This window comes from Syngnathus floridae, chromosome 1, assembly GCF_059516105.1.
Source record: "Syngnathus floridae isolate MCC-2025c chromosome 1, RoL_Sflo_1.0, whole genome shotgun sequence".
Classification (NCBI taxonomy): domain Eukaryota; kingdom Metazoa; phylum Chordata; class Actinopteri; order Syngnathiformes; family Syngnathidae; genus Syngnathus; species Syngnathus floridae.
The window spans coordinates 15026525-15302529 of record NC_142413.1 but is presented as its reverse complement, the minus strand read 5'-3'; the positions used below and the strand labels follow the sequence as shown (position 1 = coordinate 15302529).

The 276005-nt window shown below is 40.8% G+C and overlaps 16 protein-coding genes and 1 long non-coding RNA gene across 29 annotated transcripts; 9 read left to right on the top strand and 8 right to left on the bottom strand.

Moving 5' to 3' along the window:
* The first annotated feature begins 332 nt into the window (after positions 1 to 332).
* cxcl14 (chemokine (C-X-C motif) ligand 14) lies at positions 333 to 6822 on the top strand. The gene is made up of 4 exons (XM_088391921.1): positions 333 to 581; positions 2228 to 2333; positions 5845 to 5958; positions 6351 to 6822. Exons 1-4 carry the CDS (start codon positions 518 to 520, stop codon positions 6364 to 6366), a joined length of 300 nt encoding a protein of 99 aa, XP_088248047.1. The 5' UTR covers positions 333 to 517; the 3' UTR covers positions 6367 to 6822.
* A 2587-nt stretch (positions 6823 to 9409) lies between these two features.
* fam13b (family with sequence similarity 13 member B) lies at positions 9410 to 48921 on the top strand. Of its 4 annotated transcripts, none has more exons than XM_088375730.1 (24): positions 9410 to 9696; positions 14993 to 15141; positions 16883 to 17094; positions 19554 to 19766; positions 21281 to 21458; positions 23086 to 23230; positions 24531 to 24655; positions 37187 to 37231; positions 38984 to 39082; positions 39159 to 39225; positions 39304 to 39386; positions 39914 to 39947; positions 40424 to 40520; positions 41164 to 41247; positions 41515 to 41791; positions 42333 to 42474; positions 42657 to 42738; positions 43094 to 43234; positions 45010 to 45215; positions 45313 to 45396; positions 45480 to 45575; positions 46468 to 46814; positions 46899 to 47000; positions 47924 to 48921. In XM_088375730.1, exons 3-24 carry the CDS (start codon positions 16929 to 16931, stop codon positions 48045 to 48047), a joined length of 2937 nt encoding a protein of 978 aa, XP_088231856.1. In that variant the 5' UTR covers positions 9410 to 9696; positions 14993 to 15141; positions 16883 to 16928; the 3' UTR covers positions 48048 to 48921. The 4 variants fall into 4 exon arrangements, with proteins under 4 accessions (XP_088231856.1, XP_088231847.1, XP_088231864.1 ...); XM_088375721.1 differs by having other exon boundaries at positions 16883 to 17103; XM_088375738.1 differs by lacking the exon at positions 41164 to 41247 and having other exon boundaries at positions 16883 to 17103.
* Positions 48922 to 52615: 3694 nt separating this feature from the next.
* klhl3 (kelch-like family member 3) lies at positions 52616 to 63906 on the bottom strand. Its single transcript, XM_088375641.1, has 15 exons — positions 62783 to 63906; positions 59696 to 59854; positions 58817 to 58923; positions 58580 to 58701; positions 57648 to 57810; positions 57203 to 57312; positions 56666 to 56779; positions 55549 to 55698; positions 55362 to 55479; positions 54864 to 55061; positions 54609 to 54710; positions 54384 to 54512; positions 54132 to 54272; positions 53900 to 54043; positions 52616 to 53312 (listed from the first exon to the last, which is right to left on the bottom strand). Exons 1-15 carry the CDS (start codon positions 62800 to 62802, stop codon positions 53284 to 53286), a joined length of 1806 nt encoding a protein of 601 aa, XP_088231767.1. The 5' UTR covers positions 62803 to 63906; the 3' UTR covers positions 52616 to 53283.
* Positions 63907 to 64053: 147 nt separating this feature from the next.
* LOC148404281 (heterogeneous nuclear ribonucleoprotein A0-like) lies at positions 64054 to 65610 on the bottom strand. The gene has a single exon (XM_088375697.1). It carries the CDS (start codon positions 65532 to 65534, stop codon positions 64596 to 64598), a length of 939 nt encoding a protein of 312 aa, XP_088231823.1. The 5' UTR covers positions 65535 to 65610; the 3' UTR covers positions 64054 to 64595.
* Positions 65611 to 67241: 1631 nt separating this feature from the next.
* On the bottom strand, positions 67242 to 68933 carry LOC148404280 (heterogeneous nuclear ribonucleoprotein A0-like). The gene has a single exon (XM_088375710.1). The coding sequence runs from the start codon at positions 68839 to 68841 to the stop codon at positions 67951 to 67953; it is 891 nt and encodes a 296-aa protein (XP_088231836.1). The 5' UTR covers positions 68842 to 68933; the 3' UTR covers positions 67242 to 67950.
* Positions 68934 to 70075: 1142 nt separating this feature from the next.
* On the bottom strand, positions 70076 to 80008 carry maea (macrophage erythroblast attacher, E3 ubiquitin ligase). 2 transcript variants are annotated; one of them, XM_088375676.1, is made up of 9 exons: positions 79847 to 80008; positions 76685 to 76867; positions 75880 to 76083; positions 75683 to 75805; positions 75111 to 75187; positions 74933 to 75041; positions 74722 to 74855; positions 74207 to 74402; positions 70076 to 71493 (listed from the first exon to the last, which is right to left on the bottom strand). In XM_088375676.1, exons 1-9 carry the CDS (start codon positions 79976 to 79978, stop codon positions 71398 to 71400), a joined length of 1254 nt encoding a protein of 417 aa, XP_088231802.1. In that variant the 5' UTR covers positions 79979 to 80008; the 3' UTR covers positions 70076 to 71397. The 2 variants fall into 2 exon arrangements, with proteins under 2 accessions (XP_088231802.1, XP_088231811.1); XM_088375685.1 differs by lacking the exon at positions 79847 to 80008 and adding an exon at positions 79142 to 79469.
* Positions 80009 to 81683: 1675 nt separating this feature from the next.
* Positions 81684 to 98711, top strand: ctbp1 (C-terminal binding protein 1). Of its 2 annotated transcripts, none has more exons than XM_088375654.1 (11): positions 81684 to 81789; positions 88099 to 88253; positions 88812 to 88956; positions 89937 to 90040; positions 90119 to 90221; positions 91380 to 91504; positions 92550 to 92639; positions 92713 to 92843; positions 93514 to 93641; positions 93712 to 93826; positions 94447 to 98711. In XM_088375654.1, exons 1-11 carry the CDS (start codon positions 81723 to 81725, stop codon positions 94640 to 94642), a joined length of 1359 nt encoding a protein of 452 aa, XP_088231780.1. In that variant the 5' UTR covers positions 81684 to 81722; the 3' UTR covers positions 94643 to 98711. The 2 variants fall into 2 exon arrangements, with proteins under 2 accessions (XP_088231780.1, XP_088231789.1); XM_088375663.1 differs by lacking the exon at positions 81684 to 81789 and adding an exon at positions 84343 to 84563.
* A 3433-nt stretch (positions 98712 to 102144) lies between these two features.
* On the bottom strand, positions 102145 to 132836 carry LOC148404274 (uncharacterized). The gene is made up of 8 exons (XR_015861461.1): positions 132529 to 132836; positions 129533 to 129608; positions 127580 to 127734; positions 126006 to 126202; positions 125599 to 125758; positions 125420 to 125511; positions 124751 to 124831; positions 102145 to 103388 (listed from the first exon to the last, which is right to left on the bottom strand). It is a non-coding gene; the product is annotated as an uncharacterized LOC148404274 (long non-coding RNA).
* Positions 114049 to 120492, top strand: spon2b (spondin 2b, extracellular matrix protein). The gene is made up of 6 exons (XM_088374922.1): positions 114049 to 114168; positions 114876 to 115144; positions 116130 to 116353; positions 116655 to 116846; positions 117482 to 117668; positions 119851 to 120492. The coding sequence occupies exons 2-6, from the start codon at positions 114901 to 114903 to the stop codon at positions 120027 to 120029; spliced, it is 1026 nt and encodes a 341-aa protein (XP_088231048.1). The 5' UTR covers positions 114049 to 114168; positions 114876 to 114900; the 3' UTR covers positions 120030 to 120492.
* LOC148404276 (transmembrane emp24 domain-containing protein 11) lies at positions 124589 to 126881 on the top strand. The gene is made up of 5 exons (XM_088390724.1): positions 124589 to 124841; positions 124975 to 125066; positions 125379 to 125504; positions 125592 to 125738; positions 126046 to 126881. Exons 1-5 carry the CDS (start codon positions 124712 to 124714, stop codon positions 126193 to 126195), a joined length of 645 nt encoding a protein of 214 aa, XP_088246850.1. The 5' UTR covers positions 124589 to 124711; the 3' UTR covers positions 126196 to 126881.
* Positions 128102 to 132804, top strand: rnf212 (ring finger protein 212). Of its 2 annotated transcripts, none has more exons than XM_088390716.1 (12): positions 128102 to 128269; positions 128703 to 128764; positions 128893 to 128967; positions 129485 to 129541; positions 129623 to 129681; positions 129759 to 129812; positions 130724 to 130782; positions 131236 to 131296; positions 131883 to 131928; positions 132016 to 132070; positions 132419 to 132470; positions 132550 to 132804. In XM_088390716.1, the coding sequence occupies exons 1-12, from the start codon at positions 128161 to 128163 to the stop codon at positions 132650 to 132652; spliced, it is 792 nt and encodes a 263-aa protein (XP_088246842.1). In that variant the 5' UTR covers positions 128102 to 128160; the 3' UTR covers positions 132653 to 132804. The 2 variants fall into 2 exon arrangements, with proteins under 2 accessions (XP_088246842.1, XP_088246833.1); XM_088390707.1 differs by having other exon boundaries at positions 131880 to 131928.
* A 5271-nt stretch (positions 132837 to 138107) lies between the features above and the next one.
* On the bottom strand, positions 138108 to 174554 carry fgfrl1a (fibroblast growth factor receptor like 1a). Its single transcript, XM_088375614.1, has 8 exons — positions 174234 to 174554; positions 172318 to 172409; positions 160676 to 160948; positions 144564 to 144623; positions 142809 to 143108; positions 142326 to 142498; positions 140974 to 141154; positions 138108 to 140374 (listed from the first exon to the last, which is right to left on the bottom strand). Exons 1-8 carry the CDS (start codon positions 174257 to 174259, stop codon positions 139968 to 139970), a joined length of 1512 nt encoding a protein of 503 aa, XP_088231740.1. The 5' UTR covers positions 174260 to 174554; the 3' UTR covers positions 138108 to 139967.
* A 682-nt stretch (positions 174555 to 175236) lies between these two features.
* On the bottom strand, positions 175237 to 180763 carry tstd2 (thiosulfate sulfurtransferase like domain containing 2). Its single transcript, XM_088377774.1, has 9 exons — positions 180545 to 180763; positions 179611 to 179900; positions 179430 to 179538; positions 179040 to 179159; positions 178121 to 178226; positions 177535 to 177650; positions 177305 to 177463; positions 176258 to 176396; positions 175237 to 176173 (listed from the first exon to the last, which is right to left on the bottom strand). The coding sequence occupies exons 1-9, from the start codon at positions 180671 to 180673 to the stop codon at positions 175950 to 175952; spliced, it is 1392 nt and encodes a 463-aa protein (XP_088233900.1). The 5' UTR covers positions 180674 to 180763; the 3' UTR covers positions 175237 to 175949.
* Positions 180764 to 181139: 376 nt separating this feature from the next.
* On the top strand, positions 181140 to 190529 carry ncbp1 (nuclear cap binding protein subunit 1). Of its 2 annotated transcripts, none has more exons than XM_088377740.1 (23): positions 181140 to 181499; positions 182735 to 182823; positions 183046 to 183146; positions 183233 to 183389; positions 183454 to 183561; positions 183633 to 183754; positions 184649 to 184718; positions 184792 to 185007; positions 185516 to 185613; positions 185804 to 185867; positions 185945 to 186055; positions 186444 to 186508; positions 186591 to 186653; positions 186741 to 186815; positions 187227 to 187330; positions 187405 to 187530; positions 187627 to 187729; positions 188166 to 188259; positions 188359 to 188462; positions 188526 to 188643; positions 189708 to 189851; positions 190017 to 190130; positions 190198 to 190529. In XM_088377740.1, exons 1-23 carry the CDS (start codon positions 181466 to 181468, stop codon positions 190309 to 190311), a joined length of 2394 nt encoding a protein of 797 aa, XP_088233866.1. In that variant the 5' UTR covers positions 181140 to 181465; the 3' UTR covers positions 190312 to 190529. The 2 variants fall into 2 exon arrangements, with proteins under 2 accessions (XP_088233866.1, XP_088233876.1); XM_088377750.1 differs by having other exon boundaries at positions 181141 to 181499; positions 187405 to 187527.
* Positions 190530 to 190869: 340 nt separating this feature from the next.
* Positions 190870 to 197170, bottom strand: slc49a3 (solute carrier family 49 member 3). Its single transcript, XM_088377760.1, has 10 exons — positions 196757 to 197170; positions 195938 to 196096; positions 195068 to 195284; positions 194917 to 194993; positions 194697 to 194834; positions 194497 to 194613; positions 193851 to 194003; positions 193621 to 193778; positions 192940 to 193043; positions 190870 to 192171 (listed from the first exon to the last, which is right to left on the bottom strand). The coding sequence occupies exons 1-10, from the start codon at positions 196934 to 196936 to the stop codon at positions 192008 to 192010; spliced, it is 1467 nt and encodes a 488-aa protein (XP_088233886.1). The 5' UTR covers positions 196937 to 197170; the 3' UTR covers positions 190870 to 192007.
* A 1828-nt stretch (positions 197171 to 198998) lies between these two features.
* On the top strand, positions 198999 to 220450 carry pcgf3 (polycomb group ring finger 3). Of its 4 annotated transcripts, XR_015859295.1 has the most exons (11): positions 198999 to 199169; positions 205446 to 205555; positions 208531 to 208648; positions 209229 to 209325; positions 210121 to 210176; positions 210273 to 210380; positions 215008 to 215096; positions 215243 to 215380; positions 216050 to 216130; positions 216715 to 218797; positions 220132 to 220450. XR_015859295.1 is itself a non-coding variant. In XM_088379940.1 (10 exons), the coding sequence occupies exons 2-10, from the start codon at positions 205541 to 205543 to the stop codon at positions 216760 to 216762; spliced, it is 750 nt and encodes a 249-aa protein (XP_088236066.1). In that variant the 5' UTR covers positions 198999 to 199169; positions 205446 to 205540; the 3' UTR covers positions 216763 to 220450. The 4 variants fall into 4 exon arrangements, 3 of the variants coding, with proteins under 3 accessions (XP_088236066.1, XP_088236068.1, XP_088236069.1); XM_088379940.1 differs by having other exon boundaries at positions 216715 to 220450; XM_088379942.1 differs by lacking the exon at positions 198999 to 199169 and adding an exon at positions 199271 to 199624 and having other exon boundaries at positions 216715 to 220450.
* Positions 220451 to 224703: 4253 nt separating this feature from the next.
* Positions 224704 to 275764, top strand: LOC148404268 (complexin-2-like). Of its 3 annotated transcripts, XM_088378917.1 has the most exons (5): positions 224704 to 224938; positions 235883 to 235941; positions 237944 to 238045; positions 269196 to 269371; positions 272845 to 275764. In XM_088378917.1, exons 3-5 carry the CDS (start codon positions 238015 to 238017, stop codon positions 273037 to 273039), a joined length of 402 nt encoding a protein of 133 aa, XP_088235043.1. In that variant the 5' UTR covers positions 224704 to 224938; positions 235883 to 235941; positions 237944 to 238014; the 3' UTR covers positions 273040 to 275764. The 3 variants fall into 3 exon arrangements, with proteins under 3 accessions (XP_088235043.1, XP_088235052.1, XP_088235061.1); XM_088378926.1 differs by lacking the exon at positions 235883 to 235941; XM_088378935.1 differs by lacking the exons at positions 235883 to 235941; positions 237944 to 238045.
* The last annotated feature ends 241 nt before the right edge of the window (positions 275765 to 276005 follow it).

The following is a 276005-nucleotide window of genomic DNA, read 5'->3' as shown; positions in this document are numbered from 1 at the left end:
CCACTGCTTGTTGTGAAGTATTTGAGTTGAGTTCTCTGCCTTTATAAGGCCGGCACTCGTATCGCATGCTTTTGCTCGCAAAAAAATGACCTTCTCAAAAATCTCATAATGCATTTTATTAATAAGTTGTTCATAATCTTTATCCATCTGTATCTCTAGCTATTAAATTGTGTGACAAATGAAGCGTTACACGAGTGTTTTCTTTGACATGTCCACACACATTTCATGTTTTCTCATGAAATGGACTCCGTGTGCTCCTCATCCCTCCTGCGTGGTGATTGGCCGTCTGGTGGTGCATGTTAATGAGCTGAGGGGGGCAGCGGGAGGCTTTTAAAAGCAGCAGCTAAGCAGGCAGTCGAGTGAGAGCGTGTGTTTGTGTGGACCTCCTCCATCGCAGACCTTTCATAAGATCCACGCCGTCAGTGGAAATTCAACTCTGACACTTTTGACACTTTTTCCCCCACCTATTCTTTTGTTTACAGTGTTTGGATTTGGGATTTTTGAGCAGGTTGAAGATATGCTACGGTGCACAGTCGTGCTACTTTTGCTGGTGGTGGCCTTATGTGTCCTGAGTGCCGAAGGTAATCTTAATGAATATGTTTAATTCTTGCTTTATAATCAGATGTCGGTGTTTTGATATTTGGGTTTAAGTGTGTGTATACCATCAGAAAACATGGCGAAAGCTTGCTAGTCAACTTCGTGTGTGTACAAGCCCTTTCAACACGCAGTTGAACTGATTTAATTCAAGGCATGGCACAGGGGCGCATAGAGAGCGGGAGCCAGCGGGGGGGAAATTAAATGTGTTTAATAGACGTGGGACAGATTAGAAGCACTTTTTTGAGAATAGTTGCTTTGAATGATCAGATTGTAGCAATGTCGAAAAAGTTGTTTGGTGGGCAAAACACAAGCCCACCAGACCCATTTCATACAGTTCATTCATTTGAAGAAAATTCTGCTTGTGAAAATCTTATCTTTTAATGACAACATTTGTACTGTAAATAGCCCTTAAACATTGTATTTATCCCCTAGTTTGTCAACTGACCACAAAGATAAAGTTTTATTGTAATTTTCAACAGAACACTTGGTGTTTTAATGGTCAGTGGCTAGCCCATTTATCCATCGAGTGGTGACATTTTTTTATGAAGTGTATTTTACAGTAATACAGCGCACTTGTAATCGCTGACCAAAGAAAATCCTTGTTGTTAGATGGATGGAATTAATTTAGCGGCAAGGCAGTAAGCCACCACAATTTTACTAAAATGTTGTTTAATGTTTACATTTAACCTGGAATCTTTGTTGTCACTGTCCATAAAGGTTTTACTGATTATTTAAGCAGTGAGGCAGTATCACATCACATAGTATCACTTTACATTTATTATCATTATCTTTTTTTTTTAGTTTCTATTTTTATTTTATTCTTTTTAAATATATTCATATTTGGATATATCCCCTACACATTTGCAGTTAACCCCTTGGTTGTTGTTTTTAAGCTGCATATTAAAGATTTTCTCCCCCACCCTCAACATCCAATTGTGGAGCAGTTAAGACTGAGCCATGCGACTTCTGCAATTGCAACACATTCTGCTCCCCTCAGTTTTATGATGGAACAGTATTTGTATGAGTAATTGGAAATTTTAATTGGGAAAAAAGGTAAATTTATAGGACTCACTCACCTCCAAAGTAACATTTTGATAGGCCTTTGTTATCATGTAGTGTTTGTGTTTTGGCTGTGAGGGATGCAACAGCTTTGTTTGTGCGCAAGCAAACAGATGTTAGCAACCTTGGCTCTCAACCTCCGCCCCACCACAGCAAACCAAAATAAATATATTTTATTACGCAGTCACACAACTGTCAGTGAACAGGGGGTGATGTCCCCTTGAAGCCGATGAATGATGACGACTGGACAAAAATGTGGATACACCTGCACACCAATGTGATGTACATACTACCTGCTATTAAAACATTGCAAAGGCAGATATTGTTCATGCAGATCAGGTACTTTATGTACTTGATAAAGGGGACAGTGAGAGTTCACTACAGTTAAATATGACCTCTGGGAGAAAAAAAATGAAATTGCTTTACTTCCTTACGTACTACATAAGAGGCAGTGTACTGCCATGACAAGATAAATGGGTTTTCTAAAGACAAGTTTAAAAATCAAAATAACATGACACCAACAAAAGATATTTTTATGAACCTTTTTTGTTGTTATTGTTCTTTTCGATAGCCTACAAGTGCCGGTGCACCAGAAAAGGACCGAAGATCCGTTACAAGGATGTGCAGAAGCTGGAGCTCAAACCCAAACACCCCTACTGTCAAGAAAAGATGATATTGTGAGTATTTGTTTTTTAATCTCCCTCATTTCTGTTGTTCATGTGAATTGAAGGGGAACCACAACTGGTGGATGTTATGTCAGCTTCACAAGCCAGTTGCGTAAGATTTGCACTTGGCTTCCACCTGCAGGCCAATTGTAACATCACACTCATGAAAAACCGAAAAGAGCCAGATAAATTTTAGACAACTTAATGATGTTTTTAAAATGAAGACAAATTGTCAACTTGCTTAATTACTGAGAAACATATCACAGAAATTAAATTGAGTCGTTAACATAATTTGAAATATAGTCTTTCCAACATTATGACAATCTAAATATATAAATTCCCATTTCATTACTAAAGTAATTAACAAGTTGCTTCTATCATATATTTCCTACTGTATTGATGATTTTGGTGATACAATTAAGTGTAAACTGCAGAAAATACTTCCTTCGTATTTACTTTGAACATTTGTAATAGATCTTTTCCACCATTTCATGAGAATCTGCAAAAATAATATTGTTGTTCAATTGCTAAATATACTACAATATACATATGTGTTAGAAAAGAACAATTTGATGCTTTTATTACAAGATGGCCAAGTTTACATTTTTTACTTTTTGTTTGTATTTTTAACCTCTACATTGAGAAAAGAAGTCAGGCTTTAGCTTGATTAAGTGCATTTAAATTGTCACTTCAAGCAAAGCCCATATTTCACTGAGAAGCAAGTATTTGTGTACAAAATATTTTGTCAGGGTTTGCGAAAAGGTTGGAAACGGCTGCAAACAGTTTTTCTTGTCGCAAAGAAATTTTGAACATTCAAAAACTGTTGACGACTATTAAAACTGTTGGGAAATATCTAGCGAATGTCTTTGTGACCTTGAACGAACCCTGACAAAGAATCAAAATTCAGGCTGTGCGCAAACCTTCGCCAGCCTTCACAGCTCGGTGAGATATGGGCTATCATGTGTGTGTTGTATACAAAAAAATCCTCTAAAACATCAAATTTTCAGTGGTAGCGTGTCGCTTGACATCTCTGTGGGTTGCTTGATTAGCATGTGACGAGGGGGCCGCCACCTTACTGGTGCCCAGTGAAAAATGAGTCTCTGTGAGTTTGAGGCAAAGGCACTAAACGAGAGATAGACAAAGAGAGGGGGAGAGAGAGAGGAATAAGTGTCTTTTTGTTGATTTTGCAGTAGTTTGGCTCACATGGCTTGTTTGGCTTGTTTAGGCATTCTAATTGAAAAACTGCTCAACACCAGCCAGGAGGGCCTGAATGGTCTCTCTTTAACCACTTTTGCCTCCATTTTTTTAAACTTTACATGAGAGACTGCAGTTTTGACTACATAAAATACCCCCCCAAGAAAGGGGAAAAGTGCTTCAAATTGTTTTTTTTGCCATTTCCATTTGAAGTTTTCTGCCAGACTAAACAAAAAACTGAGAATTACAAGTTGTGTGTGTATATAAATGAATAAGTAAATAACTCTTCCCCTCCAAAGCGTTCTTTTTGTTGTAATCCAACGATCGAGAGTGAAGAAAATCAAATAACGTCGGGAATGAGCACGACATGTAACATTTGTTATCTCATTTTGGTTGATGAAAATGAAGCGACATTTTAGCGTAGTTGATTTTTTTGTAAATCACATTTTGTCTAATTTTTTAGTAGTCAACAATTAGGCATTACAGATTTAGTTGCCGTTATCGTCATGTGACCAGCAGTTTGGTTTCATACCGTCTCCCTCACGTAATAGTCTTTTTGCTGACAATATTTTGACCTAGTATTTGTTGATGACGACAACACTACCCTGGACACAGAAATCAATAAACTTAAAAGACCGACCACCTGTGTCTGGGAGAACCTAACTTTCGAGATGGCTGTGTGCTATCATCAGCATTCTCCAACATACATCAAGCAAGAACAAAAGGAACAGCTTTCACTTGTGATCTCTCCGCCACATCTAAGTTGCCCAACACGGAGGTCCTAGAGCATGCTGGCCTCCCCACCAAAAGCGGCGCTGGATCCGTTGGCCATGTGCGTCGTAAGGCAAATTCACCTCTGGCATAAAACCTCCAGGCTGCCCGCAGCTACGATACAAAGATGTCTGCAAACGTGACATCAGGCCCCGACCATCGTTACGGAGAACTGAGAGGTCTTTTAAGCCAACCACAGCAGCTCGCGCTGCTTGCTCCACAACCAGCTGAAGGGGGAAAGGACAGGATCACACACCAGGTCATTAAAAAGAGGACCCCGTTGCAACTAACCAAATCTGCTATATGTGTGGCGGAGACTGCTACCCCCGTATTGCTCTCAACAGCCACAGATGACACTGTTCAAACTGCAACACCACAAATTTTGAGGGCGCAGTTTCCATGGTCAACTCTGATCAAATAAGTATGCATATATACATTTACAATATGTTCATAAAGTGTGTTTTAATAAATGCACTGTGAGTAGCGAGTGGTAAATCTGTTTAGATTTTTTATATATATATATATATATATATATATATATATATATATGTATATATATATATATATATATATATATATATGTGTATATATGTATTCATATGGTTTCTCTGTACGGTGGACTTTCACCTAGTCAGTGAACATAAAGAGGTGGAAGTGTACTGTGATGAACAAAAGCGCAAGTGCACACACACACTCGTACAATGCATATCATGCTGTGAAACTAAACGGTTCAGGAAATAGATTCAAAAAGCCTTTAATTTAATCCTATGATCAATGACTTTTACTAAAAAATTCAGCCCATTTGTCTCCAAGTCAACTCATTTAACATTCATGGCAGTTGGATGGAGAGGCCAGGGCATGCTGGGTGTTTTTCCCACATTTTTCTCTCCCTTTGGCCAAAATGTGCCACATGCCAGGCAAGAGGTTACAAGCAAGCCGACCCCGTTCATGGAGTTCTCATGTGAAATTGTTGAACGTATTGTTATATAATGCAATAAGCGAGTTTAATGGCGGCCAAAGAATTGCCGTTTATCATCTTGCATACAAAAGAAAGAATGTTCTCAAGCTTCTGAGTGTGCGAGTGTGTTCTGTGCAACTAAATAAAACACAATGGCACTTTCACATCGCAGCCAATCATCAGCATGTCATTTTGATTCTCACCTATATGTTTAGAATTATTTAAAATACATTTCTGGGCTTCATTTCTCAGTGTTGCATATTCAATGACATAGAATATGACAGGACACAGTACGATACAATTGGATAGGAATGTCTGGAAAATATGATGCAATCAGCCATGATACCAGACAAGACGATGCAATTGGATACCGACCATGAGCTAGGATACGATGCAAAAAAAAAGGATATGATACAATACAATGCAACTGGCTACAATAGCACAAGATACCATTTGACATGACTAGGATACAATGGGACTGGTGTGATATCACATTTTTACAATTCAAACCATGTGAACCAACTTCATATCTCACATTCTACATTTCAACAACTCAGTTGATTCCACAGAATTCACTATCGATTTGTTTTCCCCATTTAGCGTGACGATGGAGAATGTGGCTCGCTTCAAGGGCCAGGAGTACTGTCTGCACCCTAAACTGCAGAGCACCAAGAATCTGGTCAGATGGTTCTACATCTGGAAAGACAAGCACAGGTGAAATTATTTTATATTCAAATGAGACTGTATTACCATCTAATTGCTAGTAAAAACAATTAGAAATAAATCCCTTGTAATGAACATGCGTGGTATGTAAATGTTTTCCAATAATTTGTATATTCTCAGTGGGACATTTGCTACAAAAGTACACACGGCTAAGGTGCTTTTTAAAATCACAAAACAAATAAAAACAAAGTCTAATTTTTCATTTCAGAACTATGAATCATTGCAGTTGTCTCAAAACTCTATTGAAAATAAATACATTTAAAAAATATTTGAAAATGCTGTAAACCAGTATCCCCACCAAGGAGCAGAGACGATACCGAAGCCAACTAAAAATGCAACTTTTTAAAAATCTTATTTTAATCGACTCTCCTTTCCCCCTGCAGGGTATATGAAGCCTAACACATTGACAAATTTTCATCACAAGAAGAAGAAAACATTTTTTTTAAAGTCTAAATAAAAGAAAACAACAACCACCGGAACTGTTTAAGATGTCGCATATCTGCAGTACATCATTCTCTTATTCTGTGGAAGCCATCAAGAGTTAAACTTAATAATACGTAATTACATTACTCTTGAATGTTTTTGTTTTGTTTTTGCCACACAAATATACCTGCACATATGTATGTACAACATTCATTACTCTTATTTTGTATGCATTCCAATTTCTAGTCCATTTTGTAAACATTGATGTCTATTAGCATCTTTATAGTGATGTGTGTAAAGTGGCTGCATTATAGTTGTCTTGATATGTGATTTGAATGTTTTTTCAGCCTTGGTGGATTGACCAATACACCATTCAACGTTCGATTGTGTGAAAATAATAAGCGCAGCAATAAAATGTCCATAAAGAGCAAATTGTTTGATTTAATTTGTAGCCCCACATTTAAATGTTCTTTTGAAGAGTTCAGAAGTTTCCAATCGGGTGGCGAGGGGGTGGCAGAAGGTTCAGTTGGGGTAGGCGCCGGCGAATGTTATACGTAACTCCCTTCACACACATGCATGCCCGCAAATGCACACGCATGCACACATATTTCTAACTCAGGTTTCCTTGTCCACATTCCCTGGCACATTTTCAATCCTTTCAGTGTAAACGAGAAACAAAGCACTGTGAGCGATCACGTTGGCCGAGGTGCGGGTGTAGCATACGTGCAGCTCTGTAGGACTTTGAGCTTGATAACCATAAAATAAGCACAGCGAGCAACCTCCTTCTCCAACTACAGACTCCCTTTCGACTACATGTGTCTAATTAAGTGACCTTTTCATGAAAGTGAACGATGCATTCACTTGGAGGCACAGAGGAAAATACTTCACTTGAAGGTGAATGTTGAAATGAAACTGTGGTACAAACCAGCCACTCATCACATATGAGCAATCTCTGTCTTCAGTCTCTGTCTCAAATCTGGCGACTGAAGGTGTATCCCTAACAGCCCAGCAGTCCTGACTACCATTGATTGGATATATATGCATTCATCGGATGAAAAGGAGTGTTAAAATAATCCAAACGGGAGTGGTTTTATATCAACTTTAACCTTGAAGCAATGTATCAGTTCAAGTTAGCCCATCATTTAATCTATCAATTTGTATCCTATCAATTTACAGCAGGTATTGATTGACAAGCTTTATGAAACAGAGAGCTACGAATGCTTAATGCCAAGGGGTACAACTTTGATACAAATTTGCTAAGATTACAAAGTCAAAGTCAGCTTTATTGTCAATTTCTCCACATGCCAAAGACACACAAAGAAACCGAAATTTCGTTCCCCCCTATCCCACGGTGACAAGACATGGCTCACAACAGACAAACAAGTAAACAAGTATAACAAAAGCGTGCTGAATAAATAATGAATAACATTTATTAATGTTGTTATCATATGTTAGTATTGCAAAAAAAAAATTTAATCGAGTCAAGGGATGATTTAAATCTTGCTTTCATGTTTTCCTTCAGATGGCATACAAATTCATATATAGTTTCATTTATTTATATATATTTATATATATTATATTTATATGTATGCTTATAAATAAATAAATATATATTTATTTATAAATAAATATTATATATATATATATATATATATATATATATATATATATATATATTAATTTTCACTTGTATATTTATTTTAGCAGTTTGAGTCCTCCATACCCAATAGTTTGAAACATGGGGAATTTGCACTTGTTGCACTTACACTTGTGCACTTGATGCACTTGCAATTAGAAAACTAGAAATTGTTTTCGATTAAAACTTTTGTCAAACAACTACACACGATTTTAAAAAATAATTTTCACACGAAAGTGCTTAGAATCCATTTGTCCACCAGATCACAGTGTAAATCGTTTGCATGATCTTAGCATGTCTTTTATAAAATGTAGAATATTAATTTGGGTGTCAATAAAAGCAACAATAATAAAACAAATGTCACTGTGAAGTGCAACTACAAAAATACAGAGTACTCTACAGCATTGCCTTATAAGAGGTTCATCCACTAGATGGGAGTGTAGAGCTACTGTGCAGAATGGGTCAATAAAGACCCTACGAGAATTTTCTCGAACACTATCTTCCCATTAACAAAACCTATGTAAATAAAAAAAGGGGTGTCGTTTTTAAAAATGAAAATACATAACACATTAGGCATTCATGAAAGCAAAGAAGCAAATAAAAAATACATTAAGATTTTACACTTTAGGCAGTCCGAGAAATTAAGTAAATCTGCACCCATAAAGACCTATAGTATTAAAAATGAAACTGGAAAACGAAGTTCCCCAACGTTGAAGTTCAATCAATACTTACATTCCTGAAAATAAAGTAACATTTTCCCCCCACGACAAAATTCTTTAAGAGAATTAAATAAATGGAAGTTACAGTCACGTATGTTTTCACAAAATGTAATTCTTGAGTTAAAGCAACGCTTTGTGGCCGTGAACAGGCCCAATTTGAAACGGACCAAACAAAATGTTTACAGCTCTACCTCAACGGCAATTTGAAAAAAAAAAAAACAATAACATAACATAAATCAACCTGTCACACACACACACACACACACGCACGCGTGCGTGCACACGCACACAATGCGCGCGCGCACACACACACACACACGCACACACACACAGACTGATTTAAACTAATTTTTAAAGCACAATTCTCTGTTGCATCCAAAGAACAGTCAAGCAAGCAATGTTTTTAAGTGTTTTTTTGGGGGGGTTTAGTGATTTATGAAGTGTACCTGTGCCTGCCTAAGGAGTGACGTCGGCAACGTGCGAGTCCCTTTGCTCGACTCGCAATTTTGCCAACAAAACTAAATAGAACATTCAAAGCCGCAAAGCAATCACAAAACGAGTCGAATCGTGCCGCAACTCGAGGAGGGGGCGGGCGGAGACAGTATATTTGGCAGCTGGCCCCGCCCCTCTTCTTGTGCTGCTGTTGAGAGAAGGGGGCGGGGTGAGTACAGATCTGTCCAAGGAGGGGTGTGTGAGGAGTGCTCGGCGACGACGACCTGCAACAGTAAAGCGGGCATTGAACAGAACGGGCAGCTGTTCCAGTTTTTTTTTCTGGGCAGCATCTTGAATGCGATGAGCCTGACGCGTCGTCTCCAGCGCCCGCTGTGATCCTCCGCGTATTTTCTTTCGTCATCCAACTCACAATAGGAGCCAGACAGACAGCGGGCCATCCGGCGAAAGCAAGCCGGAAATCGATGCTCATCGGCCCGCGTCCGTGCTTGTTTTGACCTGGTAAGTCTGGCGTTAGCTGGCTATGCTAATAGCTTAGCATCTCCGTTCAATATAACCGGGGGCTAAGGGTGTCAAACGCCTTATTACGTTCAGTGAACGGTTGTGCATCATATGAATTAATACCTAGTGTTGTGTGTTTATTTTTGCATTTGTGGTGTGGTTATTCTTACTGTGTGAATAATGGATGGATTGTGGTTTCATATGGAGAGCTAGCTGCTAAATAGGTTAGCCGACAGAGGTTAAGGTTCGTTCCATCACAACTAAGCTCGACAAAGCAGAATAAAATGTGTAGCTGTACTGATACAAATTCTGAAAAATTTATACTTTTTAACAGTTGATGTATTTTGAAAGATATGTTTTGGACGTTTCCTGTGCGTTTAAACGCCATTTTTATTACACCTGTCACCTTTCAGTATTGAAGCTTTTTTGTATTAATACTTATGTTACTTTTGTCGTCCGTTGCCTTTGCGGCAATGCGTTGGGTTATTTTTATTGTAGTAGCTGCACCTGCACGCTTCACCTTTAAAGTCAATCGCTTATGGTTTAAATCGTATGATGCGAGATGTTGTTCCTGGTATCTGCTAGAGCAGGGATTGTCAACCGGTGGCCCGCAGCTCTCTAGTGGTCCTTGGCGGTATTGCAGGTGGTCCGCAAAATGGAAAATAGTTGTAACATTCTTTTTAAATAAAATTGATTTATTATTCAGACTTGATTAATTTTCCAGCTAATTTTGTGAATCATTTACCCATCCAAATTATGTCAAATGTAGCTTAGATCCCCAAAATATTCATACAGGTACAAATAAATAACCTGTGTAGGTCTATCCATCCTCCTTCGGTGCAAAAAAAAAATAAAAAATCTGCCAAAGCAGTGGCCCCCGAGTTGCTTCTTGGTTATAATGGTGGTCCCTTGGACAAAACCAGTTGAAAACCCCTGTGCAACAACATCCATCCAGCTTCTGGGTAAATGTTGCCTTTACCCTCCACATTTTCTCTAGTTCTTCCTGCAGCCCCTGGTATCTGTCCAATTTTTTATGTTCGTTTTTCCAGTTGTTGCTCTTATTCCGTATTTCTACTTTTATCATAACTGCTGTGTATATCTATTGTATATATTACTGTACAAAGGTCTGAGGCCACTTATGCCACCATAACATTTATGTATTGTTTTGGCAATGTCACAATGATCATAAAAACTAGATTGCTGTGAAAATTCCAGACCTCTCCTAAGAATGAACTGCCAATACATGTGAAAGCAATTCATACTGTAGAGCTTGGCATTTGGGTTCGTTTGCCCATATACTTGATAGTTAGCAAGTTACCATCTTGTTAATGGAGGATGGGGTGCAGATGCTAGGTGCCAAAATAATTCTGATGGTTGGACAATTCCAACTACTGTTTCAGATTGTTAAAAAAAAGGCATTCTTATTGAAATCATTGCCCAAAAATAATGAAACATTAAGTTGTTAATTAAACTGTAATTGTTTTTCCCCTTCACACTCCATTCCTCTACAAAGTTGTATATATTAATTTCTGTAAACCCGCTGTGTCCCATTAGTTATTGTTTTACTACTCCTATTAATGACAACTAAAAAGAATCATATTTATGGGTGTAACAAAAAACAATTTGAACCATCAGTTTTAATTTAAAAGTTGTAAATGTAGCGAATCGAATGAACCTTTGCATACATATCCATCATCTTTTATTGGAGAGGTATTTCTTACACTAATGACAAGCTCTTTTGTATGTATGTAAAATGGAAACAAGAAACATACCATCTCAAATTGAGGTGTACCATATCAAATAGAGATGTAATGCTACACCTATTTAATCGATGTGTGTACCCCGCAATAGAGCTGCATCGGATGGCGCTGGACAAGTGCACATCGATACATGGCACCTCTGTGTACTGTATGTGTAGCCTTTGGTATGAACAAAATAGGCCTCGCTGCTTTATTTACTCACGTTAAATGCTATTAGGGTGCACTATAGATTTTTATCTACATATGGTGCTCAAAGTTTCTTGCATTCACCCTTTCACACATTCTTACCCGCAATGTGTTCTGCAGCAACTCGTGCTGTCAGTGGTTTTGATACTGTAGTGTGGAACTGCCAATCTGGAGTCAAAACCTTTAACCGGCAAATACGTTTTAAGTTTATTTGCAAGTACTTTAGAAGGTACCTGTATGCCAAATCCTAAAAGTAGACAGGGTAAGCATAAGCACATGTTTTTTGATTGACATTTCCATGCTTCCGTATTTTGCGGCTGACTCGGCGAGGTGGTCCAAATCACTTATTTCGTGTCTGTTTAAATTTTTTTTGCTACTTCTATTCACGCTCGGTTAAGTTTGTTTTGTGATGCAATTTTAATCTTTCAGGGGCTACATTTATTTATATTTTATATATATTTTGATTGTATTCATAATTAGCATTGTTTTATCCAGTCACCCCTTCCCTTTTGTGGAATGTTATGTGGTGTGTCAACCAAAAGGGCTCAGAGCCACAAAAACATCATGACTCAGCATTTTAATTTCTGCAATTAAATGTAATTAGCATGCCAAGGTTGACTTTATTTTTTTAAATTCATATTGCATCATCTATTTGCATGCCCTTCCCCCATCAAACTTAGACACCCAATGAAAATATTAATAATCATCCATTTCAGGGTCAAAGGGTGCCTTGTATAAGTTGTGCAGACAAGTGGTCTTTTTTGTATAATACACTCAGTGTAAAGAGAAGTTAAACCACTTTAGCGTAAAACCAATCACTCTTTGAAAGAGTGACCCTGAAGATGAGATTTAAATGTAGGTGATCGAAACCAGGAGTAAACAAGAAGTAGGTTTAACAGTTTAACTGACTTATGACCAAATAAAGCACGATTTCGGTTTACCCCTTTCAGCATGGATTGGGAAAAGTCATACATTTTGAGAAGGTTTTCCAATGCACAGAGATAATGTGCAAACAATGCTGCTGCCTTTTCTTGCTGATTTTTATTCACCATCACTTTTGCCTATACCACAGATCTCCGTTATGGATTAGAAAAGTCACAATTTGTTTTTCATTGGACAGCGACAATCCACAAGCAACGCTGTATTCTTGCTGCTTTCTCATCTGAGACGATGACATTGTTTATTGACTTCCTCCCCCTTACTCCCTCTTTGCCTGCTTGACTGTCAGATGGAAATTTCCACACCCGAGCAACACCGCCAAGTTTGTGCCCCTAAAAACAAAGCCCGCCGTTCTCAGGCAGTAACACCGCCTCTCCACTTATTTCCTAAGGGCCCTTCCAGGCCATACTAGACTCAAATAACACTGGACTTGCCCTGTCATTTCCATCAGTGTGCCAAGAGGTGGGTTGACACTGCAACTGCCTAGAAATACATTAAATCAGTGACCAAACAGACAAAGAAAGTATTTAACAGATTTAAAATGGCAAAGTTGCCGATACCATGCTGCACCCAAAATAAAGAGCCAATACAGCCTTTTGGCCTTTAGCCTTTTGGGGAAATGTCATTTTTATGAACCTATCAGGGCTTGCTATTGAGGGAGTCTACGGGGGAATTATATCCAATCATGTTGATCATTTTTTCTATTGAGCAAGGTTGTCATGAATGCTTTGGACCCCTGCATTAGTGCAGCTTGGCATTCTATACTTCAACTCTTTGTGGTTTTTAGGAGGTGAGCCTTGCGCCTTTTATTTGCAGAAAAGCTCGCCACTTCACGATTTTCTGTAATGTGGCAAAAATATGCAAACACTTCATGTAACTATGTAACATTACATACACTACACCTTATAAATTGTTTCATGTGGCTTAATATAACAAGACATGGACAAATATCTTGTAAGTTGAAGGACACTGGGAGTGTTGTTGACCATTTCGCCATTGTAGCCAAGGGTGGAATCAAATCTAAGTCAGTTATTGCAGTGTCGTACAAAATAGTATCCGGCGGCATCCTAAAGCTGAGCAGACGTTCTCTCTAGCGCAAACAGCTTGATTTTTTTATCTATGCGTTATGGTGTGAGAGAGGAAAACCACTTTCCGCTGTCCTCTGTCCGTCCTTTTTTTTTCTCCAACCATCCCATCCGTTGTCTTCAAAATGTCCTGGACGGATAAACTGTTCCATCCCGTGGATGGAATGCCCACACATTTACACACTGGTGTCATTTGAAGGAAAAGTAGTTGTGGTGGCCGTCGGAGAGCCCCTCTGTCCCACGCTAATCAGCTTTTGCCCAGCTTAGCATGGTGTCATCTCATTGCGGCTTAAAAGTTTCCAGTCGGAGATTGGTTGCCATGTTAGATTAGATAGGTTTTTGAATGACGTGTGTCTGTGTTCAGTCAGTCAATGACGCTTAACTTCGTCTTTATTACATTCATGATAATTGTTAGCTTGCTTCATGAGGAAAATGTGCGATCGTGAACTGTGACAGTTAAAAAAAAGAACTTATGGGGGGAGGGTGATGTTATGTTTCATTCCATCAACACAGATAAGGATCACGCTCATGTTTTTTTTTTTGGGTGCATGACATTCACAGATGCACCTGTCGTGAGCTCATGTTTTCGCACTTGTGCAAACTAAGAAAGTACTGTGTTTTTAATGCCAACAAAAGTATTGGCTGATTTTGCTCGCCATATCAGCAACGCTAAAAATCATGAATGTTATTATGACACGAAGGAAACCTTTTTTTGCAAAAATAAACATGCTTGGATTAAATAAAAAAAAAAATCATCATCTGCCAGGAAAATTCAGGAGGACAATAGCACTAAATAGCAGGAGAAAGGAAAAAATACGTTTCGATCTGCTAGTTGCTTCAGGTTGTTGTACACTGATGTTGATACAGCGCCTTCATAGTGGCGCAAAATACATAGCTGCCGCAGAGGGGCATCAATCGCTCAATCAACATACAGTAGCTGGAGCGTTATGCTGTGTTCAGCTATATCGGGTACTCTGGCTGAGCATGGCAGAAAATGAGCTGGAAGCGTTTGCCACGCAATTTTGAACGCAGGAAAAACCCTGTTCACGTCATGCAATTGTGGTGATTGGGGCTCTTATTCTTTCATAAAACACCTTGAACAATAGAAATCAATGTGGATGAGAATAAAGTCTCTAATGACGTCCATCTTTGTTGTTGTTGTTACAAATATGCTTTCCTTATGCAATGCTGCATACTTGCCAGTTCAGACACCATGTCCAGATCTAAACTGGTTTTCACATTTGTCTCCACCCTCTGCATTTATCTCCTTTCATTTTCTTGCTCAATCTACAATTCTCCTCCCTCCCTGTTTTCTTTCTTTTTTAGCTCGAAAAAGGAATCCTGCAAGAAGGATTAGCGGTCCGTCAATGAGGAACTACCGGCTCATCTTTTGTCACAACCTGAAGCAGCCATAGATGGTTCAGTGTTTCGCTGTCTAGGGAGGAGCGCATAGCACACACTTTCACTGCTACACGGTAAGTGAAAACACGCACACAGAAAAGCAGACTTTTGACTTGACTTTGACACGCATGCACACGCATGCCATGAAACCAAACAGTGAGGTGACAGAAATATTCATTTCGAGTGTTAGTTATTTATAATGCCCAAAATCATCAATACAAACTGCTGCACCTGTCATGTTTGGATTACTACAGCATATTTAGTGCCCGCAGCCAGTTACGAAGTGCAAAGGAATGCGTCTGACACAAACAAGAAGCCCAGGAAACAGCTACAATAAAAACACTGTTGAGAATCTAAATCAGCCAAAAAAAAGGACTAAATGCAATAAAACAATGCAATAAAGTACCGTACTTCATAGAGCTGGTATCATCTCAATGCATGAGCCTTAAAGTCAAAGAAAAGCAGCAGTCACGACAATGGACAGCAATTTGCTGGCGATTTCCTTCCATGCAAGTATCACTCAATGGAAAGCAATTTTCTTTCTTTTTTTTTTTTTCCTCTCTTTAACGTCTTGTCCCATGCATGCAGTGAAGAGCTATTAGTTTAGTTTTTTTAGATAGCTTCATCTGTTGTAGGCCAAATCCGGCCCGTGTCTAAATCTAGACCGGCCCAAAGCATTGTGTCATAAAATCCATAATATGTGGCCCGTTGGCACTGTTGCGGGGACCTGTGCACCCCAGAGCGAGCCACAGATATGAAACTCGTCCGAACGGGAATGCGCACATGAACGAGCGCTCATGATCGAGCGCTCATGATCGGTTGTGAGCGCGTCTCCCCCGCCGTCCCTTCCCAGATCACGCGCACACAGGTGTCCGTTTGTAAGATAATCAGTGACACAGACACTTCCTCATTCAGATGTCCACACACCAAGGACTAAGGCAACGATAAGATCAGAGACACTGCAAGTGACGCTGCACAGGGAAAGGCAAAAAAAAAAAAACACGGACTTGTGTACTTAGTACGAACTCTACACACTACTGCGCGTCCGTGCCGCCCACTCACAGTGATCGCAAACAACTAAGACTATGGATTATTATTTTGTGATTATGAAGTAATTTGTTGTGTATGAAGTTGAAATAAAAAAGATAAAATGTAGAATGATTTAATTTGGATTAAAATTCCGACATGACACAACCTGGCCTGTTTACTACACTCGAAACACCAATATCCCTCTTCTCATTAATACAACAATAACAATAATAAAACTAACTCAATACATCTAATATGAACTCATTCATCTTTCATAAAATTGTTCATTTGTATTTAATTTATTATTATTTTAATCTTTACCTTTTCTGGTAATGTAATTGCCAATAGATTCTTATTTGCAATATCAACCTATCTGCAGACAGCAAAGGATCTAGTTACATATTTACAAGTTCATTTACAATGGTAATGGTTTGAGGAATGTCAGTGCGAATGGTCGGCGCCTCTGCATTTTCATCTAAACAAATCTGGCCTGCTTTGCAAAAAGTTTGGACACCCCTGATCTATAGTCATGGGGACCACTGCACTATAGAGAACAATGCGGAAATAGGAATGTTTTGATAGCCAGCCATGGAAAAACAGTACTTTTGGGCCAACAAATTTGCCTACCTTGGACTCTATCCAAAATGTATTGTATTGACTATTCTCAAAATTGTCCTTAGGTGTGACTGTGAATAATTGTATGTCTGTGTGTGCACGCGTTTTCTACTGTAGTGACTGATGACTTGTGAGTTTTATTTTATTTTTTCTCCTCGGTCCTCTTCTAAGACGTGAGATCTCCGCGTGGTTGTGGTGAGGAGCAGGAGAGGGGACCATGAGGAAGAGCGCGTCTCCGTTGCCAGGCAATGAGGGCGGGGGCCCAGCTGGCACCGCCCGCGTATTTGGCGTGCCCTTGGAGGAGGTGACGCGAACGCACACACCTGGCGGTCTCGAGGTCCCGGCGCTTGTCAAGGACATCGTGGAGTACATCGAGGAGCATGGTGAGATGTGTGCGTAATGAGCGTTATGGTCTGCCTTGGAGCTGCAACTCATAATTATTTAAATAAATTGTTATTTTGTCAATTAATTTGATTAAAAAAAAATCATGTTTTAAGCCTCTTTGCCACCTGGTAACAAAGAAAAGTGTTTTTTTTTTTTAAGGCGCCGAATGTTGCATTCATATCAAAATTCATTCAAGATTGCAAACTGTTTGTGATTTTTCTTGTCTCAAGGGAACTGACGGACGTCTGATGAATGTTTTGTGAACCTTTGAAACCTTGAACGAATCCTGGCGTGAAGGCAACATTGGATGCCTTCAAAAACGCTCTCAATTGTTCGCTGCACAGTGAGATGGGGGCTTTAGTCAAAGTCAAAGTCAAAAAAGTCAAAGTCAGCTTTATTGTCAATTTCTCCACATGCCAAAGACACACAAAGAAACCGAAATTTCGTTCCCCCCTATCCCACGGTGACAAGACATGGCTCACAACAGACAAACAGTAAACAAGTATAACAAAAGCGTGCTGAATAAATAATGAATAAATAACACAACAATAAATAAATAAATAATTAATTAAGAGGAGCGTAAAAACGCGTACAGCAGACATTCCCGAAATTAGCGCAACAGTGCCGCACGCTACGCAGAAGGGGGTAGCGAGTTCAGGGCCCTAACAGCCTGGAGAAAGAAGCTGTTGGCGAGTCTGGTGGTGCGGGAGCGCAGGCTCCTGTACCTCTTCCCAGAGGGCAGAAGGTCAAACAAGGAGTGAGCCGGGTGACTCACATCTCTGGCAATCGAGGTTGCCTTGCGGGCGAGGTGGGAGGTGTAAATGTCCTTCAGGGAGGGAAGCGAAGCACCAATAATCTTACCAGCCGTATTCACTATGCGCTGCAGGGCCTTCAAGTTCTGTTCAGTGCAGTTACCACCCCAGACAGCGATGCAACTGGTGAGGACGCTCTCAATGGTGCCACGGTAGAATGTAGACAGGACTGCCTGAGGAGCACATGCACGCCTGAGCTTCCGCAGGAAATACAGGCGGCGCTGAGCTTTCTTTGCCAGTGACGAGGTGTTCGCGGACCAGGAGAGGTCCTCACTGATGTGCACCCCCAGGAACTTGGTGCAGCTCACCCTCTCCACCACAGCACCGTCGATGATCAGCGGCAGGTGTGTCGTGTGACCCTTCCGGAAGTCCACAATGGGATGTTATGCCAAATTGACAGTACGTGAACATTGGTTAGAAGTTATATTTTAGAAGTTGCGGGGTCTCAGCCACTGGGTTTGCATGGAAAATATTGTGAATTGATGTTGACTGGATGTTGTGAAGTCTACCGCTGTTATCTGGTCCGCATGAAAGTTTGCCTGTAATTGAAGAGTAAAAATTGGTCACTTAACCAACAGCTCATCTAAATACTCGTACGTGAGGACACTTCTTAGTTCCAAATTTGGATAAAGCCATAGATTGAGAATTCTTTTCACTTTTTGGCCTTGACTTAGTAGTTGTCATGACATCATTATTGACTACAATTTGTCTCTGATCTTTTGAAAAAAGTTACCAACGTTTCGGAAACATGATAGCATTTGGCGCCGAAAACAGTTTGGCGGATTTCCCTTTCTTGTGATCATTAAGTTAAGATGATAGCAAAATATAAATACCAGCCCACTGGGGCTTCACCTTATGACCATATGAGGTTGTATAACAAGTCTTTAAAGCCCCCGCTGGCATGGCTGGTGCGTGAAATGGGCCGTTGCCGCGAGTCAGGAAGTCATTCAGCCTGTGAAAAGGCTTTAATCTCATATTTAGTGTGCGCGCGGGTATTAGCATCAGCTTAGCATCAAAAAGATCTCTTAAAATGGGAGGCATGGAAAATGGCTGCACATTATTTTGCTGCACAAGTGATGAGTAAAAAAAAGTTTTAAAAAATTACGTCACTGTGCACGCTACACTTAAGTGCATCATTTCACACAGGTGATGCACGATAAAAAAGTGCATTACACGTGTATATTTTAAAAAACAATGAGGGCAAAAACATGTGAGGCCTGAAAGTACCTGACAAAATAATCCACAGTCCATAAAAAGGCCACAGAGGTTAAGTGATGCCACGATACCAAAGTTTTTACTTTGATACTATAATTGCAAAGAGTACATCGATACTCATACAGGAACAATACTACTGTGAAAAACATACAGTTCACTCCCAAAGCATTAGAAAGAAGGCGATTCAAATACCCCAAACATTTTCTAATGGTCATTTTTGCATTGCACTAATGATCAGACAGTAAAGCTCGTCCAAAAACAAAAATGTGGATTTAATTGTGATGGACTGTAATGACTGCTGCTATTGTTAGCATTGTGCTTTGTCATCCTGTCCTTTGTTAACTCAGCCTGAGAGCTTCACCAAGCCTTAAGACTTGACCTTTTGATTTTGCACCCCAAGTGAGTTTTTTTTTCTTCTTTTCTTTTGCCAGGTCATCTGGATTTGGAGGGCCTCTTCCTAGTCAACGGCAACGCTGAGCGTGTGGGCTGGCTGCGGCGTCGCTATGACAGTGGCGAGGAGGTAGCGCTGGACAAGGAGGCAGACCTGGCGTCGGCTGTCAGTCTGCTGCGACTCTTCTTGCAGGAGCTGCCCGAGCCCGTCATTCCGGCGCCCATCCAGGGATCCATTCTACAGCTTCACCAAGGTAGGCCTGACATGCTTAGAGCAAATTTACTTGAGGCGTCTGCCATGTTTTACAGTTGAAATTCAGTCATAGCAAGGATCTAACGTCGTTAGGAAAGGGCCAGTTTCAGTTTCTGACAGCTGAAGAACAAAAATATCAGGATACCACGGTATTGCAATTACAGCTCTGAAATTAACTATTTTGAAACATTTAGGTATAGAATTTTATTTAGCATTAAATGCCATTTTGTCTTTAAACATATAGATTGTTTGGTGCATTAGTAAACACGTAGGAACAGCAATTAACATTGTTCTAAATTTCAGTTACATATAGTACAACAGTAAAAGTACTTATTTCTGACAGTGTAGAGCAGCAGAGATGTGATTGGCCACAATGTTTTTAGATTTTTTTTAATGGCATTGTACACGTGGGCATTTATTAACCATTGACATTTAGGGGAGGTTGATTTTTTTTTTTTCATCTTTTTTTAAATACACCAACGGAGACTCAAGAACATTCACTGCTCCAACTCAATTCCTCACTTAACTTCGTGATGCCCTGTGCATTGATGGTTGAAACCAATGATTTGCAGAAACAGTTCATGTTGTGTTTTTTTTTTTTTTTTTAATCCAAGTCAGCAGTCATGTGGTATTAAAATAAACACAAAACTGAATGGGACCATCCCTATTGAGACCAGTGTTATTTGTGTTTGCATGCTTAAAGTGGTAAGAATACATTAGAATAAAAATTATCCCCAAATATAAACATCGCTGATTATTTTGCCTTTGAAGGGCCATCTCTTGTACCGGCTTGGCGGTTGGCAAATACTTGCTTTGCATTACCGGAGGTGGAAAGAAGGTTGGGGTAATGCACAGAGAGTCAACACAATTAGGGAACAGGGATTTTGGGAGCCAGTCTGAGCTTTAATTTTAACATACTATATAAGTCGCACCTGAGTATAAAACACAAGAGCTGTAGATTACTTCTAATGGTCTGATAATCACCGCGGGTATTGCTAACGTTCTGCTTCATCATCATGTCCTTTTATTGACTTTATCATTTCACATAATCTCCCCTAATCCCCATGACGGCCAAGGGGGAATCATTTCAAATTCTGCCTGTTTTGGCCTGTTTTTTCTTGCACTTCGTGTTACCTCTTACAAGATTATTTTTTTCCTCCTCTTTACCTCTTACAAGTTGATTTTTTTGCACGTTTTTCCATGTGAATGTGTGTTCAAAGCACAAAAATACAATGGACTTCTGTTATTAAACCTATTGAAAAAGTAATTGCTCCCACTCGCTGTTAAGTAACAGCACTAATTAAAATGTGCCGAATCACTCAGGCAATGCTTTTGCATTTGCCCTCGCTTCCTTCCTTCCTTCCTTCCTTCCTTCCTTCCTTCCTTCCTTCCTTCCTTCCTTCCTTCCTTCCTTCCTTCCTTCCTTCCTTCCTTCCTTCCTTCCTTCCTTCCTTCCTTCCTTCCTTCCTTCCTTCCTTCCACGTGACACAAATTCATACTCATGTATCCATGTAGAATGCAGCAGCGAGGACGAGCTGTGCCGCAACCTGAAGTTCCTGCTGCAGCAGCTTCCACAACTCAACTACGGCCTGCTACGCTTCCTGTGCCGATTCTTGGCCAGTGTGGCATCACTGCAATGTGAGAGGTGGAACGTCAGTGCACTCGCTGCTGTCTTTGGACCTGACATCTTTCAGTAAGACACCCATCTTATAGACGCATGCATGGTCTTATTCATATGTTTGATATTTATTATATTATACAACTTACATACTTGTGTAATGGATACACACAATGGCCAAAAATAATCCACGTTTCAAATGAGTGGACAGATTGTGATCACTTGTCTTGCCAGGTATTCATGATAATCGCCAGCATCCACAGTGAAAATAAACAGAAAAACGGACATCAAATCACAGGGTTAAAAAAAAAATTCTTGGGCCGACACAGAATGCGTGCTGTTCAAAACTTGCTGGTCACCTACAAAAGTCCTTATTATTTTTCTTTTATATAATGCTTAATTAACCAAAAATACTTGTCATTGTTCATGTGGTTTAAAAACATGCGTTTAAAGAAATGCTTTGTTGTGTTTGTATTTGCAGCTCTTTTGGTCGTAATTAATTATTTTAGTTTAGAAAAATGCACAAGAATCATCCTATGGGCTGATGTGCACAAGTACAAGCAGCTGCATACATGTGCACTGAACGTTTTATGCTTGTTGAGTAGACTGTAACGTTCACTTTGAGATGAGCCTTTATTGATCTTTTTGAACAAACCAAAAATTGGGGAGGGGGATCAACTTATTAATTTATGAATATCACTTTCATAACAAGCTAAAACATGATAATGATCAAACATATTTACCGTACTTTCCGCACTATAAGGCGCACCTAAAAACCTCCAATTTTCTCGAAAGCCGACAGTGCGCCTTATAATCAGGTGCGCCTTATATATGGACCAATATTGAGCTACTACAGCAGGCGTGTCTCAAGTCTGGCCCGCGGGCTAAATGTATATATCTTATATATGGACAAAATTTTAAAATGGGCCATTCATTGAAGGTGCGCTTTATAATCCGGTGCGCCTTATAGTGCGGAAAATACGGTAACATTTTAGTAGTCTCAATCATCAAAAATAACTTTTCCACTAATAATCATTAATGTAACTGCTAACAGCAGCATTGAGAACTCGAACGGAACTGGCAATAGACAAAAGGAACATTATTGTTTGTTTGTTTTTCAAGACTTTAGGATATGTTTAATGCCCAAAAAATTAAGAAAGTAATAATTGACCGTGTCATGACTGTATACACCTGCTTTTTGAATTTTAATACACTGATTTTTAAAATGCTTTCACTGAAATACTTATTTTAAAATATTGGGTATTTTCATCTTTCACATTCCCATTAACTGTTTATAATAGATTCTTGGTAAAAAAAAAATAATTAAAACATTTTCTTCCATAACCTGTCTGAATTCGATAAAATTCAAAATCAGTGACTCTCATTTCTTAGTTACAGTGAGGGGGGGACTTCATAATTCCTGTATTTTTCAATACAAGCAGCCAACTTCTAGGGTAGACTGCATTCACAACCTCACCAGCCGCGTGCACTAAGCCTGAATAGTTCTGTGTAAGACACAGCAAAACAGTATGTCTTCTGAAAAAATGTAAAAAAAGAAATTACACATTTTTTGTAGTCTTCTTTTAATTAATTTTCCACAACATTCCAACTTTGGGAATTGGAGTTTGTGGTTCTGAACCAAATTACAAATCTAATGACTTACTTTGACACACAGTTGTCTTCTGCTTTCATCCATGAGCAGTCTGTCGACAGAAGGCGAGGATTTGCGTGACCAGGAGTCCGTTAGCCGAATACTGGCCGATCTGCTAGACAACCAAGAAGGCCTGTTTGATTCTGAGGACGACGACGTCTCTACCACCAACGACTACAGCTCCATCAACGAACAGGTAAGCGACTCATTCGTCCGCTAGTTCCTAAAAACTTTGAGAGATAGCGGGAAAGAAATCGGCCGGAAAAGAGGCTGGTATTTGGAGAAAGACTGTGATGATACTTGGAGGGAGAAAATGGAAAGATGTAGTCAATTCGTCTGTTAATTGGTTGTGTAATTAGGTGGTTGTCATTTACAGACTTGGTTATGGTAGTGTGTTCATTGTGTAGTTACTTCGGTATTCGGGCTGGGTGATATATTGTTATTTTATCAAAAACCACATAACCTTCAAGATATTTGAATTTGAAAGATATGGAAATTTTGACGATATCAGTTGTGACCTTGCCACGCTTGTGTTGCGTGTAAAGCTCCATCCACAAGTTTAGTGTTGATAGCCAGTCAATGACAATTATTTTGCGGAGAGAAGGAAGAACGTGCAGACGCAGCTGCAACTAAACAGCAGAAATACACATATTGTACATTATAGCAACGGGATATGTATATTAGTTGCCAATCTTGAATTAAAAAAAATATATAAATATGAGAGGCATTTAATTACTCAGTTATTCACAACTTACTGAGACTAACTAGCTTTGACCATGGTGGAACAGTTAAAACTAGAATGCTAACACTGGCCTCCGTCCTATTTGGAACATTTTTTTCCCCCAAAATTAAGTTGTTAAAATCCCAGCGCATGGAGAGTGCCTGCAGAAAATTAGCCCAAACTCATCCTCTGCTATTTGATGCGTTTTGCACCCACCCCAGACAAACGATGGAGGCCTCGTCTTCCATCTTGTCCACCTGCTGAGCGAATGTCACTATTTTTAGACGTGTTATGAAACTGCCTCCATTGCCTTAAATGTCTCAGCTAAGTTACATCAAATGAAAAGGTTGTTCAGTGTCATGGGTGACATTGCAAAGTCACGGGTGGGAGATGGGCGCAATTGTTAAGTTACATAACGATATCACATTCAGGTTTGTGGAGGTAACATTAGCAATAATGACAATATACAGTCCTGCCCTGAATGATTGAAATAGCAATTCTTTTATTTTTGTTGTTTACAGAAGACTGATTAAAAACTGAATACAAGACAAAAGTTAAGTCTAGCTTTAATTTTCAGGTTTTTTTTTTTAACTTAAAACCGTTTCCGTGGTTTACTCCACCTGTCGACGTGCACCGCTTACACTAACCACAAGGCCGTGAACAGAATTCAGCTTGTTTAAGAAAGAAGTTAGTGTTACCAACATAGCCATTTCCATTTCTTGCTAAAAAAATAAACAAGTGAAATCATTTTCACACTTGAATTGTTTGTGGTCAGATCACAGAGCTGCTGGACGACGACAAGTGCGAGGCAGAGTGCGAGGAGCTGCCCCAGGATAGCGAAGAATGCGCCGCCTCCTCGAGCTCCCCTCAACACACTTGCTCCAACAACCCCGCCAACAGGTGAGCGTTTCTTGTTGTGGTTATCACTCACAAAAACACCTCATTTAGAACAATAGATCACACATTTTGCTATACGAATCAAACATGCGCTTGCCTTGGAGCATACGAAGTGATTGTTCTTCAAGCAAGAACCAAGGGTATACATGTCTCACTGCTTGCACTCGCGTCAATCATTAATCTTTTCAGCGGCTTCTAAGGTCATCCCGATGTTCTCAAAATGTTTTATTCTATTTTGGACACACCGACCTTGACAACTAAACAGTGTGTGCCAATTGAATCCATCCATCCATCCATCCATCCATCCATCCATCCATCCATCCATCCATCCATCCATCCATCCATCCATCCATCCATCCATCCATCCATCCATCCATCCATCCATCCATCCATCCATCCATCCATCCATCCATCCATCCATCCAACCATCCATTTTCGATACCGCTTGTCCCCACGGGGGTTGCGGGCGTGCTGGAGCCTATCCCAGCAGTCATCGGGCAGTAGACGGGGGACACCCTGAACTGGTTGCCAGTCGATCGCAGGGCACACGAACAACCATCCGCACTCGCACTCACACCTAGGGGCAATTTGGAGTGCTCAATTGGCCTACCAAGCATGTTTTTGGGACGTGGGAAAAAAGTGGAGTGCCCGGAGAAAACCCATGCAGGCACGGGGAGAACTTGCAAACTCCACACAGGGAGGGCAGGAGGTGGAACCGAACCCGCACCCTCCTAACATGCTAACCAGTGCGTCACCGTGCCGCTCTGCCAATTGAATGACAAACACAAAATTGAGCATTTTAGTTTGATTGAAATAATAATTAATAATGAACTTACAAGTTGAATAGTCACAGTTGCTTATTTAGGTTTTAGTGTTTGTTACTGTTACCCAATAACAAACAGATAAAAATGAATGGGATGCTTGGGGAGGGCATCCAGTGTAAAAACTGAGAATCATAAACTTCCTGCCACTTTCTGCCACTGGTTTTGGGGGCAATATGAATTGCTGTGCATGATGTGGCAGTGTTGCAAATACAGCTTATTAAATGCACAGTAGCATTAATATCTAGTTGAAAAATCAATTTTGGTGTTTAAGGCAGCAGCTTGTCCTCACTCTGGGGTGTCTGAAGCCCTCCGACGGCACTCTGCAACTTAATGAGTGACACCATATTTATAGTATCGTATAGACTCCAACGTTTAAAGGGTCAAAGTGGCCACATGACAACTCTCATGTACACCAGATAAGAGCCTTGTCCACACATGGCAACAAGAAGACCCTCCTCTCGGGATGAAGACCCTCCTCTCGGGATGCCAAGATCTGATCAGCTGATCTTCTTTAAGATGATTAACATTTGCTGTGGCTGTTTCTGCCACACTCAAGACTCAAGCATGTTACTCACAAAAAGACATTTTATTTTCAGTTTAAAAATGTGTTTTACATGCACTATAATTGCTTATTTTGATACATAACGGCAAGCAGTATGGCTCTTCCATTGAGATATTTTTAAAAACTTTTAAAAGGGACTGTCTCCTTCACACAACCTCTTTAGTGTCCTTGCACTATTACAGTAATAGCCTTCAATGTTTCAATAGTATATGTCATTTACATGCAATTGCACCGAAGCTCGATTTGAAGAAAATCATGAATTGAATAAAAATCACAACCTTTATCAAAAATTGCAGTTACACGCTTATCCTGTCCCATGTTGTGGAGGCTATCTCAGTTGACATTGGGCAAGAATTGATCCCTGTGCACTTTTCATTCTTTTCCAATTTTCCGAGCATCATATGGGTCCCTATTTGAACCAAAATTAAATGATTTCCTCCTTGGCCCAAGTCAAGTCAGATTTATTTTTACTATGCCCTTAATCACAGAAAAGTCTCAAAGGCCTTCTCATGCCCACAGTTGAAACCAATAACCTCCCATGATGAAATTATGTGAACGTCCATTTGATCAGATGACGCGAGTAGTGTTTGTGTAATCCTGCTAACAAACAAGTGGCAACATGTCCTTCCTGAGGTGACAAGGGAAGAACTGTTTGTCTGCGTGTCAGTTTCTAATTGTATTGGATGGACTGTTGCGATAACTTGTAGGGACATTTAATTAAACAGTACATTTCGTGGTCGACATGGTCTGCGTCTTTGTGGCTAATGCCTGCTTTGTGGGCCAACAAAGGATTTGTGCTAGATTTCATGTGGCAGCTGCAGGAGTTTAAAGCCTCACTGATCAGTCTCTTTGGATCTTTGCAGCTCGTGTGATTGTTTAGGTGGTATTATTGTTTGCTAGACGAGTCAGAGGGGGATTTATGCTGTAATGTAAGCTTTCGGGGCCATGGCTGACATTAGCAAAGGAAAAAAAAGTAGATCACCACTGGCATGCCGCTTGAGGATAAAGTGTTCAGTATGTGTCTTTGCTGTAATCCAAGGAGGGTCAGGGTCATTCATGGCTGCACACACAAATAAAATATCATTACTGGACATCATAAAATGTCATAAATCAACCAATTAGCAAGATCAATAAGGTGATCATTTGGTCTAAAAGATGAATATTTTCTCGTTTTCATGTGAGCGCACAAATATTCACATCTCGTTTTCCCTCACTGACCTTCCGTTCGTGACATTTTTGCAGATGACAAACAAGGCAGTCAGGAGGACATTTGAGCTTTTGGCTAAGTGACACTGAACCAGTGCAAGGACACCCATAAATGTCGGCACTCGGGCCAAGGGCATGTCTCAAAAGCGGCTCTCAATGATTACTTACAAGCACATGGTACCTCTAAATTCAAATTGGAGCCTATCCCAGCAGTCATCAAGGTACATCCTGAACCAGCCAGCCAATCGCAGGGCACACAGAAACGAACAACCATCCGCACTCGCACTCACACCTACGGGCAATTTGGAGTTTCAGCCTACCATGCATGTTTTTTGGGAAGTGGGAGAAAACCGGAGTACCTGAAGAAAACCCACGCAGGCACAGGGAGAACATGCAAACTCCACACAGGGAGGGCCGGAAGTGCGAACCCGCACCCTCCAAACTGTGAGGCGAACCTGCTAACCATTGCTCGCTGTGCCGCCCTGTAATGTGAGAGTCAAACAAATAATTTCTTCAAATACAAAAATGTTTCATGCCATTGGTGAATTAAGTTGTTGTGCTATTAGAGTGATATTTAATATTTTGTATGACTTCCATGAGCTTAAAGGACTGCACCCATGCGGTTTGACAATGGTTCATACAATTTATTGATAGTCAATAACAAAGAATGACGTCATTAAATTATCAACCAAGTATCAAAAATCCTCGCCTCAATTTGAAAGGATAAAGTTGAAATTTATCTGTCTAAGGAAAAGAATTGATCTTGTAGGAATAAAGTATTTTTAATTTCAAATTAGTATTGCAATATTGATGTGTGGTGTTGGTTAATGAGCAGAGCATGTTGTGGTTGTGAGTATGCTTCCATGCACACACTGAAATATCAGCTCTGTGGCACATTGCAGTAAAGCCAGATAGAGACATCAATCTCACACAAACAGCTAAAAATAATCAGGGTACTGCACTTGTACGTCTCAACAGCTGTCTGTTGTGACCTTGTTGGTGACAACTTTTGGCAGATATATATTTTTTTAAATTCTCCATAGACACATAGTCAGAAGAAATATCAAGTTTATTTGCCGGGGACCCTGGCAAATAATTTTTGGGATAAGGGAAGGGTGGTGTTTTCAGTCTTAAAGATATGAAATGGCATATTTTTGAGAAAATATGAGAACAAAGTGTCTTTTTAAGCAAAATTAGACAAGAAAGAATACATGAAGACTTTTGTATTTTGGAAGGAAAATCATAATTTTTTATTTTTGGGGGGCGGGGCTAAATATAGTCAAATAGTCGCTTGCACTTCAAAATATTCCACAGGCCCATATAACGATATATAAATTAGATATCAAATAACTATTATACAAGCAAGAATATTATCAAACCATCTGTGCACTCTAAATCATTAAATCCATCGATCAAATTCCTCGTCCTTTGTCAACAACGCCGCGCGTGCGCCCTGACGTCAGCCTCGTCATTACTCCACAGATCTAGTATATAACTATATTGTAGCGTTAACAAAGTACAAGGAAAGACGTGGGATTGGTAAACGGCTCTTAATTTAACAAAACAAACTTCCAGACATATGGCAATGTAGACTTCCAGCCACGGAAGTGGAAGAGAGATCCATAGAATAGGACCGGGCGTGCGTAAAAGACATGACCAAGCCCCATCCACCATCCCCGGACAGCCACCCGGCCGAGCGCCGGCCCCTGACTTCTATCCACGGAGGTGAAAGGGCTCCGTAGAGTAGGACCGGGTGTGCGTAAAAGCCATAATAGTTTTTCAAACCTTCTGTGTCACTCCAAATCCTTAAATCCTTCAAACTCTTCGTCCTCTGTGTCACTTAGAAACAGAGCCGCTAATGATGCCGGTAGTACGTGGGGCCCTTCTTCATCTTCGTCATCCCGTGATCAATCTTTGTCCTTTTTGTAAACAACCGCAGCGCCGCGCCGCGCTGCTGACGTCACTTGAAATTCAAATTACAGTAATCCCTTGCTACATCGCAGTTCGTTTATCACGGTTTCACTTTTGGGTGGGGGAAATTTTTGAAAAAAAATCACATATAAGTCGCTCCTCATTATAAGTCGCCCCCCCACCCAAACTATGATAAAAACTGCGACTTATAGTCCGAAAATTACGGTACATTTCAAAATCCTGCCCTTGCGTTCCTGTGTGAACAATACACAATTATCTTACCTGAAACGATAATGCGGTTATCACAGTTCTTGCGTGAACATGCGTGGACACGGCCAGCTAACAACAATGGTGCAGTACAATAAACGCGACGTGTCGCCAGGCTTTAACATCAGTATGCTGGTCAACAGTCAAGTAACATGACAAACTATTAGAAATTTCTTTTTGTTATTTAAATAAAGAAATCAAGCTATGTTTGTTTGTTCAGTCCGGCTAATTATATGGACTGACTATACTGTGTTGTCTGCATGGCAACAGAAGAAAACAGACCTCACAGTCAGTCAAGCTGCACACAAACAACTTGACTTTTGTTGCCACTCGCTGCATGCTAACACTCTATTTGTGAAGCGCGAGAGCAACTGCACATGCAAAGTTGAGGGTCTGTAGCTGTTGAAGAGTTGTTCTTCAAAACAGGCCGATGTTGACCAGCATGTTGGTGTGAAAGCCTCGCGACACGTGTTTATTGCCCCGCCATAAACTGCAGCGTGGAATGGGAGGCCTCCTATTTGCGTCACATGCGAAAAATGTCATACGGCGAAACCTTTATAGCAGTGTTTCCCAACCTCTATTAAGAAATTCTCATGGCACGCCGTCAAACTAGAATGTTTACAGAAACCTAGTTCTACTTATTATCCAAAAGTATGTAGAGCATATAAGTGTTCTTTTAAGATGAGCTGAGCGGTTGCCGTCATCATTGTATATTGATCTGCAGTAATATTCTTGGTTTTTTTTGTTTTTTTTTTTTACAGAGGACGAATGTCATTCTGGGAGTATTGTTAATTGACAAATGTTGCTGCATTGATTGGGTTTTGATATCTGTTGCTTCAAGAGTTATAGTTATTGAAGCTTCAAGAGTTATAGTTATTGAAGCATCAGTGCTAGTTTTGTTAGCCTGTTTATGACATTTTGCTTCAATTTTGCATTAAGATGCGAGTCAGGCAAATTTATGCTGTTTGTTTAAATAAATGGTTGAATTTTTGTGTCTGTTTAGTTTTACAGTAAACTTGAAGTAGGAGCGTCTGTAAAAGCACTTTGCATCTTTTTGAAGAACTGTTCACTGTCTGCAAAACAGCTGCTTGTTGTGCAGTTTGCTGCCACCTTGTAGCTCCCGTTACCCATTTTTGCTTGCAATGCCGACAAAAAAAAAGCAGCATTGTGAAAAATGTGTGGGTCGAAGCAGTCGCATGTTGAGGTACCACTGTATACTGAAATGATGTACAATGTACTTGTAGTTATGTTTTCTCTGTGTATAATCTAAGAATGTTGAATACATAGCTGCTTCTGTGGTCCTTCAGCTCTCTAGTGAAAGGACATTTAGTTGTTCTGCCTGTTAAAAGCTGCATTGTGAAAATCGTGTGGGTCGAAGCAGTCGCATGTTGAGGTACCACTGTATACTGAAATGATGTACAATGTACTTGTCGTTATCTTTTCTCTGTGTATAATCTAAGCATGTTGAATACATAGCTGCTTCTGTGGTCCTTCAGCTCTCTAGTGAAAAGACAGTTAGTTGTTCTGCCTGTCACGATACAGCAATGATATACATACAACAAAGATACGTAATTGTGAGTTTTCGAAGGTAATAAAATTTTGTTAGGGTTCACTCAGGGTTAGAAAACACATTCGCCTGTACATTTCTTATTGCACAGGTATTGAAAAGTGTTCAAAATTTCCTCTTGAACAGAAAAAACACTGAAAGCTTTGGCGAATGTCTGACATCCGTTTGAACATTTGCGATTTTGTACCAACCCTGTCGTGAATGCACGTTTCGCTACCTTCGCCAACAGTTGGAAATGTTTGCCCTTCAGTGGGATAATTTACCACAGCACAGCGGTTTGCACGCACACTCTAAGGAACGGTGTCAGTTTAGGACAACTCGGACATTTGCCAAAAAGTACCACCTTATGCCCCCACTTTACCTCCCCCCCTTCTCACCCTGGCTTGCATCCCATCCTCGTGTGCTTAACTTTTCCGACGATGCTCTGGTTCCTCGCTGTGCGTAAGGAGATCCGCTAACTGACCCAGATAACATTGGAGCCATCTCCTGTCTGACCCTTACTTTCTGGTAGCGCTCTGCCTTCTCAGGAAGGTTTTCATTTCCATCCCACACCACTTCTCACTGAAGTTTAAAATCTAGATTGTTTCAAAAAACATCCAATGTAGTCCTGACCTAAAATCTTGTATATACCGTCTAAAAAATATGAGGGCTCATAGCATCCATATACATTGTAACTGTTAATTTATTTGCTCATTTACTGCACAAGTGGGAATTCTACACTGACTCTCATTACACTTGGGTGTATTACACTTTTCATTGTCCTTGAGTGTATTTTACACAACTTACTTCACTTAGGAGGCATTTTCCATTCTCTCGTCGCACTAATGTGGATTTTACATATAACTTATTACATAAAGCGTGGGACTCAAGTCAACGGTGTTGTGTGTGATATTTCACGCTGATGCATTTTAAGGGCAGAAAGAGGTCTGGATTGAATGCGTGGGTTGTCATTTCACAAAGAGTAAGTGGGCGCGAGGGGTACATCTCATCACTCAAAATACTTTCACAAATCTCACTGAAGTTATTTTATCTTTGCAGTATGTCTGCGATATTGCATGCAGTGAAATCTGGGATTGATTGTAAATTGAAGAAAAATGACTCTCGAAGTGAGTCAGCATTTCACCATGCAGTTTGACCATACTTTTTGGGTACTACCCATACATCATACCAAGTTTCACTACTGTACTAAAAATGTGGCCAATGAATATCCCTACATGTGCTTAAGATGGTTAATTGATGTGTGGGTGACGTTTAACAGTGACTTGTTGGTCAAATGTAGACCACAGCCTACTGTTTATTTGTGATTTACTTAACTGCAGTTAATTATTTACATTGGGAACGGAAGTAGGACATGAGAAAATGAGCTGAACAGGCAGAAAGCGAAGTTACCAAATCTTTGACAGAAGCTCGACAAGATTGACTTTATTGCTTCTCTTCGCAGTTAAGAGTTCAGCGCCCTTTCGTTGAGACATAAAAAAATGCATGCGACAGTGTTGACTCCCACAGAAGCTAGCAGTCACACTGAAGTTTCTGTCTTCGGTGGTAACATCGGGCAATAACTGTTTTTCTCAATGAACCCCTCAGGCCACTTGTCTGACAACAAATCGAGTGACTTTTTGCGGTGTTATTGCAGAGTGCAGCAGTAGTTTTCTCTTAAGTCTTAATATTGATTTATCACCGAGCTCTGCCCAGGCATGTAGCCCATGAAAATATTATAAATTATTACTTGACAATGGTGGATTTTCACCTGCCCTTGTTCCCAAGCCAATTATGGTTTTGGGGCGGTATAATGTACATTCGCGCAATTGTGAAATCATACAGACTTTTTTTTTTTTTTTGGGAGCAAAGACTATTGGTTACAGATAAATAAGTTTGTCGAGCAAAAATGATTGTTGAAGATATCTCATGTATATTAATTTAACTTAAATATAGAAAAACAAACGTTTTATTTAATTGTTTCTCACGAGTAGCTTGCTAGTAGTGTATTTGAATTGATTACCAGTGTCGGATCAATTCAACTTGTACAGTAAATATTTGAAAAGTCTGCAGGCCAATGTGTACAGGAAAAGTTCCCAAAAAAGATCCCCAAAATGTATTGTCTGCAAAGATGGTATGACCCAGTCTGGTTTGTTTTATTTCGACCATCCTAGATTCTTTGCACCTGTCAATCATTCACTGAATATCCGAGGACTGTTGCGTAAGTGGGCAAGCAAACCCAAAAACTCCTGCTGTCTCTGCCTGCCTGCGACTCTTCTCTCTATTCTGATTGGCTTACACAACTTGAGTTCCCTCCCCAATGTCTGCTCCTCCTCTCCTTGGACTGCTGGTGTTGTTGCCTGGTTACGTCAGGACTTTACTTGGGCAGCGCCACCGCCTCGGCTGGATGTAGGATGCAGCCGGGTGCTGACCTGAAAACAGCAGCTGGATTTTGTTCACCCTGCAGGAGGTCTGACTGACCAGCAAATTGACGCAAAAGTCGGATTTGTTGCCGCTGCTGTGATTGTTGTAAAAAGTGCTAACAGCAACCATGAGGATGTCCTGTGATGTGCTGCTGCAGAGGTAAACGTGTCAGTTTCATAACTCAGGAGTGACTGATGTGACATTATGAATTATGCGCAAGTATGAATACAAAGTGATTTTTTTTTCCTCGCTATTTTTTGTATGAGATCGTGAAGAGTTACATGATGGAGAATCCTGTAATATTTGTTGCATTCATTTGGTTGTTTTTTTTTTACCTTAAGATGTATGCATTCATTTTTTAAATGAATTTCTCATTGGTTCATTTATTGTGAAAACGAAAATACTGTAGTGTATAGGCACAATACGTGACATTAGATACACATTTAACAAGTTTGATTCATCCAATAATTATTTTGATATAAAGCAATGTTATTAAATAATAGATTATAGTTTTTATAATTTCTTAGTTTATCTCAAATAATTGGTCATTTGATTTGCAGAAAAAAATAAGTTTGTAAAATGAGAAATTTTATTGTTAGGTAGTGGGCTGAATAATAAAATTATGTTTTACAAGTAAAACATTGTTTTATTCTTATTATTGTAGTCTGCCTTGTCACCACCCAGCGAGCACTCTGAGAGGAAGGAACGAAGCCATGTGCCTCAGCTGATTTTTAATGTGTGCCATGATTATTTATTTCAAACGCAAACGTCGGCACACCTTCACGCTTAAACTCCAAAACGTTTGTGTTGCGTGTGTGAAAGCTCAAGCTGAAGAAGGCATCCAGAAATGTGCCCAAACACAAAAAGGTTCTGCCTTTGAAATGCATAGGAGTTACTCCCAAAATAAATTAAAGCCTTTTATTCTTCGACATCTCTGAGACTGGCAGCTGATGCAGAGTTTTAGACGCTGCATGGTATTTCAACAATTTTTTTCCTGAGTTGAATGCAACCGTAGCCACGAAATCAACACTCATTTGAATAATGAGTCGTTTCCCCAAGCCGCCGAATTCAAATCTGAGCATTTTGCAAGCCTTTTGCCTTTCATCCGCTTTTGTGGCCAGTGTAGAACCCTCATTTTTGTCCTATGTTGTAAGCCTGAAACAATTGGAAAATTACATATTTATACTACTGTAGCATGGTACCTTTCATCAAGCCATCTGGAGGAGTAGTTACATTGGTCTTATTGCCAATGTTTTATGTAATGTTTTCTGTTGTATTATGTTACATATTTTCTAAAGCTCTCTGTTACGGCCACAGCTGTTGTGGAAGCGCTGTATAAAATTAAGAGAGATTATTCGAAGTAACTACATACGTTTGTTTTCTATCCTCATCTCCGAATGGCATGGCCCATCTGTACATTCTATAACTCAAACATGTTTATTGAGCACAACAATTTTGCCGGTACGGCTTCAGAGCATTGTCGTTGCCTCTTTCAATGAAAGGCTGTGAATGCCTCACACGCAGTGAACAGATTAGTTTATGACGTGTCTGCATGTGCCCTAGTCATAATTGCTTACTTGCTGACAGCAGCTCCTCAAGGGCCTGCATTAATCTCTCACCTTATACATGGAGCTTTTGGTCGGATGTGTGTGGATGAGCGTTTACACTGCAGACGATTCGCATACAGATCCCAATTCGATCTACATACAAAAGAGGCCCAGGTTTCATTAAAAAAAAAAAAAAAAATAGTAATTGTACTCTTCACTCTGCATGAAGAAAATTGCATATGGGCAAAAAAATTGGAATTGCTTTGCAGTGTGAACCTCACCTAAGTGCACTCCATTTACAATTTACTAAAGTACCCATAAGTCTTCGTCCATCCTGACTGCCATGTGCAGAGTAACTCGGTCCCAGGTTGACAGTCTGGCAAAATTGAGACACATTTACAGCAATGGGGAACAATAAAATTCACTTGGTTCAAAAAAAATCCAAAGAAAAAGTAAAACAAGCATTTGATGATGCACTATGTCATCTGGGAATGATGCAAAATTGTAACATATCTCGGACATTCATCCTCATAATTGCTAATGCTGAACTGTATTGATGCCAAAGCCGTGTCGAAATAGAAAAGTATTACAATGGATCCAAGAAACTATCTTGAAGTGTAACAGCTTTACTTAGTATTACAATGGATCCAAGAAAGTATCTTGAAGTGTAACAGCTTTACTTAGAGACAAGCTTTGCATGTCAAGGAGGATTTAAATTTTGCTTGCATTACAGAGAGTCTGGATGCATACAAGTGCACTAAGGGGGCACATTTTTTATATCAAATCATGTATAAGGCTTTTTTGTAATGGTATTGTTCTAAGATTTGTTTAAAGTGGTACTTGAAGTTTTGGGGATCATAGTTTGTGACCTAATAATGCTACAAATTATTAATACAGGAAATTATAAAAACTATTTGGGTGGGACTGGTTCAATTGATTGTGTCTTTTTGCTTTTACTGTCTAATACATTTTGCATGTTGGAACACTATTTTTGACACAATCTTGGCTACGTAGCGTTTTCTCGTAGTCTTGACGTGTTACCCCACAGGTGAATTTAATAGAATAGCTTTGTCAAGAGGCCCCCAAGGACATGTTATTGAGTCCTTCTCAGTGTCGTGATGGCACATTATCACGGGTTACGTAACGTTCTAGCGCTCGTCGATGTGGTCCCTAGAAACGGAGCAAAAATCTCTTCAGGACGTGAGCTTTGCTGGCAAGATGTTTGATGTACCGTTATTATGGCAGGAAGTGAATTAGGCATCTTATGTACATAAGATGTCATTTATATTGCACATTTAGAAGTCATATTAGCATGTTTTAACAGAATAACTTTTAGCGTGATGATTACCTCATTAAAATGTGATACGTTGTGTGTGCGCGCGTGCATGCATGCGTGTATGCGTACTTTTTTTCAGTTAACACTTTGTTCCAAATATAGTCATCCTTGAGTCCCTTGAAAGTACTACATAAATCTTTATAAGTCATCTAATCTTTTGTGACTTTTCTAAAACGTTTATATTTTGCTTGTAATATTTTAGTTTTTCATCCAATATATTTTTATCTGTTTTTATATTTTTATTTCCCTGTTTTCGTTTGGCTTGTCGACTGTTATATTCAGGTATTTTTTCATCCAATTGTCTATTATGTTATTTTCAGATTTTTTTTCATCCAATTGTCTGTGCAGCCGTTTTCATACAGCAAAATAGTACACCTTTTATAGTTGTCCGTAAGTGTGCCTCTGTACACATATATTGCTATTTTTGCTGCGTATTGTAAGTGGATGAAATGTATTTCACGATCAACTTTTTCTTTGAACCCCCTCACCCCCACACACACACCTAGACTTGAGTGTGTACTTGAACTTGTGCGCTGCTCTAACATCACTGTCCTTGTGTTACGTAAACGTGCTGCCCTGGAATGTGCCCCGGTTTTCCTTTGCAACCCTCTACAGTCATGTCTCAGCCGTGTAGAAAGAACAACTGACGTCAATAGCTAGCGAACACACACCTACACACAGTCTCGTATCTTACTATCAATACAGTAGCCCAAATAACAATGTGCCCACCGAGCGTGGCACCACTGACTTTGCTTATGTTGCCTTTGTGAGCATCCTTGTAACCATCCTTATTCAGTTTACTGTTTTGACTCCCTCGCGCACACATACTCGCCAAGGTCATTCAATTTCTGTAATGGCAGTCGAAGAGAACAGGATGTTCTAAACACAAGGTCTTCTTTTTCTTCTCTCTACAGCTCCCATCTCTCTCCTGTGCCCATGCTGCCTGCTGACTCTGCAGAGTGAGTATGCATGAACACGTAGACACGCAACCATGGTATAATTCAGTTACACAGATTATTTATATTATCGTACAATTTTATTTGTAATATCATTTGACTATCGTTTCTGAATGTTTTTAGCCTTATATTTTTGCATTATTCGTTTTAGTGTGTTTTTGTGTATAGTAATAATTTAGCTTTTTTGTTATAATATAGTATTTTCTATTATGGTTTCTGTTGTTTTCTAATATTTTTGTATTTTTATCATTCCGTATTTTCTGAGTCTTTTTAACTGTTTTTAATATTTTCGTTTTTTTAATTGAATCCTGTTGAAAAATGTTCCGAATGTTTTATCATAAGTTTCTGTTTTATTTTTCCACCACATTTAATATGCAGTGTCGTGGCTAACTATGCTTGAATATACCTGAGATTTTTATACTGTTTAGCCACATTAGTTTAAAGATTACATGACCCCTGCTTGAGCCTTCCACCACTCACCCCATTAAACCAGCCAAATTACTTTGAACAATATCATGATCAGATTGACCACAACTTCCTTTTACTCACCGTCATGATATGAAACATTTGTATTTGAATCATATTTCGGTGATTAAGGAAGAGTATGGTCAAAGTCAAAGGTGTGTTGCAAGTGAGTCAATGACAGAAGCAAAATCCGCATTACTTTCAACAATATCACTATCATATTGACCACAAACATCCTCTTGCTCATCGTCGTAATATGAAACATTTGTATTTGAATCATATTTCTGTGATAAGGAGTATGGTCAAAGGTGCGACGGAAGTGAGTCAATGACATGTGAAGACAGCGATAAATGTGTTGGATCAGAAGCGGCAGCCTTGCAAAATAAGGGGGAGGGGCAGGGTAAAGACTCGCATGACTGTCAGCCTGTGCATCGCGTGGTCAAGTCCCGTCTTAAATGAAGGCTTTACATGGTATTTTACAGACAGCTGCGTACACAGTATTAGAACATCACATTTCCATCACGTGTACCAAGCCTGTGAGCTAAAGTAAACGAGAAGGACGATAAATAATACGCACCAAAATCTTCGTAAATCTTCAGGCTCAAGTGTCCAAAAAAGGTGCGTAGGTAGACAAGCGGTGCGACCCTGCCTTTTACAGTCTGATTTGGCTCTCTCTTTAGCGTCAAAAGGTCCAACATAAGAGGCGACCCTAAAATAGATTTTGTTTAAAACATTGAATATGTCTTGTCTGAAAAGGAACCTTGACTGTGCATTTGAAAGTAAATGTTGAAAACAATTCATATCGGAAGCATTTGAGTGTCTTTTTTGGAAAATGAAAACGCACGAAGTAGAGAAAATGGAAGTAGTAAGTATTGATGTATCCTGCCTCTTGTGTATGTGTTGCGGAGGGGCGTTTATAATAACACATCCTACTAATATTAAAGGTAGTTTGAGCAAATTTGTTACTTCAGATATATAATAGGGTATCAAATGAGGTAGCCCTTTGTCCTGATTGGTACACAAGTAGCTCTCCCATAAAACGTTTGGATTGATTAGTACACAAGTAGCACTCGTAAAAAGTTTGGTGACCCCTGGCATAGTGTGTCATATAATATTATACGGCATCACATAAAATGTTACGAGTCATAGCACACGTAATATAACACACCTAATGTTACAGCACATGCTGACATCATATCTCTGTAAGTGTACCAGATGTAAATGTAATGCATATTCAACATATTTAACACGATGTGCAAAAAAGGAAAAAATTGTGTATTTTGTCTTCAGGATCATCGAACGAACCATCAGAGCAGCAGTCGAGCAGCATTTCTTTGATCTCAAGTCCTCCATTGACCAGGACATCAGCAACTTTGACAGCCAGCAAGAGTGAGAGACCAACATGACTTGATACTCCCACCTTTGTGTGACACGCATTCCCCTTATCCTTTTAACCATCTTTCAGTGACACAGCGCAGCCTGCTGGTTGCCATGCTGAGTGCCAGCAAAAAGTAGACCAGGAAGACACACAGGTGAGAGTGGAAGTCTTGAAAGTGTTGATTGATTGAAGACACTCAGTGTTCATGGGCTCTACTACTTGTTCTTCCCAGGATGCAATTGGGCCCCTGGAGGAAGGTTTGGGAATGGAGCTGGACACCATCCGAGATGTCGAGAACAACATCAACGTCTGCAGGTTCATTGTTGCTTTTGGTTTGGTTTGGACAGCGTTTCTAGCGTGCCAGAAACACTGAAGGCTTCGCTGCCAGTTAACATCATCCATGTTTACAAATTGCGTGCCTACAGACAAGCGTCCCAAGGAAGCAAACTTAACAAAACGTCGTTTGTGTTGTCATGCTACGCTTCGTACCGCTCTGCTTGGTTTAGCTTATAAGCAAATTGATCGGCTGAGCCGCGTTGTGACACACTCGTGATGACGCGTCATGGCTGCTGTGATCATTTGGTCATGGTGGTTAGTACCACCACTAAGGAGAATATGTGATTCCAATAAGGCAAGTTAAACTGAACATTAAAAACCATGTGACACGTTCACACTGTCAAAATACAAGAACAGCTTGGAATAATGCGTTTTGACTTTGGACATGTATGCGCTCATACTACTACTTGTTCTCTCGGCCACAAAAGAACTTTTGGAAAATACTTGGACATTCAATGTTCTACTAAGCCAGTGAGTTCATTGGATGTGTTGTGTTTTGCTTTCAGTGCGGACAATCAGCCCGGTGACAGCATAAGCTGTGTAAGTTAACTCACTCATGTAACAATGAAGAGTGCAACATTCATATTGTAACACGTAACAAAGTTGAACAAACATGTAACGTTTCACACGACGTGATTATTGTACCACATTGAATTTAACAGAATGCGTGCAACCGAGCGTATAACAAATTACAAATCACGTGTATCAAAAAGTGTGAGTTTTGGTGTAACACGTGGTGTAACCACACGCATCATACAGTTTTTTAACTTCATTGGTTACAGTTCATCAGTAATGCACATAACACATGTAGCATATTGTATCACATGTCTTGTAAATTATGAGTCGTAGCACACCAAAGGACATGCGCAATGTAACACATCCCACGTGATGCTAGAAATACACATGTAGCACCGTGTAACATAACATACCAATAGTTGAACACATAACATGTAACTTTATTTAATATAGCGTAAAACGTGAAGTAACACACATCCTCCCTTCTGCTCACCTTCCAGGAATCTTCTTTATGCGACCAGAATGCCAACACCAGCCAAACGTCAAGCAGTGGTCACGGCCCCCACATCCAGCTCTTCCCCGACCACCAATGGGATGGTGTGTGACTAAACATACATAAGACAAAACTCATCATCCTTGTGCCGTGAACTCCAGCCTCTTATTAGTTTACATTTTGCAATTTTTTACTGTATAACATAAAAAGTATTTGCTGAAAAAAGCTCACCAATTCGCGCTTACTAATGTTTCCCAAACGGCCTGCACTTTCTAAGGCTCATATGTTAGCGGCAGGTGCTAACTTTGGCTACTGGCCAATAGTCAGCAAGGTTGATTGGTTTGGTTTTAAGGGTCGGTTATAGCCAAAGTGAGCTCTATCATGAGACCAGAGCGCAGATGGACTATTTGAGCCGCATCCTCCCACTACTTTTGTAACTTTCTTTCTTTAGGAAAGCTTTGTAGGCTTATCTCACTTTCTAGTTACCTTTGAAAGAAAAGCTACAAGATATTTAATTTAAATTTAATCAGTGAGTAATTTACTACCAAGATACGTGTGTATATGTATACCGCTGCTCATCTTTTTCAGTGATGTTACAGTGTCAGACTGGCCCATTAAATGACCTCCTATGATTGTTTGTAATAACACAGCAAAGCGCCGTTTTGCAATGACCGAATGTTGCCGGCCGGTTGAGCTTATCGCTCGTCTTCTCCTCCTCTTCCTCTCCTCTTCCTTCCATCCAAACAGCACCACCTCCTACATCTCCTCACCATCATGTCCACGTTCCTTCCATAGACTTCTCATGCATGCACCTACAGAAAGAAGGCCAAGGTGAGTGGTTATTTCAGATGAGACCCAACCTCTCACCTGCCCAACCGACCAACACGACTTCACCCATCCATCCTCTCTGCCTTCCATCCTGCTCCCCACTGGGAACATTGTGAAAGGGATTTGTTGGTTGTCCTGGTTCTTCCTTTTTCTTCTTCCCCTGGCAGATTTCCCTTTCTGTTCCCACCCTAACTGTTCAAAGCCTCTCGTATCGCCTGAACACACCAACTGAACGTGTAAGACCTGTCCTCCACTCCTGTCCTCCTGCAGAACCGGTTCCAGCCTTCAAGTCGTGGCAGAATGACAGCGAGAGCGGCGAGGCCCAGTTGTCCCCCCTTGCGGGCCGCATGGTTCCCCTCCCCCTGCTGCACCTGGAGGATGACGGGGACGAGGGTGGCGGCGAAGGCGAGCGGGAGGATGCCTCGCCCTCATCCTCACGCTCGCACCCACACCACCTGGCGCGCCGCTTCCTGGACTTTGGCGTGCACGGCGCTCAGCGTTTCCTGCAGCAGGATGCCGACGCCACCTCGCCCACCAAAGCCCACAGGTGAAATACAGGCCAAAGAAAAAGACAATACTAAAGGTGTAACCACTGGTTGAACTCCTTAACTTATGTAAAGTAAGCAGAAAGTAATGTACTTTCTTTTCACTGTGAATTTTGTACTACTGTATAGTTCTGTATAGCTCGCTCGAGGTGGATCCGTAACGAGCTGCAATTACTAATTACGGTGTCCTATTTGGTCTTATACCATAAACCCCGAGATCGAATGCACTTTTTAATTTATTTTTTATTATATCATTTATTATTTTTGCTGCTGCAATATGCCGTTGGCTCAGATGGAAAAACAAAAAGCTATTTAAATAATTTAATAAGATTACTTGATATAATTAATAATGCTGTGAACATTTACTTCAAAGCTAACTATACCAAACCATCATTATTATGCTGGAATACCCAGCCACATTTCCTCTTCAATGCTCTCACTGGCGGAAGGAGGTTTTGGCTCCACATCTCGCATTCCATGGACCCATGAATGCTTTCCTTTTTTACGTCCCACAATTGATTGACCCGGTTGCATCCTCTTTAGGCCGAGGCGAGCGTCGTTCGGCTCCAAGGAGGCGCTGAAAGGAGGCGACCCGGTGATGCACCAGCTCACCAAGAAGCTTCAACACCTCAAGAAGAAGATCAAACAGTTTGAGGAGCAATTTGAGAAGGAGAAGAACTATAAGGTACAAAGAGAAAACGCAATGAGCAAGAAACACACAAAATGTAAAGCATATTCTCTACATTCCATTATTATTATTACTTTTTCAAAAAGTTGGAGTCCGCCTGTAGTAAATTCAATTGATTTGACATTCACTGTTACGTAACACAAGTATGATGTCTTCATCATTCCATTTGGTGTGTGCAGCCTTCTCATGGCGACAAGGCAGCTAACACCAAAGTCCTCAAGTGGATGACCGACCTCACCAAGATCCGACGGCAGATGAAAGGTAGACACTCCTCACATGTATGAGTATGTATGTGTGTGTGTCGTATGAGCTGCGAGTGTTTTGTGCCATGGCCACACACAGACACATACACGCGTGCAGGCCCACTGCATGAATGCAGCACTAACCAGTGGCTCTCACAAATCCACCCTTCAGTGGGACGTCTGTGAAATTGCAAACTCATGAATTTGTACCATGGATCTCATTGCACCCGACACGTGGCGCCCAAGCTCACGGTTTCCCTAGGCGAGGCGAGCGCTCCCTCCCCAGCGGAGACCGCCACATTTGTCTTGTGAATAACCCAAGAACCCGCTCTCCGTTTTCCTTCCTCTCTCGACTGACCGACCGACCGACCCAGGACGCCAGCACCACCTTTTTCCCAGGAGCACGCTGAGGCACCAGGCTTTGCTCCATTCACACAGGCGCTACCCTGCGCCGCCCGCCCCCACGCCCCCCTCACATTGCACACTCGCCCCACACTTGGGCCCGTGTCACCTCAGTAAGTAGCAGAGTGCCCGTAAGTAGATGCGTCCACTGTCAGGTGGCACTGTGAGAGCATCCCGCTTCCGTCACGTGGACATGTGCTCTGTGGGTGTGTACGCGTGTGTGACTGTGTGTTATGTGTAGTCATGTGTGTAATGTCATTCAAGCTGTTAAAGTTGTCATTGGGGCTATTTATAACAAAACAATTATATAATTCATCAGAACCACACCCACACATTTGTCCATATTTTCTAGTTTCAAGCCTGGCTCAGGGTTTGAAGTTTCGTTGTATTCAAATGAGGGTTTCAAACCTGCGTTTAGGCTCTCCAAGTATTGTTTTAAACTAGGGTTCCAATTTGGGGTTTAAATCAGGGTAGGTTTTAAATGAAGGTTAGGATTTCAAATTATGGTTTAAAGCCTAAGATTAGGGTTCATCCTCAGGTTGTTGTCAAACAAGGATTAGACACTTTTTCATTAGCCCGGTTCCACTTTCCCACGTTTTCACTTAAAAGTCCCAATGATCATCGTCACACACACATCTGGGTGTGGTGAAATTTGTCCTCTGCATTTAACCCATCCCCATGTGATTTTGATCCATCCCCTGGGGGACAGGGGAGCAGTGAGCAGCAGCGGTGCCGCGCTCGGGAATCATTTGGTGATCTAACCCCCCAATTCCAACCCTCTCCCTCCAACTTTTTCAGGGCCCAAGTGTTACAATTGTTCCGCTTTTCAGGAATATCTCAGAAGGGGTGATATGGGGGTTTGTCATCGCTGTCATCTGATTGACACTGTGCTGCACGCGGTCATTTCCTGGATTTAGACAGAGCTGGCCAAAGACATAAAGTTATAGTACTGTAAATACAATAGGGCTGCCACAAACCAATGTTTTTAGAATTAATAATGCTATCAATCATTTCATTGAATATTTATTTATTGATTATTTGGTAAATTTTTTGGGGGGTGGGGTAAAATGTGTGACAATTCGGTTTGCCCAGGTTGGTATTTTTTTTAGGTTGGTGTATTCTCACACTCCAAAGTAAACAATATTGTCATTCATTTTTATACAAGCCTGGTGTAGTGCACTATCTTGCCACATCAAAGGTTTCTCGTGGATATTTAGGCTGCTCTTATAGCCCCGCAGTAGACGCAAGGACTCATTAAAAATATACATATGTACGGTAAAAGATCCAAGATAAAATGATATGCAATTAGAGATCCAATCGTGACTGTCACTCTCACCTGCTGCACCTCTCTGGTGGCGGCGAGTGCACCGATGCTCTGCTGCTGGAACCATTACTGCGATGGCATGCAGTTTCAAGCACGTCAACGGCCATGAGTGAGACCGCGACCTTTCATAACCACTGACGTGCATTGCATTGACCTGCTTTTTATTTTAGTTGTCCACATTTCCCCACAAGAATTCACGTCACACTCTCATTGGATCTCTGTGAGCGATGTTGACAACAGAGCTCACGTTATGGTTTCAAAATTAGTTTACAAGCATGACTGAAGGTCGAAACCCAATTTAGAGTTTTAAGGTAAGGACTCAAGTCTAGGTCAGGGTTGTAGCAGTCGTGTTTCAAGTCATCACGATATCAATATTTGGGTCCAACAACTTGAAATGTTACCGAGTCACGTGTGTGTGCGTCAGTGTTGCGTGCTGCATGCATGTCTAACATGTTGACATTGACATGTTGTCCATGTGTGGTCGACATCAACTCAAGCTCAATCGGTGTTTCACTCGGAACCTTTCCGACGTGGTCTTGTCCTTGTTGTTGGTCGTTGGTGCAGATGCCAAACAGCGCGCCGAAAGCGAGCTGGGTCCTCAGACTCGTCCTCGCAGCAACACGCTGCCTAAGAGCTTTGGCTCTACGCTGGAGCAGACGGCGGTGCAGCAGGCCTCGGCGCCACATCCCACCCGTGAAGAGACTATGGAGCTCATCCAGCGACGCGTGATCAGCAAGCGCCAGGAGGACGGTTGGCCCGACGACATCAAGGTGAGACGCTTAAGCCTAAGTGCAGCCTTAGTGGACTGAAGCCTTAGTGGCAGTGGCCTCAGATGACATGGACACCGTTGTTTGGTGCTCACCGCAGAAGATGACAAAAGAACAACTATCCTGTGAGAAGACCGTCCTCCAAAAGAATCTGCTGCATTATGAGGGCCTGCACGGGCGACCGGTCAGTTCACGTGCAGTACAAACTGGCTTGTCGAGTCGGCCGGTGTGTATGCTAAAACGGATCCTCTTCACGTTTGGTGTCAGGTGACTCACGAGGAGCGTCTGGTGGTGAAGCCTCTCTACGAGCGTTACCGTTTGATTAAGCAGATGCTCACCAGAGTCACCATCACGCCGGTCACTGTGAGTATCGTTTGGGTCAATAATAACATTGTTCACATCAGTTGGTATGATTAGCTTTCGCGTCAGTATCTGCACTTGTTAGCACTTATAGCTCCTTTCTTCTAAGTAACTATTACTAACCCCAGATGGCAGAAAATAACACTTCTAATATGCATCGTTATGACAAAATGCCGATGAGGGGAAGGAACACCTCCAGAGAGACCACAAGAAGCCAGTGCTATTCACAAAGCTAATATTGTGTCCCCAAAGACCTTTAGTGTACAGTGCACAAGGTCTCTCTAGAAGCGCGTTCAGAGCATTTGTTTGCTCTTTTATGAATACTGCGGTCCTGAGTTTGAGATCTACACAATGGTGGGTCTAGAAAAAAAAAAAAATGCAATTTAGCTTTACTAATGGACTATACAAAACCATATATTTCATTTGTTTGAGTGGGTATGGCAAAAGGAAAACCACAATTCCATAGATAAAACAAAAAGGCATCAATTCATCTGCTTAATATGTTTTCAAATAAATGAATTTTTGGCTTTTTTAGAAATTTTGAGCAACGTACAATGTAAGTAAAGCCCTCTTCTGCAATTACTATTTTGAGCAATTTTATTTATTTTCCAGGAAACTTGTATTTCAAGGAGAGGTTTATGATTTCAATATATGTCAAGTCAAGTTTATTTTCTTTGGCATTAATGTCGCATAAGCTATATCATCATTTTAGCATTTGCGTATTAAATTGAAACTGTATCTGTGGTTCTTTGAATCCATGCTGACCGCGAGGTGACGGAGCTTAAAGCACTGCCTCCCCAGCAGGGATGAAATCGAACTTTTTCATGTAGCCCTATCATATTTAGCATTAGTGACAATAACCACATATTAACATGTACCCCACCACCACCGCCAGGTGTCTCCCTCCAGTAAGAGACGGAGCCAAACCCTCCAGCCAATCATCGAGGGAGAGACGGCTCACTTCTGGGAGGAGATCAAAGAGGAGGAGGAGGAGCAGAAAGTGGCAGGAGAAAAAGATGACAACAAAGAGGAAGACAAGAAGGAGGAGGAAGACTACAATGAGGAGGATGAAGAGGATGAGGAGGAGGAGGAAGGAGAGAGCAGTGGAGGAGAAATGCAAGGTTCAGAGGTCATCATGGCCATGGAAACCAGCGCAGGGGGGTCCATGAGGACCAAGATGGAGGAAGGCTCTGGGAAGATGGCACTCGACCTGAGACTGTCCAGCTCTAACGCCTCGTCCATGTGAGAACATGCATGCATGCACGCACACAAAGAACTCATGGTCCAGATGATGGTGACATCACTTCCTGTGTATGTGCCTCTTAGGCCAGAGCTGCTGGAACAGCTGTGGAAAGCCAGAGCAGAAAAGAAGAAACTGAGGAAGACCATCAAAGAGTTTGAAGAGGAATTCTATAAGCGGAATGGCAGGTACATGACATAGGGTATGGTTTCAAGCATTTCAAATGTGTGTCAAGCCAGTTTCCTGGTTTTAGTTGAGGGTTAGTTTAGTTTAGTTTGGGATTTCAAGCCTTGTTTAGGGCTCCAAGCATGGTACCTAAAGAAAATTCAAACAATATACAGTGATCCCTCGCTATTTCGCGGTTCGACTTTTGCGGCCTCAGTGCATCGCGGGTTTTTTAAGAATATTAAATATTGCGAATATTTCGGTGCATCGCTGCTTTTTGCGGCGTCATTTGGAGCGCGGGGCTTTGTATGCCCATTACAGCATACTAATGGCCGGTAGAGGAAACGAGACCAATGGGAACATGTTGATCTGTATTCTTGCCGCTGATTGGCTAAGAGCTGTAAGAGCAGTTCTAACCACGCTTTATCTCAGCCTCCCGCAGTCGCGCTACGTATCCACTCTTCCACTTTGTTCGCGTCGGCAGAATCAGCAGCACAGGTGGCAGGGATCAGCACTGGTTAGCGAGCGCATTTCCACATTAGATCCGCGCGGACCAGCGTAGTGGCGAGAGCATAGCAGAGCCATGACACGTTTACGGTAGTTTGTTTTTGTTACTTTGTGAGTTTTAGTGGAGCCCTAAAGAATGTTTAACTTTAAAGTGTTTCAAAAGTGGTTCAAAATACAATAAAGTCATGTGCAGGTATCGTAAAAATATTGACTCTGTCACGGATTTTCACCTATCCTGTCTTGGACCCAGTTAACAGCAATGAATGAGGGATCACTGTAATATCAATATGTTGTTCCATCATCAGTGGTTTCAGTCAGTCATATATGTATGTCAAAAGGTAAACGGCATTAGTAGTAACGTTAAAAAAACAATCAAATGTATTTGCTTTATTTGTATTTTGTTTGATTTTATTTTGTTTTTGTCCTTCGACCTCGTTAGGAACGTGCAGAAGGAGGACCGCGAGCCCATGCTAGATGAGTATGGAGCCTACAAAAGACTCAAGGCCAAGCTGCGCCTTCTGGAGGTGCTCATCAGCAAACAAGACTCCTCCAAGTCCATATAAACACAAACACAAAGCAACTCCTCATCTGACCAACTCTCCGTTTGATTGACAGCGCCTCGACTAATCCCCAGGTCCCTGTGTAGCATCCAACCAGTCCAAGCATTGCTCAGTCGTCACCAGGGCCTCAAAGAGTTGTCGCTCTTGATGCCTTGGAACTTTTTACTCGTCCTTTTAACACAAAACCTTCAAGATTATTTTGTGTTTTGTTGTTGTTTTTGGGACAAAACTCCCCCAACACACACAGTGGTGGTGGTTTCTTGCCGGCAGGTCCTGTGAGGAGTTATTGTAAAGCTCACAAAAGCCAGCATTTTGGAGGCAAAGGCATTTGTGATCAAGGTGTTTTAAAAAAAAAAAAAAAAGAAAGAAAAACTGTTATTTGCACAGCGTTCTTCAGAATGCAGCCCTGTTTGTTTGCGTGTGTTGTAAGGATGGACTACTGTTATTTACTACTATATACATATACTAATATATGTATGTGTGTATGTGTGTGTATAATGCACATACATTGTGTAAATACTACCACGAAAAGGATGAATGTCATCAATGTTTAAATTATTTCATGGTCACCCCCATTGGTCCATTTTTTTTTCATATTTCTGATGCCTGAGGTTTTTTATTATGAATTATTGCTATGATTTCTCATATCTGACTTGTTAGTGTGTGATGACAATGATTTTTTAATCTTCTCAGTGTACAAAGCAGCTTCCGAATTTCGTAGTGTGTGCGTGATCCTGCTTGTCCTGTGATGTTTCAGAGATTTAAAAGGAAAAAAAGCTTGCATGCTACAACATAGTGACAATGACACGTTTTATTGTTTCTATTATTTGTGCCATAAAAAAGCAGCAATAATAATAAAAGTGTGTGATCATCTACACATTGAATTTGAACTTTTTTATGCGTGTGCACGTCTGTCAGTCAGGGAAATTGCTATTACGCTTAGTGTATCATTTGTCTCACATGGCCACCATTTTTAGCGCCACAAACACCCGAGTTACGGTAAAGTATTAGTGCTTTTTCATTGTTTTTGCTCCACAGTCGTCTTTTTTTTTGTTGTTGAACCTTTACGACAGATGTATATTGTCAGCATTACACTTAACAGCTGTTATGAAAATGCTACATAATTAGATGTGTAATTGCCAACATCATATTTAAGTGATTTTTTACAAAACAATTTTTAGAAAATAATGTTTTGATACTGTAGTAAACCACTCGAGGTGTGTAAGTTAGCTGAAGACATGTATGTTTTTATCGTGGTAGTAGCGCCAGCTACTGGCTACAAGAAATACATTTATTCTTTGATGGGTTTTTTTTAACCTGATCTGAGCTCGCCTTCCTATTTACTAGTGATGTGCATTCCAGTTCTTTTAAGTGAACTGAATCTTTAGAGTTAGTTCACTCAAAAGATTCCTTCAAACGAATCGTTCAACTAACCCCGCCCACACACACTGATCCTTTTTTTTTTTAAACTTCAATAACACACACAACTAAGCAATACAGCAAACAAAAAATCAAGTTAACACACGATAATGTTAACAACGGCAACGCACACATCTTTCTCTATATTACAACGTCCCGTGGGAACAACATATACGTTAATCAATACAACTACACCCCCCCCCCAAAAAAAAAATTATATACAATAATAATAATTGGGTCGGTTATTCACACATTTCTTTCTATAATACAAAATCTACACTAGTGTTGGCTCGTGAGTGAACGATGGGTTCAAAAGAACGGATCTTTTCAGTGGACGAGAGTGACCGAATCACTTCCTAAAGTGATTCGTTCTTTTTTCAGTTCATATGACTTCAACCAGTAGGTGTCGGTAACGCCCATTGAAGCTGGTGCCACCTCGCCGTAAAACAAAACGAAGAAGAAAATGACGTCACTTCCCGTTCACGAACGAGTCGTGAATTGATTGCATTTCCCGTTCACCAACGAATGAATCTTTGAGTGAACGAATGAGAGAGTGAGTGATTCGCATTTCCAGTTCATCGCGAGAACGGATCAGTGAGGGAACGAATCCTGACTTTCTCGTTCGCGAACGAGTTAATGGGTGACCTACCTTCCCGTACATCAACAGATCAGTCAGTGAACGTGTTGCGTCTCCTGGCGTGAACTATGTAAGCGAGAATGGCGATTTACGATTTGCCAAGGAAAGAAAGAACCACTCACTGCAACACCACTTCTTTTATGCGCGTTTTCTCCAAGCTAACGGCTAACTTTCTTGCATGAAGGGATGCGCCGTTATGCAACAACGGGCAGATTATGCTTCTCTTTGGGTAATCTTGATTTTATAACACTTAAAATAACGTGTATGCATATATACGCCTAAATATTGTTATCCAATATATCTACTGCAATTTCACATTGGATTGCTGGTTTGAAATTTACTTTTAATATTATCATTATTATTATTATTAATAAACATTTATGTTAAAACTTGTCTGATGTTTTATTCCTTGTTTTTATATTCGCCAATTAAAACAAAAATCATACATTTGGTTAACCGCTTTATATGACAATATGTGTAGGTACACCTCATGGACACTTCAATAGGTACATTACACGAGGTATAAATAAAGGCACATTTAGGTGTTATATCACACCTGGAATCGAACCAAGTTCTTACCGAACAGGAGTCCGTGTCATCACGCAGTCAGCTATTGCTACCTGGCAGCCCATGGTCGTCTAGCACTGTTTTGTACTAGTGATGTGCATTGCAGTTTGAACTGAATCTTTAGAATCGGTTCACTCACAATATTTGTTCAAAAGAATCATTCATTGAATTGTTCGCTACACTTTCTTATTTATGTATTCTTTAGTTTTTTTTTTTCCTCGTGTAGTGTACCTATTGTAGTGTCCATGAGGTGTACCTAATCACAGGCCACTTAAGTGAAAGTGAAAAGTGCCACACCCGCCCTCACCCCCACTTTCTGATTGGCAGTTTGATCTGTGATGTCACTTGGACACTCCATTAGGTACACCGACAGTTTCAAGTGTACCTAATAACAGGCAACTTTATTAAGGAAATATGGTCAAAGGTAACAGGTGTCAAGCTCTAGTCCTCGGGCCGCATTCCAACATGTTTTTCAAGTGACCCTCGTTAAGCGCACCTGCGTGAAAAGTTTTTGGTCACTTTCACGTTCCGCAGGAGCTAAAACTTTTCACGCAGGTGCACTTAACGAGGGAATCACATGGACACTCTATTAGGTACACCGCCATTTTCAAGTGTACCTAATAACAGGCCACTTTATCAGGGAAATATCATGGTCAAAGGTCACAGATGTTAAGCTTTAGTCCTCGGGGCCGCGTTCCAACATGTTTTCCAAGTGACCCTCGTTAAGCGCACCTGCATGAAAAGTTTTTGGTCACTTTCACGTTCTGCAGGAGCTAAAACTTTTCACGCAGGTGCACTTAACGAGGGAATCACACGGACACTCCATTAGGTACACTGCCATTTTCAAGTGTACCTAATAACAGGCCACTTTATTAGGGAAATATCATGGTCAAAGGTCACAGGTATCAAGCTCTAGTCCTCGGGGCCGCATTCCAACATGTTTTTCAAGTGACCCTCGTTAAGCGCACCTGCGTGAAAAGTTTTTGGTCACTTTCACGTTCCGCAGGAGCTAAAACTTTTCACGCAGGTGCACTTAACGAGGGAATCACATGGACACTCTATTAGGTACACCGCCATTTTCAAGTGTACCTAATAACAGGCCACTTTATCAGGGAAATATCATGGTCAAAGGTCACAGGTGTTAAGCTTTAGTCCTCGGGGCCGCGTTCCAACATGTTTACCAAGTGACCCTCGTTAAGCGCACCTGCGTGAAAAGTTTTTGGTCACTTTCACGTTCTGCAGGAGCTAAAACTTTTCACGCAGGTGCACTTAACGAGGGAATCACACGGACACTCCATTAGGTACACTGCCATTTTCAAGTCTACCTAATAACAGGCCACTTTATTAGGGAAATATCATGGTCAAAGGTCACAGGTATCAAGCTCTAGTCCTCGGGGCCGCGTTCCAACATGTTTTCCAAGTGACCCTCGTTAAGCGCACCTGCGTGAAAAGTTTTTGGTCACTTTCACGTTCCGCAGGAGCTAAAACTTTTCACGCAGGTGCACTTAACGAGGGAATCACATGGACACTCCATTAGGTACACCGCCATTTTCAAGTGTACCTAATAACAGGCCACTTTATTAGGGATATATCATGTTATTAGGTACACTTGAAAATGGCAGTGTACCTAATGGAGTGTGTGATCTTTTCCGAGGTTTAAGTGGGCACAGTCCGTCAGTGGTATGTGGGGAGAAATTTGTGAAATATATATTTTTTAAAAAAATCAAAATAAGATCCTCTCTAATACCTTTAAGACATGCGACCAATTATTTCAGGGGTATAATTAGTAACAAAGTAAAAAGTTACCAGCTGGCTTCTAGAGAGCAGCTCATAAACCTGGATGACATCACAGTCATGCAAATATGGTCCACTGGCCCGTTTGCTCAGTGGCTTTAGGTTGTTTGTTTTTAGGTCTGATATAATTCTGTGAACCAATAAAATGCAGGAGTCCTTTAAATATTTTTAATCTGTGCAGATTTACATATTTTAAATCATTCAAAATCATCTGAAGCATGATGACATGTGGTACAAAGACGTCACTTTTAGCAGTAATTACAATATAAATGCAAGCCCTGTAATAAATAAGCATAGCCTTTCTATAGGTACAGTGCGTTTTGACACTTCTTATGTAATATTAGTATAAGAAGCACAACATATAAAAACTTCATGGACCACCATTTTGTTTATTCATCAGTAGTATGTGACGTCAGCAGTGCTTCTTTTTCACCTGGTTTGCATACAAACATTTGTTTACATCTTTTTGAGTATTCAAAATACATTTCTATATGTTTTTTTTTTTGTGTGTGTTTAAGTCCACTAGAACATGAATGTAAACGTGTGTTGTTGCTGGTGGTGGTCCAGTTGGCATCGTCTATGCCTTCCATTCGGAGAGCCTGAGAAGAAACGGGTGCTTGACACCAAAGTGCATATTTGTTGCTTGGGTTTTTAACTGGAGCACCATCCTCCGCAGTGTAAACAGCAACTCAATCCAGGTCCAAAACACTGACAGGATAAATCCCGATTGGCTCCTTTGGAGCAGTAATGGCAGAGGCGGCATTCAGGATACTTTACTTCTCGCCAGCGTCAAACATCAGCCATTTTAAACAGTTGCCACAGTCAGAAAGGTTTGTCGATGACTGCAACTCCTGTACACAGCACAATGAGCAAAGTAGGGTTGAGGGTGATGGAAGGGAGTGTGCACCTTAGATTAAATAAACCTTTTATTATTTGTGGGACGAAACAATTGCCAAGAGCAAGTACAATTGCCTGGTTGAATAACTTAACGCTACAACTTCAATAAACACATTCTGAGTGTAAAGTTAAATAAATACGACTTGCCTAATCTAAAAGTATCAATGAATGTCGACACTCCAAATAAATACTTTTTCTGGAAGGTAATAATCTTATCGTCGTGGTGAACGCTTACGAGACGGCACGTCAAAGTAATACGTTTACACCTGTAATATAACAGAAAAATCAAATGTCTTTTATATGCTTTATTTTCCTTTATTTTCGTTTTCAAAACGTAATGCCCTATCTCAAATAAACATGATTTGAAGTTTAGAAAGTACTTATTAGATCATGTCAGGGAATTTGAATGAACACTTTATTAGTAGTTATTTCAATTTCAAAATTATTATTTCAATAATTGACCACTAAAAGAAGTGAAGAGAGGAGGTTTCTCAAACAGCAGCACCAGTCAGAAACAGGAAGTGAATAAAAGCTGTCTCACCGGCATAGCTGCGTCCATTGCTCATGTTGGTGGGAACGAGGCTCCACTTGTCCACGGCCGGGTCATAGAACTCCACAGAGGAAAGGTTGCACGAGCCGTCGTCACCTCCGATCACGTAGAGCAGACCGTTGATTGTGCATACGCCTTAAAAACGGACACGCATGCAACAGTGCAACAATGCTACATGACAATGTTTATTTAATATTGTTGTGAGACGACGGTGTCCTCTCACCGGCATTACGGCGACACATGTTCATGTCGCACACGGGCCTCCACGTGTTGCTGGCTGGGTCGTAAACCTCCACGCTCTTCCGCACTAGGGGCCCGTCGTGGCCGCCGGCCGCATACAACTGCCCTCCCAAAACCCCCACACCTGCAAAGACATGCGGGTGTGTTCATATGCTTTAAGTAGGATGACATTGTAGAATACACACGCAGTTGAAGTGAGTGAATGTATGTGCTTGTGGCTATGTTGGTGTTTTACCTGCTCCACTGCGGCGTGTGCTCATGTCAGCGACGTAACCCCACTGATCAGAGACAGGGTCATATTCCTCCACTGTACTGAGACACTGACGTGAAGCTCCGTCGTAACCCCCCACAGAGTACAGCTTACCTAAGACACGTGCTCACACATAAATCATGTGATCTCTCTCTCTGTCTCTCTCTCTCTCTCTCTGAGTCACACATGCGCACATAGAGGTGTTCATACCGTCAATCACACCGACACCAACGCTACTACGCCGCGTGTTCATGGACGTCACGTACGTCCATTCATTACTTTTTGGGTTGTACACTTCCACTGTGGACAGACCTGTATGCAACACATGAGGACATGACACTAGACAACTTTCTAAAAGTCTATCACGCATAATTCTTGATGTCGGAGTTGTGCGCCAGTCACTACTGCTATTCAAAAGATGTTTAGTGACCACATGACAGTGAGTGAGTGTGCGTGCCTGTGTACCTATGCTTCCATTAAAGCCTCCCACAGCGTAGAGCAGCCCCCCCAACATGGCCGCCCCCAGCGTGCTGCGTCTCTCCTGCATGCTGGCTACAGGGCTCCACTGATCCCTGGTGCCGTCGTACACATCCACCGTCCTTTCGCGCAGAGAACTGTTGAAGCCGCCAACCGCGTACACTCGGCCTGCTAGCGACACCACGCCTGTACATGCCCCCCCGCCCACACACACATATATCTTATTTTTTCGATCTATATATATTTCTTAGTTTCTTATTCTCAATCAGCAAAAAATCTTAGACTCACTTTTTTTATACATTGTCATAATAGGGTACAGTGTGGAACGTTTCCGATGAATCCTTCTTGTATTCGCAGTGGAGTCTATGAGTACGTTCACACTGCAGGGTGTGATGCCCAATTCGTATTTTTTGTTAAAGCCAATCTTTTTATGTGCTCATGTGCTTTACGCAACACACCCACACACACCCAGACACACACACACACCTGCTCGGCAGCGTCTTGACGGCAGCTCGGCAACTTGATACCATCGATCTTCTTGGACATCGTAACATTCAACACTACGGATGGCTTTGGGAGCCTGGCCGCCCACCACCATCATAACCTGGCCACACACAATGGTAAGCTACAGATATGCACACATACATGCACCTAACTGGGCCTGCGTGAGCACCTTGGGGACGCTGACAGGTGTGCGCGGTCGCGTCCTGTCTGTCTTGATGAGGTGTCTCTGGTCCGCAGGAAGGAGGTGGTACTTCATGGCCTCAATGAGGAAATCCTTGCAGATGTTGTTGTTCTTGATTAGCGCCTCTTCTTCTACTATCTGAAAGGGAACCATATCTTGGCGAAGGGTGCGATAATTTATTTACATTGTTTGATTGTTGTAGAAGAGAAAATGCTGTGATTATTTTTTTGTTTCTCTATTATCACCCTGAACATTTTAAACAGGCACTGCACAGCCACCTCACCCTGGCTGCAAACCCCACACTTTAAAAAACGAGTCTTTGCGTGAAAAGACTTCTGCTAACTTTGAACGTTGTCACGCTAGAGTTGTGTGCTCCCAGCACTTCCCAGCCTTATAGTAAATGTACAACACGTGCAATTATAGTGTATGACTGGCTTTGACGCCTTGCTGAGTTGGACCTGCTGAGTTGGATTGATTAAAATTCTGACAGAGGTATGAATTCCCTAATTTTTGGTGGGAAATGAACACATCACCAGTTGCAGCACAACATACAGCTATGCAGGCTCGATGGAAGAGGAACTTTTTTGTGTGTTTGAATATTAATTTTGGACACAAGAAGAAAAAAAGAAAAGAAAACTAAATAGGAATACAAACAAATTAGGACACATTGTAAAGAAAATGTTTGCCTTAACTTTCTCTTTAACATAATTTCAAAACCCATCCCACAAATGTATCCTTAAGAATAAATGGCTTACAAATTGTTTGATCTTGCAGCAGAAAGTTTCTCCTAATAGCTCTTATTCAAACTTAGATCCTCCCCTGCATACAAAGTTTGTCTCTTAGTGAAGGGGTATCACTTCAACCTATTTTCTTCAAACCAACGTATTACCTACTTAGGGAATATCTTGTGGCATCTTAGGGTGTTTCAGAAAGAGTACATAAAAACTCAAATAGTTCAGTGTTTCACAGAATAGCTAGGATAGGTTCCGCAGAACAATAATACCACTAGTTTAATTCATGAGTAGTTAATCTGGAATTTGCAAAAACATCAACTGAAAGACTTTCTGTTCATATGTTTGAAGGTGTGGATGTTGAGTTGATGTACCTGAACCAGATAGTCCCTGGAGAGCAGTGGCAGGCGAACGTGCTCCATTAGTTTGGGCATGTGCTCCACACGGGAGCTGTCTTGTTTGATCCACAAGATCATTGCTTCAAACACCTACGACAGCCAGCAGGGGGCGACCAAGAAGAGCACAGCCAAATCAGTAAAGAGTTCTATATAAACAGGTAAGGTGTTTCAATGTAGGGTTTAAAGTTTCCAGTCTATGCACCCCTAAACTGAGTCCCAGCACCCCTAAAAGTTAAGATATCAAAAAAAAGTTGTGTGTCCTTTTGTAACAACTCAGAACAGTGTAAGCCCATAAAACTGTTTTTGGAAACACGCCTCACTGGCTGACTGCATCAAAATGCTTTTGCTCCAACGAATCCCTCCCACCACGCACTCTATCTGCACAGATCATTACGCTGCCTTCCACTGTTATGGTGTGAGTAAAGTTAATCTTTCATTGATTCATTCATGAATCCCCAGGCCTACTTGTCAGCCTCCATTTTATATGATTTTTTTGTGTGTGCGTGTTCTCACCTTCTCTTCGGTGGGCACGGTGAGCTTGTCGCTGGAGAACAGGCTGCATACCTGCTGTAGAGACAGAGATGCAAACTCCTCACACTGGACCACCTCGGAGAAATGCTGCTCTGTGAGACGTAAAAACACACGATTGATCAGATCTACAAGCACATGATATGCAGTTGAAGTTCCAAATTGCAACCCAAGCCACTCTGACAGCAAATGAATAAATAAAAAATGAGCAAATAAAAATAAAACTACTTGTGTACAAAAAAACAAAGTCAAAGAGAAAGCAAAAATACTGAAAGCAGTTTTGCAATAAAGTTGCATTTCTGGCTCCTTATTTAAAGTGACTTTTCTTTAATGCATTTTTGGTTGTTTTTAAGACGATGAGGTGTATTTCTTCAATATTAGTACTACTGTGTTCTACGTTGAAAGTTCCATTTGTACACAAGTAGCTCACCGGCGTATGCGTGCGCCTGTCCAACAAGCTGCGTGCATGTGTGCACGTCTGCGAAGGCTCGGATACCCAAGCAGTTAGAAGGATGAAGCTGAGACTGCAGGAAGTCACAGCATGTCTGACGCACATCCATCAGCTGGAGGAGGCTCGCTGCTGGCAGCAGAACCTGAAAAAAAGAAAATCAAACAAATAAAAGCTCTCTTTCCACATGACGCAGAAAAATGTAGCATGTAGCTGTCATTGTGCTTCCTTTTCAGATTTTGTTTGTGTGGGGGTAGCACAAAACAGTGAATAGAATCCAAGGAGGAGCAAGAGGGCATCACAAACAACCACCAGACACTAATTGCATGTTAAACAGGGCCAAGTAAATAGGACGGCTATCCACTAAACACATTAGTGATGGAGGTGCACTCGCGAATGAGGCGCGCAACTAACAGTGGGAGGATTTCCCGTCTCTCTCCATGAGCACACTTCCTGGACTAATAATGACAGGAAGTGTGCAGGCTGCGAAGACGTGATCGCACGTGCGTACACTGCTGGAATGAGAAAAAAATTGGTGAGTTTTCAAGCGAAGAGGTAGAGGCTCTTTCATATGGAGCCAGCAAAATTTAAAAATAGTGGTTCCCTGCACTAGGAAATTAAATATGCAAATCAAAAACATGATGGACAAGAACAATTTCCAAACCTTACACTGATGATGTTACCGTATTTTCTGCACCATAAGGCACACTTAAAAGCGTTTCATTTTCTCAAAAACCGAAGGTGCGCCTTTTGTATGGACTGAATTCCAAAATCGGTAAATGTTGTTGTGTGGTTGCCGCCACACAGGGATATAATGTATAGGCGTAATATGAAGACCCGATGAACCAATCAGAGGACATTACATTTTACGCAGACCAGGGCAATAAACCAATCAGTTCACTGTACGACCTCACCTGTACATTGTCTTCAGTGACTTCTATCTGAGCCGTGTAGATGTAGTCCACCAGCTTGGTGAGGGTGGGGCCATCCACCTCACCAATTTCTACTCGCTGGGCCTTACTCTCACTCATGTCGCCTACATGTGCACACACGTACAGATATGTACACACACACATATACACACACCCAACACACATGCAGGTAAACAAACACATGACCATCGAAGCATACAAACAAAAAGGAGAGAGTACCTGTGAACATGGCACAGAAGTAGGGGCTGGAGGCTGCCAGGACCACCCGGTGCGCTGCCACTGTTACATGTCCCGCAACCAGCTGGACATCACAAAGCATTTTCTTCCTGATGGACACCCAAAATGGAAATTGTTATTGTCTTTTATGGTGATGCCTCAAATTTGGTAGCAATAGGAATAAATTCTAGGGACCAGTTTGTCTATGAAGGACACCTGAAAAGGGTCAAAAGACAAATTAGCAATCTCACTGGTATGACTGAGACTTTTGTGGGTCTACTAATGATAGACAAGCCTTTTTTAAAAACTCAACTGAGCCTATTGAGCCTAAAACTGTAACTTTGGAGCAAGATTCCCTCCAGTCTCTTTTCAGGCATGGCATTTGTAGACTTTTTTTGTAGGTCTACCCATGATAGGCATGCAAAATAATTGCCTGATTTTATGTTGCCAAGTGAAACTGACGCTGACTCTATGGAGCTGACATAACTGTTCTGGTTTATTGTTGTCGCAATCAGATAGGCTACGTTCACACTGCAGGGAGTGATGCCACAATTCCAATTTATGTTCTCGTTCGATTTACAAAAACAATTGGGATGTCTAAGTGAACGGAACACATCAGTGATGAGACACACATGGGCACAAAATATGACTTCGAGTGACACGTACAGTACAAAAGAAAACATTACGTGTCAGTGTTTACGGAAGTAAGCAAAAAAAAAAATCTGTTAAACTACTATTACAATATACATCCAAATACAAAATTTAATTTATAACCGTTCGTTTTTTATTGCCCGTGTAAAATAAACTTGCAACGTGTGCAAACACACATGGTTAAAACAAAAGGGCTGCAACTTCATGGCATAGATGAAAACAATAACATACTTTCTAAGGTCATTCATGAGCTGGAAGGCTTTCCTCATGTGCGTGTGGTTGAAAGTCAGCAGTGTGCCATTTGCCGTCATGGACTCCTCTTCTTCTGGCTCGGCATGGCACATGAGATGCGATGGGACCTCCACACTGGGAACGCATGACACGACGGCTCTAGAACCAAGACAGATTTATTTTATTTCCACAAATAGTTACCACAGGTGCTAATTTACTCAACTGCTGATAGGGAGAGTCATTTTCAAAATGATGTTAGCAGTAATAGAGTCTATGTCAACTGAAAGAAAACATGGAGGTAAACATTGCATGCTTCAGACTTTGTCTTTTTGCCCATGCATTTTTGGGGCTTTTTGTAGTTCTAGCAATGCCTACCAAATTTGCTATGTATACTAACTGCAGGACCAGAATTTACAAATTCGAATAGAGTGAATCACCCTAAAAGGTTTGCTTGAAACCAAAATGGCTGATTTCCTGTGTCTTTTTGTGTATGGCTTTGAAGGAATGGGGTTGAAATACAAAAAGTCCTGCCTCGCTACAAAAACAGATATGCTCAAACCTCATTTAATAAAGTACATAAGCAGACAATTATATTCACATATTAAATCAACAAAAGAAACATTTTAAGCATATAATTATACCTGCTCACCAAACCAATAAACAAGACATAACTAGACATTTTTATATATGATGATGACATAGGTTTTTATAACTTCATGATCTGATATGTATTTCTGTGCACTTTGAAATAACAAATGTTTGTTGATATGTTGCCTGAATAGCAAAACGACCCTTAAGGAACTGTTTAAATGCATGCCTGATGTTATTCTAATTCACGGACACGGCCCAAGGTGTCTAAGAATGTTTTGTACTTGATTATATCTTGTGTTTTGATTATTGCTTGATGTGACGTCGTATTTTGCCTAATACTAGATGCCAGCCTTGGATTACTATTGAATGTTCTGGACAGAAAGAAAATGTTTTGATTAATAATGAAAACTACGGTCGGAAGCATAATTAAACTAAGAATGTGACAAACAAACAAATGCATAGTAAGTGGTGAGTAAGAACTTTGCATAGTCAGGGAACATTAACGAATTGATGATGTCACACAAAACTTCACATGAGTCCGTACAAAATGACAAAAGTGGAAGGATGATGAATGGATGAGGTGCAACAGTGTATGTGCAAGAATGGAGGAGAATGTTTACACTGTAAACTTTACAGGAAGGTCACTTGGAGATAAAACCAGCAGGTGCCAGAGGGAGACAGCCAAGAACCCGGCCAAAGATGATTGCCAAGGCCGAAAGACGTAAAGGAAAACAACAGCCTCTACACACATCGAATCGCCCATAATCAGCACCCAACGCCACGGAACCAGCTCTCACCGAACCAGCACTCACTCCCATGGAATCAAACTCTCCTGCGAACTTGCCCCACCCCAAAGACTCATCACCCATCAAACTCGGCCCACACCGGCATGTGCAACTGAATATAAGCTGACCAAAGAACCTTGAACGTTGCCTTTTCTGAATGGAGACTTTCTGCTCTTGAACATGGTTGCACGAAAGGCCCAGCGCTGTATTGTACTTTCCTGAAAACAGAGCTTTCTTAACAAGAATTGTGATTGAACTCAACCAACCTGTGTAAGTCTAAATTTTGTTTTGGTGTCTCAGTCTTTTCCTTACATTGCAAAAGACAACGAACACGAAGGGGGTAAATTGGATAACAGGTGATTGGCTCTGGCTTTTGCCGTGAGGCACGGATAGTGCGCTTCCTAAATTGTGAACCAAATCCAACAGCTTCTTGAGACTTTTTTTCTTCTCGTCCTAGTACTACTACTTTGTACTACTTTTTAGTATAGCTATGTACTCTTGATACAAATGTTTGCCAGATTTCATGTGAATTTAATTCAAGTAAATGTCCCTCAAAAGGATGCTTCAAAGCAAAATGGCTCACTTCCTTTCTCATTTCAGTATGGCTGCTTGACATTTTTTTTTACTACTAAAAATGTCACCCATCCATCCGTCCGTCCGTCCGTTCATTTATCCATCCGTCCATCCATTTTCTGTACCGCTTTCATCTAAGTGTAATTCCTTACGGGGGAGGATTTTTTAATTTGTGTGAATGGACAAAATGACAGAAATGCTCCAATAATAACATTCCAATAATGCTATTAGGCTATATTTAATTCAACATCCAACACGGTTTGTTTTTTTTACTAGAGTATAATATGCAATGTAAGAAATAAAGCAATGTTAAAACAAAATTGACAAAATGCATATAAATACACCACGGGAGCACGGCATATGCACGAGTGCAAGTGACCAGAATGATACCACGTCTGCAACAATTTGAACCCGAAAGGACCGTTACCTTTGAAAATGCTTACACCTTGACTCACATCCTTAAGTTTGAGCCACTGGCTTTCATTATTTGTCAACATTGAACGTGTTACCAGTTGCTTATGGGTCCAATCCCAGTTGGGACACTTGACGTAATATTTTTGTTGGGGGGAAAAAAAAAAAAAAGCCTTTTTGTATATCAAGTTGAGCAACGTTAGCTATTAGCACATTCACTTTTACTACACCTACAACCTTCATTATATGTCAACATTGAACGTGTTACCCAGTTGCTTATGGGTCCGATCCCAGTTGAGACGCTGGACGTAATATTTTTGTTGAAAAAATGTCTTTTGGGGGGTCAAGTTGAGCAACGTTAGCGTTTAGCACATTTAACTTTACTACTCGCACAACCTGACAGGAATTGTCGATCGGCTTTTTAATGTTGGGCCGTGTCTAGAAAGGAACGTTACGAGGCGACATGTGTCCGGAAACAAAAAGAAGTCACATTAGGGAGCAACTTAGCACGTTAGCTTTCGTCATTATTATCATCATAATAATCATCAACAACAACAAAATGCTAGCTTATTCGTGGGAGGATGGGGGCTTGTACCCCAAGCAGGAAGCGCGTTTTCTTTGTACCGCATGACATATGGTTTGAGGACGTATTGTCAAAATGAGGTAATATTGGTGTTATTTGGAAAGACATAAACAAGTATGGAGGGGAATTATGATAAGAACTCACCCCGGCGACACATCGTCCATCCTGGCGGAGTCCCCAAACGCAACACCGCGGGCGCGCAGCTGCCCACGGACACAAAGATCGTCTATTCCAGTTACTGACCACTCTGGCCACTTTTTTATTTTCTTTATTTATTACGTACGCTGAATTCCGTTACATATCCAAAGACAAATTGAGCCAAAAATATATTGTACATATATATACATTTTTCGAAAATTACATAAATTATGTCCAAACCACATGACTTACTAAATAAATAACAGTTAACATACTAATTACTGATTTTTCGTTGTAGTGTTGCATATTGGTCACAAATTGTTGATGCCACAAGCAAACAAAAGCAAGAGTACTTGCGACTTTAAAATCATGTACAATCTTTTAGATTATCAATGTACTTTTGTATTATTTTCTTTACAAAATTGATAACCGTAGTTTGTGCCCTAAAAATAGCTTCATTGGCAAGTAAATAGCTACATAAAGTCCAATTGCATTAGTATGTTAAATAGGTGATGACAATCGATTTATTTGGGGAAATAGGATGTGTGATATTCCGCTGAACCTATTATTTCAGGATTGTTGATCGTTTACATTAGTTAAATTTGCACTTTAATGTCAGTTATTTTGATTTTACTACTATTTTAATTTAAACTCATGCTACTATGGGTTTTAATTACCAAATAATAGTATACTCCATTTTTTTTAAATCTGATGACATGCATTGACTGATTTTGAGACTGCAGCACAATTAAATTTGCCATTTTGCTTACAATTCAAAACTATTTGGTATTTCAAGGCATAATGAATGCTGGAATTGAGACTGCAGCACAGAGAAAAGTGCAATTTCTTTCCATTTTGTTTCCAACTCAAATGAGCGCATTTTAAAGTATTGAGTGAATTTTGGATTTTATACACTTTACTTTAGATATCATTGACAATGACATTGAATAATTTTGGACATACTGACTCGCACTTTTTGTATGCAAGTTAGGTAAATGTTAGAGAATTAAAGCACGTTACCACTAAAACATTCTAGTTTGTTGATGTGGGTCTACTTTCCCAACAGTTCATGAACTCTGCTCTAAAGTCTAGAAAAGAATTGCCACCTGTAACACTCAGTGGTCATTCCCAAAATATTATTAATTAGCCGTTGGGGTTTTCTACAATCAACCAATCTTCATCTAAAAAATGGCGATCGATAAAAAGGGAGATGCTGCCCCCTGGGCGGCACTAGTTAAATAGCACCCTTCAGAAAATGTACCTTAAAAACGTTGAGATTTTCCGAACATTAAAAACTTTAATAAAACCAAACATATGTATGTGCTAAACAGGATTTCATAACATTTTTAATCTAAACAAACATTAAATCAAAGCTGACAGGGGGGGAAGGGTTTGTCTGCTTCAGAGGGAAGAAACACAAAGTCAAGCGATTCAACTGTCACGCTGCCTACAAGTCGACATAAAAACCCTGAGAGAACTCAGGAAAGAAAACCAAAAACAATCAGACGCAAGAAAAAGTGACAAACGTGTCCGTAATCACACAGAGCGAATGACAATGTTTCATCAATAATTCACAATTCTGTTGTAGTAGTAGCGTCCGTGAAGAGGAACACGATGGACGGGGAGGAGGTTAATGGTGGGTAGACTCATTCATTCGTCGGGGGGGATGGACACTTCTCCCAAACTCAGACGAGGAGAGGAGAACCCCCCATACCCACCTCCTCCGTGGTGGTATGTATTCAAGTTCTCTGGAAGTCTGAACCCCCTTTTCACCCCCACTCCACTGCCTCCCGTGACCGTATCAAAAGTGGAGGGAACTTTAATAGCCGCCTCCGTAGCCGCCGCCTCCTCCTCCTCCTCCCCGGCCATAGCCGCCTCTGCTGTACGGGGCACCGCTCCGAAACGAGGTGTAGCTTCCCCCTTTCATGGCGCCGTAGCCGCTTCCCCCTTTCATGGCGCCGTAGCCGGAGTGCTGCTGTCCGTAGCCCTCCCCGAAGTCCCCGTTGCTATACCCGCCACTCATGCCGCTGTCGTAGTCTTCGTAGCCCCCACCGTAGCCTCCAGAACTATAGCCGCCGCCGTAGCTTCCTCCACCGTAACCGCCGCCGCCACCTCCGTAGCTCCCGCCGTAGCTACTCGAGCCGTAACCGCCTCCTCTTCCTCCGCCGTAACTCGACATTGCTCTGCCGCGACCGCGGCCACCGCCACCTCGACCTCCGCCGGACATCTCCTGCTTGCTCATGGCCTTCTTTACCTCCACCTTCGTGCCGCTGATAGTGTGGAACTTGGTGAGCGCAGCCTTGGAGGCAGACTCGCTGTCCTCGAAGAAGACAAAGCCGAAGCCCCGCTTTCTACCGCTCAGCTTGTCGGTGATGATTTCGGCCTTCTCCACCGCGCCGTACTGAGAGAAGTAGTCGCTGAGGTTCTCGGACTCCAGATGATCCTTGACACCACCAACAAATATCTTTTTGACGTTGGACGACGCGTCTGTGTTGCTAGCCTCCTCCCGGGCCACGGCCCACTTGAGCTCCACGTTGCGGCCGTCAACGACATGTGGCCTGGACGCCATTGCTGCGTCGGCCTCCTCCGCCGTTGTGTAGGTTATGAAGCCAAAGCAGCGCGAGCGACCTAGCATCTGGTTCATAACCACCACGCAGTCGCTGAGGGTGCCGAATTGCTCGAAATAGCCACGGAGGCCATCGTCCGTCGTCTCCACGTTCAGACCTCCGACAAAAAGCTTTGTAAGTTTGGACGACATGACTAGATTCGCGCTAGGGAAGGTGCGACACACCGTCCCTCTCCTTCTTCAATGAGCGACGAGCGGGGCGGGACGTTTCGACTCGCGCTTTCATAAAACGTTACGGTTGCTGATTGGCCAGTTTGAAAACTGGCGACACCTCTACCGCGGTGATGAGCCAATCGTGTTGCGTGAGACTTTGCTTAGCGTCGTAAAAGATGCGGGAGCGCGAATCCTTAGCTCGTTTGCAGCCTCTATTATTTCAATGCCTTTACGTAGCGCAAATGATGCTGCTGTACACTCATCTATCATTTAGTCGTACATTAGGTTCCCACTTAGAATTACAAATGTCCATTCGTTCATGTTACATCATGGGCACCGATTCATTTTTTTAATTTCAAAGGTTTTACAAAGGGGAGTCAGCATTGGGTTTAATACGATTACTACAGTTACATTTCCTTTTGGTATCTTACCGTTATTTAATTTCCAGTGTAACTTCACATTTATTCTAATTCCAAAATATTGGTTTAGCCCATGTATGATGACATGGTGCGACCTGCTACACAACAAAGATACATAAGCAAGTACGATACGAAATGTAGCCTTTCAATGTTCACATTGCACTTGGAAAACTTGCATTTAAGACATCACATCTCCAGACTTGTAGCCCTGAAGCAATACAACAGAACAACATCCTCCCCATGTAAATAACTGACATAAGGACATCAGTGTATTGGTCATAATTTATTCTCAGATATATAAAAAAGATTGTCATTAAAAGAAGATTGTTATGATGTCGAATCGCCTTGAGCACCACAATCTGTAATACAAACAACGACACGATTAAAGCTTTTAGCACAACAGTTGTCTTTGATCTGGCAATGGCAAAGTACCACTAGTTAAGTCCTGAGATCACCTGAGAAGACTTGCACCATGCACCAGCCGGCTCTGCTCCGCACCGGCACATTAGGGGGGGGGGGGGGTCTTTTGCCTTCTCCTTTGCCCAGGTTACCATTGCAACCTGGAAAGGGGGAGGGGAGAAAAGAGAGAGAAAGCAAATGAGATTGTGTGCAAATAGACTTTTCGGCACACCACCACTTTTGTTGCCATAGTTAGTTTGTAAATGGTGGGAAAATTTGAATCCCCTCCTCCCAAGTCATTAAAAACCTAATGAAATCCCGACCCACCCCTAATGGCGTTTTACATAAGGATTAGCTAGGATTTAAGATGGTATAATATTCTTCCATACATGGTTGACCAACACAGAGATAAGATAGGTTGTTTTTACATACCTAGTTGGCTGGATGTTGATATCCTAAAGAGATATTTCAGACTCCTATCACAACCGACCCCAGGTAATCAACAGGGTCCTGACGTAGCCTACAAACAAACTGCTACGGCTATTTTGGCTGGGATATCCTACTGGAATACGTGTAAGAACACCTAAATGTAGGGATAATCAACAGGAATGAGCAAAAATGATGTGTCCACATAAGATAGTAAATATATATATATATATATATATATTCATAAATGCGATATGGTTCATTAGTCACATTTAAGTAAGAACATGGTCAAACCCTACATAGCCTACATGCATTGGCTGTGGGCAGACGTGTATTTTTGAAATACACCCACCTGACTTTAAAACTGGGAAAAGAGGCCCCGTGTAACTACAAAGCTGACCTGTGGATAAACTTGATTAATGAGTAAAGTAAAACTAAGCTATGTGGTGTAACCTTTTATTTAAGAATGAACATACAGAATAAGTTTCTTCCAACAGTAATGGATTGTTTTCTGAAGAACATGAAAGTACACAGCATACATTTGGATATTGCTCTACAGGCTGAATGGGAGGAATAACAAATCGACGCAAAATAGCCGCTGAGACGCCAGCTAGAATGAATGCGTGGTCGGTTTTAGAGCATAAAGAGAGAGGGGGGGGGGGTAAACAAAAGCAGTGCGTCTCCCGCCATCTTTACTGGGGGAAAACGTGAGTCTAGTCACAAAATGGCCTTGTGACAACAGTTAAAAAAAATATTTAACAGATGAGAATATGTGCTCACGCCCACACTGGAAACAAAAAAAAATGCATCTAAAATATTAAAATAAGAATAATAAAACAAGCCTACATCCAGCTTTTAACAAAGGGTGAACGCAAAAGGGTCTAATTGTTTAGACGTCAGCTACACGAGTAGTACATACAAAATGGTGATAATCTGTATTTTATATATTTTATGTATTTTAAGTGTCCTAATTTGTTTTAATTTGGTATTTTTTGGGAAGTGACCTTCCTACCTGTTACGGGGCTTTGAGGTCTTCATTTTGTTTGGGGGTGGGGGATGACCCCCCTCCACCACCATTACTGAGTTTTGACTTTTGACGTCCAAATCCACGGCTGGAGGTATGGTCTGGAGGGATGTTCGGATGACCTGGTCTAGTAGCCGCTGTAGCCCCCCCTGGGGTAGCCGCCACCGCCGCCGCGTGAGTAGGGGGCTGGGTTCCGCTGGCCGCCGAAGGGTCCCTTCATAGGACCGTAGCCAGAGGATTGTTGGCCGTAGCCGCTGCCGAAGTCGCTGTAGCCGTTGCCACCACCGTAGCCGCCCTGGTCGCTGTAGCCACCCCCGTAATGTCCGCCGTAGCCCCCGTAGCCTCCGCCGCTGTTGTAGCCTCCACCGCCATTTCCGTAGCTGTAGTTTCCGCCATAGTCTCTACTGCCGTAGCCATTTTGATTAGCCCTCATGCCTCGGCCGCCTCTTCCTCTCGGGGACATGCCGCCCCTGTTGGCCGCCTGCATCTCCTGCTTGGTAAGAGCCTTCTTTACCTCCACTTTGTGTCCATTGATGGTGTGGAACTTAATCACGACGGCCTTGTCGGCAGCGTCGTTGTCGGTGAAGTACACGAAGCCGAAGCCCCTCTTCTTCCCAGTGTCCTTCTCGGAGATTACCTCCGACTTCTCGATTTGGCCATACTGGGAGAAATACTCGCTGAGGTGATCCTCTTCGATGTCGTCTTTCAGTCCGCCCACGAAGATTTTTTTCACCTTGGCGAGAGCTTCAGGTTTGTTGGCGTCCTCTCGCGACATGGCTCGCTTCACCTCGACTGTGTTGCCGTCGACGGTGTGCGGCCTAGCAGTCATAGCGGCGTCGGCCTCCTCCGGCGTCGAGTAGGTGACGAAGCCGAAGCAGCGGGAGCGTTGGAGCTGCTTGTTGACCACCACCACGCAATCGGTGAGCGAGCCGTACTGCTCAAAGTGTTTGCGAAGCCCGTCGTCGTCGGTGTCTACATTGAGACCGCCGACAAACAGTTTACATAGCTGGTCGGACATGTTTCAAAATGGAGATTTACTATTACCGCAGAAGAATCTTTAGATACGGTACCTCAAATCTCAAAATGGTGGACGGGTAACCAACGCAGTTACATTTATATTGAAGCACCAGTTACGTCACGCACGCTTCGACTTGGGTACCGCCCTATTTCCGTTTTTTATTTTGATGTTAAAGCCAACGTGCCCTTTAAAGATGTTTAAAGGTACCTCGATGAATTGCCTTTATGATGATTTTTTTTTAAAGAACTATCGTATGACATTTTCAAAAGTCAAATTAAACTGATTGGCTATTTAAGTAAAGAGATAACCTTTCTTCATTTTGACATTCTAGTTTAGCTGACCTGGTCGAGAAACCTTAATTTGCAACTTTAACCATAGCTTGAAAACCTGATTGGCTATTTAAGTAAAGAGATAACCTTTCTTCATTTTGACATTCTAGTTTAGCTGACCTGGTCGAGAAACCTTAATTTGCAACTTTAACCATAGCTTGAAAACCATAACTTCAGAGCCTAAAGCTTTTCACTCAATCTTGAAACCGCAATTTGAAACTCTTCCCAACTCTGACACGAAATAATAAATTGACACTCTAAGGATTGTTTGTAACCTTAATATACTTCTACTTCTTGGCTGAAACCATCTCCCAGTCTTCAAGCCTTTATTTGAAACTCTAACTGGCTTTAAATCTTAATTTGAAGACTTGACCTTGCATTGAATTTAAACCATATTTCACAACCCTCATTTGAAAAGCTAACCCTGGCTAGAAACTGTACCCCTTATTTGCAACCCTAATTTGCTCTCATAAGACTGGGCTGGGCTTGAAACACTAACTAAAATCTTATTTTAAAAAATTAAGCCTTTCTTGAAACCCCTATTTGACACAATTTGTGGGATGCACAATGCACACACGAGTAATGTACAATCAGCATTAGAACGTCAAAGGGGTCTTCAAAAAAATTCTCCCCTGAACCCATAACGTATGAGAACTCCTGGTTTAAAAACAAAACGTTTGTAAAACATCTCGAAATTTGTTTCAATGTGATGTATATGTTAATTAAATTTACTTCATTAGCATGACACGGTTCGAGGTTTACTTATTATATCTCTATGACTTGCTATGTCATACCTCAATTGTAGGTTTCAGGTGAGAGACGCAGTAGAAAATTCAATGTGAAATGGAGTCAAGTGATGAGCAAGCCACACCCACAAATCACAGAGACACAAAGAAGGCAGCCAATTGAAAAGAAAGACTGGTAAAATCTTTATGAGGCATATTTATGACGAAACAATCATCTTCACCTACGTCTAAGAACAGAAACACACAAGACGACAGTCCACAAAGCAGCAACTCCTGGTTTGTCACAGTCCTTCAGTCAGAAAACTTGAAATTAAAAGTCTGGTTTACTTCTATGTGGTGGGGATTTGAAAACTTTTTTAAATTTCATGCTGAATTTTGTGCTTAGTGTTGATCATTATCAATCGAAATGATGGGGGGGGGTCACATATCAAATCCATGACTGTTTCACACAATCCTTTTTTCATTCCAAAAGAACACATATGGATAAAGTATTGGAACACGTAAACAATTAAATCAGTCAGAAGTTAGACCAAGAGTCCTATAGTTCAAGATATGTTGGGCCACTTGTTTGCTTCCGAGTGCACAAAGCCAGGTCCCATGGGAGCGGTGTGAAAGAATGAGCCCGTTCGCCCCCGATGGCAAGCTCCTGTCCCCAATACCAAGTGTCTTTACAATTTTCTACCCACCTTATAGTATGGAAAATAACAGTGCCCATATAGACATGTATCAAAACACCTCACTGGCCCCTCGTTTCATAATTTCCAAAGATTTGTCAATTTATTTGCTTTTTGTAACACAGTGGTTGAATTGTCAAGCAACATTATGTACCTCATTTAATTTTGTCCCACTATCATAGGACTCCCATCGCGAGTGAAACAAGTTAAGCCGGATGGTGAAAATGAATGTGAGAAACCTTATACAAGTCCCAAAAAACAAAAATGGAAGATCAGCCTTATCGCCAGAGACACTCTTGAATTAGTGTGTGATCGTAGAAAATAAACGGTCGTTTTAGTGAAAGCTGGAGAGCAGTTAAACCAGAGGAGCAAAATACTTGTTCAGTCGCACCCTTAACCCTAACCGTCCCCCCCCCTGCCCCCTACCTCCTACACAATGATGCGTCACCAGGAGCTGTGAACAAAGCCTATCTACTATTTACATCTCTAATGCAGCCCTGATGTGGCCTTTTAAAGCCATGTAGGGAGGTGGAGGCAATGTCAGAGGCAACAATGTAGGCATGTAACATCATCCAGCCTCCAGCAAGAAAACACATACAGGTTACTTTGCTACCTGGCAGGCATGTTTGCCAAGCTAATCTCTGGACACCAGTCTTGAAGGAAGCATCCTGGTATCTGTGAGAGCCAATGGCCAAATGATTGGAAGGAGGTGGTTTGTGAGGGACACGGATGGGATGTGCATATGTAGTTTGGGGGGGGGGGGGGGGGTTAAATCTTGTGGCATTTTTGTTGGGTTACAGCGCCTGATCACATGATGTAGACCTTCTCAGCCTGAGAGAAGCTGAAGACTTCTTTGGTTCTGGGGCAAACTACTTTGTCGTCTTGGCGGATGGAGAGCAAGGACTGCGAAAGAAAAACACAAAGAAAAACATTTAAATAATGTTTAGTGTACCTGTACCTGTGTAGAAGTACCGCTCTTATATACTAGGGCTACACAATTTTGGGAAATAATCTACAGTGCCGTGAAAAAGTTTGTGAACCCTTAGGATTTTACAATATATTTGCACTTTTTTTAAAGAAATGACGGTGACAAGTTTACAAAAGTGTTACAGGATATTGACACAAGGCTAGTTAGCATTGACACAAATCTGCAAAACCCTGTTTTAACAGGAAGCATAAGAAAATAGCAAAAAAATCAAAACACAGGTGTGAATAAGTTTGTGAACCTTTCCACCTATAGAAGTTAAAACTGACTGTGTGACATGTCTTTCAATACTAGATGACTTCGGGTAATTTCATGTGACTTGACAGACCTTAAAGCCACACTTGTTGTATACGCACCTGAATGTACTTGTCATTTAGTAGAGCTATACCTGCGTGGACACAAACATTACAAATCTAGCAATGGGAAGATCTAAAGAGCTGTCTCCAGACCACAGAGGAGCAATAATTGCAGCTCACAAATCTGGAAAAGGTTACAAAACCATAGCCAAAGATCTGCAGCTACATGTTTCAACTGTAAGACAAGTGATTTACAAGTACCAAGAACATGGAGTAACTACTTCACTTCGAAGATCTGGTCGTCCAAGGAAGATAACAGGCAGAGCAGAAAGAGAGATGGTGAGAGAAGTCACTGATAACCCCAGACTTACCTCTAGAGACCTTCAGAAATCTCTCTCAAGCAAAGGAATTGAAGTTCATGACAGCACCATCAGAAAAAGACTGGCTCAGAATAACCTTCATGGAAGGGTAGCAAGGAAGAAGCCATTACTATCAAAAAAGAATATTGCAGCTCGGTTAAAATTTGCTCAAGAGCACATAGGAAAGCCTCAAGAATTTTGGAACAACATTTTATGGACTGATGAATCTAAAATAGAACTTTTTGGCCAAAATCAAAACAGATTTGTTTGGAGACGACCAAACACAGCTTATCAACAAAAGCACCTCATCCCTACTGTAAAACATGGAGGAGGACGAGTACTCGTATGGGGCTGCTTTGCAGCAGCAGGACCAGGGCAACTTACCATCATAGAAGGAATCATGAATTCCGAGGTTTACCAAAATATTCTGGAAGAAAACGTTAAACCGTCTGTAAAGAAGCTCAAGTTAGGAAGAAACTGGATGCTGCAACAGGACAATGATCCAAAGCATGCAAGTAAATCAACATCGGAATGGCTCAAAAAGAAAAAATTCAATGTTCTGGAGTGGCCCAGTCAAAGTCCAGACTTAAATCCGATAGAAATGTTGTGGTCGGACCTGAAAAAAGCAGTGCACCAAAGAAAACCATCAAACCTTGGACAACTGAAGCAGTTCTGCAGGGAGGAGTGGCCCAAAATCTCCCCAGCTCGATGTGAGAGACTCGTCAGTACTTACAAGAAAAGATTGCAAGAAGTCATTGCTGCTAAAGGAGGTGCAACAAGCTATTAACTCTGACTGTTGGCAAGGGTTCACAAACTTATTCACAACTGCGTTTTCATTATTTTGTTATTCTTGTGTGTTTATAGTTAAAATATAGTCCTATTAATTTGTATTCAGCCATAATGGCAATGTGTCACCATTCTGTAACACTATTGTGAACTTGTCTCCGTTATTTCTTTAAAAAAATGCAAATATATTGTAAAATCCTAAGGGTTCACAAACTTTTTCACGGCACTGTAATTGTGATTTGTTTTCCCTCTCAAAATTCCGTTTGGGATTTAATTGTTGAGTTTTTTTCAAAGGACTTGTTTTTATTTTTTTCCCCCAAACAAACTCAATTTATCTTTATTCTAAAAAGCATACATATATATAAAAATATAAGATTAGGGATTGTCAACCGGTGGTCTGCGACCCTCTAGTGGTCCGTGGCGATATTGCAGGTAGTCCACAAAATCGGAAATAGAAAATAATTAACATTTTTAAAAATAAAATTGATTCATTATTTAGACTTGATTTATTTTCTAGCTAATTTTGGGAATCATTTACCCATCCGTATTATGTTAAATGTAGCTGAGATTCCCAAAATAGATGATGCAAGTAGCCTGTATAGGTCCAGCCTCCGGTGTAAAATAAAATAATTTTCCGCGAAAACAGCGGTCCCTGACTTGCTTCTTGGTTTTAATGTTGGTCCCTTGGACAAAACCACTTCAACACCTCTGTATTAGATGGCACTAAGATGAAGGCTAATGAAGGATTGATTACTATTAGACAGTTTGTGTACAACTTACTACTTTGCGTGCAGTTTTGTAAGCCTACATCACATGCAAACTACTTTGGAGATGTTTTACAACCATTTTGACTGATAATTAAATAAAACACAAGTTTATCAAAATTAAAGCTTACATATTTTTACCCACTAACGTCGCACTTGCTAACGAGGAGTAAAGTTAAGATTATACATGTTTATGGTGTAACGTTTGATTACAAAAATGGGTAGATAAATATCGTGCATCTAATTGAATGTATATTCACCTCTAATGTACCATATCTACCTGTTTTATTGTCTTTGTAGCCATCATATTTAATGTATTCAATCAGGTGCATTTCTAATCTACCATAAGTGTTCTACGTTACACACTTCTAATGTATCATTTTGACCAAATTTACTGTTCCCATTCCAGGTTGTGTATGTACTCACATTGTATCCATATACGTATCCGTTGGGAAGCATCATGGGGGGGTTGTTCTCATTCATGACCTCGCCGGAGATCTTGCACACGAGCCTGGAGTTGGCGCAGTGGGCCATGGGCAGAGGCTGAGCCAACTTGTTTAAGGACTTGCTGCACACGGGGCAGTCAGGGTTTTTGGAGGTGCCATCCTCCTTGTAACACTGACTGGAAAAGATAATTAAGGTTCACATTTCTTTACATGCAAATAAATAATTTAAGTATCTTCCCTCTCTTGGCATTAAAATCAGAAAAAGCCCCATTATGGGATCTTGTTAAAATGTAAGCCTTTAACATGTGATATTACTAGTTAGTCAAATAGCAATTACTATTGTGTGTTATGTTACTTAGTAACATGCTACCAACATCACTGGTGATGTGGTGTGCTGTGTTGCTCATCTCCAGCAACCCACTCACTCTAAGAGCAGTAAGCACAAAAAAAAAAACAGTTTAAATCCCCCTACGTGTCAAGCCCAAAAAAGGATACGGCGTCTTGATGGCCGACAGCCCGGCCTGTAGGGTAATGGTGAAGACGGAGTTGTTGCCCAGCTGATGCAGTCGATAGTTGTCGTACCGGAACTGCTGAATCAGCATCTTCCAGCGGGCCGGATCTAACAGATCCTGAGAGTGTCACAAGATTCTCACATGAACTGTTCGGGACCAGGTCACATGACTCCTGTCCATCGTGTGAATGTTACCTTGTACGGGGAGATGTGTGTGTCTGAGGGAAAGGCCAGCATACCCATCACCTGCCGTACTTCATCCAACTGCCCCCCCTCGGCTTGGCTGAAATGTTTCCTTGCATGTCTGGCATGGAATCGGCATGTGGTATTAATGAAAGCACTTAATAATACTAATATTGCAGTATCAGAATACCTAACGGCATCCATTCGTTTGTTCTGTCGGATGAGCTCGATGAACTCCTGGATTCTCAGACTGAACTCCAGACAACTCTGCACAAATAAAATCAGATCATGTCTATCCTTGTGACATTAGTGACACCTAGCGGTGAAATGGAGTACATGTAGTGCAACAGTAAAAGATCCAAGTTACGTCGCTCGCCAAGCCACTACTGGCTGATCGCATGACATTTAAAAAATAAAAATAAAACTATTTTTTTTCTATAGGGGAGAATCCATGCCATCGCTTGATTGACATACAGGTAAGCCTGTCGGGAGGCAATCAGAATGAACAGTGACCACACGCCCACCCCAATGCACGCACTCGCTTTTTTGTAGTGGGAGCTCTTTGTGACATTTTAAAAGTAGCTCGTGAGCTGAAAAAGCGCGAGCACTAAAGAGGTGAAATTTGGAGAAACTTTTTTTTCTATACTACTGTTGTACAACTTTTATTTACAATTCTCACGTGAGGCTAACATGTATCCTGTTGACTTGATTACGTGTGTTATCTAGTGGACAGTATGATAGGACTCAGGTTCTACTTATTACCTTCATCTTGCGAAGGCGAGACTTGTTGTCATGGCACCAAGCTAGGCAGGTCGCCGTCTCCTGCCTTTCCAGGGACTCCTCCACCTCCTTTGCTGTGAGGAACATCTCGATGTTGACCAAATCCTGAAAAGTTCAAGACTTGAGTACGCATTGCCCAAGACTGGTGAGCAGTGCTTCAAAACAAAAAAATGGCTGACCTCGATGCCGCTCTGTCTCGCCAGCTTGACGGCTGTATTGTAGTATCCGCAGCGCAACAGGTGCTCCACCATCATGCGGTCCATGCGTTTCTTCTTCCACAGATTCACCGAGGCCGGCTGGTCGCTGCTGTGTTCCTTCAGATGCTCGATGCGTCGCTTGCACAGTTTGGCGCTCTCATCCTCTGCCTGGATGGACTCAGCTGCCTACAAATAGTTAGCGCATTGAATTGAGCAAGACTCATGGAACAAGTGCTATACAGTTCCTTCACTGCTTTAGTGAAGAGAAAAAAAAAAAACAATTAAGGCAGAGCTTGATTTAGTAGTGATAGCGAATGGAGACTCGTGAAGCATTGACAGCTCATTTGCAATATTGTCTCAAATGGTCGGAAGTGTCCAAGTTGGGAAAAACGCTGACCTGCAGTGGACACATTTAACCATTGCAAATGGGCACACATTTTACCCATATGCTACTTTTCTATTTTGAAACATTTAATAAAATAATGGCTGTTTTTTTTTGAGGGTGTGAAACATATTAATGGCATTTCCATTCATTTCAAAGGCGAGGGCTAATTTGAGATACAGTGGAAACGCAAGTCACAGTCAAAATTATTTTGGAAAAGTTACCTACTATTTGGTGTATACTAGATCTGTGCACCAACGAGTCCTACTTTTGTTCACGCGTTCAATTGCGCATGTCAAATCGATAAAGTATCAGTACTTCTACTTCAGAACAGGATGCGAGCACTTTTGCCACCTCTGGTCTCACAGAGCAAATGCGGTGTCCACATAAACAAGTGCTTGTCACCTTTCGTTTTAGTGCGCTGAGCTTCTCCACGACGCCGTCCAGCAGGGACACCACAGAGTCCACCACCGGGAAGCTGCTGAGCGTCTTCTCCAGCTCAGCCACCACCATGGTCACGTGACTCGTCTCCCTGTCTATATTTTTCTGGGCCGCACGGAATCGCTTGTTCAGTGTCTCGTAAGGCACCTGAAGAATGGCAAACAGGGAGATGTTTGAGCACCTTGACGCAAGGATGAAAAATTCGTGTCAAGTCGGGATGGGCAAAACAGCTTCTACAATAAAATCTGTTTTTTTTTTCCTAGCAAATATTTGATACATTTTAATAATGACCACCCCTTGACTTATAGGAAAGGAAAATTATAATGATGCCATTCAAATATTTTTTTTCCTCAAGCAAGCAGAGACTGTATTTTTACCCCAGCATGAACTCGCACCAACTTTTACAGAAATAGCGGGGTAAAAAAATGTTTCTCTTGGGGGGAATCCCATTTTGATTGATTCAAACTGCAATATTTCCAACAAGCTGCATCCAAATAAATAAAAACAATTGATTATATAGATAATAAATACATAAAATAATTACATAAACGTCCGCACTGCCGGGCCAAAAAAAAAAGTTTAAAAAAAGACTCATCAAAAAATGCATGTATTTGTAAGTTACAAATGGTGACCATTACATATTGAAAACAGCCATCAACTGTTCGGCTCTGCAATCCATACACACACACACTCATGTAAAATCCTACAGGTGAAGCACTGCAACGCCGGCAAAGTATTTGCAGCTTTGAAGCATTTACTGCAGGTCAAAGGTTTCCACCATTTGCAACGGATAGGGTCTCTTTGACTTTGATTGACCCACGTGAGTTCCTTCCGTCCGCTTCATTTTTTGTCATATACAGCACATACATTGTCATATACATATGCATATACATCACTTTCTGACTTAAAAGTCTGAATTCTCACATGAAAATGAGGATTCTGACAATTCTGAGTTGAAGGTGAGAATTCTCACTTCAGAATTTGAAGATTAAAAAAGAGAATCCTGCCAACGATTTTCTCTTCTTCCCTGGCCCTAATCCCCTTCTGTAATTATGACTAATACTACAATATATCGCTTAGTAAAACGCACACCTTTGCAACCAACTAGTGACGCAAATGGTAAAATAATCTGCACTCCTGTATCTGTACCTTTATGTGCAGTGTGCTGCCTGTTATGAAAAGGACACTTCATAGAAACAAAGCTATGCATTTCATTGGAACATTATGGAAAAGTGTGGCTAAATATGTGTTATGTAAGATTCTGAAGTTCAGATTTGCATGGACACTTGCAAGTTCATTTTGCACATGTGTGTTTTACACAAGTCTGATTTTCTTTCCTTGATGAATAAAAACACAGACAACACCAAGCTTGGAGAAAATGCAAGGAACAAGAGTAACTGACGTCCACCAAAAAAGGTTTGTAATTTATTCTTGATGCCACAAGATGGTGGGGAAAATATTCTCACATTTAGAAGAAGAAAAAAAGGCTGGGGGGGGAGCCTCACCTGTTCAATTATGTCACATTAACTGAGGCGAACAATTATATTAGTGCCTGAATGTGTTTATTACATGTTTATTTTGTTACCATTTTTCAATAAAGCAGAAATGCCATGTCTATCCTTGACCACCTCTGGGAACATTAGCTATTAAACACTGGACATAGTCTTTTACAGTTTTTCTGCCCAGCTCAGCACCATCATACAGACTAATTTCTACTCGAGTCTATCTTAACATCAGTCGTTTGGAATAAATATTACGAAAAAGCTCTGTGGCAGATATTGTGCTTCAAGTTTCTTTTTTTCCATGAACAAATGTGTACTTTGAATAATCATTGCAGCTCTACAAGGAATCACGTTGAACTGAAAGGAGGAGCTTCATTTAGTCAAGCCATAACCTTGTCTAATAGAAATAATGCTTAAAGCATCAATAGGCAATTACAAACCTTTCAGGGTGGGCGACACTTACTCACTGACTTTGGCTGTAGGTTTTGATCCCTATCTTCTTCCACATGCAGCAAGCTCCCTTTTTTAATCCAACAAATAAAAGCTAGGGACACTGGAATAGCATTCGGCTTCATTTCAATGTCTCACACATGAATCAGCATGTTAGAGGAGACTGTAACAATTGCTACAAATGTCAACCACTGCATTCCAAATGCAGTTTGCAAGGCTATTTGTATAAATGCAGATTAACAGCCGTGATGACAATTTGTTCCTGCAACATGCCTGCAGACGTGTAGCCCCATGCACCCCCATTTGCTACCACTTCTACTCCTAAAATGGATCCCATCATCGCCAACCCCCCTCTGACTGCAGCATCGACACAGACACAGTAGACCCAGCCAGCCCTCCTTCAACATAACACATACAAAGGCTGATTAAACATGTGATGCATGAGCTTGATCATGTACTTGCTACTCACAACGAGAGATGCAGAGTTGTGTGCGAGGGGCGAGAATGGGAGGACGAAGATGATGATGATGAGGGAGGTAATCCGGGTTTGGTGTCGCAGCGAGAGAAGAGCGGCTGCTTTCATTTCCTCTCGTTGGCCATTTTGTGAGGAACATTCGCGGAGAACAGGGGTCGTACCAGCCCCCCTAAAACCGGAGCTACTCCACTACCCACGCCCCCCAAACAGACTAACACGAGTGATTTCAACCGATCTCCCTTTCAGATGGCTCGGATTTGTATGGCACGAATGCTTGCTCTTTGAGCCCTAGATGATAGCCCGAGATAGATTGTTCGACCGCGCTGCCGTTCGCTTTCCAGCTGACTGTCAAAACGTTTCAGCGTGACGCCATTTTACGACAAGAAACACATTCCACCCCGTCGTCCATGTTGAATAAAAGGGGGGACGCCATGTTACACTGACATGTCATTTTAAAGTCTTTATTGTACAATTTAGTGACAAGGAAGTCTCCCCAAGTTTGTCATGCGAAATCGTGGCACCTGTTATTTGGGTAAGACAGACGTTTGATAGCTTGGCTAAGCTATCTCGGCTAACGTTGAAATCCCGTCAAGATTGGTGTCAAATTAGTCAGAAACCAGCGTCTCTCTCCATTACCCCCGGTTACCTTGTGATAAGCGCAAAGGGGTCACTCGGTGTCACTCGACATCGGTAGTTTACCTTGAGCGTGGGGTATTCTTGTACTTTAAGAGCCATGGAGAGTTGAGATGCTGTCTCTTGCACCGCCATCTTGGTTTTGTGCGTGGGGCTTTCAACTGAAGGCTTGTGTGTGTGTGCGTGTGTAGTGTACATGTGGTTGTGTATGTGTGTCTTTTTTTCTTTTTTTCTAATGCGTCAGCATGGCGTCGATCGCTCGCGACCGCCGTCTGGAGGAACGGTGGCAACATTAACACCGCTGACCAACAAATATTTTAATTTGACTAGTTAAAATGAAATTTTACTAATTGAGCATAGGATAACCGAATGTTAAGGTAGAAAATAGAGATCCATTTTAAAATGTCTGCACTCTATTTTTTTTCTCTCCAATTCTCCCAATTCTACCTTGAAATCATAACATTACTTTGAAACTCTAATCCTGGGTTGAAAGTGCACTTTCAAACCTTGACCGTGACTTAAAACCCTTCTTTTGAAACCCAAACGCCAGCCTGAAACCCAACTCCAACTGCCAAAACCAGCTTTAAAAACCTACTGTAATTCAAAACCAGAACCCAAATTTATAACCCTACTTTGACACTCCAAATTTGACCCTTCTTTGGGACTTTAATTCTGATCAACGACCTTGCTTGGGAATCCCAACTGTGCCTTGAAACACTATTTTGAAACTCTGAATCTGCTTTAAACCCTAACCCTGTCTTGATACCTTACTTTGAAACATCAATTCTGGCATGAAAGTCTACTTTGAAATCTTAAATCTGACATCAAACCCTATTTCCAAACCTGACTGGAAACACTACTTTGAAACGCTAACCCTAAATTGAAACCCTACTTTAAAAACCCCAACTGAACTTGAAACCCTACCTTGAAGCAAATCCTGCCTTGAAATCATCATTTGGAACTTTAATGCTGACTTAAAACCCTACTTTGAAATTGTAACCTATCTTGAAACCCTTATCCAGACTTTAAAACCTACTTTGAAACCCTATCCCTATCTTAAAACCATGTGTTGAAACCCTGACCTTTTCTTAAAACCCTACTTTGAAAGCTTGACATAGCTAAAGGAGGAATCTCTCAGTATGATTTTGTACTACACAACTGCATTCGAGCAGGGGTCTCAAACCCGTGGCCCAATTGCAGGAGGATGGTTTGTGGCCCTCACCTTAACATGAAAGTTTTGTTAGTGTGGCCCATGATTTTGATATGAATGTTTGTGTGCGGTGCTGATTCGAATGTGTCTTTTTGGGAGCACATAGTACTTGTGCAAAAAGCTCTTTTCTACCTTGAACTTCAATAAGTCCAAGTACAGATCCAGACTTATTGATGAGCATAAGGGTCTCAACTGCTTTCTCCCTCACGCCAAATGTGGCTCAGCTATCCATGAGGAATCACTGCCAAGTCTCTAGCAGCAAGAGGTAGGCAGAAGCCATGGTCAGAGCAACATTCCTTCCAAGGTTAAATAAAGAACTGTTAATACAGACAATGAATCTGATTAATAATAATACATTTCTCTAGTCAGCAACTATATGTGGTTTCTACAGTTTTCTATATCTGCTGTATTAATGTTTTCATTATATCATTTTATTTATCTATTACTGTTTGATAATTATTTTTCATTAAACGTTTTTATCCAAGCCTAAAAAAAACCCCAATGCGGCTCAGCCTCACCCCAGACTGTACCTCCAGTGGCCCCCAGGTAAATTGAGTTTGAGACATAATGAGACATTAGAGCATTTAATTTAACATAAGAATCTGTTAATGTGTGTGTGTGTTTGTGTGTGTGCACTGTGCAGCCAAGCATGCTTGTAATTAGCCTGTAAGTGCTCCTGTCAGTTGCTTGCCTCATCACCACTTTAGAGGAGGCGAACAGAGGAACTTCAAGATGAGGAAACAGCAAGAAACAGTGGTAGGAGGGGGGTGTCGCCCGCAGGTGGGGATTACTGCAGTGGGTACGTACACACAAAACACACACACAAACACACACGCACACACACACACTGTCATTCAGTGTATATGTTCAGAACAGTATGATGTGTTTTTAGTAAACAATATAAACGATAAAAACTTAATCAGAGGCTCAAGACTGAATGTCTATTTGGAGCTGTTCCACTGGTTGATAAAGCAAGTAAATTAAACTGAAAATTATGCAATGATCATTTCTTCTTTCCCTTCATGAGTTGTGTTGCAACCCTAACCTCTCTGCATCTTCAGTTCCTTTCACTGTCGATTTTTATTATTTTTATTTAGTTGATTTGTCAGTTGGTTTGGCTGACGCAAAGTTAAAGATGCATATTTTTACAGACTTCAAAAACAATTTAAAATGTGGAAACAAGTGGGAGACTTCAAAGAATTTGAACATGGAACCTCGCTGCTGAAAACTTGAGTGCAAGCCATTGACCTAGATTTGTCACATTTTTATGTAGCAATGTCACACAATGTTTGCGTTCTCATCTATGTACTTAGTAGTACATGCTGTGTGTAAACCCTACACATATCAACTGGACGATACGCTGTCGTGAAGAATGTCATCACGTTTTATGAGTCATTTTGTTTTTTTAAGGCTTTTTTTTTTGCTTTAAGATGGTACATGTGGCCTTTGTTGTAGCAGTAGAACATATTTGTGCAAGGTTGGGTATGTTTAAGATGTAGTTTGGCCGGTTTGGTTGCATAAACACAAACACAACAAAACTGAGTGGGTCAAATGGAGCTATATGAAAATCCATTGAAAAAAAAAAAGCTTTACAAAGCTTTACTGATGACCTTGTTATGTTTCTTGGTGGTCTTATTTTGTTTTTATCCATCCAATTTTTCAAAATCTGATCATACCTTTATTGAATTTTGCAATGATGTTTTTTTTTCTATGCAAACCAAATTGAAATGAAGTTTGAACGTTGTAAAAAACACATGCTACTATGCACTTTTCGGGCTGTGCAGATTCTCCCATCAACTTAATAGTGTCAGTTGCATGCCTTCATGAAATGAATATGGCCACACCCCTTGCTCTCCCTTGCTGTTTTCATGGGATACAAATTTACTTGCTTTATCAACCAATGTAACAGCTCCAAATAGACATTCAGTCTTGAACACAGTCCTCTGATTAAATTTTCAACTTTTATATTGTTTACTAAATACGAAATGCAAATACACATTCTCCTTCAAAGTAGCCCGTTAGATGAGCCACATAAATCACTGGTTCGGCCAACTTAGAACAAATGACTGCTAAGGTGCGCTGTGCTGTAGTTGGCGTTAAGTCGGATGATTTACTCAATTAAATGCTAATCATTTTTTGGTTTTTGGATTAAACTTTGATTTGATTTTATCATTGTAGAAAATGTAAAAAAGTCACTGTAACAATGGTTACTATTTTTCATGCTTGTATGTTCTGTATTTGTGTGAAAAGCGCGTTCACGTTATTTGCACGATGCTACATGTGGCTCAAGTGCAGCACAGTAGAGTCTGGGGCTATGTTGTGCACGGTGTTGTGAGTTTGCAATGTGCGTTGACAACCAGTAAGTTGAGTCATTCTTATTTTAGTGTCTGTAAGCACATTGCCTGCCAAAATGTTTTGTCAGTTTTTTTCTGCAACGTTTTCCATGTGTCCACATTACCGGGCAGTGATCGTTAAGTTGTGTGCAAACGTTTATTCTTTCTTTAGGAAAGATACATGACACATCCATACTAAATATTAATAGCCCACAATACTGTACCATTGTTGTATGATGATAGAAATAAAGTGATTGGGGAAAGCTGGAAAAGAGCAAGGAAAGACAAACACTTGTCCTGAGTATTTATTGGGAATCATTCTGAGTTGGCCTCAAGTGGTATTTGGCCAACACACTGGTGTAAAGGCCACTCATTTACCTCAATCAGTAAATACGTAGTAGAAGTAGTCCATATAAAGAAACAATGGCAATTTTGTTTGAATGATGAGACTGGTATCTAAAAACATGACAGGAATATTGTATCTTAAGCGTTGGCTTAATAATATACTTTTGGGTATTAATGCTTCCAATGTGACTATTTTTCAAAATGTATTATTGCGTAGTAAGTAATTGGCATACACTTTTCTTTTTAAAGGTAAAACAATAAAATTTCTATTATTTTACAGACCTCCAAATTAAGGCTCGCAAACCCTAGTTTGAGAAAACTAGATTAAGGTGCAGTTTTATAATCGGATATTAATGGATTTAACATGAGGCAGCTTTTCTTTTTTATTTCATTCTCTTTTCTTTCCACAAAGTGTTGTCGCTCAGAAAGCAACATGCCAGAAGAGATAAATGACGTTCGAATCAGGAACAAGTTGGTCTTCTCTTGCAACTGCCTTGCATTGCATAACTTTTTTTCCCCTAGCTTCAGGAGACAAAAGATGAGCTCTGCCCCTTTTCTACTGGTTCTATTACACACACACACATACACACACACACACGCACACACACACACACACACACACACACATGCACACACTTTCACATTCTTCCTGTACTCCCTTACTGCCACAAACAGAAAGGGAGGGATTTGCTGTAGTGGAGAGAGGAAAACGTGAGGGAGGGGGGGAGTTGGTAGAACGGAAGGGTTGAGAGAGACAGCAAGAGAGAGAGGGGGAAGCACATGTGTATGCGTTTGTGAGAGAGGGAGGCGAGGAAGCCGCCGCCATATGCCGAGTGGAGTCTACATGAAAAAACCATGGGAAGCTCACATCTCCTCAACAAAGGCATGCCTCTAGGTAAATGTGTGTACTTGTGTGTGGTAATGTTTGTGTGTGTGAGTGTATACGCTTCCCTTCCCCCCTCTGTTTTTTCTCCCCTTCATTCTCCCACACTACTACATTATCTTGTGTTGGCCTTGCAAGAATGTGTGTGTGTGCCTGTGTGTGCGTGTGTGTGTGGTGTTGGTAAGGACAGAAAACGAGGGCTAGCAAGAATAAGCACGCATGCACGCACCCCGCACACACACAGACAGACAGACAGACAGACACACACACACACACACACACACACACACACACACACACACACACACACACACACAGGTGGCTTCGAAAGATTGTTCTGGAAAACAAAAAGGGTGATGAACGTAGTGCCGGTTGCTGAATGTAAAGGCCCAGCGTGTTCTTGTGGGGACCACCGCGTACGCTCCCCCCCATCGTCTCCCCTGGGGAGGCAGCGAGTCCAAGGTCATGGGATATGGCATCCATCACTTTCAGATCAGGAAGAAGCAATCGATAACTGAGGCATCAGGCTGCTCAGATTTGATTTTGTGAGAAATAGATGATCCGGAGCACAATCCTCTTAGCATTAGCTGTGTGACTTGAACCCAAAAAAGCTCATTTGAAACCCTAATTCAATACCCTAACCCTACCCCTACCCAGACAGCAAAACAATGATTTGAAACACTAACCTTGTCTCTTGAAAGCAAAATCTAGAACGCTAGCCCATGTTAACCTACTTGCTTACAAACACCAACTCTGGTTTGAAACCCTAACTTGAAATCCTGATTTGTAACCCTAAATGCAGTCTAAGACTTCTTCAATATAGTAACCCAGATTAACCAATTGTCAAAACCCTGATTTGAAACACTAACCTTGGTTTGAAACCCTAATTTATACTCACTTTTATTTTGACTACAAATCCTACTTCGAAATCGTCACCGTTACATTAAATCGTAATGCAGGCTTGATACCCTGATTTTAGAAACCTGGCTCTTGTTAACCTACATCCAAACACTGACCCAGGTTTGAAACAATAAATCAAAATACTAACTCTGGATCAACCACTTATTGAACCCACTCTAACCCTACCTTCAAACTCTAACTTGCAACTCTTAACCTAGTTAAGTAGAAACATTAACAGATTAAAACCCCCACTTTGAAACTCGAATTCAGACTTGAAATCTTGATTTGGAACCCCAACCCATTCATGAAACCCCAATTTGAAACCCAAACAAATCGTAAACCCTATTTAGGAACATTAACCCGTGTTTAATTTAGAACCCTAAACTTTGTTTGAAATCTTAAACACCCAGACTTTAAATTCACTTTTCAAACCCTAACCTCTCTTGAAACTTCAATTTCAAACCCTAGCTCTGGCACAAAATAGAAAGCTTTAATTTAGCTTCATTTATAACCTCACTATGGTACCATAAACCAGGTATGAAATCCAAATTTGAAATCCGTAACCTTGACCGAAAACCGTACCTATTTTGAAGACCGCTAGATGGTCACTCTGATATTTGCCAAACTTCAGCGTGTTGTGAAGTGAGTTGAGTCACCTGCCACCATAAAGTATCTCAAGTGATGACAGACAAATAATTAGTTTTTAACATTAACCAATGAAAACCTGTGGTATTTTTTGTCTTCAATAGACCTAGTTTGCAGGCCTTGAGTTTTGATACCTACGTTTCTGCTGGTGGCCCAGTCATTCTGTCAGCAACGTTCTTTTGATTCTCCATTAAGCGTGTTTTACAACGCGTGAACACAGCACAGTTGATCATCAGATCAGGTTTCACATTGGAATCCAATGTCACCGATAAGTAGGCAACAGCAGGCTGAGGTTGTGCTGAGCTGGTGTTCAGCTGTCAGAAGACAACAAGAAGCGTTTTGTTGGTGATTACTTGAAAGCGGCGTGTAGAAAAGTCGTGTCATAATGGGACACAGTGATACACCTGAGCATATATGACTTTCACTCATTCGCAGCTCCTTTTTCATCAAACAGGTCAATTCACAGGATTTCAAAGCTGGTTTCAAATTAGGCTTTGAAATTCTACCCCAACCTGTTGTGAAACCCTGATTCAAAACTCTGACCTCATTTTGCAACCTTACTTTTATACCCTTTGAACTCTAATCCTGTCTTGAAAACCTAATTTAAAATCTTTTTGTTGGCATAAAACCCTAATCCTGTCAGGTTTGGAACGACTTTCATACCCCACTATAAAACCCCACTTTGAAACACTTACCCTGTAATTAGTCCAAACTTTGAAAAGCCCTAACCCTATCTTAAAACCCTGAGCTAAAAATGTAACGCTGTCTTGAAACTACAATTCCTGTTTAAAATGACCTTCCCTTGTTTAAAATGCTGATTTTTATGTGGTACCCTAATTTGAAATTGTAACTCCGACTTGAAACTCTGACTTTAAATCCTAATGTGCAGTTCTTAATACCCAAACTTGAAACTGTATCTGTGCCATATAACCCTAACCTACTTTAATCCTATCTTGCAATTTTAATTGGAAAAAATTACAATTATACATCATGAGCCAAAGATATCAATTATCTCCGGGCACTGCTCGGTATAATGTAGGGCTCGCCTTCTGGAAAAGACGTTGCTTAGTCAATGTTTTTGACAGTAAAACTAACCAGGGCAGTGATTCCACAACTGACTTCTCATCCGTTTCTCACCGAAGGACATCAGACCTCAAGAATGTCATCACAAGAAAATCTCCATTTGGAATCTTCTCCCAACAAGTCTGATTCTTCTGAATATTTGAAAAATAGCGATTGTGAAATCACTGCTTTAACAATTTCCCATGATGTGAGCTAATTTAAACAGGAAAGCTGAGCAGTCTAAACAGAGGAATTTCCACTTGTGCATCCTCCATCTGAAGGACATGAGAGATTTTAGACGCGCTGGGAACGAATCCAGTGGAAACAGGGATGGGAGGGTTACTGTTAGTAACTGATCCAAGTACCATATTATTAATGCAACATGAATACTTCTGATTCTTTTTAAGGACTCGCGCTTTGTGGGGTATTGGGACTAGGCCAGCCCAGCCCTCAACTTGCAAAAATACATAGACAGATTCAACCAGTGTGCCACTGCTGGGGCACATTAGTGTAAGATTATTTGTGTGCTGGGGGAAATTATAAAATTTTATTGAATTGTCCCCAAAAAAATAATTATATATAATGCAAGAATAGTGAGAATAGTGACAGCAGCAACTCAGGAGAGATGCCTGCATTATTCCCACTCGCCTCTAGAAGCACCACGTAAAATTTGGATTATTCAGAAGAAAAATGACGATAAACCTCAATAAATCAGTCTTAAAATATGAAGGGGCTGCTACAATAAAATAAATTGTAAGTTCCTTTACCACAATAAAGTGTGTTACTTTGAATAAAGCAGTGTAAAAAGGGGTCAAATTGAAGTTGCCCTTCTCTTGCTTTTTCCTGCAGGAATTTTTTTGTGTCTTGTCAAAGTAGTATCATGTTTTATACTTACATCACTTGACATCGGCTCACTTTTACTATTTCCGTTGTGTTCAAGGCATTAGGCCCCCCATCATGAATGGACCTATGCACCCACGTCCCCTCGTGGCTCTGCTGGATGGACGAGACTGCACAGTAGAGATGCCAGTCCTGAAAGATGTCGCCACTGTGGCCTTCTGCGATGCACAGTCGACGCAGGAGATCCATGAAAAGGTGGGTCGTTACACAAGAAAAACTATGGCACACTGTTTTTTTTTACTTCAAAGACAAGACAAACTGTATTATGTGCAAGTGCACATTTGTATGCTTGCTTTTGAGACATCATCGTTTATCATGCCATCCACAGTTTGACATTGACTGTGAGAATCAAGTGTTCTTTACTGAAGGCGGATTCTTTAACAGTTCACATTTAGACTAATTAAAATCTGTAAAAACGTGTTCTTGTGTCTTGATAGAATCGTTCACCCAATTATATGTTGATTGGTGAAATTGGTGCCGGGCGCTGATTTATTCCCTAAGTTTTGGTGGGGCACTGCTGACTGAGACCCTGTCACCGATAAGGAAGGGGAACACTATCTGATTGCGTTTAATCTCTTTACATGGCGATATTCAGGAAGTGCAGCCAACCATTGCAGGCAGGTATATTCAAACACAGGATATTAAGAGGACGCAGACAACAAATCCAAACAAAGCCATTATCCATTCATAGAAATGCATTCATGTGCTCCATACAGACGGACCTGGAGTAATTCACGCATTCTGTGCACGCAGGTGCTGAACGAAGCCGTGGGAGCGTTGATGTATCACACTATCACTCTGATGAGAGAAGACCTGGAGAAGTTCAAAGCTCTCCGCATCATCGTGCGCATCGGTAGCGGCTATGACAACATTGACATCAAGTCTGCGGGCGAGCTTGGTGAGTGAGCTCTTGGCCCCTTTCATAACGCCTGTTTTCCAGCACCAACACAAAAATGTGCGGCAAGTTTTTGTCGTCTCAAGCAGTATCGGAATGATGCTGGGACAGGGGTCTGAAGTTTGAACACGCTTTTGTGGTCATTTATTGTGATTGTGGGTTTTAATCATTGGAAAGCTCACCCTAAAAATGACAGTTCAAAATTGAGTTTCCATCTGTGGACTGCAGAAACAGCCTAAACACATACACAATGTTTTCGATGGACTCAGATGTTTGGAAGAGTTTGTAAAGCTCACAGATAAAATGAGGGGGGAGATCCATGTCTGTATGGCATTCTGTTCATAACAATCCATAGAGCAGCGAATCAACCAAAATCCCGTCTTGGACACTTCCGACAAACGTAGAAGGACATAGGTAGTACTGTTGGAGCTCCCCCAACAAACATTGTGGGAGAAGTTACAGGTGGAGTCAAGTCACAAACATTCTCGAATATGCACCCCTACTCTTATCAATATGCTATGCTGATTAATATTATCACCTTTTTTCTGGATTTTGTCACGTTTGGACAAGGCGACCTTAAGCACCATGATCTCATTTTCAGTCGAGAGCAAGTGACCGTACGAGGTAGAATGGCGGCCCCCTGAGATGGATAAAACTGGTGGAGGTAGTATTATTCATAATACCTTGCTTGGACAAGTGGGGGCACATTGAGCATATTTCTGTAAAGAACCAACTATAAGAATTTATTGAAAACCGAAACATTGAAATCCTGGCTCAGGTATTTGCTGATGTCATCGAAGGAATATGTGCGATATCGTTAGGAAACTCAACCTAACAAAGGTTGGGGTAGAAGTTAAACTCATTTCTGTATGATATTCCTTGCAAACGTTATTCATACCGATATTGTTTATTGGACCTCTGAAATAACCCAAAGCTGACTCATAAAGCTGTTGCCAAAACGTTCCCATCCTCTATTCCAACAGGAATTGTTGTGTGTAACATGCCAGCCGCCTCGGTGGAGGAGACGGCTGACTCCACGCTGTGTCACATCCTCACCTTGTATCGGCGTACAACATGGCTCCATCAGGTTTGTGGCTTTTGACCTTAAGAAAACCCATAACGTCAAATTGTTCATCACATACCTATACGCTACACGCTACGCCAGGCTCTCCGGGAGGGCACACGGGTCCAAAGTGTGGAGCAGATCCGAGAGGTTGCTTCAGGAGCAGCGAGGATCAGAGGGGAGACGTTGGGACTCATCGGACTAGGTCAGTCAAGGCGAAAAGCCAGACAATGTACAGCTGAAGCTCAATCTTACGCGCTTTGATTTGCAACTTTCTGTCTCACGGGGTTTGGTCATGGACCCCAATTTTTTTTTTCGTCGTATATACATTTTCAAGTAGTATTTTAAATGGCCAATATAAAGACTTGTGATTTAATTTCCGTGACTAATTCAAAGACATCTGATAAGTAATTGGGCTGTTTGATCTTTATGACTGCTTTATTGCAGTGTTAGGGATAGCTTTGTTTATTTTTGATTCGGAAAGGGGGAGGTTCACAGAAGCACCTCATCCACTCAGAAATCAAAGACCGTGGCCGGACACACTAGTAAAATAAGTGGCCGCTTTAATCTCTCTTCCATCCATTCACATAACAAAATGATTTACTCAATCTGCCCAATATTGTCATCTGCGCATTGCTTCTCTTTTAATATAAATGTCAACAGACGGTCCTTGTAGGAGGGAGCCTCATATTCATGAACGGCGAACGAACCCCTTAGCTGACGTAAATTAACGTGACAAAGGACCCCTTTGGCTGCCCTTTCTTAAAAAACAAACAAACAAACAAGATTTTCTATATAATGCGCTTTCGTGGTTAACGCGATTCCCAAATTCTGGACCCCAAAGTCTGCGTAAAATGAAGCTTTAGCTGTACTTTGACCCCCCCCCCTGCTATTCAGACAGTTGCAAATAGTGAAAATTTTAAAATGGACCCTTCCTCTCAAAAGGCACATCTATGTGTATAGATGCCACACAATGGTCGTAAACTTAAAACAAAATTAAATGTGAATGAAATTAGGCGCAATGGTGAAGTGCATCATGGGCCTGTTAGTAGGGGCATCAGTGGAGAAGCAGACCCATAGTTTTAGTTCCACATTGAATGTGTACAAGCTAAGTGCATTCAATAATGCCAAAAAATAGGGTATCTTAAACAGTAATAAAATTGATTCAAGCTAACAATATAAAGGTCGCAACCAAGATTAAAGAAAGAAAAGAAAAATTAAATTTATTTAATTAATTAAAATTTAATTAAAATTAAAGAAAAATTACTATTTAATTCAGACTCAAGTGAAACCACCTACTCTACTAACTACTGCCTTGATATATCAAGTATGTGTTAATGTGTGCGCACGGATGTGTGTGTAGGTCGAGTGGGCCAGGCTGTAGCCTTGCGAGCTAAGACGTTTGGCTTCAATGTCATTTTTTATGATCCCTATTTGGCCGACGGCGTGGAAAGATCCCTGGGCCTTCAAAGAGTCACCACGCTACAGGTACGTTTGATTTGGACAGATTTGCTCACATGAAGGTTCATGTGTTTCCACCCTCACTATTGAATACGTGTCCCATTGTAGGGTAATAGTGAATTTTATTATGCCATACATATCCTTTCATATTGTATTGTAACTGGAGCGAATTGTTTTGTGGCAATGGGTGTGTGTATTTATAATTACTGTAGTGAATAGTGTGTTGGGTTTGGAAGGCGGTCACCAACCAATTATTATTATTATTATTATTATTATTATTATTATTATTATTATTATTACTACTGCTACTATTATTATTATTACATGCACACACACACACGCATGCACGCACGCACGCACGCATGCACACACACACACACACACATCTAATTAGCTTTATAACTTGCCGGGAGCCTTTGTAGTATCGGCTCACTTGTAAATATCTTCGAATAAATAGATTAACATAATGGCTAGCACACCACAGAGTTGGCTGGAGGAGGTATTTACAGTCGTATGCAAAGTTTGGGCACCCCTGATAATTTTCAAGATTTTCCTCAATCATTGGTTGTTTGGATAAGCAATTCCAGATAAATATATCATAAAGCAGACAAAAAAAAGTGATGTTTGAGAAGTGATATGAAGTTTATAGAATTTACAGAAAGTGTGCAGTCATTACTTAAACAAAAGTAGGCAGGTGCAAACATTTGAATATAACTGTCACAAAACCTATGTGAACACAATTTTAAATAATTAGTTTATTTTTAAGCTTCAATGTATCAGAATCGGAGTGAATACCATTGTGCCATATTGTCTAGTAGTGCAAGTGGAGTGAATAGCATTGTGTTGCGTTGCATCAAATTGTGTGTTCGTGTATTGTAGTTACTATGAACAGTATTGTGTCACATCATGCTGTATTTTGTATCTTAATTAGAGTGAATACTATCGCATTTGAGTTTATGAATTTATGAATGTATGATGTTGATGTCCGTATCCCTAATCCCTTTACGTTTTTTTTATTGTGTTGTTTCGTTGTGTGTTAAATTAATATTTGTTTCTCGGTTATCCCAAACAGGATCTGCTCTTCCACTCCGACTGCGTGTCGCTGCACTGCAGCCTGAACGAACACAACCACCACCTCATCAACGACTTCACCGTTAAGCAGGTGGCTGAACCAGACCTTCCTCTGATTTCACTTTGATTCCAACAAACAATGTGAATGGAGGCATGTGTTCCAGATGCGTCAGGGAGCATTCCTGGTCAACACGGCAAGGGGGGGTCTGGTGGATGAGAAGGCCCTGGCCCAGGCCCTGAAGGACGGGAGAATACGCGGCGCTGCCCTGGATGTTCACGAGACGGAACCCTTCAGGTAATATCAACTCTGGTTGGTTGTCAAAGTTAAGTGTTCAATATGGTAACTATTGGGAAGATATTTACATTTAGCGGGAATTTACAGTATGAAAAATCCTGCAATCTTTGTTGCATTCATTTACCTGCCCCCCCACCCTAAAATTGGTGCATGTAAATGGGAAAGTGTTTACATATTTGCGAGAATTTACATTATAAAAATCCTGCTATATTTGTTGCATTAATTTACCTGTCCCCCCTATAATTGGTGTATGTGAATGTTGTTATTTCTTTTGTCTCATTAATTTGTTTATTGTAAACAATGAAAGAAAATTATTAAACTAACACCTTACAAACATAATGTAATGATTTTATTTCTTTTATTCAGTAATTGGTAGTTGTAAATAGTGAAATAATGAACATAAGAAAATGAAAGATTTTTTAATATTTTTTATTCATTTATTGTAAGATAAAAACTAATTATAAATTACAGTGGAGCTCTGCATACTCATGGGTTCCCATACTCAAAGATATTCACAATGGTTCGTTTACATACTTGTGAAAGAAAGAACGACTGACCTGGACTTCATCATTGGCATTAAAAATAAAACAGGCCCTTGAGCATAACATTTTTCATCCTGTCATTTCGCCCCTTTCACACTGTGTGTGTGTGTGTGTGTTTCCCTTTGTAGTTTCAGTCAGGGTCCCCTGAAGGACGCCCCTAACCTGATCTGCACCCCTCATGCCGCCTGGTACAGTGAACAGGCCTCGCTAGAGATGCGGGAGGAGGCTGCCAGGGAGATTCGGAGAGCCATCACAGGTCGGGCCCACATTGATCGCCAGCTTTACTTCCATAAGTTCCATTCGAAAAATATTGTGTCTGTGTTCAGGTCGTATTCCGGACAGTCTTAAGAACTGCGTCAACAAGGAATTCCTGACTCAGAACAACCACTGGACGGCAGTGGAACCAGCCAACGTCCACCCAGAACTCAATGGAGCCTACAGGTAATGACACATCGTAGACTAGAGACATGGTCGTCATAGCAACAATATAGCTTTTGTCGTGGCACTTACACCTAACCTAATTTGAAATGCTTACTATCTTTTGAAACCCCAGCACTGGGTTGAAAATTGAAACCCCAATCCTACGTGAAACCCAACTGGGAAACTGTATCCCAAATCCTAACCTGACTTGAAAATCTAACCCTGTCTTGAAAGCTAAATTTGCACAGGTAGGCTCAAAAGCTTAATTTACAAACAGTGAAACTATTTCAGTCCCAGTTTGAAACCCTAATAAAGGTGTGAAATTTGAGAATTCTAACCCTGCCTTGAAAACCTACCTTGAAACTGGAGTTCTGCTTTCAAACGCGATTTTAAAAGTGAGACCTTAACACAGGCTTTAAACCCCAACTTGAAACCCTAATCCTGGCTTTAATCGTATTTTGAGAACCCTCCTCCAATTTGAGACTTTAACCCTGGTTTTGGAATCATAATTGCAAACACTTGCACATTTTAAAGTCTTGCCCAATTTTGAATCTTATTCCTTGTGTGAAAACAACCAAAATAGGTTTAATAAATTCAAGTGGAGCACAAGCCCAACGCAAACTCCTCTCTCCTCGTACCAGGTACCCGCCAGGGGTAGTGAGCATGACCAGTGGTGGCCTCCCGCCCCCCGTGGAGGGCATCGTGCCTAACGCAGTGCCCGTCACACACCCCCTCCCGCCTGCAGTCGCACACCCGCCACACACCCCGTCACCCGGACAGAACACAGTCAAGCCACCGGAGGGTGACAGAGAGCAGCATCCAAATGAGCAGCTGTAGTCTAAAAGCGCAGCGGGAAGACAAAGTCCAGTAAACAACTACTGATCCCAAAATGATGTACAGGCACCCGATTGCTCGTCCAAACTCCAAAGAAAGCCAAGAAGACAGCAGTGATGGTCAGCAGACGGAAACAAAGAGGTTGGATGCTCCATTTGTGCGAAGACTGAGGGAAAACTAATCTTTTTGACAGTCGCGTGTCCAAAATTTCACATAGGTTGCTATTTTATCCCGCCCCCTGCCCCCATCATTCCTTGGGCCTGGAAGTAAAAAAAAAAAAAAAAAAAAAGCTGTTGGCTTTGAAATGAATGTAAGTTGTTCAAGCAGACCAGTGTTTTCCCAACCTTTTAAAAATCAGGGTGAATTCATTTACATGTGAAAAGTCATATGGCACACCAAAGAAAGACGTCACAAAAATTAGATACTACAGTGGTACCTTGATTTAAGAGAGCCCCAATAAAGTCAGATTATTATTTTTTTGCCTCGTGTTGCGAGCCAAACTTTGAGGTTTTGCCGCTTAAGTCAAGTGAAACAAATTCAACACTACAGCTGAGGTACGATAATGCTTTCGCATGTCAGCAAGGAGAGCCGCAGTCAGTGATGCGCTTTCACTTTTTACAGATTTAAACATAAAAATGGGTTCAGTTGAACAGTTTGAAAATATAGAAATTCTCTTAAATATTATCTTTGGCAGTTCAATTCCTTCAAATATACAATTTTTTAATCGATTTTTGCATCGTGTGCAATGGTGTGCTTTAACAGTCAAACTGACCAGTTTGAAAGTCTACTATAAAAATACATGCTATATTACTAACAATTGGATTTCAAAGATTTTTGGCTTTATTTTTTCTGTTTCTTTCTAAAGAAGTTTTGAAATTTGAAATATGCGTATTGGGTATGCGAGTGGACTATTTGTGGATTTCCTTAACGACATTTTAAATGTTTTTTCCCCACATATTTTTATATTTATTTATATTTTATTATGAACTTTTCGAAATATTGCTTAGGGTTAATCTGATCCACCCCCAATGCATTTATAATGGCTTAACCCTATTCCCGAGCTTGTCGGCCCCTATCCCTAATTCAGAATCAGTTTGTTGATTTTAAGTACTATAACGGTATAGTGGTATATTGACTTAGGTGTGCCCCAATTGACCAGTTTTGAGAATTCTGAGCCTTCACTTCATCATTATATTTTTTCATGTTGTGAACCAAAAGTCGGGTTTTGCGTGAGCTTCACATATGTTGTTCTCCGTTTAAGTGGAAAAAAAAGGAAAAATAATTTAGAAACTGAAAGGAGAGGCACAGTCCCCGATGCAATTTCAAACTTTAATTAAACTGCACAACAGACTTCACCCACTGGGCCAGACCCCTTAAAAGCACATTAAAAGCACACATCTAACGAACATATACTATATTATGTACAGTAATTATACTTTATGAAACCAGTTTATTTCTTTAAATTCAATCTAGTGCTGTTTTAGGTAGGGTTTTTTGGGGGGGCGGGGCTGGGCTGTGAAAATAGCATTGAAATTCATTTATATGGGGAAAAACTGATTTGCCATTCAAGTGAATTGAGATACTGTACAAGCTCAGCCATGGAATAAACTTGAGAATGAAGGTACCACTGTACACCGTTTCCATTCACCCACAAATTCTTTGGACATGTTTGGTTCAACAAAGATATTTTGGCATCTAATCGAAAAACGATAAACTCAAGTCACGAATACGTCATGATCAATGTTATAAAATAAATCATTTGGGCCAGAATGAAATGGGGGTGGAGGTGTGCAATTTTCTCGACTGATGATCTCTCATGACATTTTTGGCACAGAGGTAGGGAATCATGGTTTTAAACTGGAGTGGAGGCCAGAAGATGCTGGAAACAAACTAGATACATCTGTGTGACAATTTTCCTAAACAAGCCACCCTGAAAAAGAGGCAGCTATTTTTTTGCACACCATCTCAGGATCTTTAGTTTCCGCAGTTGGTCTACTGTTGACTTCATTTTCTGCCGTTTAGTGCTCCTTTTTGTTGTTCTTTCTCACTTTTCGTTGCAACTTCAATTGCTGAGGGTGTTTGCTGTAGTTTGTACAGAGCCTGCAATTTCTGAGCTTGCACGTTTGTTGTATGCAGGTGGCGAAATATTGTGCTTGACATTGATTTTTTTTTAAACAATGTTGGGAAGATGCAAAATAATGCACTGAGATTCTGTACTGTAGCAGACTTAAATGTGTAGCGTTAAACTTGTAAAGTATCCCCCCACCCCGCTATATTGCGTCCATCTATCGCAGCCTTGCTGCAAAGCACAATTTTTGTGTGGACCGCATTCACCTGTCTACCGTGGAAATCCCCTCTGTATCGCAGTATGCTTAAAAAATGTAATGCCCTCACATGTGGAAAAGTATAGGAGAACTATTCTCTGATGCACTTTTCCAAAAACCACAAATCCTGATCACAAATCATATTTTGAAACCATAACACTTGTTTGAAAACCCAATCAAGGCTTAATACGCTAATTTGAAAGCCTAACTTGAAACCCTTACACATAGCCTGGAACCTTAGCATAAAATAATAAAGCTGGTTTAAAGCCTAATTTGAAGCCCTAACTCTGTCTTGTAACCATAATTTGGAACACCAACTTTTTTGGAAAACTAACCTTGGATTTAAACCCTGAAATGAAACTTGTTTTAAATTATACATTGGGCTTGAAACCATAATTGTGCTTTAAAATCATACACCAGGTTTGACACCCTATTTTAGAACCCTAACACTGTTTTGAAACCCTAACCATGGCTTGAAACCATAATTTGTAAGCCTAACGCTATTTTGAAACCCTAATTTCAAACTCTAGCATTTGTTTGAATTCCTAATTTGGTTTTAAAACCCAAATTTAAAATCCTAACCGTGGTTTAAAACTCAAATTTGAAATCTTGAAACGCGTAAGAAACACAACAGTATATACCACCCCCCCACCCCAGCCCAGGTGACTCACAGAATAACAGCATTCACTCTTGTAAAAAATGTGTTTTAACAGATATGTTCAATGTGTTGCAGGTGTGAAACTGTCTTTAATTTTTTTCGGGGGTGGGCAAGTTGTCTCTATTTAAAATTTTCACCAACACTGGGTGAGTCTAAGATGCGTTCCCGGCAATAAGAGGGGGTTCACCATAAGACATCTTTTTTGTGATCCAGAGCTTCAACTGTAAATAAGACAGTTGTGAAGTTTTGCACAAGCTTTACTTCCTTAGAAAAAAAAAAATCAAAATCCCCCGCTACCTACATTGGTTCCTTACTTTGAATCATTTTTTACAAAGCACGAGAGTGAATAGCACAACATTCCCTTTAACATTTCATGATGAGTCCTTACTAAGTGTACCATTTGGCCACCGCGGCGCTCTCCGTGTCCTTATATGTACATAACGTGGTGGTGTTTTTCTGCCTGCCTGTGTCAATGTGGCTTGGTTTGTATCTGTGTCTAAAAAGCAGCGCTGCGAGTGGGAGCATTGGGTTCCTGAAGGTATCGTCACTGAGGGCCCAATCAGGATCCCACTCCAGATCAGGCATTTTGAGTAGTAAACAGTTCACTGTTGCCTACCCGTTTTACTTTGAGGTAGCAATCGTAGCGACCAGGGATGGACATTTCACACCGACGTTACCAATTCTAAACCTGAGCTGAGTGCCAAGTTCTCGCTGGGCCAAACTCTGAAATGTGTACGTTCTAAGGCCTTGGAAATTCTGCAGGGAATTCCTGTGGACTACACATTCCTCACAAGATGCCTATCACCTTTGCTGTTTCTATGGCAACCTCTACAGATATGGTTCATCATTCACAAACAAAAACAGCACTTTGAAATTCCTTCCCTGGTAGTGACAAACAGTCCACTGTTGCCTACATGTTTGTCAACTTTATGGTAGTAGTAGGTGTAGCAATATGCAGTACATATATATATATATATATATATACATTCTACAGTAAATATTTTTGGCCAAAACCCTAATGAAAAATATGTTTGTGCCTGTATGCATTTGTATGAATTATTTTAAAAGAAAATAAAATTGTGGATGATGATGTTTTATTGGTGTGGTTACTGAGGTAATGATAATGATCAGTAGTGGCAATTGAAAGATGATAAACACCCAAAACACTTCATTTGCACTGTCAATAGTTTCTTTACATTTAGGCTCTTCACTAAAACCACACACTTTTTCCACTACACTGCCTTTAAAGAGAGCATATGATGGCAAAATGTTCTCACACACACACACACAACTGAAATGCTTTCACATACACTAGTGAAATGTTATGTTCTCACATACACAACCCTCTCATAAATACTAATGAGATTTCAGTGTAACAGGAAGGCGTTTCAGTGTCACAGGAATGTGTTTCTGTCTAACGGCACCTCATATGTTCCTGCTCACTGGCTATCTCCCAGAATGATCTTGGACGTTGAACCCTGACACAATTGCTCCGGACCAACCATGATTGCTTTGACCCGACTACGAATTCGCTGTGCCTTGCCTGACCTGGCAACACTTGTTCTCCTCCCCATATCCCCTACCTGCCTACCTTTCTGCATGCCTACCTACCTGCAAAAAACAAAAAAAAAAGGTAATTTTGTGCAAAACGACCCAACTTCCCCTTGGGTCAAACTAGTCCAACTTCGAGGGTCGGTCTAATTTTTAACCCAACATTGTTAAGGGTGTATGGTAAGAAAAGCCGCACATGCTGAATGTGCCACCATCTTTACAAAGGTTTCCTTTTTGCCATGCGGTAGCGGAATCATGATACTGGATCACACCCTGGATTACAGGAAAAGTTTCAGGCAGTTTAAATAATGGTTTAGTATGCTGGTATGTGTGTGGGGAGGGGTAGATAATGTGTCTTCTTTCATAATATACAGAGTAAGAAGTTTCTACTGTTTGAAAATAAAACTAAGTTTCCTCGTTCACGTTTATAGTTACAGTGCGAGCCACTAGAGGGCACTAGATGCTACACTGTAACCAGCCTTGAAAGTCATCTGTCATCTGACATTGACATTAGTTCTATTCTTTGACAAACTTAAGTTGTAGGTCAAACTGACCACTAAAGTGTAACGTCAAACACATTCATTTTATCGCCGCAATTTTTCAATTTTAACATGCAAACAAAGAGTAATGGCGTCGAAAGAAAATAAGTGCAATTGCAGTGGGTCATGCTGACCCGTGAAGCTATTTGTACCACACATTAGATGACATGTTTTTCATCGCTTTAGTGAGTCAATAAATAATTTCTTTAAGCAATGTAGTGCAATAAACCCATCAGCAATGAAAAGGTCCTTGCACCCCATGATTTCATGACAAATCCTCAAGATGATCCTCAAACTTTTGACGAGACCAAGCCTACAAGAGATGACAAAGGAAAAAAAAGCTTCATAATTTACCAACTGGCTCAAATTAATTGGGGCAAATTTCCTACTAGTTTGCCAAAGTACGAGCTCTGGAATTCATCCAGAGCCGTTGCTCCAAACTAAAAAGCCAACTTCCTGATCAAGTTTGTGCATTTCGCGCTCAATTTTATTCATGGTTCCTCTTGACTCATTTGTCAGATCTCTTACGATAGATGTCCATGCAATTTGAATGGTAAAAGTGCTGAGGATGTTCCAGAGAGTCTTCATCACTTATCATGTCACTTACTCCCATTTGTTTTGCAATTCAAATACTTGTAGAGCTCATAAAGAGGAAACAAATCTTTCCAAGTAGATAAGGAGTAGAAGACATTGCTTAAGGCTGACATTTTTTTACCCTAAAAACTAAGTCTATGCTTTTTTTTGGGGAGGGTGGGAGGTATGTATATGAAAGGACAGCATTCATGGTGTAGCCCACCGAATGGCTCACATCCACCAAGTTTACTTGGAAGCGGCTTACCAAGAGCTGGGAACTCAAAATGCTTTTCAGCTAAAATACTTCCGTGAGCTCAATGGGAACCAGATGGAGGGAAAGAGTTGTTTACTCAGCGTCTCCGAGGGGGCACCGTACAACGAGGCCTTGGAGGAGATCAAAAGCTCAAAATAAAACAGATGAGGCAGGAGATCTGTCAGAAGTGAACATAAGGGATTTAAACGTCTCAATATGCTGTCAAATGATGGTTCCCAATGCATGTTAAACAATTGTGATGTGTCAGAAGAACAGGGACGGTCATTCTAATCTTTGCCTTTACTTTAGGGAATATTGCTGAGCTGCTTTTGGGCAAGGCACTCAAACAAAAATCCATGATTTGTGTTGTTCCAACACTTTTTTGCCCATTGTTATAATGTTCTAGCTAGAAAGTCAACAATCGTGAAACATGAAACCCTTTAGGATGGAGATACTATTTGTTGCTGTTTATGAGTGCCGATTGTTATCAGAGCAATCTAATAGAATGTTTACTAAGTAGTTTAATGTTACATATACATATGATCGCGCAAAACGAATTTCAACTCCATTGAGTCTAAATCCAGAGAAACCTGGTTTGTCCAATTGTCAGTCTGTTAGTTAGCACGATTTGAGTGAAGGGTCACAATTAAATTTTGATATTGATCCAGATAAAAGTGTAGATGAGAAAATTATCTGCATGAGGCGGTGGTGGTAACCAGTGATTCCTGACCACGGAGCCGGCAAACTTGTACTTTCTGGGTTTGGATGTGACGTACGCAATGCGAGACTAAAGCCACTTGGATGTCAAGATTGGTCGACAGCAAAAAAATCATGTTTTGATTAGTGGGGAGCATATTGAAGATAATATTGCAAAGAAGTTTAGCTCCTGCTCCTCACATTTTATGTAAAGCTACAGCTATTCTTTATAAAAATGTATATTTTAATATTTCTGAGTGTCTTGAATGGATTGGTTGGATTTATATTATTTCCAATGGGAAATACTGCTTTGGAATTAGTACAATTTGATTGTAGTCAGACTTTCTCACAAAAACTGCAGTTGCACAATATATACTTTTTGTGACATTTTTCACAACAAGGTGAGACATGCGACGAAACAAAAATTTTATTTTACATGTTGAAGTGATCCTCTGAGCCAAGAGTCACAAAACGTTGGCTGCCAAGTCCATTAGCAATATTGGCAGGTCACCACAGCAAGTAAAAGGTGCTCTACTTCTAAGTTTACAGACATGCAGTCAGCCTAGGTGTGGAAAACGTGTTATCACGCCAAGCCAAGCGTCATTAAATCGGTTCATTAAAAGGCAACAATGGCTGGATGGATGCTGAATGTTGGAAAAACATGTTTCCATCCAAACTAATCCTAGTGTAACTCACATTAAAACCTTTATATAGACCACTTCTACTAAATTTAGGAAATCTCATTCAATAAATGTGACTACAAGATATTTTTGAGACGATATTTTGAAAGACTTATCAATGTGAACAACCAATGGAAAAATCTACCCCGAAAGAATCGTAATGGCACGATCACTCCACCCATCAGCTGCCATCGATCAGGAACCTTCACACTGATCTTAAGGGTTTGACAAACTGCAGTGCAAGGACTGGGCCGGACGAAAATCTGCATTTAATTGGTCATTGAAACACATTTGGGGGGTCTATTCAGAAAAGGCTAATAAACATTACATTTTAGGTCTCGAACTTCTTCTTATCGACTGCCTCTAGGAAAGAGGCAAGATGAAGAACCCACTGCCCTTATTTTGTTTCAATGAGCAAAAGAAAGGTTTGTTTTAATGAAGTGTGTGTCAGCAACCCCCAATTGAGTGTTGAGCTGCAGCAAAGTGGCAAAACAAGAAACAACTTACTTTTTTGATGAACAAAGTACTGCGCTAAGAACCACCCAAAGAAGGGGTGAAAACTTATGATTGTTAGTACTTAAAATTAACCTCAGAGTGACTATAACTATGTTTAAATGCAGTAGATAATCTTCTTAAATCCCAAGTATTGACAGTATTCAAGTATTGGAGGCCATGTAAACGCACACAAAAATCAGAATTCTAAAAGCTTTTAGAAACCCCAATAATAATCTGAGTTACCCCTTGACCAACCCGAATATTTGCTCATATAAACGACCTCGAGTGTCCATGATCTAAAGTCAAAAGGAGAAAATAAGTATCAGGACTTTTATTTTGTAACCGTTTTTGTGACCGTGGTGTGGACGACGTTTGGCATAGTGTGAAAATAAGATGTAACCACCATGACTCTCTTTTAATAAAGTGAGCGTTGACGGTTTGCCAGCAAATCAGCCTGCCTTGGTTTGTTTTAATGACCAGACAGTCGACAACCACCCACAAAGTGGTGGAAACAAGACCAACTGCCCTTACTTATTTTATTAAACTAAATTTAACAACCAAGCAACGCAGCAAAAACAATAAATGACAACCCTCTCTTATTTTAATGAACAGTGTCGACAACCTGAAATAACCGGCCATTCTTCGTTTTAATGAAGCAAGTGTCTATGGGCAAACTATGAAAAATGAGTCGACCACCCCTCCTTTGTTGAAACAAACCTCTTGCTAAACTTCAGTGTTGGATACAATAGCTGGATTTAATAACGTAAAAAAAACATAGGAAGAAACCGAATGAAAAAGTAGACTATGTTGTTGCTGCTGGTTTCCAGCCAGGTCACGTTTTCCCTCAACGTGTTGTGTGCGTGTGTGTGCTTCCAACACAATTCTGGGAAGGTTCTGACCCACTTTCAGCTGCCAGGCTTCTGGGGTTTCCTGCATTTGATTCTGCCCACGTGCCTTTTTGGTCTGGGAGGACCTGAAGGCTGATAGGTGACAGACGCCATGCGGCACACAAGTACATAAACACACAGTCAGACAGGGGTGGGTGTCAGGGCTACACGTGGACTGCAAATGATCAACAAAAGCAATGAAAAAATGCCTTTTCCGGGGTTTAAATTTGGATCGGTGTCACAATGAACTGCATGAGTTGATCCATGTACAACATTCTGATATAAACACACTGTGCTATCTTGATTTTTAAATGGCATAAACTACACTTTGTTATACACATAATATTTTCACATTTTGATAGTTTCAATGGAAGCATCCACCCGCGGAGTCCTTCATGAACCAGGAAGTAATCCTCAAACAAACACAAATAAGACGCTTTGTCATTTTTTTTGGTCATTGTTGGTTGTTTTTTTGCAGTGTGTTTTTGGATCTGTTATGGGACCTCAAACCTAAGTCAAATACCAATAATCTTGAAATTTCACTGTACCCAGCACAGTCAGGACACCCTGTGTCAAATCTGGCACAGGAGACCCAAATGACAACATTCAGTCTCTCTGACACTGGACAGCATATCCCACTCCAGAATACCTTGACAGCCATGAATTTTCACTGTAGCCTACAATGCACAGATTTAAGATGAAGCAAAATGGAAAATAACGGAGCCTCTTCCATTAAGCAAGGGAATAGCACACGTAAATGCCCACTACGTATACAATTACAGTGCGGATCGGCCTCTGGTGATTCAATGTCACCATCTGGCTCTTCGAATTGAGCAACTGCAATGAGAAGTCACATTTTCACATCACAATGACTTGTCAAACTAAATGTTATTTCTTCTTTTTCTAAAAAAAAAAAAAAAACTATTTATGTTGCACTTTCCTAAAAAGACAATAAACTACAGAATATAGACGATGAAACGAAGATACTGAACAGACCATACCCTGATTTTTGGCATACCACTAGACCCCTAATAATGTCCATCATTGCTGGTATTATTTCGCTGTTACCGGGTGGCTGACAAGTAAAGAAACAACGGTGTAAAGAATTTCCTTCTTTCCCCGATCCCGTTGTCATATTCGTCATCATTCTTTCATTAAATGAGAAACCTGAGAGACAGGGGCTGGCAGAAGATAATTCATGCAACATATTGTGCTGCTAAGTGCTTGCACCTATGAAAACGAACCTTGAAACACATTACGCCTGTCTAACCATCATTGGAAACTCAGGGAGGAAGAGAAGAATTACGGTGTTATGGTAATCTCATTCACTGGTAAAATGAAAGATGTTGTAATGTTTTAAGGGGTACTTTATAAGTGGTCAATAACTTAACAGCCATTTAAAATTAAGCTTATGTTGTTTCTCATTCGAGGCCATTCACTTCATTACAACACAGCGTATGACATATTGAAGTCATCCATCCATCCATTTTCTGAACCGCTTAGTACCCACGGGGGTCGCGGGTGTGCTGGAGCCTATCCCAGCCGTCATTGGGCAGTAGGCGGGGGACACCCTGAACCGGTTGCCAGCCAATCGCAGGGCACACAGAGACAAACAACCATTCGCACTCGCACTCACACCTAGGGACAATTTGGAGTCTTCAATCGGCCTACCAAGCATGTCTTTGGGATGTGGGAGGAAACTGGAGTGCCCGGAGAAAACCCACGCGGGCCCGGGGAGAACATGCAAACTCCACACAGGGAGGGCCGGAGGTGGAATCAAACCCGCACCCTCCTAACTGTGAAGCGGACGTGCTACCCAGTGCACCACCGAGCCGCCACATATATAAGCCTTTTTTTGTTAACCACGAGGTGACCCTAATAAACCGCCACGGGGAATCTAGACTAAGAATGAGCACATCAGCCCTGCTTGAGTCTTCATTTACCATAAAAATGTAGGATATATTATTTATTTATCTTCCGTATCGACGCTTTCAAATCGCAAGAGTGACTTGGATTCTTAGACTTTTCAAATCTCATCAAAAAAAGCCTTGTTGCATTGAGGAGGCAACGAATACATTTTCAAAAGTGTTTTTTTTAAAAAACGCATGTAGCTGATAGTGAAAGCATATACAGTGTTTTTTTTTTTTGTTCCAGGATGCATTAAAAAGCATCACATCATTATGTACCTCTCTAATCTTGTGAACGTCATGTTCATGTATCACCCCCTGTACGCTAACCTTCTGCGGAACACATTCAAAACCAAAATGTATACTGTATTTAAAACACGTCACATGGAAAATGCCAAAATACTTTTGCCGCACGCCGCAAAAGCTATCCATCTTCATTCCAAAGTGAAGTCAATCTGTTCCCTGGAAGGATGACCTCACTTTCACAATGTCATCGCTATTTAACATCGAAAACACTCTGAGATGGCCTCACACATTTACACCTTTTTTCCGCTCTGCTCCAAATTGTCAGCTGTGCATTTCCTGCGGTGTGGAACCGTATACGTCTCCTGAGAGTTTGTGTTTGTTTTAGACCGCTGGCGATGTTGTAAGAGCCTCCCTTGTCTCTTCATTTCCACACGCTGAGTAAATTATCAGCATCATTGCCTGAGACGGTGGTCGGACAGATTGTTTTCCGCTGCTAAGATACAGTAATGAATGGACCATACAGCGAAGGGGTGGGCAAAGTATGGCCCGCAGATCACATGTGGCCCACTCTGTTCTTTAACATGGCCCACTTTGCATTTATTCACTCTACAACTTCAACATTATGGAAAGAGTTGCTGCAATAATTTAGTATTTTATACCATAGAATGGTGTATTAAATAGCATTATTTATTTATTTATTCCTTCATGCATTCATTTATTTATTCATTCGTTCATTCATTCATTTAAATAATTGATTGACTGGTTTATTCCAAACGATACAAATTTTAGGGGAAATATTTTGAGATTTTTGCAAGCATGTGTACGGGTTGCTGAATGCAACTTGCTGAATGAAACTCACTGTTCATAACTTGATGAAAACTGGGAAATGAAAATAAAATCAACCTCTGATGCCAGTTTAACTGTGTTGAGTTGAGCTGCAGGCTTGACAAACTGATAAACACCAAATTGGGTGGGCATGTCTATCATGAATGAACACATTAAAAAGTCTCAATGACCCAGACCCACAAGACTTCCACCATTTTGGTTTGTAACATCGTTTTTTGAATCAATTTGGCCACTTGTGTAAACTTAAAAGATTTGCCCCAACACAAGCTTTACTGATTAACAATAAAAAGCTGCACAAATCTCAAGGACCTATGCAATATTTTGAACAGGACATGTCAGTCTAGTTTAAAGTAGGGCTTTGATCTTGACAATTATTATAATAATTGGATTATTTTTCTATGCATTTGATAGTCTTAATTTTTAGTCTTTAATATTTTATATATTATATATTTTATATATTTACACGGTATGGCTCAGGTGGTGGAGTGGTTGTCTTCCTTTGTCTTGTTGGGTGGTTCTTCAGCCCTAATTATGTGGCTACGTCGAAGAGTCCTTGAGCAAGATACTGAACTCTCAGATGCTCCTGACGCCGTATCATCTGTAGGTGAATTTGGAGACAGTGCTAAAGCGCTATGAGTAACTTGAAGTCAGAGAAGTGCTATAGAGGAGAAAACCCATTTACCATTGAAGAACAGGATGTTATTTAAAAATACACAGAGCTGAATGTTCACAAACACAAATAGATTATAAGAAACTACAATGGGTAACACCTTACAGGTATTGCTGGTCGATCATGAGCTATAGCTTGTGCTCTTACGTAACCTGTCATGGTTAGCAAATTATTTTAAGCAGAGAAAAACCTTTGTATCAGCTTTCAGAGAATCTGTTCTTATGATGCCAATGGCAAGGTGGAGAAAAAGGTATAAAGAGGGGAGCCAAAGCCATAATGCTGCTGTCCAAGGCTACCGTTCCGGCCGAAAAGATGGCCAACCTAATAAAGGATGTAAAGCATGAAGGCCGTTCAAGTTTGAACGGCCAGAAGACTGAAGACTCTGACAGAAGCGTAACCACATTGTCGTTTCACACAGTTAATGTTCTCAAATATCCACTTTTACGTTATGATTTCTTCAGTAGCTTTGCAGTGTATTTCATAACTCTGGTTATGTAAGCGCAATAAGATATATTTATGGCGGATTGAGGTTCAGTTTAGCACTTGGGGACAAATGAATAGGTGTGCATCGAGTCGTAAAAGTCTGTCTACGATGTTGCAACCCAAGGGATGAACGTGGGCGGCAGCTTGCCTTCTTTCACTTTAATAGAAATGAAATAAAGTCAAAGCACTCAACCTTTGGTCATGTAAAGGAGCAGGACAAAGATGGGCCCCTGTGGAACTTAATGTTCAATGTATAAGTTACATAAAATTGCATTATAATCAACTTGTAAAAATGTGTTTGGTTAAAAAAAAAAAATTATTTAAATGTTAAGAAATTATATTAAAATGAATATTACATTAAAATTACCAATACATTAAAATAACCATAAAAGAAACAATACTGATTTTGAGGTTTCACAAAACACATCAAACTATACATATACAATTCCAAAAAGTAAAGTAAAAGAAGCAGTTGTAGAACCAAAGCTATCTACGTCATGGTTATCATTTTCAATCAAAATTACGGTTAGGTTTCCTCTTTTCTAGCTCAGGTATACTTCTGTCGAGAAGCACTAACAAAAGGAAAACTTAGAAAGAATTCTTAAAAACTGATTTTTTTTCTAGATTGGATAAGATCAATTATGATGAGGGGTTCAACAAAGTGTCAAAACTGCCATAAACTAGTCAACGTTGAACAAAGAGATACTGTACTGCTCCCAATGTAATGTGATATACATAGTCCAGTGAATCTGCTACAATGAAATGTAAAAATCTGGGGAGCACAAAAGAAATGAATGGCGACTCCACACCATGTTTGCTACCTTATTTTTCACACACTTTATTAGCTGTTACGCTACATCCTGCTCTGAAATCATGTCGGGCAAAACTACTGTACTGGAAAACTGATCGTTCTCCACTTTTTTTGCTGTTGTGTAGGGACGCAGTAAATCACATCCTTTATACCTCCGGTCGGGGGCTTGCCGCCTCCCTACATTGCATGATGTGAAAAACATGATGGGATCACGTTTGAGTGGATCGCGGCGGATGAGGAAGCAGAAGAAAACACGGAGACCTCGAGGCACCAACCAAGAAAACCGGCAACAAACTTGCTACATCTACCTGATGTGAGGCAGGTGGACGGTGCGCTATGCTATGATGTCACACTATTAACAAATACAGTAGTGACCCTCTCACAGCCTCATGCATTCTTCATCACCCATCTTAAAACAATTAAAGACAGTAAAATAATTTTCACTCAGAGGCAGTTCGGACGTTACAACTTGGTAAGTGGCTATTTGTTCTTAAATGGCTGTGGGACTAAAAAGAGAAGTGAGCATTTTTACTTGTGGAGACAGCTCTTCACAAAGTCGATGAATTACATTTTGTCAAGTAAAATGCGGATCTACATGCTCACACAGGACTGCAACTTAACTTGTGCACACATACTTTAAAATGACCTTTTCCCGAGTAGCAATGTCCTTGGTCCATCAGAGTGAACAATAAAAAGCAAAGTCAGCAGTTTCTCCAAATGGATAATTTATACATGCTGTGTTTTAATACTCTGTAGTCATAATACCCTGACCAGATATTGCTTATCCATAATTCTTGAGGTATAAAGCATGTTGCTCTTCAAAATTTCACATTGGCTCGCCGGGACGCTGGGTTTGCCGTGATTGATGGTGCAAATCTTCACCGAGGTCGTTTATAATGCCAACGTAAGTCTGATTCGGCAGGATTTGGGTAATGCATCAGGCAGCCGCTTTGACTCACAGTATTTCTACTGGATTTTGCAAGCATTTGTAATTTTCTGACAACTTTTACTCCCCGCATGAAAACGGGTCTCTGTACATTCTACCCCTCATTTGGTCAAAAGAAGCTTGGTACTTTTCTCAATCTCTACGATGATGACACAAGTTGTGACAAATAGTCACAGACATTGCTCTCCAGCAAACTAAGCTCGCATTAGCACTGTACACAATAGTGTTGCATGAGATACCGGTACATGTACTGTACATCAATATTTCGGCGTCAAAAGCTGCTCGACGATACCTTTTATTTTAAGATCTCTCATCACTTGTCCACACGTACACGCACGCATGTACACACACAATAAATAAGAATTAAAAACTAAATTAAAAAGAGTAGGTCTTGAGCAGGCGGCATGGTGACGCACTGGTGAGCACCTCCGCCTCACAGTTTAGCCCTCCCTGTGTAAAGTTTGCATGTTTTCCGGTTTTATCGCACATTCCAAAAACATGCATGGTAGGCCGATTGAGCACTTCAAATTTCCTGTAGGTGTGAGTCTCAGTGCTGGCAACCAGTTCAGGGTGTCCCCCGCCTACTGCCCTATGACTGCTGGGATATGCTCCAGCAAGCCTCCGACCCCCGTGGGGACAAGCAGTACAGATTTTTTTTTTTTATTTTGTGAATCCAAGTTAGTATAAACTAGTATTTTCTATAACTCACAGTACACATTAACTTATAGCTTTTACTTTCAAACATTTTAGTCAGTATTTGTTTGTACTTCTACTTGAGTACTTTTACTTTTACCACCTCCGTGCGCACATGCACATGCATATACACACTGGAAGGATCTGTGTGTGCAGAAATGTGCAAAAAAAAAAACTCACGTGCTCTGTGATTGCTTCCACACAATGGCGGAAATTACTCGGAAATCAGGGTGATTATCGGGCCCCTGCGGTACACCGACTGGAGGATGAGCGTGGAGAAGGCCCAATGTCACCACCAGGTGTTAACACAATATATAGAGTATATGCATACTGTGCATTCATTTTCAAATGCTTCCAATTTCCTACGCCTCACAAGCAGCCAAGTGATGAGCGCACCTGCATCACAGTTCAGAAGTTTTGGGATCTACGTATGTGGCATTCCAAAATACATACATGCTACCTTCATTAAATTGGCCAAAGGTCTAAACGTGAGCCGCAATATCAATTTAAAGCACGTTTTCCCAAATGCTATGTTCAAAAAACAACACAAGAAAAGTCACTTCTTTATGTTTCAAATAAGAAAGCAAAGGTTGACTCAGTTTTGAGATACATGCTTTTCTTTGGACTGCAAATTTATGTCTATTTCCATTACCTGACACAATGACAACACTTCCTGTCGCCACAGCAACACTGGCGCCGCACGAAAAGTAAATGCTGTTAAATTGTCTGAAGCCGGGCGCTCATTTAGCGTGACCGGCGGCGGCTGTGGGGCTTTGTCGGACGTCGCCACATTTTGAGATTTGCCTTCCAAAGAGCGTCTGCTAGCTGGATCAGTGTTTTAAGATTGCTGGTAAAAAGTGCAATGATGTCACTTTTTTGCAGCAACTAAAAGTCATTTTTTATCATTTATTGAAAGCCAGTTGAGAATTGTAATAGCCGTGACACGTGTGCGGTGTGTTGGAAATGCTAAAGATAGCAACATTGCAAATCATTGGGGCAGTGGCTCATTTGCAGAGACTTTGGTTTTTGAGTGTCACAAGTTTGAATTCCATTGTAAACAGAAATGGAAGAATAGCAACGAGTCGGTGGGGAGACACTAGTCTGATTTCTGGCTACTTAGCAGGGGCCTTTGTGCAAGGCACACCACAAATAGTGCTGATAGTCCAATTCGTTCTGAATAATTTTTTTATACCGCTCCTTGAAAACCATATAAAATGTGGTTCCATTTGTTGAAAATACCTTTTAGGTGCTTTTAGGTGTAGCTGTTTTGGTTAGCAAAAGAGTTACAATAGTGTAGTCTTTCATGCCCAAGTATGAACAAATAACAGCAATGAATTAACGCCAGATCATCTTTCCACCCCTGCAGGTAACTTGTTCATAACATGGAGTTCAACTACCCTATTTTCCGGACGATAAGTCGCATTCTTTTTCGTAATTTGGCCGTGGGTGCGATTTATACGCAGGAGCGACTTATGTGTGAAATTAACACATTACTATATAATTTCACATGTAATTTTCACACTAAACCGCAAGAGGCCTGTGGAATAATTGGAACTGCAACTGACAATGAGTCTGACATAAGCCATGTAGAAGAGGAAGCGCCGCATCTTCTACCTTTGGAGTTCGCGGAGTTGTTCAAAAGTGACACAGAGGATGAAGATTTCATTTGATTTAGCGATTTGGAGTGACACGGATGGTTTGGTAAATTTGTTAGCATGTTATTTATGCTATAGTTATCTGAATAACTCTTAATATGTTACGTCAGGCACGTTCTTAGTTTGTTGTGTATGTGTCATGTAACGTTTGTATACCGTACAATTATTCAGCCTGTTGTTGCCTCTATTCTATTTTTATTCTAAATTGCCTTTCAAGATGATATGTCTGTTCTTGGTGTTGGATTTTATCAAATAAATTTCCCCCAAAAATGCGACTTATATATGTCTTTCTTTATTATGCATTTTATGGGTGGTGCGACTTGTATTCCAGAGCGACTTAGAGTCCGGAAAATACGGTAGTTGCAGACGAGTAAAGCTTTGCTCTTTTGGTAAGCAACAGAGTTGGAAAGTGAGGCCTCTATTAGAGCAACAGCCAATATTTAGGGAAACACAGTGCTGCATTCATGATACTGTGTAAACTATTAAATGAACAAATCAATCTTGTGAAATTGGAGGTCCAGTGAAAAAACATCTTAATGCGACAACCAGACGAAGAGATGACATGTCAAGGAAATCAATCTCCTCCCTTCAGACGTGCACCATGCTCGCTCATCTATCAGCGATATCACCTTTGATGTTGACAACCTGTCCGTCTTGCCGCCACAACGTGCACTCACATCTTCCTCCCACCACCGCCAAGTTATGGCAGCCACGTGCCTCACTCACATGGCACAAGGCCCACCTCACGTTTCCTGACCAATATTCATGAAAGCCTTTTGTATTCTGCTGTTGTTTATGGCTTCAAAACAACACATGACTGTGCTCAACACACATATGGCGAGTAACGTCATCGTTCACGCACTTAAAAATGGTACTGTCATACCGGCCTTGTCTGCGAAGAAAAATGATTAAACCACTTGTAACAATAATAATAAAAGGCTACTAATGTTCTAAATGTTGTGATTAATGTAGTGGCACTCGTAAACAGCAATTACGAATAGATCACATGACGTAAACAGTTGACCAGATGTCTTTAGTTGGAATGATTTCAATCATAACGACAAAAAAAATCTCCTTGCAAAAAGCCGGCTATCCTCACCATTGTGTTGAAAGCAATAAAAGAAGGAACGGGCAGTTTTCCAGATCCGAAGAAAGCGACCAGTAATATTCTGGCTCCGGAGGTAGAATCAGTGCTATAACAAATGCAGGATGCTGTCTACCAGTGTGTAAGGGAATTCCACAATACCGGGACATTGGCGTATGTAGTTTAATATTCACTTTTTTTTCACTACATTATTTAAAAGCAATCTGGGTGACCCAAATTCACTAGGTGAAAATGAGAAAAAGTCACCAGTCTAAACAATAAATTGTGAAAATTCTAATAAGGGGTTGAGTGAGAGTCAGCGGCCGCAGCGTTTGAGTGTAGGTGTGTCAATGTGTGTTTTCAAGAAGAAACGTGACCATATGGAAAACATTAGATGTGGGCTGTGTCAGCATGCTGGTATATTTGTGTGTTTGCACGTGAGCATATAGTGTTGTCTGCCACCTCTAGGCACCGACTTGAGCCAAGCACCACACCCAGCCTCCGCACACGCGCACACACAGCTGGCTGAAAGCTTACCAAAAGACACATACACAAGGTTTCGGAGAAGACGGAGGAGAAAACAACAGCTGCTATTGTGGCTTCCTGTCGGTGTAGAAGACAAACATCATGCACTGTAAAACAGAGACACAGCATCTTCTGTCCACATGGAAGGCCTGACTGGGTCAAACGTGACACACTTTTCAATGTTTGTAGAAAGCATTGGTCAAAAGACTTCAAATAATCACACTTAAAGAGTCGTGGGTGTGGATGGTGCTGGTAACTGAATTACCACTGGGGATCAATACAGTATCTATCGATTGATCGATCTACCTACCTACGTACCGTTCCGCCCGCCCGTCCGTCCGTCCATCCGTCCGTCCGTCAGTCTGTCTAATTGCACAAGCTTTTATTGTTTTTTTTATCCTCATTGAAAAATAGTGATTTTATTTTGAAAATAAGAACATTTTCAAGTGAGACTACACTTTTGAACGGTAGTATATGTAAAGTGCTTCCTTACAGCGGCAGATATTGTGAAAGGCGCTATATACGTATATAAAGTTGTATTTGTATTCCATTTGTATTGGATTTGTATTGGAATTGTAATGGGTTGTATTCACTCTTTCTGTGCAGCATTTGGTCACAGTTGTGGTTACAGCATACTTTATACCAGGGGCATTCTTCTGATTAAAACTGTCACATGTTAAATCACATCCCCCCCATTGAAATTGAATGGAAATGTCATTTGGGTAGCATAGTAGTTGAGATAGATGTCTTTTGTGAAGCTGGCACAGGATCAATCGACTAGCAGATAGGACGCAGTGAAGCATGTTTCGGAGGAGAGTGGAACCGAGGGGGTTTGAAAAGGGGATGGGGGTTGTAGAGAAGGAGGGGTTGAAGCTCCTGGGAAGGCATAAAAAGGTGAAACTGGACTATGGAGCTTCGCAGTCACTTTTGCCGGCAGCCACAACCACTGCTCTCCACCCCCCTCCTCTCTCTCTTCCTCAACCCTTCATTCACCCTCTGCAAAATCAGTGAGTATTAATCAACTACTGTATTTATACACTCAAATGCATGCAGACAATATGTATTCAAAATTGAAAGTAGTTGCAAAATGTGTGTCCATTAAATAAGGATATTGGATATTATTTTGGCAAGGAGTGACTTTCATGTAGTTATGTTTTCATTGTGAAATGTAGAAAACTTGTGTCATGGAGTTTTCTGATTTATTTTTTGGTGAAATCTGCAAATAGATTTGAAAAAATCATGGAAAGCTGTATTTTCACACTCCAAGTAGTTTTCGTTCTCTAGATGTTTCAAAATTTAAAGTTTATTGTATTTTTTCACATGACAATAGAACCCCGGATCTAATGCTAACTCCCTCGCTCTCTGGAAGCGCACCGCACACGACCGCAGTCAGGCCGTACAATGGTTTAAAACTCGCTAAACAACAATGCCAACTCACGTCGAATTCCGAAGCTTTGTTTAAGATCAGAGGCAAAGATTTCCCGACATTTTGCGTCCAAGTCCGAATATGTTGAGTACCGAGGCGGTCGAGTTCCTGGCTTCTACTGTACATAATACATAAATGTGAACAGCAGCAGGAATAGGCATTCTGTGCAACAAAAAACGTATAGGTGTCAATCGTCTAAATTAACGAGGGATTTAGAATCTTCAATGAACTTCACATAGATTTGTGACAGTCTATCTCTATTAAAACTATTCATCTTCTTGTCCTTAGTCTCCTTTCCCACTTCTTCCGCCTCATGATCATGGACGCCTCGACAAGCGTCTCCTCCACCAGCGATGCCATTCTTGGCCTCGTGGTGGTCACGATGCTGACACTGGGCTACGGTGTCCATCCGATGCCCGTGCCGACAAACATCCCCATCTGCACTGCCTCAGAACCAGCCCAGTACAATTTGACCTTCATTGGCAAGTGGTCACAGGCAGCATTCCCCAAACAGTATCCTGTCTACCGCCCCCCTGCACAATGGTCCAAACTTGTCGGTGAGTACATTCATGATGAGAAACTCTGGTATATTGCAATGGTGGAACCCTAACCCATCTTATAGACCAACAGTAACATTACATATTGTATGCTACATCGGAGACATCAGTCACCAAAGCGAGCTTCGCTGAGCAACACATAATTCATGATGATACTCACCAATAAGTGTTAAAAGGCGATTCTCGTCAAAACACAAGATGCAAGCGATTTTGTTTTGAGGTGGGCATTTTAGGGTCGGTTTCACTATTCCCAGGGGCCATACAAACAGAAACTCATCAAGATTTTGTGTAAATGCTACTGATTTTGAAACGTGGAAAGATAGGAAATGTGAAATAGTGACAAATGTGGGTTTTTATCTTTGCGTGTGGTTGGACTGGGGCGACAAAGTTGGTTGCCTCGTCATAAAACATGATGCCAAATGTTGGTGAAATTTTTTAGCCTGAGCCAATTTTATTAAGCAAAACTCTTGCCTGAAAAGACACAAGTCAGCAATTTTTTTTTTTTTTATCTCTGTAAACACTGTTCTTATACTTGAATAAAGCACATTGTTTGCGACTTAGTGAGTGGTTTTTGAGCCTTATAAACAACCATTGCTCCTCAGACCGTATTGCTGACAGTAATAACATGGTGGAATAGTAAAATCCTCATGAAACTTTGAAATGGTTGAACAACAGATCCAAGAGTTCCCAAGTTATTACTCGAATAACACATGAAGACAAGCAAAAATAATTATATACTAACAACGAAATCAAAATGGCCATGTGAAAACATAACCCGAGTGACGAAATGAGCATCGGATCCCATCCTGTATCCATCGAATATGAGAAAACCATGTGAATTCCTGAACCCGATAACCCCCCCAAAAAATTATTATCAGGGATGAAAGCAAATTAGACATAAAGTTATAAAGATAAAATAAAATGACTAATGTCAATAATAAATACACAGTGGTGATCCCCCTGCCCTTCCTCTCTCTGCTTTCAGGTGTGACCCACAGCTCCGACTATCACATGTGGCAGCGTAATGGCTTTGCCAGCAACGGAGTGAGGGAGTTCACAGAGAAAGGCGAAGCTTGGACGCTCATGAAGGAAGTGGAGCAGGCCGGAGAAAAGATTCAGAGCGTTTATGGCATCTTCTCAGCTCCTGCTGTCATAGGAGGCACCGGCCAGAGCAACACTGTGGTTGAGGTCTTTGCCAGACACTCTTATGTAAGTCGCTCACGAACCTGCTTTGCTAAAACTAGGTCAGGGCTTCAATGAGAGCCTCTCCGAAGTCAGTCCATAATAAACGACAGCGGTCTAGACAACCTTCCATTTTCTGTCATTCACTGAAGGTTATTTTTTAAACACACATGTAAAGAGGGGCAGAGGCAAGCAAAGTGTGTCTCAGTACATGAGTAAAGCTACTTTCTGGCTAGGAATACACAACAAGTGAATTTCTTGAATAGCCTAGAACATAATTAGACCATCTCCTAATGTGGTGAGCTTTCTCTATTTGTCAATTCTCCAGCTGTCGTTTATTGTGCGCCTTGTTCCGAGCCCCGACTGGTTCGTGGGAGCGGATAGTGTGGACCTCTGCCACGGTGACCAATGGAAAGATAGCGTGTCTCTGGAGCTCTTTCCATATGACGCTGGGACCGACAGCGGCTTCACGTTCTCCTCACCCAACTTCGAGACCATGCCACAAGACAAAATCACTCAGGTAGGGCATACTACAATTGTGGGCAACCACACGAATGTAAGATGGGCATGCTGCTGGCGTTTTAGATTTACTGTCGCTTGGGTGCAAAGGCCCTCTTCGACATTACTATTCTGAGGCCAAACAAACAGCAATTTTCAAGGATTTTCCATTTTCAGCCTGGTAAGATTTTGCTGGGTTACTGAAACTTTATCCCCCCGCACAACCATCACTTGGGAATGCAAAATTTAGTAGAAAATTTAGTACACTGTGAGTTGACCTGTATAAAGTCATTTTGATGATTTTCAGAGGTCCTTCACAGATTAACTCTACCCAGCTAGTTTCACTTGGCAACATCAAATTTGGTAGCCATGTCACTCATGACTATAACGACAAGAAATAGGGCCAAATGGGTTTAAACCTATATTTCGGGGTCATTTTGTCCTTTTCAAGGGACTTTCATAAATTGATTATTCATCAAGATCTTGTCTAATTGCAACCAAATGTCAACAAAATATACTAGACAACAGATAAATGCCACTAAGTTGAATTTGTTAGGTTGTTCCCTAACGAAATGTCTTGGATCTGTTTGATAGTGAGTTACATTTCAGATCATCTTTATGTATCCAAAGTCATTTCTTGCCTTTTTCCAATCCTAGATAACCTCTTCCTTCCCCAACCACCCTGCTAATTCCTTCTACTACCCCCGACTGAAGCACCTCCCACCAATCGCCAAGGTAACGCTGACCAAGATAAGAAAGACCAATCAGATAATAAGCCTTCCAGCGGAGCCCACCCAGTCCAACCTGCTGCCAACGGGGAATGAGATTGAGGACAACCTCATAAGTAAGTCAAAGAAATAATAAATCACGCATGGTCGTAGATTAGCATTTGTAGTCACGTACTGTTACGCACAAATTAGGTATTAAAGAGTAAAATTATGTATTAAAAAATGCATGTCCTCAACACAAATGTGCAGATGTAAAAACATTTGTTGAGTATGGGTCCATGTCGGATATAAATAATAAGCCATTAAAGAGCTGGTATTCAAAATAGCATGTCTTGAGCCTTTTTGATTTCAATTTTAACACACTAAAACTACTAATCATTCGGTAAGAGATGCATGTTTCATAAGAGGGCTTGTTGGTAACAATCCAAACACTGATTAACTGCCTTGACAATGTATCAACAAGTGTAAGCCACATCTAGAAGCTATAAACTGACATATTCCACATGACCTACTACATTTTCGAAAATGTTAAGGGCACACTTAAGGTCATCACTAAAATGCAAAGAGGACCAGAGAGAAGTGGAAAAGGAATTATATGTAGAAAAAAAAAAACGACAGCGATAATATGGGTCAGCCACCCAAAATGGGAGGCAGACTCTTATATTTTGACAGGACCACTATTAATGAGGTGAAGTTCCATTCAGTCTATGTTGAGTCACAGACAGTTACTGTTTATGACTCCCTGTTGCACGGATTAAAAGTGAGCCAAAGCAGGAAGCTGAGAAAATACAGCTTTTTTTACGAGTTAAGACAACCACACGGTGGTCCAGTTGATGTTGGATGGGAGGGTCATGAGAGTTGTCCATCTTTAAAATACGAATCTGACAAAGGTTTTACAGAAGGAAAACTGCAGTAATTAGATTACACGACAGGTTTGTTCCCGCTGACAAGGCGCCAACAAACAGTCAGGGACTAACAATCAGAGATGTTGTCCAGATTTTACACAAAAAAAACAAACTATTAAAAACATTCTTAAACTTACAAATGTTATTGATACAGTATGAAAACAATCTCAGTTCATACAGACCCGCCCAATGAATCTGACAACACTGTCATATGCATACAAGGCCTGTATTTGCTGATGTTGATGAAAACATCTTTAGAATGTAAGTACAACTCTGAGGCTAGATTGCTGAAGAACCAACTTAACCTGAGACCTGTTGTCACACTCTGTGATCATGTAAACAAACAGTCCGAACGAGACATTTTATTGGCTTTCAGTTCCTGCAAACAGCCCCGAAGGTCTAATCCATTGTTCAATCTTTCACTTAATCGTCAATATTTCCAGAGAGTCAAAGAGATGACCTTCACGACTAATTCACAATCACCTTATTGGACCTGTCTCTGTGTAATATATTCACAGATGTCAACTAATTGAGGCCAAGTTTGACTGACGGAATTTCATCCTTTAGCCCACTAATGTCTTTCCTGTGTCCTAAATGGACCGGCAATATAATGCCGGATAGGACTTGACGCAATCTTCCAGCAGACCATCCATCCTTCAGTGCCTCGCCTCATCCTTCTGCTTTTCGACTTTACGCTGAAGCAAATTTGGACTCAATCTGACAAACTAGGTTGTCAAAGGCATTCCCTTGCTTTCATTCTGATTCTCAAAAGATAGACAATAAAATGAGACATGTATAAAGGATTTGGTGCTCTCCTGCGTACCTGTGCACTGCTTATATGCAGCCCCAGATATGTAAGAGACGAGCTGTCTGAATGCCCCGTCTCTGTATTGATGTAGTCCATGTGCAAAAGGAGGTCAATATTTTAGGTTTATCGTTTAGAATTAGGTCTCAGGATAATTCCTACTATTCCCCTTTAGAGTTGAGGTTTAGGACTGAGGTTTGGGTTAGGACAACAGTATGAGCTTCAATTCCTCGGGAGCTTTATTCTGCCTGTTTTTAGATGTTTCCTTCTGCCAACACACCTGATTCAAATGATAAGATCATAATCAAGCTCTGTCGGAAAAAACTGATAATTATCCTGATCATTTCAATCATGAGAGACATCTAAAACAGGCAGGATACAGCTTTCAAGGAACGGGAGGTCCCTACACCTGGGTTCAGGATGGGAAAGGGGCAAAACCTCCCAAAGGGTAGTCTGTCCTAAACAAGTTCTGTGCATTATTACTGACATTAGAAAAACCTAAGAAAACCTTAGAAAAATGTAATGCATGCAGCGTAGCGTACCCATGTCGACAACTCGTGTACTAAAGTCTACCATTGTGCAACGCAGAAACGCCGCTGGACTGTGAGGTGTCAGCATGGTCTCCCTGGGGCCTGTGCAAAGGCAAGTGCGGAGATACTGCCCTGCAGTACCGCACACGCTATGTCCTTATGCACCATGCCAACAATGGAGTACCCTGCCCCCTGCTGGAGGAGAAGCGGACGTGCGTGCTGGACAATTGCTTATGACTAGGCCTGGAAACTGGGGAGGAGAAGAGGAAGCGGAAGGACAGTAAAGGGAAGAAGAACAGGAAGGAGCGACAAGGGCGGAAAAGACGTCGGAGAAGATACAACAACAAAAGGGTTGCGGTTTATTTGCTAAAGTCATGAACTGGACCTGCTCCTTAGTCAGTGAGAAAATAAGCTCTTCTGTCCTAAGGATGGACCTGAAATCAATGGAGGGATGTAGTTGTTGCGAGTGATCAAAAAGTGGCTTTCGAATTAATCGACCAGAAGCTCAAACGAATGTATTTATTTCCAGGATTTTACCCTGACACGTACAAATATGAAAATAGCCATTTGTATTCTTTTTTTTGTAACTCAATTAAGGTACTGGTTTCATGCAGAAAATATTTTTGTACAAAACATTACAACAAATCTTTAAAAAAAATGTGATATCTGTATTGTCAATAAAAGTGCGTTGATATTATTTGTTTATTTCAACAAGTATATAATTCGACAATCATTACGACTTCATGTACCGTTTCCACATGACTTGTCGAAAAGGGAATCGGGTTGAAGCATTTTTGCTTATCTGTTGATAGTGGTGTTTTCATTTTTATTGAATTTGTAGAATTATATCATGAAAAGAAATGAAAAGATCAATAAATAAAAAGAATATAGAATTATAGAATAGAATCGAAATTTTAGAAAATAGTTTACTAAGGTTCAGTTCGGTCTTTTTTCGGCCAATGAATGTGTTTTGTTAGGAATTCAAGCACGCCCGAAAATAACAATTGAGATCAATTATATTCTGAATAAATCAATTAGCAGGAGAAGCTAAAATAGGTACATTTTCACTCTGAACAACAGATTGTCAAACATTACAAATGGACTCAAATGCCCAACACCAGTGGAAATTTCACATAAATAAGCCCTTTATTCAAAACAAAAATGGTCAATATGCTGACTAAGCAGTGTTGGGATTCAAACCGAATCATCGTACCTTGAGGTGTTTAACAAGTAATAGTTTTAAACACACATACTGCACCTATTATAAAATACCATAAACTAGGTAAAGGTACTCAGCGACCTCAAACCAAATGATCGACGCCATGAGACTTGAAATCACACTGTGCCGCTCACTGCACATCTAACAAAGTATTAGATAATCCTGGTTGATATCCAAAACAGACACTTGCGGCTGTAACAGAGGAATATTCTTTAGTTCCTGAATTATACCAGTTGAAATTTGTAAAACAGACACCAATGTGCATGCACTTTGCCTCTCAAAACACTGGGAGAGGCAGATTGAATAGCAATAGCACACATCTGCCGGTTTTGAATGATGACAGATGGGAAACGGAGTGAAAGACACTCATGAGGAGCATGGATTTTCATCTCTAAACCTTTCCTGTACACTCTTCTTAGAAACGTCATTGGCTAAAGTCACTGGGATCTACATACAATTGTGTTCAGAGGGTTAGGGTCACATTTAGTCTGTAAACTAATACAGTGCTGCTCAGCCTCTGGCTTGAGAATATGATGGTGAGCCATATACCTTTGGCATTACCTCAAACTTGTTAACTCATTTGAAACCGCACCATCCAATCTATATAGATATAGTATATAGATATATAGATGTGGATATAAATATGGGAACTAACAGCAGATGCTGAGCTCATCAATTCAAACAATTGTAAAGACGTCCAAGCTATTCAGAGTCTTGAATTTAAATGCCACAATTCATCCAAAAGTCATGCCCATGATGAGCACATGTAAGTATGTGTGTGACCACAATTGTGCTGAATACGTTTTGACACGTTTATGATCAATGGTTTCAGACTTTGGAAATGACAGATTTACCCTACTTACAGTAGATATCGCTGCCAGGGAGTATATTGGTTCAGCATTTACCGCAAAGTGTGGGAAGATGTGGAGATGTGATATTATAGACTTAAGTGACAGCTTTAGCAGATGCTCACTTGGAAAGCAAAATCTATTCTCTGCGGCTATGTGGGTGTTAACATTATAAATGACCTCATATAAGGAAAGTATGCTCCTATCAGTGATATAATGTGTTAACACAAAAACTCTTAATTACATAGTCCTCAGAATAATGGAAGAAACAAACCTAGTTTACGTATTCAATTATTATTATTATTTTTTTTTAAGTATTTGAAATAGGTTAGCTGATATGAGAAGCTAACAGTCGACATCTTTACATAAACCCATAGGAATTCACCCCAGAACAATTTGTCTGACTTTCCATATTTTTTTAGAATTATGTAAAGAACAATACAGGAGGCAGTATGTTATGTAATAGGATAAAAATAATTTTGCATACCATACAATCACACAACATAAGCAACTTCAATATTTGTATTATTTTATAAAATGAAAAAATATATTGTGTGGAGAGTGACAAGTGACACCAAGATGTGAAGATAATATCGGTTGAAGGAATAATAAGGAATTAGAAGTATAAGTGTCAAGATAATTCACTTGTTGGCTAATTGGAGTTTAGGGACTTTATCCACCTCAAGGAATAGGAGAACTTTCTCAAATTCACTTTTTAGTTGAAGATGAACATTGATATTGAAAATCTTAAGTGGTCGTTAGTCAGCTAACTTAAGATGTTACATCATTGTAACCCAATTAAAAACCAGAACAAAATGTCACATGACTGACCTTTTGTCAAAATTGAAGAAAAAGTAATACTAAAAGCATGGGGTGGGTCTTTGTTGGGGGCCAGGAGTTGGGCTAATGAGTATTTTGGTTCATTTATGTGATTGCATTTGCAGAGTTTGACATGTAAAAAGTGTAAATTAGAAGATTGTAATGAAGCTGTTTGACTCTTTATTGTAGGGGTGTGCAATTATGGAAAAAAAAAATAATGGCAATAGCTTTGATTGATGCTGAAATCATGATTAGCAAACACATATCTATTGGTTTCTAAAAATAGCATTTATTCAAATACCAAAACTCAAATTACCATAGTGGCCCGAATAGAAGACGTCCCTGATTGTAAGACGACCCCCTTTTTTTCAAGACTCAAGTTTGAAAAAAGATTTTTTGAACACCAATTTGAATTTTTATACAGAAAATAATTACAGTACATCTGAAACAAATGATTATAACAATATATTCGAGAGAAAAAGCATGTTATTTTGCCTCATTCAAATCATGCAAAAACTGTCTATCACTTCATCACCATCATCTTGAAGCTTGCATCATAACAATCTCCTCAGCTGCCGGTCTGTTATCTCTTCTCTTATCTTTTCTTGCTTACCACTATTTTTTATTTTTCTTATTCTTCATGACAGGGGTTCGCTTTGACCTGGGGAGTAAAGTTCAGCATTCGCTTTAAAGATATCTGGCGCCATCTAGCATTGTGAATGGGTATAATGTCTAGACCCTGAATGTAAGATGATTCAGTCTTATTTCAATGCAAAGAACACCGTCTTATATTCGGGCCAATATGGTAAAATACAGGATATAAAAAACACACACAAAACGTGGCTTTTTCTTTTTAAATCAAACACTATCATGTGAAAGTTTTGCCTACCTTACAGATTCCAACTTGCAGACAAGGAGGGAAACGATGCTGCAGAAAATTGTCTCGACTCAAACGAGTCAAGTTCAATCCTCACGTAAAGGAGTAAGACAGCAATCAGTGTGGAATTTAGGTGAACCCCTATCTTAACAAGAGTGTGACATCCGAGGCTACACAGGCTATTTTATTACTGAGGGGTATTAATGCAAGTGTTTTTAACACTGATCCTAAAGCCTTAATTCTGGAGGCTTTTCAGTGTACCTTTACTGTTATGCACTAAGTTTTGGCATTATGGTTATGGTATTTCAGTGAGCCCCACCCTCACAGCTATGTGAATGGGGTTTGCCTTTACTATGAATGTCTAAAATTAGCAATCATCCGTAACTTTTGGAAAATAAAACTAACTGTGGCTGTTTAAGATTGGGGAGGCATTTACAAAACCATCACTCGTGAACGTTATGTATTGGTTTAGCGAATTGTTCATCCCCATTCCTCACAATGGGAGTAAAAAAACACTCCCAATGAAGTAATGGTTGCGTTGCTGACACCCGCACTTTAGTGCACCCTGCTCTTACTGTTATTGTTCCGTTTTTGATTAACTATTATTCAAGACATTACAATAATCTATGGGGGTGGGGGGGCAATACATATGTATGCATCTATACATTGATTATTCCTTGAAACTACAAATCTGTGTGCTTCTGAGATGAACAGATGCCAATGAAAGCGTAGGGTCTCCCAACTACGTATGTAAGATATCGCGAGTGATGTTTTGCTGATTGGTTTCTTACTTGGCCAATCGCAAATCTCGTTTGATTCCGCAAACGGGAAAGGCAGACATTATCGCCACAACTAAACACTACGTAACGCTTAGTATTTAATATCTACTCATTGATTTAACAAGTGCAAATTTTTTTAGCTTTCTTGATGTTTTGAGAGAGAACACAATCATGACATAACATTGGCGAGGTGCTATTGGCTGCTAAGTGAACCAGTCACACCACTTGACCAATGTCTAGTCACGCAACGCAGCACCTGCCACTTTCTCACACTCGGCAGCCTCCAGCAGACACACGCTGTGGACTTTGGAAAACCCATTTGGGACTTACAGACTTTTTTCACAAACCTTGGTTTAATAGGCCATAGTGGACTGACCATGAGGCTACAATGGGCCATCTTTTTCCTTCAGGCTTACCTGATGCTGGCGGTCGCCATGTATTTTGATCTGGGCGAGCAGGAGGAGCGATGCATCATTGAGGAGATTCCCCAAGACATGCTGGTGACAGGTGAGTTATGGAGAGAGGATAAGAATTAGCCAAAAGCATTGGACAGAGGACCACAGAGAACGATTAAATGCGTCTTGTAAATTGTGATGACTTATGGCAGGAGGCTCAAATGAGCGTATCTCTTTCCCCCCAGGATATTTCCTGTTGCAGCCGTGGGACTTGAAGTCGTCCACCCACTCGCCTCACCTTGGCGTTACTCTGACGGTCAGGGACCCCAACCATGAGGTACAGTCATAATAAATGTAATATATGAAGCGTGACATGAAAAAAAGTAGTTGCCCCATGCCTAATTTCAGTTTGTTTTCAATCACGTGTAAATATTTCAGTTCTTCAAAAGCGTATTAATGTGAACGAAAGGATGGCTATTGTTTACAAATTGCTTATATTCTCAGTATCGTATTGCTGTACTAAATGCAAGTATAATCCTGGTATTGAAGTCATAAGATTGGTATTATCACAACATTGGGCTGCAACATCTCATTGATCAGAACAGTTCAAATATGTAAATATTTCTGCTTGCAATCCACTTAACACTAGGTTTTGATGAGCAAGCGCTACGGAATCTTTGCAAAATTCACCTTCACAGCACATGCGTCCGGTCAGCACTTCCTCTGTTTCCAAACCAACTCTACCAGTTTCTCCGTCTTTGCTGGAGAACGTCTGGTAAGACCTGCAACACACACAATCACAGAAGACTTCATTTTTATCATCTTATTTTTTAACAATGATGATTCTTCTTGTGTTCGGCAGAAATTACATTTGGATGTTCAGATAGGCGAGCATGTTATGAATCCAAAAGCCGATGGAACCAAAGACAACTTGAAGACACTGGAATATGGGCTGGAACATCTCATTGATCAGATGGTGCTCATCACCAAGCAGCAGGATTATCAGCGGGTAGGACTGGCTGAAAGAGCCTTAAAATACAATGATAATAATAATAAGAAGAAGAATACATACATACATACATACATAGATTTTAACTGATTTCAACCCTCTCGCTGTTGAGGTACAAATAACAGTTTACATGATTCAAAACAAGCTTTGCTTTTTGTTAATTTTCCCCTTATGGGATTTTTTTTTTTTTTCCTGATACCAGAAAAGCTCTGGAACTTTTCCCGGCAAGTTTTAGTCTTTACAGATTCGTCAAAACATTGACACTACCTTTCAAAAGTTTGGGGGTACTTGTTGTTGCTGCCAACAGGAAAAGGAGGAGTTCTTTCGTCAGATCAGTGAGGACACACACAGTACAGTGCTGTGGTGGGCCGTGGTGCAGACCATCCTCCTGCTTTTGGTCGGTTTCTGGCAGATGAAGCAGCTCAAAGATTTCTTCATCGCCAAGAAGCTCGTCTAGTCACCATCTGTCAATCATGGGCAAATCACGTCATTTACTTGGAGTACATTATTGCCATGGTGATTACTTATGCCTTTACAACTAAGAACAGGGCTTCCCAAACTGTTTGGGATTATTGTGGTTCTTCCGAGGAAACCTAAATTAATACATGTAATATGTACAGTAATTTATTGATACATACCGTACATAATCTATTTATGAGAATCACAGCAAACATTTTGGGGCCCAATCCACAGTGTGGGAAACCCTGCCTTAGAATAGTCATAACAATAATTACAGTATGTGTTTATTGCTCGAAAGCAGGTCGTGTTTTTTTTCTTCACAGTTTAAAACAGTTCCCAGCTGTCTAGTAGCGTCTGTAGCATGCTTTCATCAAAATACCCCAAGGATGAAAAATCATACACACATTTTTATAGAACATTTCTTGCTACTGTGAAATTGGCTCATTTCAGGGCCAAACATATCGCACACAGTGTACCACCCGCATTTCGTCCTACAAACCCAACTTTGGTTCTATCATCAACTCCTCAACTGCTTGCCTCAATTAGTAGAAGTAGAGCCCAGAGCAACCTCGAAGACAATTAAAGCATTTTTGTGGTGCATGGACACGTTGCCAAAAACAAAAACTGCCGCTGTACCCAAGTTGCTAACAATTTCACAGAGCAATAAAGACCTTCAGAAACCAAGACCGTAATCCAAAAATAATCTCTGTATCCCTAGAAATTTATAGCAGCTATATTTACCGTTAGCGAAGGCACCACAATGTAACAAAACCCCCTGGTGCATGCACACGCGCATATACGGTAATCCCTCGTTTATCGCGGCTAATTGGTTAAAAAAAACACCCGCGGTAAGTGAAATCCGCGAAGTACAGTCACCAACAAGAAGTACTGGGCAGGCTAACGAGTTAGAAGAAAGATGCTGATTCGCGATCGTGCTAACACGCGAAAACGGACTTCTAAAGGAATGTAAATGAACATTTGGGGCAATACTACATTGTCCTAAAGATTAGACACATGTTTCTTCAATTTAGAAGTTTAATTTTGACTTTTAAATGTTTTTTTTTAATGGGGGGGGGGGGGGGGGGGGCGATGTAGTGAAGCTGCGATAAACGGGAAGTAGCGAGGGATCACTGTAGTACACACAGGCGCGCGCACACACACACTTAACACTAGCGTTATCATTTGTGATGGCAGCTTTCCTTACCAAGTCACCAAAATAAACTTTTCAATAAGCGTGGTGGTGTGGCGCATGACATCAATAAACAAAAATCATCCTCATCCCTACATCAACTGTCCAGTTGACCAATCTCACAACATTATTATCGAAAGCTAATTCCTTTAACACTGGTTCTAATCTGTACTAAAACTGCAGCTCTGCTTACCTTTTGACATGATAGTGTCAAAGTGGTTCCTTTGATCTGGATGTTTGAGCATATTGACCAAGTGTGCCATGTCCTTTCCTCCACTCGAGCATCTGCCCCAACTTCTTTTCCGGGTTCTTCTGACGCCACTTCAGCATACGTCACACGGCTGTCCCCTGGAATTTGAATTCATTGATCAGTCTTGCAAGTTTAAAACGTTGAAGTTCAACACAAGACATATTTATTGCGGGAGCAAAACTGCCAATATAACAATGAATAAACGACTAAACAATTGAAAAATGTATCTAAAAAAATATGAAAACAAAAATACATGTACAATACAAAAGTAAATATAAATCCAAAAATAAAAAATGAATACAAAAAACATGTATACATACAATTAAATAAAATAAATATATTTATTTATTATAATAAATATGATTTTTCTTTAGTTTTTTTATTATACTTTTTTTTATTTGTGTTTTTATTTCCACTTTTCTTTATTGTTAATTTTGCCCCCCCCCCTTCCATATAGCAGACAGCGTTAGCCGTTGACAAGAAGTGCTAACTTTCCGCCCGCTCCGCATCGAGATAAACCGAAAATGTCGCAGTGGGTCTGCTGTAACGCCTGCTTTCTTCCACCCTCATCCGAGCTTCGAATGGCGCTCACCTCTTGCGGCCATGTCGTATGCAATGTTTGTTACCAAAAAGGTACATAGAGGAAGCATCTGAGACCGTATAAAAGCGTTTGGTAGGGGCTCTTAGGTCCTCACCTCGGCATATCACGTCTAGGTAAACAGAGACCTCTGTTGGACGTTAACTTGCAGTACAATGACCTAGAGTTTACTTAAAATAATCCGTAAAAACAAATCTGCTATCTCACTGTATGACAGCCAGGATCAAAAGTGAGCATTAGTGTCGTACATGTTCAATACATAGATACTGTGCGCACAGAATGCTAATGAATAATATTGATATATCCTGGACAGGGTGGTAAGCATATCGAGCGCTATGTCTTTAGAAACAGCAATGTTCTAGTTCTAGTAAAGGTGAGCATCATTTGCTTCTTCAGATAAGTTGTCATCACGAATGATAAAACCCACAAACAAACAAAAACACAATTTCTTTCCCTTGGTTCCTTCAGGTAAACAAGGCAGGTGTTTTATTTGCAAAGACAAATGTCAAGTGACTCCTCTCACTGACCAGGTAAGTAAATCAACTGGAAAATGACAGCTGCAAATGTAAAATTTTGGACAAATCTTTTGTTTGTTTGTTTGTTTGCTTGCTTGCTTGCTTGCTTGCTTGCTTGCTTCCTTGTTTGTCTGTCTGTCCAGAGCAGCACAGAAGTGAAAGAGCTGTTCTCCAAAGTCAACGATCAAGCAAAGAAACAGTTGTCAGAGATTAAAAAGGTTCATTTGTTCATTCTTATTCTTTAATCTATTTTTGTATTGCTTATTCGCGAGCTTATTCGTGTCAACAAACAGCAACAATTGTCATTCATGTCACATTCTAATCTCAAAACTGTTTTTTTTCCATTGGAAACAATGTAAATATTAAATGTCACCATCATGACACTATTTACTGTGCTTTCAATATTAATTATGAACATTAAATGACGTAAAACGACTCACTCTTGGAAGATATCTGACATTGAAGGGGGAACGGGAAATTCTTTGTTCAACAGTCACCTTGTTGCCCACACGGCATCCAAATATGATGAAATTGCTTTGGAATTTTCTTTGGATTTAGGGCTAAATTATTATGCAAACTATGTCTTGAACTTCAAGTTGTGTCACTTTTAGAGGTTCCAGTGTATATAAGTGTTAATTTGATTGACATTAAATACCCCTGTGCCATCAGTTAGATGGACCCAATGTTGTGGTTTGTATGTTGTTAATGCTAGTTTTCTCCACTTGTTCTCTTCAGGTTGCAATGTTCCAGGTCAAACATAGTAGAAAATTGGTGGCATACTACCGGAAAAGGGTGAGAAGTTTTCTCTCGCCTGGCCTGAAGGCACTTTACATGCGTTTATTTCCATGTTGTCCTGTTTCTTGAACAAAACAGAATGAGAAATTGGAGGCGGACTGGGTTAAGATGAAGCAGGAAATGCAGAAGATGACCAAGTGAGTTGAATTAACCAATGATATCACAATGGAGAGGGGGGGAAATAAAAATTCAACTTTTTTTCCCTTTGTCACAGGAAGATGAATGAACAGAGTGCATACATTGCTAAACTGGAACATTCATTTCAAAGGTATTTGTGACACGTCTATACTGATAATTATGGCAAAAATGCAACAGTCACATGGACTCCATTTTAATTTCTGTAAGCAAAAAAGAAACCCCAAACCTAACGTTTAGTCTTAATCTGCAGGTGTGTCTCTCTTCCACCACTCGATGTCGCTGTTTTCATATTTATTGTTAAGCATGTATGTTGCCAAGAAAGAATAGAAAAAATAGGTTAGTTAGACTCGTCTTGTCTTTTCTCCTTTTTATATTGATAGTTTTACAAATGTAAATGTGTACGTGACAAAACTATATGGTTTATTAAAAATATTGGTCTGGCAATGGGTCACACTGAACCAGGAACATTTTTGCTGTTCCTGAGAAATGACTAACAGGTTACAGATATGGGTCACATTGACCCGAGAAATATTTTTCTTCGTGTAATCAAATAAACAGACATAGCAGAGGAGTATAAAGAGTTTTAAAGACAGAATTAAAGCCCCATTATTGTGTTTTCAAATGTCGTCACCCATTTGTGAACAATAGCATCATGTTGAAGGAGTAAGTGCTTTTCTGCCACTTTTATGTCACGGTTTTGTCTCGCCCCACCGCGCCCAGTGACCCTGCACATATGGCAGCGGCTCACAGTGTGGTCTTTGTGTGCCACCCCGATAATCTCGGCAAGCATCTTCCCGCTTTGTCTCCCTCTGTAACGCCACGAGGATCATCCTGTCGACTTCCCTTTCTTTGCAATCCCCCAAAAATCAAAAACTTAATGACAGAAGTCGGTTCAGAAGTCTTTTATTGTGAAAGCTGGGATCCAAGACTGTCACGATGTGTGACCCCAGTACTGATGTTAATTGTGTGACCTGAAGACAGAAGTGGGTTTTTTTCAAGTACAAGTACAGATACAAGTTGTTGTCTGTGCTCTTCTTCCAGTTTGAAGTCATCGTCATCATCGATGGGCCGCACCTCCCATAGCTTGCACGAAAAACAAGGTAGACAAACTAATATTGATGTCCGTTACAACCCAAAAATATTTTGGGTTTAAAAATAACTACAACCACATGTTCAGCCTACCCTCCACATATACGTAGAAGTATGCCCTAGATTGGCCGCTAGTGAATCGCAGGGCTTTATTTTGACGAGCATTCATTCACACTCATATTCACGCCTAAGGACAATTAACGGAGTTCCTGGAGACCATGGAGATTGGAGCCCAGACCTCCTTACTGTGAGCCAAACATACTCGCCCCTAAAGCAAGACTCCAAAAAGCAGCCAGGCAGAGATTACATTTCAGTGACCACCCACATAGCGTCTTAATCACAACGATGGCGGGTCTCAATGATAATTGTTGTTGTTACCCAAATAATACAAATGTCTTTTTAGCTGTCAAGAGGCAACTTATCTTTTTTTGGGGTGATTAGTCATTGTTCCTCCTTTGCTTTAGTCCCGCAGATGCTGTTCAGTTCTCCCATGCCACTCTCCAGGCATTCCTCATCCTGCAACATGTGAGTGCCATGAACCCGTTTTGACAGCACATGCACACGCACACACACAAGCTGAGCTTTAGCCACTGTAGATTTTTGCTCTGCCCTGGAGCTGTCTATATACACACACTTATAGACAAACCTGAACAAGCGCAGCTTTGCTTGGATTTAGTCACCAATCCCTATTGGGTTTCCCGGATTGCATCGACTCAGACTTCATCCATGACCCATGGCAGATCAGCAACTTTGACTGCAGAGCTATGTGTGTTTTGCTTACTTTTCCAAGGCTGTTTTTCTGACATTGCTCTTTATTTCAGCTTTGCTAAATCCATTTATTCATCATTAGATACTTTTTTTCTAAATGCAGTAGAATTATTTTTCACTATCAGATGACTAAATTAGGAAAGGCACCAAATAATCTTTTGGGCGAAAGTCCTCTAATTGCCTTTTTGTAGGTAAACAATTTTCCCTAGTGCGTCTATCCTGGAGAAAATATAAGTATACAATATAAGTATTATATAGACTATAAGTATTGCCTGCCTTTGAGTTCATTTTGTTGAATTTGTGCCATGAAAATGTTTATTAAGTTGCGTCTCCCGTTCAGCAGTGGTGACAACACGGACAGGGATGAACAATTGAGTTTCTTACGTAAAGTAAGTGTTAATATTCACATTTACTGTGTGCAGACCTGAAGACACATGCTAACATTTTGTCACCATATGTGTGGTTGTGTGTGTCAGCCTCCACGCGCCCCCAGTTTGTCACTGTTCAGTCCTCTACATGATGGAGGCACGGGTAAGTACTGTTACTATTCCCACCAGGGATTCCCGGGAATGTCCTCTAAAGGTTTAGCTTCCCCACATGAAGTTCTCAAGTAGCTTCACTGTAAATATTCTCAGGAAAAAACCCAAAATGTTCTGTCGGGGTTCGACAATGGTTCTTGTGAAGAAAAGAAAAAAAAAAAAAAAGTTTGTGTACTTTTGTTGTACATTTTGCACTCTTTGGTTCCGAGTATTTTGAATGGCTTAAAACTGATCAGGTATCAATCATTTAGCAAGCTGACAGTGCCTTGTTCAACAAACAAATGTTGAATTTCTGGTGGTTGGGAGTGTTACATGCTATATGTTCGGCTTTTCCTTGCAGGCACAATTCCTCACAGGCTGTCCAGCCAAATGACCAACCACCCCACATTCAGGTAACCACTTCTAACTTTTGTATGACCTGTATTGTATGATTTATTATGCTGCAGTCACCTTGAGCCTGTGGTCTCTTAGTCAGTGGTCAAGGTCACCGACGACGCCTGGCGTGTTGTTTGGACCCAAGTCCATTTGGAATTCGCCCGTCTTCCAGTCCTTCCGGGACTACCCTGCTCCCTAAAAGCAGGTGCATACATACCCAACTGGATGCTTATGATTATTTATTTTCCACTTCCTCTGAGAAAGGGAGAACGCCAGCACCTGTTCTATTCATGCATTTAAACTGGGATTTCATGAACAATAAATACTGTTTACAGGCTTCGACACATCAAAGGAGCCCCAGTAACTCTGTGTTTTTGTGTGCGTGCGTGCGTGCGCGTGCCTCTATGACCTCAGTTGCACAAGTGAAGGCAAGGAGTAAAAGTGTGGAAATAGAAACGTGATATCACCCAAAGTCACGGCAGGAAGGAAAAGATGATGGCGGCAGCAGATTGATGCGCTCAGACACGTCCTCCATTTCTTCCATTGTCCTCGCTTGTCAGCCAAGTGAATGGCGTCTATTGAGGGAGGCTCAGGTGTGACTGTGTGTATGTGTGCACATGAGTTCCAGGTCTGTGCTTGCCATATTACCGCTGTGTGTGCAAATGTGTGCGTGAGAAGCTGAATTAAGACTATTGTGGAGAGTCACCAGGCCTGATCCTCCTCCTGCGCGTTCCTTCCTGTTTTTTAAGGTCCACTTACGAGGAGTGACTCCTCCAAGACACAGCCAGGCTCACTTATTTACAACAGACACACATAAAGAGTGAATGATCACTCCATGGGCAAAAAAATTGGGACATGTGATCATTCTGCCCAAAGGAAGCAAATATGAAAGACATGTAGGAGTCCTGACACAGTTGTGAAGGATTATGACTGGAGTTGATTACGGGTGTGAGTCGAGCAATCCAAAAACAAATGAACTAATCTGCATCCTTTGTGGGGACAATGGAAATTTTCATTGGAATGGGAAAACCTACAGGCAAAAGACTTGGATTGTAATTTTCTCTACAGGATAAAAATGAACAATTGGCACTTTAATCAGAACTGGCCAACATACGGACAAGAGTATCGGGTCACGCTGCACCTAATGCAGTAAAGTTTGACAAAAATATGGAATGACTAAAAAATGTCCCCATGTGTAACTTCTTCCACACAAAAACATGTGATTATAACATCATGGGCAATACACTGGACAGAACATTCCCCCAAAAAGTCTTGATAAAATGACCAATCAACAACTAAGAACCCAATTCCAATATTTGATTGATTGATTGAGCGTGAATTAAGAGGTGTGTCCCAATTCGCAATACTTTTTGTACATTTAGTTAAGTTAGTGCGCCCACCTTTTTAGTTATTGCTCCCACCTTTTCTTTTTCTTCCCAACTCCTAAATCTAGAACCTCTCACACAAAGGCCTTGTCACTCTCGCTCTATGCCACGCACGGGCGCACGCACACACACACACACACACTTCACCTCTGCATGGCTCCAGGCTGTACAAATGAGCCGGGCCCACTTCAGAGAACTAAAGAAAACTATTCTCTTGTCAGTCGGAATTATTGAGCGCCGTGTTCCCACAGCGTGTGCGTGCGCGCACACACACACACACACACACACACACACACACACACACACACACACACACACACACACACACACACACACCTCCCTTCTTCCAGTTAAGTGTGAGAGAGAGAAACTTGTCTCTCTTTAATGTGATCCAGATTTCACACTTTGTCACACTGAGTTGGGAGTGTGTAAGCGTAATCCCCCAGTGTGGGCAAGACGTGACACGGACCAAATGATTTCACAGCACAGAAATGTGTCTTTGGATGAAGACATTTATACTCTGACACTTAAAGCATGTCAGGTGTTTATTGTCCACTTTGTGGTTAATATGCAAAATGTGTGGAAGTCGTTTTAATGAGCCTCATAGTTCGGATGTGAACTTATGTGCAAGCCGAATGAGAATTTTTGACATTTGTTGAAACTCAATGAACACAATTTAGAACACTTTATAGATTTTACAAAATGAAAACAAAACATTAGATGCCACCACACATAGAAGATATGTTTTTGATGAGTTACGTAAGAGCAACGTTTGGGTGCCTCTCAAATCCCAGCACAATTTGTCTAATTTGTCACATATTACAACAATGTCCTACACTTCATTTTCTTTGGAAAAGTGATTTGAGTTGAAGATGAGAGATGCTCACACATTGTAATTAATTTACACAGCACCCAAAGGTGGGAAGAGTGCAAAACGGTACTTGCCCATGCTGAGCACTGGTTGCCTAGCGACCAAACAGGAAGCGGCCTGGTGCCTTTTCCCACGTTTGGACTGTTATCATCGGAAAACAAACATTAATTAAAAAACTCAACCAAAATGTCTTGTGGTTGTTTGAACTGACTTTGTTGGCCATCAGCCTCTGGCACTCTTCAGTTGTGACCTGCAGTCCTGTCAACATCATTCACTTTACTAGATGTGTGATTGAAATTTTTTACCATCATGGTCAAGTAAGCGTCTTCCAACATGAATACACACACACACATAAAGTGCATGTCACACACGTCAATCACAAAAGCAGACTTTGGGTTTTTAACCCAAACTAGAAAAAATTTTGAGCCACACATTCACATCTGCTTCTTTTGAAGCGTTAGTAGAAGATGAGCACACACACACATACACAGCATTTTGATTTCAGGAAGAAAAGAGGTTGACAAGTCAAAGAGGAACAGGTGAGAACGTGAATACACATATGCACTTCAATAGACCCTTGTGCAGACACACACTTACACAAAGGCAAGCAGGCGGACTGTTGTCTTTTGAGGGGCCCACTAAGTGTCTGACGCATACTTGAATGATGTCAGCGTGGCTGCTGAGAGATTCCTTTTCCTGTCGCGCAGAAAAACGTGCACACACACATACAGAAAGGCCACAGTCTTACATTATCACCCTTTACAAATGATCTTACTCATATCAAGTCAGTGTAAACTAATAAAAATAAAAATAATGAAAGTCAGGCGTTGGTTTAAGTGAATTACTGAATCATTTTATCTATTAATCATAAAGGACTGTGACAAAACTGCTCTATAAATAATGAAAACAATAAATATATGTTTACTTTTTTTGTACTTTTTTGCTGTATTTTCTTAATTTTTTGTAAATATTCATTGTGTTGCAATGGTGTAAAAATTATTGACTATGCCCTTAATTTGTGAGGAGGTTAAAAGAACTTTGCAATACAGGCGGATGGACAAAATTGATGCTACCCCTAGAAAAGATTGGAAATTTTCAACATTGGTTGAAATGTTCAAACTTGGTCATGTGACTGAGTCAGTCGGGCCTGTTTAAAGGCTGATAGGCATGTCACTGTGCTGACATGGGGTGTACCCCATGAACATGAAACAGAGGAAGCAAATGAGAGCATTGTTTTAGGAGATTAGAAATACAATTATAGATAAGCACGTCTCTGTCTCCAAGAAGGTTGATGTTCCTGTGACTACCTTTACACATAGTCAGAAATCACAACTCCAGCAAACATTTTTTTTAATTTAAATGATTTTTTCATTTGTTTTAAATTGCTTTTGTCTTTTTTACTTTCATCACATTCAAGTTATTTCAATGACCACTGCGTGTTTTGGTTTCATTAACAGAGGGCTGCCAACAATTTTGTGTGCATATGTGTGTGTTAAAGACTTTGGAAAGACAAGACTGTGAACTTGGGCTTTTTTCACCTCTTTGTCGTTCTTTCCTCTGCCAGCCTCGCCTATCAGATAGCGGAGGGTGATGGGAAAATAGTCGGTGGTGGTGCAAGAAAAATGGAAGTTACGCCCTTTTAGCCTATGTTTTTTTTGTTGTTTTTGTTTATATTGTTGGCTTGGTAGCCCAGTTAAAGATTGAGTGCAACCACAGCCAGGTGTGTGTGTGCACATGCGTGTAGTGTGTGTGTGTGTGTGTGTGCGCGTGCGTGTGCGTGTGTGCGCAAGTCTGTCATGGTGGCTGCCTCCATTGAGCACCTGAGCGGCGTTTCTTTTCTTTGCTGTGAAAAGCTCTTTGGACAGCTTCTCTTCTTCAGCGAGCACAGCTGCTGTTGACTCAAACACACAAGAATCTCCTCTAGGATGAGACACACACACACACACATACACGCAAATGCACGTTTGTTTTTAGAAGCACACAAACTCACAGCACAGGCATCCCAAGGGGCAAATATTCCAATTTCAACATCAGTTGGGTATCAAAGTGAGATTTCAATTCACGAAGAGGAATTGAAAGTAGAGTTTATAGCAATTGTTAGGGTTTTAAATTAGTGTTTCACTCAAACAAGGGTTTCCGTTTTGATTTGATGTTTCAAGTCATGGTTAGAGTTTCAAATTTGTGTCAGGATCGGAATGGAGCAGGGCGACCAAATGCAGCTTGGACCAGGGTTTTTTGGGGAACTCAAAGACAGATTATAAGAGGCTCGACTACGGACAAGACTAACTGAACAAAAAGACTAGATAAAGACAAGAACCACGACGACAGACGAGACGAGAACAATCCGACAGCGGTGTGACACGCAGACAGGACTTATATAGACAACAGGTAACGAGAGGCAGATGACTGTGATTAGTACATAGATTGAGAGTAGACACAGGAAGGGAGGGGCGAGCACACAGACACTGACAATTTGGGTTTTAAACCTGGTTTAGGGTTTCAAACTGAGAAGGGTATCAGATTAGTTTTTGGAGCTTACTTTCCAAAAAGCATAAAGACTGCTGTGTCATGATTTGTGTTTTGTCTAGATTAGATTTATTTCTTTTCCAGGTATTTCCTTTTCATCTCATTGGATTATTTGATGCCCCGCTTTCTGTCAGTCTTTGTTGGATCATGGTCTCGTTTTGACATTTTGAGTTTTGGTGAATTGTATTGTTTAGATTTTCAGTTATCTCCCACTGTCCCTGCAAGTGCTTCTTGTTAATAAATCATTCTGTTCAGTCCGTCCTACTCTCCTGCATTTTGGTCCATTGCTACATACATCAATCATGACATGCTGGCTTCCAATTATGCGCTGTACTCAATTGCCCTGAACCTTATTGTCAATTGAACAGTTGCTACAGCCTGTAATTAAGTTATTATTATTTTTTTTGTCAGACATTAGAAGCATCCTTGTCAGAAGCATCTGGAGGTAGCTCAGTGCTGCGTCTGGATGGTGTCATGCTCTCCACACGGCCAACAGCAGTCACATTTCAACCATGGAAACTCGTGCATCACCTCTGGGAGAACGAAAAGAACCAGACCAGCGAAAGACATAAAAGTCGCGTGGAAAGCCATGACTCTTCCGAGGTGTCGACGCCTCTGATGTTTTTACCTCATGCGAGATCCTCATCCTTCTCTTCCTCACGTTGGTTGAGAGGATGAGGATGGAGAGCAGATGTGCAGAGTGAAGGAGCAGCGTTAAGGTTTCAAATAAGACGGAAAATGATTTGCAGAACAGGATGAGAGGGGAAACATTCCCCTTTGATTTGTGTGACGTGCGATAATGATCACTGACAGGCTACAAATGACGTCTGCAAAATATCCACAAACAGATGATCATTTTGGATACACTCAAATAAAGAATGCAAGAGATTACCTTGTTTTAATGGCAACAATTTATATGAAATAAAACATCAACTGTACAAGATTGTCCGTCCATACAATGAGTATCATTAACATCATAACATACATCTGACAACAGGTATAAATACAATCAATATCTTACAATGAAATAATGTATACAGTTTGCATATAATATAACAGTAGCTGTGTGTGTGTGTGTGTGTGTGTGTGTGTGTGTGTGTGTGTGTGTGTGTGTGTGTGTGTGTGTGTGCCTATGCATGAACACAAAATGAAACTGCAGTATAATGCCCAAAGAAAATAAATTACAGATGAAATTTCGTGTCCTCAATCTCGAAACATTTTTAGTTTTTTTTTTTTTATTCACTAATTCCACTATTTAAAAAAAATAAAATTTTAATTCACATTCATATAAACCAGCGGTAAGTGCACATTAATACATTACTATATTGTAGCGGCAGTCTGTTAGCTTTAGACAACATGAGCAAAAACAACAACATACGGCAATAGTAGAAATGGCTTCACAGGTTTTAATTGGTATAAACTTGATAGGCAGTAAGCTCAATGCATGCACTCTGTGGCCATAACATTAGGTTCACCCTAGATGAGGTTTACAAAAAACAATCTGTGTTTAAATATAGTAACTAATTAATATTGCCAGCACAGATATTTTAGTATCTGTCTAGTAGGAGTTCTGAATTTGGTCACAATCAGCCATAATCTGTTAAGTGACTTTGACGAACCCCTGGAAATTAAAGTAAAATGGCCACCTCTGACCAAAATGGCTGATTTCCTGTGTCTTTCCAGGCATCTAAAGACTTTTTGTGGGTGTTCCCATGAGAGACATGCTTACCAGATTCCATGTATCTAAGGAACTGGTGTCCAACTCAAGGCCCGGGGCCAGATACGGCCCGCCACATCATTTTATGTGGCCCGCGAAGACAAATTGTGCATCAAATTCGTGTCATTACTAGAATTGCAAATTGTCTTCACTTTTAATAATATCTTTTTTTTTTTTTAACATTTGACCAGTTTTTACTCGTCTAATTTGAAAACGAGTTATTTGTCAGTTTGTTTTGTAGCTTTTACTGTATATAATATGAGGTGCTCATATATTTATTTGGGTTGACAGTCATAATGGCCCTCCGAAAGAAGAACTACAACGCGGCCCGCGAAAAAAATGAGTTTGACACCCTTGATCTAAGGGAAACTGTCTTACCCAACTGATTTTAAAAAAAACAAAAACAAAAAAACAATGCCAACCAAGAATTTACTGTTTGATGGTGAATAACCATATTTTGCTGGCAGAATCCCTGCATTCCTTCCTGTGTCTTTTTAGACATGGCTTTTTTTTGTGGGTTTACTCATAATCAACATGCCTACCAAATGTCATGCTGCTAAATGAAACTGGCTTTGCGGGCTGTATTTTGAAATACTTCCACAAAATGGTGAGTTTGATGGTGTCATCTTATGAAACATGTACTGAGTGCCTTGAAGTGTTTAGCAGCCTTTTTCCCCGCCTTCTACTCCGACCAGTGAAGTGAATCTGGATGTTGTTTCTTTAACGACACTAACACGAAAACAAATAAAGTTACACATAAACTATTACATTTATACAAAGACCCGGGATTGAAGAAACATGCTAAATGCTACATAATCATATCTGACTATGTACAGACACAAATGTTCAAAGGACGGAACATGAGGATGTTTTTATTACTCCATACTTAGTCTTGAAAAATATTTTGAGGGATTTTTGATTGTTTTGAAAAAATAAAGAAAAAATCTCTGCTTACATTCTTCATTGAGTTCCAATATGCGCTAAAGTGTCGTGGCTGTCATTTGTCCCTCCGTTGCTAACATTGATAGTGAATATGCTGGTGTTGGTGCACTTTGCCGTCCACGTGCGAGTGCGAGTGTGTGTGTATGTCGTGCGTGTAGATTTTGGGGTACAGCTTGGAGGATGTCAACGGCTGGTTCTGGTGGGCCACATAGTCCTCGAAAGACAGGGCCTCTTTGTCGGCGCTGGGGCACACTCTCTCGCGGCCCGCCACCGGCAGGCGCTGCGAGACGGTCAAGGCGGAGGAGGCTTGTGAGGAAGATGAAGAGGAGGAGGACGACGGGCAGCTGCGTTTGGACTGGCAGAACCAGAGGAGGGCAGTGCCCAGGACGAAGGCCACACCCGCCGGTATCCCGATGATGACGGGCCAGGGCAGGCTCTGCGAGGCAGCGGCCAGGACTAAATTGTTTTGGGGCTTCACATCTGCAAACACACAAATCAAGAGCAAAGACATGGTCATTCACAAAGAAGTCAAATTGTGTCTTTTCCGGCATAGCTTCCTTTTGAGGGTCTTCATGACAAATTTCATGTTGCTAAGTAAAAGTGGCTTCAGGGGCTGAAATTTTTAAATAACATGAATGAAGAGATGACCCAAAAATGAATCGAGACGGCAGACTTTCTACGTCTTTTCGAGCATAGCCTTTTGAATGTTTTTATGGGTTTGCTTGTGATAGAAATATCTACCCATTTTGATGCTGTTAAGTGAAATTAATTGCCTTGGGCTAAAATGTTTTGTCTTGATTTAATTAGCAAAATTACCCTAAAATGGGCATGGAAACTAAGGTTTCCTATGTTTTTGCGAACATGGCGTCCTGAGACTTTTATTGTGGCTCTACTTATGATACATGTGTCTGCGATATTGTATTTTGCTAAGTGAAACTGTCACTGTCATTCATTTATAATGAATGGTCAAAATGTCCTACAACGGCATCTTCAAAGCAAACTGTCTAACCATCCTGTGTATTTTCAGGCATGGGCATAGAACAATGGACATAACTTTATGGAAAAAGGCAGGATCTCACCTGGCAGCACAGTAAGGTAGGCGCTCCTAAAGCTGTATCCCATGGTGTTAGCACCCAGGCAGATATACATGCCGGCATCCTCCTTCTTGGCGCGAGTGATCAGGAGCTTGTTGAGGTATGAGCCGTCAGGCCGCGACCAAACGTCCCCAGTGGGCAAGACCACATAGCGGTGGTCCCCCACCTGAATGACAGCACACAAGCAGGATTGAATACATTTAGCCCTTCTAAACCATACGTGGTCATATCAAGGCATTTTTTTCTTTGATAACAGCACAACATTCGTGAAGCAATGCACTGCAAAATAGACATAAGACTACACCTTTCCAGTAGCTGGTGATGTCACTTTGAGTGATGCAAGTAAGAAATGTCCAGTTCTGACCTCAAGATAAAGTCAAGGGGAAAAGATGTGGCCGATGACCACAATAAGCATGTTGTTCAGATATTTAATCAATCCATCACTTAATTTATCCCTGGAGAGTAATTAAAAGGCAATTTCAGGTCATTCTATCATTTACTGTACATGTCACTTCATTGTAATATTTTGTAATAACACAGGGGAATACAATTTTGTTTGTAATTAAGAATCAAAGACTGTTCATAGTTTTTCTTTATGACGTCGAGTTTTTAAACTGTAGGATCGCCATTTTTTTAATAAATGTTCATGTACATGACTAAAACATGAAAATGAAGGAGTTACAAGCAAAAAACAAAACTGTACTTTTTTATTATGTTAAGTTAATTTTGTTTGTTTGTTTTTGTATATTTCTTTCATTATTTTTTCATATTTATTATCAGTAAATTTTGTATTGCATTTTTTTTAAATCCGTTTTTATTCATGTTCTATTGAATCTGCTTCAAAATAAAACAATTTATGCAGGTGCCTCAATGACTCACTTAGGTCAATGGGAGAATCGGTGCTAATTGTTCTAAATGTTATTTTATTTGTTGCCTAACTATTCATTCATTGTTTAAGTTTTATTTCCTTCAACTTTATTTTTTTAATAAAATATTATTCGTGAGTTAATGAATGGTTATTAATTAGCATATTTATTTTTTTATCTTATTTCATATAGTTACACTATATAATTAACATACTTCATATAGTTACACTATATAATTAACATACAGTTACTATGGTTTTAGAATTTATAAAATAAAATGCTCTTGAATATCATGTGTGAATATTTTTTTCTTTTTTCACTATAATTACTATCAATTACTATCTACACTACTTAAGCGTGCTTTAATATGCTTCCTAAATGTCCCCCATACAAAACCTCGACTTAGATTGCTGTGACGTCACCCCTCCACTGCAAGGGATCTGGGGCACACGCCCTGATGTAACGCCATACCTCGAGCGTGGAGTTGAACTTGCTCTCGTCACCGGCCTCCACCCGCTTGAGCCACTGGATGACGGGCTTGACATCGCTGCGCACTTTGCATTGGAAGGACGTGCTGCTGCCGTAGTCCACTGTCGTGTTGACTGGGTGAGTGCCCGTCAGGATGGGCTTGGAGTTGGTGCGTTCTGTCCAAACACACATGCAACAATAACATTGCTGTTTCAACTGCTTTAATATAAACCATTTGGAGACGGATGTACAGATGTATTCTCTCATAGTAGTTCTTGGTTCATGATGAACACACCACTTATCATTTTCTGCTGCTACATACAATCCGCTGACTCTACGAGCTGCTATTCCCATTCACTTAGTACCTAGTATTGCTGCTATACGTCGATTGCAATGACATTCTATGGCAAGAATTAACAAAGAAATTATGTCCAGGCCAGGCTACTATATAGTGTTTTCATTGATTTTTGTGACTATAGGACTCACGTATGACTTCCACTTTGTAGGTGGCGTTGATGTGTCCTGCTCGGTTGGACACGTGACACGTGTACTTGCCGCTGTGTTCTGGCGTCAGGCTCTTTAAAGTCAGAGTCCATTTCTTTTTCCTGTCCTCCTCCGCACCTCCATTTTCGTCATCGGCCTGTGCGAGTGGGCGTCCATCCTTTAGCCACACAATTTCGGGCCGAGGGTTGCCACTGGCTGTGCACTTAAGGCGCACTGAGCTGCCCACCGGCCGGGCGATGACGCGCTTCCTCATCTTGGCTGGCTGTGTGAAGCGAGGACGTACTGTGGGGCAAACACAGGCAAGGAAGGGTGAGCCAAGTAGTAGATGAAATAATCACATGAAATCCAAATCAATTGTGTTTTTTAGGGTGATGACGGCGAGGTCTTTCAAATGGAAGTCTAATAACGAAAAACACTAACAACTCATGTTCTGTCACACTCTGGTCATTGCTCACATGAGCACTGAAGCCCCTCAGCAGAATGAGAGAGTCCCCAGTGGGAGAACTCTCCTCGGCACAAAAAACAGGATTGAAAGAGACATTTCTGATTCGTAAAAATATGTCAATAATATTACCAAAAGAAATAATAATGTTTATTAATTATTCAGCGAGACTCCTTCATGTGTTCTTTCTTTCACGTTTTACTGATCAAAACTCCAAATGTATCGAACCAAACTGAAAACTGTGATTACGACACCGAAATGGAAATAAACAACACCACAAACACAAAACGCATGAAATTCAGCCGTGAAGTGGTGCCCGCAGTTGAGAAAGAATTCCTTTGCTTTTGCAGCCTCATATGAAAACTATTTGTTATTGCAGCGCCGTGTAAACAAGCAGGAGGGAAGAGTTATGTGACACATTGTTATAAATGGTTCTCCGCTGGGCGGGATCGCACAACAAACATTCCCGAAAAGGCTTTCAAGTCTGGCCTCTTTTGTCCCTGTCGGCCAGTGGAGGAACGCTACCGGACGGCCCGAAACGATCTTAACCAGACGGGAGGAGGAGGAGGAACTGGACGTTCGGACATAAATCCAAGAGGAAAAACATGCAAAAGGAGCTCTGAGCGATTCAAATGCAAAAAACAAAGTAAAGAGCAAAGGACTGACGTTGCAGAACATGAATTAAATCAAAGGGGAGGTGAGCAGGGAACAGATGGGAAGGAGGTTCACGGCGAGGTCAGAAATAAAACATGTTTTCTAGTGATTACATCATCGTAAGAATGCATATGGCGTTCAGTAAATACACGTATAGATAGGCCTGTGACGTATGACTCGATTGCTGTAAATATATTTTTAGATATCTCACTGTTGAACTTTAATCTTGGTCGATCTTATTAAAGTCACAGGCAATGAGCGTCAAAAACGAATCAGCCGAGCAAGTGAGCTACTTGGACCACCTGTCAAGTTTGGAGACGATTGAAGAAAAGCAGCCGGATAATAAAGAGACTTTGGAGTATTTGATCTTGGTGTGATTATAACCATTGACCTCACCTTTTAAAATTTGTTGTGTGAAAATTTCACATACTTTCAAACATACATAGTCAATATTATATACGTATTTGGCTGCTAATTTAACAAGTTGAAGAAACAAACAAACACAAAAAGTTTGGGACACAGTTCTTAATCAAATGAGAGATGTAAAGAAATTTGAAGATGAAATGATTAAAAACAGAAATATACAGAAAGCAAAGTTATGTTCAAGATAATTAAGTGATATCTTCTTTTATTGGCATTACCCAGTTTTCCGGCCAGCTCTGGAAGGTGTTCTGAGTTGACTGGCCCGGCTCGGGAATCATCTATAATGACAGGGGAAAAAAAATCATAAGAATGAATACACAATTGTTGGTTAAATAAATGCATTTTGATGACAATCAATAAAGATCTTGGTTCATCGATTGTAACCTAAATAGAAAATTTATTTGAATACTATTTTTGAATCAAACAAAAATCAAATTAGGTGTAAAGGCAGTTGAAGTTGGATCATACAAAAATTATTAATTGCATATTTATTATCACAAATTTCATGAAATATCCAGAAAAAAAAATCCACAGTATTTTAGAAATATATTATACATAGTATCCTACATCAACTAATGAACAAATAAATTAATGAAATAGCCTGTAGTTGATTAATCACTAGTTTCAAAAGGCATGGTTAATGTAAAATATTAAATGATTTTTTTCTAACAAACAAAAAATATTTTTTGAAATAGCTATTAACTTTTGAATATTAATAGAAAAAAAATAAGCTTAAATGAATTGGAAAAATATATTGCAGAAGGAAGCATCTTGACAGAAATATATTTACATAATTACCAATAATATTTTCAATACTTAAAATAAATAAATAAATAAATACAGGAAAGAAGATACAATAGAGGCATCATTGATTACAAAAAAAGCATGATTAAAAGAAAACAAAACACTGATACATAAGTGATAATAACCCAATTTTATCTTTTCAAAAATAACAAGAATAACACTTTTAAACTGTTACAAAAATAAAGACTTAATTACAAATATGTCATTTCTATACTAAAAAAAACATAATAAATCCACAGGAAAGGAAAGAAGGTTGCAGTTAAGGACTCATCAGCCACTAGAAACACACAGACAGAATGTGTCCAGCAGCTGTTTGCTTGCCTGGAAACATGAATACCGACTGTCCAATGTGTATATATGTGTGTGTGTGTGTGTGTGTGTGTGTGTGTGTGTGTGTGTGTGTGTCCGTTCAAGGGGTCCGTATTTTCCTAAAGGGTCATGTCCTTCGAGGATTTAATATAGACACTGGATAGAATGTGACACAACCGCTGCATGTGTGTGTGTGTGTGTGTGTGTGTGTGTGTGTATGTGCGTGCGTGCGAGTGTGTGACTGCGTGCATGTGTGTATGTGTGTGGACATGCATACATGTGTGCATGTGTGTGTGTGGCGGTCACTGCGTAGGAGCCAAAGGCTGACACCATGACGTGAATTAGTGGCCCTTGCACAGAACCACTAGACTGCAGGAAGTGCATAATTTTTTTCAATTCTTAAAATCCGTACACTTCCATTCTCTCTCTCTCTCTCTCTCTCTCTCTCTCTCTCTCTCTCTCTCTCTCTCTCTCTCATATCTAGTATACACCAGCTACACATTTTGCATTTTTCTTTTGAAGTGTCATTATTAACTAAATTAATCTCATGGATGGATGGAGACATACAAATAGATAGATAGATAGATAGATAGATAGATAGATAGATAGATAGATAGATAGATAGATAGATAGATAGATAGATAGATAGATAGATAGATAGAAAAATAAATAATAAGAATTAAGAAAATAAATTAAAAAATCAGTCTGAACCAGAAGAAAAGTACACAAATGTTTACAGTGTTATCCGTTAGCTGTAATAAATAATAATGACAAAGAAATTTAGCAAGTTCGAGAAAGCTTTCACACCTATGTGCTCAGACCCTGATGAAAAACAAGTTGGGCATGTAGGAGTAGAGAAAAGTGCAATGTCATCAAGAAGACGACAAAGTGGTGCTGAGTAGTCAGACATTGGCCGCTTTTCCTCCTGCACAAAAGCTCTTACAACGCAAAACTGCTCTGCTGGCAAGTGGGTGTGTGCATGTGAATGTGTGTCTGTGAGTGTGCATGTGTGTTCTCAGGTGAGCCCACCTAAACATGATCCTATAAGTCCTCATCTAATCAATCTCCACGCCTTTTTCTTATGTGTGAGCATATCTCCTGCAGACTAAACAATATGCGCTGGAAGAAATGCACAGTGTGTGTTCAAGTGTGTGCACGTGCACTTTGTGTGTGTGTGTGCATGTGTTGAACTTGAAGCAGCAGAGTTTTGTATTTCCTGAAGCCAGTTGTACCAAGGTTTAATCGGGTGCCATGAACGGACTCAATGCACTAATTACTTCCACCTGTGTGTGTGTGTGTGTATGTGTGTGTGTGTGTGTGTGTGTGTGTGTGTGTGTATGCGTGCAAGCATATACTATGACATCATCGACACAGCATCAAGTGCCAGCAAGACTGTGTGAGGCATAAGATCTCAAATTCCCACCGTGCTGCCTCCAAATTCTCAATGGTTTCCCCTCTTGATGGCAAGTTCAACACCTTCCCCGTTTTGGGTGCCTCAACATACCCTGGAAAGTTAGGGAAAAAATAGTGCCAGACACCAGTTTCTCCAATCAACACAAAATTGGGTGTGACAAGACCCATGAAAATGTCTCAAGGACCTATGACCAGAATTGAACAGGAGGACCACCATATTGGTTCAACAAAAGTAAATATTGAGCAGTTTGCTACAAAACACTCATTTTAGGGTACATATATCTGACCATTCCCACAAATTTGAACAATTTGTCCTCGACTTGTAATTGGGTGGACATGCCTATCATAACAGGACACGGATGAAAGTCTCAAGGAGCCATGCCTGAAATTCAATTTAGTTTGAAGAAGGCATTATGATCAAATACCACTTCTACAAGGGAATATGCTCAAATCTGCCCCAATGGAAAATGATTACCCAGATGTAAGCTGACTCCAAATTTAAAAGCAAGGCGTCAAATAAGATGGTTTTAAGAAATAAAAAAAGATTAGTTCAAGTAAAACTACACTGTAAATCGCAATCTGCTTTCCTGCGGCTGACCCCGGTCTACCCGTAACAAGGCATGAAAAGAAAAATATTCCCACTCAGGGAAGTATAAAATATCCGAGTCTGTTCCTGAGTTCTCGTGTTTCAGTGGTTTCTCCTGAAAAAAAAAAGTGTGAAGAAAGAAGGACTTGCATTGTTTCCATGCAACAAACCTTTTTAATCTCCCGTCCGTATGAGATTGTGCAAATACACGTGTGATTAACGAGCAGTGCTTTTATGGCAGACTCCGGATCTGTTTTCCATCACTTATTCACCCGTCTCGTTTGACTCGCTGCAGCCAACTTTGGCTCGTTTACGCTGTGGCCAAGACGTAGCGATAATATTTGCAAGTGCGTGTGTGCAGGAGTTGTGTGTAACCACCCTAGTGTAATGTGGGTGTAATCACATTTGTGGAATGCGTCAAAGAATAGAGGGAAAACAAAAGGCACATAGGTGAGCTGTAATTGTGGTCGTCGAGTCTGCTTCCAAACCTCAACCAAGTCTGGTTGGACATGATTCCAAATCAAAAGCACTCTCAATCCAAGTAAAATTCCTTGCACCCACTTGAATGATCATCAAACTTTGATGCCATTCTCGGCAGAAATGAGTTGAAAAGTTGGGGCTCCAGTTGGGTCTCTTTGGTAAATTTCTGCATCGAAGTTCCCCAAAGTACAAAATGGCTTCTTTCAAGCCAATATGGTCGACTTTGTGCTCATGCTTGCATGGGTCCTTGAAACTTTTTCGTTCATGATAGACATAGCCACCCAATTTCTTGTAGTAAACTGGCGAAACTAAAGTCGGTGGATAATTTTTCAAATTCTTGTGGATGGCTGACTTCCTGTTCAGTTTCAGAGACCAGTGCTAGAGGATTTTTTTGGGGGATAACCTGTTATGATGGATGTACACCCGTTACATGTCAATCGCTGAAAGTTGGTGTGCTTTTGTGGCTTGCCTGAATGGTTACATTGACCTTGGATGGCTGCTTCAAAATGAAATGGCTAACTTCCAGTTGAATTTTGGTCAAGGGTCCTTGAGTGTCCTGTTTTGAGAGAAATGTCCACCCAATTATATGTCATTTCGTAATTGGGGATGTTGTGTTGGGTGTTCCCAAAATAAATACATTTCCACAAGGATATATGTACTTCCAAAAATTGGCAAGTTTTCCGGTATGTTGAGGGCCCCTTAAAGAGGTGATTCATTCTTAACAAGAATAATAATAAACAGACATTCCAAGAGAACACCGAACATGGATACAAACGTCATGCAATTAATTACTTCATGTCCGCTATTCAGGATGGCTCATAGGTGGTGTGTGTTGGTCTGCTAGCCCATGCACGTCATTACTGGCAAACAATACCAGGACCTGAATTCTCTAAAGATTGTCTAAATCTACAGCCCATAATTTTTTCGGTTAAGTGGACCACATGCTGGCCTGGGACTCAATATGATATACAAATACATGTAGAAAAAATAGAAAAAAAATGACCCACAATGCATTGCTTTCTATGTGAACAAAAGGATGGCTATTGTTTACAAATAGCTTTCTTTTTACACGGTTGTTTTCGCGTGAACACAACTCTTCAGCTTGAACCCCCGTGATCTTCTGGTCTTGCTGGTGCTGATTTCTGGAAACCCTTGCACACAGACCGCAGTCGGTGTGCATTGCATTCCGTGCGGCGTCCATCGGTCTTCCGCACACACCGCAGCGTATCCGTTCCGGACCTGGTGTGAATTAGGCATAAAAAAATCCCTCTTTCTACTTAAGTAGTGAGAAGCAGGAGGAGCCTTTCATGCAGTAACGAAAGTCATCAAAGGGGTTTGATAATGGTGGCGGCGTGGCGTAGAGTGATCATCTTCCAGCCAGAGGTTGGGGGTTAGATCTCCTGCCATTGTGACCATGTTAAAGTGCCCTTGAGCAAGACATTGAACCCCCAGTTGCTCCTGATACTGCGTCATCAGTAGGTGAATGAGGAAGCAGTGTAAAGCGCCCAAGGTAGAAAGTACAGCTCATTTACCATTTTACCGTGATACCGTGGTGGATGCCGCCAGAGGAAGCAGAGGACACAAGCTCTGGTTAGCTTTGTGCAAATTAGCAGACATGGCAGTAAGGATTTGAAATTGGACCACCACAATAACGAGTTCAGGAAATGGATCGATGCTCGACATAGACATATAGAGCCTTTACTGCGATGGTTTCTTTGTTAAAAGCCCCGATTATACAATCACACATGTAGCGTGTGTCATAGCTGCATGTCTGTCTATCCATGTTAAAATTGCTAAAGAATTCAGTGAGTTATAATGAACGTAGCCAAACACAAACACTAACTGATGTATATCTATGGTATTGACAACTAGATCCCAAGAAGAAGCATGCAAGCTAACCCATCCATAGTTTGCTGCACTATTTTGCGACAGTGTGCAATAACCGAACCAGAATCTACAGTTGGCCACAATGCAATGTGAGAAACCCCCAGGAAAAAAAGAGGCTGCAGTAAAATCCTGGAAAAACATTTCAAATGAAGAATGCAACAATTTGGTGAAGTTAATGGGTTACAAGTCTTGCAGTTTTTGCACGTAAGGGTTACGCCACTAAATATAAAATGTTATTCACTTGAAGTGAAATTGATATTTCGCTCATGCTAAAAGATTGTCCTTAACTCATGAAATAAAATCTGAAATCATGAACTTGTCTCATATTCCTCTTTCAACTGAAACTCAAATATCTTCAGTATACTACAAAATCAAAGAAATTGACCTTGCCGTTCCAACAATTTTGGAGGTGACTGTAATAAATCCAAACCAAACAAGATGAGTTCTTTCCATGGCTAAGAGAAGTCGATGCCTTCGTTTGAAGGAAGGCGAACACCATACTTGATTGATGTATCAGTTGTTAAAATCTTTTAAAAAATAGTTTATGGTCGTGTTTAAAATAGTATTTGGGGGCGTTGTCCTATGAAAATGTACGGAATTTTTCTGGCTGAGGGTCGCAACGGCTTTATTTTTTAGATGTTGGTGTTAATCGGTACCACTGGTGCCAATTACTGTGCAAGTCACAGGGGGGTGAAAGGATACCCGATTTTATATTTAGACTTTGGCTCCAACCTCAAACAACCCGGCACTATAAAAACTCATGTCACGCACCAAAAATAGATCCTCTTCGCCGGGATCAAAGTGGCGCTGTGCCCTCAAAGAGATGCCTCCCTTTTGTCATCCATCCAACCATTTTCTATACCGCTTGTCCCCACGGGGGTCGCAGTAAGGACGATTAAAAAAAAAAAAAAAGAAAACGGCGTGAAGTGCACTTATCTTTATTCATACATGCTATTGTTGACACACTGGCATCAAAGACTTAACTGCTGAACCCATTGCAGCACTGTTTACTGATCAAAACAGCAGCACCACCACCGATGCATGTAATGTAAACAGTGTCCCTTGAAGAAATGAAAGCCTACCACAAATGTCAGCCCTGGTGATGCTATTGTTGAGTGGATATAAAAGCATTAACTGCTAAGTTCATTTGAACTCTATTGCTAACCAAAACAGCAACACTTATGTATAAAGATTCCCAGATTAATTTCAGCATCCACCAAACCACTCCCTCAAAAACACAACATCTCTCAGACAAACATGAAATAATTGTCAGCAGCAGCACTGACTAACAAATACACACGCAAAATGTCTACAATGTATTAAAGTGTACCCTTGAAGAAATTAATGCCTCCCCGAAACCCCCCCACCAATGTGTTTTGGAGTGATTGCATGCTATTCTATTTCTACATCTGTAAGAATGCCATCTGTCTTATGTAAGCGTGCGTGTGTGCATGTGCGCATGTATGTGTGCCAGCTGCCTGCCGCTTGTGTAACTCAAGTGCACATCAAGGCAGCGGCGTGCTCTGATGAATCAAACAATCTTTTACGTCGCCGCCGCGCGCATGCTGCCTTTGAAGCACATACACGCCGCCGTACCCTCGGCTCGCCACTTTCAACTCCATTCCTCAGGCCCACTCTCCTTCAGTGTTGGTTTAAGCCTCATGGCAACCTCCCTAACTAACCACCAGCACTCACCAAAAATTCCCACATCCCTTTAATGATGCCCTGCTTATGCTCTACTTAAGGAAAAATATGGGAGATTGCTGTCACATGTAGAACACCATTCAATACTTGTCAGAAATCTCCTCAGTGCCTTTAATGTTGCCGTGGGTCTCTTGGAAGACTCCATGACCACTTTTCGCTGTGTTATACCGAAGGAAGAATATGGGTGGATTGCCGTCCGTCACGTCAAGATGCCTCAAAAAAAGATTTCCAAATTGCCTTCACTCTTTCGGTCCTAAGGAGCTGCTGTTCTGCCTGTTTTAGCAGTTCATCCTGCTGCAATACACCTGATTCAAATGATCAGCTCATTGACAAGCTCTGTAGAAGCTTGACTGAAGACTCTGAGACTCCCGCCAAGCTGTAATCAGAGCAGGAACCCCTTCAAATGTGGAGGTAGCATTTTGTCACAGAGCCACCAAATATCAATTAGTACAGCGGATCAGTCCATGTGGCACATTCAGCAGACACATTGCCACGTTTGACATCACCTGGTGCAAAGTCCCAAACGATTCAGCAGGTTTTGAGTGGTGCGAGGCGGGCACGGCTCCAACACAAACATGCACACTGAAGCACATTTCAAAGCCCCTTGAGTGTCAACATAACGCAAGTGTGTGTTTGCACAACTGTCGGCTTCTGTGATTGCGTGTGTAGCGCATGTACTGTGTGCGCGAGTCTCTCTGGGAATGCGCCGCGGCGCTCGTTTTTAGCTTCAAAGACCAATTGGCACGCTGCAGTGCAAGGCGTCATGCTGACAACCTTTCTTTGATCAGCAACACTTTACAATTACAACAATGTCAAATAAAAAGCCAGGCACTCATCACAGCAACACCATGACCCTACTTTGCTCAACACGATCACCACTGCTGCTGCTACTCTTGGTAGCCTCCCAGACCAGTGTTATGTGAGCTATACTGTATGAAAAATACACAAGATTGAGATTGTTGTCATGTGCTCCGTAAAAAAATTCCTCCGACTCTTACAGTAAAAGAAAAATGCACATATTTTGCCAAAACTTAAAATGGCATATTTGTCATACAGCTGCTTCGGAGGTGCTGTCCTATCTGGCCCTCTAGTGGTCCCCTGGCAAGGGACAGATTATTATGCCAATCACACAAAGGAGTACCACAGTATCAATCTGGAACTGCACCACCGTAATCTGTGTGGGATTGTTTCTTTGTGATTGGTCCAGTCATCCAGTGGCGCGGCTCGGAGAAAATCCCGGACAAGATAGATTCTGATTTTATTTTGTGAACTCACAAATATCGCAAGAATTCAGTTCGCAGGCAAGGCTACCCAGGTAGCACTTACAAAAAAAAAAACACAAAAAAACAGACCCCCTCCATCATTTAAATTGCTCATCTCTAGTAGAGAGTGGGTGTGCCCCCACAGTCTTTGGTGGTGCTGCAACAACTGGCTCGTAAATGTCATTAAAACACAAAAAGATTCCTAGAGGAGAGGCAAAGTAGATGCAAAAAAAAAAAAAAAGAAGAGGAGGAGAATGCCAGCTCTTTGATGGATGCCGACAAAAGTTTGTAAAACTTCAAACGGGGTCTTTTCTCCCATCATTGCACACTCTTCGCCCTCTTCTACAACTTCATCTTTTTGGGTAATTCTCCTTTCAAACTGTCTCGCTGGAGGAGCACAGCAGCCTAATAACACAAAACACTCAATCCCTGCATTAACGAGGAAAAAACTCCTCAAGAGGATGGAAGACTCAGTCACGAGAAGACCCTATTGAGTGTGTGTGTGTGTGTGTGTGTGCGTGCGCACGTGTGTGTGCGTGCGCACGTGTGCGTGCGTGCGCATGTGTGTGTGCCCGGATTTTATTTCAAAGAAAAATAAAACAGATGGACCACGTAATTTGTGAATAAGGTTGAACAAAAAAAGTTAAAACAAATGTAAAATATGCAAAATAGTTATAGATTCTAATAATAAAATAATTTTCATTTCCAATTCTATGATTTATTTTTAGTAAATGACCAATTATTTTACCAAATTAATTCAACAGGCTAAAAACATGAACTGCCTGAATAATTCTTGGCCATTTGATTGAATGAAACTATGGAAGGTATGAGAAACTAGTTCTCTCAAAAATCTTCAAGGAAAAGTGTTGATTTTACAGAGAACAATCCTGAATCTGTGGAGACATTTTGTTGATTTCCTCGGCCATTAAAAAAAAATGACCTAAAAATTGTAAAGCAAATTACTGTAATAATCAAATGTGAATTATTTTAGAAAATTATCTGCAAAACATTGTGGTCATAAAATAATCAACACACTATTTGCTTTGTCCTCCTTTTTTGTAACATTCAAACATTTATAATAAATCTAATTCTAACAAACTTATCATTTATTTATTTTTAAGTACTAAATGGATCCAAACGATTTATTTTGTGAAACTATTTCACGAGATATATATATATATTTTTTTCCAAACTGTATGACCTCAGGGTTGTTTCACTTAAGAGGTTCTGCTGAGGGCTTTTGTGCATGTTTGTGTGTGAATGTGTGTGTCGCTAACAATAGCTTAGCACATCTAATCCTCCAGGCTACATAATAGCCACTAAGCTGTCTATTCACAAGTACATGCTCTGATCAGTCACCCACATTCCTTCCTTTTGCACTTTTTTGTGGTTCTCCCCTCCTTTATCCGTCTCCTATTTTGTTTTCTTGTACAAGAAAAGAAAAAAATGAATTACCACAACATCTGCAGACATTTCTAACCCAACCATAATTGAGCATAAAAACAAAGTCTTGGCAATAGAGCAGCTGTGGTGCTGCTGAACAGTGTACAAATGTGCTCATCAATCTTCGCAGCCATACTTTGACCACACACACAGACAAAATGCAATTTCGTGTCTTCAATCTCGCTAGTACCCTACATACGTTTCAACTTTGCGTTCCACCTGCAGCCCTTGATTGCTTTTATTCGCATTCATCTCTTTGTGTGATAAACCTTTGTTGGGTGGGTTGGATAGTTAGCAGAATGTGCATGACAATGAACGAGCACACGAAGGACTGGCAGCTGAGAATGCTCAAGCATCTTTTCTCATTAGTTGCTTTCCTAAGAAGAGGGGGAGGAGGTGGCGATGTCTAACCTCTTTCAAAGTCATAGATCATTTTTGACCATGTGTTATTGATCACAAATACAATCATCATTCAACAAGATATCGGTGCGTCTATATCGGTATCAGCTCTGATACCTGTCATATACCATTCTATTATTATACTTGTCTATCTCTCCAAACTTCTTCAGGCAATTGCTCTGTTCCTCTGCGTGTACCCTATCATAGGCTTTCTCTGAACCTACAACAGCACAATGCAAATCCTTCTGACTTTCTCAGCACTGCTCCCTCAAAGCAAACATCGTATGTGTGGTATTTTTCCTTGGCACGAAACCATCACGCTGCTCACAAACTCTCTTGACCATCATTCAAAAGTATCATTACAGGAGATGTTCTTGTACTTGATCTGATCAATACCAAACCCTACGGAACTGCACTGGTTCATTGTAAAGTAGTGCACAAAGAATTTGAACTGTGAAGTGTTACCACAATTGCCACTCGACTCTTTTCTACTGTATTTGCAGTGATGATCAAGCCGGTGTTTGAATAGCGACAGTATCTTGATGTTCTAGACATGTTCCAGCTCGAACCATCCATGCATTGAGCTATTCATCTGATGACATCTCCTGCGGAAGCTCTGCTGAAAAAAAAAAAAAGTCCATTCTTGACTTCTTTTCTCCCTGCCATGTCTGGCATCTCTTTTAGCGGAGGTGAAACGAGGCAGAACCAGCAGAGGATGTGGGACAGACAGGCGTGAAATGGAGGCCTGACCCCCTTATTCTCCCGTGGAAGCGTGTCGAGTCAAAGCGTCCACGTGTGCATGTGTGCGAGAGGACTATTTTGCCTCCATTCCACTCGCAAAAACATCTTTTGAAATGTGACTCAGCCTGCGAACTTTGTTTCATAGAAGCCAGCATGTTTACATCTCGCCGTCATCACTGAGGCTCCAGGATTTCCGCCCGCTGGAACTGCCTCTGGCTCGCTATAGGGGCCCTGTGCCGATTTTGACCCCAGGACTACAACTACATGTACAAAATCTGATTTTTTGCCCATCCACAGTAAAATTGGATGGCTAGGGTGTTGTCTCAACAGTCACAAAGCACATAAAATCCGATGTTTGCAAGACAGATTGAAACGACATTCCGCAAGTTGTTTGATATCTCAGTCTGAATGCTCTAAACACGATGTGGATATTCTGTGTCGACAGTCAGCCCCAAAAAATCGAATTTGATGAGGAATTTCATTTGAATCAGATATGTCTGCAGTCTAAACCAAGCAAACAGTAAAGTGTGTAACCTTGGTTAAAAAATAAATACAAAAGACAAGTCAATCATCATATCAAGAACCAGTGGGGAACAAATCAGTAGCCAAGTATAAAACCAATTCAAGCAGCAGTAAAACACTGAGCCAAAATGAATAAAGATTCAAGTAAAAATATATAAATAAATTAATCAAGAGCCACACCAGTCCTCTCCTCATAATGTGACTCAATACAACCACAATATACTGAATATTATATCACTAACCAACGGTAATTACAAAAAAAATCTTGCCTCTTCAAGTCATTTGTGCTCATGTTAGGTAATACCAATGTCATGTCCACAGTCCACACAGAGACATAAACACGCACAAAACAAAATTAAAATGCGTGAATTGGTGAGAGAGTGTGTGTGCGTGAGGCCTCCAGCAGTTAAACAAATGTGTTTGCCCACTGCATTTTTTTGCCATTAGCAAGGCAGCACCGCATGAAACCTGAGCACAAGAATCCTGCAAGACATAGTAAACACACACACATACAGAAGAGTGGTCCAGATGGTCCACTCGCCTTGTTAGAAAGTGAGTACATGACGAAGTGACATCGGGTAATTTGAGCTGCTTCCTACACACTACAGTCACAGTTTGTTGGAAAAGAAAAAAACAACTAAAAACAGTGACGTAAAATGTTACCGTATAAATATGACACACATTCAACTACTGGTAACACAAACACACATATATAACACGGATTAACGTCCTAGACATACCAGCAAATCAGTGTGACTTCTGCTGTTGCCTTTGCAAGACCAGTTCAGATATGCTTTATCGAATTTACACGACATTCAGGTGTGTTTGGCCAACTGCGGGGGGGATGACATACCAGCTCTGCCGAACCCCTGCAGCCGACTCACCGAACCCCTAGGGTTCGATCGAACCCAGGTTAAGAACCACTGGTATAAAGGGACGACATATTGAGGAATTAAACCCCTAAAGAATCTGCGGTTTTCTCTGAGACGGACAATTAATGATAGGATGAAGAAACCAGACGATAGAGCTACAGATGAATGGTGGACAAGGACTAAAGACTTGGATGATGAAGAGGTGGGACAGCAACAGAGGCATGAAGGGATGTGAGACTGAGGAATTGAAAGATGATTGTTTGGAGGGACAGTGGGTGGTAGGACCAAGGAACTGACGCTGTCACTACAAAGATATGGGCAAAGGAAAGATTACAGACATGGACAGCGGGAGAGTGATGGAGATATACTGTAAAGGGAGAGGATACAGATGGCTCGAAAAAGTAAACAACCAGTAGATGTTTGAAGGAACAATGGAAAGAAGAACAGAGAGACAAAAATGTAGATTGTGGAGGTATAGAGCTCTGATCTTCATCTGCAACCTGATCCCACATGTTGGTTTTTGTCCAGTGAACAGCTGCAGTCTCACTTGGGACAATGTCAGATGGAAAAATCATAAAGTGCTACTTGTAGACCAAAGCAATAATTCTATGGGCCACCTGGGCATTATTCACAAAGCTTCTCTCTTTCACATTTAATGTCAGCGGTATTCCAAAATGTACTTAACCGCCTGGCTTTACAGCCTTTGCTCAAGACTGTTGCTAAAAATTTAGCAGAAATCATGCCCCCAAGCCTTTTAGCATATGGTGTCACAAGCTTGGATGTCTTTGAGTTGTTTGCCACTGGCCTCATCGGGACCTTCAAAGCAGATTCTTTTTCTTTTGGGAAGTCTATGTAGATTTGAAGGTAAAATATGATTTAATCCATTTTGCAACAAGGCTGTAACACAGCAAAATGTGGAAAAAGTAAAGTGCCGTGAATACCTTCTGGTTGCACTGTACGTGCTACGGCTCTTACTGCACAGGATCGGTCTTACTGCTCTGTCTTTCAGCCAGGACGAAGAGTTTTACCATTCATGTCGCGGTGATTAAAAGCACATGTCGTGTTACAGGCCAGCTGCTAAATCATCGTACGCCACACACGCGCCAAACTGCTTACTTCCTTTTTTCCTCCCCGCACGTTTCCCATCGCCGATCCAGACACACTTCACCATTGTCAGCACATCTGTTTAAGACTAGTTTGCATCACTCACCTTCCACTAGCCAAGGCAAGTTTATTTAGTTTATTATTCATGCACAGGGAAAATCTAGCGTGCTTGACAGAGGTCAAGAAAAATGATCTAAAAGGAAATTAAATGAAAGATAGTATGGCGGCGAGCAGTAAAGGTAGACAGTTAAATGCCAACAGTTAAAAGTTAAACGAGTTAAAATCAAAGTAAGATTGTAAAACCAGGAAGTTATTTTAATTTGTCCAAGTGGACAAAGTTTTTAGGCTGGATTTAATCTCTCTACCACTTTGAGCTGATCTCAAATGTTCAGGTAGTTTGTTTCAGAGTTGAGGAAGATAAAAATACAATGTCTGAGGGGTCTGTAACTTTCATAGGGAACCAAAAGGTCATGAATATATTTAGTCCCAAGACCGTTTAGTACTTTGTAGAGCAACAGTAAGGATTATAAAATTTTTCTTTGACTCCCAAGAAACCATTGTGCAGCTTTTAGGACCAATGTGATTTGCTCTACTTTTCTGGTATCAGTAAATATTTGAGCAGCAGCATTCTGCACTAGTTGTAGCTGCCGTTTTTTCCGGACCTGTAAAGCCCCCCGTTGCAATAATCCAATTCACTTTGTTGTGTTCTGTTTGGAAAGGAACTCTTTGATTCTATTGATGCTGTCTATTGTTGGAATGTGAACGTGAACAGTTTGAACTGGTCAAGAAATGTGCTCGGAGGTAAATTAGTAACTAAAAGAATCTGATGAGTGGTTTCCAAGATGTGCAGAATTAGCTGAACAGTTTGAAGTTGGAATGGTTTGAATCTAATGTGATATACAGATGGGGCAAGTAAACAAGTATTGTTAAAATACCTATTTTGGGGGAATTTTATGGAGGAATTTGGAGAATGTTGGAATTTTTGGAATGTAGAAGTAGTAGTTACCAAGATATTCTGAATGAGCTAAACAGTTTGAAGTTAGAATGCAAAAGATAAGGAACGGAATGCATCATCCACTTGAATGTTTATTAAGGTGGAAAATGTGGAATCGTGCGAAAATTGGGATTTTTGGGGGAATGTGGAAAACTGGTGCCCAACAACACTATAGCCAGTTTTACTGAGTGATACATAAGTAAGCATTTATACAAATTTGCTCTGTCCCCAAGTTTTTTTCTGTTCAATATAAGGATGGTGGAGGACAAACATTGGGCAGCCAAAACGGACAGACAGCAGCTGTACGCCTGGATGTCCAACATGACAGCTGTTGTAAGACCCAAAACCTCCCGGCCCCTCCCCCGCCAAACATGCACACACGGCTTGTGGACGGAACTGCATGTATCAATTTGCAGGCTGTAGCTAAGTTGTTTACATCAGTAATTCCCAGCCACTGTAATACGGTGCGTGGCATATCCAATTTCAATCAATTGTTCCCAAAAATGTCTATGTAGACCTACTACAAATAGTGTATGTCATCTATGCCAGCGAGCAAATTATACAGTATAGCTCTGGGCAGAACAATGAAATTCTTTTTTCCAATGTAAAAATATAGGCCTTGGCTCAATGAAGATTGGAAATTACTAGTTTAGATACATGAGGACACCTCCGACCCTCCCTGTGTAGAGTTTGCATGTTCTCCCCGTGCCCACGTGGTTTTTCTCCGGGCACTCTGGTTTCCTCCCACATCCCAAAAACAGGCTTGGTAGGTCAACTGAGCACTCCAAATTGCCCCTAGGTGTGAGTGTGAGTGGTTTTTCGTCTCTGTGTGCCCTGCGATCGGCTGGCCACCGGTTCAGGGTGTCCACCGCCTACTGCCCGATGACTGCTGGGATAGGCTCCAGCATGCCCGCGACCCCCGTGGGGACAGGCGGTATAGAAAATAGATGGAAGGCATGACACCACAATAAATCATTCCAAAATATTTTCCGGCCTTAATGTGAGTTGTAACTTGTAAAAGTCTATTGAAAACAAACAAACAAACAAACAAACAAACAAAAAACAAACAAACAAACAAACAAAAACAAAAAACATCTTTTATCTTTCTGAGAGGAAGTAAAAATAAGCAAATGTGATAATGTGTTTGCAGAGGTGTGCACACCCTCTTACAACTCATCTGGCTATCTTCAGAATTAACCAATCACATTGATGCTGCCAAATAGAAAATCTGAACTTCAATTTTTGCTTAATCAGACCACTTTAAATGGTGGCTGGCAGATGTGACTCCCATTCAAAGCAAACGTAACCTCAAATATGTTTTTCAATGGAGTGGAAGGTTAGCTTTAAGGTCACATTAGTTGTGGGAAATGTTTTGAAAAGATTTGTCTTGGTCTTATTTTTTTATACAAATTTGAACAAGGGTGTGTACCGGACTATAAGCCGCACGTGCTTTAAATTAAAAGTGCTCATTTCTAATACCTGTTTTACCAAAACAAATCTTCTTACAGTATCATAAAAATCATGCAAAATCCATAGATAAGCCGCACTGGACTACAAACTGCAGGGTTCAAAGCTTGTGCAAAAAGTAGCGGCTTATAGTCCCGAAAATACGGTAATTCTCGTATCCACCGTGTTTGCGTGTGTGTGTGTTGTCTCAGACACTATAATTAAAGATGCAAGACATAACGTCTGCTCAATGGTGACATCACCTCTGGGACGTGCCCACAACATGACATGATGCAACACAAATGTCCCGCCAACAGAACCACACATGTTGAACCCAAAGCCCTGTCGTTGTTGTTGCACTCACCAATGATGATGAGCGTGTAGTTGACACTGACGCTGCCGAATCCGTTGGTGGCCTTGCAGACGTATGCGCCGCCGTCGTCCGCCTCCACCTCCTTGATGCGTAGCGCATGCTGGAGCACCCGGAAGCGTGTCCAGCCGCTATGGATGTTGCGACCGCTCTTGGTCCACATGATGAGCGGCGGTGGGTCGCCCTCCACGGGGCACGGCAGCTTGACCGTGCGGCCCAGGCGCACGCTCTGCCGATGGGACACGCGCTCCGACACCCTGGGGGGACCTGGGATGTTGTGGGGCAGTTACATAGATTAAACATCGAAATATTAAGCACTATTACTAATAATACATGCTCATAATAAACATTTTTAATCGTTAATTATTTCTAGTTTTAATGTTCTCATTCAGTCTCACAGATGCAGTAGACTTTAAAAAATATTTTATATTAGGGCTGAGTAATTTCAGGAAAAGACTGAATTGCAATTTTTCTCACAGAAATTGTGATGTCCATTCAAGTTTCGAATGTTCCCCCACATAAAGTTTCAGGCCTATATTTACTGTGTACATTAATATTTACAGATGACTGAAAATGACATCATATCATCAAAACATTAAAAGCTATTACAGTTCGCATATATAATTGATTCAATAATGCAAGAACTACTGCTTGCTGATATACATATATAAATATTTAATCATGGGTAATACTGTAAGTAAGATAGTTTTTAGGATGTTTTTTTTAACCAAAAATGTTTTACATTTTACGCTAGAAAAAAAAAGAAAAAATCAAAGAGAATTGATCAAACGGTGGTGGAAATTTTGGGAGTGAGAGTGCATATTTGGAAAAAAGAAAAAGGGGGATGAAATTTAGCAGATGAGCGGAGGACAGGAAGAGAAAGAGAAGGAAACAGGGGAGGCTGTGTGACATCTTCTCACGACTTCTTCAACAATGGCCAAACATGCTGACATATACCGGGACTATAAAGAGAAACCGAGTTTGTTTGGAAACTTGTCACCAAACCCTCACTGCTTTCTGATATAGTCTCCGGGTGGTCAGCAGGGTACACCCCAATCGCAGGGCACACATAGACAAACAACCATTCACACTCATAATCACACCTCCGGACAATTTGGGGTGGTCAATTAAGCTACCACATATGTCTTTGGAACGTGGAAGGCCGGAGCCCATATTTGAACCCAGGACCTCTGCACTATGAAGTAAATGTGCAAAGTAGTCTGAAGCTAAGGCTAACTCACTGCTTGCTAAAATAGAGCCACACTGAGGTGATAGTGCTAATTGGTTTTAGCTAATGCAAGCTGAACATTTCCAGTTACCACTGTCTTGTTTTTTTTTAAATCCACAAGTTACTCCCATTCCCTTTGCCATTTTCTTCCATTCTTCCATCCCAACAGATTGAAATCTCATTCCCACCAAAAGCCCCCCATACCTTGACCAGCCCCGCCCATGAGTCGCCCCTTAAACAACATGACCCTCTTGAGACTGTTTCTCCACATCACTCCCCTCGTCCGGCTCATTCACACTCTCCCGCTCAGGCCGAGTCATATATCAGTGGTTTATCGCTCCAGAGTGAGTTTTACACACACACACGCACGCACGCACGCACGCACGCACGCACGCACGCACGCACGCACGCACGCACGCACGCACGCACACACGCACACACACACACACACACACACACACACACACACACACACACACACACACACACACACACACACACACACACACTAAAGCTTCGCAGGAGCAGGACCTCTTGGTGAACTGCTCAAGTTTTGGACAGTTAACCAGTGAAGAAAAGACAGCAACGCAACCTTCTCAAGGGAAACTGATCTCAGTTTCTCTTTCAATGTTTGTGTGTTCGTTTGTGCGTGGGTTTAGTGTGTGTGTGTGTGTGTGTGTGTGTGTGTGTGTGTGTGTGTGTGTGTGTGTGTGTGTGTGTGTGTGTGTGTGTGCGTGTGTGTGCGTGTGTGCGTGTGTGTTTGGTGGGGTTTTAGACTGCTCCAAACTTGCAACATAAGCGCTGTATGGTTGTAGTGAATGGAATTCAACTCCCTTTACAATAAGCAACAATTGGGCCAGGAGTGAACAATTTATCTTAAAATGAATTCAATTTTATGTTTGAAGTCATTTTTCGTTTTAATTATATTTATTTTGTCTAATATTTCAGGGTCTTTTTGTTGGAGAACCCCCGTGGGGACTAAGCGGTTCAGAAAATGGATGGATGAATTCTAAAATATCCAATATGCTTTGTTTGCTTTGTTGTTTATGCTGTTTTTTGCCTAATATTTTATAATTTTCTTCCTCATAATTCTGCAAATAATCCCCCACCCCCAATAGTTTGTGTGTGTGGGAGAATGTGTGCAGGAAAGGAAAGAAAGTTGCAGTTGTCTTTTACAACTTTCCAGAATGTTTAGCCCATTTGGCTTTTATATTACTTTTCCATGTGACATCCTGCAGCACCTTAAAGGATGTTTGTGTGTCAGCGCGCACTTCTTTGTGTGTGTGTGTGTGTGTGTGTGTGTGTGTGTGTGTGTGTGTGTGTGTGTGTGTGTGTGTGTGTGAGAGTGTGTGTCAGTCTCTTGCACGTGCACATCTGTTTTCATGCTATATTGTGCAGTTTGACGAGGGGAAGACATAGTGCCAGTGGCAGTGGCAGTAATTTTGTCAGCATTTTGTCAGCCTGATAACGTCGTTGCTGCCAAAGTTGAATGTTTTTGGAAAACACATGGGATAAACAATGACTTTGTGCCATGTTTACGCTTCAGCCAAGGCTGACCTGACAATCACTGAGTTGTGAGACTGTATGCATATGTGCGTTTGTACGTACTATGTTACATTAGTGCCACCTTTTAATTTCACCATGGCCACTCCACAGAATATTTTCAAGCTCCGCCCCTGCGCTAATCTCACAGCCCTCGCTGTTTGTATGGGGGAAAGTGGCCATAAATGGAAAGAAAAGAAAACACTAAATCTTACCAATGTTTTTGCTGTACTAAAATAACAAAAAGACACAGCCGACTCGGAAGGTTCCAAAGGGTCCATCGCAACGCTGCTGTTGTTGTTGGCTCGGAAGCCAGACAGGGGTTTGTGTTTGTGTGCGTCAGGGAAAAAGAAGGACTATCAAGCTTTCAGAACAGAACGTGAAGTCACGCTAAACTTGAGTATATAAGACTTCTCGTGGCTGAAGTCACTGATGGTGTATGGGGTGCACTCCCCTGACTTGTGTGCGGGCAGCGCGGGATCGATTTCCGCTCAGTAACGGTGTGCATGTCGGTGTGGTTGGTTGTTTGTCTATATGTGCCCTGTGACTGGCTGGCGACCAGTTCAGGGTGTCGTCTGCCGGAGGGATGGATGGATGGATGGATGGATGGATGGATGGATGGATGGATGGATGGATGGATGGATGGATGGATGGATGGATGGATGGATGGATGGATGGATGGATGGATGGATGGATGGATGGATGGATGGATGGATGGATGGATGGATGGATGGATGGATGGATGGATGGATGCCGTTCTCGTGACTGCGACTGGCTGGTGACCAACTCACGTTATGCCCACCTCTCGCCTAAAGTCAGCTGGGATGGGTACCAAACGTTTCCACATGAAACAGGTCCTAAAAAATATATTTTATGAATATTTTAACATTATTATATCATTTTTAAATATTCCCACCACATGTTTTCCCCCTATCTGTTTTTTTTTCAGTGGGTAGGGGGCGGGGCTCATACTTTTGCATTTTATTCCTATTAATAATGTTGGAAAATGTGAGGTGCATTTTCGACACGAACAGGTTAATTTCTTTTGATACTTGACAGTTATCATAAAATGAGCGGTGCGAGGATTATCATTTTAGTTGTATTTCTTTAAATAATTGCTTGATTTTTTTCATGTAATTTTGTTGTATTTTATATTATTGTTAAATGTTTTTGTATTTCATAAAAAGTTCTACTTGCATTTTCTTATGAATATTAATGTTATAAATTAATATACGTTTATGAGAGGCTGTGAAGTTCCTTTGACATTTGTATGACACTTGCTGAAGTACATCATTTATTTTACATTTGTTAAAGTATTGTCATAAATGGAATGAAAAAGGCTCATCTGTGAGGCAAGGGTTAACTTAACGATTTCATAAAATGAGATGCGTGACTACCCCCAAAGGCCTGATGTTAGTTGTCACAATGGGCTAACAAGTAGCAGTTAACCTGTGTATGTATGTGTGTGTGTGTGTTTGAATGAATGTGTTTTAGGAGACAATTTACTGGGTAGCTGTCGCTCAACAAAGATAAAGTGCGTGTGCGTGCGAGTGCGTGTGTGTTTTAGGAGACAACTTAATCCGTGGCTGCCACTCAACAAAGATAGTATGCGTGCGTGTCTGTGTGTATGCGCGTAGGCATGCTGTCATCCTGCGCACACTCAAACACAAAGCCCTAATGGGATGTACAAAAGCTGCTTCCACCTCTAACAGCAGCTCGTAGCATGTCAGCCAGCCACGCCTGCCATGTTATACTGGAGGCAAGAGGCTTTGAGGGAGACTCAAAGGCAGTTGGATGACAAATAAGCTTCTATTCAAGTAGCCATGTGAGACAGTCTCTTGTTTGTGTCATCGGTGTCCTATCTACTGATTTCTTATTCTTTAATAATGTTTGTGTCTTGCTGTTTTCTATCTGCTTATTGATATGTAGTATCTCCTGTGAGGAACCAAAGACTACCTGTGTCTAACCCCATCCCTGACCTTGTTGATTTCATCTGTGCCTTAGTAAAATTTAGGATGTGGAACCTGTAGAATGCATCCTGTCAAGAGCGTCTACACACTCTTACAGCCAAGAATGTGTTTGCAGCGGTCACGCTGACCTTCAACTTCTAATGGAAATCAGAGTATCCTGCAGCGAGCGGACGCCTGTGTGCAAACTTCGACTGTGTCCAAATAGAGATCACCCAGTCCTGACCTCCAGTCCTGTGTGTGTGTGTACGTGTGTGTGCATGTACGTGGGTGTGTGTCCTCAACCTAACGGTTATCAGCGTCTCTGGAGGCAGACGCTATTACTCATTAACGCAAATGATAGCACACACCCACACACAAGTGCATACACGAATGCACACACCACTACACAAACGAGTCTAACCCCAGCATGCACACGTACGCGCTCACACACGTCCCAAACACACATGCACTTGTATATATTTGCACATACACACAAATGCATACGTCCATACATTTTCACACACAGGGACGCACATGCATGTAGCATGCACATACACAAACACACACATGCCCACACACACCTGTGGTTGTTTCCATGTTACCGCAACAGTGTGCCGCATGCATGATCGTGTGGTACCTTGGCTCAGCAAGCCTCAACACATAGTTTGGTTTTTATTTCCCTTTTTTTGGTCATAAGTCATCATAACATTGTTAGGTGTCAGCAGAAATAAAGAAAATACCACAAGGGGGGAAAAAATCAAAAGCCAAAACTTGTTTTGAATTGAATAACTGGTTATTTGATTTTTCTAAAACGCAGCCCTTGTTATGATGAAAAGTTCTTATTGTATATTTTTATTTTATTTAGTAATGTTTCAAACATCAAAAATTAACAAATGGCTACTTTTGTACCCTGGCTAATTGGGTTAGTCAAATAAGCAATTACACCCAAATCTTGATTTTACTCACTTCGATACTATGCGACTTTCTGTCTAACGCGGTTTTGTCGTGGAGCCCAATTTTTTTTGTCTTATAATGGTATTTTAAATGGACCATATAAGAACCTTACGAAACAAATTGAAAAGCGCGTAAATCACCAATCAGCGCTAGTGATTTGATAAATTTCCGTGAACAATTTAAAGTCTGGGTGTTTGATCTTTATGACTACTTTATTACAGTGTTACAGATACGTAGCTAGGATTGTTTTTGATTCGGAAAGGGGGAAGTTCGCGGAAGCACCTCATCCACACAAGTCAAAGAGCGTGGCTGAACATATTAGTAGAATAAGTGGCTGCTTTATTCTCTCTTCCATCCAATTCACATAGCATCAAAATGACTTTCTGAATCCGCCCAATATTGTCATCTGCTCATTGCTTCTCTTTTAATAAAATGTCAACAGACTCCGATGTGTGTGGCGTAAACGGACCCCTTCGGCTGTCCAACAATATGTCTGACCTAAATTAATGTAATAAAGGATCCCTTCAGCTGCCTAAAAACATTCTAAAACTTTCCAAATAAACAAGACTGTCGATACAACGCGCTTTCGGGGTTCACGCGAGTCCCAAATTCTGGACCCCAAAGTCTGCGTACAATCGAGAATTTGGTGTATTTATTGATTGAGCGATTGATTGATCCATTTCAATAATGGTGACTAAATAAGTTTGAAAGGTGGGGATACTGATTCAGAAAAGTAAATCCTCATCCTTCCCACTTGTGTTTGTGTTAGTGTGTGTGTGTGTGTGTGTGTGTGTGTGTGTCTGTGTGTGTGCGTGCGTGTGTGTGTTTTCTGGATGACTGGGTGGGGAGATGGACATTCCAAGCATGCACACAACACACAAAACACACACACCGTGCCCACCTCCCACATTCCTTGAAAATCCTGAGCTGTGACTAAGTGCATTTGTTGATCCACGTGTGTCTTGTTCTAATCTGTGGCCGAGCCCCAACTTCTCTGTCCTTTTAGTGGCTCGCTGAGACTAAAAACATCCAAAGAAAAAGCGGTCTTCTCATATAATGAAGTGTCATATCGGAAGAGGACTTCCTTTCACCTTTTGCATGTATGTCAATGACAGTCGTGCCTAATGTAGTATTTGAGCTGTCACCATCGAATCATTTTAGAATCAGTTTTGCTAACGACTCTTCTGACAGTGCTGGTGTTAACAAATCTTTGCACATCATTGCAAATAACACTTGATAAAATTATTGTAAAGTGACACTTTATTTTTGTATGAATGAACTTGTCCTAAAATTTTGGAGCCAGGCAATAAGTGGTACATCTGTGCTCCTCTGCCAAAAGAGAGCACATTTCGGGCCGCAGCGAGTGTGCCAAAGGCCTGCTGTTGGAACTGTTGCACTGCGCTGGCATGCCTGTTAAGAGCGCATCTCGCTAAATGAGCCAATGACTGGTTGAGACCATGGACCTTCATTGTGCCTGTCTATTTCTTTTTCTTTCTTTCTTTCTTTCTTTCTTTCTTTCTTTCTTTCTTTCTTTCTTTCTTTCTTTCTTTCTTTCTTTCTTTCTTTCTTTCTTTCTTTCATTTATTTATTTCCTGTACACACTTTCCCCACAATAATCAACCATCAAGATAAGCAATCAAAGTCACTGACCAACAAATTACTAGAAATAAACAGCAACAAATCAACCGTCAAACGAACTAACCAGAAAATCAGGTAGTTAGCAACCTACCATCCAAGCAACTAACAACACCCCAAGTAGTTAACCAACCAACCAACCAACCAACCAACCAACCAACCAACCAACCAACCAACCAACCAACCAACCAACCAACCAACCAACCAACCAACCAACCAACCAACCAACCAACCAACCAACCAACCAACCAACCATACCTAAAGAGTATTTTATTGTTTCATACCTGATGCCATTACATTGTGCTTTGGTACTACATATTGTTTGAGTACACTACAACGACGTGCATGCCACGCCAGTATCCCAAAGTTTTAGAGGCCTTGACTGACACTGGAGGACGTAAACACATTCGCAAAAACACACACAGGTGTATGCACGCACACACACCGACGTCAGTCAACACGTCATGTCCATTTGTCAGTGTGCGCTAATGTCTCTGTCTGCATGCTTTCTGCACTTCAATTTATATCTCACACTATGATGCAAACAGTTAAGAATGTATGAATGTGGATGAGAACAACGGAAAAAAAACCACTCAAATTTGAAGTCATCAACTCTTGTGGATACAGTTCAGGGCAGTAGAAACGGCAGTAACTACATACTGAAAAATAGTGACTCTACAACTGAAGAGAATGATTTATTTAACTACTTCACTGGAAATGTAAACATACTTTTATTTGGGGGGGTACTTCTAGGGTAAATAAGTGGTTCAGAAAATGAATTGATGGTTGGGCTTTCCAAATGACAAAAACGCATGTTTTTCTGTCGTACAATTTGATTGAACAACTCTGCTGTCCCTCCATGCCTCCTCTTGCCTTGTCTAAAACTCGGCGCAACAAGCCCACAAGTGGCCGTGGAGATTACGTCCACGGAAGACTGGACAAAGAATGGGGCTGTTGTGTCCTGCAGTGACAACAATGCCACCAGTACGACACAGGGATTACAAGCGCGTAATAATGAGTCAAGGACTGCGTCATGGGGGAGTCATTAACAAAGGTCAAGCACCGTGTCCACCGCTAATACGTTTCTTCTGCACATCTGCTCATCTAAGAAATTAGTCAACCAACTGACAACCAGCCAAGTAACAAGCGACCAAGCAACCGAGTAACTATCCAGTCAACCAAGGAACAAACCAACCACCTGACTAACTACCCAGCCAAGTAACAAACCAACCACCTGACTAACTACCCAACCAAATACCAACCAACCAACCAACCATTTTTTTTACAATGTCATCATTGCCTTTCTTTACTGATTGGCTGGGAAGAATCACAGTTTCTGTACTTATAGTAAGACATGTGGCATCCATTTTAGCGCAACTTAACAAATACTTCGTTTCCTTACACGCAAAATGTCTCTAAACCATACTCCATGACTATATGATTAACATGCACTTTTGTTTTGTACTTTGTTGTCTTTTATCCATAACTTCCTTTATAGTTTGGCTGGATTCCACTGCAGTCTAGTGAGGCATGCGGCCTCCATTTTGGCCCCCGTTCCCAAATATGGTTCCTTGTACTAAAATATTGCACGCCGATTGAAATTTGGACTTTTGCAATGATTACAATGGTTGACCAATCAACCAAAGCAACCCAACTCGACATGAGAAAGGAATTCTAGCAATTTCATGATAGGGTGACAAAAAAAAAAAATTGGTGGCTGACGACAGCGCCTTAAGAGCTGTGGTCTCTACGGGCCCACCAGCATACACCCACCCCCACATCTCTCACACTGCTCTCACATTCCCCCCGTGGTGTGGATTCCACATCAGCAGCTGGCACCGAGGTTGCGAGGTTTGAAGGGAGGGGAGATTTTGTGGGGTGGGGGGGCTGGCTTGGCGAAGGAGGTTCGCACATGTCAGCCATGCTATGCCACAACAATGACAGACAGCTTCTAATTCTGTCGGCCACATCTTATATTTGACTTGAGGTTTGGTCTTAAGGGAGTGCATCCGGACTGCAGCATGACTGTCGAGCGACAAACAAACCCACACAAGAAGCCTATAACATACAAAAGTAATAGGACACGGCTCGTAATCAGTCAGTGAATAAATCGGGTTGGATTACAGCCCTGCTGATGGTTAACATTTTGGATTTATGGACGTCAAATTGAAGACTTCAACACTTTTTCATGCTGCTTTGAACAAATTTAAAACATCTCATTGCCTAAAGTGGGAAATATGATGTGCAAAATACCACAATATCAAAGTACATCTAAATCTTGATTTTACTCGCTTTGCTGCTACTCGACTTTCTGTCTAACGCGGTTTGTTCATGGAACCCAATTTTTTTCATCATAAATACATTTTCATCAAATGGACGATATGATGACCTTAGGAAGCTAATTGACTAGCGCGTAAACCTTAGTGGTAGTGATTTAATGAATTTCCTTGAACAATTTAAAGGCGTTAGACAATACGACTGGCTGTTTGATCTTTATAACAACTTGAAGGTTTAGGAAGGAATTATATGAAGGTGGTCTTGGGGGTTGGTGGGAATGTCGGAATTGTCTTAATAGCGCTTCTCCCTTCTTTTTTAGAATGTGTCACAGCATGTAGCAGCCAAAGCTAATGCCCATAGTTGTCATATCTGTCTTCTCCCAAAAAAAAAAAAACTGTCAAATTCCCCTTCAAAGATTCTCTTGTATGTTCGGAAGTGTGTGAAACTAACGTGTAGCAGCAAAATGGCATCATATTTCAAAAGGAGGCAGAGTTGGTTTCGTGCTAATGTAAAAAGCAAATGCTGGCCCTTTGGACCTCAACAGCTGCCATCCAAATGTCTGCAACATCATTCTGACTCCTTGAAACCATTTGCTATCGCTGACGACTATTCATTTACGTCCAAAGCAAAACACCTATTGATTTTAAAAGGGACTAGTTTATTCATTTTAAATGACATTTGACACAATACCGTACAAGCCTCTCATCACCGCTTCCGGGTTTGAGGTCCCTGTATTTCACAGATTTTTTTTTCTCAGTGTTATTAATTTTGCATTTTCACCCTTTGCTGGCATTTTGCGGTATTTTAAAAAATAATTTCCATAAATGTTTTAAAAGGGCACCTAATGAAGATGAAATGACGCAAGTTGAATCATGATATCGTGCCCAAGGTGGATTTCTATTTTGCGGTTTTCACTTATTGCGGAGTGTTCTGGAACAGAATCCCCAAAATGGAGGGGGATTTGCTGTATATACTGTCTTCTTTGTATTTCCTGTATCTGCTTAACGTGTTTAAAAAAGAACTTCTATAACCTGCCCCAGAGAAACTTAGTGACCTAGTAGTTAGCATGTATGTTTACAGCTTTCCTGTGTTTTTATTTTGAATTTTGGTACAAAAAGATGATTTAAGCAGAAAGACAATGATAAAGAACAATAAAAACGCTTGTGAATACTCCACAGAAAAAGTGTTTGTGTTATTCCGCCTCTGCTCTGCCACAAAAATCGTGTACGGGTTGTATATCAGAAGCTGGCTAATTCCCTTACAAATTGAAAAACTGACCAGCTGACACAGCCAGTGTGAAAGGGGCTTTCCTGGTCATTTGGTCTCTTGTTTTTTTTCTCCCGCTGCCCGCGTCTTTCCTGGCTTCCCACGTCACTTCCTGCCCGCCTTCCACTGAGGAGGAGGAAATGCCCTGCAAACATCCCCCTAACAGCCTAATCTGATCTACTCATCTATGGCCCCTGTATTTACTTTTGGTCCCGTGGCAGCACGCCGCCTGGCTCAATGCCGCTTTGTTGTGGCGAGCAAAATCATCAGCGACGCAATCTCGGTGGCTTCCGCCCGGTGCTTAGCATCCGCTCATCTGCACGGGGCACCCTTGTTTGTTATTTTACTCGGGGGGTTTGACATTTTTAGGTCTAGTAATCCCTTACACGGGAGAAACTTTTTTAATCCTCATGGCAATTAAACACAAGTACTGTAGCTAAGTATAAAATGTTATTGAAATGTTATTGAAACAGTTTTCAAAGAGAGGAGTGGACGGCTTGATGTTGTTATTGCAAGTAACCTATGTCACCAAATATTACATGTTATTCACTATGACTTAATTTAATAATGTCCGTTTCAATACTTTTGCTCACTTGTAGAGCAGATGGCTTCAAATATAAGCTTGAGAACCACTGTTGTAGCATCTTTTCTGCGCAGACTCTGCCCACCCACCTCTCAGCTAACAAGACCACACACGGAGAGTCACGTACACAGTACAGCATTTAGTGATGCAATAGGTGGCAAAGGTAGTGGGACACATTCCACCTTTCCTGGATGTCACTGACCTCTGGCCCCACAGCACATCAAGATGGATTCCAGCAGCAGCAGCAGGTGGAACAACACTGACATCTTCACAGAGGTTTTAGATGTCTTCAGCCTACAAAAATCAGCATTGTTAAGATTACTTGTCCATTGTAATCATTCAATCCTCTACTCCTTTTCCCCCCAAAAATGTGGTTTTAATAAAACAATAATAATTAAATACAGTATAAGTGGCAACTCAAAACGTTTTTCAGTAAGAACACCAGGTTTTTCTGTTGCAGTGAGTTGGTTGTACTATGTGCTAGGATCATTTGCTTGGTGTGCCGTTTTGAGTCATCAACCTAATTTTTCTCATGTTTGGCCACATCATTATAGGTGAGTGGCAACCTCAGTTATCTGTCCTCATTCTTGTGTTATTGTTTATTTTGGAAGTCATGAATAATTTTCTAATAATCCAAATTTACTTTATATGCTACTCATTACAATAGTTTTCTTTTTCATAGTATAAGAACTTTATTCATCTGTTTTCAGTATTACATTTGTTGCATAATATGGTGATTCTATTTTCACTGCATTACTTTTTTGGGGGTAAATTTGTGACTTTTTTTCTTAATGCTATGACTTTATTCTTTTAACTTGAGTGTTTATCATAATAGTACAGTTTTTCCTCATAGAATTACTTTTTATTGAAGTATTGTGACATTTTCTCTTAGTACCATTATGACTTTGTCATAATACTTTTGATCATAATATGTTTTTTTATAGTATTACAACTTTATTCTTGGGAAATCGCTTTTTCTTGGTATCTGGTATCGTATTTTCTGTATTCTCATAGCATTAAATTCACAAAAATTATTGGAATAATTCATTTCAGTGTTAAAAGTGAAGACAATTGACAAGAAACGTAAAGGCAACACACATTACGTGTTTGGATTCATGGGCCACATTAAATGATGTTGTGTGCCAGATTTGGCCCCGAGGCCTAGAGTTTGTCACACGTGGTTTAAATGGATGCAATACAGCTATTTCTCATGGTATGTGGCCTATTTTCTGGTAAAAATTACATTTTACCATAATACCATGACTTTTTTGTAGTTGTATTATTACTTTTCCTCATGCACTGCATTTTTTTCTCACAACTTTTTTTCTCATATACACATCCTGCAACTTTTCAGCCTCCCCCTCACAGTTCCACTGTTTGTCATTTCAGTTCGTTCTCAACACTCCTTGGTGGACAAATAGGATGAAAATAAAGCTGGAGGAAGATCAGAGGACACATCTGTCATTTCCAGAACTTTAAGAACAAATCACACAAGTTGGACTGTGGATAAATAAACCTGTCAAAATTAAACTAAGCTATCTCGCGACTACAACATTTATGATTTACAGCGAGATTTATGATGTCCACCTGTCCAGTGAGTGTCTCTTTTTCCCATGATTTGTTTTTTATCGTTCTTTATGAAGAGTAGATTAATGCATTTTGAGAACAGTGGTTTTAATACCGCTCATTAAATAGTTTATTTAATGGAAACAATGAAACACTAGTCATAAATTACACATAAAAAAAGTCGATTTGAGCCTCGTATGCAATTTATTCTTAATAATATTACCCACTAAAGAGAGCAACTAGTAATGCAATAGATCATGAATGTGAGAAATTTGAGGAAAATCACACTTTTGTCATTTTAATGTGACAGCTCTGCTTATTTTGTCATTGAATAACGTCACAGCAGAGCACTGATATCAATTCTTTAAGCAAACTTTTTAGCCAACTATTATTGGATTAGTGGCGCACCTGTTTCAAAATAATGTGTATTTTTCAACTTTATTTATTACTTGTGAGGCCACCTGTTCGAAAATAACGTAACATGGATTTTACACGCACGGAAGATATGAAGCGACACGTGCAGACGTTTTTTAGGTGTATAATGTCACTTACTTTTCAAAAATATGTCGACCGGCCATTAGATGGTTAAATTAACTAATACTCCCCTCCAAAAAAAAAAAAAATACACCGATAGAAAAATGACGTCAGTGGCTTAATCCAGCAGTAGGATGTGCCTCTTGCTTGGAAATATGTCGATCATCAGGCGTAATAATGAGTTTTAGAGAAGAAATAAAATGAATACTATGTTAATGAGTCACACTGATGAGTGGAGGGGATATTGCATTAAAAAAAGAAAAGAAAGCAAGAAGGAAAAAAAAAACGCGCCCCGGGTGCTCTCCACTTAGTGTCCTCAAACTTTGAGCCCGCAGGCAGGAAAATCAGGGGACTGCGCAAAATGGATTGTACCCGCCCACGGCCCGAACTTTCCACCAATCACAGCCGAGGCCAATCAGGGCATTGACCAATCAGAGGGCAGGCGCGTCGGAGGACAATTTTGGACCATGTTCTTTACAAAGGTTGTCAAATAATAACGATATTCTATTAGACCTTCTGGATAACCTCAAAAATACAGTTTTAAAACCATTTTTATTTATATATAATTTCTATTAAGTACCTATCCAAATAAATGTTATGTTAATGTACCTCAACAAACGAGCTATAAGTTGCAAAAATGTTACCTTTTTTTTTTTTTGATGAATAATACTTAAATAGAGGCTGGACTTTTTCATGATGAAATGTTTTGACATTGGTGGCTGTTTTCAACCCTCGTAAACGGACTTGGCGGACAAATGCCGCCATCTGTTGGCTGGAAAGTATTAACACATACCTAATAAAAAAAACGCTAAACTCGCCAAAATCCAATTTCAATTTATTTTTACCCGTTATATAAAAAGACAATCAGCAATGACATTTAAAACGAGTAATTGTCTTTTTATTTCATTCCTAGGGATTTCCTTCATTTCTCTTGATACCATAGGCCCTATGGTATCAAGAGAAATGATATAACCCCTATGGCATAGAATTTGAAATAAAAGGACGAACACCGAATACTAAATCATTATCAGCACTTTTTATTTTATTTCATGCTTAGTCAACTAAGAACTAAGCTTGAAAACAAAGGGAAAAACCTGCATCCCAAAATTAATCATTTATCGATAAATTAGAGGGATAACATATAATAAAATAGCAAACAAAATAATAAAGGGAACAAACATGTACGACTAAAAGCCTTTTCAAGCTCACAAGCCAATTTTATATTTTTCCATCTTGTGACGCTTCTGAGAAAGGCTACAGGAAGTAGCCGAAACATGTAAAGTAGGTAAAATCTTCCCTGTCTGACTAAACCAACTGTTTAAAATAGTAAACTTAATGAAGACAGTATGAACCTTCACAAACGACAAGCCACTTCATTCGGTACAAATGCCCAATAAAATGGGAGTCAATTTAGTATTGTAAAGATAAGACTATTTTGATAGAGGTAGATACAAATTCAGATACCTATCTGTTTTTAAATGTAGGGTGTAAAAGCAAAAGGTTAAAATGAAAAATATGTCCTCACTATACTCAAGTACAGATATCTGAAAAATTGACTGAAATACAGTAACAAACTATTTGCACTCACCCTTGAAACAATGTGTTTGTTATTGTGGTTGTGGTTTGAAGTGTATTGTGTCACACCAAGACTTGTTCCAAATATTTTGGTTACCTCATCTGCTGTGCAAGAGGAGCAAAAACCAATTGCCTCATGTATTCTTCTACCAAATGTACCTAATGAAGCGGGCTGTCATCATTATTCACATCTTGAGGGATCCTGGGACGTCCGTCGGTGCACTCGCATTCTTCTTTGCGCCGTCCGCCGCCGCTGAGGCAGCCGGGGCAGCAGGCAGTGTGCCCCTCCGAGCGGCAAATGGGACAGGAAAGCACCAGCTGGCAGCAGAAGGGCGTGGTGCACAGCTGGTAGCGATCCCAGGGTCGTCCACAGTACCTGCAACCTAAAGACGGATTCAGGTTAAGAGTGGTAAAGCAGGACGGAAGAATATAGAGGCCTGGAGGGGGGCATGGGGAGGGCGACTCACCAGCGATGACATCATTGTTGGAAGAAATGGCATAGCGTTCGTCGAAAACAAAGAGCTTCCCGCGGTAAAAGCCGTCTGGGAAGCGTTCAAGGTATTTGTGGATTCCACCTTTCAGCTGATAAACTTCTTTGCACACGTTCTGCAAAAAGAAAAAAATATATTTATAAAAAAATAACACTGGCATACCTCTGCCAGGGCACCTGTGAAATACCAGAAAGTTTTGTTGTCGCTCCTCTGGAACAAACCCGTAAAACCATTATAATACTACACATGCACAACAAATAACCCGTTTGATGGGGGGGAAAAATATTTGAATGAATTTGAATATTAGTCAATAATAATAAAAAACAAATGAATCTTAATCATTAAAATAATTTCTCGCATAATAAAGCAACAAGATTTATTAAATATTACACCTGGTTTTTGCAGAAATGTAAAATACACCTGAATCAGATCTGCATTTATAAAGTAGTTTACAATCGTTGTGGACATCCACACTGATGCTGGCTCCTGTTAGAACATTACACAACTACTTTGTCGTCAGTTCACTCATGACTACGCATCGGCCAATATTTGATTTTGACGGTATGATACTAACTGTGAGCGAAAATACTGCGGTATCATGGTGTTAGTAAAGTTAAAGCGAAAAAGTCCTTAGCAGGTCACTTTGTGTCTAGTTTTGGCTTGAATGGCTTGAATGGCTCGTGATGTTTTTTGTTGAATAGTTACTATACACTAAGTCTTGCGCACAAGCTAAACACTTAAAAAACAAAAACTAAAACGAACTAAAAATAAAAACTAAAACAAGTGTTTTTGAAAAAAAATGACCTAATAAAAACTAACAAAGCCAAAATAATTAAACGGAGCTAAATTCCTCAAAATATTGTAATTCCGCTTAGGAATCCCCTCAAAAAAGCAGAAATTGAAACCTTGACTTTTTTTTTTAATCACGGTAAACCGTCAAACCAGTGCTTGGCACAGACCTACTGATGACATTCAATAATTACAAATAATAAAAAAAGAAAACAAAAAAAAGAAAAATCTCACTTTAGAGCGGAGGTAAGCGGAGCCTCGCTCGCAGCGGATGCCTCCGGTGCAGTACATGAGCACCTTTTTGTCTCGGAAGAGTTCCAGGTTCTGGTCCACGTAGTCTGGGAAGTAGCTAAACTTGCGGATGTCAGGGGCCAGACAGTGCAAGAACTGACCCTAATGGTGGAAGAGTGTTTTCAGGAAAAGGTGTACAAGTGGCCTGATCAATAAATGAGGTCACTACGTACAATTTTACTCTCATAGAAGTTGCGGCAGTCCAGTAGGATAGTGTCACTCTGCACATTCCCTTCAGTCATTAAGGCCTCCACCTCTTTGTGAAACTCCTCAGGCTCCAGATGATTTCCTGTGCAGCGAGACTTGAGTTAACTGTAACCGCTTTATTCAAGTCCAAATAAAAATAAAAAGACATCTTAGTCCCTGTATCATCATTTGTTATCATTAGTCAGGTCAGGAGTGCAAATCAGAACCTGTTCTCAATGTCATTATCTTAATAAAGAATGAATGAAAGAATGACTGAATGAATGAATGAACGAACGAACGAATTTTTTGGGAACGGGTTGCAGGCATCAAATTGAAAATGATAGAAAGATTGCACAAAAAAGTTAATCAGTTTGAACATTACATATATTCTCTCATAATTAAATATAAGTTGAAAAGAATTTGCAATTCACTGTAATGAAATTTTAAGAAAATTTTACACAACATTCCAACTTCATTGGATTTGGTGTTTATAACTGAAGATGTAAGGCAGATCACTTTTATTTCATCAGTACAGTTAAATCTCTGGTTGTCAACGTAGCAACTGTAACGTACCTGCCAAATGGTAAGAGATGACATCAGGGTCTAATCCCATCGGGACAATTTCCTTAAAAACCCCCACCTTCAGGTCCGAGAAACACTCAGGACCGCCATCGCTTGTCTGATCTCACACATACACACATAGACACATGCGCACGCGGACACACACACACGTGCACACACACACACGCGCACACACACAAAAGAAGTACATGTTCAATTTTCATCTTATAGAGTAATTTTGTAATTTTGCAATTGTTTGCAAAATTCTGATTGTGTAAAGCCTAATGTGAACACAAATGGTGCAGTAATGTAGACAGACAATATAACAGTACACATAAACTGTATTTCTATCCCCTGCAAAGTAATAACTCCTACTTGAGTTCTAGGTAGGATATTCCGCCGTTGCGTCACACATTTATGAATCCCATTTCAGTTTTAGGCAGGACATGCCCCGCTGCATTATGTATGATTGATTGTTCATGAGCACTAGCTTTGGGGTCTGCAAAATGAATAGATAAATGAATTAAATTTGATCAATTTTTCAGATGAAAAGGCAACCCTGAATACAAGTTGCAAAAATTAAATAATGCATCATGAAAAAGAAAACATTTTGGGGAGGAATTTCTTTTTTGGGAAAAACACAAACAAACAACAACAACAAAAAACAAGACCAAACCAGTACAGCTCAGACTCGCACCCAAAATCCCTGCTCCCTAATCAGGAGTACATTGGGAAATACACCCCAAGTCTGCATTGCTTCACTCCGACCATTGGTAAACTCTGGATGGAAGTTTTATCGCAGTTGATATCGCAGCAGTATGCCCGTTGAAAATGCACTTTCATCTATTGTTGACCGCAAACATACATGACCCAAACACAAGACGACAGACCGTGAGTGTATGATTGATGTTGTATTGGCCAAATAGCTTACCTTAAAATCCTCTTTTTCCATGTGGAAAAGAGGATGTGAGCACAATGCGTCCACGTAGAGCTCAGTGGCGATCTGGGTGCCCCCTACTGTTCCGTTGATGCCCTCTGTGGCCACCCTCACCTGAAGGACAACACGTATTTGGTTTTATGGAACATTTTGCCGGAGGTGAAAAGAGTACTCTCGTATCTGAAGTTTGCATTTGCAAGTCCAAGCAAGAAAAGTCGAGTCACTCGTATCTCAGGTCACCACTGTTCAGAATATTTCGATAACTTGGCACCAATGAAAACAAAGGTTTGTTCTGTCAGAAGAACAAAAACTCAAGTAAAGTACTGATACCTGAAAATGCACTTAGGCTTACCACCATTGCATTTAACTTTGATGACTCCGTACCTTGCCAGTTAAATGGAGGCGCTGGCATAAAGCTCTCTGCCAAGCGCAGACAACGTGTGGCTCCTCGACGCGGCAGTAACGATAGTAAAGGAGAACTTTACCAGGACCTCTGGGCAGAAGAAAAAGAATGGGGTTAAACTGAGACAAAAGTTGCATATAAAACGGCTGAAAATGTGGCTACTTCTCAAACTGCTCCTTTGGGATGTGACTAACGTCTGGCATCCATGCAGTGACGTCCACGGACAAACTTTCATCACGCAGTTTGGCATCATCTTTGTCCTCTTGCTTTTGGTTAAGCGTGTGCTCATACTGGGCCATTGCCATCCGTTGGATTTCACCAGCATGCATTCTGGCGACATGCTGGTGAATGGCAGCATGCTCAGCAAAGGTGCGACCACAGCAGCTCCAGGATGGACTCCCCCTCGGATCTGGACTTGCTTCCTGCTTGTATGCTACAAAGGCACCAAAGGACTGAAAAAGACAGAGACGAAATGGCTCACATTGCACAATAAAGCCTCACGTATACGCGCTACCTGTTCATGAATATTTCTGGGGAATTTATCCTCCACAAGATGGCGCAACACTCTGGCTAGTAGTGTATCAAGTAAGTATTGTATTATACGTACAGGACACAATTTCAGTGATATTTCAGTGACACAGTTCAACTCTGAGGCTAACATATGTCGATTGAGGAGCTAAATTCAGCCGAGTTGTTAGAGGAAGTTACAGAGACTTTGCTGCATGTGCATGACATTTACATGCCAACCATAGTGCATTATTTTCCAAATCAAATCCGTACTTTTAAGGTAATGCTGTATATGAGATTGAAACGATATTAAAGGGTAGTTTACAGTATACTTATGGTTTAAAATTTTTGGTAAATCGCAAATAGTTTGCATTAGTTTTATATGTTGTGGACATTAATCCCTAACAATTTGTCGCTATATTTTCTTTGTCTTTTCTATCTTCATCAAGTTTCTTTAGCAGCTTCCGTAATACACTGTTTACAGTTCAATTTACGAAAACGTGAGGACTTGACTTAATTTTCTTGATTTTTGCCCCAGTAACTTGGGACTTGCATAAATCTTAGCGATTTAACAGGTTTCCCTACTCACCTTCCTTTTGTTTAGATTGTATAATTTTCTTAGCGACGCACAGAGCTGTTTCTCCTCTTTCAATACGTTAGTAGGCGCACACGCATTTTCTAGATCCCAGGCTAGAAACTCAGAACAGACTAAAGTCATGTTTATTTTTCTTAGCAGCTCTTGTCGCTAGACAATCTCCGACTTGACAGGACGGACGGAATAGTCGGTTGCACTTTAGTTGTGCGTCTCACTTGAATGGGCCCGATGAACAACTTGTTAATTTTATTTAAAATTTATTTAATTTTAACACATTCCTTTTTTGATCCAGGAATTATATTATTCACTTTGAAACATATTCGACAATAGCATACATAACATTTTAAGCTTTAGGCCCAACAAAATATAAAAGGGGAACAAGTTGGATATAGTTAGGATTTTATTCTCAAAAATAATATCAAAATTGTGGACTTTTTTTATTAGTAGCAGAAAATTTAACATATTTGTCGTAGACTCGTAACCCTCGCCGTCAAAGCTCATCGTCAACAAGTCATGGAAATATTAAGTCCGTGCAACAAAGAGGAAGTAAAAGGCGGTTGCACCAATTGATTTTATTTGTGCTCCACTTAAACGGGCCCCTTTTTCTTACAGATTTCTATTTTTATTGAGGTATCATCTATTTACAATAATATTAGTCCTACCTTACTATATAAAGAACTAAAGTCAGTTATTATCCATTTAATAGCTATTTTCACAACCCAAAAAACTTGCGCTTTGTGCTGACTCTCGTTACCGGAAGTGTGTCTTGCTTGAATGGGCCGGCGGCTAAGCTAGGCCGTTTGTCGCACGTCACCTGCGAGTTGAATTTATACATGAAAAGGCGCTATTTTCCGTTTTAGGCCACATTAGTTTGTATTTTTTTCGCTCACCCCTCAAGGTAAAACGGATTAAAACATGTCCAGGAGACGACATAGCGACTCCTATGACGGTAAGTTTGACTTTTACGTAGTCGTTTTTGCACGTTGGGTCAAATGTATTGCGGCCAGTCGCAAGTAACAAATTGGATTGGTTAACTCTGCTTCCCGCTGCAGATTTCTTTTGTAAACTGTCTTGAAGAGTAAATAAACATGAAATATACTTAAAATGTAATCGTTCGTTCGTATTTTTGACCACTAATGTATTTGCCTAGTTACAATACTGTCTTATATGTTTTGTTCATGGGGAATGTTTTTAGCTTTTGAGGTAGCATCGAGTACCAGAGGCAGACATGTTTATTTACCCTTTTGTCATTTTAAAATACACACGCACACACACAGTCAGACACGCGCGCGCGCACACGCACGCACACACACCAGCTAGAAAGAAACAATCATGCAGTAATGTACTTTTTGGTCATAGCGTCAAGTAGCAAATGTCTACATTCAAATATGAAAATGAAACAAGTGTGTTTGTTTTGTATGAAATTCCAGTCAACACTGAACTGGGCGAGGGACAGAACTCGTCAGTCGTAGCCGCCACGCCCCCAAAATAAATGTTTATAATTGCCTTATATATCCCAAAGTATGATCTTATGTCTCTCGAATAATCTAAACTAATTTTACAACATTACTTTTAAAAATAGGGTTGTGCGAAAAAGCATATGACTGTTGAATATTGCAATATCGACCTTAATAATAATAAATAAATTGGGGGGGAATTACATTTTTACTATCTAATGATATATTTATTTATGCTGGAAAATAACCAATCTAAATGTATTCTTAGATAATTAATTTAAAGTAACCTTGATGATGTTCAACTATTGGATGGCAATCCACATTTAAGTTTGCGTCTAACTAGCTTAGTCCAGATAAAAGCATACAATCCCATTAAAAAAATGCATGTCTTTGAGATATGCACATTGCACAGGTTTAAGTAAGGCTGCACAATTCATCAAAAAACTATTTCAATATTGATATTTTTTTTATATATTGTGCAGCCCTATTTAAAGGTCAATCGCTTACAACTAAGCACGTCAAAAATACGGCAGTATTTCTCACATTGAGATACAATTGAACTTGGCGACTGCCACCAACCGCTTATTAACACTAACAGATAGGACACAAGTCAAAAAGGTGACAAGGATGCTCTGACACAAGTGTGACAGTTCGAGGTGTACACAAGTAACAAGTTTTGAATGCCTTTAAAATGTGACTTTTGGCTTCTCCAATGTGGAACCAACAGAAGGCCAGGATCACAAGAGGAGGAGAACCTCCGAGGCCACCGATATTGAAGACAGCCTGGAGTCTTTGATATGCAATGTGGGAGAAAAGGTAGCTATATTGTACTGAAAGCCATGTTGCACGTCAAGGGGATATTTGGAAAGCGGTTATGCAAACTAAACATATTTAATTTGCCTTTTAGCATTCGATAAGATTCCAAATATCCTCCACTTTAGGGCCCACGAAGTGCACTTGCATTTAGAGATATTGTTATTTTAGACATGTATTTTGGGGGCAACAGCAATAATTGTGTTTTAATGTTTGTTTGGACAGAGCAAGTCGTCCTTAGAGAGCAACCTGGAAGGGCTCGCCGGCGTGCTGGAGGCGGACCTTCCTAACTACAAGAACAAAATCCTTCGCATTTTATGTTCAGTGTAAGTCAAACGACTCATCTCACACGCAGTCGCAAACACACACACACTTAGTGTAGTGGCTGTAATCAACTGTGTCGCATCGGCAGGGCTCGCCTCCTCCCCGAGAAGCTGACTGTGTACACGACGCTGGTGGGGCTCCTCAACGCCAGGAACTACAACTTCGGCGGCGAGTTTGTGGAGGCCATGATCCGGCAGCTGAAGGAGACTCTGAAGAACAACCTCTACAGCGAGGCCGTTTACTTGGTAAACTAGTGCAACAAACCACCACATCTGCAGCCTTTTTGTGCTATTAACATGTCTCGTTTAGGTGCGCTTCCTGTCCGACTTGGTCAACTGCCACGTGATTGCCGCTCCATCCATGGTGGCCATGTTTGAGAACTTTGTCAGTGTTATGCAGGAGGAAGATGTGCCACAGGTATTTTCATTTGGGTTATCACACACTTGATAAGGTGTCATAAAGTGGTTCTTGTGTCTTTGGATGCAAAGGTTCGATCGGATTGGTTTGTGTACGTGGTGCTGTCCTGCCTGCCATGGGTGGGCAAGGAACTTTATGAGAAGAAGGATGTGGAGATGGACCGACTCCTCAGCCAGATTGAAGGCTACCTCAAGTAGGACTTGACTTTAATAAAACTCACGTTTCACAGCTTGACAGTTTTTTTTCTCAGAACCTTATGAACTATTTTCCAGAATTAAATCTATTTTCTGTAGGCTATGAATAATGGAACAAATAGAATGTTAATCCAAGTGTGACTTTATTTTCCACGATTTCTAATCTTCTTTCTTGCACAAAATATGACTTAATCACAAAATTACTTCCTTTTACTCTGAAATGGGACTCCAAGCTCATAAGAACATTTGAATTCATATTTGTTTAATTCACTGACTCTGAATTCTTTTAAACATCACCTCTAGTCTTGGAAGATTAAAATAGTTTTAAAAATTAAAATGAAAACACCTTAATACAACTTAATTATGATAACAGCGCATCTCTTCTTACGAAACAGAAAAACTACAAAAAGTCCCAACTGTGCTAGCTGAAAATATATAGTTCTATGCAATATTACTTTTTGAAACTTGGGTAGAAGGTAGATGTATATTCAAAAGATCACTTTTTTTTCATAATTATTTACTATTTACAATTACTATCTACAATTTTTATTTACTTATCAACTTTTACTCCTAAATGCACAATTATTCCAAGATTAGAAAAAAAAATTGTGAAACTAATAGTTTTCTTTTTGGGAAATATGACATTGTTTGTCTGATTTCATTCTGATTTCATCAATGTTAACTTTGTCTAAAATCTGTTCTCGTAAGCTTACCTTTTTTTTTTATTTCTTAAATAAAATGTAATAATAATAATGTCGTAGAAATGATTTATTTTTCATCATTGTTCCCTAATATGCTTTACTAACCTTCTATTTTCACCATTAATGGTCCCTGCTTGTTCCATTCATGAGACATTGATGACTGAGGGTTCATCTTCTTCCTGTTCTTTTCAGGAGGCGAGTTAAGACTCATCTCCCAATGCTTCAGGTGTGGACTGCCGAGAAGCCCCACCCTCAAGAAGAGGTGAGAAATTGACAACTAAGACAAATAAATAAAAACAAATCTCAACCCTAACCCAGAATATGTGTCCTGGCAGTACCTGGACTGCCTTTGGGCACAAATCCAGAAGCTGAAGAAGGACCGCTGGCAGGAGCGTCATATCCTGCGTCCATATATCGCCTTTGACAGCGTGCTGTGCGAGGCTCTGCAGCATAACCTGCCGCCCTTCACGCCGCCAGGACACATGCCCAACGCACAATACCCCATGCCCCGCATCATCTTCCGCATGTTCGACTACACGGACGCACCCGAGGTAAACCATTTTGGCACATGACTGATGCACCCTGAGATAATAATCACAGGTATCAAGACTTTCAATTTTTTCAATTTTGCTAATTGACTTCATTTGAGTAGTAATTTTGAGTAGCGTTTTTTTGTTAATACTCGGGACAATACTTTTTTTAAGCAATAAAAATGACATGTATTTTAGTTGGCCTGTTTTGTTAAGTTAATCAACATGACCACATGAATCACAAAAAGTGCTCGGCGCAATTATTATTATTTTTTTGCCCCACCATCCACACTATTCCAGGTCACATCAGTCCATAGTTCAAAGCCACTTAAGACCTTTTCACAGTCTGTTGGGCACCTCTCTTGGTGGTGCATTAAAAATAAAATAGGCCCATTATTAATTTTTACTTTATTATATGTTTTTATAACTGCGCCCTTCTGTCTTAGTGGTCAAACACTAATGCTCTCTTTATTATGTGTTTATTTTTCATGTATTGTTATCTTGTGTGACCACTGTATGTTGCTATCAGGGTCCGGTCATGCCCGGCAGTCATTCTGTGGAGCGGTTTGTCATCGAAGAGAACTTACACTGCATCATGAAGACTCACTGGAAAGAACGCAGAACTTGGTAAACCTCTATCCATAGTTCCTCTATAATTTTTCGTTGGAGTTTTTCCATTTGGTTGGAACAGATTCATTGAATTTTCTGTTATTTCAATAGGAAAATACTATGTTTTGAAGTTTTTGGAGCAATGGTCATAAAAATGTTTCTCATCCTTGTATACACATATAAACTTGACTTGTTCTTTCCATTACAGCGCCGCCCAGTTGCTCAGCTACCCCGGCAAAAATAAGATCCCGCTCAACTATCACATTGTGGAGGTGTGCTTATTTCTTTGCTGTGATTAACAAAATCATATGTAACCCATATTTTGACAATATTCTCCTCCCACCTTCAGGTGATTTTTGGAGAACTTTTTCAGCTGCCCTCTCCGCCTCATATTGATGTAATGTACACGTCGCTGCTGATTGAACTGTGTAAACTGCAGCCAGGCTCACTACCACAAGTTGTATCCTAACCTGTATTAGGAAAAAAAAAGACATTATTTTTAATTGTCAACTACCATTTCTGAATCATTCTCATATATGAGCAAGAATCCTTTTTTTTTTTTAGTTTACCCAATTTGAGGCCGACTGGTGCATTTGACAGGAAATGGCCAATCTGTTGTTTCTACTTTCAAAGTCAAATTTTGCCACATATATTCTCAGTCATGATTGGCTGGCCCACCAAGTCTACCTTTGGTTGAAAGTGCCACTTGATATCCATTTTCAAGATTTGTTCTTGAACCAACAACCCCAAGGAATTTCAGTCAAATGAGCCTGAAATATTGGTATGATAGATGCTGGACCTCGAAATACTGAATGGACATTGAATGTTTCTTTAACTGAGCGCCTCAGTTGGCCCAAGCCACAGAGATGCTCTATATGCGACTGGACACTATGAACACCACCTGTATCGACAGGTAATGCGTCTTTTCCTCCGCTGCGATGAAGGGCCACACCCATTTTTTTCCTGTCTCACCCTGGCCTTTATCTTGGTTTCAGACTAATCAACTGGTTCTCCCACCATTTGAGCAACTTCCAGTTTCGATGGAGCTGGGATGACTGGTGAGCGAAGCTTTTAAACATAAAATAGGAATATTTATCGTCAGCAGGTTCGATTGACCCTTTGTTGTTGTTGTCGATTTTGTGAAGGGCTGACTGTTTGACATTGGATCTGGAGAAACCCAAGCCCAAATTTGTCAAAGAGGTTCTGGAGAAGTGTATGAGGTATGGAATTATTTTCCCATGATTAAATACATGCAAATTTGTTACATAAGGGGCCATTAAATATGATGTCATTGGGGTGCAATAGATGCATATATTAAATAACAGTGACGTGCGGTGCGGTTCATAACTGGGGAGGCACTGACGTCACCCCCAAAACGGGCCTGCGGGCCGTAGTTTGGATACCCTTGCTCTAAAGGAAAGGAGAACATTTCATAGCTTTTGTGACAGTTGTAATTTGTGTATATTATATGTATATTTTGACATAAGTATAGTTTAGATAAGATACATAATTGTAATTCTCAAGTATATTAAATATGCAAATGTGGTGCTTTAGAGGTGGGTACTTTATGATGTAAATATATAATATGTATATTTTTTTATTCTGTGAATGGATGAATGTGCGTTATGCAGGTTGTCCTACCACCAGAGAATTGTGGAAATTGTCCCGCCCACCTTCGCCGCTCTCATTCCAGCCGAGCCTATCTTCGTTTACAAATATGAGACCGAAAATGCTTGTAAGCCTTTTTGTCGTTGTTTGGAAACTGCCAAAAGATCCGAAAAAGGTTATAGCCACATTTTTATGTCTCAGCATTGTTGCCGGGTTACCCCGTCTCAATCATCGTCTGCAACGCCATCAAGAACCGAGCATCCAACGAGGAGATTCTCACTATCCTCAAAGACGTGCCCAACCCCAACCAGGATGACGACGACGGTTGTTAGTTTTTTAACATTATTTAACATTTTTTACACTGTGTTGATTTAGGCCTATGAACGTAATATTGGACATTTACGCTTCTTCGTCTCCTGGCAGACGAAGGCGAGAGTTTTAATCCGCTGAAGGTGGACGTCTTCTTGCAGACCCTTCTTCACCTGGCCGCCAAATCATTCAGCCATTCGTTCAGCGCCCTTGGCAAGTAAGTTCACCCCAGAACCTTGAAAACGCGCCACTTAATCAATAATGCTCAAAGTTGGGGTGTTCAGTTTACATGAGAGCTTTTTGGAATTCGGTTACCTCACCCGACAAGGTCAGAATATGTAACAGCTGTCATTATGCAGTGTATGTAAGCAAATTGTTAAAGGAATACGCGTGGATGAACCAGGTTGTTTTCTCCATTGTCTTATTTCGTGGAAATGATCAATGACATAATTGAAACATTGCTCAGATTTTACAATAGTCGATCACCAACTTTGCATATGATGTAAAATGTGGAACGATTTTGATCCACTCAACGAGATCAGTGTACAATCTACTGACACCACCTACTCCCCAATAGTGGGGGTTTACTGTCGTTTTAGCTATTTTCAAAAGTGAACCCAATAATAATAGATATATGCTGGTCTTGCCTGCAGGTTTCACGAGATCCTGAAGAATCTCACAGATAGTGACGAAGGCAAACTGCACATTCTCAAGGTGGTCTACCAGGCGTGGAAGAACCACCCACAGGTAGGACGCAACCCTACCCCAGCCCCTACCCTTCAATGAGCAGGAAATGTCAGTCTGCTGGTTGTCGGCTCACGTTTTGGAACATTTGAATCCTTTTAGATGATCGCAGTGCTGGTGGATAAAATGATCCGCACACAGATTGTGGACTGCGCTGCTGTGGCCAACTGGCTTTTCTCTCAGGACATGGCTCACGAGTTCACCAGGTATGTACTGAGTCTACTTCCTCATCCACTTCCACAAATGACATTCTCTTTCATCTAACCCAGACTCTACATATGGGAGATTTTGCACTCGACCATCCGGAAGATGAACAAACACGTCCAGAAGATCCAGACAGAGCTGGAAGAGGCCAAGGACAAACTAGAGAAGCAGCAAAACAAGAAGGTACAAGTTAATCAATTTTGATTTGGAGTTACAATCTTGCAGGCACCACGGGCACTGTCCCCAGCACCAGACGGCACTTGCACCGACCGATCGCTGCTATTCGTCTCCCATGCTGGCCTCCTGTAGCTTGACCATGATGGAGCATTGTCTTCATCTCTCTGGGCTCTCTGCTTTCACCCCTCTGGTTGTTTTCCAAGGTTTAGTCCCTTCAGTTTATGGTACATGTACAGCACCATGAGGGTTGGAGAGAGCCAGCCGATGACGATAGAGCTCAAGAGGTACACATCTTCCGTGTGCAACACGTCAAGGCACATGACGTGTCACTTGCTCCAGCCATCCGTTGTGTACCCTGTGAGCGAGGTACCGTGGGGGGCATTGTGGCTCCCCAGTTCCTGGACGTCGAGTGAAGATTGTCTGGTCGATTGCTCTGAAGGCCCAGTTTAGGAGCTCCATTGTATAAGATACAGTTAATGAAATGCCTGTTGCTGGAGCTTAGAGCTCTGTCCCTGGTGTGCCCTCAAGATTGAAACTCCATCTCATATTTATGTGTTTCATAATCAACATTCAGCATTCCACAACATTGTTTTTGAGTTTTAGTATCAACATTAAACAACAGTGTTGATGAGTTTTGGTATCAACACTTGCACATCAACAGCACAGGCGCCAGCCTCTATTATAGACATAATACAAGAGATTTCAAAGCACAAATCACAGTAGATTTCATATGGAATACGTCTCATATAACACATTGTATGTTTTGTATCAGTAGTCTCTTCACAAGTCTTTAGATTTGCAGACATCTTGGTTCCTGCATTTAATTTGTTCCAGTAGTTTAGTACCAGCTACTGAAAGTTTGTGGCTTCTTAATGTTGAGTTTATTTGCAGGTGCTCAAATATCAACAACTCTCTGACCCCAAGGTTATTTTGTCTCAACAGTGGGATATTGGTAGAAGTGTCAAACTTCACACTCGTGTCCCAACTTGTTGAATCTCCGTTACTATTCATAAAAGATTTGTGGGTGGATTTCAACATCGTCTGTTTACCTGTCTGCTTACGTCGGGCAGCCGAGGGACAGCGGGGACGAAGAAGACATGGAGAAGAACAGCGAGGACGAGGAGGTTCAGCTGGAAGAACAGATCGAGAGGCTGCAGGAGAAGGTGGAGTCGGCCCAGAGCGAGCAGAAGAACCTCTTCCTCGTCATCTTCCAGGTCAAAATCTGTCACTTTTTGGACAGTAATTGAATTCTAAGAGTTTCCCGGTTTTGACTTAGCATAGCAAACATTACTGTCATTGCCACTTTTGTTTACCCGTTTCTAGTAATCTTTGGGAGAAACAATTGTAATTTAACAGCTATTTTCCATGTGGCCCGGCAGCGCTTCATCATGCTCTTGACAGAACATCTGGTACGCTGCGAGACAGGCAGCGTAAATGTCAGCACACCATGGTACAAGAACTGCGTGGAGAGGCTGCAGCAGATCTTTCTCATGGTAACACACGCACGCTCACTGGCGCACACAATGAAGTACTCACATGAATCTTGCTATTCCTCATCAGCACCACGTGACCATCCAGCAGTACATGGGCACGTTGGAAAACCTGCTTTTCACGGCCGAGCTGGACCACCACATCCTTGCCGTCTATCAGCAGTTTTGCGCCCTTCAGCTCTGAAAATCTTCTGCGCAACTTTCCAGGTCTTGCATCAAGAAACCCCTCAGCCATTTAAAAAGAAATGTTTACGATGCTGTTCTTATTTAGTTTTTTTTTTTTTAAATGTCGGTCCCCTTGTTGAACTTCAAGTCCAGAGTGATCCTTTCAACTTTTTGTTTTTTTAAAATATTTGTTTTATGTGGAATTGAAAATGAATTAAAACTCCAAAGTACTTTAAACCACGTCGTAGCCTTTTTTTTTTTTTTTTTTTTATGAATTGCGTGAAGTAATCATGTGAAATACAGCTCTGTACATTATTAGAGTAAGCACTGTTCGTTTGTTGGTTTTATAGAAAGCTATCAACCAAAATTGCAGAATGCTAAATATAGTGGAGTATTGTAGTGGAGTATTAGAATTTGGTTATTATTTTATCATTATTTTGGGATTGTATTTTTGACTATTCTTTTTTAATACACTACATACAAATTATGCTCAACTTAATTCAAAATCCTCTACCTAAATGCTGCAAAAAGAGGATGTCATAAAATAAAATGAAAGAATTTTAAGATGTACAAAAAATGAGGTGTATATTTATACTTTATTCAATTTGAACCCAATAGGCATCTTGTTCCACATCAGTAGATGCCACAAATTGTATTTTTGTAGTAACATTTTATAAATTTAGATCCAAATTTCTGCTCAACTTCAAACCCTCTAGATAAATGTTTAATGTCAAATATTTATTTTTTGATTGCACTATGCACAAACCAACTTAAAATTTAAATTTGAATTCATAAAATGATTTTGTAATTTAAGCTAATACATTTTAATAGTATTGCATTTATTATTTGAATATATTTAATGTTTCTATCTGTATCTATGTATACATTTTTCACTCAAACTCATTCTCAAAGTAAAAACCTCAAAACCACCATTTTGTGGTTCATGACTAAAAGTTCCAAATTGACAAAGGCACACAAGGTTTGTTTTGTTTGCATACAGGGGTAATTTACAATGGGATAATACTATTTTCAACTTTAAAGGGTATAAAATAAAATAAAAAATACAGGAAAACCGCTACCTCGAACGTAATTCACTCCGTGATCGGGATTGTAGGTAGAAAAGAAATTATGTAGAAGCAATATTTCCCGTAAGAATGAATGCATAATGTAGAATTAATTTTAAGTGCTTTACTTTGAAAGATGTGACGTCCTGCTATAGGAGTAAGTGCTTGAGAGGCGGTGGGTATGGAACACACAAGCCTTTATAATGTATATTCTGAAATATGTTTCTTGATATTTGAACTGTATTTTACTGTAATAATTTTGATATATTTACAGAAATTTTCTTTTTTGTAGTTAACGGTTAACACCATAGGAATTAGTTTTTGTGATAATTACCTTTTACTCACAAAACATAAAAATGAAGTTTTTTTTAGTTTAACTAATGACATGATCAAATTAAAACCATTTTAGGAACATACAAACCTAGATAAGGAATCAATAAAAAACAAATTACAATATTGTCAATATTATAAACACACCAACAACACACAATTTCAATAAGGATCAGCTTTCCATCATTTAAAAATATCATTCACACAATTCAGATGAAACAAAGACTCTTGAAAAAAATTTTTTAAAGTGCAAAGTCCATATTTGGCTCATCTGTTACAGCACATGTAACGGACAAACTCAAGTTGTATCGTTATGGATCATTATGTGTTAATGCTGGCTGGGGTGGGAGCAGCAGATCGATTGTCTCGGGCGTGCCCGTAGGTGGCATCCTCCTCGGCCTCCAGGCGCTTGTAGCGTGTATGGAAGGCGATGATGAAAACGCAGGTGAAGAGTGTGGTCAGTGCTGCTAGCACGGTCATGGACACTGAGGGATGAAACAATAAATAAAAAAAACATTTTTATAGTTATTTTTTAACCTACATAGTTGACTATGTTGTTATAAAAAGGGTAATAGTCCTTTGAAAAAATAATAATATAATTAAGTCTGTAAAAAATGAAATAAATGTATACAACAAATATCTTTTTAAATGAATACTTTCAGGCGGCTCGAAGGCGCACTGGTTAGCACGTCCACCTCACGGAGGGTGCGGGTTCGATTCCACCTCTGGCCCTCCCCGTTCATCCATTATCTGTAACGCTTGTCCCCACGGGGGTCGCAGGCATGCTAGAGCCTATCCCAGCAGTCATCAGGCAGTAGGCGGGGGACACCCTGAACTCGTGCCAATCAATCGCAGGGCACACAGAGACAAACAACCATCTGCACTCACATTCACACCTAGGGGCAATTTGGAGTGCTCAATCAGCCTTACCAAACATGTATTGGGGATGTGGAGGAAACCCACGCAAGCACGGGAAGAACATGCAAAATCCACACAGGAAGGGCTCCGAATTGTGAGGCGGACGTGCTAACCAGTGCCCCACTGTATCGAATATTAAAATATAAAATATACAAAATAAATATATAGTAGTAAAAATACAACTTTATTCAGAATTTATCCAGAAAAATATTTAAGACAGAAATTTATATAGTTTATGTTTTGACTATTTAGTTTTGTATGTTCAGAATTTGAATTTGGTGTATCCATTTTTTTATATATGTAGGGGCTCCTCCAATATGGCCCCGATACATTACCTTTCCAGCTCTGAGGGGCGAGCCCACATGTCGAGCGAAGTGACTCGGCGACAGGCGTGGCCAAAGACTGGAGGAGGACGATGTAGATGATGGACAGGATTTGTCTACAAAGATGAAGAAAAAGTCAAGCACCCTCATCTTAAACAATCAATGATAGAGCGAGAACCTGAAATGGCTTTCTATTATTTCAACAACCTCTTTAATGGTTAAAAAAAAGTCTTGTCGATTTAGTTGCAGGAACATTCCAGCTTTACATATTTTAAAGGAGCCATATGATGTCATTTTAAACTGCTCTGAAAAACTGGGCGTGTGTTATGTCAACGTTTTTTTTTTTTGTAAGTCACTCACACACAAGCGCAACGTCATATGCGGGAATCGAACGCATGGTGCCTGCACACAAGACAGGTGAGTGTACCACTTCACCATCAGCCATTCCCAGGTAGAAGGTAACTATGTCAATGCTATATGGGTGGCTCTTCCCTTTGTGACATCATACAGTGAGGAGCCGATCGATTTTTTGGGTTGGGCGAGGATGCTACTTCGACATTAGGAATGAGCAGAAATCCTCCAAGAAAAGTGAATGGGGGAAAAGACCACTTTTGGGGGGTGAGAAATTAGCATTTGAAAATGGAGGATTTCCAAAGTTTAGAACAGACACTCCATTAGGACTTGATCTGGTACCCTGATATGAAGACGAGTCCTGCCGAAGTGGCCTCTCCCACCGGGTAGGAACATTCCACTGACAGCTCCATGACCACCGGGAAAATGGAGAACCCAAAGAAGCCAAAGAGCGAGCACACCGTCGCCACGGCGATGCTCTGCTGCTGCATCAGACACACCTGAGGAGGAGTCAGTGTTCAGATTGTGTTAAGAGGCCATGTAAAGTTGGAAGATGGGTGCCATGAGCTCACCACAGAGAAGGCAATGCCCGCCAAGGAAGAGAGGGCCATGTTGATCTTGATGGCCTCCGTGAACCGTTTGGTTTTGTCCACGTATAGTCCCAGTAAGACGGCGCCAACGATGCCAAACACAATAAAGAGGGCACCGCACAGGCCCGCAAAGTCCTGCAATCGATGCGATTTAAAAAACACACATTGGAATTCTAATAAAAAACTCATGAATTGCACATGCTGGAGTGGTTAATTCTTATGACTGAATTGTCTTTATTGTTAACAAAAGGTTTGTAGAATTTCTGAAAACATTCAAAAATGATTCAGACAATGCCGTTAGGCTAACGTTAAGTTAACCGAAGCTTACTATCTTTGGTGTTAAAAAAAACATGTACAATAAGATCATTTGAAATGTATATTGTATTTTAATTTCGTCGTGAGTCCAGGTTACAATTAAGCGGCCGGTTTTAGAACTTTCTTTGCAAAAACTCCTCTGTCCAGAAGCCACGTCCTAAGTATTATGGAAGGACTTGATTTTTACCCTTGTATGACTTTATTAGATTTACTCAATATGACTTTACTCATGATTCTCACCTCTGGCGCACATCAGTCATGAGTCAGAAGAAGTCATGAGAACTCTCTGGCTGAGCAAACAAAGGAGACTCACATTAGTGTAGCCCTGCACGCAGAGGATCTGGTCCAGCAGTGTGGAGAAGCATGTGAACACGCCCACCCCCGAACCGAAGCACAGCAGCAGCACCAGATACGCTCGGTTCTTCAGCAGCTGCGCGACACAAAACACCTCAAATTTAGTTTTATGCAACACTAAATTGTCAGGAACAAATCCGCATAGAGCCACGTCCCTACCAGTTTGACGCCTTGCACGAAAGGTTCGGAAGTGGAAAATTCAGCACTGGCCGACGGCAGCGTAGGTGGGGCGTTGCTGCGTATGCCCACTGTCGCCAGGAAACAGGCAAGGCAGGCAGGAACCGCGTAGGCCAACATCTGGAGGCATCAAGGCCAATCTGTCATATGCGTTTGTGTGTGTGTGTGTGTGCCTCTGCGTGTATGTATGTATGTTACTCACTAGTGTGGGGATTTGATCTGATTTGTGCGCTACAGCAGGCGATACCAAGTTGGCCACCAAGATGCCCAACGGGTTGGCTGCAGAGACAAATACTGCCGAGTCGAGTGCACTGTCAAAAATAAAGTGAGCATGAGGCGCAGTGAAAGCTCACCCATGGAGGATATGGTGTTGGCCGTGGCCCGCTGGTGTTCCGGGAACCAGAGCGCCGCCATCTTTGTGGGCGTGACGATGATGAGCGGCTGTGCCATTGCCGCCAGCGTCTGGCCCAGCATCACTACCCCGTAGTTGATGCTGAATACTTCACCCGGCGGACCGCCCATGATGCGGATGACGCCGCCAAACATGTTCATCCACGAGCCCAGGATGAGCTGAGTGCAAGCAAAACACAAATTTGTCATTTCCTTTCATATTTACAATATGTCACAAAATTGGAAAACTGTTGGACAAAAGGGTCTCTTTTTCCCAAAAGGAGGTATGTTGTTCCTTGAAGACGACATTTCTTTAAAGAAGCGCAATTTTTAAATTATCTTTCAATCGCTGTTAAAATGAAGCTGCCACAAGTCAGTCACCGTTCATTTAAAATCAGCCAGGGATCAAATACTTATTGTTGTTTGTTAAAAAAAAAAAAAAAAAAAAAAAGAACAAGGGTGCGATAAAGATTAAATCGTCTTTAAAAAAATGATTGTAATTGCCAACACTTTATTGTCATTGTTAAAAAATAGCAACATTTGTTTAAAAAAAAAAGTAAGATCGCCTTTTGTTCAAAACATGCACGTTGGGTTCCTTGACGGCTCAACATTGTCTTTAAATAGCCTCACAATTAAGGAAGTTGACTGAAGACGCAAAATTGTTTTGAGCGTTCACTTCACTAAAGACTTGTCTTCAGGTCACTGAATAATCACGTTACATGTACCAAACATGTAAGCACATCAGGAGTAGAACCTTCATTGCCGTCTTTGTCATTTGTTAAGATTAAAGTAAGCGGCACTGCATCCAACAAATATAACGCCAGTTTTGTTACCGTGGCGCGCAACCCGACCGTGTCCAGCATCCAGGTGGTGGCAAGGCTGAGCGGAATAGACACCACCATGTAGACCACTGCCAACCAGTTGATGTCTGACAAGGTAACCTTTAGGTATCGGGCAGACTGGTCCGCCACTGGTGCAAAGGTCAGCCACAGCTGGGAAATAAAATACAAAAGATGACCAATGAAGAGTTTGACATTGCTAGCTACTGAAACTTCTACTATCAAAATTGTGCCATGAATGCCATCCATCCATCCATCCATCCATCCATCCATCCATCCATCCATCCATCCATCCATCCATCCATCCATCCAAATTAAGCTAAGTTGAATGTGATGTAAAAACATTGCAGACTAAGATAAAACATTTCCCAACATTTTGAAACAAGTTTTTAGTTGCGTTTCCGTAAAATTCTCACCGGCTCTCTGACCTCTCCAACAGAACATGCAGCAACCGGTTTTGTTGGCTGGCACATGAGACAGGTCACATGACCATGAACGAGGAAGTTAAAATACACCGTATATACATACTTACATATGTATATAAAAATGATAAATGGATATTAATGCTTGCTTGTAATTGACCCAATCGGAATGATATGAGTATATTTTTTAACTGTTATTACGAGTTTACAGTGCCATACAACTACGCCGTCGACATTATGCTCTAACTTTATTTCCATTCAAACTTTCCGATAAGGTGGCGCCGATTGTGGAAAAGTAATTGACATCATTTGCCGATAAAGTGCCCAATTTTACAAAGCCGAGTGTGTTGGACAGTATTATCTAATCTAAGATGTGGTTGTTTTAGCTCACCATGGCATTGGAGCAGTTGAGCAGGCACAGCACCAGGAGTACGAACCATCGCCTTTTGTAAACTTTGAAATGGAGCAGCTTCTTCAACTCGTCATTCGGAGGAGAACCCGGCGACGGCGAGAAGGCAAGTAGTTTCTCGTCCTCTCCGTTTTCCATCGTTGACACCCGACGAGCTAACATACACGCCGCATTGTTGCCCAACTTTTCTTTTTCTTCCCAGTGTTTTAAAAAAGACACGTCACAAGTGTAGGACAAAGTCTGCAATTAGCAGACAGTTTTGTCAACACAACGAGCAACCTCGAATCCCCCAAAGAAGACAAGAAAAACAAGATAAGAGAAATCAAATATACATCACTTGTCAATGGGATTGACCGTAACAGAGATCTTCTATTGACAAAAGATGTTGCGCTGCTCGGTTAGCCTAGGACCTTCTTTTAAACAAATATTCACTCATTTTTAACTTGATGCCTACAAAAGTTTCCGATGAAGTTGGGACAGAGCATGTAAATCACAGTTTTTTCACTTTTCCGTTTAACTACATTCAGTAAGCCTTTGGGAACTGAGGACACAAAAAAAGCTCTATTTTTGCAGACGTGTTTAGAAATTTGGCGGACTGCACTGCGCCATGCTGGGCGTTCTGGCAGAAAGAGGGTGGTTTGTTCTAGCAAGTAAGCTAGACCTTAGACCAGGTGAAATAAGGTCTAATTTGTGGTGCAGGTTACTTAGTGTGATTTTGGTGGATTTGATCAAGGTGCAGGCAGACAGATTCTAAGCTCTATGCCATAGAGTCTATGGACATGGTGGATGCCCATTGTATTTTATTAATGGTATTACAGCGCGCACCAAACCCCCTGAGTCATTGTGGAAATCATCCATCCATCCATCCATTTTCTGAACCGCTTAGTCCCCACGGGGGTCGCGGGCGTGCTGGAGCCTATCCCAGCCGTCATCGGGCAGTAGGCGGGGGACACCCTGAACCGATTGCCAGCCGATCGCGGGGCACACAGAGACGAACAACCATCCGCACTCGCACCTAGAAGCAATTTGGACAGCTCAATTGGCCTACCAAGCATGTTTTTGGGATGTGGGAGGAGACCGGAGTGCCCGGAGAAAACCCACGCGGGAACGGGGAGAACATGCAAACTCCACACGGGGAGGGTCGGAGGTGGAATCGAACCGGGACCCTCCTAACTGTGAGGCGGACGTGGTTGTGCATGAATTGTGGTCCAGTACACATTATCAAAGTTTTTTTAAACCCTCCCCAATACTTTTACGACACATAAATATGCTTCTTCCATCGCGTGTGGCCACTTGTTGCCTCCTGCGCTTGAACTTTTTAATTATTGAAAAGGCAAGAATGTGTTGATTGACTGATTTTTCTTAATGAAATTTACACTGACCCAATCAGTGTCAATGAAATTTGGGTGGCTCTATACTGTTAAATTTATTTTTGTTGCGGGCCATCTCGTGTTCCTGAATCAGAGGGCTCTTGAATGGCCTTTTGACTTTGAACCCAAATAAATGTATGATCGCCTCATATTACATAAATGCAACAAATTGATGAATAACTCGTTTTAAATTCAGAGGTCAGTAAAAACAGTTTGTTTTAGAAATAATGAGATGGATAACTTTTGAATGGCTACTATTTTAAATGGACAGAGTGGTTCTCAAACAGGAGTACATGAAGGCACTCCACGGGGTATGTGAGAGTTTAAAATTTATTTAAAAAGTAGCATCTATGTAAAAGTTGATAAGTAATGTAAGTGAATAATTCAGGAAAATACAATTTTAGTAAATGAATATTGTAATAATTAGATTATTCAATTTAATTGTGCTAAAAACCCAGTTTCCCATTCCAAAATAGTTCAACGCAACCTGTCATATTCGCCCAAGCATCACCAGTCTAACACCTCTTAAACAATTATTTAAAATTAGGTGAATTTTTTTTTCGAGAATAAGTCTTGACTATGAAAGGAGGACACTTTGGTGATAATATTTTGTTTCGCAGTGTGTTTATTAATAATGGAAAAAAGGTTGAGCTCACTAATCAAAGATACCGAGACAAATAAACCATGTGATTTCTTCCAGCCATTCAGGAAATACCAACAATGATCACGTTTCAGTAAAATGAAGTGTTGTAAGTAAATATAAAAGGAATAAAAACATGTGCAGCAATGAATATAGCATCGTGTAACTATAGTTTGTTATTAAAATGTATATGGTATCATTTGAGCGCTCCTCTCTTCCACCTTTCCACCTCCAGCGCTGTGCGCATGCGCCGCGCCGCTCGGGGAGCGCTTTGCTTCGGCCTGTTCCGCGGCCGCTCGGTCATTTTCGCCTCTTTGTTGTACTGCGAGTGGAATTAACTCGGTTCCGACCCATTATCCAGCCGACTTCGGCGCTTCTCGACCAGGTCAGTCAGCACTCGGGTACCTGTCGTCGCCGTCACCTGCCTTACTGTTTCCCCAATGCCCCCAGCCCGGCCTCGGTGGCCGGGTTCGGGTGCCGGTTTATACCCTCCTCACTCCCCTTCTTCCTCCACCTACTCCTCGTTTTTAGCATGGCTTGCCGCTGGCTGCTACCAAGCATGCTATCCATACGTGATGCGTGTGAGAATATGTGTGTGAAGGAGTGTGTATGACGCCGGGCCCTTGCAGTTGCACGCCGAGGCTTTGAAGCGGGAAGGAGGGTGAAGGCAGGCAGGCAGACAGAGACTCGGAGCTCGGTCGGGATGCACGCGGTGGTCCTCCGCGGGGCTCAGGCTCGTCTGGACGGCGTGTCTTGTCTTGTTCGCTCGCTCCTCTGCCGTGCTCCACCCGCCTCTAGGCCCATCACTGAAGTTGTTTTGTGGAGGTTCTTCTACATGAGGTTTGGATTAAACGTGATGGGAGGGTTAGTTCTTTGCACTTCCCTCACCACCTCTTTTTTGTGTTGCTTTTCATGGATATGCTACTGTTGTGTACACTGTGAGTGACATCGTGCGTGGGGGAGCACCAACACGCAGCCAACAAGTCTGCAGTGTTTTTGCTGTTGTCAGTTTTGCAGGCTTTGTGATGCTAACCGTGCTAATTTGACGTGTGTGCTTGCACAATAGAGTTGTCTAAAACTTGTGGAGTGTTGCTTTGTTCGGTTTTAACTGAGAGTTAGTGCTAAAATCAACACGTTTTGGAGGGGAAACCACAATTTGCTGACTGCACGGGACTCCTCCGTAAAGTGTTAGAACAAGTTAAAGGCTGTAAGGCATTTTTTTCCCCAAGGTGTGTCATCATAGAAAAAGCTACTGTTAGCTAATCTAATAAGTTGATTTGTTCTGACAGTATGACTCTTAACATTATTTAATCATTACCAATTCGAAACTCATTCACTGCCAGTTGTTTGCAAAGTAGGGTAGGATAACTCGTATTTTGTTGGAACGTTTTAATTGATCTTTCAAGTACCACAGAATATTGACAACATAAGCACTGACCCTAGCTTAGTTGACTTTTATCGCTCTCCAGAAAAGTGTTTCTCAACTTTTCTTTTTTTTCATAATTACTGGTGCATAAAACAAGGAGTGATTTCACAAAAGTTAAGATTTTTTAGCAAAAAGCAGAAATAGCAAGCATGTATGATGATAACAAATATGTCAAGTAGAACATTAACTGGAGTTTTGTTGTTGTTGTTGTTACAAGACAGATTTGACAGATGTCTTGGAAACTTGGAAACGCAACATGAGCTACACTGAGTTTACTAGTTGAACGTCAGTGGCTTTACTTGCTGTTGGACATTCACAGAATCGTGGCATCTTTTTTCGTGATAAACATTTTGCACTATACTCTGTTTACACCCCCGTTTTAGTGTAAGAAGCCTAAACCTGTCCTACTTTTAACGTGTTGGCCTTTATCTCCTTCATAATCGACGTGACAAGTCAAGATTCCGAACCAAGCATTTTCTCAAAAGCTATGCAGATCTCAGATCCAAAGCGATGCAACGCTCCAATCTACAGGGATCTGTTAGTCGTTACAGTAGTTTACAAACCTGACTTTCATTGATAAACTGGACCGACCGGATCCATGACTATTCATTAAAAAAAAACTTGATAAATATATATGTCCGAGGCCATAAACGGTTTGATTTCAGTAGAGCAGTATAAGGGCAGTGAATGAGTTAATTGTCATACACGTGATAAAAAGATAACAAGGCGGCTTAGCTGATTTGAGTGCTAAACAGTGTGCAACATTCATGTGCATCACGCCCCTAAAAAGCCAAAGAGAAGGCAAAAATATGAATTCACTAATCTTATTTTACTGTTAATATTGTTTTTTGGCATTAGCATTGATATGTTTTGACAGTCAGCCACAGTTACCATGACCAATAACTCTCTTTTTTAACATTCTGAATTGGACTGCAGGTGTATAAAGAAGCTAACCACTGTAATGCTTAGCTAAAGTTTGGTGTTATCTCTCTAATCTTACAGAATTGGTCACCCATAAAAGTTGAGTCCAAGACAACTTGCGAGATGTCAAGAGTAGTTTTGTTCGCATTGTTTTTAGCATTAGCCTTCCCAAAGCGTGAAAGCCATTTTCTGGATTTGTTTGCTGTTATCAACTAAAATTCTTAACTGTAGTACAAATGTAAAAATAGTAGCTGTTTTTAGTTTTAGCGAGTCACCTAACTTTATGTAACTTTAAGAATGCGTGTTATAGATAATTATTCCATTGATAATCTATTTAGGTCTTAAGCTCTTCTGAAGTGGAAATGAGAGAAGCTTGCTGCATTTGTTTTTGTATTTTAGCATGAGACTTTTTTAAATCCACTCACTTCACACAACTTTAAGAATGTCTTGCCAACAATGGCAAATATTGCACTTGTTTGTTGTTGTTTTCAGCCTAAGGCCGCTGTCGGGCCGCTCACTGTGATTTACTATTCAAATACTAATGTTGTTAGTCACCTAAATGTTGAACAGAGATTGTGATGTACCAAAGTCAAATTCCATGTTTGGCACGCTCAAACATGGCAAATAAAAATTCTTGAATCTTGAAATACATGTTGCTAAAAAGCCAAAGAAAAGACCAAACATGCTCAGTCCATTAATACTAGTTGAATCCAACGATGTGACAACGATAAAAGTGATGACGAAGCTCATTTTATGACTTTTGAGACTTCTTTGTTGTTGTTGTTAGCATTATTTTTAACATATGAAAAAGCCAAGCATAGGTAATCCAAAAGATGTATTTCTTGAGCATTGGGCCTTTGAGTCGGGGTAACATCGACTCTTGTTTGTTTTGACAGTCGGCAACGGTTGACAGGTTAAATTCTTTACAGTCATGCAAACGTAGAAAGAATTTAATCACTAAAATGAAAAGAAACACTTTCAAAAAAGCTAAAGAAAAAGCAGAATAAATGTGTCCTACAGTTTTTCTTACGCTACACAAGGCCAATTTGCAAATGAACTCCCTTAGGCAGCAATGTACAGGGAGGATGTCGCCCCATGACACAAGTAGGGCTGCTCGATTATGGATAAAAATCCTAATCACGATTATTTTGTTCAATATTGAAATCATGATTATGTTTTTGAAATTGGAACACCATTTATTGAACTTGTTTGAAAAAAACACTTCTGTGAACAGTGTTGGGAAAGTTCATTTTCTACACAAACTAGTTCAAAGTAATCCACAAATTTTAAAATGAACTAGTTCAGTTTATAGTTCATAATTGAAATTTAATGAACTAGGTTTATAGTTCCAAAAATGAAAAGTGTATAGTTCTTTTCTTCCCCCAATCAAAAACAAAGTTGCTTTGAGCTGTTACCCTCTGGCATTTTGGGGCATTTTCTCATTGTTTTCACCCATTCCATTCACACTATTATCCAGGTGCTATCACCGCATACTCTTAAATACAAGAGAAAATTCCTTAAATTGTCTTTTTCTTGAATGAAATGAAAAAAAAAACATGACTGTGGTCCAGAATGTGCAAACGCAAACAATCTGCCATAAGTGCCAGACTAAGGTTGGAAACGAAGCATGTACAAATAAAGCATTCAATCACTTCCCCCTCCCATTACAAAGACAGAAGTCGATGCAATCATCTACTGCTGGCATAAGCTCCTCAACATCCGATGAAACGACTGCAAGATGTTCTAAACATAATATAGATAACATTAACAATAATGGGAGTGGCAAAGCTCGAGAATGAGATTTGAACCTGTGACGCGCAGAGTTAAGTCGTAGTGACCGCTCTCGCCACTATGTGCGACGAGGTGGGCAGAACACTCAATTGTGCAGAATTTGTACCTGCCTCTCTCAAGCGATTCACGGCAATACACGGTGGAGAGTTGCCGCTCACTCTCCTCCTGTATCATACTGTCACTGAAACTCATTCCCGGATTCCTCCTCCAGAACGCTTCTTCACACTCAGTCCCAAGCTGTACAAATATCCGCCAAAAAGTTGAAAATGACTTATTTACCAGGATCCGACTCGGCGTTGTAGCCCAAGGGAGAATGAAATCCAAGTCGGTTATTGTCCTGTCTTAGAATATCCAAGCTTTTCGCTCTGGGGCAAACTACTTTGATTTTTCAACAGCGACAGAGAGAAAAGGTAACGGTGCAGTGGTTTCTTCATTCTTAAAAATCACATTACATTTGGTCTGAAAACACCTTTTTCTTCTTCTCTTTTCATAAGGAAATACTTGGTTGTGGTAACTCTGACAGTTTGCGTTTGACTGACGGCTGTAGAGTGAATGCAGAGTGCGCATGTGTGAGAAGTTGCTTGAGGAAATCAGGAAGGGAGGCATATCTGCGTCTAAATGTTGCATTAGAAGCAAGGAAAAGAGTGTGCAATAAAAGGAGGACTGTAGGGCAAGACCACTGTGTCCCTGTTGTGTGTACTTTGGCCACTGGCTTCCCCCAGAAGGGAAGGCAGAGTTTCCTGCGCTCACATCTCCTGTCCTGTGGTGAGCTTGGATTGGCAGTAGGAAAGGGGCCAAAATCTGTTTGTATCAGGTCGTCAGCTGACCATTTCAAATTTTTTTTACCCCTTTACTATTGTCACTGACGTCACGAAATATTTACATTTCTACATTTATACATAAGATATAATAATTAAGGGTTTTTAATAATGTAGGCGCCTCACTTTCCTCTGAATGTTGAGACGTTTTTGAGATTAAGGGCTTTATGAACAAATTTGACTTGACTCTACATATACGAAGGGCTGCAAAACGTGGAGAATTACCAGCATGCCAACTGATTCCATAATCTTAATTCTCGTTAGAAGTATCCACTGCACTGCAAAGCAAGTTATAAAATGCTTATTGACCCTTGTTGGCATACTTTCAATACTCCTTATCTGCAGACGTAACGGCTGTTAGCATGTTGGCCTTCGGACAAAATCGTGTGTGTCGGCCAAATTGTCTTTTACCGTCACAAACGTGTGAAAAGTGGCACTTGGGTCCGAGTGAATGTGCGTGTGTGTTTCTGAAGACGAGCCAAAGCTTCCTAACAAGAAGAAGCAGCTTTCCTCCTCCTGCCGCCTGTGGGAGAGCTTACAGCAGGCCTTCTTCTGTGCGCGTGTGTGTGTGTGTGTGTGTGTGTGTGTGTGTGTGTGTGTGTGTGTGTGTGTGTGTGTGTGTGTGTGTGTGTGTGTGTGTGTGTGTGTGTGTGTGTGTGTGTGTGTGTGTGTGTGTGTGTGTGTGTGCGCACGTGTGTGCGTGCCTGCATGTTTGTTGGCCTGCGTGCGTGCCTCTGTGTGTTGGATGCCAAACTACAGCGAAGCAAAACATTCTAATGGCCACAGGCGGACCAACAGGAACGCTTTTGTGTGTATCAGCGCTCGTGCGTTTGTATGCGCATGAGTGCAAGTGTGTGTGTTTGTGTGTGTGTGTGCATGCGTATGTGTGTGCGTGCGCGTGGTTTTGGCAAGGTGAAACTCATTTCATATTAAACTTGTTTGTCAAATATGCCACATTCATTATGGTTAGCAAATTTGTATTGTGCAAGTTGGCGGTTATTATGAAGGGACTGCCTCCCAAATGAGATGTCGCATTTCAAGGGATGATTGACAAGGCAAGCAATGAGCCCATTAGAGTTTGAATGACAATATCAAAATTCTGCATGTACGTGGATTTTTTTTTAAACAATGTGGATAATTTCTAATCAGTGGTAATTTCTATTGTGCAGATTGTCACCTCTCAAGAATAACTGACAAGGAACAGTGATGTTACAATCGTTTAATGATGAATATATATATAATATATATATATATTATATAAAATATATATTTTTTTATACTCTGGATTATGTCTGGTTGTACCGCTTTTCTATATTGTGTATGATGACAAATAATTTGCAAGGATTGATCATATTTGAGTGTTTGTATGACCTGTGCTTGAGTGTAAGTGAGCATGCTTTGGCCTTTTTTGACAGTAGAGTACAGTACTTGCTGTTCGTTCCCCCAAAATTCTTAAAAGTGAGGATATAATTCCTCCAGTAAGCATTTAACATGAAAAATGGAGGTTGGTTCTTGCTATAAACAATACATTAAAAAAGAAATATCATGAGAAAAAATTGGCAAATAGGCAAATTTGTGGGTGCTTCATGAGTGCACTGTTTTTCTCATTGTTCAATTTGTGTAGAGCTAGAAAGCGGTCATCCTGAATAACTGACATGAAATGGTTTAAAAACCTACTCTTTTGTATCCCACCCCCCTGGCTCAGGCTCAGATGAAAAGTTCTTCATGATGTGGAGCTAACGCCACCGGCTGCTCAACCTGCAGGACAGACGTGGACGCCGCGACATCCACAGCCCACGCATGGCGGTATTAGGGGTGAGGAGAACCACACGGGCACAATTCTTTGTTTACAGGTCAACTGCATGGATTTAAAATGTCAACTCCTACTTGGTCACAGAATGCACATTAATAGGGGGCACCATCGCCAATAATTGTTAGCACCAGAGCACGTCTGATTGGAGGGCTTGCTACCCTAGCTTCTTTGTAAATGACATACTGAGCTACAAAATACATACCAAAAAGCGACCTATCTTCCTATCTACCTAGCAAGTTGCATACCGAGCTATATGCAAACTTACTTACATACCTAGCTACCTGGTTGTCCACCCACATAGTCACTAAATTGCCTACCTAACTACCTACTTAACCTTCTACTTACCTACGTAGGTACCTACCCGCCTAGCACAATACAACTGCGAATAACAATTTCCACACTGCAAATCCACCAGTGTTAAAGGTTCAGGGACAGAAACAAAAAACACTTGCATTAACCATCCTCAGGAGATATGGTGTCACCTGGATTCCATACACTTTGTTTGCCCTTACGTAATGATTGAAGTTGACTGGTTTGAGTCGGGACAATGTTCTTCAGCATCATTTTCCTCCTTCCTTGCAAGATGGAATCAAACGTCCCTAAGGTAGGCAAAACGCTCATGGTATTTGATGAAAAGAAAATCGCAGCTAGGGTGTCGAGCTGCATGTGACTTTTGGGACCAGTGACACGCGCAGTTTACTCATTCAATCCAGCGAGCGTCATTTGTCAGCCACTTTACAAACATGTAGATGAGATGTTATTGTCGCTGTCGGGTGGAAACCTCAAACTGTCAAAATGACAACTTTACAGCAACTCCCAAAAGACGCTAGCTTCTTTTAAGTTGTATTATCCATCCATCCATTTTCTATACCGCTTAATCCCCACAGGGGTCGCGGGTGTGCTGGAGCCTATCCCAGTGTCACCGGGCAATAGGCGGGAGACACCCTGAACCGGTTGCCAGCCAATCGCAGGGCACACAGAGACAACCAACCATTCGCACTCACACCTATTATACTTTTTTTTTTATTATATTGTATTCCTATTGCCCACTCGCATCAACATTATAGTCCCTAAAAAAAATAACGCTGGCATTGATTAAAATAAGACAAACGTGAAGCCGCGGCGGTCAATCACATGAAGCCCTCACCGTCCAAACTTCCGCCGCTGTGCTCCGTCGAAAGCGTGCCCTGAGTGTGCTGCCAGGCTGATAACCCAAACTCCCCGGCTGGAGCTCCACTCTTTCCAACTTCTCCCCTCTTCACCTCCATACAGTCTCTCCGCGAGCTTGTCTGACTAAGGCGCGGTGCATATTTGCAGGACAAGGACAGGAAAATAGTTTTGCCAAACTTTGGCAACACTTCTGACATAATGAAATATAACTTGCATTCAAAAGCGGCAGTGTTGGGCGGAGTTTGGCAGTGTTCATTTGTTTTCAGGCTGTTTTCACCGCTTCAAATTGGCTAAAATTGTGTAAAAATTACAGGTGAGGTGGTTACAGTCTATTATATTGGTTTGGTGTGTAAAAAAAAAAAAAACAGTCTGGCCATAAGAAGTTTCTGCCGGACGGTGACGATATGAAATATGATAGTTCTTGAATAAATTTAATTGCATTGACGTTGGTGTGAAAAATTAAGGTCAGCATAATCTAGTAGTCTGTGGAATTGTCACATTCTTTCCCAATATGGTAGACAAGCCATCACCAATTTGTGTGAGTATTGAATTGCAAAAGAACCTCTTGGGTTTTGGCAATGTAGGGCTACAGAAAATGGACTGCGTGGAGCTAATGTTATTTGTTTTGTGTCAATATTCTTATGGTTCGCTGCCATGTAATTTTGAAGGTGGCCCAAAGATTCCGCAAGACCACGCAACTTCTGACCAGCCATCAGGAGATCAAGGCTTGTCCATGAAGAAATGTTTGGCCAGCCAGCCAGTTGTCAAAAGTGTCAAACTGAAGGCAACGTTCACGCACAGCATCCAGACCAGGTGATGTCTGGTCTTGCCACTATTGGGGGAAAACTATGGAACCGAATACCACACTAAAGTGTTTGTATGTGTGGGTACTGAAAATGAATTCCCTACTTGCAGGAAAATTGAAATCTTCATGACAATAGGCATTTGTTTTGACCACAAACGTCTTTACTGTGGGTTTTACCTAAATTCATTCCGAATTGAGGAGGATTTGTTCACCGTTATTGGTGAACCTGAAAATGATAAAAACATAACACTGTGTCCTGCTGCTGTTTTGGAAGAGCTGTGTGAAATGGCTTTAATAAAATAAGCGTGTTGGATTTAAATTTTGTCTGATGTTTTATTTAAGGGAGTGGAGGCATGGGGTATTTGTACAGTCTTGGTATGAACAACCAAACACTTGATAGTATTACTGCACTGCCAACTATATTTAGTTGTAAAACACCATTGGGTGTTGAACACTTAACATTTTAGTAAATGTGACTTTAACACAGGTTTTCAATGTGACTTATTTACATAAGACATACAGATAGCATGAATGGGGGTAAGAACATTTAGAAAATGGATGGATGGACTGTAGAAAAAGAACAGTTTTGTTACGCGTTGTAAATATGTCTGCCCAAAACGTCAGCCTGTCAACCTACACAACCCCCACTTGGAACTTGTCTTTTGGCGCTTTCTCGGTTTAATGTCTTAATATTTATGAACGTGCAACTGACAAAAAGTTGAGCACATTTATTAGGTCAAGAATGTATAAACTGTAATGTGGTCGCCTTTCACGTTAATCAGTAGCGGAGTAGTAGCTCTCAGTTTCTAAAATGTTTGTGAGCCCTGTGTTAAGATTATTGTCAGGTTTGGCATTATGTGTCCCCTCCACTCCTCTTCCACAAGATGGCAGTAATGCTCCGTTGTTTGCATGCAGAGAGTGGCTGCATTTTGTTGCCATGATAACAATAGGGCATCTTACTTAAATCTGCTCTCATTTTATTTTCACTTTTTTCTGCCGCAGAACCCCGACATGCTGACGAGGAAGATCAAGCTCAGTCACATCAACGCCCACATCACGTGTCGACTCTGCGACGGCTACCTGATCGACGCCACCACTGTCACAGAGTGCTTGCACACATGTACGTGTACACAATCGCATCCATGCACATGCATGTAAATCCTCCTTACATCCGCTAGAGAGAGTCCTCCTACTTGGAACGGCCACCCCGGGCTTCCCTGTGGAGTCTTTTCAAAAGAGACATTCAGATCACGTCGGCCCACTGCAGCTGTCTGACTGCAATAAAGCTTTCATAAGACGGTGTGTGTATGTCTCGTGGAAGACAGGTCAAGTGTAGAAAGGTTTGATGGAACAGTGCTTAAATCATCATGATTGTGCTGTTCTAATCGATTAGCAGGCTGAAAACGGGAAAATTGAGTTTGCTTATGATGGTGTCGCCCCACGTGTATACGGTGTGTGTGTCACCGATACAAAATCCTCTCTCACGTGAGCCTTCCTTGTTGTCATAGCTATTATGACACGTATCCGTACGTATGTAGGTGCAAACACCTTCATCACCTATTGTGAGTGTCTCGTTCGGACATGCCTGTCAACAACAACGCATTTCTAATTCCTAACGGAGTCTCATGTTGGTGGAAAGAATTAATCATTTATTTGGAAAGCATACTGTAAGATGTTATTTTTGCTGTTTGTGTGTGCAGTCTGTCGAAGCTGCCTTGTGAAGTATCTGGAGGAGAACAACACGTGTCCCACATGCAGGATTGTTATTCATCAGAGCCATCCACTGCAGTACATCGGGTGAGTGACGCACGTGCGCACACGCACACACAGGTTAAACATTATCGACATTAAAGAAGATGCTGATATCAAGCACACGCTAGTTTAAAATTTTGGAAAAACAATTTTGGCCAATGGAATTTACGAAAATAATCTATTCCTAATGGCCGCTTTCCGTGATTCATTTTTTTTCACAAGTCACATACTTAACATTTTAACTTTGCTCATATTTTTATAATTAAATAAAGTGCCACAAATGCACACGTCGCGTGACACGTATGCACACAAAACATGACGTCATGTGGTTCGAGGGTTACAGAAGTATGGTCCCACATTTTGTGGCCTACAGAGTAGCGAGGTAGAGTAGATAAAAACCCTCATTTCCTGGAGACATCTGCTAAAGATGACGTCGTGTCATTGCCGTGTGTTCACAAATATAATGTGCATAACTGAATCATTACTATGGCAACAAATGTCAACATAATGCTTTCACGTGGGATCATTGTTTTACCGGTTTGCTGGATGTGGTTGATGTTGGTGAAAGAAATCTAAAGGGATTGTTTCGGGTCTTAGCCGTTTTGCTCAAGGTTGCCAACACTCGGTTTGTTAAAAGAAAAGAAAAACAAAGGTAGAGGGTCTTTGTTTTCCCTGCTTCCATACTGGTCTTTTGTACTGTTCATCAAAATGGAAGTGAGGTGTCGCCAGTTGTCCATATTCACTTTGTTGAAACAAATTAAGGGACGTAAGCTCTTGTTCATACATTTCTGTGTCTGTGTACTAGTTTGCTTTGAACACAATATGTCGTCTTCTTGGCAGCCATGACAGAACAATGCAAGACATTGTGTACAAGTTGGTACCCGGACTTCAAGAGGGTATGTTGTCTTTTTAAAATAGAAAAACTACAATGTTTGTTATATCAAGATAAATATAGCTTACGATCCTCATGTTTCCCCCTGTTGGTTTTCCAGCGGAGATAAAGAAGCAGCGGGACTTCTACCAGAAATTGGGCATGGAGATACCCGGCGATATTAAAGGGGAGCTCTGCAACATGAAGACACATCTAGACCAGCGTAACGGTACAGTCCAATGACATAATCCTCATCTTCATCACATTCATTCAACAAGCTTCCCATCCCAACTCCCACTGTATACTTGTATACTAGAGTGGCGCACATCATTCTAGTTTCTGATTTTGCATGTGGGTGGAGCATGTTAGCAAAGTTTAATGAGTCTCAATAATGCATGTTGAAAATCATTTTTAAAAAAGGGTCGAGATCCACTGCAGCACACAGCAGATGTACCGGCACAGACAATAACACTAAGATCAAAGCAGCAGTGGAAGCGCTTGATTTCTTTTTTTTTATTTAGCCAATCCGCAGGAGCAATGGGTTTGAGGGCGGTCATGCTTGCGGAGCCTAATCGCTCACTTAATCCCTCGCTCTCTTTGCGCTAATTAAGGCGCGTTGCGAAGAGGGCCTGGCAATCTCTTGTACACTCACAGCGTCGCACACACGAATAGTTGAGAACGCTATTTATTTTTAGTCTATATTTTTGACAACTGTAGCTAGGCGTCTCATAGTCACTATGCCAATCTACTGCTTGATCCCTGCATGTTCACACTGTAAGAACGCTTACATACACTCCCGTTCAAAAGTAAAAAAAACACTATTAGAAAACAAAATGGACCATTAGAACACTGGAGGGATGGTGGCTGGAAATGTTATACACCTATGTAAATATTGCATTAAAAAACACGTTTGCTGCTAGAATAGTCATTTACCCATTAACAATGTATAGTTTGATGTTATCCTCATTGAAAAAATATCGGTTTTATTTTAAAAATAAGGACTTTTCTAAGTGACTCCAAACTTTTGAACGATCGTGTAAGCGCACACAAAACCATCTGGAATTCCCATTTGTATTTTAAAATGCTTTCATTGATCATTGGGGCCCAATGACAAACATCACCTTCCATTCCAGTATCAATTAAAAAAAAAAAAAAGTGTTTTGGGACAAGCGGTACAGAAAATGGATGGATGGATGAATGTCTCACAACTAATCTTAGCATAAATTACGCCATCATTAATTTTTTTCAACATTTTTAGCTGCACAAGCATAAACCTATTGGTGTGTCAGCAACAGTAAAGTAATAGCAGCACCAGTCATTAAACTAAACTAAAGTCTGCTTGAATTTCTCTTAGTAATTTTGAATCTGTCAATGTTTGTTTTCACCATTTTGTTGTAGGTCAGTAACACTAAAGGGGTCCAGTTTACCCCACTTTGTCAGAGGTAGTCGGCGCTTGAGTCATTAAAACAAAGTAAGGATGACTAGCTCTAGTGGGCAACACCAACCGGTTCTTGTTGTCATCGCTCGGTTCATTAATCATCTTCGGTTTTAACCCCCTGGCTTGAGATAGATGACAATATTAATTAAAAGAAAGAAATTATGATCGGACCTCGTTGTTTACTACTATCCCATAGGTTGTAGGCACTTCATGGGAAAAAAAAATACTCAGAAAAACACTGGGTTTTTTTTAGCCATAAAACAAAGTAAGGGCAGTAAGTTCTCTTTTTTGACGCTTCCCCAAAGCTCTGCGACATGCTTTATAGTTAGGAGCTCATGGACTGTTCATTAGTTCAAGCGAAATATGGGCAACCAGCTTTTTTTTTGTTGATTCGCTAGATTGTTGAAGTTTATTAAAACGAAGGGCCGACCGTCCTTATTTTTGCTGCTTGGCTATGGTCAGCAAAACGAAGCTTGGTCAATTCTCGTTTTTGCCACTTTTCCAGAGGTTTGGCACCATTTGGTTAACGAATTAAAGAAGGTTGTTGGTGATTTGTCAAAATATGGCTAATGGACCCTTGTTCATGTTACTTTGCAAGAAGTTGCCAACGCCATGATAAAGAGCTACACATGGTCCATCAAACAATGTAAGGACGGTCCGTTCTTATTTTCACCCCTTTTATCAAGGTTGTTTATATGCTCATCATTAATTGAAACAAAGGAAGCATTAAAACAGATCCATTCAGTTGAAATAAAGTCAGGGTGTTTGGTCCTTGTTTTCATCTCTTCGTCAGAGCTCATCAATACTTGGTTCACTACAATAAAGTGAGAATGACCAACTCCAGTTCTCTCCACTTTGCAAGAGATTTTAAACAATGCTCATTGAAACAAAGGTGGTGATTCCTCGTGTTTGCTGGAGGTAGCTGATGTGTGGTTATTAATATAAAATAACAGCGGTTGGCTCTTATTTTCTCCGCGTTGTTGAAGGTTAGCAACGCTCAGTTTATTAAAACAAAGTACAGGGCGGTTTCTCATTTTTGCTGCTTTGATAAAGAATGCCAATGTCCAGGCTTTTGGTCTATTAAAACAAAATGTGGGCAGTCAGCTCTCGTTTTCTCCGCATTGTTCCAGGTCGTTGAGGCATAGTTCATTAAAACAAAATTAAGGGCGGTATGTATGTTGTCAAGCTCATGTTCAAGTATTACGTTAAGTAACAGAACAGATTTCACAAGACTTCCTTGCTTTGCCTTGAGTCCAAATGTCTCTTGAGGGATAAACAGGGTCTCTCATTACTTTTTATTTGAGGACGGCCCAGCAAAAGGAGCATTCGTTAAAGCAGAGATCATGCCATGCTAACTGCAAGCGACAGCCCAGCAGCGCAGCAGTGCACATAATGAAAGACCCACACCACCCCACGCTCCTACCTACCACCACCAGAAGCCCTCAAAAGAGGAACATAAACTTCCTCTGGGCGTCCACAAGAGCAGATGTTCGAAATGAATCTAATTCAACCATTGCTCACTGTGCAGCGCTCCACGAGTCCTCTGAGAGTCACTCTGTCGACGACTGGTCGCATGAGCAGTGACGTTTCCATTGAACAAGTCTTCTTTGAATGCCGCCGCCTCTTATTTCCTATAGGTTCAATAAAACAAAGCATTAATGATCGGTTCTTGTTTTTGCCGTTTAGCTGGGGGTCATTAAAACAAAGCGAGGGCGGTCAATCTTTGTATTTGCTGCTTCGATACAGGTGGTTAACACTGTTCAGTCGAACAAAGCAATGCCGGCTGGCATGTCTCTAGAGATTTACAACTTTCGGTTCATTAAAACAAAGTAAGCGGATACTTTTTATTTATTCCACGTCATCTTAGGTTTTCGACAGTCACTTCATTAAAAGCAGGGAGTCAGTTCTTGTTTTGCTAGCTTGATAGAGATTGCTGATGTGGTTATAGAAAAATAAAGGAAAGCCAACAAGTTATTATTTGTCTGGACTGCAAGAAGATTATTCGCTCCTATTTTTCTCATTATAGCAATCTGTTCATTAAAATAAAGTAAAAGGCAGCTGGCTCTCATTTTTGCCAAATTGCTAGAGTTCATCAACACTTATTCTATAAAAACTAATCACATATGACCAATCAGTTCTTGTTTTTGCTGCTTCACTATAGGTTGTCCAATCTCGGTTCAATAAAACAGAGAACGTAAAGCAGGCAGCTCTTTATTTTTTATTTCTTCAGTAGAGATCATCAACACATTATTCTTAAAAACAAAGTCAGTGTGATTGGGCGTTTTTTCTGCGAGAGGTTGTCAAAACTTAGTCGATTGAAACAAACTATTATTTTTTGTCGCTTTGTTTGTGTGTTGACACCATGAAAACAAAGCAGCCTTATGTTTTATTACTTTGCTAGAGGTTTCTCATCCAGTGGGAGTCACCCATTAATTCAACCTTTCACAGCATTTTCATGCTATGTAAACATGAGGCCCGAGTGGCTGTGAGGTCGTGTGAAGGTGATTTCACCTATGCAACGAAAGCAATGAGAGAGTGCCTCTTTAGCCGCAATCAAGCAGGTTGACTCTGGAGACGGTCGCTGTGGAGACCACACGGCACTCACTCGCACGTACACACGCATGCACACACACACAGTTAGGCAATTCTCCTTGGGATCGGTGAGAGTTTGACCAAACAGAAAATGGTCTCAAGCTGGGATACCAATCTTCTCACACAAAAACATTTACAGTAACACACACGACCGCGCACAAATACTGATATTTCCACTGTATTAAGAGTGAATGTTTTCAAGGTTGCGCAAAAGCAATCCTCCTCAATTTCATCGTCGAAAAATGTGTCTCATATCCAAACATTGTGTGTATGCAATACACAAAGAAACATCTCTCTTGTGAGAGCATTTTCTTTGTTGTCAGCGTTTTTATTATATACACTTAATGCGATGCAGGTGACAAACAGGTTTCCCTATGGACAGTCTCATAGATTTGTTTTTGCAGAGCCCACATGATTTTATATGCTCTATCTTAGTGGTGTGCTTTATTGCAACATTTGTCACCTTTTAAGTGTTTTTTTTCTTGACTTTTCGAGCATTATTTCTATAGACTTTTTGGCAAGTCTCCTCGTTCTTGACACTTCTACAAAGTTCTACATTGCATCGGGGGCTGAATTTTCAGTCTAAAGAAATGGACAAAAAGCTCCTAAAATGGTGGTTTCACACCAAATTGTCTTTTCAGGCATGACCTCTGTGACTTGTTGTGGGTTTGTGGTATTTGTCATGATAGACAAAAGTTTCATATTATTGCTAAATGAAACTATCTTTGCAACCATGGCTTTTTGAGACTTTTCCTGGATCTCTTCTTGATGAAAATGGCTGAAAAAGAATCCTAAAGAGCTTTTCTATTTGTTTGTGTTGAAACAGGAGACACGAAGTCAGAGGACACGCCCAATAAGGAAGCAGGAGAGGAGAAAGCAGAAGAGGACAACGATTATCACCGAAGCGACGAGCAGGTACAGATTTGATCTCGGCGGACTGTATTACTGCAAAATGAACAAATTGTATTGGTTGCTTTTATTTTTGCACAGTGGTGATTATCATGAATCACTGGCGATCATTTTACAGTACTTCTAACACTTTTCCCGGTGTGCCCTGGCAGGTGAGCATCTGCCTGGAGTGCAACAGCAGCAAACTCAGAGGCCTCAAGCGCAAGTGGATCCGCTGCTCGGCGCAGGCTACCGTCCTACACCTCAAGAAGTTCATCGCCAAAAAGCTCAATCTGACCTCCTTTAATGAGGTAAAATCAGTGACATAATCTTATCATTAATATTATTATTATATTAAAATCTGAATGCAACATGTTATTCCATGATTGCAGTATTAATTGGTGCCAAGTTTTGTACAACGCATTCTTGCCAGAAAAAATGTTTATTTCCCCTTTAAAAGATAAAAAAAAAATACAATAATCATCAAAATTCAAATTCTCATATCAAATTAGTAAGAATATCCAAATTAAAAAAAAAGACATTCAAAATAAAAAAAATTTAGTTTATGTTAAAATAAAGACATTTTAAGAAATATATATGATATATATTTTACTCTTTTTTTCCCAGTTTTCATGTAGAGAATGTCATTAAAATACATGTTCTGGTTGAAAATCAAGAGATCATTCGAAGCTTTAAAGATTTTTACTGAACAAATAATTCAAAGAAATCCAAAAATCAATTAGAATGAGGTTTGCACACCTGCTATAGTAGCTTGCTTTGCGGGGAAGCGAACGCATGTCGCCTCTTGGCGTTTTTGTCCTCTCTGTGCTATGTGGAGCGCCAGAAGTGGTGGTTGAAGTGATGGTCAGGCTGAAGGTATCACAAATGCTTTTTCAAAAAGGTCCTTCTCTCACTCCGAGCTCTTTTCTCAGAAATGTGACTTGAAAAAAAATTGCTTATATCTTTTTCTTCCCACACAGTTGGACATTTTATGCAACGAGGAAATCTTGGGAAAGGACCATACTTTGAAATTTGTCGTCGTAACGAGATGGAGATTTAAGGTAACCCATCTTGTGGCATTCTAGGTTTTATCTGGGCCTTCAGTGGGGACCTCCCCAAGTGATTCCTCATCGTAAAACCATCACTGTCACGTCGCTGTTAGAGAAACAATACATTACAACACAATGCAATATAACAGCATGCCATGTACGTCATCAGTATTTGTCTAACATGACCGAAACACAAAATGTCATGCTGATTAGATTCACATGATAACACAGAGGCTGAAAGAGAAATGTGGGCATTTCAAGAACAAAACAAAATTGAATTGAATGTTGGGCAAGGTTAGCAGGTCGTAATTTGCCCAGATCTGCTCTAAATGATTAATCGATTATCAAAACAGTTGATTCATTTGATTCTTGATTAATTGATTAATATTGGACTATCATTTTGTCTGAATGGCTTCGTGGTGAAAAGGTTGGTTGAACAAGTATTTAAAAAATATTTACTTTTACATTTAGAACAGATATCCAATGTGTAATTAATACGCATATAATCGTAAAATAACCATTAGGGAACTGATGAATGGAATCTGAATTTATTGCAATGGGTAATACTCTAAGTGTATTGTCTTGTTTGCTTCCAGAAATCGCCCCTTCTGCTCCATTACAGACCCAAGATGGATCTGCTGTAGCTCAAACGCACACACAATTTCCTTGTTTTTGATTTTAATTTTGTACTTTATTGTCAAAGTCGTTGCTGTCCCAGCGTGCTCTTTATAACCAACGTATGCAAAGACGATCAACCAGCAGCAGCGAGCAAACAAGCAGACGCCACAGCAAAATCGCACTCGACACAAAATGCCAGAAACTCGGGGAGATACCGCAACACTGGCTGTTGTTTTTTTTTTCTGGTTGTTTTTGTTTTCAGTTTTGTGCGCTACATCCGACATATGTGAAGAAGAGGAAAGAAAAAGACAAAAAAAGAAATGGAGATAAATCATATATTTATACTTTTGTACAGTTTAAGAAAAGACAAACTTAAAGACACTACACTGGTGCTCTGTTTACATGCAAACGAGATGTCGGGAGCGATGTCAGGAGCGGGCGGGTTTTTTTTCGTGACCACCCTTCGGCGCAACGGAGGATGAAAAGTTTTATATTGACTTTTTTGTTTTGTTATTGGAGACAGGATTTTCTACTTGTGTCCATTTTGAGTTGGCTGCAGAGTAAATTGTCTCTGAATGTGTCTTTCTGCCCCACATCCCGCCATGTTTTCCATCTAATTTGCTATTGATGATTGTCCATTGTGAATAGGCTTTGTGTAGTAATTTATGTTCTATATATTGTACATACAATGTGCTTATAGGGAGTGAACGGCAGAGAGTAAGAGAGACTTTTAGACTGTTAAAAACAGAGCCGATCAGAAGTGCTATCTATATCAGAATATATCTTTCTTTTAAAGTTTGTTTTATTGTTTTGTTATTCTTTGAGAAAACAAATCTGTGGCATAAAAGCTCCCGCCACTCGTCCTCCGTCCCTTCAGAATGCGATCAAAAATTTTACATCATAAAAACGTCCCCCAAAATTTCAAAAACCCACATATTTCTGTTTTTTTTTTTTAACAAGGAACGGTGCTAATTTCCCATTCTTGTGCTCCTCTTTCATTTGGAGAGCCTGCAAATTCGCAGCGTCAAAGCCGGATAGAAGGTTTTTTTTTTTTTTAGTATTTAGTATTTATCTAGTTTATCTAGCGTTTAAATGTATTCTTTATGGTATGGCTTTGTTCTATCCAATTACCAGGAGGCCCAAGTGACATGGCTTCAGAGCTGGAATTTATCAATCTCATTTTTTTGACGCGGAGCCCAGATAAACGTTGTATCAAAAGCCATGACAAAAGAGTCGGCATTTATTCGTTTTACTTTTGACACGAAACCCAGCAAAGGCATGAGTCATAGCTGTAACGGAAGCATCAGGCATTTATCTAATTTTGACACAGAGCCCAGATAAGGGATTAATTAAATGCAATTTTAAGAGTTGTAGAAGATGATTTATGTGTATTTGTTTTGATACAGAGCACAGCAATGGGGAAAATATGCCTACTAATCAAGAGCCACAACGGAACACCCGACATTTATTATAAGTCTTTACCTTTTGCTCCATAACCCAGGGAACATTTTGCTGGTTCTAGTATGTGTGAAAGAAAAAACTTACACATCAGGGCTATAACGGTATAGTATCCAACTTTATTTGGAAACCTTGCAAAGTAGCTACATTACCCAGAATTGACTGAAATCTGGTCATCACAGAGCCCAGTTAAGGTTAAATACTGTGTTGTGTTACGGCTCTGATACAGCCATTTTGCAGGGTCTCTGCGTGAAACATCTAATGAATGCCTGCCAAATACGTCTTTACCTTTTGCCACAAAAGTTCATTACATGACACATTTCACAATCTTGAAACAGCCCTGTTGCAAATTGACGGTCTCCATGCTGTTGTATCCTGTCAAGATTTTTTTATTCACACAACTGGAAATTATTTCCCCCTAAAAATTGCATACAAAGAACAAAATGCTAGAATAAGCTTATGTATTGCCCAATACTGTTTATTTTTTATTTTTTTTATTTGTTTGGAAATAACAATGACATCTTGTCGATCTTGTGGGCAGGGCATGTCCCAGACAAGTGGTGGTGGTGGACTATGAAATGTCAAACAAGATGCTCCAAATCAGTATGTCAACCATTATTATTAGTGTTATTATTTACAGCTGACAATACTTCGTGTTCATCTGGTGCTTTCTCTGGTGCTAACCCTAAATCTTGTTGGACTATGTATTTCTCACTGCCCACCCCCGTCGCTGTTAAGAAAAACAAAAACACAAAAACTTCACTCCCTATTGGTTCTGAGTTTAGCTGTCCAACTTGATTGACAAGCCGTCGGCAGCCCGATCACATGGACATCCTGCAAAAATTGCTGGAGCGAAAGGTTTTTAGCCATCATTACCCTTTTGATACGGAACCTTGCAAAGGGGGACATGGTCACAATCTTTTCAGAAGAAGAAAATAATTCTGATTTCTGATCTTTTTACGGCACAAATGTGACAATTTTGCAGGGTCACTGTGTGATGGTGACACTTAACACATGATGTGACAGAAGATCCGGCATTCATGCGTTATGACACAGAGCTTGACGAGGGGAAGAAATATACAATCTTATGACACAGATTTAGTAAACATTTCTGCTTCAGAACCATAACAGAAGATACGATATTTATTCAGTCTATACTTTTTTGCTACAGAGCCCAGCCAAGAGCTTAAATGCGGGCAGCTCTGTTAAGGCTCTGATACGTCCGTTTTCACTTTCACACATAGATCCTGCAAAATTGCTGCACCAAAGCCATATCAGATAATATGGTATTCCGATCAAAGGGATATGTTCCATATCTTCTGTTACAATCCTGATGTGACACATCTTACCCATAGACCATGCAAGATTTGCAGGTTCTTTGAGTGAAAGTGAAAGTTGCCATGATGCAAGATCCAATATATGGTTTTTTTCGTTGTCATCTTTTGACACAAAGCTGTAAAGGGTATACGTTCCAGTTCTTCTGTTAAGGCACCACAAAGTTGCCAAATAAATTATTTGACTTTTATTTAGTAGCATTTGACTCAAAGTCTGGCAAAAGTGTTAAATGCTATACCTTCTTAAATGACACCCATGTGAAGATTTCGCTGTATCTCTGTGTAAAAGAGAAAGTTGCAAAATCAGAGCTGTAACAAAACATCTGGCTTTCATAGGGTCTTTACCTTTTATCACAGAACTCAACAGAGATAAATTTTAGACCTTTTGTTGCAGAAACCTTGCAGCATTTTGGGTCACTGTGTAAACAGCTGAGGAAGGCCTGTCAATCAAGCAGTGCTGCGTAATAAACTGCTCTTTGAGTCTATCTTGCATGAGCATTTTTGATGGTTCTTCTTTTTCCCCAATTGATTTTTCTTTTGTATTCTGAATTCCTGATGTTCATGTTGGCGTGAGAGCAACACAACTTGTGTTTTCTTTTTCAGGTTTTAAGAGTGAAGGACAAATGTGCAATATGGCTTTTCATGTGCGTTTCCAGTCAGGTCCTCAGGTCACAAAATGCCTTCTCAGCATTTACCCTCATACCCCGAAGAAACACGCCACTCCACCCCCACTCTCCCCTCTGCCTACTTTTTGTATTATTTATTGCGGCTGTGTAATGAAAGTGCTTACCATGGCGACCCGACCTTTTGGAGGGGCATTTGATCGAGACTGGGTCCCAAATTTCTTATTTTAAAAAACAACACAGAAGCTTTTGTCCAAACTTAACTGTGTATTTAATCAATAAATGCCTTTTAAAAGCCATCTGCAGCACCATTCTCTGTCCTGATTTCGACAAAACACAGCAAGGGAAGTGAATCCCAGCTCTTCTGATCCAGGGATTTGGCCTGAGTGCCATAGCCATCTTTGTCATTTTCCGATCTGTAAATTTTTACACAGACACCAGTCAAAGGGGTCAATGCTGGCTCTTCTGATTTGGTAATTTCATTGCATCTCTATTTGAAAAATCTGGAACACTTTCACAAAGAGTTCCAGCATAGCTGCACCAAAAATGAGAGCGTTGCAACAGATTACTTTTAGTCTAATCTGTTTTTTTGTGTGCAGACCCTGCAAAATTGTAATGGGAAGAGCGCTGTAACCTGCACCATGTAGTAGTGCTGACCATTTTGCACAGAATCCAGCAAATGCCTGATCTTCTGATGTGGCAATTTTGCATGTCTGTGTGGAAGAGCTGGAACAAACTAGAAATAGTGCTCTTTTAAGCAGCGATTCTTCAAAACTGCAAGGGCATGAGAGCAATAGCTTTTAACCTTTACACTGAACTCAACAAAAGCCTTTAATTCCAGATTTGATGAACTTTCAGAATGTCTGCGTGAAAGAGCTGAAACAGACTAGTCTTTGTTCACACAAATACTCTGCAAAACTGCAGTATGTACAAGAGCTGGTATTAAGCAGTCTTCATCCTTTTACACAGCAGAAAGCTTGCACGTCAGATATCTGATTTGGTGAGTTTGCAGTGTTTTTGTGTCGTACTCTGCTAGGCATTTTAAGCCAATCTTTTTACCGTTTTACAAAACATTCAGCTGAGGGGTGAATGTTGATTCTTCTGATGTGAGCTTTTCGCAGAGACAAAGTGGAAGAGCAAGCGCAGACAAAAAGTGGTCATCTTGCACACAGAGACTCTGGACAACTGCAATGGCCTCCAAACAATAACATGTCTAATGTTTAAGCTTGACTATTTCATGAGCGCGGATGGTTGTTTGTCTCTGTGTGCCCTGCGATTGGCCGGCAACAGGTTCAGGGTGTCCTGCCTACTGCTTGATGGCGGCTGGGATAGGCTCCAACACCCCCGTGGGGACAAGCAGTAAAGAAAATGTTGGCCTACCATGCATGTTTTTATACATAACTGAGCTATCTGCATGTTTCAAGATGACTTTTCACTTGTACTCCCTTAGGTGTTTTTGTACAGGCTTGTGATTGTGGCCGCGTAACACATTGTTTTCCTGCCACAGAGGTGAGCCGACCTCCCGCGAACTAATTAGGCCTATTGTGAGGCAAGCTAATGAGCGGCTCTCATTTGGCCACAAATTAGATGCTCGACTCACGGCAAGCAACACCATGAAGGCACGGACGGTCACAGGAAGCCACATGGCCGAGATTGATGTCCTCAGGTGGGGTCTTTCTCTCCAGAGACACCTGCTGATCCCGTTAACTGAGGAGACTAATTAGTCACTGGCAGGCACGGCAGTGGGTACCTCAGTCACTGAGCTTCTCTGTGTATGCTTTAAAGCTAAAGCAATTAGTATTCTGTATCCCAAACATTCAGAGTGCCACTGTTCCTACTGACGCAAATGTCCCCAAAACAGAAACCTGAATATGGTTAAGTAAAGATTTCTTCACATAAATAATATATTAACAACACGCATGCGAGTGGGGAGGCCCGCATTAACAACATTGGCTAATGAGGCCCACAAGGTCAAATTTAATATGACGTCCCCTGCATCGGCGATTTGTATATGTAAAGATTTTTTTTTTACCAATTGTCTTGTGACTACAAGATGCCCTCCAATTAAAATGTAAATTTTAATTTAAAATAATATAAAGATTCTAATTTATAATTCTTAAAAGAAACTAAGTAAGTACAGAATAGCCCCCACAATTGAATCTGCGTCTTTTAACCTGAAGCGCCTTATGGTGCAGAAAATACGGTAATTAGTTCTACACTTGAACTGCTTTGCTGCCTTCATATAAAGAAATTGAGTTGAAAACTGTGATAAATTACCCAAACTGTCAACAATTCCTATGTATAAAGTACATATTGGCAAGCATGAGGGAAAACTCAGGCACACTAGTTCTTGCTGCCAAGTTCCGAAATGAGTTTTCTGGCCAAATGTGAACAGTATCATTCAACCTTCAGAAGTCCTGCCTGGGTACAAAATCTGTGAAACTCATACACGCTAACTTCATGACGTTAGTATTTATATAGCTTGTGTTCGTGTACATGACATCACTTCACATGTGGATTATATCAGTTCAGATAAAATCATTGCAACAATTTATTTATAATGAGCAGAGCCTGTATTTTAATGATGACGTATCATAAATTACAGACAGCGTGGGACTCGATTAAACAGAATTGTGTTACATTGATATTTGATGTACTCAACTGTATTTGAAAACGATGCAAGATCTTGAATGAGTGTGTTGAAGTGTCACGAAGCGGAAGTGGCTGGGAGCGTTATCTTTCACCACTCCAAATACATTTACACACAAACGACAGTGCAAATATCTCCCAAATTGTTTTATTTTCTCTTTGCGGTTTGTCTGCAATATTGTAGACTGTGAAATCAGGCGAGTGATTCTAAAGGGAAAATAATGACCCTTGAAGTGACTCAACATTTGAGCATGGAACCATACCATAGTTCTGGAGAGGGTTTCAGAAAACATCAAATAAAACATTGGCAATAATACGAACATAACAACTATCCCTAATGATACGTTGTTGTTTAAAGTGGTTACAGATGAAAGAGGAGAGATTCAAAGATGACCTAATACAATGGGACTGTACCATTTCTCAAGGTGGGATGCAACCATTCCCCATCCATTCCCCATTTCTTACATTCAGCCCTGGCAGAAATGATAAAAAAAAAAAAAGACGGGTATTTTTTGCATTACATCACACTGAGAATGTGTTAGCGTCTCTTGGCGTGATGCAGTGCAGTTGCACACCCACTCGCTCCATTCTTCTACCCCCCTCAGCTTTCTCTCTCACCCTATACATCAAACACAGGAAAGGGGAAAACGTCTTCAAATAGAACACAGTGCATATGAAATAATGTTATTGTGCATCATACTGCTGCTTTCTGGAGAAAAGCATGTGGCAAAGGCCAAGTAGGGTTTGCGGTGACCTCCAAGATCGGAAAACGGAATTGGCCTATCAATTAAGAGCAAATGAAATGCATGAGGAGAAAAGCAGTTGATTGGATTATGGTGGCGGTCAATTCATGGTCACAGTCACATGGTCATGTGCGCCCCAGGCTTCCACAGAGGCATGTAGGGGGTTCCCAATTTAGAAGTCCGTTACTGCTCTTTTTAACCGTCTGCCTCTCTTCTTGGCTTGGTTGAAGAAGACATGTTTTTTTGTTTTTAAGTACAGGTATTGGCTTCCCAATCTGGCTGTGCATCAGTATTAGTATTTTTATTTGTATGTATCTACTTATAGTTTTAACAATCTATGTGAATGACTGTTCTGGGTTAATTCAATTTATTAGGTTTTTTTTGGGCAATTGTTATAGAGCACAGGTGTCCAACTCGAGGCCCGGGGGCCAGATACGACCCACCACATCATTTGATGTGGCCCGCGAAGACAAATTGTGCATCAAATTCGTGTGTCATTACTAGAATTGCAAATTGTCTTCACTTTTAATAATATATTTTTTTTTTTAAATATTTGACCAGTTTTTACTTGTCTGATTTGAAAACGAGTTATTTGTCAGTTTGTTTTGTAGCTTTTACTGTATATGAGATGCTCATACATTTATTTGGGTTGACAGTCATAATGGCCCTCCTAAAGAAGCTATGACTACAATGCGGCCCGCGAAAAAAATGAGTTTGAGACCCCTGTTATAGAGGTTGTAATTTTAGTTATTGTAAAGTGGTAGTAGTAGTAGTAGTTGTAGTTGTAGTAGTCGTTGTTGTTGTTTTTGCACTTGTTTGTTTTTGCACTTGCTTGTTTTTGCACTTGCTTGTGTTTGCACTTGCTTGTTTTTGCACTTAAAGTTAAAAGTTAAAGTCCCAATGATTGTCACACACACAACTGGGTGCGGTGAAATTTGTCTCTGCATTTAACCCATCCCCGAAGGGAGCAGTGGGCAGCAGCGGTGCCGCGCCCGGGAATCATTTGGTGATCTAACCCCCCAATTCCAACCCTTAATGCTGAGTGCCAAGCACTCTTGCTTGTTTTTGCACTTGCAGCAGATAGCCAAAGGAGGCAGTGCGAATACTCTCCTAGTCCTTATAATGACTACAGGTGTAGGTGATTGGGTGTGGGGGTGAAAGGTCATGCATTTTTTACCACTGGGACTCAGTCAATGGGAGACTCGGATATTTAGGACGCTTGCACAACCGTATAAAACATTATCTTCCCAATTTGGGGCCATTTTGGTCATTAAGTAACACTTTGAATAGAAAGCAACCTATACTACACTCGAAAAGGAAAATTGTAAGGACAATTGCCTGGCTGAGCGACAAGTATGTAAAAACATCTCCCATGCAGCGACTACTGGGACAAAGGTTAGTCGCTACACTATCCTTTTAAAGACAAATGTGTGATATTGAGTTTGGATGAATGTCTGCACTTGGATCCTTATTCACTAAACGCACACTCATGACAAGTTGTTGCAGTAATTTGTTATAATAGTGGCCAATTGGTTTCTGTAGTAGTAGAAGCAGATGTGTAGTGTTAGGATGTCAAAGCGACATTGGTCAACAATTAGTGTGTTGCAATTCAGCATGAGTGGCCTTTGGCATGCATCTATTATTCATACACGAGTCCCCCTCTTCAACATGAACCCTCATGTTTAGCTGCAGCCACGTCTGGGGCCGTTGATTCGAAGCTCTTCAAAGGTTCCCATCAAGCTATTTGCACTGCCGCCTATGGATTTTACACGTCTGCGGCGTACTGGCAACACATTAGCAAGGAGAAGCATCAAGGATCTGGAGCTTTCTCTTTGGCACATGGCGAGCCTCGACTGCTACGGAATCTCCTTTCCAATGATCAAAGCTAGAATTATTTTCATTTCAAAGATATTGGTAGGCTGAAGGTCGCTGAGGCAGAAGAGTAATAATCTGTTTCTCCTTGGCGCGCAGCTAGGCACTGTTGCAAAATCTTCTTTTAAATCTATTGTCAAGCTTCGTACTCGATGTCAAAGCAATTTAATTTTGTTGATTCGAAAGACTGAAGACTCGCGATGGTGATAAAGAGCGCTAGCTACTGTATACGTTTTTCTCTTGGGTACTCAACCAGCCTCAAATGTCAGTGCATCTTTAGTTGGTCTTGAAAATGTCAGACTGACATGACATGCTGAAGGTGATTGGTTTAGGTTTTTCTTTGGCACTTGAGCGGCCACAATTGTCAACAAATCATCGTCTTACTCACTTAACCAATTATTCTATTGGTTTTGTAGATACTGTATATTCAGATCGAGAAGGTTGCTGTGATATAGCTACATGTTTCTCTTCAGTGCTCAACCAACCGTAGATCTTTCAATGGATCAATAGATCTTCAGAATTCGTAGTGTACCATCAATGCAATGATTCCATTGACAGCAATCAGACAGTTTGTCTTTGCCGTTAGGTAAGCCACGACAAATTTTCATTCAAGGTCTTGTCTTATGTCACAGCACAAATTCACACAACTTAAGCACATCAGACCTTGTTTGATTACTGTCTGTACACCTCGGCGTTTCATGGTGACATAAACTCAGCTTTTGTCTACTTGTGTGTCAGCCGGGGGTAAAAAAAAAAAAAAAAAGAAGTGCCAAACATCATTAAGATGCTTTCCAAAGGTCAGTTCTGTGGATGCAAGCATTCAGCTCTTGTCTGGCACCTCATTAGCAGGTGTACCTAATATTTTGGCCAGTGTGACCTTTTTTGTTGAGTGGCATGTGCGCTACTGCGTGACCTCCATTTGGCCCGAGCCACTCTCATTAACACAGATGGCATTTAGACTTGGTCGATATTTGTGTATGTGTGGGCGATCGTGTGCGCGCCTGTGCCCGTCCACATGTGAGTCTTGAATAAGACTTTAGATCAAATAACTTATTTTGACAAAATAAGGGTTGTCTGTACGATGATTTCCAATGGACAAATTGGGATCATACTTGAACTGGCGACAAAAGTAGGCTCCCCTGGTTGACATCCTAACCCATCTTTAAAAGACCCATTTGAAACTTTTAACTCTTGAAACTGTACTTCAAAACATGAACCCTAATATGAAGCCTTAACTCAGGCTTAAAATCCTACTTTGAAACTTTTAGGGTGTGTTACAAAGCCTCTCTCCCCCTTGTCATTGCCTTCACCTTGTGGGCAACCTTCCTGTGGTCATTGAGACCCCACAGGAGTGTGGACCAATCACTCTATGCTCCTGGTTGACCACCTTCTCCTCTTCCTCTACTTTTCACACCATTACACTAATAAGAGCAGTGTTGAGAAAATCGATAGCGGCCCAACACCTGTGTGGTAGTTTGTGCTCACACAGGGAAAGTCTGATAGTGTTAGATGAGCTACACACACACGAGAGACCTGAGTCCACTTAAATTATGTAGCTAACCAAAACAACAGCACTCACTGTAAAGGAACCTGTATGCATGTTGCGAACCACTAAAAATTTTAAAAAAATTCCCAAGAAGAAAATATTTTTGTTCATCTTTTAAGTTGGTATTTGCTACACATTTTTAAAGGTATAGTTGTTCATCTTGAGTCATTTCTTGAGTTTCTTGAGTCGTGCTTTTTTCCTGAAAAAAAAAAAGCATTTTTAAGTTTTATTTTTTGTAGGGTAATACATTTAGTAAGTACAAAAGAATTTTTTTTTTACCATAAAAATGGAATTTGTATATTTTTTTTTAGAGAAAAAAACTAGTTTCTTTTCTACACAAATTTAATTAATTAATTAATGTTTTAAATATATTTCTTTCTTTGGGAAGGTGGATTTTTTTCAAAACAAAGTTGGTCATATTTCCCACTTGCGGCCAAGGCGCACATACCAGATGACAGCCCATTGTATGAAAGGACGAAATGGAGATTCTTTTTAAATTCTTAATGTTTTAATTGATTGTTATTACTGAATGTTTCTATAAAGTACAGTTAAGTAGAATACTGTAGTAGTGTTATTGTCCTTATTTCAAAACACCCAAAAAATGGGGGCTTGCCGTAACTTATCATTTTCCATTCAATTTTAAAGGTAAAGATAATTTCCGACTTTGAGTTACAAGCGTGGTCACAGAAAGAATGAAATTCGTACGTCAAAGCACCACTGTATGTATATTACTGTGGCGTTTTTTTGTGAATGGTTTGCTGTAAGGATGGATTACATAGCAATCTAAATCATTAGGGATCTTGGCCTAATGTGGTGAAGCCTTCCCCACGCCATTTTCTCTCTGACCTCCCACAGGCTGGCTGTGGGAGGCTAATGCGACGCTAATGTGGTTAGCGATGTTTTTTTTTTTTTAAAGGTCAGTCGAAAACTGCCAGAGGAGGATCATATGTTGCCCGCAGCCAAGCATCAAAACATCAGCATGTTGCCCCCTCATCAGCGCATTAGGAAAAAAATGAAACAATTAATCCTTACCGTTACTCTAGTCTAAGCAAATCATGGCTGTTATTTTTATTTTAATTTTTTTTAGGACAAGCATCATCACCAATATTTAAATTCAAAGTATTGTAGACAGAAACATAATAATTAACAACTGTGGTAGAAAATGGATGGATGGAAGATATGTTAGGACAAGCAAAAATACTGGTGATTTATGAGAGGGGAAAAAAATCATTTCACAACAATAAAGATTGTATGCTGCTTTTCCCATGACTATTGCATGGGGGAAAAATACATGTTGAATGTTTATTATTTGCACATTAATTACCAGCACAAGATGGTGATTAACTTGATGATGATGATTGGTTTATTTATGGCGAAATCTTCTACCTTTTTACTTCATGTTCTAAAGAATTCAATAGATTTTTTCCCCCCACCATCGAGACCATTAAGCCATTGAGAACTACAGGGAGGAATTACAGTCTCCTCCAAAAGTATTGGAACAGCGGGGTCAATTCCTTTGTTTCTGTTGTATATTAAAGACATTTGGGTTTAATAGAAGACAATAGTTCAGAATTTCAGCTTTTATTTTGTGGTACTTATATCTGAATCAAAAAGATTTTGATCTGAAACCTTGGCCTTGTGGTCTCAATACCTTTGGAGGGAACTGTATCTTGATGTGGTAATGATTACATCATATGGATACTTATTTTCATAGAAATTATGAAATGTTCCTGACATTTTGGCATGTTCATTGAGGACTTGTAGTATTTTTTACATTGTTGGAATCCATAACTGCGTTTGATCCTGGTCCGTATCATCCAGGTAGCCTGAAAGATTAAAAAACGTTAGTACCAAATTAATTAGGGTCCAAACATCCATCAACTCTTTTAATATTTATATAAATCGTTGATATAGAACCTTCACTAGCATGCACATTTAAAGGCCCAATTTTGGCGCAATAATTGCCGCAGTTTTGTGCTGGAGCAATTTACAGTGTATGGAAATTTGGCAGACACGTTGTGTCAATTTGGGCATTGAATAATAGTAGTAATGATAAATTGGATTTGTATTGCACTTTACATTTTAAGAAAATCTCAAATTGTAATCATTATCATCAGAATAATGTTTATTACACCCCCCCCCCCCCCCCCGCCTCCCAAGACCGCAACACAAAATTATGGGGCGGAGAATTGCCACACATGACCGCAAAACTAGGGCCTTAAATCTCAGTTTCTGTGTAGAATTTATAATGTCACAAGTCATGCTAGTAAAGCACAGTACAGTGAGGATCCTCCCATCTTCATCATCTTTATCATCTTCATCACTTTGTCACCTGTCATGACTCCTGCAGATACTGAAAGGTCAGCCAATGTGCTGCCACTGCACACATGCACAAAACATGCGAAGACTGATGTGTTTGTGTGTGTTTTTTAAAGAAATTTACATGATATTATAAAGACGCACTCTGTTATAATTGGTCTCTGGGAGAATTGAAAAGGAATGGCATTTATCGGAGAAGAGGAAACAAAGTTGTCCGTGTGGAGGGAAACATCAGCTACGTTCATACATCTTTAAACCCCAAAAACATACTATAACCGCATAGATCAGGGGTCTCAAACTTAGGTCCTCGAGGGTCGCTTTCCTGCATGTTTTAGCTTTCCTTCTGAACCACACCTGATTCGACTATTCGGCCCACCAGCAAGTTCTGCAGGACCCTGATAACGATCCTGATCATTTGAAGCAGGTGTGTTGAAGGAGGAAAACCTCTAAAATATGCAGGAAAGTGGCCCCAGGGGACCAGAGTTGCAGACCCCTGACATAGATGCATCATCAAAGACACAGCAAGGACATGCCATAAGGTCGTTCTCAAAAATACACAACGAGAGTATACTCAGAGACATGTCATAAACGCGTAGCCATGGCACGTTCTCCAAAGACGCATCCACAAAACAGGACATAAACTCACACTGTAAGCATATCCTCAAAAATGTCATCAACACATCCTCTAAGACACCTCTGAATCATCCCAAAAGTCATAATGTCAAAGACGCACTGCAAACAGATCCCTAAAAACGCATTATGAACACAACTGTATGAAGACACCGTAAACTACTTCCTGAAAGCCATGATGTAACATTATCCTCAACAACACACAATGAACACAACCTCTAAGACACACTAAACACATCCTCAAAAACTCACCCATCACACACATATGTTACATACTTCATGAACACATCATGAAAGACCATAAGAACACCATAAACACGATACTTAGTGCGTGTAATGGAGGCATGTTCAAAGATTTAGTGGGATTCACTTATTCATTTATTTATCTTCAGCATCTTCAGCGTGACCTTAAACTACAATCCAATGAAATAATTCAGTCACTGAGGATAATTCACGTAACAATAGAAAATTTGATAGGCAAGTGTATCATGAGTAAACTCGCACAAAAGTCTGCCACTTTGGTTTGAAGCAGATATTTTGGGTTCATTTTGGCCACTTCCATACTTGACCTATAGATTTTGTCTGATCTACTAAGTTTAAAGCATTGTGTACAAAACTGATGGACAATATTAAATTTGAAAACGTTAAGGTCTGAACATTCTGTGCATGATGGCAAAATGTAATGACTTGCCATTAAACACAAGTACGTTACTGCGGTCCATCGAAATGGAGCCAATGTTCTCATTTTTAGGTCAAGTTGCTCTTGCCCACCTGAAATTATGAATTTGAAATACTATCTTCTATTGCTGAGCATAAAACCAGAGAGATATCTATTGCAGTTGTCTACTTTGAATGCATTTTTGTAATTAAAGTGATCATATCTGGATATAAAACAGGTTGGCAAGTGTTTCCTTGCTTTGGGTTTTTATTGATTCCCCAGGAAAAGGTTTGAGGCCGAGCTTTAAATTCCAGCAGAAAAGCTTTTTTTTATTGCAAAAATTTATTGCTGCCACTGTCGTAATCCTCAGAATGATTTGTTGTCAAGTGATGCGGCCGCTGTACGCAAACAGCGGCGCAATCACCGGCTGTCATTTCCACCCCACGCTTTCACTTCTTGTAATGGATTTGCTGGTGTTGCTGTGCAGTCATATTTGGCCCCTTCAGCACTGCTGGAAAACAACACGGACGATATTTTTTTTTCCTCTCGGTAGTCTCTTTCACGACATGCCAACTGTGCTAGTTTTCTCTTTGACATAATGCTGCATCTTCCTTTCCAGCCATTGTTTTTGGTAGCCTGCACAGCTTTTAATGAAGGTAAATGGGCTTTTCAAAGCGCTTCACAATGAAGTCTTCATCCACTTACTGATGACGCAGTATGAGGAGCAGCTGGGGCTTCACGATCTTGCTCAAGGATACTTTGAAATGGTCACAATGGCCGGAAATCAAACCCCCAAATTCTGAGTTGGAAATGACCACTTGACTACGCTGCTCCAAAGATGGGAATATGTACATCTGAACACAAATTTGTTATACCAGTTTATTGCTAAATATGCAGTATTGTAGTAGGGGTGTCACAATGGCCACCTTGCTTAGCAAATCTACCTACTTGAGAGTTTAGAGATGTTTGGTTCAAATACGGCATTCATTGGCACGTTCTCCCTGAGAATGGGGACATTTTCATTTGCAATGCCAACCTGGCTGTAGAAAGCAGAATAAAACAACACAAAAGCAAACATAAGCAAGAAACTGTACACACAAAGTCTCAAATACACCATGAATGCATCTTCAAGGCACATGAGAATATCCTCAGCTTGTGCAATCCTACGCATTTATTAGTAAATGAAAATTGCGGTCTGTTACTTACAGAAGTCCTCACTCAAGCTTTATAGTCTTGATTTTAGAGTTACTCAGGCGCTGATGGCGGCAAATGAGCCAAGCCCTCTTTGAGACGGTGTTGGTTTTTCACAGATACAACCTCAACAAGATGATGACCACGGTTCAGAAAATGCATAGACGGACGGATGGATGTACCTCCTTATTTTTGTAGAACGATGAATTATTTGTCGGGGGCGCTTCTGAGCCATTTTTAGACGTGAGGGCCATCCAAATCGTAGATCTCTATGACAACAATATGACTCGTTCTGACTCGAATCCAAAAATTTGCTGTTCTTAATTCAAATCAGCTCTGATTTGTGCACAGCCCCAGTAAATAGGACATAGATAACAGCTAACAATTATGATCTTATTTCCATTTGGACTCCAGCAGACTTTTTTTTTTTTTACAAAATAACATGCCATGCAGGTTTCAGATAATTAAATGGAAGGCGTGTTGCTGGTATTCCAAGAGCAATCTAGATTTTCGAATGAGATAGTGTGAGTGCATTAACATCATGCCAGGGCAGATGAGGCAAATCCATTCTGGTTCATTTATTGTGACAATAATTGGAGAGAAGCCGCCTGATGCCTGCGGACGTGGCTATGTTACTTCTTTTTGACCATGGCGATGCCCAAATGGCTATTTGCGTAATAATAAGCAGACTTTTCAGATGAACATCTGGACCGCTGACTAAATGGATCCACTGAAAATTGTGTAGTGGATACATTTCTTACAGCGTGGACTAAAAACACCTGTGATGTTTGTGTTCAACTCTACTTTTTTTAATAATATATATGTTGGCTTTGTTTAAGATTCCACATTGTCTTTTTGAGACTTTGAGACATTGTAGGTTCATTTTCATTCATGTCTAGGTTGTCTCTGATGTTTACAAAACAGTGTCATATTTACAAAAACTCCAATTTGTTTTCAATGCTAACTAAATCAAAAACTTTATTTCAAGACAAAATATTTCGATTAAAAAAAAATTGTAACGATAAATTGTCCAAAGTTGTCTTCCAATATGTATGTTAAGGTTCTTGAATGCTCTAAATTCTCTTTCACACAAATTATATGCAAAACATGCACGCTTAGGTTTTTAGGAGCCTTATTCACAAACACACATAACTCCAGTTATATGTGAATTGACATTTTCGGCGTTATAGTTCCTGTCAAGTGTGACGTGTGGGTGAGGTCTCCGTTCCCGGGCTTGTTTTTGTCTTCCCAAGGACAGAAGGTGTCAATTGCGTACAGGATATCCGACAGCCCGCTGTAGGTGCTGCTCATTATGAACAAGAAGGAAATTTCTTCTCTTGGGCCGAATCAGGAGAGGACAGATAAAGCTTCAAGCTGCTAATGAAGCTGAGACTACAGACATCTTGTCTCCTTTATAGGCTATATAAAGGCAAAATAATTGCATTGCATGGCATGGCCTCTCTGACTTAATATTCTTGTGGCAGTGTTTGCTACGTTACAACAACTTAACGTACGTACTTAACGTGTTTATATAAACATCAATTAGTCAATAATTGCACAAACATGTCTTTTTAAACATCTCAATAACATGTCATGAACAAACATAAACTAAGAGCTTAATAAAACTTAATACAATAAAAACCATATGTGGAAAGAATTACTTTTTTAATTACTAAATTTGTAAAAATCAAACGTTTGCACTCCCTGGCTTTACAATGAAAATAATGCTTCATTTTTGTGCCCCCCCCCCAACCCCCCCCCCCCCCCCCCCCCCCCACACACACACACACCCACACACACTGCTCCCCCAAAAAAGCCACACATGCAGCGTTCAAGTGTTCTATTAATACAAAATGAGGGCCCGCCGCTGTGTTCCAGATTGATCGTTTTAATTAAACTGGCTCAGGGACAAATGGGCCCACATGAATCACTCATGAGCCCACTTGTTATTTAGCAGAGGTTTAAAAACATAGATGGAAAAAAAACAACAAATTCTATAACTTCTCTTGTGTCTGTGCCTGACCTTTGTTTGAACGTACACAACAGGTTTGACCAAGCGCTTGCCTTGTGGAGTTAAATACATGAATCACAGCCTCTTGAAAAAGAACCTCTCCTCAGTTTGTAATTGCAAAGAAGCACTTTAATCATGTTAAATTTGTCAGTAATTTTTAACTTTATGAAATGGTAGCGTTAAATCTGAGTGAACCCAATGTGGGTACCAATATTGCAGCTCTTTGGAGATTTTGGCTTCAAGAAAGAAAAATGGCAGATGTTCATCCATAACATTCAGGGCCCTTTGTTGTGCTCAAGGTAAAACCAGGAGTAACTACATTTTTGTGCAAGTCATTATTTCTCACTCACTCACTCACTCACTCACTCACTCACTCACTCACTCACTCACTCACTCACTCACTCACTCACTCACTCACTCACTCACTCACTCACTCACTCACTCACTCACTCACTCACTCACTCACTCACTCACTCACTCACTCACTCACTCACATGGATGCTTCTTCCCCGGCTTTAAAATGCTGCTACCAGCCCACATCCTGACATGGGTGGTCGTCGGTATGAGGCCTTTGGGGGGACCACTTTGGTGCAATGTAGCACAACTTTGAGACCTGTTGGCTGGATGAGAGTCAAGTGATCTGATCACTTGTTACTGCAAGCCTTCTCTAAACTTTGATTATTGACTTCAGGCTATTGATCCCTTTGGATTCATTTAGTGCGTGCATGCGTGTCTGTGTGTGTGTGTGTTAGTTTCCGTATTTTTATGATTTGTTGCAGTTATGATAATGACTACAGTTGTCTTCTCATCTTGGAGGCCAATTTGATATCATTTGATAAGTGGACCCTCATTTGAATGGACCTGGAGTACGTGGCCCCACCAATATAACAGACGAGATCTGCAAAAGTGTCCAGCTGGTACTCAAAACGCCCGTGCATAGCAAACAAAGTTCCTTAGTTCCAAAATTGGCTGCTGTTGTTTGACACAATCGACTCAACTTGTGCTGCCGGCCGAATTGAGACCCCCTCCGGGTTGGCCTGGGAAATTTTAAGACAGCGCCAGCGCGCAGCCGGGGGCTTCCGATAGCCTTGGGCTGCTGCACACTCAACAGGCGCTAATTACTTGAGCGTTCGTCTCACAAACACTCCATTCTGATTTTGGTCGATTTGCAAGCCCTTCACCAGGGCATCCAAACATAATCACAGCAATGTTTAAAGGTGAGGTAAAAAGTTTTCTTAATCGTTGTATTTGCAGTAATTTTGCATTGTAAAAACTCATTCTTAGTTAAGAACATTGCACTTACAGTAAATCCATTATATTTAAAGTCATTGTTAAGTATGCACTTTTTCCAGTCAATTGACTGGATAGGAAGACCTCAAGCAAGGCTCTCTTGTTTTTTTCTTCACCAGTGACATCATAAACAAAGTAGCCCCATAGGGCACATAAGCTTGACATAAGTCCCCTGCCGTAGAAAGCAGCTCATCAATACAATTGATCATCAAACATGCAACCATGCGCCTGCCTGGCGTGCCTGCAAGCCCTCTGAAAATCACTTAATGTGAATGACTATTGACTGCTCCCCGCATCAATGGAGGCCAACAGCGGTAGAGGGGGGAGGAGGAGGAGGAGAGTGTCAACATCCGTGTTTTCTCAAGCTGACATATTGTGGAAAAACACGGCACAGTTTAACAACAGTGTCCTAACTAACTAACTAGCAAACAAGCCCAAATAAGCATGCGTGCAAAGAAATTGAGATTATTTGAGGGTGCATACATGATCCTGCTGCACTATTGTAAAGCTATTAAAGAAAATTGCGTGTGCGCGCGGGTGTGATCAGCACCTTCAACGTTTGATTGATGGCCCTGTGTGGCCATGTTGGGAGGGGGGCGTGGACAACGAGAGGAAGAGGGGAGGAGGAGGAGTGGTGGGGTCGTTAGCGGGACGTTTCCCTTCCTCTTCTTCACTCTCTATCCTGTCACGGTGTGAGCCTCATCCTCCACTATACATCACCACCACCTCCTCTTCCTCCTCCTCGCTCTTCACTCTGCAGGCAGCAGCAAGGACGTCCTTCTCCTTCTCATCCTCCCACTCTTCCTTCTTCTTCTCGTGCAGACGATGCAAGCGACGATCTGCTAGGACAACTTCTTCCTTTTTCTCCGTGAGGATAGCAGGTAAATAATCAACGTTCTATCCCGATGCCGATGTTGCGTGGGCGACGTACTATGAGCCGGAGCTGTCCACTCTCGGCGGTGCTGAAACCGCCCCTTTGAGACGGAAGAAGAGCATGCACGAGGCGGTCTTTTTCCGCGCGCACGTCGGTACACATGCACGCGCAAGCCCGGGTACAGGGGTAGTTGAGTGCACGAGCGGCTGCTGTGCCGCTTTTTTAAAAGGTGAAGAAGCCGACGGAGGATAGGATGGAAAGTTTGACCACATGATCGGCACACGCACGCGCGCACACGCATGCGGGCCCACAAACTCACGTTGTTCACTTTCCGCCCCTTTAAGTCCGTTGGTGGTGACCTGTGCGCGCTCACGCACGCGCGCGCGCGCACACAAAGCACAGAGTCATATGTGTGTGTGTGTGTGTGTTAGTGTAAAGGTAGTCTGTTATTTATTAGCTTTGGTACTGGGAGTGCAATGGTAGAGTTCAGGTTGCAGTAATTGTGTGTTGCGTAGAATGTGTTTTGGTTGTGTGTGGGTTTTGTATACTAATATGCTAGTGTAGTGTAGCGTGGTCATATTTGTGACTAAATTGTGTGAAGGTCGTGTGTTATTTGTCGGTATATGATGCATATAGTGTGTAAAACGTGCAGTGTTACTGCGGCGCGTGTGGTACTGGCAATTGTGTACTGCATGTGGATATTGTGTGCTGTTGGTGTGAAAAATGTAAACTAATTTTGTGTTGAGTGCGAAAACTGTGAGTGGGTTGTGAAAAGGTTGTCTGACTTGACTGATAATTGTGTGAAGGTTGTGTGATATTTGTTCATACAGCACAAGAAGGTTTTGTGTTATTTGTCAGTAAAGCGTTTGAAGGTTGTTTATAATTTCTTAGTGAGTGGAATGTAAAATGTGAGTTGTGAAATTGAGAGTGTAAATCCTGTCCTGGTTGTGTGTTGCGCGTGCAGGCCATTTGTGGGTTTTGTTGGATTGTGTATATTTGTGTAATTTGTTTGTAATTGTGCAAAGATTGTGTTTTTTATATTTATAAATTGCATGAACCCTGTGTGCTATTTGTTGTAAACATGTATGAAAGTTGAGTGTTATTTGCTATTAAATTGTGTGACTGTTGTCTGCTATTAGTAAATTGTGTGAACATTGTATGTTCTTTATAATGTGCTGCAGGTGTGTGGCAATTGTCTGCTAACGTGTGTTGTGCATAAAAGTTGTGCGGCGATGACAGTATCCCGATTATGGTCATTGTGTACTTGTCATCTGCTGATTGTGTGCTGCTGACGTATAAGGTGTGTACTCAATACGTGCGGAGGTTGCATGTGGACTTTGTTGTTGTGAATTGCATGAATGTTGTGTGCTATTTGTTAGTAAAATGTGGACTGCTTGTTCTTAGAACTAGTGTGTGGTAAATGGTAGGAGTGATGAATGTGTGTGCAGGTTGTGTTCGTTTTTTAGTCAATTGTGTGCTGGTGCGTGTCTGCTGATGTGAGGAAGTTGTGTGCACCTGTGTGTGCCTGTAGTGTTATGGTCATGTGCCGGTGTGCGGTGGTTTCGTTGTCGTTACTAAATTGTGTGCCGGAGTGTGTCATAATTGTTGGTTTGTGCCATTGTGTAGCAGATGTGTGATGTTTACGTGATGGTTGCATGTTATTTGCCAATAAACTGTGTCACGATCTGTTCTGGTGATGTGTTAGTAAATTGTGTCCAGGTTGCTAGTTTTGTGTAAAATGTGTGTAAGTGTGTATTGTAATGTAGCAGTTGTGTGTATCACACAAAATGTAGGTTGTTCGGCGGGCAGATTGTGCGACGGTGTACGCGGGTGGTGTGTCCGGAAGCGTGCCGGTTCGTTCCGGTTGTGGGAATGTCAACAAGAGATTGTGGTGGTGTGTGTTCAGATTGTGTGTCCAAGGTCACACATTGGCCTAGATTGTGCCATTGAGATCATCACAAAGCAATATCGTTCTTTTCATTCATCCTTTTCCCTCCCTTTATTTTCAGAGTTCTGGACTCGTTGGCACCTTTGAATGTGACATTGCTCCGACCAGGCCGGGAATAAAAAGCCATCGACAATGAATTTCGTTATGAAACAAGCGTTGGGAGGTAAGATTGAGTTTCTTGTGGCACACATGCAGCATGAGTCAGCAAATGTATGTTTGCGGGGAGGCTTTTCATGTGAATCTTTACCGCCACTACCACTCACTTAGCATTTGTTGTTTGGTCAAGGTCTGACCACAATAAATGGGTAAAGTTGGTTGATAAAGCAGCTTCTAGTCCAGTGGTTCAAATTTGGTAACAAAATCTCTCGGACTATTTTATCTTTCAAGGGTACCTGGAATAGCCCATTTTCAGACAGAGCCTCTCTTGAGACCTTTTTGTGAGTTTACTCATGAAAGCAAGAATTCTCCCAAAATGGCACCTTCAAACCAAAACGGAAGATTTCTTGCAAATTGTGGCCATGGCTTCTAGAGACTATACGTAACTTTCAAATTTGATGAGAATGGGAGAGCTGTCAAAATGACCATTTCTATTTATCCTATGAATAATAACAAAGATGAAATGAAGCAATTTCAGGAGGCCCCTAATAAAGATGCCTATAATCTGCCATCATCTCATTTTAGAACGCGTGATGCAATCGCTCCCCAGACGCCACATTATCATACGGCAGACAACTGGTGATCATGTATGAATATTGTGTATGAATTTCATACATGAATATGTAGATTGCGACGCTCCTTTGTGAGCCTTGGAGAGTGTTTGAGCGTGAGTAGTCTTGGAATTGGTTAACAATGTATTCACTTGAAATAGGACACAATTAAAGGTAAGCCTTTGGGGAGAAACGGAATATTACCCGTCATTTATTTAACTCCTTTTTTACCCAGTGGCGGAAGAGATATAAAGAGTTGTGTAGCGCCTGTGTACCAGTGTGTACTGGTGTGTGTCTTATTGCCTTCCTGTGAAGGAACACCAAATGCACAGCACTTTTTATTTGGCGTTTGAGGAAGAGGAAGTGACTGGATCCATGGTGAGCGGGAACAGCACTGGGATAGCGCAGGAGGTCTTCGAGTGGACTGGCGGACAAAGGGCGTTCTGTGCATCAAGGCAGGACTCGACGACCGGCGACTGGTTAGGGCAGGCGGCGTGCGGGATTAGTCGGTCAGACGGACGAGCCAACAAGGTCAGCAACAGGAATCGGACGGCCATAAGGGACGAACTGACAGGGAGCGACGGGAATACGTAGCGGAGTAGATCAACCGGCGATTACTGGGGCCGTGGCTGTGAATGATGTGCGACATGGAAGAGTACTGGTGGTGTGCAGGGGAACGGAACTGGCCAGGGTTATGAAAATGCAGCAGCCGGAACTTAAATGGCGGAGGGAGTCGCATGCATGCACGCATTCACACACACACACACACACACACACACACACACACACACACACACACACACACACACACACACACACACACACACACACACGCATACACACACACTGGCGGAACTCGGATTATTCTTCCCTTTGGGGGGGGCGTGGGCTGGCCAAGGATATCTCAGGGGTCTGCATAACATTTTTTTCATTTTTTTTTTTCATGAACCTAAATAATTCTTTACAAAATGCTGGTAAAGATTCACTATATGTTGCCTACAAGGGATGGGTTGAAATGTTGAAAAATATTCTGGAAAAAAACGGAAAATATGAAAAAGTTAATTAACTGGCCTGGCACCTGGGTGGCATAGAAGCATATTGGCCTCAGCGGCTCTCCCTCTAGCTGCACCAGTGACTTCCAATGACCAGTATGGGAGAGTTTGAGAGCAATTACAGCACATTTAACACACCTACTGCTCACTATTCTCGTGTAAGACTTTGAAACACGAAACAAATCCCATGACATCGAGCAGGGAAAATGACCAATTGGCCCCAAATTCTGACATTTTCACTTGGGCATGTACTCACTTTAGTTGACATTAATGACAGTGTGTTGAGTTATGTACAATGTAGTGCAGTATATGTGATATGTTGGTATGTGGTAGTTGTGTATTTGTTGTGTGTTGGTGTATGTTGGTATTATCCCATCCGCAGTTGAGTAATTGTACATCCCTAGCGTGATCTAATTTGAATACCTTAAGAAGGTCTTTTCCAGTCTTCATTGGGGTGAGACACATATTTTACATGGCACATACCCACACAAAAATATCACAAAAAGTGGAAAGACAGGAAATGTTCATTCTTCCATCTAGCGGAAGAGCATTGAATTGTTCTGCCTGTTACTATACGTTGTTATCTTAGTTGAACTGTAAATGAATACTTTTCCGCCCAATTGGGATTAATATGATTAAACATGGCTGCCGGTCTTTATAGCACTGTATTGTGTGGCTCACTGTGCATAGAAAGTTGAAGCTCAAGCCAACTCTTTGGTGAGAAGTTGACTTCCTCTTCATCTAACTATCCACAATGGAGTGTGCGGCGGATTAGCTGCAAGCAATTATCTCGGCCTCTTCATGTGAGCTACCGGCACACGGTCACACTCCATCTGCTCGCACCCGAGCCCGACACTAGCATTCCGCCAAGTTTGTCTCCCGCTTCTGTGTCGCACCGAGTCCGGCGCTAGGGGTGTTGAGTAGAGCATCAGGAGTCCAAGCACGCACGTGAAGCAACAGCCGGTTGCTCGCGCTGTTGACAACTGCAGCGCTGCGACATTCTGCGCCGAAAGAAAATGTCCAACCATCCAAATGTGATTTATGAAGGAATCCAGGTGAAGGAATAATCTTGGATGGATTCTTCTTCCTCTGTCGAGTAAAATGCAATGCAGCTATTACGCAATTTGGTGGTTATATGAGGCAAACGGATGAACTTAATTTACTAAAGCAATTTTGTCTCTGTTAATTACATAATTTACTTGAAGACTAAATTTGCCCCCTAAAAACTTGATTTCTTTGCAGTTTTTTTTTTGTGCAAGAATTAAATAAGCATTTGTTTGCATGTCCATCAACTTGGAATGATTGAACAAATGATTGAAAAACACTTCAGTTATGTCACGATACGATATTCTGACGGCTGTCGCTTACAAACATGGTCTACAAAATGGTCTATCGCTCATTGATGAACTACTGAACTTCTGTTCACCCCAATTACCAATAATACGGCTTTTTTGTTAAATTTTGTGGTAGAATTGAAGCTGGCGGTTTCTAAAGACTTGTTGAATTGTGTTCAATTTTTGTTGTATCATTGATGCGTCTTTATTTCGGCTGTGCTTTCTAGTATGTTGTCATCATGAAATGTTTTCAAGCTGTAGAATTCTTTTGTGATGATGGTGAGAGAGGAATGGTAGGAAACCGGTAAAGACTAGCACTGTTATGAACTCAGTGCCTCCTCTGCACGCATAAAACACAATCATGGATTGGAACCGTATTCCATCTTATGTGGTAGACCTCCTCAGACTCACACTTGTAATGCCTTTGGCCAAATAACTCATTTTGAGAAAAGTGGACAAATGACAAATTGATTCAATCTGCAAGTCAGGAAGAATGATGTTCGCGTATAGTGTGGCCTGTGTGTATTGGTGTGTGCGTGTCTTTGAGAAGGGTGTCCGTGGCTCCCGTGGCGTCCGTGTTGGTGGAGATTTATCACCCGTCACATCAAAACTACTCGTAAATGCCGCCGCATTTGTAACCTCTGTAACCTGACTACCCCCAGCCCCCCGGGTCTGAGAGGAGGTGGAAGATAAAACCGGACAAATTGGTCCTCATAAGCTGTTAATGGAGGATGTTTTGTCTCCTCCGACTTCCTTTGTCACTCACACCCACCTTGTCCTCCTTACCGCCCCAACCTCCTTGAGTTTCAAGTCATCATGTGCCATCCATCCATCCTGCTGGTGTCAGCCCCTCCCCTCCCATCCCATGCTTCTCTGGGCCTTGCTTCCTTCCCAGCACCATCCTTCCCAACTCCCATCTTCCCTCTGCCGCCATTACAGTAAATCTGAAGGGCAAAGCGAGGAAACCTTAATCAGAGAGGCACTAGGGAAGATGTGTGCGTGCAAGTGTGTGTTTGCCTGAGCATGTAAGGGAAAAGGGATGAGGTGTATGAAAATGCATAATTGACAGGGCATCACAACAAAGACAATCTGTGCTGAATTCTGATTGAAAATATACAAAAAGAGATCGTTAAAGAGGCGTTAAAAGGATACCCACTACATACATGATAATGAATCCTAATATGAATGTCCCGCATCTCTGCTCACTTCTCGTGCATCTTCTGGCCGCTTTCTATGATAGCATAAAGTCATCACTGCGCAGACAACCGCAATGACTTCTTGTGATATTCCATTCGAGCGGGAGATTTGCGCACAGCGTGGGGAATGAGGCACCGTGTGCGTTATTTGTCCCCTTCAGCACACGCTCATACTTGCTCAAACAATTTTCCAGCAGGAAGGCGCCTATACCTTCCTGAGATAACATGACACAGGCTTTAAATAACACACGTTTCCTGCCGCCTTTCATCGACGGAGACGTTTGCGCATGGGTGGCCAAGCCCAGCCCGGCCGACAAATTCAAATGAGATTTTTCACACTTGTGCTGGCTCGCGAAAATCACATTTGCGGTTGCCAACATGGTGGGGGGGTGGATGGGTATGGACTGTTTTAATCCACTTCAGAGGAATGGAGGCCGTCTAATCCTGATGAATTGATACACGGTTATTGAACGGGACGCCTTCGGATGCTTATCGCGCTACGGATGCCAAAAAGGAAGGCGCTATCCTTTCAATGTTTGTCTGTGAGGTGAAAATGAAACCTGGAGAAGAAAATATGAGCCTACCAATATATTAATTGCACTTTAATTACTATTACATCATCAGTAGCTCAGCTGGGAGTTTCTTTCTCTCTGGTTCCTAGTTGCTTCCTCAAACACGGGTAAACTTTCCAATTATCCATAATTCACTGGAGCTGCTCGGCAGTCATTTAATGCAGTTTGTGTCTTTGCAAAAGAAAAAGATATTAGGCCTGCGGGGGGAATTTCGGGTTGAAGCTGAAATGCACGGTAACCTTTACAGGTGAACTTTGGTTTGACCTTCTCTAAACTGTTGAATGCACATGTCCGACTGCTCATTCTTCCGGCACTCTTTGCACCTCTTGCTCTTCTCTAACAAGAAGTTTAACAGCAGAGTTGGAATTGATTTTCATCCTAAAATTGTGGCAAAGAAAAATAAAATGGGAACCAAACAGTAATAATGAAAGTTAAAAAAAAAAGACAAAAGTTTTAGCAGAATTTGCTTCTGGTCGATAAAGGGGACAACAATTAATCTATTAAGTGAATTTAGAAAAAGAATAAAATTAGCAATTGTTTTGATAATCAATTACTCATTTTGAGATGTTAAAATTATCCATGTAGTGCTTATAATTTTTCCCTTTCAGCGGTAAATATTCTCAGATGGATGTAGTCATCCACGAATGCAGGCTGATTGTGTTTGTCTTTGATCAAAGTATGACTTTTGCAAACATCAGCAAGATTTTTTGCACTCACATTACGGACCAAACCAATAACCAAATCATAATTTTGCATTTTCTCCACTGTCAGTTTGAAATAACATCCTGCTTTTAATATAGGGAAGGAAATGAAAAAGCTTTGATTTATTTTTAATTTTAGTCTGGGTTGGCTTGTTTTATTGAGGAGCTCTGTGTTTGACTATTGTCTTTTCTATTGTTGAAGCTGATTGAATAAATCGACCAACCGACTGTTCATTCATTGGAAACAATAATACACCAAATAATTATTTAAATAATTCTTAATTCCAGTCTTAGTATCAACAAGTTGCTCCACCTGCCCTTAGAAACAGTGTCAGCGTGAAAATTATGGATGAATTGATGATGTAGGTGTCATCCTTCCTCACGCCCCGGAGGACACGGGATTGAGCTGTGGGCTTGTGTTTGTCTTCTTCAAAAGGAAGGTGACAAATGACAGCGGCTGGGCAAAAACACGACAGCGTGACCGCATCACAAACGCATCTCAATGATCAAGTACAAAAGGCTATCATCGTGCGCCACGAAAAGACTGACTCGCACTTAAACTGGCAGCTCCAAAAAAATCTTTGCCAAATGTGGACAAACAATGCTTAAAAACAACAAGGGGGCGGCCATTTTTTCTCACTTGCTGCCGACTGATGCTTGTCACATAACAACACAAAGAAAACAGGTGAGCCTTGACGGTCTTTACCTGAGCCCTGGGGCGCTGTGATAGCATTGTCAGTCTGCAGCAAGCGGCAAAGTGGCCGCCCCTGGAGATGGATAAAATGTTGCTGCTTCATTCATATGCCACATAAACAAAATGAATAAGAATAGTGGGGGAGCATAGAATCTATTATTATGAAGATGTGTAAATACTTTGCTTCCTATCCAAAACTTCATTTTCCAGAGTTGTCCACCTTTGATTGATCGAAACAAAGTAAGCATTACATTCCGAAGTCTTTGTTCTTTAACCAGCCAAAGATGACAAGTTAATAAAACTCGACATAAAACTTGTTGTGCATAAACTGCAAGGCCACCATTCCTTCCAGTTATCGTAGATAAAGTTGCACAATTGAAAATAAACAGAGCAAGCAGAAATAATCCACAGAGTGAAAATTGAAAAAAAGAACATGCACAACATTCTCTCAGGTGTTGTTTGAAGCATGATCCCATTTGCTATGCTGACGTTCGCTAAGTAAAAGCACTCGGTCACAGCGTCTTTTTGCAAGATGAAAGTTAGATGGATGAGGAGATTCTAGAACAACAACAGCAGCTGGCTTCCTTCCAACTTCATCAAACCCAGTGACATAGGCGAGCACCGATAAACAAAACACCTTAATCACATCAGTGAGCAGCCTTGTTTCTTTCATTACTTGTACCATTATGTTGCCTGCATTCACAAAAGAATTCTTCTTATTCCTCCTCACACTCATCACAAGCGTGAAATTAACAGGAGCGCAATTCCCCGGTTGATTTTCTCCGCCTGAATAATTTCTTAATGTCTGTCGCAGTGCAGCTTAGGCGGGACGGCAGCTGTGTACAAAGGTGCACACCCGTGAGAGGGCTGGGAAGTCGAACACCCGATGCTTCTCCGACACTTCTCCATTGTTGAATGCAATCGCAACTACCGCAGACGCCACACTCGATTCTACTCAACTTTCTTGTGCAAACTTAAAAGTCATACAGTGTCAAACTCATTTTTGTCGCGGGCCGCATAGTCATAGTTTCCCTCGGAGGGCCTTTATGACTATCAAGTGAACAATTCGTAATTTTAGTCGTGACACAAAGTCGATGCAAATTTGTGTTTTTGCGGGCCACGTAGAATGATGTGACGGGCTGTACCCGGCTCCCGGGCCTTAGGTTTGTCACCTTTGCCATACACTGTACCCTTGAAGTGAACTCAATTCAACTGTGACCAGGTGAAACAAGCACTGATCTGCTTTTTTTTTAATTGATAAGTAGAAGCAACAAATTCATGGGTTTCTTACCCCCCACCATCCTGGTAATGACTTCAACCTTAGGGGTCCTGGCTATCATGGCGGCATTCGTCATTTGCTTTCAAATCAGGGCGGTCGGAGCGCACGCCGCACTTGACATTTTGGAAACACTTGCTGAGGGTCCGTGCGTGACATCAGCAGGAAAAGTGCACCAAATTGCAACATGCGCTAGAAGGTGGGGCAACGAGTATATCAAAATGAAGTTTCGCCCGTTTTACGCAAAATACCTGTATTGCCCAACAGAGGCACAACTGTGCTACTCCTCTGATTGTTGCAAGGTCCCTGTGTGAAAGAAGGCACACAAACAGCTCCAGGAGGAGCCCACGATTTCATTTCCTTCTAAATAATTGAGCTTGATACTGGAGCCACAATCAAAAAAGAGTATTTGGGTTAGGGCTTCGCTCCAGACAAACACATTGATGACAAACACACCGCACCAGTGGTGATGGCTGCGCAGATTGACAGACGCTCATTCATCTCAGCACAGACGGGACTCCTCACCACCTCTGCGGTGGCTCTGCTGGGATGAGTCATTCTGTTTGCGCTGAATATTTGCACCTGCTTTACGCCGCTCCGCCTGTGTCGAGAGATTTGGCGAGGATGGAAAATGGAAAATGACAACGTATAAGGGGGCGATGGACCGCAGTAAAACCGAGTGACCCCGCCGAGTAAATATCAAGACAAAAAGTGCTTATTTGGGTTTTGATTTATTTTAATGCAGACAAGTGATTTGAGATGCAAATATTCTGAGATACAAGCGTAGTCACAGCACAAATAAAACGGCCCACTGTAATCCAGACTCTTGTTTTTTTTAATCACATCTTTTATATAAATGTTGATCTTTCAAGGTGCAGCTTCAAAAATCATTGAACTCAAGCTGAGCCAAATTGCATCTTTGTAGCTTATTTCCATCTGCCTTCCCTCTCTGCCGGATTTGATTTGATTTCAAATGAATAGAGCTGTTTTTCAATTCTAGGTTGATACCGATCATGGCGGAAGCACTCTTCCCAAAAATAACCTGCGGTGACGTGGCCAGTTTCCCTTCTCTTGGCACCGTGACAAGAACTGGATGTCTTTTCCCTGGCGAGGGCTCAAACCCGGCAGCCGAGCCCAGCCGCGTGTTCTTGAACGCCAGCCAAAATGGCCGTCCCTCTCGATCGCTCGTGATGATGCCTTGTGTCTCCCTCGCAGAGAAATAAACCATCCGAGTGTCTCCTCTGAGACACTCGGGGTCTTGTTTGTGACTCTTAGGAAGGATGATGGACCCTTGCGCTTTCATCTTCGCCATGGCTCAAGCTGAAGACGAGGTGCTGTGATCTTCTTTTTATCTCGGCAGCGTCAGCCTGGCAAATATCACTGGTACGGAAGCAAGGCCCTCTGGCCCGCTCGCTGGACTGTGACTGATAACACAGACGTTTACTGCGCCGGTAACATGCTACCTTTACAAAGATACACACCGATTGTTTTTAGAGGGGTGTTTGTTTCACAGTATGTGACTGCACTGCCTCAATCTCAGAGCTATTATTTTCAGCCTCTCTCCGACAAACTGAAAACAAATTCCTTGTTTTGCATACTTGGCCAAGAAAAACGAGTGTGATTTAGGATTAACTTGGAATGTGTGATGACCTTTTTTGTGAGGAGTGTAAATGAGGTGGTTAAAATATTCAACATTAATCAATTCCAACCACAGTGTTGACAGTGACAAGGCAGCAAGCAGTGGCTCGCTCACCCCCATTTTAATGTTGAAGCCTTGAAATGATCATCAATTTAGAAACTAGCCCATCTGTCTAGTATATTTCTGATGCTCAATTGGCAATTTGGACCAAAACGGATGACTTGCGATTTAATTTAGGGCATAGGTCTTTTTTGGGTATGCGAGCAATTAAAATGTCAATTTTTCTCATCACGTGTCCTCCTTGAAAGCAAGTATTTAATTTGGGATGACCGCTGTTTAGTGTCCTGCTGTTAAAAGGTGTTAACAGTCATCAATTGGCTTGCCAGCATCTTAATTTAACCCCTGCAGGAAATCTCCGTATGCAAAGGTCAGAGGTCAGAGGATTTCTATCTCTTATTCAATCTGTTTTTAGGTCCAACGCTAATGTTGTGGCAGGGCATGAGTGCCTTGTTCTTCCCGAGCTTAAATCCACCCTGTCCCCCGCTGCTCGTCATATGCCGAGTGTCACGAAGAGAAGATTGTGCGGGCTTCTGTCCCCGCTGAGCCAAGTCATGCCGAAAACACCGTCGTGATGTTACTTGGTTCTCAGGGCGGAACCGGGCTGTTGCTTTCGAAGCCGTGTGTGTTTGGACCATGTGGCGGAGGGGAGGTGGTCAAAGCAGGAGGTCCGGGATCCACAAGGTACTTGTCGGACGGCGGCGATACCAGCTACCATCTGTCTTGTGAAAATGACGCCTCCCTGGCGCTTTAGTAGTTTTATTATTTTTTTACCGTTGCTCCATTTTTGTACCAGTGATGCAGATCACGAATGTTGCTTTTCTACCTACGAGAAACTTGTAGTGCTTTAAAATTAGCTGGCGGAGGTTCAGTATCTTGCTCCAGGATGCTTCAAAATGGTCTTCAGACTGCTGCCATTGGTCCATTTTCTTCCTCTGATACTATGGGCAATGAAATGTTTCTCTCTAACATTTACAGATTATTCTTGCATGGCAGCGCAAGATCCCCTTGTGTTAATGAATAAAATTCAATTTGGGATGCTTGAAGGAGCCACGCTCAAAGCGAGCAACCGCATTTTTGTGGCACTCTCATGGGTTTCAACAGATGTTCATTCTGGCATCTGACACAGTTTGATAGTTTCCATGGCCTAAATCTTGGTTGCCATGGCAGTCACTCCCTTGAAGCTTGCTTCTATCCCGCCTCTCTTTTACTTATCAAACGTCCGTTCTACTCTCAGGAGTAATGTTGGGCTCGTTTTACCCGCTGAGCGCTTTGCATTTTCGTTTTAGTGGCAGATTTATTATTCTGGGCCAAAGTTTGCCCGTCTGTCTCCCCTCACGGCCAGCGTCTGAGCTCAGGTGATGGCTCCGGAGGGAGATGACTCATTCAGTCCAGAGGGAGCCAAGCCTTCAAAGTCTCATTGTGCTGTCCATTGCTGGCTCCAGTCTGGGCTTTCCCCACACACGGCTATGGTGGCACTTTCAGAAAAAAGAAAAAAAACACACTCACCGCATTCATCTTGGTCACGTTTTGCTTTCTAAGAGTTGTGTTTGCGAATTAGGGTAACCAAACATTAATAGGAAGCCCAAATGTTAGAAAAAGCTATGATTTCTTTGTTCCTCCTTGCCTATGTAGTCTCTTTAGATTATTTGCTTTATGCACTTTACTGTGCGCATTGCCATTACCAACAAAGGGGTGTGTCTGTGTGTGTGTGTGTGTGTGTGTGTGTGTGTGTCGGGGACATTTTCAAAAGGCTGCTCATGCCAGGTAACTTCAAAATCTTGACGTTTATTACTTTCTTTGGTTCGAATAAATGGATGGTTTGTAAAGTCCGTTACGCCACTGGCTTGATTGCATCAACAATAAATAATGCAACACCAGTCTTGTTCGGTCACAAAAAAAATATCAGGGGAACGTAGATTTAAGCGCATGAATGACAGCGATGAAAAATTAACTCCAGATTTAAAAATATTTATCAATTGTCTTTCGTATTTGCTTCCTCATTTTTGGCAGAAGTATTTACTGATTTAATTCCCTTGTTGTTTGAGGTTTGGAGGGAGAGGGCAAAAATCGGAGCACCGTAGAAACCCTTGGAGAGAATTATGTCAGTCTTTTCAATATCGTGTATGCCAAAAGGCGATGCAAGATAAAATGCTGCAAGTCTTTGCCAAGTCTTGAACTGTCTTTGCAATATCGTGATTGCCAAAAGGCGATGATGCAAGATGAAATGTGGCAAGTCTTTGGCAAGTCTTGAACTGGTCATTAATTCACCCAAGCCCTGCTAAAGCCCATATCTCACTGATCTGCATTGCAAATGTTGTTTTTTCATCAGGGACTCTAAAAGATTGAAAAAATAGTTTTTATTGTCAGAAAAAGATTTTTGGAACATACATCTTTCCATTTTTAACACCGCTTATCCTGCTCAATAACAAACTGCAAGTACACGATCCTATGGAAAGGAACTTCAAGGTCCATCAATACTGATTCAATTCTTCTTCTAATCAAGACAAAACTGGACAACTTGAAAGATTGCAACTGTGGGAATAATGCGGGAAGGCCTCGTCTCTTAGAATTAATCGAAATCAATCCCACACAGTATTCTCGGTGATCCATTAATCGACCGCATGGTTCCTGTGAAGATCCCCAATTCCCACAAACATGCTCTCGCTGAAAGCTGCTGCAAAAAGGGAGGAAAAGAAAGTCCACATTTCCATCGATGTGTCTTTCCTGGGCACTACTTGACCATATCGTATAACCACCTCTTTGTTCCGCTGTATGCACACAGCATACGGATAGCCACAAACAAAACCCAAAGCACAATTGCTGACGTTCGGCTTAGAGAGCTGAGCATGACGCATCCTTCACGAGGTGCCAGGCCCTGCAAGAGAGAGCGGCTCGGACACGGAAATGATGCCAACTGACACAATGGAGCTCTAATTAGTTTGCAGATGTGAGGCGAATGGCAAGCGCCTCCATTTCGGGTGGAGGAGTGGCAGTGGGTGGCACAGCGAAATGCAGAGCATTAAAATAAGCGTCCTTCTCACTTGTGCAAACACCTCAACATCTCATCAGCACATCAGACGGAATGTGCAATGAGCCTGCGCACATTAAAGCGGAGGAAGAAAGTTTGCTGCTTTTTATAGGTGAATCCCAAGCTTCATTTCGTATCCAACATTCTGTTTGATGAACTCCTGATTGCAAATTTGAGTTACTAGTGACCAATAGGGAAACCCCATGTTTTCTTTCTATCTACAAGAAAGGAACTTTCAAATTAAAGCAATTGAAATGAGTGCACAGGTTCAATCAATAACCAGAATACCTCAAATGAACCCACAAAATCAAAGCCCGCAGTTCACCTGAAGTTGCTCTTCCAGAAAATTGAGGACAATCTCTACCAAATTACAAATTAGGACGGCAACGACCTAATATTTTTAGAATAGATTATTCTACCACTTATCCTGTGGATTAATCAACTAAACTGATCGTCCACAAAGTCAAAGCCCAAGGCATACTCTACTCACCAATCAATTGAAATTTGCAGTACTTTTGGCTCCCGTAGTGTAAAAATGATGGCATCAATGGGAGCCAGAAGCACTCATTCTGCCTGACGCTGATTATGAGCCAAAGCGGCCTGCTCCGTTATCATGGCCGCCGCACACTTCCGACATCACTGGCACGTTTTTGTTGGACGAGACAAAGCCAGGGAGAGGCTTCTTATCGGAGCTCATCTACAGAGACACAATGGAAGCGCGCGAGCTGAATAGGCGACCATTGTGGAGACGACAGTCACTTAACACACTAACTGTTAAGTGTGTCAAGTCACAAGACAGTGCTTTTGATTCCCAAAGCGTTATTTGTAAAGCGCTGACTCTGCTGCTTATATACGCGGCAGATTCATATGACCCGCCGTCATTCAAACGGCATTACACATAAATGCAGATGCAGCTAAACACAAACAGCTACCAATACTCAGCCATCATTACAGTGATCCCCCCATCCATTTTTCTATAGCTATCCATCCTTCCTACCTATCTACAATCTAAAAAACAAAAATGACAGAGTTGTCACTTTGTCAAAAAGTGTGATCAAATCATAAATGAGAACGAGGCTCATTTACAATTCAGTGACAATGTCATGCTAATCGTCAAGCTGAGAAGTGATGATTAGTCGCATCCTTGTGTGAGTCAGTGGGGTGTATGTTTGCTTCTGTACGTCTTTGTCTGAACAAAATTGAGAGTGACATCATTTGAGCGACACCTTCCAGGCCCGAGTTAGCCTGCTAAAAAGCTGGCACGCTCGCTATCCTCGGGGGTCACCTGCCTCTGCCAGCCACCGGGCTTCATTTTCCGCCGACTCGTCACAAGTATTCACGTCTGGGCATGTGGGACGCACACACGCACGCGTTATAGCACTGTTGGTGTGAACCCTGGACCTCGGAACACATCGTTCTGAACAACTTGAGCTGGACAAAGTAAGCAGGCAGCTGTGGGCGTGATTGTGCGATGTGTTAGAAAGCACAAGTGGGCCTTAGGCGCGGTACAACTCCAAATGTATTTGTGGGAAGCCTTCTATTGCGCTATAATGGAAACAACAATCAGTCCCCTTGGGATACATCGTATGCACAGTAATTATAGTCTCCTACTTTTACTGCATACAATCGATGGAAAAAGATATTATCACAGTAATCCTGCCACCAAAGCCCCGTCTAAATACGTATATACCTGTATACACTCACTAATTTGTGTCACGGGCCGTATCATGGCTATAGTTTCCCTCAGATTGTCAACGTCTTTTATATACAGTATAGGCTACAAAACAAACTGACAAATAACTAGATCGAAATGAGAGACTAGTAAAAACTGTTCAAATATTTTAAAATGACAAATGTAAGAAAAATTGCAAACAATATCTCTATTTTTTTTAACATGAAGACAATTTGTAATTTTAGTAATGACACATGCAAAATTTGGCTTTGCGGGCCACATAAAATGATATGGCGGGCTGGTGCGTGTTGTTTGAGGTGTCCGTCGTTGAGCAAGGAAAACAAAGATGTGGAGTAACAGTTGGTTCTTTATTGGCAAGATCTTGGGTTGTTTAATGGTGGCCAGTACACAAGGCACGGCAGCAGATGAAACAACCCCCATTCTCCAGGTCAGAAGGTTTTATACTGTTCAAAAAAAGGCGGAAAAGCGTCACCTGACCATTTAGTACCGATGTGTATTGGGACGTTACTGCCCTGTGTGTGTGTTTGTGTGTGTGTATGTTTGTGTGAGTGTTGTGTCCACCTTGCCCATGTGTATTGGTAGGCCACAAAGCTCTGGGTACTATATCCGTGTTCTGATTGAGCAGTTATGTTTATATAAAATAATAAGAGGATTTGCACACATGAACATGAAAAACTACATGAGTTTGTCTAACTTAACAAAATATGTACACGTTGCTGTTTCTCCCACTTCTGGGCTATATCTGGCCCCCGGGCCTTGGGTTTGACACCTATGCACTAGGGTATGGAAATCATAGTTTGAGGTAGTTATCAATATGGCTAAACATTTTTCCTATACAGCAGCGAATAGCATTTCAACAACATCAGATACTTGTTTTTCATCCCAAATGATCAAGAAACAATAGCGGCTATCAAGGCTGCTCACACAGATCTCAGGTTTTTGCTGGTGTAGTTTGATGTGAAATGAAGTTTGTTATTGTCGAGATGGTGTCGCTGCGACACGCTGTGTTCTAAGTGCTGGAGTGAGACATCTGTTGTAAAGTGGAGAATAAAGTGGCACTATATTACCATGGTAATCCCTTGCGATGATTACAGTATCATGTTTTTCTCTCCCGACTATTGCTTCATCCATCACTTCTCTAGTGTAACGATGGTTTTCTCATATTACTTTAATCCTTAAAGTCACTGATAGCCCCACAAAGGACAGTGGCGCATCGAGCCGTGATGTGAAATGTGAAGTGGGGGACTCGGGTCAGATTGAAGTCAGACTTTTAGGACTTTGAACTTGCTTGACTAAAATTCATGAAAGATTAAACTTTTTATTCATTAGACTTGGATTTAACTACAACCAACATGGAAAAAAAAATCTGTCTATAATTAAATTTTCAAGGTTGGGTGGAACAGTGGAGAACTGTTTAGCACATCTGCCTCACAGTTCGGAGGTTGCGAGTTCGATTCCACCTCCGGCCCTCCGGAATTTGCATGTTCTCCCCGTACCTGCGAGCTCTCCATATTGCCCATAGGTGTGTGTGCGAATTGTTGTTTGTCTCAGTGTGCTCGATGACGGCAGGCAGCAGAGTAAATAAAACTGTACTAAAAGACACTAAAACAAAAGCTAAGAGAATATATCAGGCTTAATAGAGCTTGCTGATGACCTGATCGTTTTAATCAGGTGTGTTGTAGTAAAGCCGCACCTAAAACAGGTTGGATTGGCGCCCTTTAGGACCGAAGTTGGTGATCCCTGCTGGAAAAGCATTCCCCATACAGAATGACACATCTTCACTGAATAACAATCCTCAATTTCAGCTTTTATGATCTTGTCGTGATTGTGAATGGAGGCTAATGTTGTGCGTATATTTCAATTAGTGATGCTCTTGAGAGAACCTGATTTCTCATCATTAAAGGCTCAGCGTGGGCACATGGGTCTAATAATACCTAGCAGCGTCCTGCCTGACCTTGCCTTGACAGCCTGCTTTTAGAATCACCCGGCGTTGGATACGTGCGCTTGCCGACTTGGTCTGATTGAAGAATGGAGCTCTGATAACAAGGGCGAGGTCGCGTCAGGACAGATTGCATACAAGCCTTCCACAGCCGAGTGAGGAAACGCTCTGAACGTTGCACTTCAACATGATTGTGGGTATTGGTGTTAAAAACTGTAATACAGAATTTGCTCATAGGACTCGCACAAGTCAAAACATTCGATGAAGTTGTACCAAATGAGAGCCAAAGCAATATAACTTTATTTATATAGCATATTTTAGGACAACCCTAAATGTAAAATATCAAATGAAAATTACTAAAATATGAACAGGTGACAATGATACTTGAATTTAAAAAGAGACATTGCATCTAAACTACTAGACAACATACACATTTTAGACAAAAACATTGGACAAAAACTAAACAAATGAACATTTGAAAAAAAGATATCACAAAAGAACTGAAAACTATCCAAAAATTTCAGTTGAAAATTTATTTGAAATTCAATTGGAAAACGATCCTACTATCCCATTATTAGGACAACACAAAACCCATTGCATGGTTTTATTTATTTTTGTTTTACAATCATCCAGTGGCTAACATTGCTTATGTTAAAACATCAGTTCAACTGTTTTCTGTGTCGAACATTCCTAGTTTTTTTGCTCACCCTCGCATTTTACGCCTCGCAGAAAAATATGAGATGAATTCTTGCTTTGCTTCTCGCTCTTTTGAAAAGGCGCTTTTGCCTGTGCTTCAAAGTGGCGTCGGAGTGGTGGTTGCCTGATCGGCCTGCGCCTGATCAGAGCACTTGTAGAGATCCTCCAACATCAACCCTGCTTGGGATGCGGACCACATCGTACTGTGATGTGATGAAATCTGCCGACGGAACGGCATGCTGAGATTTTTCTTCTGCACTGCACTGCATTGCGCTCCTTCAACCCCGGTCAAACCCAACAAGGTTATTAGCATTCCTGAAAACAATGTTTTCTTAAATGTACTGCCCCCCCTTGATCGTCGCTTAGTCATAACACAGCAACGCCTGCAAAATGAAATCAAAAAACACATCGAGAGTTCAGTGCCGAAAGTTCACTTGGATTGTTGTCGAGTACGCCCACTGACGTTCACTGTAAGCAGCAACAGCCAAAATAAAAATAAATGTGCTGAAAACGTGTTAGTGAGAAAAATAGGCCGTGCTAAAAAGGCGAGGTATATGCTTTCATATTGTCACCATCAAACACATTGATTTTGCGTTAACATTTCTAATTAGTTGCATATTGTATCAATAGTCTGAATATAAATTGTTAGGAATGAAATGAGAATGAGCAACACTTGGTATTGTCCAGATGTGAATGTGAACCTCAGCAAAAAGAGCCGACAGCATTGTTTGTGACGACTGTCCACACAACAACAGCTTTTGAGTGTTCAGCCACAGCAACCGCATAAAATCACCAATATAATGATTAAAATAACGAGAGATGAAAAATGATCGGCGGCGAACAAAAAATCAGACAGTAACAAAACAAAGAGGTCAGAGTTCATCGCAAATGCCGTGGTGAATGATGCTAATTAAGTTCATGCACACGCATGCAAAAAACAAAACAAAGCAAAGAATCAATAACAACATGTTTGCTAATGAGAATGAAAGCGGCTGGCGCGTACGGTTTTATTGCACACCGTTACATCATTAAAATGGAGGCCACACAAAAGAGTTATTCCTCCTAATAACTGTCACAGCTGCTTCCAAGGTAAAATAAATCACAGCCGCGCACACACAGGCGACACGATGACGCTTTTACTCTTCTTTCATCGCGCATTTTTATTACATGGACGCCTCTGTGTAAATATTTGTCTTCTTTGACTTTTTTTCACGCAGCTTTCATAATTCACATTAGGCACACCCACAAATGGGGAGACATTTGTTGGTTTCCGTAGCAACGCGAGAGGGTCGCACATACATTTACACATTTACACATACATGGTTACAAACCATGATCACAACTTCTTGATTAATTTAATAGCTCATGGAAAAAGCAAGCATTCTAATTCATTTCCCCAATTTATTTCTGCAGAAGAAAAAAAAAGATCTCATGACATTTTTCCTGTATAAACAAGTCTCAATGAAGTACTATGCTCTAAAAAGAAATTGTAATACTTTTTACTTCAATTTTACGCTTTTTGCCCCGCTGAGAAATTATTATCCACCTTGCAAAAAAAGAAACAAAACGAAACATTTTCTTATGAGAATACAGCTTTATTCTGGTGTTTATTTTGGGAGGGGGGGGATCTCATAAAGTCTCATGAAATTGTGCCTTTTTCCTCAAGAATACTACCCAATAACAATCTCTTGAAATAACAATTTGTATCCCCTGATGACTACGTCATAATATGATTTTTTTTTTAATTGAAGAAAATACAACTGTTCTTCTAAGCGTATGACTTTTTTCTTGAAAGATTTGATAAAATTATGAGTTTTCTCAATTTGTTCATGTAAAATTGTGATGTTTTCCCTTCAGAAAGTTGGCTTCCCAACTTACGTTCCTCAGAAAAATATTTCATCCCTGTACATTTTTTTTTCTCATATAACTTTTTACTCAAAATATGGTTTTAATCTCTTGAAACAGTCCCAGATCCCAGTTCCCAAATAATGGGACACGTGTGATGCCAGTAAAAATCCTTCATTTCTTAATGTATTTCTTTTCTAGCATGGCCATCAAAAGTAAATACACTACGTTGACGAAATCTCCCCAGTGAAAATGCTCCAAACATAAACAGGAGGGTCCTCTCGTCATCTGTCGCGTGATTGATTAATGCAGCCATGGTTATCGTTAAAATCACATTTATCTTGGGCAGCGCATGGCTGCCCCAGGGGAGTGGCAGGGCTTGAGGTTGGAGATGAAGCCCAGGTGATTATGCATGGCGGGAAGCCACACATCCGCTGAGCTAATTCGCCGACCGAGCCTCTCCAAAGATGGATTGAATGGGAGCCGCTGGCATTAGCATAGAGAGGCTGCTGCGGAAATTGGAGTCAAAGGCATAACTGCGGGGGGACAAGTGTGTGTGTGTGCGTGTGCGTGTGCGTGTGCGTGTGTGTGTGTGTGTGTGTGTGTGTGTGTGTGTGTGTGTGTGTGCGTGTGCGTGTGTGTGTGCGTGTGCGTGTGCGTGTGTGTGTGTGTGTGTGTGTGTGTGTGTGTGTGTGTGTGTGTGTGTGTGTGTGTGTGTGTGTGTGCGCGCTCATATATGGGTGTTAGTGATCAAAGTGTATAACCCATAATGCGATGAAAGAAGCTAAGCGTGCTGCTATCTTAGCTTCTGCTGCCCTTTAGGATCAATTTCAAGGTGACAAACACAACTATGAGCATTTATCATGAATGCTTATTCTGCAATATTTCTCATTCATTGGAAATTTGATTTTTTTTTTAACAAGAATAGTTTAGGTATATATATCTGGTGTTCACTCCTGTATGACATTAAATGATGAAACCAAATGTAACTCGGGAGCTTCCACGTTGAGGTCTTGATGGGTGAAGGAAGCAATTTTGTAACATTTTCTCATATTTGTGTTTAGTATTGCATTTGCCAAAAGAATCCTCCTGTTTCATTTTGGAACCATGTTGGGAAGGGATGTGACATCAAGTCACTGACTGGCCTGTGCCTTGCACCCACTACTTGCTATTGAGTGATCGCTTGCCTATGGCTGTAAATCTGTCTTTTCTTCAATTTTTCTAATCACGAGGTGACCCTAATAAGACACCGTAGGGGAGGAGAGGAAGACAAGCGCCAAGAGCAATCCTATCAGCCCCACCTGCGTCCTCATTTGACATTGAGACGTCACTACATTTATTTATTCATTTACCTTTCATCAGAATTGATGCTGGATAATTGTCGTGTAACCAACAATATCTTTGGATACAGTTTTTCTTGATAAATCATATCATCTTTCATCTGAGAACCGCAGGTACACTTTAAAGTGTATCATATCTGTGTTGTGGTCCCAAAAATTGCAATGCCTTGAAGACTAAGTAACTGTCATAACATTACAAAAATACAATGTAACTCGTTACTACTTGAATGTAATGCATTACTGCAATGCGTTACAGTTGGTGTCTTCCATTAATCATGACACGTGAAGACGCATAGTTGGAAAGATAGCTCGCTAGGTGCATGCCATTAACAATGTCATAAAAGACAGCGTGCTAGATATAAATATAAAGGTCAAACAATACAGATCAATAATTGAGCATTGTAATAATCTGTTGGTCCCTTCTACTGATTTGTGGCATATTTGTTGGTATGCACGTATCTTTTTTATGACATTATTATTGTCAAGCATCTGTCTGCTGTGACTAAATATTTGCTCTTTATGTTATTATTTTTGACAGCCTTAATAATTGTGAAGTGATGCAAATATTGTTGTGAGTCTTTTTAGTCTACTTTAAACAAAAATAGAAATGATAGTGCATAGAGTTGTCGAAACTTGCATCGGTTCATTGGGATCGAGTTGCAGGTGGTGTGTTAACGGCCTGCTCCTTTAGGCGTTCCTCTTCCTCCTTCCTCTTCTTAAGGTAATTGTCTTTCCAAGCCCGTGCGCATTGGCTCAGTTTGGTTCGGCCCGCTGAGCCGTGAAGCAACGTGAGAGGAGATGACAGGCCACTGTGTTCCCACCGTTTGGCATCTAATGATTGGCGACTGTTTTAACGTCCGCTTCCTGTTGCTTGTTTTGGCTCCTTATTTTGACAAGTCAGATTTGCCAGGCATGCGTGAGATGGAACCTCGTCGTACAAAATGGAAAATCCCGTAGCCGTCAGCTACTGCGTATGCCGCCTTCTGATAAAAAAGCGGATAGCAAATAGAAGCTCTTATGGGATATTCAGAGCACGATCCAACAAGGGGAGCGCTTGACACACTTAACTTGTATAATATTGGGCAATCTAATGAGGTCGCGTACAAGAGCTGGGGTAACAGTTCTGCAGAACGTTTGTATTGGATGTCCAACATATTGCATTCACGGAGATGTATTATTCAATTTTCACACAAATTAAAACCGTTTCCAGCTGTCAAAATAGCCCAAGGGTGAAGAATTACAGGAGCCATTTCCAAACAGCCCTGTTTAAATCAGACAGTTTTGAATTAGGGGTCTATCCTTTCTCATTTCAAAGGAACAAGTGCAGACTCCCCTCTACTGCGGGTACAAGCGTGACCCTGGGACAATATGGCTGCCGGAAATCGTGGTGCGGTACAGCTGTAAGCTTTGTTGTTTTGCTCTTCGGCATATGGGGGTGTTCATTGGGGGGTTTCTGGCTGTTGTACGGTGTTATTGTGCATCCAACAACGCTGGTGCTCTGCTCAGAGCTGGCTCATCTCACGTTCTTTCATTAAAGAAATATGACTTTAGAATGAATGACTCTATGTACTGTACAGTTCTGGTATGTTTGCCACATTTTTCCTCAAAATGTATGATTTCATTCAAATAAGAATATAATCTCTGCCAAAATACAATTTAATTCTCATAAATTACGAAGCATTCTTGGAAAATTACAATGTTTTTTTCAAGCAAATATGACTTTAATTAAAGTAATTTTGCCTGCTTGTTGATGACCCGTTTTCCACCTGAATGTGACTTTTTTTAAAATACTACTTAATTCAAACACAGTACAATAATTCCCATCCTCCCCCCCAAAAGCGGCTGATTCTTTTCTTCTATTCGATCCTTGTCTTAGCTCAGGTAGCTGCCAAGTCACAAAGGTTTAATCTGATGGTGATTTTCTTCCAGTTGCCATTAAATTGTCGTGTGTCTTGTGAAGTCCGAAGGTGTGTGGTCGACCTTGTTTTCGGTGAGTCTTCCAGGGTGATAAATGTAGCCTGTCCATATGAGTGTGTGAGTGTGTTGGTGTCTTGTCCTTTATGGTCTCCTCTTTCTTTCGCAGTTAGCTACATGAACATTTTGCTTACTAGATGGTGAAATGAGAAAAACTGTATTGTATTTTGGGGTCTCTTCTCCCTGTGCTGGTATAAAACATGCTTTTTTTAATTTCATAATATTTTAATTTGATAACATAAAATGTGATGAAACCACCCCAGTCAAACACCGTCTGGAACTGAGATAAATTTCCCTTGGGAAATAATCCAAATGGAAATGAATTTTATGATTAGAAATAATCTCGAAACATTCATTAACTGTACAATTGTTGAGCCGCATGTTTTCTTTTAATGTTCATAACTTGACAAGTGTGAAACGAAGCACTGTTGAAGTCTTTGATCCTTATTTTCATGCCCAGCGCAATTCTAGTGCAAAATGTAGTTTAACTATGTGTTTCAGTAGCTGGTGCAGTTAGAAATGGGTGTTTTTCAAAATAGATTCTCAATGATAATAATATTAATAACATAATTATTATTATTAGTGGTAGTGGTAGTAGTAATAGGATAATCATTAGAATAATTCGAAAAATTACAATAATAATGACAATAATTATGATAATAATACATTCAATTAATAGATTTTTAATTGATGATTCAGAGGGTTTGGTGCGCACTGTCATATTTATGGAGGAAATCTGATGACATGCACAACACATAAACGGAGCGCAGAATCTGTCTGCCTGCGCCTCAATCAAATCCATTAAAATAGCATAACACCACTGCGCCACATCTTAGACCGGCTTTTAGCTGGTCTAAAGTCTAGTCTGCTTTTCACCAAATTGTCAGACGCGCCGGAGAGATACTGGATGGATGGATGGATGGATGGATGGATGGATGGATGGATGGATGGATGGATGGATGGATGGATGGATGGATGGATGGATGGATGGATGGATGGATGGATGGATGAAACGATCGATACACAGCAGACGAAAGTGTCAATATATGAAAAGATAGAACAAATAAACAATAAACAGCAGACGAAAGTGTCAACATATATAATTAAACAAGATTAAATAAATAAACAATAATGCAAGAGAAAATGTCCTCTCCGCCTCTGCACCTTGATATCTATAGAGGGGGAAAATAGTCTGTTCAAAGATAGAAACATTTTGGCACAAGTCAATTCTTAAAAAAAAGAGCTCATTAGCCCAGCAACCCCAGACTTGTTAACTGTTAGCACACTGTGAGGAGGAGCAACTACCAAAAAGCTTCCCGCACAGACAGATCAGCGTGAGAGAAAAAGTGACTCAGAGCTGATTTCACTTGATTTTTAAAAAATGTTTTTCTTCTCAACTGTTCAAGGTCTGAGGCTTACAGAAACCCAGCGTGGGAGTTGAATTGCACCCACACGGCTCTTTGAACAGCACGAAACGGCCGTAACCTCCATTTGACTTTGAAGAAGTTGACCAAATTGGAAGAATGCGATTCGACTTGATGACTGCATTCTGTCAGATTTATTACTTATTATTGTAACATTACTCTTTAAACTTTAACTGACAGCTATTTGACTACATACACACAGATTAGACGTTATGTATATTTTTAGTGAAGAGTGAATCCCTGAAACTTAAAATCCACCACAGTTTAACGTCACCTATCTGACCAGTATATCTGCTTCTGATTGGGGTGAATTCCCGAGTAGGAGTTCATTAAAATTTGAAGGCTTTGGATTCTAAAATTCAGACTTTCTTGTTCCGCCCACATCCTGCGACACAGACTTTGAAATTTAAGCTTCAGCTTCAGGTTGGGATACAATTACGATTACAATTAAAATTTAGGGTTTTGGAATGTAAAAACCATGGAAGGGATGAAATTGTGAATTTTATGTTTTATGACAACTTGCAAAAGCCTCCACCAAAATAATATGAGCCAGGCTAAATTACGACTAGCTCGTATACCTGCTTCCAAATGGAGCTCTAGAAGACCGATTCCCTTTTCGTTGGACTCCTCACTTTCTACGAGTTCACATTTGTTGCTCAAATTGAACCACACAGAGCCATCCTGTCGTTTTAAGCCTTCATTTTGTCCTTACACTCATCCAAGGCCCTTCTTCTTTGGTCCATCCTCTGGGGAAATGTCGTCATGTGGTCACTCACCCAGGAAACCTGCACTCTCATCATCTCACACGCACACACACACACACAAACACGCACAGCAACATCCTGGTTGGCAATGAAGACTCGTACATTTTGTTCTTATTTGGCAGCATCAAACACACACACACACATTAAAGTGCGCATGATCTCACAGTCTATGTTACGTAAAGTCTAATCCTGTGACCATCCACACTTCTTTGTGGGTGCTTTTGAGTCCTCCAGCGCTTCCAACTAAGTAGAGAACGCAAGAACCTGCTTTAGGATAAAATGAATCCCCAGTTGATCGCCAAAAGTTCATTCAAAGCTGAAAGGTCTTAAAGTCCGCAATGATGGTTCCAGTATAGGTTGAGGTTGGCTAATCAATCGCCAATCACGTGTTTTGACATAGACACCTTGCTGAAGTCAACAGGCGCAGCAAACTCCAGTGATGCCTTAAGCGTGTGGACATACTTTTTCTTAAAATGAAACTGGTAGCATAGGCACTCGTAAACTGTGCAACCCTATCCTCACAAACAATATAACAAACCCAAGTGCTGAGAACACCCATGTTTCTCACCAAAAACACGCCTGAAATAGGAAAAAGACAGACAATATGCTGTCGCGTCTGCTTTCACAATGAAACAGACACAAGCCATTGTTGACCAATAACCACTTTATTGTAAAAATGAACAGTTACTGTCAAGTGTGAAAGTAAACATCCAGCTTGCGTTTCTCCCATCTGCCTGGCTGCAGAAGAGACACTCAAGTGCTTCTTTGGATTCTCGTTTTAACCTAGGTAATTTCCTCTGCGATTCTAGCCGAGTGAACTGGCCCACAAGAATTTACGGGTCAAGACAATAAAATGGTTTGAATTCTACAAATGCTAAGGAAAGTCCTTGGATGCAAGCTTTAAGCTAATTAGCATATGGAGCTCCTGGCCAACCTTTATGAAGGAAGGTAGCACTTTGAGATTTCTCCGAAATGTAAAGTGCATTATAAATTCAGTTATTATTATTATCATTCATCTTCCGAACCACCAAAAGCTACTGCTAAGTATACAGAAAAGACTAGTGGGTTTTATCCAGAGTTTCAGCATGTAATGGTTGGAGATGGGGGTCAGTAGTCATGTAGTTTTATTGCTTCCTTCTTTTTGATTGCCATTGACATTCAAGAGCTGGCTCTACCTACGGTAGTTGTCATGGCAACCCCCTTATCGCTATGCAAGGTTCCAACGACCTTGATCTGCAAATGTTGCCACACGAAGGAAAAACATCAAACCATCCCAGAATCCATTGGGAATTTTCCTGAACCCCGCTTATCATTCCCTAAGCCCGGCCACTGTGAGGTCGGCCCTAAACACCTTGATCAACCTTCAGCATTATCTTGTTTACCACAGAGACGCCATAAAACCGCCTTTATCAGACACCCTTGTGCTTTTAGCACTTATTGTCAAAACTGTCATAACTTTTTTACATTGCACTATTTCCTTATGCGTGGATATGTTGCTTCTTAGCTTTCAAATGAAATTTTACTGAATGTTTGTCCTGTTGATGTGGGTAAGAGGGTGTTGGAAATCAAGAGGAGGAAAACTGGACAAAGTGTGTTAGGGCTTAAATTGACGAGGTGACTATAAATGTTGATGGAGAGTCATAAAGCTTGTCTTCCAAATGCTCATTTTACAGGGGACTTTCCACTCGTCCATCTGCTGCCTTCGCCAGAGTAGGACTCTCTGTGTAGCAGTAAAATGTCCAGCCAGCAAGGCAGCAATCTTCATTCATTTTCACCAGTCCAAAAGCATGAAAATTAAGATGGTTGTTGATGAGATTATCGGTTAGCCTAGCTGGCTTCAAGTATCCTGATCGCTGGTAGTTATAAAATATTCATACCAGTGAGACCACAGAAGAAATTGAAACTCCATCTTTGTCGCTTAAATGTTATGTCCACACGCACATATGGAACACATGATGAGACAGGCCAGTCCATTGACGTGAAAAACGTGCAGAGGCTCCCACTTTTTATGATGAGAGGTATTTGTAATCAGTTTCTTTTTGTTTCTTTGCTGTTGCGGCAAAATGTCATCTGGTGAAACCTGTCCATGGCGCAAACGCAAAATGCATTGTTTATACAGAAAAGTGACACGGCACAATATAAAAACAATCCAGAGAAAAAGTAATGTGGATGTCCATAGTCAAAATGAAGAGCTGCAGGAAGACGCCCTCAGTTGTCGTGGCAGTGTCTTTGGGGAGGTGGTCCACCTCAGATCCCGTCCCAGTTGGTTGATGTGGAATACAGACAAGCATTTTCGGAAATCACAAACTGCAGTCGAATTGGCCAGCACAGGTTAATTAAAGGCCATATCATAGAAATGTGTCTTTAAACGTGTCTTAAATGTTTCTACTGAGGTAGCAGCTCTGATGTCTATTGGTAGGGCATTCCAAAGCTCTGGAGCCCAAATAGAGAATGCTCTTGACCCTGCAGACTTCTTTTTGGCCCTTGGGATCACTAAAACACCAGCGATTTGCGAACAAAGGTTTCGGGACGGAATCGATAATGCAACGAGGTCGACGGCAGTATGACGGGCTACTGTCAGGAATCAGAAGTTAAATTTGTGCCCTTTAAGGCACAGACATTTTCAATCCAAGGAATCTACACCTACCAAGATTAATCTTACTGTTAATTGAACGTTACTACCATAGGCCGGTAGTGATTATCCGTCATAATACTATCCAAGCTTTTAATCAATCCGAAGCTAGGATGGGGAGGAGTTGTTGTTTTTGTATGTATTTTTTTTATCGGCTCACCAGTTCCTCATTTGTACTCTTTTTAAATAATACCACATTGTTTATTATTTTATTTTGTGGATCCCCAAACTACCTACTTTGGCGAATTTAAGAGCCACTGTTTTAAGGTATGATCTATGTGCAGTATTTCATAGAGCTAATGGTGCTAATAGTACCCAAATAACGAGGCATTGGGCCCCGTGATGGATTTTCCGAGCGTGAAACTTAACCAACGCATCCGTAGGGGCTCACTCACCTCCCCGCTCCCTCATTTCGCTTCCCTGATTCTCCCGCCGGCCGCATCGAGGGGGTGCGCATGCAGTGAGTCTTTAGGGAAAGACGTCCTTCACCACGCTGCCGCACAGCAACTTTGTCACCACAAGCTAATTAACCTCCGACATCAAGGTTAGCTGAGCGGAGACTCTAAATGGCATTTGAAATGTGAAAGAAGACAGCGTTGCATTTGTGGAAATGTTTTTGTGATTAGAATTCTGTGCGAGGACGTACGTTGTGGACCTTTAAGGGTCATCACTTTACATGGGCCTGCATAGGTGCTCCTTTTTTAGTTAGCAACAGAGTTGAAATGGGTTTAATGAACATTTAAGTCTTGAATTACTTAATGCACCAACATAATTAGGCCTAAGACCATTTTTTTAATGGTAAAATAGGGATGAAGTGATTACGTGCTTCGCTAGGTACTGATATTTAGGCTCAGCATTTAAATGGGCTCGACAACAGGTTATGTGCTAACAAGGGCGTCTTGTAGTGGAAATAATTAGACTTACATTGCTTTCCTGATGGCAAATTTTTCAGGCAGACGTTTATATAGGGATTCTGTTGTTTTGGTTAGCGATAGAGTTCAATGTGCGAGCATAACTGTCTATGAACTAATATGGTTATAATATTTATTCTTTGCTGTTTTTAAGTGCATTTATTTGCCTTGAGGCAGGAAATATTTTTTAAAATATATTTGTGTTATTGTAGATTAGCACATGAGCAGAAATGCCTCCTTACTATTCCATTAGACATTCCCGAGCCCACGCTGGCATTAAATGACATTTCACAGTGATTGGCGGCGCTAATTAGTTGATGAGAAAATGTCACCACGGCGGGATTTGAGTTAACAGTCTACTTTCAGCTCATAAAATTTGCAAATTAAAAGTTGCTACAATGACTATTATTATTCCCGCAAAACTCCCTCGAGCTGTGAGAAACAAAGTAAAGGAAAAAGTTTCCTTTTCTGTTCTGTGAATTTAATATTGGCCTGGAGTGAAGCAGAAAGCAGCAGAGCCTCTTCCGGGCATGTGAATTTCAAAATGTTTTACACGCCACCATATTCAATGCTAAAAAAAATGGTTGGTGTGAGGATCTGAAAAGTCTCCATTTGCTTGGAATTAACATGTTCTCCCGTGCCAGTAGGGGTTCCTATAGGTATACTGCGGCTCCCTCCGAGAGTTCCCTCCCAAACATTCATGTTATGTTCAGTGAGAACTATAAATAGTCCATAGATGGGAATGTGAGCGTGAATGCTTCTTTGTCTATACGCATGTGCCATAACATTGACTGTCTACCAGTCGATAAGCTCTGCAACCCTAATGATGATAAGCACGAAGAGAAAATTGCCATTTTGGTTCTAAATCAAGCATTTCGGCCAAGTTCTTATGCTCAAATGACAGGAATTGGAATGAAGCTGAATGGCAATCAGCTATTCTAGACGGGTGAGCGACGCTAAATTTTAAAGGTGTTTTTCTTGCACATCACTGAACCAGTCTCGCAAAACTCATTCCGTAGCACCTGCTGGAGAGAAAAAAACCCAGCCGCAATTTCAGTGGCTTACACGGATTTCAGTGGACATGTCTATCATATCTATCTGAAAACGTCTCAAAAGTAACTATGCACTAAATCTATGCACAAGATGGACATTCTGGTTGGAAGCAGCCAATTCCAGGCCTTATACATGGAGAAACTCCAAAATTGATGACCATGTAATGTTATCTACAGTCAGCCATTTTGGTTTGAAGCAGCAAATTCCAGGCTTGTACTATGACAAACCTTGACTAGGGTATTCATCCAAATGAACCCCAACCAGAAGCAATTATCTAGGCTATGTTAAATCACTGTAAATGAGTCCAGGATGTATCCCACCCTAAATCATCTAGAGATTCTCAATCTTGCTCGCGACTCCAATGAGGATAAGTGGGATAGAAAACAGATGGATAGACTCCAGCGTCTTGTGTTGTTTGCGACCATTACTTGATAAATTCCTTGGTGTGAGCAAAGTCCTTGCCGACACCAACGTCGTCTGAGTTCATTAATTAGTCGTCACCCCGCCTGTACGACGACGGACGGGTGCTTGTCCCGGCCTGTCAACACCTCGCCTTCCAAACGGCAGCCAGGCACCTCCGGGTCACCGCCGTCTCATCAATTTTCCTGCCTCACGCAGATGGCTGCGTCCGATATTTCCACCAGAGGCAGAATGAGGGGCTTGCCTAGCTTTTTTTCTTCAGGAATTTTTTTCCCGTGAGATGGTGAGGTTCGCTTCTGGTTAAAATCAATTTGTTTCCGGTGCGTTGAAAGTGAGCACAGAGTGCAGGTGGATGTTTGGCGAGTTGCCGCTGTGGAAGCGCTGGACTGGAAAGGAGAACCGCAGTGACAGCGTACACATGCGAGAACACACATGCTGACCATCTGGATTAGTCTGAGGAAAAAAGGTCCGCATACCCTGCTGTGAGATTTCAACATTTAGCTTTATTTTCCAGCAAATGTTGCTTTTAAGTGCTTCTGACAGCTGCAGTTGAACAGTTATTGTCCTTTAACCAAGCTGACACATGGATGGCATGCCTGCTTCTGAGTCAAAGGTTCTTCGTTCAAAACTGATGACATGAAATGGTCATGTTTCTTCTTCTTGAGTAGACTGTTGACATAAAATCCTATATTAGTATCAGTAACGCCTTCAAGAAAATTTGAAACAATTACTATCTTCACTAATTGGCACAGATTTTGATGGATATGTCTGTAATGGCAGGATACACGCAAATGTCTCATGAGCAGAAAGTCAGCTGCCTTTGGTTGGAGCAGCTACTTAGGGAAAATTGCAATTTGATCATTTCGAGGATTTGCTGTGAAAACGCAATCATTTTTAATCACTCAAATAACACATTTTTAGAACATACAGTCAAATGTTGTTGAAAAACACAAATCATAAACGTTTGAAGATGGAGTAAGTTCCTTTCCAATGTAATACTGCTAATAATGTGGCTTCCATTTTCCACGCCCTGGCCAAGGGAGCCCGGGTGGTGCGCGCAATCAGATAAAACAGACCAGATTTCATGAAGAGACACAAACGTCACAGCAAAGCTGCAATAATCTAGCTTTATTTCACGGAGTGGAAGACACACGTCTATGAGAAGTGTTATATCATCTTGCTATGTATGTATGTTGCGGTACCATCACATTTTTTTATACTGCCACGCACCGCGCAACACAGTCCAACCCGCTCGTCATGGATCGCAAAATAAAAATAAAATGAGTGGGCAACTCAAGTTCACACATTGAATGCTTTGATCTACTGAATTACTGAAATTGAAAAATGTGACTTCGTATAGTCAAGTCAAATTTATTTGTACAGTTCTTAATGACAGAAACGTCTCAAAGGGTTCACGTGCCCATGGTTGACAAATATTAACGGCATCCTCAGATCGTAACCCCCAGGTGGGCAAGGAAAAACTCCAAACCTTGAGAAGGGCACTCAGATGGGAGGATCCTCCTTCCAGGACTGCAATGGATGATGTTTTGAGTGGCTGCATTGCCTTTATTTATTGGTTCTAGCATCTTTTACGGCATAATATTGGAAATATATCATTCCGTGTATGCCACTTGGAGGACTTAATTAAAAACTATGACCCCAACATCATTATGGTGGCAACTAGTTCATGTGTGATGTCACTGCTAAACAATATTATCCCATGTTTAGCACATCTAAAGAGCCCTAAATGGAGATGAGACTATGCGACAAGCCTTACAATTTGGTCTCATCGTCCCAATTATCAGAGTCGCTGTCAGGCTCTTTGTCCTCGAGTCCTAACCTGAGGTCCGAGTGGCCGCTTTGCATGAAGAGATGCTAATCCCCTCCGGGAGACACAAAGACGATCAAGAGAACGAGTAATAATTTAGCGCAGCCACTTTCATCTGAGCAGCTCACCTCTGCTGTCAGGCACTTAAGCTTTGGTTTCAAGTGACGGAGTTTTGTGTTTGACTTCAAGGATGTTTAACCATCTCGGCTCTATGCTGGCACTTTGTGTCAACCTTTTTCCTTTTTGAAGAAACATGTCAGCTGTGTTGCTGCAAATGTATGAAACCTTCAAGGGTGTTTTCATTTAGTGAGTGAGTGAGTGAGTGAGTGAGTGAGTGAGTGAGTGAGTGAGTGAGTGAGTGAGTGAGTGAGTGAGTGAGTGAGTGAGTGAGTGAGTGAGTGAGTGAGTGAGTGAGTGAGTGAGTGAGTGAGTATTTATCTGTACCCCATGAACAATGGTAGTAAAATCTGACATAGTGTCAGGGTAAAATTATACACGGTTGAGTTTAACACATTTTGTCTCACACATGTTTCAGGGGCCACCAAAGACATGGGCAAGATGCTGGGAGGTGAGGAGGAAAAAGACCCCGATGCCCAGAAGAAAGAGGAGGAGAGGCAAGAGGCACTGAGGCAGCAAGAGGAGGAACGGAAGGCCAAGTACGCCAAAATGGAGGCAGAGAGGGAAAACATCCGACAAGGCATCAGGGATAAGGTATGAAACACAACACCTGCACCACAATTACATGTAAAAATTCAAAAAGGATCAACTAAAAAACACAGTATAAAGCTTTTCCAAGGTTTCTGCCTGGATATGAAAAGTCTACACAGGTAAGAAAAAAAAAAAAAAAAAAGAAAGACGTTGTTTTGAATTTTTACCACAGTTGTGACATAATGTGTAAAATTCAATTGTAAAACAAAAAAAAAAGTAAAATTATAATACCAAAAAAGAAAAAAAATGCTGACAAAACACAACACCACGTTTCCACCCAAAAAATGGGGAAATAAGGCTGCAGTGACAGAAATATCAAATGGCAAAAAAAAAATTTAAAATGACATTTGCTAATATGTGGGTGCCAAACCGCAAGTATGTGGGGGGTCCACTGTCCTTCTCTTTTAAACAGGATGTGGCAGTGCTCAGGATTAAGCGGCTTAAAAAAAAGGAAAACATATAAATAATACACAATCGTCTCAACATAGCCAACACTTGAATTTGGAGCCGACTTTTTATCACTCTGCGGAGTCATACTTGTTCCCCTTGTTGAGTTTTGTTCGAGGCGAGAGAAAACGACAGCCCCATACGACGTTTGGGGCTCAACTGAGCGTAGCTATCGTCTCTTCAGGCTTTTTGTTGCTCTTTGAATAACTCTGAAAGGCTGCCGAGCGAGACAGATGGGCGGGCAGCAAAGAGCACAAACTTGGAGGCAGAAGGCAGACGAGTTGATACCCGTCAGAGAATCCTCAGTCACCGTTGCTTTTTGGGGGTAAAACATTTGCCACTAGGAATGACTTTACTGACATATGAGGAACATTTTTAATGAACACTGCCCAAAAAAAATGGAAATTCAGTACTGCTGCTTTTAACAAACATGCGTGACTGGACAAAAAAAAAAAAAGATAAATAAACATAAAAATGAAGAAAATGTCTTTGGACATATGTGTCAGAAGTTAAACTGACTACCGTGTCAACTGTTACAGATGCAACAGTAGCTCATCCTCAAGGCTTTGGAAGTATTTTAATCATTTAATCATATGGGACTAAGACAAATCTTGAAAATTGATTCACTGCTTTGGGCCTGATGAAGGCTTTGGCATGTTCAAGCAGGGCCACATACCACTTTGGCATCAAAAGTGGGATTCGCTGTAAAAATACAGATTAGTTTGAAAACAGTCAGATGGGTAATTTGCAGTAAGGACATCAATTTGCTGTTGAAACAATGGAAAGTCAATAACCGTGACATTGGTGTCAAAAGTTCGATTCACTATTTGCGCACACTTAAAAAAGACACTCAATTGGGGAAAACGCAAAGAGTAGTCTCTGGAACAATGTGACTTCTGAGAACGTCAAAAGTACGATTCACTGAGCGCCCTAAAGTAAAACCCTTTTCTCTAATAGGGAATTTGCCACAGGGAACTCAAAGATTGGCATCTGGACGAGTGAAATGTCAAGTCTGACATTGGTGTCAGATTCACCATTAGAGTACCCTTAAGAAAGATTCTTGAGTCTGATGGGGAAATCGTAAAGGGAATAGAAAATCCTCTTATAATGCCCAGCACAAATCAAATGCTAAATGCAGTCTAATTGTCCGCAAATGGTAGAGTTTTCTTTATTTTTGTATTTTAATAGACGGGCACAGTTGGATAGGGGCATTTGCTCTGTTGTGAGAGTGAACACAGCCGAGAAAAACTGCAAGCAGACCTCCACTTGCGGATGACCTAAAATTGTCCAGGGCCCCAGCACAAAAATGGGGATGCAATCATTTTTACGCCAAGCGCACATGGACCTGTCTGTCAAAATACAGCCTAAAGACATTGAAACAATTGAATGCCAAGTCAGACATCAGTGTCGGAAGTAGGATTCGCCGTTTGTGTTCTATGAACAATAGCACAGATTTCCTAGATGATTAAAAAGGACATCAACTGCATCATACGTGTCATACGTGTAAGTTCGGAATTTGCATTCGCCTATCTGTGCCCAAATGAAAAATATAGAAATGGATGGAATGTCAGAGTCACGTGTCTTAAGGGCATGAAAACGGCAAATCTGTGAAATAAGTCAAACATGTGCCTTTGTTCAATAAAGGTTGGCAAACGTTGTCAGAGAAGATCACTAACGAAACACTAACAAGGTCCTAGTCATGTTAACATATCATTAAATACAATAACCAGGGAGGACATGTCATAAAATACAAATAAGTAGGGATTTTATGAGTCCGCCAACCTATTAGTGTTGTAATTTAAAGTCCATGTACCAAAAGAAAAAAAAAACATATTTATACACCGCATTGCTGTGCGATTGTCCAGAGTTACCTTGGGGGATCTCCAATGAAATGCGAGCAAATGGCAAAGAAAAGCTGACGAGCTGTTTTCAACGGCAATGATTTTAGTCTAAGCGATCCCTGGACGACCCTGAGGTCCGTCTGTAAAAACACACACAAAATGCGCCGGCGCTCATCTACGCAGCAGAATGCCGCACTGGTGTTCTTCCTCAAGGATATTTATTGGCCAAGGAATCCCATTACAGGGAAGCGGCAACGAGGTCACGGAGGAGTTCATCCCATTTTCCGCATCTCTGCCTCGAGATCATTCGTCGTGCCGCCCGTTGACCAACTGGCCTTCTGCAATGCACTCCTTCTGAATGGCCCACCGCATTCATTAGTCTGGCACCATCTGCAAAAAAAACATATTAAAGGAACAACACAGATAACAACGTGGAGAACAGTTTGAGGCACGCAGTGAGATGGTTCCCGTTATGTTGACATGGCGCTCGGGCTGGGCCATTAATCAATTTTTAGGGGTCGGGACTATTTTTTAGCGGCTTCTACAGTGCAATGTGCATCTCTGCTGATGTGCTCCGCTTCCACTTGCAACACAGTTGCGAAAGCAGTGGAGTTAGTTATTTGGTCATTTAATTTAACTTATATTGACATTAGGTTTGTATCTGTATATGTTTTTTCTTAATTTCAGTTACTTCTGGGAAAATCGATTAAAATTAATGCAGAAAAAAAACAATGCACAGAGGCATCTCAAAGACATGTTCCAGAAATTAAGCAAGGAGTCAGTGACTTTTGGAATTTACCATTTTGAGGTCAATTGTGGCCATATGCTTCAACTTTGAAAAACTAGTGACCAACACCAGTTTAATGTTCCACATGAAATTTGGCAGCTATGTAGATTGTAAGAGGACACGCAAAAGTCTCCAGGACCCATGCCAAAAATCAAACGGGTAGTCAGACACTTTGTTTTGAAGCATCCATATGACATTACTTTTATCTCCTACGAGGAAATTGGCCCAAAAAGCCCCGATCTAAAGCAGACAACCAAGGCATACGGGTGGTGCTAAATTGTCCGGCTTTTTTTGCCTGCGCCATCTAATGTGGGCATTAAAGTTTAATCATCTCGAGGCTTTCCTGTGAAAATTGTTTACGAGGACCCATTCACTGCTGCTCGCTGCTTGTCCCCATGCAGTACGGCATAAAGAAGAAGGAGGAGAAGGAGGCGGAGGCGGCCGCCGCTATGGAGCAGGCCTCGGAGGGCAGCCTGACACGCCCCAAGAAGGCAGTGCCCACCGGCTGTGGTGAGGAGGAGGAGGAGGAGAGCATCATGGACACGGTGATGAAGTTCATCCCGACACCTCTCATGGATATGTTCAACAAGAAGTAACGCCGTTTCACATACGACCACCTCCTCTGCCCTCCCTCCTCCTCACACTTTACTCTTCTTCCACTGCTGCCACGTGACATTATGTTGGTCACAAAATGGCTCATTTGATGTCCTGTCCGCCAATTATTAATCCATAAAAATAGACATAATCACACCTATCATGCCAACTTTGATTTGTAAATAGCCTGGCATTATGCGGCAAATAATTCTATATATATATATATATATATAAAATATGTATATGACATATATCAAGATGGGTAGATAAGTACAAGCCATATTTTCAACTTTGAAAACAATTTACAAATCCCTTTTTTGTTCTTTTATGTTAGTATTTGATGCAAATATGGGAAAACAACAGATCGTCCCTGTGACATAATCAAAGAAGTGAATGGTTTATTCTTTTGATTTTTCTTTTTTGCATGCAGTGAGATGTTGTAACGTGACATGGTTGTCGCCGTGAAGGGAAATATTTGAGGCAATAACTGCTTTTTCTGTTTGTTTGTTTAATCCGGATCATTGAGTCTGTGTCAAATGTTCTTCCAGATCAGGGTGAGCACGACTTAAAGAAATTCCTCAAAATGACGCAGTTTCTCTCTAAGTGGTAAACAACTGTTGATGGTCTGTGGCTCCAGAGTTTTTGCTAACGTTTTGCTTTTGTTCCATGACTGAAGAAATCAATAATTGAAGATGCTTAAAAAAAAAAAGCGGGCAGTTGCCAAATATATCACTCACAACCAACTCATCCCAAGTCTAATCTGCAAAGACAGACAATCGTCAATGTTGTGTGTTTGGTCGAAGATGCGGACTCCTCCGATTTTGAAAAGTTAACACCCCTCGTGAGTTGTTTGAAGCAGGAATAACATTTTTAAATAATGGAAAAATAGTGTGCAGTCATCAAATACCTCTCCCTTGTAACTGGCCATGATAGTTCGCTTTTGTGTGTTGCCATGTCTGTGTGTAGCTTGATGACACAGGCTTCTTCGTTATTCTCAAATAAAAATGTAACGACACACATTTTTTTATTCATACCCCCGTAATAGTGTTTGTATCAAAAAGTTTTTGTTCACTGGAAAACAAAAATGGCACAAAAAGCTTCAGAGTCATCTGATGTATTTTATGTCCATTCCATAAAGTCTTTCTGGAATATTCCAGACAATACTGCTAAGATAGCTATGATGTTTTGTTGAATAAAAATATTACAACATTCACCCGTTCATAAGTGTAAAGCCATCTTGGCATTTACATTTATTGTTGATCTGAAAAAATGCTGCACAAGTTGGTGGGATGTCAGATGTGGACAATAGTTTTCTTTTTCTCCATTATTCCATTACTTTCTGAAACATTCCAGCTATTTCAGACAGGCGTGCTAAGTTTGCCTCATTGTTATCCACAAAAAGGAGAGGGGGAAAAAAACACTGCTTGCATTGAAAAGTGTAAAAATGGCACACGAAGCTGGATCGTTGTCAGAACTTTTTTTTTTATCTCTATCGTTTCCAGTCTTTCCAAAAAATTCCAGCTCTTTCAGACATTCCACTAACTTATCCTCGTTAGTCAAAAGCTACTCTGCAGTTTGCCACAAAAAAGCAATCCCAGAGTTGGACTAACTTTGTGCAATTACTTTAGCGTTGAATCTGAGCAACATTTTGGCTTTTGTGTGACAAATTGTAGACGTTAGAAGATAAGTGTTTCAGGTATACCGTGAATTTTGCATATTCATGCTAGTTTCAGTAAGCTAAAATCACCAAATCATGTCAAAATTGAATATTGGAGTAGCATCCAGTGAGTTCTCCATGCTGGTAAACTACCCCTGCTAGGCTCCATTCAGAGTGCTAGCAGCAAATTAGTGACCAGAACTGCACATTCGCAACTGACGTTATCAAGTCAAACCAAAGAATGACGCTTATAGTAGTAGATAGCAGTAGTAGCCTACACAGCATTCTTTTTTACTTTTTTCCTGCATATCTCAGGTGTTGTCGCTTGTACCTTCGCTAGCCTTCTTCGACTAGCCTCATTAACCTAGCTCGCTAACATCTCCAAGGGCCTTGAAATCCTACATAGTCGTCGTTTACAGCTCCAGCCGAATTCTTCCAAGCTATGAATACTGCCCCCGACCAATTTGTTGTAGTTACTGAGCTGCCACGCTCTCATCTTGTTTGATAAAATGTTCATGCTTTCCATGGCTAACAGACCACTGCCACTCAACAAAACAATTTTTTTCTGCTCAGTAAACACCATAATAAGTAGGCCTAATAGTAAAAGCAGCCACTTGATACTAAAACTAGTCTTTGATGTAACTTGAATGTAAACGTCCAATGTTTGTACTTTTCTGTCGTCTGTACTTGCGGATGCTAAACTTAGCGTGCTCTTTTGTGTTGTCTCTAGCTGGTCCTGTTCCTGTCCTCTTGGTAGCTGGTGATTGTTTTTATTTTCATATTTTAAACAAGTATATTTTGAGTGCATATTTTAAGTCTTTTCTACTGCAAAGTTTTTTCACCCTCCTCCCTCTTCTTTATGGACATCTGCATGCTCTGTGGTGTGTGATGGTGTGACTATAAAGCGTTTTTGATGTGTCCTGTTATGTGTGTTTACCCACCATCGCTGTGTTAGCCTCACCTGCATGCCCTCTAAAGACAGATATTTTAGTCTGGAAACCATGCAAAAATAAAAGATAAGAAAAATGTGGAACCACTGCAAACTCTGAGAATAAAGTGATTTCATACAACCTTTTGCATTGTTGTGCTGTCTTTCGGTGCATGGCTGTTTTTGGTTAAAATGTTTGGTCGCTAACATGACCCCGCAAAACTCGCTCCGTCGCACCTCCTCAAACAAACAAAAAACAATCATGATAATTTTGTCATTCAGTATATTTTTTAGTAGTATGCTTTCATTTGGGATTAAGTTAATGATTTTTTTAGAACATATTTGTACGATGAGTGAACCCAAAGCAGAACACTTCTACCATC

What these genes read in the sequence shown, in the direction of transcription:
- cxcl14 (XM_088391921.1), top strand. Translation starts at nt 518, where the DNA reads ATGCTACGGTGCACAGTCGTGCTACTTTTGCTGGTGGTGGCCTTATGT. An exon ending in ATGTGTCCTGAGTGCCGAAG is followed by an intron (nt 582 to 2,227) that starts GTAATCTTAATG and finishes TCTTTTCGATAG; the next exon opens with CCTACAAGTGCCGGTGCACC. An exon ending in TGTCAAGAAAAGATGATATT is followed by an intron (nt 2,334 to 5,844) that starts GTGAGTATTTGT and finishes TTCCCCATTTAG; the next exon opens with CGTGACGATGGAGAATGTGG.
- fam13b (XM_088375721.1), top strand. Translation starts at nt 16,929, where the DNA reads ATGAGGAAGAGCGCGTCTCCGTTGCCAGGCAATGAGGGCGGGGGCCCA. An exon ending in CCCCGACCACCAATGGGATG is followed by an intron (nt 40,521 to 41,163) that starts GTGTGTGACTAA and finishes CCATCCAAACAG; the next exon opens with CACCACCTCCTACATCTCCT. An exon ending in TCGCCCACCAAAGCCCACAG is followed by an intron (nt 41,792 to 42,332) that starts GTGAAATACAGG and finishes CATCCTCTTTAG; the next exon opens with GCCGAGGCGAGCGTCGTTCG.
- klhl3 (XM_088375641.1), bottom strand. Translation starts at nt 62,802, where the DNA reads ATGGACGATGTGTCGCCGGG. An exon ending in ATGGACGATGTGTCGCCGGG is followed by an intron (nt 59,855 to 62,782) that starts GTGAGTTCTTAT and finishes TCTTGGTTCTAG; the next exon opens with AGCCGTCGTGTCATGCGTTC. An exon ending in AGGCTTTAATGGAAGCATAG is followed by an intron (nt 54,711 to 54,863) that starts GTACACAGGCAC and finishes TGTTGCATACAG; the next exon opens with GTCTGTCCACAGTGGAAGTG.
- LOC148404281 (XM_088375697.1), bottom strand. Translation starts at nt 65,534, where the DNA reads ATGTCGTCCAAACTTACAAAGCTTTTTGTCGGAGGTCTGAACGTGGAG.
- LOC148404280 (XM_088375710.1), bottom strand. Translation starts at nt 68,841, where the DNA reads ATGTCCGACCAGCTATGTAAACTGTTTGTCGGCGGTCTCAATGTAGAC.
- maea (XM_088375676.1), bottom strand. Translation starts at nt 79,978, where the DNA reads ATGTACACTACACACGCACACACACACAAGCCTTCAGTTGAAAGCCCC. An exon ending in TCAGCGCACTAAAACGAAAG is followed by an intron (nt 76,084 to 76,684) that starts GTGACAAGCACT and finishes AACTATTTGTAG; the next exon opens with GCAGCTGAGTCCATCCAGGC. An exon ending in AAACGAATGGATGCCGTTAG is followed by an intron (nt 75,042 to 75,110) that starts GTATTCTGATAC and finishes ATTCCATGCCAG; the next exon opens with ACATGCAAGGAAACATTTCA.
- ctbp1 (XM_088375654.1), top strand. Translation starts at nt 81,723, where the DNA reads ATGAGGAAACAGCAAGAAACAGTGGTAGGAGGGGGGTGTCGCCCGCAG. An exon ending in CGCAGGAGATCCATGAAAAG is followed by an intron (nt 88,254 to 88,811) that starts GTGGGTCGTTAC and finishes CTGTGCACGCAG; the next exon opens with GTGCTGAACGAAGCCGTGGG. An exon ending in GTTGGGACTCATCGGACTAG is followed by an intron (nt 90,222 to 91,379) that starts GTCAGTCAAGGC and finishes ATGTGTGTGTAG; the next exon opens with GTCGAGTGGGCCAGGCTGTA.
- spon2b (XM_088374922.1), top strand. Translation starts at nt 114,901, where the DNA reads ATGATCATGGACGCCTCGACAAGCGTCTCCTCCACCAGCGATGCCATT. An exon ending in TCTTTGCCAGACACTCTTAT is followed by an intron (nt 116,354 to 116,654) that starts GTAAGTCGCTCA and finishes TCAATTCTCCAG; the next exon opens with CTGTCGTTTATTGTGCGCCT. An exon ending in GATTGAGGACAACCTCATAA is followed by an intron (nt 117,669 to 119,850) that starts GTAAGTCAAAGA and finishes TGTGCAACGCAG; the next exon opens with AAACGCCGCTGGACTGTGAG.
- LOC148404276 (XM_088390724.1), top strand. Translation starts at nt 124,712, where the DNA reads ATGAGGCTACAATGGGCCATCTTTTTCCTTCAGGCTTACCTGATGCTG. An exon ending in TCAGGGACCCCAACCATGAG is followed by an intron (nt 125,067 to 125,378) that starts GTACAGTCATAA and finishes ACTTAACACTAG; the next exon opens with GTTTTGATGAGCAAGCGCTA. An exon ending in AGCAGCAGGATTATCAGCGG is followed by an intron (nt 125,739 to 126,045) that starts GTAGGACTGGCT and finishes TGCTGCCAACAG; the next exon opens with GAAAAGGAGGAGTTCTTTCG.
- rnf212 (XM_088390707.1), top strand. Translation starts at nt 128,161, where the DNA reads ATGTCGCAGTGGGTCTGCTGTAACGCCTGCTTTCTTCCACCCTCATCC. An exon ending in TGACTCCTCTCACTGACCAG is followed by an intron (nt 128,765 to 128,892) that starts GTAAGTAAATCA and finishes CTGTCTGTCCAG; the next exon opens with AGCAGCACAGAAGTGAAAGA. An exon ending in AATTGAGTTTCTTACGTAAA is followed by an intron (nt 131,929 to 132,015) that starts GTAAGTGTTAAT and finishes TGTGTGTGTCAG; the next exon opens with CCTCCACGCGCCCCCAGTTT.
- fgfrl1a (XM_088375614.1), bottom strand. Translation starts at nt 174,259, where the DNA reads ATGGCCGGTCGACATATTTTTGAAAA. An exon ending in AGTTCAACTCCACGCTCGAG is followed by an intron (nt 141,155 to 142,325) that starts GTATGGCGTTAC and finishes GCTGTCATTCAG; the next exon opens with GTGGGGGACCACCGCTATGT. An exon ending in CTACCTTACTGTGCTGCCAG is followed by an intron (nt 140,375 to 140,973) that starts GTGAGATCCTGC and finishes GTGTGTTTGCAG; the next exon opens with ATGTGAAGCCCCAAAACAAT.
- tstd2 (XM_088377774.1), bottom strand. Translation starts at nt 180,673, where the DNA reads ATGACTTTAGTCTGTTCTGAGTTTCTAGCCTGGGATCTAGAAAATGCG. An exon ending in TGGAAAAAGAGGATTTTAAG is followed by an intron (nt 178,227 to 179,039) that starts GTAAGCTATTTG and finishes GTGTGAGATCAG; the next exon opens with ACAAGCGATGGCGGTCCTGA. An exon ending in CCGCTTACCTCCGCTCTAAA is followed by an intron (nt 176,397 to 177,304) that starts GTGAGATTTTTC and finishes TTCTTTTTGCAG; the next exon opens with AACGTGTGCAAAGAAGTTTA.
- ncbp1 (XM_088377740.1), top strand. Translation starts at nt 181,466, where the DNA reads ATGTCCAGGAGACGACATAGCGACTCCTATGACG. An exon ending in GTTCTGGAGAAGTGTATGAG is followed by an intron (nt 186,816 to 187,226) that starts GTATGGAATTAT and finishes TGCGTTATGCAG; the next exon opens with GTTGTCCTACCACCAGAGAA. An exon ending in ATATGAGACCGAAAATGCTT is followed by an intron (nt 187,331 to 187,404) that starts GTAAGCCTTTTT and finishes TTTATGTCTCAG; the next exon opens with CATTGTTGCCGGGTTACCCC.
- slc49a3 (XM_088377760.1), bottom strand. Translation starts at nt 196,936, where the DNA reads ATGTTAGCTCGTCGGGTGTCAACGATGGAAAACGGAGAGGACGAGAAA. An exon ending in CGGGCATTGCCTTCTCTGTG is followed by an intron (nt 193,779 to 193,850) that starts GTGAGCTCATGG and finishes ACTCCTCCTCAG; the next exon opens with GTGTGTCTGATGCAGCAGCA. An exon ending in GGACTCGTCTTCATATCAGG is followed by an intron (nt 193,044 to 193,620) that starts GTACCAGATCAA and finishes TCATCTTTGTAG; the next exon opens with ACAAATCCTGTCCATCATCT.
- pcgf3 (XM_088379940.1), top strand. An exon ending in CACAGAGTGCTTGCACACAT is followed by an intron (nt 208,649 to 209,228) that starts GTACGTGTACAC and finishes TTGTGTGTGCAG; the next exon opens with TCTGTCGAAGCTGCCTTGTG. An exon ending in ATCTGACCTCCTTTAATGAG is followed by an intron (nt 215,381 to 216,049) that starts GTAAAATCAGTG and finishes CTTCCCACACAG; the next exon opens with TTGGACATTTTATGCAACGA.
- LOC148404268 (XM_088378926.1), top strand. Translation starts at nt 238,015, where the DNA reads ATGAATTTCGTTATGAAACAAGCGTTGGGAG. An exon ending in TATGAAACAAGCGTTGGGAG is followed by an intron (nt 238,046 to 269,195) that starts GTAAGATTGAGT and finishes CACATGTTTCAG; the next exon opens with GGGCCACCAAAGACATGGGC. An exon ending in GACAAGGCATCAGGGATAAG is followed by an intron (nt 269,372 to 272,844) that starts GTATGAAACACA and finishes GTCCCCATGCAG; the next exon opens with TACGGCATAAAGAAGAAGGA.